At 44.2% G+C, this 266,649-nt stretch overlaps 1 protein-coding gene and 1 non-coding gene across 2 annotated transcripts; both read left to right on the top strand.

Annotated features, from left to right (window-relative positions):
* The first annotated feature begins 73,744 nt into the window (after nt 1–73,744).
* Nucleotides 73,745–263,201, top strand: COP1 (COP1 E3 ubiquitin ligase). Its single transcript, XM_077278443.1, has 20 exons — nt 73,745–74,171; nt 77,981–78,040; nt 93,548–93,645; nt 95,330–95,394; nt 98,037–98,156; nt 106,093–106,161; nt 115,912–115,971; nt 117,595–117,671; nt 118,064–118,121; nt 119,108–119,222; nt 121,372–121,507; nt 145,198–145,341; nt 170,739–170,847; nt 172,691–172,772; nt 195,202–195,318; nt 215,159–215,276; nt 216,470–216,594; nt 218,559–218,719; nt 261,621–261,665; nt 262,726–263,201. The coding sequence occupies exons 1-20, from the start codon at nt 73,897–73,899 to the stop codon at nt 262,741–262,743; spliced, it is 2,052 nt and encodes a 683-aa protein (XP_077134558.1). The 5' UTR covers nt 73,745–73,896; the 3' UTR covers nt 262,744–263,201.
* On the top strand, nt 238,578–238,711 carry LOC143788988 (small Cajal body-specific RNA 3). Its single transcript, XR_013218804.1, has one exon.
* Nucleotides 263,202–266,649: the final 3,448 nt, after the last annotated feature.

Genomic DNA, 266,649 nt, shown 5'->3' with positions numbered 1-266,649 from the left:
GCAGGGCCCTCACACTCCTCTCGGTATCTATGCTTTGTGTTATTCTGTATTACCTTTACTGTCTATTCAAGTCCCTTCTAACATGCCAGGCCTGGCTTGTCCCTCTCCACAAGGAGAAACGTTACCCCTTCAATCCTAAAGGTAAGAAAAACACTTCGAAAACAATCCAGTATTTCTGGCATCTCTTGTGTAGAGTATAAATATCCCTGTTTTTCTAGGGTCACTTATCTCCCATATAAGCTATTAGCAACGTTGTGACTCATTTTGTAAGAGCTTCATGCACCTGTAATGATGAATTAGAACTGGCAGTAGAAGAAGAAAAAACTGCATAGAAGAAGAAAGCAAGAAGAAAAGATGAAAACCATATAACCCCCTACTTTAAATAAAATAAATAACCCTATAGTTGCTCTACAATACTTAATCATGGGTTATTATGCCCATGGCTCTACAGGGACTCTATTTTTCCTTTCTAGAAAAGCTGAAGTTTAATCAGATATGCAAATTAAGGTTTGTGGTGTACCATTCCATCGCTGGTTTTGCATGCCCTCTCTTCCCTCACTGGTGATTGACAGTGTTGGCGTACCTGGATAGTCACTCTCCACAAGGAGAAACCTTACCCCTTAGATCCAAGCCTTAAGCCTCTCACCTAGCCAAATCAGATCTCATACTTTGCACTGAGGAGAGGCAATAGCCTGAAACACTGTGTCTATAAATTGAGATTATGGTTGAGTTTTTATCCTAAGTAATATCTCAAGGTCTGTTAAAGGGTCAATATTGACTTTTAGGATTGATACTTCCAATAGGTGGCACTAGAGTTCAAGTCATCTACCTCTCAGAAGAGGCAATTTGCATATTTAATTCCTAAGAGGAACATGCATAGCGTTTAAGTCTCCTCACTCTGACATGCCATGTCTAGCTTGTCTCTCTCCTCAATGAAAAACCCCTTAGGTCCCTATTATGATCCGGTGACCTTGGAGCCGCATGAGAGACCTTCTCAGGAGTAGGTGGTACCTGTACTGACCGCAAACCCTAAACTAACACCGCAACTAGAAGTAGCCGTGGGGTGTACCTAACACGTCCTAGACACCTTGACACAGCCGGAGGACTAAATACCCCTATAGATGGAAATGGGAATTCTATCTTGCCTCAGAGCCGAACCCCAAAGGATAGGCAGCCCCCCACAAATATTGACTGTGAGTATAAGAGGAAAGACGCACTTCTAGCTAAATAGAAAAGGATAGGACAGAATTCTAAGCGGTCAGTATTAAAATCCTAAAAATATCCACAGCAGAAAATACAAATATTCTACATCTAACTAAAGACATAGCAAGTATATCTGCAACTCCTGAGAATCCAGCATGACTGAAAAATCCAAACAAAGTCTAAGCTGGACAAAAACACAATGAATTGCACTGAATTGCAAAGCACACTGCATGTGTGCACAGAGACAAAAAACCAGACACTTATCTTAGCTGAATTGGCAGCAGAGCATGAGGAACCAGAGAGAGATGCATTCCCTCCAAGAACAATGGACAACTGGCCAGGAGTAATGGATCTGCACACCTAAATACCTAATAGAGCTGCAATCAGCAGAAACACCTGCCCTGGATTACAACCCCAAGACAACTGCACTACCACTAACAACCACCGGAGGGAGCCCAAGAGCAGAATTCACAACAGGTCCCATTCTATATATAAAAATAAAAATTAATTATTTATTTATATTCTTGAGCCTCTCACCTAGAAAAATCAGACCTCATACTTTGCACTGATGAGGGGCAATACCCCGAAACACTGTGTTTGTAAATTATTCTGGTTTGGCATTTGTCCTAAGTCATAAAGCAAGGCTCGTTAAAGGGTTGATATTGACTTTTAGCGTTGCTATTTAAAATAGGGTGGCACTAGATTTCTAGTCCTCTTCCTCTGTGAAGAGGCAATTTGCATATTTTCTCACCTTTGACTCTGCAAAGACTCTTATTGTTGCTCTTATTCAGTCTCATCTGGGCTATTGCAACTGTCTACTAATCAGTCTCCCTCTTACTAAACCCTTCGGTCTCCAATCCGATCTGAATGCAGCAGTCAAGATCATATTCCTTTCCAACCACTATACCGATGCCTCTACCCTGTGCCAGTCATTACACTGGTTGCACCTCCGCTACAGAGTCCAATATAAACTTATCACTCTCACCCACAAAGCTCTCCACGGTTCAGCACCACCCTACATCTCCTACCTCGTCTCAGTCTACCACCCTTCCCATGCCTTCCATTGTACTATAATGACCTAAGACTAACATCCTCAATAATCCGGACTTCCCACTCCCGCCTCCAAGACTTCTCGTGTGCTGCGCCAATTCTTTGGAATGCACTACCCAGGACAATTCGATTAATTCCCAACGCCCACAGTTTTAAGCGTAGTCTAAAAACAAATTTCTTTAGACTGGCTTATCCCCTCCCCAATTATCTAAGTATCCTCATTTTGCCCATACAAAATTTACTTCAAAATCAGGACTATCATAGCATCTGTTCACTCCCCCTTGCACTTAATAGCCCTCCATGTCTGTAATATACACATACTGGCTGGTGATCAGTTCATGTAGCATTATGTGAATCCCCCTATTTATTACATTGATGGCTGGACCATACATGGCAAGCGTTTTTTTACCATTTACTTGCCTCCCCTATTGCCTCGTAGATTGCAAGCTTGCGAGGAGGATGCTCACTCCTTAAGGTATCTGTTGAGTTTTTCTGTTATTCTGTAATGTCTTTATTGTCTGAAAAAGTCCCCTTTAAAATGTAAACTGCTGGGGAATATGTTGCTACTATAGAAACAAAAAAATATTATTATATTATTATTAATGTGATCCGGATGGTTATATTCGTAGCTGAACATTGTGCAAAGTCTCAATCTAAACATAAAAGAACAGTATAGTAATAAAAAGCAACAAATAAACAAGCAATGTCTTTACTGATAAAACATGATTTTCCACAAATGATCTGGAACAACATGAGTTTCGCAGTTGATGTGTGTGCTGCTGTTTATTGACATCATGACAATTCAACAGAAACATGCCTATATAAAAAGAATGGTTAGAGCTAATGGACTCTTTATTGCAGCCACTTAAATGGACTACTCTATGATTCACTCTCATAGTGCAAACAACAAGTATAGGTGTGATGTCATAAGTTTCCCATTCCCAAAATAATTGCATACAAGGAATTATGACCTTGGATTTTGCCCCAGGGAAGACACAGTTGTAAACCTAGTAAAACAAAGATGCCGTTATAAAATTATGCTAATGATTACAAATATTACAGAATTGACATTTGAAATATTTTTCCCTGATACTCAAAGATGATCGAATCGATCTGTGAAGGATCAACTTTCAGTCAAATTTTCTTCTACACATGTATCGTATTTTGCAGACTAAAAAAAAAAAATTTGGGAGGATAATGGCTTTATGACTTATAGTCCGAATGTAGCTTATCGGGGGAGCCGGGGCAGCAGTGGTGTGGGGTCACATGAGGCATCTTCCTGCAGCGACCCTGCCTCCTGTGATGCCGCTCCACCCTTGCCGCCCCCATGATAAGCTTAATTAGGACTATAAGATGGACCCCCATTTGACACATAAAAAAATTGGGTTTCCTATTTTTCTCCTCAAAATTTGGGCTGCATCTTATCGTCCGCTAGTTCGCAAAATACAGTAATTCCTAGCTAATTTGAGCACTTTGTGTTTCGATTAGCAAGGATTGCAAAAATAAAGCCAGGTGGCATTTGACACATTGCCAAAGACTCAGAGAGAACTAGTAACGTCAGGCACTACAGTGAAGGTTTCCCCATACTGCCCTGTAGCTGTGATATCACATTTTCTAAAGCAGCCAATTAAAGGGGCTATCACAGCCAGTATAAAAGATAAGGGCTGTTACGCATGTGGTTGTGGAACCACTGTGCCACAGTCCGGGGAGAGCATGGAGGGGAGTAACTAAGTGAACACCTGGGTCTTGAGTAGAGCCCCTAAAGCTGTGATTAGACTTGAGCCAGGTGCACGCCAGTTGCTACTCCTGGACAGACGCCGCAGTTGTTGCAGCCAACCTCCAAAAGAGCAAGGAAGCAGGACCGGGCAGGAACTGTTATGATCTGGTGGCCTAAGAGCAGCATGAGACGTACTCTGGAGAAGGTGGTACCTGTACTGACCGCAGACCCTGAACCTAACACCGCAACTAGAAGTAGCCGTGGAATGTACCTAGCGCTCCCTAGACATCTCGACACAGCCGGAGGACTAATTACCCCTAGAGATAGAAAAGGGAAAACTATCTTGCCTCAGAGAAAATCCCAAAAGGAAAGGCAGACCCCCACAAATATTGACTGTGAGAGGAGAGGGAAAAAACATACACAGACTGAAATGAGAATTTAGCAAAGGAGGCCACTTCTAGCTAAATAGAAAGGATAGGACAGAGTACTATGCGGTCAGTAAAAAAACACTAGAAAATATCCACCACAGAAAATACAAAAAACTCCACAGCTAACTAAAGATATGGAGGGTATATCTGCATCTCCAGAGAAACCAGCTTGGCTAAAAAAATCCTTATACTGACCAAGCTGGACAAGACAAAACATAGAAAAGAACTGAACAATAAGGCCACAGTATGTGGACAGCAATATCAAGGCCAGAACTTATCTTTGTTGAAAAGAACTGCAAAGCAGAGGAGACAAGGCAGGGATGTGAATCCTCCAGGAACAATGGACAACTGGCATTGACTAAAGGGTGAAGCAAGACTAAATAGCCCAGTCCAAATTGCAAGAAGTGAACACACCTAATAAATGCTGTGATTCAGAGACAGCAGCGCTACCACTTACAACCACCGGAGGGAGCCCAAGAGCAGAATTCACAACAGGAACTGGTTAGCAAGAGGGATACGGCTGGCAGACAGATGGGGAATCAGGTCCAGGCAGGACAGGTACAGGCACAGGAGATAGCCACAGGTACAGGATGACAGGTGCAGGTTCAGACGGATCAGGAACAGGACTAGGCACAGGCAGGATGAATTTGGGTATAGGTTTAGCAGGAAGGATAGGATTAGGTGCAAACAGGATGGCTACGGTTAGGTAAATGGAGTGGACAGGATCAGATACAGAGCGCACAAGTACAGGGATCTTACAAATGAGTAACAGAAAATTCACTGATACAAACACTGCACCTTCCATTTCAGAAAGGTGCCTTAAATACCTAATGTCTCCCAGCCATTGGCTTGGCACATTTTCAGAATTGTGCGCGGCCCCTTTAAGAAGCAGGAAGTGCACATGTGCCCTAAACATTCTCAAAGGAAATCTGAATGTCGGGCGCAGGCACTGGTAGGAGACAGAGATGGTAGAGACCAGACCGGAGCAGCATAGAGCAGTGACCGAACATGTCAATGTCCCTGCTGAGATGATAGGAGGAAGGAGACACATGCAGGGACACTGGCGCTGTCCTAACAAGTGCCGCCAAGCAGTGCATATTTATGCTAATACAGTGTAGGGATAGGAGGTCAAAGTGCACAGTTCTTTCCTCATAGGGATAGAAAAGCTGATTTAAACTAGGAATGGTAGTCTCAACCTGTGAAAACTAATCCAAAGCTTAATGTAATAGGGATGTGCTGGACCTGCAGAGTCAGTGTAAGGGCTCGTACACACATACAATTGTATCAGAGTGCTATCCGTGGTTTTCATCACAGCTGATGTACTTGATTTTGATCCCCATGTAAGATCAAAATCAGCAATGCAAGTCTATGGGTCTGTGGAAATCATTAAATCCAACTAGGATGACATTAGTGCAATCTGATTTTCATGAATTACATAACAGAGTATAAGAAGACACTTTTTTTCCTCTGAAAAACTGATCCTGATCTGAACAAACTCTGATCAGAAAAATAGGACCTTTTGTCTCCGATGGAGAGAAAACGGTCATGTGCACGAGACCTTAGTGTGAATTGATTGATCAGTGATGTACTGCAGTAACAACACCTTATTAACAGCCTTTTTTACTCTTCACACACTGCAAAGAAGGTAAGTAGATTAATATCCCTATGTCCTAATTTTGCTAATAAATCAAAATCCTGAAACCAAGGCTTGTGTGTCACAGAAGGTGTACTTCTTGCACTGTGACTACAGGCAAACCATAAGTTTTAATTTAAAAAACAAACAAAGGAAAAATATCTATAATTTATAAATTTAAACACAACTGTCTGCCTCACAAAGGGAGTGTGCTATAATATATATATATATATATATATATATATATATACAGAGAGAGAGAGCAAAAATTGGAACAGCACACATGTAAAAGTACTATGGGTGCAGGGCCTCTCAGCAAGGAGTCCCCTCCATGCAAAAGGATATAGATTCAGAAAAAAGAGGCAGCACTCCAGTATTTTCAAAAATACAAAAGGGACTTTAATAGCCCTGGTGGCGTTTCGGCTACAATGAGCCTTTCTCAAGCCTCTCAATGAGCCTTTCTCAAGGCTTGAGAAAGGCTCATTGTAGCCGAAACGTCGCCATCCCACCAGGGCTATTAAAGTCCCTTTTGTATTTTTGAAAATACTGGAGTGCTGCCTCTTTTTTGTGAATCTATATCCTTTTGCACGGAGGGGACTCCTTGATGAGAGGTCCTGCACCTTTAGAAAGGCTCATTGAGAGGCTTGAGAAAGGCTCATTGTAGCCGAAACGCTACCAGGGCTGTTAAAGTCCCTTTCGTATTTTTGAAAATACTGGAGTGCTGCCTCTTTTTTTCTGAATATAGATATATATATATATTGCATACTTTGTTGCTGTAATAGTCCAATATTAGACCCATACATGTTGCTGGCTCTGCAAGCTATGTTGGTAGGAACACTGGCAGTGCTAGTAGCACTTTGAAACAGAGAAAACTTCAAGGTGGAAAACAGCAAGAGGGGCAAGGAGCTCAGAGAGGCAGCTGTCATCCGAATCAGAGATTGCAATGATGATCAGTCTCTGGTGGACAAGACCGGGAAACTTACAGGGGTGCCGAAGGAGATAATGTCATCTGAGGAGGACTTTGTTGGTCTTTGGGTACACAGCACAGGTGATATGCAGCTAAGAGATCCTCTGGGGAAAATCTGCTTGTTCGGTGATCAGCAGTGAAGTAGGTGATGCCACACAAGCTATTGGTGAAGAAGGTTGAAAAGCACCTGAAAGGTCTAGTTGCAGTGGTGGCAAGTCTTACGTGTGGGCATCTTGTGTGTGGGAGCTTTTTTGTATATTGTTTCCAGACGATTCTTTGTCAGTTTGCAGGCTTTGCAGGAGGAAAATAAGCCTTAGACATCTCGGCTTGTATAGAATAGGAACTACGGCTCTCCATCAGTGCATGAAGTGTGATCTGCAATGACGGAAAATCACTGGAAGATAACCAGCCTGCATTATTTCTTAGATAAAAGTGTGTACTCTCTGCTCTCAACTCATATTTGAGCTCAAAAGTAGACAAATAAAACACAGAACTAGCTCCTACGAAAGGATAAAAGCCATTAAAACCCACACAAAATATCCATACCCATAGAAAAAAAAAATGCTGTCCCAATAATATTGAGGAAGTGTTTTGGACTATGGAGTGTATAGAGAGCAGCAGCTGTAACCACCCCCTAGCATTGACTGACAGCAGGCTTAGCATTAGGACTGGCTGTCAATCAGTGCCTGGGGCGAGGTTACAGCCAACCCTCTTTATACACTGAGCAGTGACTGAAGTGACTGCTGGGAGGAATAAAGTCAATTTCCTCCCGACAGTGGGGCTCTCAGTAGGGGAACTGTACGGTGTCAAACCACCATTAACCTGCAGATTAAAGCCATATCTACAAGTTAATAGCATTATTTTACATGACAGGTTGCCTTTAAATGCTTTTATACCTTTGTATGCGGTTGTTCTGTTTTTGTTTTGTTTGTTTTTTACACTCTAACGCTTTTTTTAAATTTTAAAACTATTATTATCATCTTATCTGCTGGATGTGCACACCATTTTGTCTTTTCAATGTGCAGTTCTTCTAACACTACTTGTGTAGCACTCAGGTTTATTATGGGGTTATGAACTCACATCTTTGACTGATCAAATTAAGACAGACTAGCTGATTAGTAGCGTGCGAGGATCTTATATTGACTCATTGGATGAGGGTATTCTTTGTTGACATAAAAACGTGTATCCCCATGAAAAAAGAGTCCAATACTTCATAGCCACCCTATAATGACATTGTCTCAGTAAGGGTGATTAAAGTCAGAAAGTTGTCAACCGAACATAAGAGATTCCTGGCAGAGCAGCATTATGATTACAAAGAGGCAGGGAGCTTTGATTTCATTTGTCATGCGAAGAAGTATTCCTAGTCCTGCAATACATATATTTAGGATTCCGCCTATAGATAAGTAAACACTATTTCCAGCCCTGTAGATGGGATGTCATCTGTAAAGTGACGAATCGTTCATGGTTTCCAGTGGAGTTTGAGCTAGTTGTCTTCATGACTAATAGCTGCTCAAGACCTTGTTTATCAAGCTACAGTTGTGTCTATTGGCAATCAGGAAGGATGTCGGCATTCATTTGTACGGCACAGTCACAGATCGCTGTCTGTAGATGGCGTTGTCAATGATTTACAGTTACTGAACAGTAGAAATGTGTTTTCTTTCTCTTAACACATTCAATTATCATGGCACCACAGTCCAGAAAGGAGAACACCATAATCACAAGTTGAATTGTTTCTGTTGGGATAAAACAGCTGAGTATCTCAAGATCAGCAGGGTTTACTTACGAGGAAAGAACATCCTAATTCTGGTGACGAAAGAATCATAGAATGCTTATTATTTGGTACAGATAGACGCTGTGCATGATCTGTGACAGAGAGGGTGGGATATGACTTATCTAAACTGTTATCATAATTCAGTCTGTGTTATGTTGTCACAACTCTGACCGGGGGTTCCTTTAATGTGCCTATCACTAGGGGCACCCAAGCTAAAAAAAACCCCAAACTATAATGAACCGAAATCCTAGAAAACTATATAAACCAAAAAGACAAGGATCCCTAAAATATAACTTTTAATAGAACCAGTAAAAAACTCTATTTAACATGATCATAATAAAAGTGAGAAGATATTCAATGTACCTAAAAACCCTAGGTCGCACTACAATGAGTACTGCCTGACAGCGGAGGTTGGCACCCTACTTTTCCTCGGTAGGCGCCCCCACTCCTCGACAGCTCACCCTTTTATTCCCTAGAAAATGCCTACAATAGAGGAAAAACTGGTGAACCCTAAAATACTGTCCTATAATACCACCTGCCTGGCAGTGGAGGTAGACACCCTAATTTACTGCGGCAGGTGCCCCCACTCGCGATGACTGCCCCTAGGGTCCCTCACAATCCCTACAGTTTCGGATAGACAAAAGATAATGTCTCATATACACCTCTGATACCCATAAGAAAAAAAGAAAAACAAGGAAAAAATAATCAGAAAAAATAAACAAAACCAAAATAATTAGTAAAAGTTCAATTTGATATTAGTACCCACAGGGGAATACCATCAAGTTCATTGACTTGAACCACAGAGATATACGGGTAAGCAGAGTGCAAAAGATGTATGTTTGTCCAGATACGGTTTTTACAAAAGCACAGAAGTGCCTACAAAAATACAGATATCAGATATTGAATATGCACTCCTCTATCCAATGAACGAGTCCCATCTTGTCTTGCTATATGATGTCTTATAACATAAGAGTGCTCAGTATGAGAGATTAATTACTCAATAATAACCAGATATATGCACCCATATGTTCACTGTGATCTAATAATCGACAGAATAATAATCGGCATCTGTTTTGCCACTACAAGATGTGAACAAACCATTCAATAGGTTTTCTGGGTAGCAAGGATGTAATCACAGCCAGTTATAGGCAGACAAATGAAGGAGAACTCTCTACTACAGCAAAAAAAAAAACACAATCGTCCTGCTCATGCAGATAAATAAAGAGTATATAATGCCACCGCTATACTCATCTATTTGCTGAGGTCTCCCAACCTATTCGTCCAGCTAGACCCAGAGGTGCGGATGATTCGATGAAGATGTACGTAATCGACATCTATTAGAAAGTCCCCAGACAATGCCCGACGCGTTTTCCCCCCATTGGGAATAACGGGGCTTCATCAGGGGTTGATCAGCCACATAAAAGATAAAGGAGCTGTAGAGATGAGCAGGACGATTGTGTTTTTTTTTTTTTGCTGTAGTAGAGAGTTCTCCTTCATTTGTCTGCCTATAACTGGCTGTGATTACATCCTTGCTACCCAGAAAACCTATTTAATGGTTTGTTCACATCTTGTAGTGGCAAAACAGATGCCGATTATTATTCTGTCGATTATTAGATCACAGTGAACATATGGGTGCATATATCTGGTTATTATTGAGTAATTAATCTCTCATACTGAGCACTCTTATGTTATAAGACATCATATAGCAAGACAAGATGGGACTCGTTCATTGGATAGAGGAGTGCATATTCAATATCTGATATCTGTATTTTTGTAGGCAATTCTGTGCTTTTGTAAAAACCGTATCTGGACAAACATATATCTTTTGCACTCTGCTTACCTGTATATCTCTGTGGTTCAAGTCAATGAACTTGATGGTATTCCCCTGTGGGTACTAGCACCCAAGCTAACCCTGCTCCCTGGATTTCTTCTGATGGTGAAGATGCCGGGGCTACTTACCTTGCTAAACTCCTAAATCATCCCTATATCTGCCCCCCTCCCCCACCCAAGGAAGTGGAGAGTAATAGTGTATGTATATGCACAAACCAGACTAATAAGGTAAGACATACAGAGATAAATGAAAATACCATTCACAGACAACAGAGAGGAACACCAGGGAGAAAGTGAAGGAAAACAAAATAGGAGAGAATGAGGATTTTGCACACAGCCGAAACCCCAAACAACAGTCACTGATAAAAATCCAAACGCCTCTACCAAGAACCGACACCTCCACACCAGGCAGTTTAAAACTAACACTGGCAATCCAGATTGACAGAGGCGAGTATATATAGGAGAGGGGAATGGCCAATACTGAGCAGCTGAGATCATCCAAGCAGGAAAGCTTCAAAGACGCTAAGCTCAACAGTTTAACCCCTGCACTGCTAACAGAAAGCTGCACCGTTTAATATGAAGGAGAAGTGCTTCTAATCAGTACAGGAGTATGTGAAATTAGTGGTCTTCTGGCCACTCTTTGTCACAGTAAACCCATGACTTATGTCTCACCTGGAGAGGTGGATCCTCGAAGCCTCTAGTTCAAGTGAGCAGTTCTTTTGCAGCATGGAGCTGGTGTAGCAGAGATTTAGTCACATCAGCTGGTGAAGCTCTGTTGTTGTAGTCATGACAGCTGGTGTACGAGAGTTTGAATCACATCAGCTAGTGTAGCAGAGATAGTAACACATCTCATGATGTAGCTGAGTTGGAATCACATCTGCTGATGTAGCTGTGTTGAATGCACATCAGCAGGTGTAAGAGAGCTGCAATCACATCAGCTGGTGTAGAAGAGTTGTAATCACACCAGCTCGAGTGGCAGAGATTAAATCAAAGCAGCTGGTGTAGCAGAGTTGAAATCACAACATCTGGTGTAGCAGAGTTGGAATTACATGTGGTGATGTAGTTAGAATCACATGAACTGGTGTACCAGAGTTGGAATCGCATCAGCTAATGTAGCAGAGATGGAATCACGGCAGGTGGTGTAGCAGAGATGGAATCACGGCATTTGGTGTAGCAGAGATGGAACCATGGGAGCTGGTTAAGCAGACTGGGAATCACATCTGATGATGTAGTAGAGATGAAATCACATCTGCTAGTGTAGAAGAGTTGGAATCATATCTGCTCATGCAGCCAAGATGGAATCACATCAGCTGGTGTAGCACAGATGGAATCACATCAGCTGATGTAGAAGAGATGGAATCAAGGCAGCTGGTGTAGAAGAGTTGGAATCACAACAGCTTGTGTAGCAGAGTTGGAATCACATCTGCTGATGTAGCAAAGATGGAATCACATCTGCTGGTGTAGCAGAGATGAAATCACAGCCTCTGGTGTAGCACAATTGTAACCACAGCAGCTGGTGTAGCATAGTTGGAATCATATATGCTGATGTAGCAGAGTTGAAATCACATATGCTGGTGTAGCAGAGATGGAATCACATCATAGCTAGTGTAGAAGAGATGGAATCAATGCAGCTAGTGTAGCAGAGAAGGAATAACATCAGCTAGTGTAGGAGAGATGGAATCACAACAGCTGGTGTCGCAGAGATGAAATCACATCAGCTAGTGTAGTTGAGTTTGAATCACATCAGCTGGTGTAGCACAGTTTGAATCATATCTGCTCATGTAGCAGAGATGGAATTACATTAGCTGATGTAGAAGAGTTGGAACCACATCTGCCTGGGTAGCAGAGTTGGAATCACATTAGCTGGTGTAGCAGAGATGATATAACGGTAGCTGGTGTAGCAAAGTAGGAATTATATCTGCTGGTGTAGCAGAGTTGGATTCATATATGCGGGTGCAGCCGAGATGGAAGTGCAGCGCCCCAGAGTCCTGGTCGTTGCAGTAATGTCGTTCTTCCACCAGGGGGAATGATAGTACATCTGATGGCAATAAAGGAGATCTTCCTACCAGGTATCACAAACCATACACTACACTTCACACTCCAGACCACCAGGGGGAGCCATGCTCCTATCTACTAGGGCATTCCTCACAGAAGGGTAAAACTGGTGGGCTGGATAGAAAGTTAGAGAGATGCTGGCTGGGCTTTGCCCAGGCAACACCTGTCAGGCAGACAGGGGGAAAGGAGGAACATCTGAGCTGCAGACAGAGGGTCCCTGTCAGGGGTGGGATCCTGACAGAGGCCTAGCGAGACAGAAAGCTACGGAGCTGCGCCTGCCCCACGTGCGGCAGCATCCTAAGAAAGGACACGAAGCGAATTGTATTGTAGAGAGTGAGAAATGAAGTCACAGCACAAGGAGAAAACACTGGGGGGAGTTCTGCCCTGAAATAGGCAGCCTCCTTCTAAGGCGCGTAGCCGGTGGCCTGAACACCGAGGGAGTAATTGACTATGCATTACTTCAGAGACCGGCAGGACAGTCAATTCCAAGTTGGCTGCCCAACCTTAATACCTAAGAAGACACAGTGGCAAATTGTGGGGGTCGGGGCGTCTCTAGGGTCCCTATAAACAAGCCTCAGGCCATCAGTCATACGGGTTTGCTCAGCAGGGAGGGACTACAACACAGAGGCACTAGTAGGAAGGCTACTGATTTCCACCTGGATAAGGGGAATCTGGATTTGCCTTCGGACCGGCCGGACTCTACCTACCCTGTGGTCTGTACCCTGGACTGTGGATGCTGAAGTCTTCAGTAAAAGGTAAAGAGACTGCAACCTTGTGTCCTCGTTCTTCACTGCGCCTTACATCATCCGCCATCACCACCTACACTTCTGGGAAGCTGTTGTGAATTTGGATTTTGGGCTCCCCCGGTGGCCACTGGTGGAATTGAACTTGTGTCATCATCTTTCCTGTTCACCTGTTCTCATCAGATCTGGGTGTCGCTATATAACCTGGCTTCTCTGTTAGTTGCTTGCCGGTCAACAATGTTATCAGAAGCCTCTCTGTGCTTGTTCCTGCTCCCAGACATCTACTAGATAAGTTGGACTTTCGTCCATGTTTGTTTTTGCTTTTTGGTTCCAGTTCACAGCTGCAGTTTCGTTACTGTGTCTGGAAAGCTCTTGCTGATCAGGAATTGCCACTCTGGTATTATGAGTTAATGCCAGAGTCCTAAAGTAATTTCTGGATGGTGTTTTGTTAGGGTTTTCTGCTGACCATGAAAGTGTTCTTTCTGTCTTCTGCTATCTAGAAAGCGGACCTCAAATTTGCTAAAACTATTTTCCTGCTGTGTTTGTTATTTCATCTAAAATCACCGCCAATATATGTGGGGGGCCTCTGTCTCCTTTTTGGGCATTTCTCTAGAGGTGAGCCAGGTCTTATATTTCCCTCTGCTAGCATTATTTAGTTCTCCGGCCGGCGCTGGGCATATAGGGATAAAAAGTAGGACATGCTACCTGGCTACTTCTAGTTGTGCGGTAGGTTTAGTTCATGGTCAGTACAGTTCCCATCTTCCAAGAGCTTGTTCCTATATAGGCTTATGCTATGTTCTCTAGCCATGGAGATCATGACAGTTTGACCGGCCCACTAAAGGGTTAATTCCTTGGCTGAGAAAGGAGTGAAATAAGAAGTCTGCTGAGAGTTTTTTTTTTTTTTTTTTTTTGTGCTCTTAATTGGATCATTTGCTAGTCTGTCTATGCTGCAGTCTTTCTTTTTTTTCTCTCTCCTTCTAATCTTTGAATGGCTCTGTGTTCACCTGTTTATTATGGATCTTCAGAGTGTAACTGCAGGTTTGAATAATCTCACCACGAAAGTACAAAATTTGCAAGATTTTGTTGTTCATGCTCCGGTATCTGAACCGAGAATTCCTCTGCCGGAGTTTTTCTCGGGGAATAGATCTGGTTTTCAGAATTTTAGAAATAATTGCAAGTTATTTTTGTCCCTGAAATCTCGTTCTGCCGGGGACCCTGCACAGCAGGTTCGGATTGTGATTTCTCTGCTCCGTGGCGACCCTCAAGACTGGGCTTTTTCATTGGCACCAGGGGATCCTGCGTTGCGCAATGTAGATGCGTTTTTTCTGGCCTTGGGGTTGCTTTATGACGAACCTCATTTGGAACTTCAGGCAGAAAAAACTTTGATGTCCCTATCTCAGGGGCAAGATGAAGCTGAAATTTACTGCCAGAGATTCCGTAAATGGTCTGTGCTTACTCAGTGGAATGAGTGTGCCTTGGCGGCTACTTTCAGAGAGGGTCTCTCTGATGCCATTAAGGATGTTATGGTGGGGTTCCCTGTGCCTGCGGGTCTGAATGAGTCCATGACAATGGCTATTCAGATCGATAGGCGTCTGCGGGAGCGCAAACCAGTGCACCATCTGGCGGTGTCCACTGAGAAGACGCCAGAAAGTATGCAGTGTGATAGAATTCTGTCCAGAAGCGAGCGGCAGAATTTTAGACGGAAAAATGGGTTGTGTTTCTATTGTGGGGATTCTACTCATGTTATATCAGCATGCTCTAAGCGTACTAAAAAGCTTGATAAGTCTGTTTCCATTGGCACTTTACAGTCTAAGTTTATTTTGTCTGTGACCCTGATTTGCTCTTTGTCATCTATTACCACGGACGCCTATATCGACTCTGGCGCCGCTTTGAGTCTTATGGATTGGTCCTTTGCCAATCGTTGTGGGTATGATTTAGAGCCTTTGGAGACTCTTATTCCTCTGAAGGGGATTGACTCCACCCCTTTGGCTAATAATAAACCACAATACTGGACACAAGTAACTATGCGTATTAATCCGGATCACCAGGAGATTATTCGTTTTCTGGTGCTGTATAATCTACATGATGATTTGGTGCTAGGATTGCCATGGCTGCAGTCTCACAACCCAGTCCTTGACTGGAGAGCTATGTCTGTGTTGAGCTGGGGATGTAAGGGGGCTCATGGGGACGTACCTTTGGTTTCCATTTCATCATCTATCCCCTCTGAAATCCCTGAGTTCCTGTCTGATTATCGTGACGTCTTTGAAGAACCCAAGCTGGGTTCACTACCTCCGCACCGTGAGTGCGATTGTGCTATAGATTTAATTCCGGGTAGTAAATACCCAAAGGGTCGTTTATTTAATCTGTCTGTGCCTGAACATGCTGCTATGCGAGAATATATAAAGGAGTCCTTGGAAAAGGGACATATTCGTCCATCGTCATCTCCCTTAGCAGCCGGCTTTTTCTTTGTGTCAAAGAAAGACGGCTCTTTGAGACCATGTATTGATTATCGGCTTTTGAATAAAATCACGGTTAAATATCAATACCCATTGCCGTTGCTGACTGATTTGTTTGCTCGCATAAAGGGGGCCAAGTGGTTCTCTAAGATTGATCTCCGTGGGGCGTATAATTTGGTGCGGATCAGGCAGGGGGATGAGTGGAAAACCGCATTTAATACGCCCGAGGGCCACTTTGAGTATTTGGTGATGCCTTTTGGTCTTTCTAATGCCCCTTCAGTCTTCCAGTCCTTTATGCATGATATTTTCCGCGATTTTTTGGATAAATTTATGATAGTGTATCTGGATGATATTCTGATTTTTTCGGATGACTGGGACTCTCATGTCCAGCAAGTCAAGAGGGTTTTTCAGGTTTTGCGGTCTAATTCTCTGTGTGTCAAGGGTTCTAAGTGCGTTTTTGGGGTTCAGAGAATTTCCTTTTTGGGATATATTTTTTCTCCCTCTTCTATTGAGATGGATCCTGTCAAGGTTCAAGCTATTTGTGATTGGACGCAGCCCTCTTCTCTTAAAAGTCTTCAGAAATTTTTGGGCTTTGCCAACTTTTATCGTCGATTTATTGCTGGTTTTTCGGATGTCGTTAAGCCATTGACCGATTTGACTAGACAGGGTGCGGATGTTGCTAATTGGTCCCCTGATGCTGTGGAGGCTTTTCAGGAGCTTAAGCGCCGTTTTTCTTCTGCCCCTGTGTTGCGTCAGCCTGATGTGGCTCTTCCTTTTCAGGTTGAGGTCGACGCTTCTGAGATCGGAGCTGGGGCAGTGTTGTCGCAGAAAAGTTCTGACTGCTCCGTGATGAGGCCTTGTGCCTTCTTTTCCCGTAAATTTTCGCCCGCTGAGCGGAATTATGATGTTGGGAATCGGGAGCTTTTGGCCATGAAGTGGGCGTTTGAGGAGTGGCGCCATTGGCTTGAGGGGTCCAGACATCAGGTGGTGGTATTGACTGACCACAAAAATTTGATTTATCTTGAGACCGCCAGGCGCCTGAATCCTAGACAGGCGCGCTGGTCATTATTTTTTTCTCGGTTTAATTTTGTGGTGTCATACCTACCGGGTTCTAAGAATGTTAAGGCGGATGCCCTTTCTAGGAGTTTTGAGCCTGATTCACCCGGCAACTCTGAGCCCACAGGTATCCTTAAGGATGGAGTTATTTTGTCAGCCGTTTCTCCAGACCTGCGGCGGGCCTTGCAGGAGTTTCAGGCGGATAGACCGGATCGTTGTCCGCCTGATAGGCTGTTTGTTCCTGATGATTGGACCAGTAGAGTCATCTCTGAGGTGCATTCTTCTGCATTGGCAGGTCATCCTGGAATTTTCGGTACCAGGGATTTGGTGGCAAGATCCTTCTGGTGGCCTTCCCTGTCACGAGATGTGCGAGGCTTTGTGCAGTCTTGTGACGTTTGTGCTCGGGCCAAGCCTTGTTGTTCTCGGGCTAGTGGATTATTGTTGCCCTTGCCTATTCCTAAGAGGCCTTGGACGCACATCTCGATGGATTTTATTTCAGATCTGCCTGTTTCCCAGAAAATGTCTGTCATCTGGGTGGTGTGTGACCGTTTTTCTAAGATGGTCCATTTGGTTCCCCTGCCCAAATTGCCTTCTTCTTCCGAGTTGGTTCCCCTGTTTTTTCAAAATGTTGTTCGTTTGCATGGTATTCCTGAGAATATCGTTTCTGACAGAGGAACCCAATTTGTGTCTAGATTTTGGCGGGCATTCTGTGCTAGGATGGGCATAGATTTGTCTTTTTCGTCTGCTTTTCACCCTCAGACTAATGGCCAGACCGAGCGGACTAATCAGACCCTGGAGACATATCTGAGGTGTTTTGTGTCTGCTGACCAGGATGATTGGGTTGCTTTTTTGCCATTGGCGGAGTTCGCCCTCAATAATCGGGCCAGCTCTGCCACCTTGGTGTCCCCGTTTTTCTGTAATTCGGGGTTCCATCCTCGATTTTCCTCCGGTCAGGTGGAGTCCTCGGATTGTCCTGGAGTGGATGCGGTGGTGGAGAGATTGCATCATATTTGGGGGCAGGTGATGGACAATTTGAAGTTGTCCCAGGAGAAGACTCAGCTTTTTGCCAACCGTTACCGTCGTGTTGGTCCTCGGCTTTGTGTTGGAGATTTGGTGTGGTTGTCTTCTCGTTTTGTCCCTATGAGGGTCTCTTCTCCTAAGTTTAAGCCTCGGTTCATCGGTCCGTATAAAATATTGGAGATTCTTAACCCTGTTTCCTTCCGTTTAGACCTCCCTGCATCCTTTTCCATTCATAACGTTTTTCATCGGTCGTTATTGCGCAGGTATGAGGTACCTGTTGTGCCTTCCGTTGAGCCTCCTGCTCCGGTGTTGGTTGAGGGTGAGTTGGAGTACGTTGTGGAGAAAATCCTAGACTCCCGTGTTTCCAGACGGAGACTCCAGTATCTGGTCAAGTGGAAGGGATACGGCCAGGAGGATAATTCTTGGGTCACTGCATCTGATGTTCATGCCTCCGATCTGGTTCGTGCCTTTCATAGGGCCCATCCTGATCGCCCTGGTGGTTCTGGTGAGGGTTCGGTGCCCCCTCCTTGAGGGGGGGGTACTGTTGTGAATTTGGATTTTGGGCTCCCCCGGTGGCCACTGGTGGAATTGAACTTGTGTCATCATCTTTCCTGTTCACCTGTTCTCATCAGATCTGGGTGTCGCTATATAACCTGGCTTCTCTGTTAGTTGCTTGCCGGTCAACAATGTTATCAGAAGCCTCTCTGTGCTTGTTCCTGCTCCCAGACATCTACTAGATAAGTTGGACTTTCGTCCATGTTTGTTTTTGCTTTTTGGTTCCAGTTCACAGCTGCAGTTTCGTTACTGTGTCTGGAAAGCTCTTGCTGATCAGGAATTGCCACTCTGGTATTATGAGTTAATGCCAGAGTCCTAAAGTAATTTCTGGATGGTGTTTTGTTAGGGTTTTCTGCTGACCATGAAAGTGTTCTTTCTGTCTTCTGCTATCTAGAAAGCGGACCTCAAATTTGCTAAAACTATTTTCCTGCTGTGTTTGTTATTTCATCTAAAATCACCGCCAATATATGTGGGGGGCCTCTGTCTCCTTTTTGGGCATTTCTCTAGAGGTGAGCCAGGTCTTATATTTCCCTCTGCTAGCATTATTTAGTTCTCCGGCCGGCGCTGGGCATATAGGGATAAAAAGTAGGACATGCTACCTGGCTACTTCTAGTTGTGCGGTAGGTTTAGTTCATGGTCAGTACAGTTCCCATCTTCCAAGAGCTTGTTCCTATATAGGCTTATGCTATGTTCTCTAGCCATGGAGATCATGACAGGAAGCCCTGGGGATACACTTCACCTGTAGGAAGGTATACCATCTTGCTGCCATAACACCACCCCAGCGGACCCCTAAGCAGCGTCGGTCATCCTGACCGAATACCACAGGTGGCATCACGAACTTCCCCTTTAAAGACCTTTCCCAAAACCATAAAAACTCCTTTCTTTATTGAATGTCCCTCAAAGGGCTACAGACCGGGTGGGGCCACCGTGACATCCCCGCAGAACACTGAAGGACCCGGTGCCAAGTACCCCATTGCCCTTGCGTGGGGGCGCTCCAGAATCACATCAGCTGGTGTAGCATAGATCAAAGAGCAGCTGTTGTAGCAGAGTTGGAATCATATCTGCTGGTGTAGGAGAGTTCAAATCTTAACTGCTGGTGTAGCAGATTTGGAATCAAGACAACTGGTTTAATTTTCCCTGGAGATAAGTAGTTGCCAGAGAAGTCTGGCAGAAAACTTCTCCCTTCTTGCTATTGAAAACACAGGAATACTAGTCTACACCAAGCCCAATTTTCATGTGTATAGAGGAGTTGGAAGAAGTATTTGCTCGCTGTTGGAGGGTGTACAGTATGTGTAACTGCACAGTTTCCAGAGATCTCGGCTCCCCGGATTACTTCTGATTGTGAAGATGCTGGGGCCACGTGCCTCACTGAGCTCCTATATCACCCCTTATTTGTCCCCGTCCCCATCTAGAGAAGTGGGGAGTAGCAGTGTACACAAATATGCAAACCAGACTGAAAGGGGAAGACGTAAAGGGATAAATGAAAATATCAATCATACAAATATACACTCACAAACAACAGAGTGGAACACAGGGAAGGTAAGGGAGGAAAACTAAATAGGAGAGAATGGGGATATACACATAGACAAATCACTCCGGAGATTTTTCTGCTACCTATATATGGTTTCCATGATGCCTTTTGTCTGCCTGCAGTTTTCATTCCTTGAGTCTCCAGTCTGCCTGTGGTCTTCAGTAACTCTGCAATCTATCTGCTTTTTTTTAGTAACTCTGCAGTTGTCTGAGGCCTTCAGCGACTCTGCAATCCACCTGCAGTCCTTAGTAACTCTGCAATATGTTACACCCGGTCTGGTTCCTGTACCTTCGCGGGGTCCCCGTCGGGACTCCCGCCCTGTGCCGGCTCCACGCTGTTCTGATACAGCCTCTGCTTCCCCTTCCTCCTCTGATTCCTGGCACGCTAGCAGGTTCCCGGGCAGAGAGCTTAGGTCTCGCTCCTGGTCTCTTAAAGAGACAGCGCACATTTTCCAAAAAGTACTTCTGACCAATGGCGTGTTAATGATCACTATTTCTAGCCCCTCCACCATAGGGAGGGTGCCGGAGCAACAAGTATCCACTGTTGCTTACTTCCGGTTCCTGCTAGCATGTGCTTCTGTTTCTGAAGTTCTCTGCCTGTGCTCCGCTTATACTGTCTGTCTCCACAGATCATCAGCTATCTGTTACCCGGCTATCCTGGACGACATCTGTTCTGTCTATGCAATTCCATCTCATCCCGTCAGTCTGCCATCCTCCTATCTGGACAACGCCAGACTCGCCGGTACCAGCTCCTATCCGTACAACCGGTACCTTCTGGTCAGCTCCACATCTTCCGCTAACCCTGCTTGTCCGCCTGTCCTGCTGGGACAGCTGCCATGAGTCCTGGGTCTAACTGGAGGCAGCACCCTTGTCCCCCAGGCATTCCATTCTGACCCTGTTCTAGGGGACATACAACGGGTGTCTGGGGCTCACGTAGTAACGCCCCCTTCGGAGCCCCCCGGACCATGGTCCTGAGGTTCCACGTTAAACTTCAATAAAAACAAATGTGAACTTCACCATCTGTGCCTCCATTTCCATTCATTACACAATATGCCTGAGGCCTTCAGTAACTCTGCAATCTGCCTGAGGCCTTCAGTGACTGCAATCTGTCTGCAGTTTCTAGTAACTCTCCAGTCTGCCTGAGATCTTCAGTCACTCTGCAGTCTGCCTGCGGTCTTTAGTAACTTTGCAATATGTCTGCAGCTTTCAGTACCACTACTAACTGTCTACAATCTTCAGTATATCACCAGTCTGTCTGCGGCCTCCAGTCCCTGAGATTTCTGTCTGCAGCCCTCAGTGCCTCCATTAATGGTCTCCTGTCTGCTATCCATGTCCAGTGTGCCTCACCCCCTTGCTGCACTGACGCCCATGGCACATGTGTCCACCGGATCTTGGGCTTAGTGGACCCACATACTGAGTGAGCCTGCATTGTCTAACACTAGCAGTTGGACCAACACTGATCAACAAGTTATCGCCTATCTCATGGATTGGAAATAACTTGTTTTGTGGTCAACCACTTTTAGCTAAATAGAGACAGAGGTCTAACTTCTTAACAATTTTCGAACACGAGACCTCTGTATGATGAGGCAGAGAGATCTATGAAATGAGAAATCTCCTACGTTATCTGTTTCCGTTTCATGAGATTGATCTGCCCATCTCGCTCTGATCATCATTACCTTCTCTGACTATGATACTTTTATGGATCGAGAAGAAGTAATAACTTAATCACCTTGTCCTGCTCATCAGTTCCTGTCTTCAGTACCCGCACAGGGATCATCCATCTCTGTAGTCCACAGTTAGAGCTGAATCTTGCAATCTTCCTTCACTCTGTAACATATGTTCTTTTCCATTATTATTATTGGCCTCATCTACTTTCCTTTTGCTCACACAATAAACGTATATTCACCGTGCAGAACATATGGTGTTTATTTAAATGAAGTCATAAAAAAAACAGATTTGTTCCAGTGATTTGGACCACGTTTGGTTCTACGATCCAGGTAGGCCCGTGGGTACGTAACCAAGTAGCCCATTAAGCGATGTACTTATCTTGGACCTGATTTCCTTTATATAATATGTCATATTGACAGAGGAATAAAATAAAAAGAACACAATGTCTTTTCGATAACCAAAAAGCAGTCAAGAGAGAATGATTGCTGCCTGCAAAATCTTTCCATCTGTTCTTGACCTTACTACTTTACTACTTAACCTGACACATCATTCTGAGAAGCAACCTAATACTTCTCTCGGCTATTCCCGAAGAGGAAGATGTACTCAAGAGAAATGAATAATCCTAACAACGACCTCCCCCACCTCAGGGTTGCAAGCCTTCCTAAAAATACTGGTACTGCTATGGGGAATAGTCGCCAGCTTAACATGGCATTTTTACATAAAAAGTGTATCCATCTGGAATTAATGTCACTTTTTTTTTCCATTTCCTCTCCAACTTTGATGAATAGTTCCGATTCCTGTAAAAATTAACAGCATCTCACCTCTGGTGTGAAGAGTAGTTCAGGGTCATCCCTAATGATACTGAACCATGTTCTCCGTGGCTGATAAATTATGGCAAATTCTGCAAATCTGTCTCGGCACGGGCTGTAACTTTATAACTAGTGGTGACATTATAGATCCTGTAACTTCAAAGGATAACAAATCTTAGAAAATATGACAACATAAAGCATGTATTCATTGACATATACACTGTCATACGGCTTTCTCCTTGCCTATGGCGATCGTTTCTCAACCACCTGACAAAATCCTTCCGAGCTCGGAGAATTTGTAGCTTGTCTTACTGCCCAATCATGTACTTTGTTGCTTTATCTATTGAGGTATTTAGCGGAATATATCACTCTTTTGACTTTAGTCATTTCCTCCTTATTTTCTAACTCATTGCACCATATGCCAGTAAGGTGCCATAAAGCCTCTTTTTTTTAACATCTATACGATTAGTCCAGTTAATGGTGTCACATAAACTGCAGCCAATTTTATTTTTCCAGAATTTAAAAGCCAACGTGTCATCCCTTTTTTTGTCAATCATGTCCCCTGTCCAGGCTGCTAACTGTTTCCACTTACACAATAATCCTCAATAATAATCTAATTTATGTCACTGGGAAGAGTCTTGCGCTTACTGGATTTGAGAACGCTTAGAGCTATCCTGGATTTATGGAAATGATTTATAGATTAGATGATTTTTTTGGTTTGAAAATGGGATTTAATCTCTGGAATTGAATAACTTAATTTGAATTCTTGATGTTTGCTTAATAAAATTGAATTTTCAGAGAGTCCCTCATGCAGGGAACAATTAAAAGAAATACCAAGATATTTTGAAATATCAGTTCAATGATGGATTTTAGAAAAAAAAGTTTGGAAAAACTTCTGGCTTAGTAACTTTTGTCTTAAATAATAGCTCCCGTGTAATGGATTTTTGGCTTTAGGCGACCAGAGGCTCATAGATTTGGACTATGAAGTTTGCACTTATTTTATTAATTGTGTTATAAAAAAAAAAGTGGTAAAATATTGTGCAATGATGAGAAAAATCAGTCCAAGGAAGCACAGTCAATTTTTAGTAAATTCCACAATTAGGATATATATGCATTGATGAGTTTCTCACGCATTCTCAAGATACTTCTCTTCTAATCAAGGAGCCCATAGTAGTGTTTGAATGAACGGCATGTAATACTACTGCTACAGAGGATATTAATGGCTAGCCGCAAGTATCCATAGTAAACATTAGCGATTTAGAAATGTGTGGACACCCCTAGGTCAATGAGACCATAAATGCTGACCAAGACACTAAGGTTACAGGTGTTTGAAAAAGTGTTTGCTACCTTCCTGATTTCCCATTCTGTTGCATTTGTTACAAATAAATGTTTCAGATCACCAAACAAATTAAAATATTAGACAAAGATAACACAAGTAAACACAAAATACAGTTTTTAAATTAAGGTCTTTATTATTAAGGGAAAAAAGAAATCCAAACCTACAAGGCACTGTGTGAGAAAATGATTGCCCCTAAACCTAATAACTGGTTTGATCACCTTTAGCAGCAACAACTGCAATAAAGCATTTGCGATAACTGGCAATGAGTCTTTTACAACGCTCTGAAGGAATTTTGGCCCACTCATCTTTACAGAATTGTTGTAATTCAGCCACATTGGAAGGTTTCCGAGAATGAACCTCCTATTTAAGGTCATGCCACAGCATCTCAAACAGATTAAAGTCTGCGCTTTGACTAGGCCACTCCAAAGTCTTAATTTTTTTTTTTGTTAAACCATTCGGAGGTGGACTTGCTGGTGTGTTTTGGATCATTGTCCTGCTGCATAACCTAAGTGAGCTTCAGTTTTAGGTCACAGATTTCTGTACATTCTCCTTCAGGACTTTTTGGTAGTCAGCAGAACTAAAATCCCTATTTTGCCTACTGGCGATCCAACACATTTATCAATACACGTCACGTAATTGCTGCATATTTGAGTACACTTTACTGTCTGTTGCGCAATCGATTGCCCTTTCATCTGCCCTTTTTAAGTATGGAGTATTTGTCATGTGCGCATGCCCACTACGGCAGTGTCCATGATGCATCTCTCGCGACGCCAGAAAGTGACTATGCACTTTGGAGTAGATTTATTTTTTGACTATTTGTGGTGTAGTGTACTCAGCTTTTTTTCTTGCTTCCTCCCTGTGATTTAACCAACGGTGGTTTGTCCTTCACAAATGAGCCGTCTGTGTACCTTGTCTTTTTAGCTGTCTACTGCATGTGCTGTATTTTTGTAAAATTACTTTTTCAAACAAATTTGTAAAATTTTTAATCATGTTGGTTTGGACAATTACTCCGTGAGCTCTTGTAGGATCAAAAAAAAAGGGCCCATACATCTGACCAACATGCAGGTGGGTGCCCAGGTCCAAATATTTGCACTGGAGCTCATCGCACTCTGGCTATGCCACTGGTAATAAACGTGTAATTGCTGGGATATGCAGTCCCTAACAAACGCAAGAATCAGGATCTTGTGCCTCCTTGTGCCTATTACAGCTCCATTCACTTCCATTGGTGTCACACAGTGACTAGGGACTGTGGGTGCTTTCTTGATCCCTCGAACTAGAGGGTCCCCAAATCTATCCCTGTCCCCTGGATTACCCTGGAAGGTGGAGACGTTGGGGTCACGTACCTTGCTCTGCTCCTATCCCAGCCCTTATCTGTTCCTTCCCCCACCCAGGGAAGTGTGAGGCTGAAGTGTATAGGAATGCACTAACCTGACAGACACAGGAAGACAGACAGGGATGAAAGAAAACTAGAATCATACAAACAGACTTACAAAACAACAGAGTGGAACACAGGGGAGGGACAGATAGGAGAAACCGAATAGGTGAAGATAAGGATAAGAACTCAAACCAACTCCACACAGCAATCTCCAGAACAACTCTCCAAATGCCTACTCCAAACACCAACTACTCTTCCAACACCAAACCAGGCAGAAGGAACTGGCAAGGTCAAAACGAGGAGGAGGTTTCTTTTACCTGCTGGGAATAATGAATTCAGATCAGCTGACATAACCCAAGACAGAGAACTCTAGGAGTCCAACTAAGCAGTTTAACCCTTGCAGTGTTAGAGCAAAGAAAGCCAGAACTGCTAGCAGGATGGTGAAACTGTTCTATCTACCACAGGTTTATGTGTCACCAGACACTGTGATTGTCTGACCCCACTCTGTCACGGTATCCCCTATGGGTTAGTGAATATGCGTGAAGATCATTCTTTTAGGGACTGAACTGAGCAGTTGCTATGGATGTCCATTACTACTTCTTTCTCATGGAGGACACGGACCCTCATTCTCAATATTGATTGAGGGCCTGACAAGGGGATCCTAGCAGTCGGACCCCATTGATTATACATTACGAAAGTATGATACCTTATTCTTTGGGCCAAATGGTTGTAATTACGATATGTCACCAGTCTTGTACATTAGTGATAAATGTTGATTATGTTGTCAGATAACCCCTTTAAACTTGCCTGTGTAAGAGGTCTGGTGCTTAGCAGTGAAGGGCAAATTTCAAGTCCTACAAGATGTCTGGAACAGGCCCAGATATTTTTTTTACTTAATGGTGCTTTTCTATAATAGAGTTATGAGCTACGATCTATTCCAATGGCTTAATTCAGGTCAAGCAAGCAAAATAATCATATTGCCTGAAGGTTTCAAATCCATGTTTCACAGGGTAATAACATTTTGTAATATTTGCTGCTTTATTGTGCAAACCTATTTAATTGTAGTGAGTTTGGAACCACTTGGAATAGAAGTATGCGCCGTACCACAATATTTATTGTGATTGGCCAGAGGAGCTGGCAGTGGGGAGGTGTACCTGGCCAGAGTCAGCATCCCAACGTAGGACCTGATCCACTTACACTCAATCCTGCAGAGCTGTTTTCAGCCAAGTAAAAGCCTTGTTGTTACTGAGCTCCAGGACAATCATGATAAATATATATTATGATACCGCTGGCAAAAAAAATGCAGCATGCTTTATTAATATCCCAGGCTGTGGACGACAGATCCAGCAGCACCATAAAACTGTATGAAAAAATGGGTGATAACGGACTACTGCGTTCAGTAAATAAAGGGATATTCTCACAAAATTCAGAATTTGATTCATTCAAATAGCAATGTCATAAGTCTTATATCCCACCCCCTGGTACTGTAGCGCCCCCCCCCCCCACTGCCGCAGGGCCGAGGGGTACCCTGTTATGACCCCAGTGGACAGGGTCTCAGAGGAACGTGTAAGTCTGCGAGATTCAAAAATCCAGCTCATAGGGCTGTGGTAACTGGGTTGACCAAATAGCTACTCCTAACGCCAACACTAGAAGTAGCCGGGAATCATGCCTACGGTGATAGCTAGATGACTCGCGCCAGCTGGAGAATCTAACCACCCCTAGGAGAAGAAAACAAAGACCTCTCTTGCCTCCAGAGAAAGGGACCCCAAAGCAAGATACAAGCCCCCCACAAATAATAACGGTGAGGTAAGAGGAAATGACAAACACAGAAATGAACCAGGTTCAGCAAAGAGAGGCCAGCTTACCAATAGCAGAATATAGCAAGATAACTTATCTGGTCAACAAAAACCCTATAAAAATCCACGCTGGAGATTCAAGAACCCCCGAACCGTCTAACGGTCCGGGGGGAGAACACCAGCCCCCTAGAGCTTCCAGCAAAGGTCAGGATACAGATTGGAACAAGCTGGACAAAAATACCAAACAAAACAAAAGCAAAAAGCAAAGAAGCAGACTTAGCTTGAAATACAGGAACCAGGATAATAGGACAAGAGCACAATAGATTAGCTCTGATTTCAACGATGCCAGGCATTGAACTGAAGGTCCAGGGAGCTTATATAGCAACGCCCCTGAACTAACGGCCCAGGTGAGGATATAGGAAAAGACAGAAGCTCCAGAGTCAAATCACTAATGACCACTAGAGGGAGCAAAAAGCAAAATCACAACAGTACCCCCCCCTTAGTGAGGGGTCACCGAACCCTCACCACGACCACCAGGGCGATCAGGACGAGCGGCGTGAAAGGCACGAACTAAATCGGCCGCATGAACATCAGAGGCGACCACCCAGGAATTATCTTCCTGACCATAGCCCTTCCACTTGACCAGGTACTGAAGCCTCCGCCTGGAGAGACGAGAATCCAAGATCTTCTCCACCACGTACTCCAACTCGCCCTCAACCAACACAGGAGCAGGAGGCTCAGCAGAAGGAACCACAGGCACAATGTACCGCCGCAACAAGGACCTATGAAACACGTTGTGGATAGCAAACGACACAGGAAGATCCAGGCGAAAGGATACAGGATTAAGGATTTCCAATATCTTGTAAGGACCAATAAAACGAGGTTTAAATTTGGGAGAGGAAACCTTCATAGGAACAAAGCGGGAAGAAAGCCACACCAAATCCCCAACACGTAGTCGGGGACCCACACCGCGGCGGCGGTTGGCAAAGCGCTGAGCCCTCTCCTGTGACAACTTCAAGTTGTCCACCACAAGATTCCAGATCCGCTGCAACCTATCCACCACAGAATCCACCCCAGGGCAGTCAGAAGGTTCCACATGACCCGAAGAAAAACGAGGGTGGAAACCAGAGTTGCAGAAAAACGGCGAAACCAAGGTGGCGGAACTAGCCCGATTATTAAGGGCAAACTCAGCCAACGGCAAGAAGGTCACCCAATCATCCTGATCAGCAGAGACAAAACACCTCAAATAAGCCTCCAAAGTCTGATTAGTTCGCTCCGTCTGTCCATTAGTCTGAGGATGGAAAGCAGACGAAAACGACAAGTCAATGCCCATCCTACTACAAAAGGATCGCCAGAATCTGGAAACGAACTGGGATCCTCTGTCTGACACAATATTCTCAGGGATGCCGTGCAAACGAACCACGTTCTGGAAAAACACAGGAACCAGATCGGAAGAGGAAGGCAGCTTAGGCAAAGGAACCAAATGGACCATCTTGGAGAAGCGATCACATATCACCCAGATAACAGACATGCCTTGAGACACCGGAAGATCAGAAATGAAATCCATGGAGATATGTGTCCAAGGTCTCTTAGGGACAGGCAAGGGCAAGAGCAACCCGCTGGCACGAGAACAGCAAGGCTTAGCTCGAGCACAAGTCCCACAGGACTGTACAAATGACCGCACATCCCTAGACAAGGAAGGCCACCAAAAGGATCTGGCCACCAGATGTCTGGTGCCAAAAATTCCTGGGTGACCTGCCAACACCGAGGAATGAACCTCGGAAATGACTCTGCTGGTCCACTTATCAGGCACAAACAGTCTGTCAGGTGGACAAGAATCAGGCCTATCAGCCTGAAATCTCTGCAACACACGTCGCAGATCTGGAGAAATAGCTGACAAGATAATACCATCCTTAAGAATACCAACAGGTTCAGCGACTCCAGGAGCATCAGGCACAAAGCTCCTGGAAAGAGCATCGGCCTTCACATTTTTTGAACCTGGTAAATACGAGACAACAAAGTCAAAACGGGAGAAAAACAATGACCAGCGGGCCTGTCTAGGATTCAGGCGTTTAGCAGACTCGAGATACATCAGATTTTTGTGATCAGTCAAGACCACCACACGATGCTTAGCACCCTCGAGCCAATGACGCCACTCCTCAAATGCCCATTTCATGGCCAACAACTCCCGATTGCCCACATCATAATTTCGCTCCGCAGGCGAAAACTTCCTAGAGAAAAAGGCGCAAGGTCTCATAACAGAGCAACCAGGGCCTCTCTGCGATAAAACGGCCCCTGCTCCAATCTCTGAAGCATCCACCTCAACCTGAAAGGGAAGCGAGACATCAGGCTGGCACAAAACAGGCGCCGAAGTAAACCGACGTTTCAACTCCTGGAAAGCCTCCACGGCAGCAGGAGCCCAATTAACCACATCGGAGCCCTTCTTGGTCATATCCGTCAAAGGTTTCACAATGCTAGAAAAGTTAGCGATAAAACGACGGTAGAAGTTAGCGAAACCCAAGAACTTCTGAAGACTCTTAACTGACGAGGGCTGAGTCCAATCAAGAATAGCTCGGACCTTGACTGGGTCCATCTCCACAGCAGAAGGGGAAAAAATGAACCCCAAAAAGGGAACCTTCTGTACACCAAAAAGACACTTTGAGCCCTTGACAAACAAAGAATTTTCACGCAAAATTTTAAAGACCATCCTGACCTGCTCCACATGCGAGTCCCAATTATCAGAAAAAAACAGAATATCATCCAGATAAACGATCAAAAATTTATCCAGATAGTTCCGGAAAATGTCATGCATAAAGGACTGAAAAACTGAAGGGGCATTAGAGAGCCCAAAAGGCATCACCAAATACTCAAAATGACCTTCGGGCGTATTGAATGCGGTTTTCCATTCATCCCCTTGCTTAATGCGCACAAGGTTGTACGCACCACGAAGGTCTATCTTGGTAAACCACTTGGCACCTTTAATCCGGGCAAACAAGTCAGACAACAGCGGCAAAGGATACTGAAATTTGACAGTGATCTTATTTAAAAGCCGATAGTCAATACAAGGCCTCAAAGATCCGTCCTTTTTAGCCACAAAAAAGAATCCCGCACCAAGAGGGGAAGAAGACGGACGGATGTGTCCTTTCTCCAGAGACTCCTTGATATATGAACGCATAGCGGTATGTTCAGGTATCGACAGATTAAACAGTCTTCCCTTAGGAAATTTACTGCCTGGAATCAAATCTATTGCACAGTCACATTCCCTATGAGGAGGCAATGCACTGGACCTGGACTCGCTAAAGACATCCTGATAATCAGACAAATACTCCGGAACTTCCGAAGGCGTAGAAGAAGCAATAGACACAGGCAGGGAATCCTCATGAATACCACGACAGCCCCAACTAGACACTGACATAGCCTTCCAGTCAAGGACTGGATTATGGGTCTGTAACCATGGCAGCCCCAAAACAACCAAATCATGCATTTTATGTAGAACGAGAAAACGTATCACCTCGCGGTGTTCAGGAGTCATGCACATGGTAACCTGTGTCCAATACTGCGGTTTATTTTCTGCTAATGGCGTAGCATCAATACCCCTAAGAGGGATAGGATTTTCTAATGGTTCAAGAATAAAACCACAGCGCTTAGCAAATGAGAGATCCATAAGACTCAGGGCAGCACCTGAATCTACAAACGCCATGACAGGATAAGATGACAGTGAGCAAATCAAAGTTACAGACAGAATAAACTTAGGATGCAAATTACCAACGGTGACAGGACTAACAACCTTAGATATACGTTTAGAGCATGCTGAGATAACATGTGTAGAATCACCACAGTAGTAGCACAAGCCATTCCGGCGTCTATGAATTTTCCTCTCATTTCTAGTCAGGATTCTATCACATTGCATCAAATCAGGTGTCCGTTCAGACAACACCATGAGGGAATTTGCGGTTTTTCTATCACATTGCATCACATCAGGTGTCTGTTCAGACAACAACATGAGGGAATTTGCGGTTTTGCGCTCCTGCAACCGCCGGTCAATTTGAATAGCCAGGGACATGGTATCATTCAGACCTGTGGGAATGGGAAAACCCACCATAACATTCTTAATGGCCTCAGAAAGGCCATTTCTAAAATTAGCGGCCAGTGCACACTCGTTCCAATGTGTCAGCACGGACCATTTCCGAAATTTTTGGCAATACACCTCAGCCTCGTCCTGGCCCTGAGACATAGCCAGCAAGGCTTTCTCTGCCTGAATCTCAAGATTGGGTTCCTCATAAAGTAAACCGAGCGCCAGAAAAAACGCATCAATATCAGCCAATGCCGGATCTCCTGGCGCCAACGAAAAAGCCCAATCTTGAGGGTCACCCCGTAAGAATGAAATAACAATTTTTACTTGTTGAGCAGAGTCTCCAGACGAACAAGGTTTCAGGGACAAAAACAATTTACAATTATTCCTGAAATTCCTAAACTTAAATCGGTCTCCTGAAAACAGTTCAGGAATCGGAATCTTGGGTTCAGACCTAGGATTTCTGGTAACATAATCTTGTATACCCTGCACACGAGCGGCAAGCTGGTCCACACTTGTAATCAAGGTCTGGACATTCATGTCTGCAGCAAGCTTAAGCCACTCTGAGGTAAAGGGGAAAAGAAAAAAAAAAAAAAAAAATGAGAGAGGGAAAAAAAACTCAAAATTTTCTTTCTTATAATCCCACTTCTGCAATGCATTAAACATTTAATACTGGCCTGGCATACTGTTATGACCCCAGTGGACAGGGTCTCAGAGGAACGTGTAAGTCTGCGAGATTCAAAAATCCAGCTCATAGGGCTGTGGTAACTGGGTTGACCAAATAGCTACTCCTAACGCCAACACTAGAAGTAGCCGGGAATCATGCCTACGGTGATAGCTAGATGACTCGCGCCAGCCGGAGAATCTAACCACCCCTAGGAGAAGAAAACAAAGACCTCTCTTGCCTCCAGAGAAAGGGACCCCAAAGCAAGATACAAGCCCCCCACAAATAATAACGGTGAGGTAAGAGGAAATGACAAACACAGAAATGAACCAGGTTCAGCAAAGAGAGGCCAGCTTACCAATAGCAGAATATAGCAAGATAACTTATCTGGTCAACAAAAACCCTATAAAAATCCACGCTGGAGATTCAAGAACCCCCGAACCGTCTAACGGTCCGGGGGGAGAACACCAGCCCCCTAGAGCTTCCAGCAAAGGTCAGGATACAGATTGGAACAAGCTGGACAAAAATACCAAACAAAACAAAAGCAAAAAGCAAAGAAGCAGACTTAGCTTGAAATACAGGAACCAGGATAATAGGACAAGAGCACAACAGATTAGCTCTGATTTCAACGATGCCAGGCATTGAACTGAAGGTCCAGGGAGCTTATATAGCAACGCCCCTGAACTAACGGCCCAGGTGAGGATATAGGAAAAGACAGAAGCTCCAGAGTCAAATCACTAATGACCACTAGAGGGAGCAAAAAGCAAAATCACAACAGTACCCGGTACCGGGCCTCTGGGTCTCTGCTCTGGGGTTGTCACGGTGGCTAGGCCCGGTCCGTGACCCTGCTGGTGGGGAGGCGACGTACAGTGAATGATAGAAGTGGATAGTGGTAGTGCGTGTTGCGGTGCAGTAAATAATGAGGACACCAGGTTGTAGTCTCTTTACCTCTTTACTGAAGATCTCCGGGTCCTCAGTCCGGATTCCGGATAACCAGGCTGCGCAAGTCCGGCCGGTCCGATGGCACCTCCAGAGTTCTCTTTGCAGGTGGAAATCTGTGCCTACCTGCTAGCGCTATGTGTTGTGGTCCTTCCCTGCTGTGCTTACAGAAAGTCCCCACAACTGTTGTGTCCATTTCTTAAGTTCCCTCACAACTCGATTAGATGATGTTCTGCTAATCCTCCGTCCCTCCCTGATGTTACGGTTAGGACGGCACCCGTATGACGGGTAGGCTCGGAGCTCTTCCGGGACCCTAGAGTCGCCCCTCTCCACAAGTTGCCCCCCAAGACTGCATAGGTGATTTAGATGAGACAGCCCGCCTTTGATTGACTGTCCTGCCGTTGGTTTAGAGTATTGCTTGAAGCTGAATATTGTAATACTCCCTCGGCGTTCCGGCCGCCGGTTATGCGCCTCAGTAGGATGTTGCCTCGGTCTTACAGCACGACTCCTACTGGTATTCTCCTTCTTGCTTTGATCTCGTTTCTCACTCAGCACAATCTATCTTGCTTCCAATCCCTCCTTGGGCACCGCCGCTATGCTGAGCAGGCACGGCCCCGTTACGTTCGCTCAAGTTGCCAAGTCTCTGTCAGGATCCCACCCCTGACAGGGACCCTACCGAATCTTCCCCTGCAACACCCTCTGCCACAAGGTGTTACCTGGTTCCCATCCAGTCGGCTTTCTCTCTAACTTCCTGCCTGACCCCCAGTTTTACCAGTATGTGAGGAGTGGCCTAGTGAATAGAACCCTTAGCTCCCCCTGGTGGCCCGACGGTGAAATATATTGGTGTCTGTGATACCTGGTCAGATGAACTCCTTCAGTGCCATCAGACGTACCATAGCTCCCCTTAGCGGCGGAGCCACAGTACTGCAACGACCAGGACTCTGGGGCGCTGCAGTACCTTCACAGATCATGAATATAAAGAGTGCACCCTATAGGAGATGCAGAAAGAGTAAGGTGCACAGATTCAATTGTTGTTGTTTTTGGCCAGATTGTCATCTACAGTGACTGCAGATATTGTCGCAGAATGAAGTAATAAACGTTTTGAAGGTTTTTTTTCAGTCTCAAGCATTTATGGCATATTGACAAGGTATTGCTCAACTATTTTCGGAACTCCCATTGAATTGAATAAATAGCCACTTCTCTGTTCACAGCAGCATGAAACAGAGCATAACTGCAGACCTGTTGGAGTGACCCTGCTGACTCTTGTTCACCATCGAAAGTGTTGATATGAGCACATGAGCATCAAAACTCAACCATGGAACCATGGAAATAAGTGGCTTGCGTTACGCTCAACTGGTGAGGTGGATCCTCAATGACCAAGGCCTGGATGGGCACATGGGCCTCGAGCGTCGGTGCAGCAGGCGGATGAGGCACGTGGGAAACAGATAGCAGAGGTACGGGGGACCGCAATTGGACAGGAGACTGGGAACAGGTAGCAGAGGTCCTAGAAGACCACAGACAGGTAGCAGAGGTTCTGGAGACTGCAGGCAGGTAGCAGAGGTCCTAGAGACTGCAGTGGACAGAAGACCGGGAACATGTAGCAGATGTCCTGGAAGTTGCTGGCACACAGGACTCTGGAGCACTTAGAAGTCTTGATATCAAGACACAGGTGTGAGTCTTGGTAGGCCTTATATAGGCCCAGGCAGATGAACATATTGTATCACTCTGGACCGTCTGCAAAGACCGACGTGGAGCACAACAGAGATCAGTGGACTGGGGAGAGGGGAACAAAGCCCATATCTGGGACAGGTGAGTAACAGCCTCGTTTGATGAATCACATTTTCTTGTACATCGTATAGATGGCAGGGTAAGTGTGCATCGCTTACAGCATAGGAGATGGCTCCAGGATGCAATATGGGAAGAAGACAAGCCAGTGGAGGCAGTATAATGCTCTTGGCTGGACTGAGATCAAGGTGATGACCCTCGCCTACAAACTCCTCAGCTCTGAATCCATCTGTAGCATGTGATTGAAAACCAAGTCTGATCCCTGGGAGTAGTGTTGTGATTTTGCTTTTTGCTCCCTCTAGTGGTCATTAGTGATTTGACTCTGGAGCGTCTGTCTTTTTCTATATCCTCACCTGGGCCGTTAGTTCAGGGGCGTTGCTATTTAAGCTCCCTGGACCTTCAGTTCAATGCCTGGCATCGTTGTAATCAGAGCTAATCTGTTGTGCTCTTGTCCTCTGATCCTGGTTCCTGTTTTTCAAGCTAAGTCTGCTTCTTTGCTTTTTGCTTTTGTTTTGTTTGGTATTTTTGTCCAGCTTGTTCCTATCTGTATCCTGACCTTTGCTGGAAGCTCTAGGGGGCTGGTGTTCTCCCCCCGGACCGTTAGACGGTTCGGGGGTTCTTGAATCTCCAGCGTGGATTTTTATAGGGTTTTTGTTGACCAGATAAGTTATCTTGCTATATTCTGCTATTAGTAAGCTGGCCTCTCTTTGCTGAACCTGGTTCATTTCTGTGTTTGTCATTTCCTCTTACCTCACCGTTATTATTTGTGGGGGGCTTGTATCTTGCTTTGGGGTCCCTTTCTCTGGAGGCAAGAGAGGTCTTTGTTTTCTTCTCCTAGGGGTAGTTAGATTCTCCGGCTGGCGCGAGTCATCTAGCGATCACCGTAGGCATGATCCCCGGCTACTTCTAGTGTTGGCGTTAGGAGTAGCTATTTGGTCAACCCAGTTACCACAGCCCTATGAGCTGGATTTTTGTATCTTGCAGACTTACACGTTCCTCTGAGACCCTGTCCACTGGGGTCATAACAGTATGCCAGGCCAGTATTAAATGTTTAATGCATTGCAGAAGTGGGATTATAAGAAAGAAAATTTTGAGGTTTTTTTTTCCCTCTCTCATTTTTTTTTTTTTTTTCTTTTCCCCTTTACCTCAGAGTGGCTTAAGCTTGCTGCAGACATGAATGTCCAGACCTTGATTACAAGTGTGGACCAGCTTGCCGCTCGTGTGCAGGGTATACAAGATTATGTTACCAGAAATCCTAGGTCTGAACCCAAGATTCCGATTCCTGAACTGTTTTCAGGAGACCGATTTAAGTTTAGGAATTTCAGGAATAATTGTAAATTATTTTTGTCCCTGAAACCTTGTTCGTCTGGAGACTCTGCTCAACAAGTAAAAATTGTTATTTCATTCTTACGGGGTGACCCTCAGGATTGGGCTTTTTCGTTGGCGCCAGGAGATCCGGCATTGGCTGATATTGATGCGTTTTTTCTGGCGCTCGGTTTACTTTATGAGGAACCCAATCTTGAGATTCAGGCAGAGAAAGCCTTGCTGGCTATGTCTCAGGGCCAGGACGAGGCTGAGGTGTATTGCCAAAAATTTCGGAAATGGTCCGTGCTGACACATTGGAACGAGTGTGCACTGGCCGCTAATTTTAGAAATGGCCTTTCTGAGGCCATTAAGAATGTTATGGTGGGTTTTCCCATTCCCACAGGTCTGAATGATACCATGTCCCTGGCTATTCAAATTGACCGGCGGTAGCGGGAGCGCAAAACCGCAAATTCCCTCATGTTGTTGTCTGAACAGACACCTGATGTGATGCAATGTGATAGAAAAACCGCAAATTCCCTCATGGTGTTGTCTGAACGGACACCTGATTTGATGCAATGTGATAGAATCCTGACTAGAAATGAGAGGAAAATTCATAGACGCCGGAATGGCTTGTGCTACTACTGTGGTGATTCTACACATGTTATCTCAGCATGCTCTAAACGTATATCTAAGGTTGTTAGTCCTGTCACCGTTGGTAATTTGCATCCTAAGTTTATTCTGTCTGTAACTTTGATTTGCTCACTGTCATCTTATCCTGTCATGGCGTTTGTAGATTCAGGTGCTGCCCTGAGTCTTATGGATCTCTCATTTGCTAAGCGCTGTGGTTTTATTCTTGAACCATTAGAAAATCCTATCCCTCTTAGGGGTATTGATGCTACGCCATTGGCAGAAAATAAGCCGCAGTATTGGACACAGGTTACCATGTGCATGACTCCTGAACACCGCGAGGTGATACGTTTTCTCGTTCTACATAAAATGCATGATTTGGTTGTTTTGGGGCTGCCATGGTTACAGACCCATAATCCAGTCCTTGACTGGAAGGCTATGTCAGTGTCTAGTTGGGGCTGTCGTGGTATTCATGAGGATTCCCTGCCTGTGTTTATTGCTTCTTCTACGCCTTCGGAAGTTCCGGAGTATTTGTCTGATTATCAGGATGTCTTTAGCGAGTCCAGGTCCAGTGCATTGCCTCCTCATAGGGAATGTGACTGTGCAATAGATTTGATTCCAGGCAGTAAATTTCCTAAGGGAAGACTGTTTAATCTGTCGATACCTGAACATACCGCTATGCGTTCATATATCAAGGAGTCTCTGGAGAAAGGACACATCCGTCCGTCTTCTTCCCCTCTTGGTGCGGGATTCTTTTTTGTGGCTAAAAAGGACGGATCTTTGAGGCCTTGTATTGACTATCGGCTTTTAAATAAGATCACTGTCAAATTTCAGTATCCTTTGCCGCTGTTGTCTGACTTGTTTGCCCGGATTAAAGGTGCCAAGTGGTTTACCAAGATAGACCTTCGTGGTGCGTACAACCTTGTGCGCATTAAGCAAGGGGATGAATGTAAAACCGCATTCAATACGCCCGAAGGTCATTTTGAGTACTTGGTGATGCCTTTTGGGCTCTCTAATGCCCCTTCAGTTTTTCAGTCCTTTATGCATGACATTTTCCGGAACTATCTGGATAAATTTCTGATCGTTTATCTGGATGATATTCTGGTTTTTTCTGATAATTGGGACTCGCATGTGGAGCAGGTCAGGATGGTCTTTAAAATTTTGCGTGAAAATTCTTTGTTTGTCAAGGGCTCAAAGTGTCTTTTTGGTGTACAGAAGGTTCCCTTTTTGGGGTTCATTTTTTCCCCTTCTGCTGTGGAGATGGACCCAGTCAAGGTCCGAGCTATTCTTGATTGGACTCAGCCCTCGTCAGTTAAGAGTCTTCAGAAGTTCTTGGGTTTCGCTAACTTCTACCGTCGTTTTATCGCTAACTTTTCTAGCATTGTGAAACCTTTGACGGATATGACCAAGAAGGGCTCCGATGTGGTTAATTGGGCTCCTGCTGCCGTGGAGGCTTTCCAGGAGTTGAAACGTCGGTTTACTTCGGCGCCTGTTTTGTGCCAGCCTGATGTCTCGCTTCCCTTTCAGGTTGAGGTGGATGCTTCAGAGATTGGAGCAGGGGCCGTTTTGTCGCAGAGAGGCCCTGGTTGCTCTGTTATGAGACCTTGCGCCTTTTTCTCTAGGAAGTTTTCGCCTGCGGAGCGAAATTATGATGTGGGCAATCGGGAGTTGTTGGCCATGAAATGGGCATTTGAGGAGTGGCGTCATTGGCTCGAGGGTGCTAAGCATCGTGTGGTGGTCTTGACTGATCACAAAAATCTGATGTATCTCGAGTCTGCTAAACGCCTGAATCCTAGACAGGCCCGCTGGTCATTGTTTTTCTCCCGTTTTGACTTTGTTGTCTCGTATTTACCAGGTTCAAAAAATGTGAAGGCCGATGCTCTTTCCAGGAGCTTTGTGCCTGATGCTCCTGGAGTCGCTGAACCTGTTGGTATTCTTAAGGATGGTATTATCTTGTCAGCTATTTCTCCAGATCTGCGACGTGTGTTGCAGAGATTTCAGGCTGATAGGCCTGATTCTTGTCCACCTGACAGACTGTTTGTGCCTGATAAGTGGACCAGCAGAGTCATTTCCGAGGTTCATTCCTCGGTGTTGGCAGGTCACCCAGGAATTTTTGGCACCAGACATCTGGTGGCCAGATCCTTTTGGTGGCCTTCCTTGTCTAGGGATGTGCGGTCATTTGTACAGTCCTGTGGGACTTGTGCTCGAGCTAAGCCTTGCTGTTCTCGTGCCAGCGGGTTGCTCTTGCCCTTGCCTGTCCCTAAGAGACCTTGGACACATATCTCCATGGATTTCATTTCTGATCTTCCGGTGTCTCAAGGCATGTCTGTTATCTGGGTGATATGTGATCGCTTCTCCAAGATGGTCCATTTGGTTCCTTTGCCTAAGCTGCCTTCCTCTTCCGATCTGGTTCCTGTGTTTTTCCAGAACGTGGTTCGTTTGCACGGCATCCCTGAGAATATTGTGTCAGACAGAGGATCCCAGTTCGTTTCCAGATTCTGGCGATCCTTTTGTAGTAGGATGGGCATTGACTTGTCGTTTTCGTCTGCTTTCCATCCTCAGACTAATGGACAGACGGAGCGAACTAATCAGACTTTGGAGGCTTATTTGAGGTGTTTTGTCTCTGCTGATCAGGACGATTGGGTGACCTTCTTGCCGTTGGCTGAGTTTGCCCTTAATAATCGGGCTAGTTCCGCCACCTTGGTTTCGCCGTTTTTCTGCAACTCTGGTTTCCACCCTCGTTTTTCTTCGGGTCATGTGGAACCTTCTGACTGCCCTGGGGTGGATTCTGTGGTGGATAGGTTGCAGCGGATCTGGAATCTTGTGGTGGACAACTTGAAGTTGTCACAGGAGAGGGCTCAGCGCTTTGCCAACCGCCGCCGCGGTGTGGGTCCCCGACTACGTGTTGGGGATTTGGTGTGGCTTTCTTCCCGCTTTGTTCCTATGAAGGTTTCCTCTCCCAAATTTAAACCTCGTTTTATTGGTCCTTACAAGATATTGGAAATCCTTAATCCTGTATCCTTTCGCCTGGATCTTCCTGTGTCGTTTGCTATCCACAACGTGTTTCATAGGTCCTTGTTGCGGCGGTACGTTGTGCCTGTGGTTCCTTCTGCTGAGCCTCCTGCTCCTGTGTTGGTTGAGGGCGAGTTGGAGTACGTGGTGGAGAAGATCTTGGATTCTCGTCTCTCCAGGCGGAGGCTTCAGTACCTGGTCAAGTGGAAGGGCTATGGTCAGGAAGATAATTCCTGGGTGGTCGCCTCTGATGTTCATGCGGCCGATTTAGTTCGTGCCTTTCACGCCGCTCATCCTGATCGCCCTGGTGGTCGTGGTGAGGGTTCGATGACCCCTCACTAAGGGGGGGGGGTACTGTTGTGATTTTGCTTTTTGCTCCCTCTAGTGGTCATTAGTGATTTGACTCTGGAGCGTCTGTCTTTTTCTATATCCTCACCTGGGCCGTTAGTTCAGGGGCGTTGCTATTTAAGCTCCCTGGACCTTCAGTTCAATGCCTGGCATCGTTGTAATCAGAGCTAATCTGTTGTGCTCTTGTCCTCTGATCCTGGTTCCTGTTTTTCAAGCTAAGTCTGCTTCTTTGCTTTTTGCTTTTGTTTTGTTTGGTATTTTTGTCCAGCTTGTTCCTATCTGTATCCTGACCTTTGCTGGAAGCTCTAGGGGGCTGGTGTTCTCCCCCCGGACCGTTAGACGGTTCGGGGGTTCTTGAATCTCCAGCGTGGATTTTTATAGGGTTTTTGTTGACCAGATAAGTTATCTTGCTATATTCTGCTATTAGTAAGCTGGCCTCTCTTTGCTGAACCTGGTTCATTTCTGTGTTTGTCATTTCCTCTTACCTCACCGTTATTATTTGTGGGGGGCTTGTATCTTGCTTTGGGGTCCCTTTCTCTGGAGGCAAGAGAGGTCTTTGTTTTCTTCTCCTAGGGGTAGTTAGATTCTCCGGCTGGCGCGAGTCATCTAGCGATCACCGTAGGCATGATCCCCGGCTACTTCTAGTGTTGGCGTTAGGAGTAGCTATTTGGTCAACCCAGTTACCACAGCCCTATGAGCTGGATTTTTGTATCTTGCAGACTTACACGTTTCTCTGAGACCCTGTCCACTGGGGTCATAACAGAGTAGAACCTCACAATTTACAGGAATAGAGCAGCAGTAAACTTAGAAATAAATCATTAAAAAATCTGGAAATAATCCCTCTCTATTGTTATTTGATTACTTGTGAGTCTGCTGGATTTTTCACAAATGAATGGAACATCAAAGCAGGCCACAGATATTAGATGGCTGTCAGCCAAACAATGCTGATCTTTCATTTGGCAACCATCTTCGCAGTCTCTCCCATGCACAAGAACACTTGTTTGGTCAAGATCTCTTGTGGTTTCTATGAGAATGCCACCTGCTTATTTCTGGGAGAACAAAGCAATCAGTGTCACTATCACACCAATCACTGTGTCCTAGGAAGGCAGTAACAACTCCGCTGCCCTATGGATAGCGGGAGTGTGCCAGGCTGTCAATATTGTGAGTGACAGCTCAGCCACCCTACAGTATGCTGGGGCATGCTGGGCTGTCAGTATTGTTAAAGAATTGGACAGCAGCTCAATCAGGCTGGGTCTGCTGGGTTTCCTCCAAGTGTTACCCTTTCATGGTGATTGCCAGGTTATTGAGCTGGCTGACAATAGTCAGAACATTGCCAGCTGTAACTGTGCTCCTCTGTAGTGTGTGGTTTCAGCTCTGTGTTCTGTTATTTTGATCTTCATTGCCTGACTTCAGATTTTGCCTCTTTGACTATTAGCTAATTTTGCCCTTTTTGCCTTTGATGTACTCTGACCTTAGTTGCCTGACCTCGGACTTTGCCTTTGACTATTCATTTGTCTTTTGCCTTTGCCTCTGACTTACTGTCCTGGCATTCAACCATGGACACTTTTACTTCCCTGGTTTACAGCCTGTCCATGAGAAGTGATGTTTAGATGGCTTGTCCATGAGAAGAGACTTTTATAAGTAACACAATCAGCAGTCCAAAATAGGACATGCCCAATCAGTATTTTCCCCAGCAATCAGTTGTCCAGGTCCCCCATACACATTGTTGGCCAATAACTTCAATATCAGATAGTGCGTGGCTGACATTAGTCTGATTTGTATGAGGGCCCTAAGTCTTGCAGATATACTGGCAAGTACACATGGTTAATCTCCTGGTTTCCAATCTCTTTAATATTTGTCTGGAGACCATACAAGAGGGGAAAAGGGCTTACTGAAAGGGGCAGGGTTCAATAATATTTTGTTCAACTGCAGACAGGACAGAAGGAGAGTTTTAGGCTACCTTGTGTAGTGGATACATTAAGATCCAGGTCCAGGTGGGTAAATGGACTCTGAGCATTGGTGCAGCTGGCAGAAGGGCATGTGGGAAGCGAGGACCTGGCACAATCAGTACGGTAGTTTTGGAAGCAGTAGGATGTATGAAGTGAAGTCAGCAGGAATGGAAGTAGGTTAAGCATTGTGTGCACAGGAGGTGAAGTACACAAAACTAGAGTCTTGAATCACAATCCGAAGACACAGTTGTATGTTTTAATGAACCTTAAATTGGATCATGGGGATCGCATGACTGAGCCACACCACGCAACCTGCAAACCTCAACATGGAGCACGGAGCAGTGGACCAGAGGTGAAGGAAGCAGAGCCTGGGATACCTTGGAAAGGTGTGTAACCGAGAGGCTCCTGCTGAAGACAGCTGTCTTACAGTCAGACCACCCGAACATCTTATAACTATATCTGGATCCATCATTTGCCGCAGCAGTGCGGATTTTATCCACATTCATCTATTATAACAGTCTGACATAAAACAGTGAGAATAAGGATGGACAATGTCTCTAAGCTCATCGATCATATAGAGAAGGTGTTTTGATATATTTCTTGGCTTTAACTATAAAATTAGACAAAATAGGATCAAGTGCCAGAAACTTTTTTCAACTATACTCAGGATACCTGATATATTTATGATTGATGTGTCTGGGACCCCTACCGATCACAAGAATGTAGATCCTTTGTTTATTTTTTAAATGAAGAGCATGTGTACTTTGGCTCCCTTTTAAACCCCCCACGACTGACATAGATAGCCATGTACTTGAGTGGTCTATTTTCACCAGTTGTATGGACATTGCTTGGAGTAGTTGTACACATGCATGACCACCACCCCATTCAATAGGGGGTGCGTATTCTCATGTGCAGTGTGGGTCTCAGCAATGGGACCCCGATCTATCTTACATTTGTTACCTAACCTGTAAATAGGTGATACATATTGTTTGTGTGCCAATCCATTTAACTAGTTTTTCTTCTGGCAAGGACACAGCAGGTTTTGTAATAATGGTAACGAAGATCTATACAAGAGTTAAAATGGGGTCATCCACAGCGGATGAGGACAGAAATAAAAGTTGAAATCAATGTCAGGCAATCATGTGAACGGCGGTCTGTACATTAATAATATTCATTTATATACCGAGACAATTACATACTGTAATCTGCCTTTTAATGATTATAATAAAATATTCATTTAATCATCAAAGTAAAGTGACCAAGTGTGTTTCATCGATTTCTCCCTCATTTTATGAACACTATTGAGTCGGTGGGTAGGAGTTATTATAATGGGAGTGGGCATATGAGGACAAAGGGTGTAAAAGCCATGGATGAAGATGGGCTAATAGCAGGAATCGCAAAGATGAACGATGCTGGGCAGTCAGGAAGACATAAAACACTGGGTGACGTAAGAGACACATGCAGGACAGCTTAACACGGGCATCAAAGAGCAAGACTGGAATAATAGGAAGTCAGGGCGTGCGTGAAATACAACTCTGGATAATTAATTAGCAGCGTGTGCGGAAATACGGATAGATGGCATAAGGGATAAAAGAAGGAAAGTCTGGGGAAGAGCTACGCTAATACCACTACTTTGAAGAAACCAAACACCGCTAGACTTTTGGCATTCTAAAAACTGGAAGGAAAAAAGAATGGTACTGTATATTGTGAATGTCAGTAAAAAGTACAGACTGGAAAGGAAATGTACTCACTTGCGTTTTTGTGAAGTATAGATAGATAGATAGATAAATAGATAGATAGATAGATAGATAGATAGATATTAGTGTGCTGAGTACTTGTATTAATAAGTAAATAATTTAAAAAAACAAAATGGGGTCCCCCCTATTTTTGATAACCAACCTAGGTAAAGCAGATAGGTGCAGGCTTATTTTATCAGGCTGGAAAGTCAATGGATATTGGCTCCTTGCTAAAATAAAAATACCAGCCCGCAGCTGTCCGAGAATTGGCGCATCCATTAGACATGGAAATTTAGACACTTTGCCCGGCTTTTCCTGACTGCCCTGATGCAGTGTCAATCAGGGTAATAGTTTATGGGGTTGATGTCAGCTTTGTAATGTCACCTGGCATCAAACTCAGGGGTTAGTAATGAAGAGGCATCTATCAGACACCCCCCCCCCTTCCTCCATTATTAATTCAATAATCTCCCAAAAAAACACACACAGGAAAAAATAGGTTATTTTAAAAAACACTCCCCCAAACCTCATTCCCCTATTTATTAAAAAGCAGAAAAGAGCATGAAGAATAGATCCAACGTAATCCAGCGAATCAGAAGCAGTCCGAAAATGGGAACCTGAAAGACATAAAAAGAGACTTAAACAAATAAAAACAAGAGACACTCCCTCATTAACTAATTTAATAAAATCCCTGCAGCTCCAACGTAATCCATGGCGTTCCCACGACGTCCAGCGTTTCTGTACAGCAACCTATAAAGCGTCGTTCTGAGAATAGAAAAATAATGGTATAATACTGAAAACGCAATCTTCTTAAGAAAAGAACGCGGCCCTCCATATTCACATATTTGCAATGTGCGGCCCATTTACTCGGCTGAGAATGCGACTCCTGCCATAGGAGATCATTATTTGTAGCACAGCTGCAATCAAAATTATTCACAACCCTCTTTCAAATTTAGTTTATTAACAAAATATACAAACTTTCTGCTGTTTGCAATAAACCAATTATGCAAGAACAATCTAAATAGCTCAAGTAATATGGCAAGGTTCTTTTTTTTTTTTCAAAATTCAGCACGAAATACCATTTTTACTGACTACTGCTGTGTCAAAATTATTCACCCCTTCTTATCCAGCGTCTTAATTAGAGCTCCTTGGGCTGTTATGACGTGCTGTAACATCGGATAGCACACGTCAGATTTATAGGCACGTCTGCGTGCCCCCTTATTTTGTGTACGGGATTATTGCAGTATATGGTTCAATTTCTGACAGTGGCATTTAACTCACGCTTACCGGAAGCACGTCGTAAATCCCGCCCATCGATGACCCCGTCACATGATCATGGGTCACCGATGGGTTGGGAGGACAACCAGAGGTCTCCAGCAGACCTCTATGGTTGTCATTGCCAGATTGCTATGAGCGCTGCCCCATGGTCGGTGATCTCACCTGATCTGATCGCGATCTGATCATCGCCTGTGTGTAGCAGGGCCAATCAGACAACTGCAGCTTTCACCTCTCCTGTTGACTGTTGATGCATGCAAAAAGTAAAAAAAAAGTTTCTAAAAATACTAAAATAATAAAAAAATATAAACATTCAAATCATCCCCCTTTTGCACCATTCAAAATAAAACAATTAAAAAAATCAAATATTCACATATTTGGTATCACCACGTTCAGATTCATCCGATCTATCAATATAAAAAAAGTATTAACCAAATCGCTAAACGGCGTAACGAGAAAAAAATTCAAAACTTTAGAATCACGCTTTTTTGGTCGCAGCTACATTGAAATAAAATGCAATAATGGGCGATCAAAAGATCGTATCAACACCAAAATCATATCAATAAATACATCAGCTCGGCGCACAAAAAATAAGCCATCACCCAACCCCACATCCCTAAAAATGGAGAAGCTATGCGTATCGGAAAATGGCGCAATTGTTTTTTTTTTTTACCAAATTTTGATTTTTTTTCCACCACTTAAATAAAAAGGAACCTAGACATGTTTGGTGTCTGTGAACTCACAATGACCTGGAGAATCATAATGGCAGGTGAGTTTTAGCATTTAGTGAACATGGTTAAAAAAAACTGTGGAATTCCACTTTTTTTGGCAGTTTTACCGCACTTGGATTTTTTTCCCGTTTTCCAGTACACAATGTGTTAAAACCAATGATGTCATTCAAAAGTACAACTTGTCCCGCAGAAAACAAGCCCTCGCATGGTCATACTGCCAAAAATTAAAAAGTTATGGCTCTGGGAAGAAGTGGAGCAAAAAACAAAAACGCAAAAAAAGGAAAATACCTCTGGTCGTGAAGGTGTTAAGGGGTTAAATAGATATTGTGACTTTAGCAATCAAATGTTATTCTACCTAGATTGAGTCCCAGCTATAAAGCTGTTTTGACTTATAAAATGCTTGTGTTAATATCCAGACATGTATTTTCATAGTAAGCACACCGGCCTCATCAGGTCTAAGGGATCTATCTAATATTATTTGCAGTTTTTATTGTGAAATCTGGTGACAAACATTCCAGCAATATCTTCTTGTACTGTCAGTTTGCTTTTTTCAGTATATTTAGAGCTCCAGCTACATGGTTTCCTTGAACATAGCGGATGTGTTGGTGGGTGATGTGTGTTTGGAGTTTGGCAAGATAAGTACCATATCACCAGCTTATGGTTTATGCAGTTTGTTGGTAAGTTGCTTGCTGAGCGGCTTTGCCATGATGGGGCACGGGTCCGTAGGTCTCGCAGACCTCTAATGTCCGTGCCTTTGTCTGGCTTATTATGGGCAGCTTGGCGCAGATACGAAGCATTTTGCTGCCGTCTCCAGCGTTCACCTTTAGGGACCTGTTTCTAAGACAACTGGTGAGTAAAAGCCTTGGAATGCTGAAGTTTGAGAGGCCTAAAGGAAATCCCGCATACCTCCTAACTGAACTCACATTTACTATATATGTATTTTTGAAAAGTTTCTTTTTATATTCTTCATAAAGCGGCCAAGTACACATCGATCTATTATGTGCATTTACTTTTAGAGGCAGAAACGTTTAAAAAAAGTCACTTTTAGCAAATTTGCTTTTCTTTAAAAAAAAAAAATGGCAGACTTCAATAAAAAGAGTTGTCCACCTTTGCTGACTTTTTTTTTTCCTCTCCTAAATTCATGTGTTTGGGGCTAAACATTATTTTTGCAATCGGGTTTCATTCAAAATTTTGCTCCGTTACTTTTTTGTGACCTCCGTGTCGCGCTGTCTACTGTATTATAGTCTGCAGAATGAGCTAACTGAATATCCATCAGTGAGCCCGCGGTGATGGTCTGACTGGGAGTTTGTAAATGGTTTATCTGTCTTTCTTTCTGAGTTCCTCTCGACTGATTTATGACCACAAACATCAAAAAGATGAATGTACAAAGAGCCTGTAAAAGCAAAATGGTGCAAAATGTTTCATGAAACCCAACTGCAAAAAATTTTTTTTACCCCAATTATATGCATTTAAATAAAAAAAATTGTCCCCAAATTGCTGTATTTGATTGTTCTATAAAGTAGTTCAGAAACCCTGATTATAAGAGTCTACCTTGACAACTATCTTTCTATGCACCGAAATAGAAACAAAGCAGCTGTCAATCAGCGAATGACAGCAAAATATTAGAGCACAGTGTTAAAGGGAATATCAGTGACCATTTATTTTTTTCCCTACGCGCCTAAGTACAACCTGCATGTTGTGCCCGACACCGATTTCCAACACAGAGCGGTCACACATTGCTCCAGCTGGTGTTTCAGCAGCTTCCGCTGATGTCAACTCCCTTGACTTGGTCTTCTCCCGGCTTTGCTCAGTGGACGAGTTCACAAACTCCCCTCTCCCGCTCTCTGACCACAACCTTCTTTCATTCTCTATCAAGAACTGCCATCCCGCTCAGGTCACCCCTACTTTCCACACTTATAGAAACATACAGGCCATTAACACCCAGAAACTTATGAAGAACTTGCAGTCCTCATTGGCCCCAATCTCCTCCATCTCATGTCCTGATTCTGCTCTGAAGCATTACAATGAAACCCTGCAAAGTGCCCTGGATGAAGCTGCACCTCCTATACATAGAACAACTCAGCACAGACGGCAACAACCGTGGCACATGCTGCAAACACGTTTCCTGCAGCGGTGCTCCAGGTGCGCGGAACGTCTGTGGAGAAAATCTAATCTACCCGAAGATTTCATCCATTATAAGTTCATGCTGAAAACATACAACTCTGCCCTTCACCTCTTCAAACAAACCTATTTCAACACCCTGATCACCTCACTGTCAAATAACCCTAAAGTCTCTTTGACACTTTCCAGTCCCTACTCAACCCAAGAGAGCAGGCCCCAACCACGGATCTCCGCGCTGACGATCTGGCCAATTACTTCAAAGAAAAAATTGACCACATTCGACAGGAAATCATCTCCCAAGCTCTTCATACCATGCACTGTCCTCCCTCCCCCTTTGCATCTAGTTCACTCTCTGACTTTGAGCCAGTTACAGAAGTAGTCAGACTCCTTGCATCTTCTCGCCCGACCACTTGCACCAGTGACCTTATTCCGTCACATCTCCTCCAGTCCCTTTCCCCGGCTGTCACCTCTCACTTAACAAAAATATTCAACCTTTCTCTCACTTCCGGTATTTTTCCCTCCTCATTTAAGCATGCCATCATACATCCATTACTTAAAAAACCATCCCTTGACCAAAACTGTGCCGCTAATTATAGACCTGTCTCTAATCTTCCCTTCATCTCCAAACTCCTCGAACACCTGGTCCACTCCCGTCTTACCCGCTATCTCTCAGATAACTCTCTTCTCGACCCTCTTCAATCTGGCTTCCGCTCTTTACACTCTACTGAAGCTGCCCTCACTAAAGTCTCTAATGACCTACTAACAGCTAAATCTAATGGTCACTACTCCATGCTAATTCTCTTGGATCTCTCCGCAGCATTCGATACTGTGGATCATCAGCTCCTCCTCAATATGCTCCGCTCCATCGGCCTCAAGGACACCGTTCTCTCCTGGTTCTCCTCCTATCTCTCTGACCGATCCTTCACTGTATGTTTTGCTGGTTCCTCCTCCTCTCACCTTCCCCTTACTGTTGGGGTTCCTCAAGGATCAGTCCTAGGCCCCCTCCTCTTCTCTTTGTATACCGCCCCTATTGGACAAACAATCAGTAGATTTGGGTTCCAGTACCATCTCTATGCTGACGACACCCAATTATACACCTCTTCTCCTGATCTCACGCCTGCCTATTTAGAAAACACCAGTGATTGTCTTACCGCTGTCTCTAACATCATGTCCTCCCTCTATCTGAAACTGAACCTGTCAAAAACTGAACTCCTCATGTTCTCTCCCTCTACTAACCTACCTTTGCCTGACATTGCCATCTCCGTGTGCAGTTCCACCATTACTCCAAAGCAACATGCCCGCTGCCTTGGGGTCATCCTTGATTCCGAGCTTTCATTCACCCCCCACATCCGATCACTGGCTCGCTCTTCTTATCTGCATCTCAAAAACATTTCTAGAATTCGCCCTTTTCTTACTTTCGACTCTGCAAAAACTCTTACTGTTTCACTTATTCATTCCCGTCTGGACTATTGTAACTCTCTACTAATCGGCCTCCCTCTTACCAAACTCTCCCCGCTCCAATCTGTCCTGAATGCTGCAGCCAGGATCATATTCCTCACCAACCGTTACACCGATACCTCTACCCTGTGCCAGTCATTACATTGGCTACCCATCCACTCCATAATCCAGTACAAAACTACTACCCTCATCCACAAAGCACTCCATGGCTCAGCACCACCCTACATCTCCTCTCTGGTCTCAGTCTACCACCCTACCCGTGCCCTCCGCTCCGCTAATGACATCAGGTTAGCATCCTCAATAATCAGAACCTCCCACTCCCGTCTCCAAGACTTTACACGTGCTGCGCCGATTCTTTGGAATGCACTACCTAGGTTAATACAATTAATCCCCAATCCCCACAGTTTTAAGTGTGCCCTATAAACTCATTTGTTCAGACTGTCCTACCGCCTCAACGCATTAACCTAACCATCCCTGTGTGGCCCATTCAAAAAAAAAAAAACATAATCAGGTTCCTCTCATCATGTTCTCATACACTTTATGCAGGCAATAGCCTCTGTGTCTGTACTGCTACATACTTAGGCAGTTAACTGGTTCATGCAGCTTTACATGAACACCCGAGCCTTACACTATGGCTGGTCCAAATAACTAAAGCAATTGCTACCATCCACCTCTCGTGTTTCCCCTTTTCCTCATAGTTTGTAAGCTTGCGAGCAGCAGGGCCCTCATTCCTACTGGTATCTGTTTTGAACTGTGATTTCTTTTATGCTGTAATGTCTATTGTCTGTACAAGTCCCCTCTATAAGTTGTAAAGCGCTGCGGAATATGTTGGCGCTATATAAATAAAATTATTATTATTATTATGTCACGTCGACAGAGCAGCAACTTCTCTTCTGCTCTGTTGATGGGGTGTGAATGTCAACGTCATGCTGATTGACAGTCGGCTCCACCCTGCCTAGCTGCGGGAAGCCAGCTGTCAATCAGCATGATGTCGGCAGTCATACCCTGCCGACAGAGCAGCCCAGAAGAGCTGCGTAGACCTAGTGCTAATGTCCCTTTAAAAGCCTAAAGCAAAATAGTTTAGGCAATGCTGGCACCTACAGTAGCATACAGGGGTTTAACTGGGCACCCGTAAAATCAGAGGGATTTTCTGTGATCCAGAGAGCCCTTGAGGCTATATTTTGGAAAGAGTTTGTCCAAAAGAGACAATTCATTTAAAGTGGGATGTCACAGTTCAGAGAACAGATGAATAATTGGTGGAGAAAGGTTGACCTTGATGGACCTAGGTCTTTTTTTCAACTTTTGCAACTATGATAAATTGTTGACTTTTCGAGATCTCACTGTTGGGACCTACCCAGCTCACAAGAACAGGACCCTGATGTTCCCAATTTGACTGGTGTCATGGGCGCATATACGTGCCACAGGTCCATTCAATGTCTATGGGACTGCTGGAGAAAGCAGACAGCAGTCCACCTGTGGCAATCACCGAGAATAACAAGTTATCTTGTGTCCTATGGATAGGTGATAATTTGCTAAACTTGGACAGCTTGAAATCTTAGAGAAAACCTGTCAAAGTCCTGCTGCCCAAACTACGGGCAGCATTAATCTGAGTCTGGCTGGTGATTGCAGCCTCTGAAAAAAAGAAAACACAGTTTGAGAAGCCAGCTGGAGACTATAGGGAGAGACCTGACGAGTCTGATGATGTCCCCAGTCAACTTTCGCCCCCCAAACAACAGGAATGTTATTGGTAGAAGCCGGCTGGAGACGTCTTCGGGCTCGTCAGGTCTTTTCTTGTAGTCCCAGGTCAGATTTGTTGTCTATGTTTTATTTTAAACACTGCTGCATCTCAGAGTAATCCTCCAGCCAGGCGGTGATTCATGATGCCCGTGGTTTGGGCGGCATGAATCTAACGACTGATACTCCATAGCTATCAAGAGAAGAAGGGTCCCAGGACCCATTTTGGTGATTCACAGTGGCTGTTTTCCATAGATTTAAATTAAGTAATGACTGCAGAATTGCTGAGCGTCCCTCCACTAGGACCCTCATCACTGCCTCTATCAGACCATTCTTCATACTTGTGAATAACAGCGCAAAATCAAATATAAAGCCAGGACACAAGGGAGTCCTAAAAGCAGACTAGAAAAAACCCTGAGCATTGGTGAGCGGAATGCTCGGATTCTTCCAGCAGGATGATGATGCTGGAGGGAATTTTCTTTGTCATGTTTTTAGCTTTTGTCACAAATCCACACTTTGTGGACTGTGCTGATAGTCAACCTGGACTGAGACTACATCTGCCATGGTGATACCATCTCCTGCTGGAATGAAGATTGTACCTAGTAATCTAAACCTCAAATTAGTCAGCCTGGCCTAAAGGCTATGTACACCTTTGCATTTTTGTTGTTGTTTATTTGATTCCTATATGTAAAGTTAAGTAACTTTTAAAGTTTTCATTTAATGCTGCAGAGTATCTTTAAAGGGAACCTGTCAGCAGGATTGTGCTCAGCAACCTACAGACAGTGTCAGGTCGGTGCCGTAATACCGATTAAAATGATACCTTGGTTGATGAAATCCGTCTTGTGGTTGTTGTTCAATCTTGATTTGTAGTTTTCAGTTAATGAGATTCTCGTGCTCTGGGGCGGTCTGTGGGTGGGGCTGTGGGCAGCTTGTGGGTGGGGCTGTGGGCGGGGCTGTGGGCGGGGCTTTATGTGGTGCTCTGCTTAGATATTCATCCTTATGGGCTTATGACAGATCACTGATCCTTCAGTGACCTGCCCCCTATTTTACATACTGCATGGAACATTATTTTTTAAAAAATTAACAGGCGTCTGCACTGTAGCATGATACGATGGATAACATGAACGTATCATGTTGATTTAGTCATATAGGGTTTTATGGGATTTTTTTTTTATCTTAATCAAAATGGAGCTGGTGACCGCTTCTGAGCAGTAGCATCTATCAAGTTGCTTATATAGCTCCATCATATTCCACAGCACTTTACAGACATTATCATCACTGTCCCCATCGGGCCTCACAATCTAAATTCCCCATCAGTATGTCTTTGTAGTGTGGGAGGAAACCGGAGAACCCGGAGGAAACCCACACAAACACGGGAAGAACATACAAACTCCTTGCAGATGTTGTCCTTGGTGGAATTTGAGCCCAGGACCCCAGCGCTGCAAGGCTGCAGTGCTAACCACTGAGCCACCATACAGTGCTAACCACTGAGCCACCATACAGTGCTAAGCACTGAGCCACCATGCAGTGCTAACCACTGAGCCATCATACAGTGCTAACCACTGAGCCACCATAGCATGCTAACCACTGAGCCACTAAGCTGTCCATCATCTAATGAAAATTTACCTGTAAAATCGAATGAGCTCCTGGTATGAGATCCTCCATTGCATCGCATGTATTACTTTATAGCACATATCTATTTTCTATACCGTCATTGCAAATTTTTATTTTTATAGTATACTAGTTTGCCGAGCAATAAAGTGTTAATATGAGATTAGTTTAGGGAGAAATGCAATGTCCCAAGTCGTTATCATTTCCACTTCTCTATGTGTTGTGATCTCATTTTATTAACAACAAGGTGTCCTTTCTCCTGGAGTACGGCCGTGCCGCTGAATCGTGCCCACGCGCTGCCACGAGTCGTGCATCATGCGGAATACCAATCGGTTATTGCTCAGTGTGTTATTCCGCTGTAATCCAATTGCTCAGACTTGAGCGAGTTAGTGGCATTACTACCTCAAGAAGCCAGGAAAGATTACTTATGTCAGCTTCCGAGCGCCCCGGCTGCTGCTTGCTGTGTGCTGTAATTAGTGCTTAAACTAATCTGTTGCTCAGTATGGGCCGTTCTTAGCTCGCCCTCTGGTGACCAAAGCTTTATATGAAGAAGGATATTGAAAGAAGCATGTCGATTTGCCAGTGCCCACACTGCAGAAAGCTGGACAGCGGGCAAATGTCTGCCGCAATATGCACAGGAAATAGTATAAAGGTTTATTAATGTTACATTGTACAACAGTGATGGAATACAAGTATGTCATCTGTATAGCTTCCCACGGATGGGTGTATCAGTCATGCCCTGTCCGGCTCTGCCCTAATTAACATTGACGTCTTTTGGCACATGGTAAGATTTTAAGAGTAGAGACAGGTTAGGACCACCCCGATGGGTAAACCTTGTCGTGGAAAGGTTAGTACCATCCCGATGGGTAGACCTTGTCGTGGAAAGGTTAGGACCATTCCGATGGATACACCTTGTCGTGGAAAGGTTAGGACCATCCCGATGGGTAGACCTTGTCTTGGAAAGGTTAGGACCATCTCGATGGGTACACCTTGTCATATAAAGGTTAGGACCATCCCGACGGGTACACCTTGCTGTGGAAAGGTTAGGGCCATCCCGATTGGTACACCTTGTCGTGGAAAGGTTAGGACCATCCCGATGGGTACACCTTGTCATATAAAGGTTAGGACCATCCCGATGGGTACACCTTGTTGTGAAAAGGTTAGGACCATTCTAATTGGTCCACCTTTTCGCGGTGGGATGGCTTTTATGCTTTTTTGATCAGAATAGTGTTAACTAAGTATGTTATTTCAATTACATGTACTATTACTCTTATTTATCTGCTGTTGGGTATATGCTCATTTTTGTTTGTTTTTTCTTCGATTTTGTCTGTGAAATTGCCCCAGTGTGATTGTGCAATAACACTTTGCATGTATGCTACCTATTGTATAGTCCAGCTCAGGTTTTTGTTTTTGTTTTTTTCAAGTGATAAATAAATACATACATTTATTTATTTTATTCACATATATAATGTTATCATATTCCACAGCACTTTACAGACATTATCATCACTGTCCCAATTCCTTATCTGTCTTTGAAGTGTGGAAGAAAACCGGAGAACCCAGAGGAAACCCACGCAAACACGGGTAGAACATACGATCCATTGCAGATGTTGTCCTTGGCAGAATTTGAACCCATTACCCCAGCGGCCAGACCCCTAGAAATCGAGATAGGAGATTATTTCAAAACTCGTTACAACTATTCTTAGGACAAGTAGCATTTCTACGGATCTGCCGAAGCGTTGGTCAGCTGGTGGTCCATTGTAAACATTCAGTGATGCTGCACTGAGAAATAGGAGCCGACCTGCAGTGCCTGGCAGGGGTGCTACATATCGCATGGTGCTGCATAGTACAGATCCATTCAATGGATCTTACTGTACAATAGCTGATCGGTCGAGGTGCCAGATGTTAAGGCTCACCAGGTGAGATAGATCCTTTAAGCTCCAGGTCAAGGACACACGGACCCAAAACGTTGATGCAGCGAGCAGGAAGGCACATGAGCAGGTGGGACTGTAGAGGATCACCAGGAAGTCAGGATCAACAGGGTGGTTGCGGTTGAACCCAGCAGATGTAAATGCAAACACAAACACAGAACAAAGTACATAAACAGTACAAATGGTGGCGCACATCTTACCTAGGACTAGGAGTCTTAGAAACTCAATCCCAAGACACAGGTGTGTCAATGGGTTTTAAATAGGTCTAGGGAGATGGTGTCTTTGATCCATGCCAGGTAACTTGTAAAACCCAACGTGGAGCACAACAGAGGGCAGCAGACCGAGGGGAAGGAAGCAAAGCCTGGGATACCAGGGACAGGTGTGTAACACCAGATTTTGGACCTTCATTGTTCGGATATTGATGACTTATCCCAAGGATAGGTCATTAATAGCAAAGGTTTGGAGAACCCCTGTTAAAGCTACACGTTATCATTGTTTACCTGCACATACACCATCATTGAGATAGAAGAGCTAAGGAAAAGCAAGTATGGTAATCACCAGTGGAATATTAGCCTCAGGTTCCTTACGTCAGTATCAGACACTTATGTAAGCATCAAACAATTTTTGCTTTAGAACTGTAATAAAAGGAGGCGGTTTTGTACTCTAAAGTAAATAAGCGTTTATGTAGATTGCGCTGTGATAATCATCAGGCTATTGTGTGATTCTTCTATGTCTCACTGGTAACAATCTGAAAGCTTTGCTATTATATTAAATCTTTTTTAGCATAAATGTGAGTTTTGAAGTTGACGTCTTAGAACTGGAGGGGCTTCCGTTTCAGAAGCTGCTATGAGATTCCCTGGAGTCTTGTATAAAATGTTCTTGATAAGTAGAGTGAACACCAGTAACAGCATCTCTGCGATATCTTATGGAGCCAGATCCAGCATTAATCTCGATACAGATGTGACATTCATCCTTAAAAGGCTCATCGCAGTCGACTTTTTTAACATGAGATCAGCCAGATTTACGAATTGGGCACTGAGCAGCGAACAAAGCAAAGCGCCCCAGAAAATAGAGCAATTTTATACATTTTCTCATAGCTGTAACCTGTATAATACTGCCATGGAATGTCAAGATCACACTGCCATACACAGCCTATATAATACCCATACAAAGTGCCCAAATAACGTGTAGCCTCCATATAATACCCCTCTAGATAACCCATAAAATACTGTAATTCAATTATCAAATACTATCAACTTACCCCCCTAAATAACATTGAGAAATCTTGGTTACCTGGAAAATGAAGAATTTTATTAGACTTTTAACTATTTCTCCGGGCATATAATATAGAATTTTTCTATGGATCATCAATATAAGATCAGTGGGAGTCCAACATTTGGCATCCCCACTGATCAGCTGCTATAATATTGTGTAGCAGCTGCTGCCGAGTGCTGTAGAACAATTTCCATTCAAGAATGAAGCCGATCTGCAGAAACTGGCATGAGGGACTACAACGTTGAGCAGAACTATGTAGTGCTGCTCCGGAGGCGGACAGATATAAATGTTGACCGTAGCTGAACTGCGCAGGATACTCAGGTCCTCTACATGTAAGTACTGTTACTTGAATTTGTATCTGATGTTACCTTGGTATACACTCACCGGCCACTTTATTAGGTACACCATGCTAGTAACGGGTTGGACCCCCTTTTGCCTTCAGAACTGCCTCAATTCTTCGTGGCATAGATTCAACAAGGTGCTGGAAGCATTCCTCAGAGATTTTGGTCCATATTGACATGATGGCATCACACAGTTGCCGCAGATTTGTCGGCTGCACATCCCAAAGATGCTCCATACAAGGCAGGATGGATCCATGCTTTCATGTTGTTTACGCCAAATTCTGACCCTACCATCCGAATGTCGCAGCAGAAATCGAGACTCATCAGACCAAGCAACGTTTTTCCAATCTTCTACTGTCCAATTTCGATGAGCTTGTACAAATTGTAGCCTCAGTTTCCTGTTCTTAGCTGAAAGGAGTGGTACCCGGTGTGGTCTTCTGCTGCTGTAGCCCATCTGCCTCAAAGTTCGACGCACTGTGCGTTCAGAGATGCTCTTAGGCCTACCTTGGTTGTAACGGGTGGCGATTTGAGTCACTGTTGCCTTTCTATCAGCTCGAACCAGTCTGCCCATTCTCCTCTGACCTCTGGCATCAACAAGGCATTTCCGCCCACAGAACTGCCGCTCACTGGATTTTTTTTCTTTTTCGGGCCATTCTCTGTAAACCCTAGAGATGGTTGTGCGTGAAAATCCCAGTAGATCAGCAGTTTCTGAAATACTCAGACCAGCCCTTCTGGCACCAACAACCATGCCACGTTCAAAGGCACTCAAATCACCTTTCTTCCCCATACTGATGCTCGGTTTGAACTGCAGGAGATTGTCTTGACCATGTCTACATGCCTAAATGCACTGAGTTGCCGCCATGTGATTGGCTGATTAGAAATTAAGTGTTAACAAGAAGTTGGACAGGTGTACCTAATAAAGTGGCCAGTGAGTGTATATGTAATAGCCCGTGATACCTGTACCCGGTATATATATTTTTTGGATCTGTTGCTATTTACACCAGTGTCTTTGCTGTTGACTTTTTTAATTGTGTTTTGCCAGTGTATTATATACTGCAATAAAAACATTGGATATATTTATTTACTTTTGTGGACTTTGACTCAGTGTCGCTTGTAGAATGTATATATATGGGAGTGTCCAGTAAAACTTTTTTCAGGCTTTTTCTAGTTACGGGCAATTCGACATGATATACTGTACTAATATATTATAAAAAAAAATTTGTTCGGTTGATATTGTTCTCATTATAATGTTTAGTGTAGTAATGTAGATAGTTGACAATAGGGTAAGATAGAGTTAATGTTTGGGACTAGCCCACAGGGTGAGGGGTAAGTGTTTGAGAAAAGTGACTGCTTCCTGTAAGTTAGGCAGAGAGGATTTAGAGTGCAAAGTGAGCAGTGCTGCAACAAAAAGGGTGACCTTGAATGAGAGGAGACCAAAAAAGAGGAATAGTTTGATCCTAAAGAAAACAGACAGAGACAGAGTGGCCTTCCGGAGATGGGTCCTAGGAGAGAATGCCTAGCCATGAGACCTGAAGCTTATAACACAGAAGGTAATGGGCCTTAGCAGAACTGAGAGATGGGGAAAAGTGAAGGGTACCGAGAGGTAGATCCAGGGTGCCAGTAGTAGGAGAAATAGGACGCGTAACAACTAAGCGAGTAATGGAGTCTTGAGACTCAGGACTGTAGTGTTAAAGCTGGTTGTAGCGAAGTAGGGAGAAACAGTGTACCTCACTATCCTGGGAGTAGACTACAAAGGAAGGATAATGTGTGGAATAACGATTCATACCATAAAGTCCAGAAGACTTTGTACTCGCTGTCCCTTGTATGCGACCCTTACCAAATTGCCATTCAGAAAAAAGTTTATTCTAGAATGGTGGTCTCCCTCATTGAACTGAGCAACATCTGGTCCTAGCAAACCCACAACATCGGCTACATGGAGCCTTCACAGGTGTAAGGCCCTCAAAGCACAAGTCCACACACCCAGTCAGGACATTCACCTCCATGTAACGTTCCAGAGCAACCTGGACTGCTACTGCCCCGCGCCACAAAACATGGCCTTGCAGCGCTGGGGTTCAGGGTTGAGATCCCATGAAGGACATCAATGGATGGTACTGGGGGGATAATGCAGTGAATCACTCCACTAGTCTGGAATCGGTGGTCCATCATCCACTTGCAAATTCATTTACATGAAGATTAAAAGATAATATTCTTAGTAATAGACTATCCATTTGTGGCAAGGAAGGTATGTGTGAAATTGTCTTTTACTACCATACCTAGTAATATAATTAGTTTACTTACCCTTACAGGGGTTGTCTGGCCTTAGGGTACAAGTCTGCAGCCACACTATGTGACTGCAGACTTGTGAATCCTCACAGTTGCATGCACTGAATGGATTCTCCGGTGTTGTTGCTTGAAGCCGGTGGCCCTCTGATTGCAAGTACACAATTTGCATACTTCTGGGCCACATTCTGACTAGACGTGTCCGGCCTCATCAATGCAAAAGAATTGAGCATGTCTAGTTGGAATGTGACCGGAAGTATGCAAATCACATACTTGCAGTTACATGATCATGTGCCAACATTGTAAAATCCTCGCAGCATGCAGTGTGTGTGCAGTGAGGACTTACAAGTCTGAAGTCATGTAAAGTGACTGCAGACTTGTACCCCAAGGCCGGACAACCCTTTAGCGTTCCCTTTATATATAAAACATGATGTGACAAAGGCCGAAGTTATAATAAATTATTGCTTTGTATAACACTTACGTAAATATACACTAAACTGTTATGTCTCCAATGATTAGGTGAATCCTTGAAGCCCTTGGTCCGGATCAGTAGTTGATAGGCAGCACAGACAGATGACGTTGGTGCTCCAGGGATCCAGATGGAAGCACAGAGGCAGATGTGGCAGAAATGGAACAAGAGCAACTGATCAAACCTATAGCAGAGTTGACTCTGTGATGTAGCAAAGTCAAATTTGCATCAAAGTTCAGTATTGCAGAGCTTGCGCAATTACATAGAAAAGTTTATTAGTGTCTTTGGAACTTTACCATGGAGAAGGTCCTTAGTAATGGCAAATGCACCAACTACCTGAATACTCAGGCAGCACGCCGCAGCCTAAGCTGGGCTTTATGGCCGAAGACAGTGGCAACACAGAAGTGCATTGCAGAAGAGCCAACAAACAGGATTACAGCCGAAAGAGGATGCAGAGTCCTGTGCTGAATAGGGGAAGAGATGAGTAACATAAACACTCTATGGAGTTTTACAAACCATTTTTCTCAATTACAGTAGATTAGTGATGAGTAGTGTTGAGCATTCCGATACTGCAAGTATCGGGTATCGGCCGATACTTGCTGTATCGGAATTTCCGATACCGAGATCCGATACTTTTGTGGTATCGGGTATCGGGTATCGCAACAACATTAATGTAATAATGTGTAAAAAAGAGAATTAAAATAAAAAATATCGCTATACTCACCTGTCCGACGCAGCCGGGACCTCAGCGAGGGAACCGGCAGCGTTGTTTGTTTAAATTTCGCGCTTTTACTTGGTTACGTGAAGTCCCGGCTTGTGATTGGTCAGGGCGGCCATGTTGCCGGGACGCGGACCAATCACAGCAAGCCGTGACGAAATTACGTCACGGCTTGCTGTGATTGGTCCGCGTCCCGGCAACATGGCCGCCATTAACCAATCACAAGCCGTGACGTCACGGGAGGCTGGACATGCGCGTATTTTGAAAAGCGCGCGTGTCCAGCCTCCAGTGACGTCCCGGCAACATGGCCGCCATTAACCAATCACAAGCCGGGACGTCACGGGAGGCTGGACATGCGCGTATTTTGAAAAGCGCGCGTGTCCAGCCTCCAGTGACGTCCCGGCAACATGGCCGCCATTAACCAATCACAAGCCGGGACGTCACGGGAGGCTGGACATGCGCGTATTTTGAAAAGCGCGCGTGTCCAGCCTCCAGTGACGTCCCGGCAACATGGCCGCCATTAACCAATCACAAGCCGGGACGTCACTGGAGGCTGGACACGCGCGCTTTTTAAAATACGCGCGTGTCCAGCCTCCCGTGACGTCACGGCTTGTGATTGGTTAATGGCGGCCATGTTGCCGGGACGCGGACCAATCACAGCAAGCCGTGACGTAATTTCGTCACGGCTTGCTGTGATTGGTCCGCGTCCCGGCAACATGGCGCCGTGACCAATCATAAGCCGGGACGTCACTGGAGGCTGGACACGCGCGCTTTTCAAAATACGCGCATGTCCAGCCTCCCGTGACGTCACGGCTTGTGATTGGTTAATGGCGGCCATGTTGCCGGGACGCGGACCAATCACAGCAAGCCGTGACGTAATTTCGTCACGGCTTGCTGTGATTGGTCCGCGTCCCGGCAACATGGCCGCCCTGACCAATCACAAGCCGGGACCTCACGTAACCAAGTAAAAGCGCGAATTTTAAACAAACAACGCTGCCGGTTCCCTCGCTGAGGTCCCGGCTGCGTCGGACAGGTGAGTATAGCAATATTTTTTATTTTAATTCTTTCTTTTACACATTAATATGGTTCCCAGGGCCTGAAGGAGAGTTTCCTCTCCTTCAGACCCTGGGAACCATCAGGAATACCGTCCGATACCTGAGTCCCATTGACTTGTATTGGTATCGGGTATCGGTATCGGATTGGATCCGATACTTTGCCGGTATCGGCCGATACTTTCCGATACCGATACTTTCAAGTATCGGACGGTATCGCTCAACACTAGTGATGAGCGAGTATACTCGTTGCTCGGTTTTTCCCGAGCACGCTCGGGTGGTCTCCGATTATTTGTTAGTGCTCGGAGATTTAGTTTTCATCGCTGCAGCTGCATGATTTACAGCTACTAGCCAGCCTGAGTACATATGGGGATTTCCTAGCAACCAGGCAACCCCCACATGTACTCAGGCTGGCTAGCATCTGTAAATCATGCAGCTGTGTCAACAAACACTAAATCTCCGAGCAGTCATAAATACTCAGAGACCACCCGTGCGTGCTCGGGAAAACCCAAGCAATGAGTACACTCGCTCATCACTACAGTACATGTGTTAAACCAGAATAATGGGGTCTGTCATCCTGACACACAATCAATCCTTGGCAGACCCCACTGAAGACCATGTGCACCATTGATATTAAGAAATATATTGTCTATACGAGCTCTAGGACCCCTATCATCTTCTTTCTTCCCTTCATTGAGTTAAAGTCTAATTTGTTGAAAATGGACTGGGGGAATAGCGAGTACGCACTTTATATAGGAAGATACTTACTCTCTCGTAATTACAAAAAGCAATTGTATGGGCATCAGTTGTGTGGAAGGTTCTCAGAATACCTGAGCCAGAAAAGCCGCGTTATCTTTCAGCTAATTTCAATTATTACACATAATACAGTAGTCACCGACTCAATGAGACGACTTCAGAAAATTGTTCATGCATGAAAAGCTTCACTGTGGAGTCAGGTTTCCTTTTCTATAGAACATAAAGATTCATCGAGATATAAGAACGATTCCAAACAATGACAGATCGGATCCAGCTTCAGTGCATGCACTCACCACTGAATAGTATCACTTTAATGCAAAAAGGTCCGGAAGGTAATGGGAATCTTACAGTGCAGGATAATGGCAAGAAAGTTTTAGGCCGTCCGGTATCCTGTACGTTGTTATTAAAGCAACTTTACGAAGCACGAATTCTGATATTAACCCTATGCATTTACCTAATATATCAGGGAGGTTGTTCTTGGCGAGCATGGATATACCCATAAACATATATGGATAGTTAAAATTTAAAGTCGTTCTCCAGGATTTTAACATTGATGGCCTATCCTTACCAAAATAGAGGGGTAAGTGCGTAACAACAGAAAGTAAAGCGGCACTCACCGAATTCTTTTCCTTAAAAATCCTTTAATCCATCAAATGGGACTTTAAAGGAAAATAATTTGACTTCTGTTGTTTTGCACTTACTGTTTGGATCCAAGCAGAGCACTAGTGGTAACTTGGAAATGCTGAAGTGTTCCTATATGGAGGTATAGAATCAGGAGAAGCGCTGGGTGATTTAGTGCCTGAAAAACTTCCTTATTTTGGCTTATCTGAAATAGAGGGGTGACCATGCAGTGCACTTTTGGTTTCAGACCGCACTTTTAATTATACCACATTAAGATTTCATCTGCAATCTTCATTCAATTTCAAACCCCAACATGTATTTTTCAGCCTGATCCAAATTTCAACTTTTTTTTTCTTGTAGGAGTGTCTCTTTCTGTAATATAGGCTGGATGTGAGGTCTGTGTGTATCCAAGGTGCTGAGGTTTTCAATAGCTAATATATCAGTTTTAGTCACTTATCAAGGATAAGCTGTGAGTTGGGATAGACAAAGAGTCTGAGGCAGAGGCGTAGCTAGGGTTTTGGTCCAGGGGGGGCGAAGCTTCTGAGTGGGCCCCTAACCAGGTAACCTTCATTACAATTCAGTGATGCGCCCTAATAGTGGAGGAGAACCTCAGCAGATGACCGCGCTATTACTGAAGATAATCTCTATATAAAGACCAACATATGGTCAGTGGTAAATACCAGTCTTACAGAACATATAAGAGATCACTGCACAGTTACAGATAATGACTTACCTCTGACGTTCTTTCTGATAGAATTGTTCATTTTTCCCGTCTTTTCCATCTGGCCCAGACCGACATGACAACTTCTTCCAGCTACAACTCATCTGCAGAGAATACAACAAAGACACGTTTCACTTCTCACATTCCAGCCCCATCACCATCTGTTCCCAACCTGCACAACCTCCTCATCCTGCTGATACCCCAATACAGAGCCACTACTGCCGTATGTGTCCCTATTACTGCCCTGATACCCCAATACTGAGCCACTGCTGCCGTATGTGTCCCTATTACTGCCCCGATACCCCAATACTGAGCCACTGCTGCCGTATGTGTCCCTATTACTGCCCCTGATACCCCAATACTGAGCCACTGCTGCCGTATGAGTCCTTATTACTGCCCCTGAGACCCCAATACTGAGCCGCTGCTGCCGTATGTGTCCCTATTACTGCCCCGATACCCCAATACTGAGCCGCTGCTGCTGTACGTGTCCCTATTACTGACCCTGATACCCCAATACTGAGCCGCTGCTGCCGTGTGTGTCCCTATTACTGCACCTGCTGTGTGGTTCTCTGTGCCCTCTAAATTCTAAAGCACCCCTCTATAATATAGTAATGTCAGGGGCAAGTGCCCTAGAAAACAGTGCCCACATTTTGTCCCCTAGAAAGTAATAATGCCCTCTGTGTGTGACCCTTTGATAGTCACAGTAACCTGAGTTCCCCTGTAAGAATAAGTGCCCACTTTACAATTAATAAAGTCCAGAGTCTCCCCCACTGTACAGCTCCCCTATACACAGTATGATGCCCCCTCACTGTATATACTGACCCGTTAATATCCCCCAAACTGGCTCCAATACTGTATGATGGCCCCGTCGCTGTAATCTCCACACTGAATGATGGCCCTCTAGATAGCCTCCATATAGCATAATACACCAGATAGTCCTCAATATGGTATAATACATTCCCCATAGGCCTCCATATAGTATCATGCACTCCCCATAGGCAGACCCTATAGTATAATGCCCTTCACATAGGAAGACTTTATAGTATAATGCAGCTCCCATAGGCAGCCTCTATAAGGAAGGCTGTAAATGTGTCCCCAATCCCCTCCGCAAGGCATAAAAATGACCTCTCATTATACTCACCAATGGCTCTCACCAAGGCATCACTGGTCTTGACTTAAGATCGCCAGCCTCCATTACTGCTTCATCTGTATGACACATTCTACGTCATCCACACCGTGTCACCCATCGCGCTCCTGTGCAGGCGCACTTCTCTCTAGGCTGCTGAAAGAAGAGCCAAGTACTGTAGTGCGTATGTGCTGGGAAAGGCCAAATAGCTGATTACCTGGAAATAAAGCTGGCGCATGTGCACTACAATACTGTGCTCTGACTTCAGCAGGGCAAAGAGAAGTGCACCTGCACGGGAGTGCGATAGAGGACACTGAATGCATGATGTAGGATGCATCTTCCACACGAAGAGGGACAGCGATCACAGGAAGAGGGTCGGCGCCGGATCAAGACTGTGACGCCCGGACCACGCCATCCGTGATTATAATAAAAGCTCTTTTTTGTGCCTTGCATAGAGGATTGGGGACATAGAGAGCATTCTAGAACACTATGTGAGGGCGTACAGATGCTGGCCGGACCTTATATGGTGACAGGCTCCCACATGTAAAAGCCGTCCTGCAAGATTCCAGCCGCTCGCAAACTTAAGAAAATAACCATTCTCCTTCTCATAAGCTAATCAGCAGTAAATAAATTATGTGCCAAGACACTTATCGATCACATGTCAGTGTTCAGTGTCTGTCCAGATTGCAGGATAAACAAGACGTACAAGTTTAAAGGGAACCTGTCACCCCGTTTTTTAAAGATGAGATAAAAATAGCGTTAAATAGCGGCAGAGCTGGGCTTTACATTAGTGTATTTTTGTGCCTTTATTCCCCACCTATGCTGCTGAAATACCTTTGTAAAGTCGCCATTTTGGGCTGTCACTCACGCTGGTCTGGTCAAATGGGCGTGGTGACATCGCTGTTTCTTCCCCCAGATCTTGCTTATCTGCCCGTTGGTGGCGTAGTGGTGTGCGCATGTCCAGCTGTCGCATCCACTGCGCAGGTGAAGGAAAAGAGCGCGATCTGCGCTATTCCCCTGGTGATCGTGGGGGCGGCCATCTTCCTGAGGCCGCGCATGCGCAGATGGAGTGCTCGGCTTCCCGGGGCTTCAGGAAAATGGCCGCCGCGATCTCCATCTGCGCACGCGCGGCATCCCGTGGCCATTTTCCTGAAGCCCCGTGCAGCAGAGCACTCCATCTGCGCATGCGCGGCCTCAGGAAGATGGCCGCCCCCACCGATCACCAGGGGAATAGCGCAGATCGCCTTCTTTTCCTTCATCTGCGCAGTGGATTCGGCAGCTGGACATGCGCACACCACTACGCCACCAACGGGCAGATAAGCAAGATCTGGGGGAAGAAACAGCGATGTCACCACGCCCATTTGACCAGACCAGCGTGAGTGACAGCCCAAAATGGCGACTTTACAAAGGTATTTCAGCAGCATAGGTGGGGAATAAAGGCACAAAAATACACTAATGTAAAGCCCAGCTCTGCCGCTATTTAACGCTATTTTTATCTCATCTTTAAAAAACGGGGTGACAGGTTCCCTTTAAGAACCTTCATTGCTTTATATACTGTGCCTGTATGTATGTATTCAAGGCAACAGATCAGACATATCAAATAGCAAATGACATGTGCCAAGATACTCATCATGCTGTGTGGAGAGTGTCCTCTGGTCCTGGGGGCTGCTCCTCAGGCTCCTCCAAGTCAGATGCTGCAGACATCATGTGTAGGCAGTGAGCTCACAGTCAGAGGCAGAGTCCCCCTGCGTCCCCGGCGGCTGCTGCTGCTGCTGATGATGATCACTTCTCTGCAGCACAGGAGCTTTGAAGCAGAGCGCGCTCAGCTGGGATTGGGTGAGTGACCTCCCTTCCCCCTCTCCTCCACAGACTGCAGAAGAGCGATCACATGACTCACTCCCTGCACTCTGATTGGAGGCCTTCTCTTCTCTCTGCTGGCTCCCTCCTGTGAGCATTTGTACTGTGCATGCATGTTACTTTAGCTACATACACAGTACAAAGGCAGGGAAAATTAAAGATAAACATTGCCCGGAGGCAGGGGCCCCTAACGCCGGCCCTGACAGTAGCGTAGCTCCGGGTGGGCCCCCTCAGAGCACAGGGCCCGGGGCGACCGCCCCCTCTGCCCCCCTGGTAGCTACGCTACTGGTCTGAGGTCAAAAGCCAGGAGGGTACGTCATAAACAGAGGGAAGAGGCAAAGGCATAGTCAGGTAATGTTTCAAGGTCAGAATACCAGAAGAATAGTGGTTCAGAGCAGAAGGGGTTAAACAGACGGAGGGACAGAAAGAGGTCCAAGGTCAGGCAATGAAAGAGTATCAACCAAAACACTAGGCACAGAGAAAACCACCCACATTTAGCTGAAGCTAAGTCCGGCAGAGCTCTGGGACTAAAAATCCAGCTAAGTAGCCAGGCAATCACCTGGGATAATGATCTCCTGGAGACAGCCCAGAACCTACCAGTCTCAGATTGAATGGCCGAGCTGTCAATTAAAACAAGGACTACTCAGCACACCCCTGCATCAGACTGGACACTGAGCTGTCAATCAAAGTACTGACAGCTTCAGCATGTCCCTGAACCAGACTGGATGGCTGAGTCATCGGTAACTGCATCCCAAAGCAACTAATAGGTATAAATGCGGCGCCCCAGTGTCCTGGTCGTCGCAGTGATGTCATTATCCTTTCAGGGGAGAAGTGATGTCATGTCTGAAGGCAACGAAAGACAACCACATTCAGGTATCACACACATACAACATGTTCACACTCCAGACCAGAAGGGGGAGCTCTAAGCCTGTTTAGGGTGAGCTCCCCTAATTACATCCTGATTTGGAGGGAAAGGAGTTCAGTTCCTGTCAGGCAGAGAGAAGGAGAGGAGCTCTGCTGGCATGAAGTGCTGCAACTCCTGGGAAAAGACACTAAAAGGTGGACGTACAGCAGAGAGTGTGCAGGAAAGCAGAGCACAGGAGAGGAATACCAGAGGGAGATCAGCCAGGAACAAGCTGCTCCTTTCTGAGGCGCAGAAGCCGGTAGCCAGAAACACCGAGGGAGTAATAGACTCTACGCTTTACTTCAGAGACCGGCAGGACAGTCAATTCCAAGTTGGCTGTCCGACCTTAATACCTAAGAAGACTCAGTGGCAACTGTGGGGGCCGGGGTGTCTCTAGGGTCCCTACAAAAAGCCTCAGGCCATCAGTCATACGGGTTTGTCCTATCCACACCATCTGGGGGACAGAGAGAGGAAGACATACCACTAAGAACATCTACAAGAGTTGTGAGGACCTTACCGGGAAGCTCAGCAGGTAGGCACTACAACACACAGGCGCTAGAGGAAGGCTACTGATTTCCACCTGGATAAGGGGACTCTGGAATTGCCTTCAGACCGACCGGACTCTGCCTGCCTTGTCATCTGGCGCTCCGGGCTGAGGTCCGCTCTGAAGTCTTCAGTAGACAAGGTAAAAGACTGCAAACCTGTCTCCTCGTTCTTTACTGCACCTTGCCCATATATAAACTCTTTTACTGGACGCCCCTGAGGGCCATGGACCGGGTCAGCCACCGTGATACCCCCCGAATAGCAGGAACCGGTACCGAGTACCCCATTGCTCTACTCTGGGGGCGATCCATAAACAACCCTTTAGGGATGAAAATCCATTGCCCGGTGACGTCAGAAACCAATCTCAATTGGCTGGATATCACAATGACGCATGATAAATATAGACCTATAAGATGGGGGCCGCAGTACACGACCCCTATCCAAGTGAGATTGGATGGTGAGGTTACCTAATGAAGAAAGATGTCGACTATGATAGATAGCAGCGCATGCGCTAAGGCACCTGTCCCGATGCAAGTTCATGGACCTTACAAGACACCCTGCAGACATTCCTGCAACATCTGGAGCCTAAGGCTCGAAACAGGTGCTATGGAAAGTTCCTTAACATCTATTGTACAGAGGAACATGGACGTGGAACCGCGTGAGGGAAAGGTAACAAATCTCATCAAAATTGTGGGGCCGGATGGGAAATTCTTGTGACTGAAGGAATCAGTAAGCGTAGGTGCAGCGCCCCAGTGTCCTGGTCGTTGCAGTAATGTCGCTCTGCCACTAAGGGGAGTGATGGTACATCTGATTGCGCTAAAGGAGTTCACCTGACCAGGTATCACAGTCACACATTACATTTCACACTCCGGCCACCAGGGGGAGCAAAGGGTTCTATGTATTAGGCCACTCCTCACAATCTGGTAAAACTGGGGGTTGGATAGGAAGTTAGAGAGAAGCTGACTGGGTTTGATCCAGACAACATCCTGTGGCTGAGGGTGTTGCGGGGAAGATTCAGGGGGGTCTCTGTCAGGGGTGGGATCCTGGCAGTGACCTAGCGAACAGGACAGATCATTACAGAGCCACGCCTGCACTTCATTGCGGCGGCATCTTAAGAAAGGACACGAAGCGGAGTATATTGTGGAGAAGTGAGAAACGAGATCACAGCAAAAGGCGATAGAACCAGTAGGAGTCGTGCCCCGAGATCGGCAACATCCTACTGAGGCGCGTAGCTGGTGGCCGGAACGCTGAGGAAGTATTGGGCTCCAAGCATTACTTCAAACAGCGGCAGGACAGTTAATTATAGGTTGGCTGTCTCACCTAAATCACCTAGGCAGACATAGAGGGCAACTGTGGGAGAGGGGCGTCTCTAGGGTCCCAGAATAACTCCAGGCCTACCCGTCATACGGGTGCGTCCTAGCCATATCATCTGGGGGACGGAGAAGAACATCAGAACAGAAACGACAGTAGTGAGGACTATCCTGTGGTGCTCAGCAGGGAGGTACTACAACACACAGGCGCTAGTAGGAAGGCACTGATTTCCACCTGCAAAGGGAACTCTGGATGTGCCTTCGGACCGGCCAGCAGCAGTGCTCTGGATTGCGGATCCCGAAGCTTTCAGTAAAGAGGTAAAGAGACTGCAACCCTGTGTCCTCGTCATTCATTACGTCTGGCACCACACACCAACACCTTTCATTGGACGCCCCTTAGCAGGGTCACGGACTGGGTCTAGCCACCGTGACAACCCCAGGACTGAGACAGAGAGACCCGGTACCGAGTACCCTGCGGCCCTGTGTCTGGGGGCGCTCCATAGGGATAGTCCAGGTGGAACTACAAGTGAAGCAGAAAACGTACTGTAAAGTGTCAGGGTGACATGGAGCAACATCTCGATGACGGCTATCACCCTCTGTCACCTTACAGCAGCTCTCTCTCTTCCTCAGGATGCCTTGATTTGTCCAAAAGAGGAGAGAATGAAACCAGCGCTGATGGGCCACAGGGATTACATGACATAATGTCACACGATCCCTGGGAGAGCCAGTGCCGACACCAATGAAAAGTGTTGACACCGAAGCTGAGTGTGTGTGCTATTTTACTGGAGGAAACATAGGGATTCAGAGGGGGTTATCTGAGTAGTGGACAACCTCTTTAACTTTGAATTTAGGATATAAATGAGCAATAAAAAGATAATTCTGTGCCAAAATGTACACATCCTATAAACATCCAACCTAAACAGTTTATCTATACTGATGTCATGATTCAGCCAACATATGGAAGTGCCCAGAGAAGTCACCAAGCCAAGAATAGATATAAAAAATGCCTTTATTATATATGATTGGCAAAATTAATTTTACAATTGTGCGCACAACAGGACAAGAAAATTTTTAAAAATTGAATTAAAATTTAATAAAAGGGAAATGGTGAAGGCTGACCCAATTATATTTATATATAGATATAGGGTTAGTGCATCCCCTAAAAAAATAATCACTAAAAAAAGAGATAAAATAAATAAAATATATATGTGCAATACAGCATACAGACCTATATATCAATTGCCTATGTTGTGTATATACTGTGATACAGGTCAATGTACACTATTATATATGAAAAAAAAAACAATGTATAACATACCAAAGGTAGTATGTGCAAATTACAATATTTAAAGTGCAAAGTAGCAGAATATCAGGAGCTGCCAATGTTTTTTCCACCCTTACATATAATACAACATAATATATAGTGCAAATCATCAAATCATACAAGGTGCAAAATATCAAAATATAAAGTGCAAAGTGGCAAGGGAAAAAAGGCAAAATTATGCCAATATATCTCAGCTTGTGTGTAAAAAAATCATATGTGGAACTGCAATAGCAAATGTGCAGAGTGACAATCATCAATGCTGCAACATATAATGTGCAAAATGATATAAATTCGAAACTGCCGATATATATGTAGGAGAACTAAAATGTATTGACAGCACCGCAGCACCAGGTGTCCGCATATGCCTTAATTGTGCAGTGCAAGGTGCAGAGTATTCCTCTATAAAGGGAATATAACAAGAGCCCCGCAGCAAAATAGCCCAAGTGCACAGTGTAAAAAAAGAGGAGCTAGGGATATGCGCGCAATATACCTTAATGAAAGGGTCAGCCAGGTCCCGTAGTAGCGCACCCCGACGCGCGTTTCGGATCTTAATCCTTCGTCAGGGGGTGACAATTAAGGCATATGCGGACACCTGGTGCTGCGGTGCTGTCAATACATTTTAGTTCTCCTACATATATATTGGCAGTTTCGAATTTATATCATTTTGCACATTATATGTTGCAGCATTGATGATTGTCACTCTGCACATTTGCTATTGCAGTTACACATATGATTTTTTTACACACAAGCCGAGATATATTGGCATAATTTTGCCTTTTTTCCCTTGCCACTTTGCACTTTATATTTTGATATTTTGCACCTTGTATGATTTGCACTATATATTATGTTGTATTATATGTAAGGGTGGAAAAAACATTGGCAGCTCCTGATATTCTGCTACTTTGCACTTTAAATATTGTAATTTGCACATACTACCTTTGGTATGTTATACATTGTTGTTTTTTTCATATATAATAGTGTACATTGACCTGTATCACAGTATATACACAACATAGGCAATTGATATATAGGTCTGTACGCTGTATTGCACATATATATTTTATTTATTTTATCTCTTTTTTTAGTGATTATTTTTTTAGGGGATGCACTAACCCTATATCTATATATAAATATAATTGGGTCAGCCTTCACCATTTCCCTTTTATTAAATTTTAATTCAATTTTTAAACATTTTCTTGTCCTGTTGTGCGCACAATTGTAAAATTAATTTTGCCAATCATATATAATAAAGGCATTTTTTATATCTATTCTTGGCTTGGTGACTTTTCTGGGCACTTCCATATATTGGCTGAGTTTGGTGTTTCCTCATACTAGTGGTTTTCCACACCTTTCTCCACAGAGCACTAATCACTGGTATATGGTATATATTATCCCTATATTGTTGATTTTGCAATTATTAATTAATAGTGGTTGGTACATCTGCGGTTGTGTCTGGTGTCATGATTGCACGTGGAAACATTGGCGTGCGGCGAGCACATTGATGGCACTGAAGTTTATCACTATGGATTGAGAAGTGCAGCTGCGGCCGATCCTTGGATCTCCCCTGATCAGTATCCGTACAGGAGGTGAAGCGCAGTCCTGGAGAATGGATATCTTTGGCTGCAAAAAAAAAAAAGAGTAAAATAGAGGATATGAGGTTAGATTAAATCACAAGCTGGAAAGAAGTAATGGAAATTAATCAAGACAGAAAAGATGATAAAGGCGTCTTTAATTCAACCAGATTAATGTAGATAAGGGAAATGGGTGAAAAAATACTCTGTGCAGGAAAATCATCTGTGTATGTGTAAGCCGGGGCATGCCTGCATGTTTAATCTCCACCAGGTGCAATAAATCACGGAGGCGATCCAATAACGGAGATAAGGAAGCGACGTTAGGCGGAAAAGGAATCGGAGGAATTTCATTTTAATTAATAAGCAACAAAGGGCATTAACATTAAGCCGAAAAATGACATAAACCTATAGCAAAAGCAGAACTGGATCCAAAAGATAAAAGTTTCCTTTATCTCCCTAAGGGATGATAGAAAAGGAGGCTCTAATCTGGGGTTAACCAGGAACGCCATTCACTGCGGAGAAAATGGGATAACAGCTGACTGCGGGCACCCGCAGCGATCCGCTGGCCTCCATTTAAAAAGTAATGTCTCACAAAGGCAAGATCCCTTAAATTGTGGGTTCGCCCAAACACTTGTGCAGATTTACTTCTGTGACCAATGACTTTGGTGGAAATGTGCCAAATTATGGTGAAAATGTGGTGCAATTTTTGCATCTAATTTTGGACCTAGTTATTATGTGTTCAGGGCTGACATTACAGTACAAGTACAACACGGGTTATAGCATTATAGGATGAGTGGGGTCGCATTATGATCTGCAGAATACCGCATCCGCTACAAGCAAGTTGCAAAAGTCAGGACCAATTGGATTTTTGGTGATTTGCCTGCCATATTTGCGGTACCCTACAGCTTACAATGCGACCCCATCCACCTGCATTGCCCTGGGATGCAGCAGCGGCACAGAACAATCTTTAGCTCTGCAAACCTGTGTCATTTCTAAAGTCGCCTTATAACCCCAGCTGAAAACACTGTTTGCGCCTTTGTCTGGTTTAGTCTAAGGAGGGCAGAGTGTAAATGCAACAACATGCAGCAAAGAAGATATTGTGTCAATGTAGTGTCTAAAGATGCGCCAAATTTATCATCCGACATGGACCGCCGTGATAAATTCGGGGCATTTTTACACTGTCTAGTATAGGTTTCCAAAATAGTTGCCGAAATAGTGAACGGGATCAGCGGAGTGACTAAAGTCCAATGGGCCTAGGAGCAAAATTTGGAACTGTGTCCCCACCTCCATGTTGGTCAGATGTGTGGGCCCTTGTAGCATTCTAAATCCCATAAAGACATACTGTAGGTGTTCCCCCCTCCAAAATGTAATAATGTACCCCATCTTGTACTAATGTCATCCATCATGGGACTTTTCCTGGTATAATGTTCCTCATCCTGCATTCCGGTGATAATGTCCCCCATTCTGGTGTATTATTCCCATCCTATGCCTGTTCTAGTAATATATGTCCCCATCATGGTGTAATGTCCCCATCCTGTGCCCTTCCTGTAATAATGTCCCCCATTCTGGTGTATTATTCCCATCCTATGCCCGTATTAGTATGTCCCATCATAGTGTAATGTCAAGACATGAACGTGTGCACAGCGAGTTGGATTCACCTAGAAATGTACAAGTACATATTCCTTCTACGATCAGTTTCCGCTTGAAAACCACATTGTGTGCGCAGAGCCCAAGGGCTTATTCACACGTTGCGTTTTTGCCGCGCTTTTTTACTCCCCTGTAAAGATGCAGGGTTTTACAGTACCAGGAAAGTGAATGAGATTTCTCGGCTCTCGTGCACACGCGGCTTATTTTTTCCTTGCAGAATTTGAACCACCAAAGCATTTTTGTTTTATTCAAATCTACATTGTGTCAATTCTTCCAGCATTTTTGCAATGTTTATCACCCGCGCAAATAAATGGGGGGAAAATGCAAAAAAGTTTACGCTGCGTATTTCCTGCCAACACTTTTTTTTTTTGAAAAGCAGAAAAATTTGCTGCAAATAGTAAATGTGTGAACGCGGCCTAAGAGGGTTTTTATTTCCTGCAGCGCGTTTTTTTGCAGCCTTCGGATTGTCCGGCGCCTGGTTCTCAGCGTTTTCCATCAGGCGCCGCTTCAGAGTAATAACCGGCACTTTCTTTTCTCTTTTCCCCACCAGAATTTTTTAAAACCTAAAGCAAAAAAAAACAAAACAAAAAAAAACCTAAAAAAATCAGAACGTGTGAGCCACAGAGACATGCTTAGTCTGTTAATCTGTAAGCGATTTTCTTGGAGGAACCACTTAAAAAAAAACGCTGAAAAGAAAACACTGTCTGCACACTCCCCTGAAGGGTTTCCATGATATGGCAATGTCTGCAATAGCGCTTCAGCAGTTGTGTCAATGAATATGAGTGACTATGCTTTATAACTCTTTCACGTAGGCGCTGGAATTGTGTCAGTGGAACTACAAGGCTCAGCAGAGCTAGCTGGATTCTGCATTGCATTCTTCGCTGTCCGCAGTGTTTTGGCCTCCCTCTCTCGCCGTAGTGGAAGATGTGACGTCGCGCAGAGTGGGCGGGGCTATCGTCTGGCGCCCCGTCAGTGGCCGGACGCTTCCGGTGTCGGGCTGGAACTGGTTCCTTGTTGACACTTTATTGTTCCCAGGTGGTGAACAGCGGAATGCGGCGGGCCTGAGCCGGGACGGAACCAGCAGAATGTCGTCGGGCCGGCAGTCTCAGCAGCTCCCCGGCTCGGGAGGTGGGACGGGCCCAGCCTCGTCTTCTTCATCCCCCGCCCCGTCTAGCTCCTCATCCTCGGCGGGGCCCCTGAGACCGGTGGCTTCTAGTATGTCCAGGCTCGGGGTGACGGGTAACGGCTCGGCGCTGACCGGAAGGGCCGTGAGTTCTGGCCCCAGAAAGAGGCCTCTGCCCACCCCGCTGTGCAACGGTCTCATCAACTCCTACGAGGACAAGAGCAACGACTTTGTGTGGTGAGAGCCTTAGGCATATCCCCCCTCCCCTTGTGATGAGATGGTCCAGTCCTGCGCGCTGTACAGGGTGGAACTACAAGTCCCAGCATGCCCTGCGGTGTCTGGTGCAGGAGTCTTCCCTCAGAAATATCACTAGTCCAGACCTATCTCTGCTCCCTGCAAGGCTCTGCTGGGAGCTGTAGTCCCACAGACGTGATTGATGCCATCATGGCGGGGGTCTCCTGACCATTGCAGCAGATGCTGTTGTGCCCCCAGGTTTCCCGGGAGATGAGCGGCATCAGACGCCTCTTATTGATGTTCTGACTGCATTGTGTTTGCCGATTTTCCCGGGCATCGCTATAAAATATGCGTTTTTAATAAAAGTTGTAGCTTTGCAGAGGGAGAATGTCAGCCGTGCGCTGCTTCTGTGATACCGCTCCAGGTGGGAAATCCTCCGTGTCTGCAGGACCTGAAGGTCTTCTGTCCAGGTAGTTGCTGAGAGGCGCTGTCCGGGCCCATGATATGAAATCAGTATTGGATCAGTGGGGGTCCGACACCTGGCACCTCCGGTGATGGGCCGCTGGAGGCTACTGCAGGTCAGCCCCTATGTCGGAGTATGGGCCGGTCGGCAGTACCCGACAGCGGCCGCTATACACATGTGACAGCTGCCCATTACCAATCTGGGGCCACCCTATACTAAATATCACCTGGTAACATAACTATGTAGAAGGGGGCCCAAACAACCCCAAAAGGGCCCAACTTTCTGGCAAAAGTCAGACTCGAACTTTTGGATTTATTGAATCTTTACACTAACCCAGTGCTGTTACACCATCATTACAGCTGCCATAATATAGCAGTAAAGTACGCGGCAGGGCTGGGTGACGAGATCTTGTTTTATCACTGTGAGAGCGTTCACAAAGGGCTGTGGGATCCCAGAGGTTCGGGCCCAACTTTGGCTGGGAGGTTTGGGCCATTTCAGGGAACATTAGCTGCACTTCTGAGTGTTTTTTTTTTTTTTTGTTTGTTTTCTTGATGATGTTCAGAAAGAAAACCATACTGAGACTGCCTGCACTTATTAAATAAAAAGGGCAGCCCCTGATTGGTGATAGGTGCTCTTTAAATCCTGCCAAAGCTGCTAGTGGATGATCCTTGACTGGTTCAAGGTGTTAGGTCAGTGTTCCCCAACTGCGGTCCTCGAGAGCCACCAACAGGTCATGTTTTCAAGATTTCTTTAGTATTGCTCAGGTGAAAATTGCATCACCTTCACAGGCAATAGTTTAGTCACATGTGAAATACTAAGGAAATCCTGAAAACATGACCTGTTGGTGGCTCTTCAGGACCGGAGTTGGGAAACACTGTATTAGATCCTCACTGATCTGATGTCATCAACCTAAGTACAGCTCATCAATATCTTGTCTCCGGAGAAGCAATTTAATAATGGCCAGATAGATCAGACAGCCTTCTCCCTTAATGGGAAGTAAGCCCTTGGCAGAGGGAACATGCCCAATCTTACCTTTCCCAAAACCATCTGTAAGGAGATGTGACTGTGGTCAACTTTGCAGAGTATGACGTCATCTACTCAGCATCACTGTGACAAGGATTAGACCACAGCTGGATAGAGCGCTTAATCCTGTAGCCACCTTACTTTTGGGTTCTGTTGATGTCTGGGCAAGTTTGTTTGTTTGTTTTTTGCATGTCGAGCTGTACTTTTTGGTTTGTCCCACTTTGGGGTACATAAGGTATTTTCACTTTCTGGTGCAGTATTTGGTGCAAGCAAGGCAACTTTTTTTGTGGTTAAATTTTAGTTTTATAGATGTGTTTTCTGAACTGGGATAAGGCAGGTGATTTGAATATTTTTATAGTTTTTTTTTCATGCCATGTTGGGCCCGTTTTTAAAATAAAGGGATGGGCAACCACTGTAAAGCCTTGTACTGACAACGTCAAAGGAATCCAAGAATCTGTCATTTCAGATCCTTGGATCGCCTCTCGGGTCAGGACTTGCATCCTTTACACTAGCACACAAATGGAGTCTGGGTGTGCTTGTCTGACATTGGCACAATAATCAAATTTCCCATCTGATTTTTTTTTTTCCCCAGTTCATTCTGTCCATTAATAAAAACCTGACATCTCACTCTGAAAGCCGTGAGACCAGCGTGTTTATAACGTACTGGGTCGGAGTGTTTCCATCAATGAGCAATATCCTGTTTACTTCTTGGTTTCATAGCGACTCCTGTGTCCTGATCCAGATAAACAGTTCCTGGCACACTAGCATTTAAGGAGTTAAGAAACACAATAAATCAGAATAAATCCACATATTATTATTCTAGCTCCAGATCTCATGCAATTACTAGTATTGATAAACTTTTTCTTTTGGGACCCGATGTTTGAAAGATTTCGTTTAGTCGAGCCATGTGTTATGGGGAGGTCTCTACAGGATCACTTGTCTGCCACTAGCGTGCCCTAGTTATAGCCCACCATGGGCTCATTTTCATCTATTATGGTGATTAAATAAACTGTAAATGACAATGTAGTATTGTAGTGCTTTTAGCTTTTGGAGCATCTGTATGTTGCTGCAAAGTAATACCCAACCATTACCCTTTGTCCAGCCTGGCTGTTGACAGATCTGTAGAGTTGTAGCTTGTGATGTGAACCTGCCTGCCTCTTGGTATAGGAGTAAACCAGCACTGCAATAGTTATTTTATTTGACAGTTATTACTTTTGCATCCCAAATAAATCTTCAATTCAATGGATTCACAATTAAAGGGAATTTGGACTGAGACCTATCACTGCTGTAGATTTTATAATCTGTTTTGTCTGCTGCCGCTTTGCTACTCTGCTTTCTTTGCACACTGTGCATAGGCAGAAAGCTGCTATTCAGTGGTGGAGGCAGGTTCATAAAGAGAACATGAATATTGAGAATTGTCTGTCAGGAGGCTGTCTGAGACAACAAGAAGAGCTGCAGCAGATCATCAAGGAGCCCAATTGGTGACATCCCACTGGAATCAGGGTCTCTGTCCTTACATTATAATGCGCTTAGATGGGGAGGCAGAATTTAGTTTTATTTAATCAGCATCACTTCTGGCACCTCCTGTTGATTCTTCTAACCAGAGAATAGAATCGCCTCTGAGCATGTTACACGAACTTGTATCTTATGGATAACTGCTGTACATGGAGCGTGGGGTGCTCCTTTTAAGAAAAGGTTGTAAGAAGTGTGTGGACCTTAAGGAAAATGATAAAGGCAATCAGAAGGATCAACGAGCGGTTTCCCAAAAAACTTTAGTCCCCTTTTTCCACATGTCAGATTGACATTAATTTTGCACTGAAATCCACATCAAAACGAACAACTTTCTGCATCCCTTGCAGTGCAACTTTTTTGATGGGGTTTGATTTCTGTAGTGTAGTGAAAATTAGTAGCTCGCTTCTTCTTTCTGTAAATTTTGCACCAAAAAGTTGTGGATTATCCCCATTGAAGGACAGGGGAGCTTTTTCCGCTGCAGCCCCTCAGCAGTAGATGCATGGCACATATCTGAGCATCGTCATCCACATGCCCTATTCCTACGCTCCCAGGATACCCTTTCTATGGTGGACATTGGTGCAGTGTCCGTTGTCCACGATCCTCTGGGCACCGGAGAGGGAGGTGACTGGCTGCAGAGACCTCCACCTTAAATACCTGGGCACAGGATGCTTCCATGTAATGATATTCCCATTGCTTTCATTGTATTAATAATATGGAGCAAGAAATAGAACAAGTTACATTTCCCGGCATTGATACTGTTTTGTTGATGGCTTTTGTTTCCTGTCCTTTACAGCAACTCTTCTTTTTCTTTCAGCCCTATATGCTTTGATATGATTGAGGAAGCCTACATGACAAAATGTGGCCACAGCTTCTGGTAAGAAGACTTTACACTTCTAATTTGTTTCTCTAAAGGGACTGTCCAGGAGAATATGAGAATGGTGAGGGTCCGACAGCCACCTCCCCCCACTGATCAGGCCGGTGCTAATCAATGTACATTGCGGAACATGGCAGCCCCCGTACATCGCCACGGCCAGTGATGCGATTCATCTCCTATTCACTAGAATAGAAAATAAGCAGTGGCCTCCAAGTAATGTGCAAAGCTTCTGCGCTCTGCCCGTACCTCACTCATATCCGGCCTCTACCGAAGTTCCTATCAGCAGATTGTTGACGGGTACAGGGTGTCAAGACCACCTACCAAGCTCATATTGATGGCTTATCTTATGTATAGGTAAATTAAGTCCTGGACAACCTCTTTAAAAACGATCTATAATGCTAGTGATAAACTTGAGTAGCATTTCTTGCTTTCTATACCGTTATGTCCACATAGCATTCCAGGTTCATCGGATCAGACTTAAAGCGGTCGTCCACTAATAGGACAACCCGTTCATAAACTACAGGTGCTTCTCACAAAATTAGAATATCATCAAAAAGTTAATTTATTTCAGTTCTTCAATACAAAAAGTGAAACTCATACATTATATGGAGTCATTACAAACAGAGTAATCTATTCCAAGTGTTTATTTCTGTTAGTGTTGATGATTATGGCTTACAGCCAATGACAACCCAAAAGCTATTATCTCAGTAAATTAGAATAATTAACAAAAAACGCCTGTAAAGACTTCCTAGGCATTTAAAAAGGTCCCTTAGTCTGTTTCAGTAGCTCCACAATCATGGGGAAGACTGCTGACTTGACAGATATCCAGAAGGTAGTCATTGACACACTCCACAAGGAGGATAAGCCACAAAAGGTCATTGCTAAAGAAGCCGGCTGTTCAGAGTGCTGTTTCCAAGCATTTTAATGGAAAGTTGATTGGAAGGAAAAAGTGTGGTAGAAAAAGGTGCACAAGCAACCGGGATAGCCGCAGCCTTGAAAAGATTAAGAAGAGGTCATGCAAAAATTTTGGGGAGATTCACAAGGAGTGGACTGCTGCTGGAGTCATTGCTTCAAGAGCCACCACACACAGACGTATCCAGGACATGGGCTACAAGTGTCACATTCCTTGTGTCACACCACTCATGACCAATAGACAACGCCAGAAGCATCTTACCTGGGCCAAGGAGAAAAAGAACTGGACTGTTGCTCAGTGGCCCAAGGTGTTGTGTTCAGATTAAAGTAAATTTTGCATTTCCCTATGGGAGGTGGAGACGCATATTCATTACTGTAATGAGCGGTACCATGTGACCACTCAGTACAGGAAGAAGCTGTGGCGCCGGGGAACCAGGGACCGCGCCAGGAGCAGGTGAATATAATTAGACAGCCCCCGCTCCCCTTCCCCTGCCGACCCCTGGGTATGACTTGAGTATAAGCCGAGAGGGGGACTTTCAACCCCCAAAAATGGGCTGAAAATCTCGGCTTATACTCGAGTATATACAGTATTCTAATTTACTGAAACAATGACTTTTGGGTTTTCATTGGCTGTAAGCCATAATCATCAACATTAACAGAAATAAACGCGTGAAATAGATCACTCTGTAATGACTCTATATAATATAGGAGTTTCACTTTTTGTATTGAAGAACTAAAATGAACTTTTTGATGATATTCTAATTTTGTGAGAAGCACCAGTATATGTTCGGCACTGATAAAATAATAAAGCCTATGCTCCCCTTGGGTGCTGGCTCCGTTCCAGCAGTGTCTGTACTCGCGGTCCTGGGGCTTTGATGCCGTTGAATGAAACGTAATGTCTGGCGCCCAATCAGCGCTGGCGTCACTGTCTCCACCTTCGAACGAACTGAGCACGAAGAGGAAGTCTGAGATGAACTGCAGACCTGGCTTCCCCTTGTTCAGTTGGTACGAAGGCGGAAATAGTGACCCAAGCGCCAGCGTCACTTGTCATTCCTCTGCATCACGGCCCCGGGGAGAGCGAGTGTCAACTGTGCCAGCTCAGGTGGTGACTATAGACTTTCATCAGGACCGAACATTTACTTTAAGAAGGGGTTGTCCCAGTAGTGCGCAATCCCTTTATTCTTAGTAAATAAAGGAGCCATGGATGCTGGAAGGCAGGAGCGTGGTACGCAGGGCATCCCAGTCTGCAGGAGGCGGTATGCCGGGCATCCCAGTCTGCAGGAGGCGGTATGCCGGGCATCCCAACGGGCAGGAGGGCGTTATGCAGGGCATCCCAACGGGCAGGAGCGCGTTATGCAGGGCATCCGTACGGGCAGGAGCGCGTTATGCAGGGCATCCGTACGGGCAGGAGCGCGTTATGCAGGGCATCCCAACGGGCAGGAGCGCGTTATGCAGGGCATCCCAACGGGCAGGAGCGCGTTATGCAGGGCATCCCAACGGGCAGGAGCGCGTTATGCAGGGCATCCCAACGGGCAGGAGCGCGTTATGCAGGGCATCCCAACGGGCAGGAGCGCGTTATGCAGGGCATCCCAACGGGCAGGAGCGCGTTATGCAGGGCATCCCAACGGGCAGGAGCGCGTTATGCAGGGCATCCCAACGGGCAGGAGCGCGTTATGCAGGGCATCCCCAGAATACTGACCTGGCTGCACTACGTTTCTGCGATTTTACTCACTCATCTACTCTAATCCAATGTACCAGTCCGGAGAGATCACTCTATGAAGCCACATGCAATGAGCCTGGAAGTCCATTAAGGGTTTGTCAATATACTCTGAGTACATCAATATGCCCCTTGGCACTTTTAGGCTAATTTGCATGTGGCTTTAAAAAGTGATTTATTTATTTTTTCAACATCTCTACTAATACTACAAAGAAAAAAACCAAAGCATTTTTCGTAAATAAAATGTAAATGTTGTACTAGGAGCTAAGCAGGCTTGCCATTAGTTTTCTTAGTAAAGCAACCTATGGGCAGGACTTCAGATTTTGCCTTTTTCTGGCTGGTATTTTTAAACCTTTTTTTTGCCAGTGTTTTAATGTCCATATTACAATCTTTATTAAAAAATTAGAAATCACACTGTAATCGCCTTCCCTGGTTCCACCAATGAGTCTCTGCTGTTTCAGGAATCTGCCATTGGCTCCGGCACTGATGTCACGTCGAAATGTATTTAAAAGGGAACAACCCCTTTAAGACCCGACTATCTATAATTCGTTGGCTGCGCCCCCTTCTGGTGCACCATGCTGTCTTTAAACATTTGAAGTCATGGTGTAAAAAGTGAAAATTTTGTGCGATTTGTTCAATATTTGTGGCACAATCATGACACATACTGATTAATAACTGTAGGTTGTTATTTTGGGAGCTAAAGATTACAAAAATGTTTGCCAAAGAGAGCACTGTATCGGTTGTACGGTCTGTCTATAGACCCCCATCCAGGTCATTGATCTGCTGCTCTGCAGGGTATATACCGTATGCTCTGGACCTGTGGTGAGGGCAGGAATCGGCTATAAGACCTTATTGTGCTGATTAATGTTAGACCCAGAACGCTGCTCAGAGTTGGACCCCTCATATATTTTATGGTCGTGTCCGTGGTCGTGTTTTTTTTTTTTTTCTTGTGTTCATTGGGGGTGCATGTCTAGACCATTGTACAATCTATAATGCTGCCATTTTTCTCTATTGATGTGCCGGCCAGACGTGCACTATATGAGTGTATTCTATTGCCCATTATTGGGAATTACAAGCCATGGCGTCTGGAATAGTCGTCTTACTTTTTATAGTTCTCTTCATCGTGTTCCTCTCTCAGGATTTCCTATTTTTTATTTTTTTTGCTTCCCCTTTGTGTTTGGCGTTTGTTGGAGACGTGTAAACTATGTAAATTGATAGTTGACATCACCACTGAGTATCTGGAGCTTTTTGGAAGCCGACAATTAGCGGATTGTGCTAGGACAATGAACTTTTGAGTATAGACGCCGTTCCTCGAGCAGAGTCAGTGTTTTAATGTTGACGGAGTGCAGTTGATTGTTTGCATTAAACTGGAACATTAAATTCCTAGTTTCACAACCTTTTTATTTATTTTTTTTCGGTCTCCTTCTCTGTTTCATACCTTACCCACCCTTACTAAAAGCAAATTTTTTTGTCCTTAGATGAACTGTGAGATCCCACAGAGATGCAATGCAGACTTCACGGCTATTACTGATGTGCAGCGAGTACCCTAAATCCTATAGCCTCTATCAGAAAAAATACTTAACCCCATGTATGCTGAACTGGTAGCAAAAGGGAGTTTACCTTTTACAAACAATTTGGAAATTCTAAGTTAAATGGAAAGAGAGGGGTGAGAGTTAGTGATGAGTGAATGTGCTGGGATAAGGTGTTATCTGAGCATGCTCGGGTGCTAAGAGAGTGTCTTCGGTATGTTTGCGTCCCCGTGGCTGCATGATCACGTAACGGTAGAGGGGAATCCTGACAGTGCGCACATTGCTAGCTGCAGATGAAGAAGTCTGGAAAACCCCTTTAACAAGTGTCTCTCACACGGAGGACCTGTCCTTTCAACTTATTGGTTGTGATGGGCATTTTGTTAGGCAAGTTATTACTATTCTTACTAATAGATGGGTGAGGGTCTGACCCGTAGTGCTTGACTTGTGCCCCTGAATGGAGCTGCAGTCGCGGATGTGTGCCGCAGCTCCTGTGTTCATGCTCCATGGGACTGCTGGAGATTGCAAAGCACAGTCACATATAGAGTGAACCCAACACCCCCTCCCCTCCATTCCGGTGAGCATTGGGGTTCCTGTGGACAGACAGAAACTGGAATACGCCTTTTAATTTTCAGGGACGTTTTCCGCAGGTTGCTGCTGTTCACTAAGCGTCTTGGTCGGGGGGCTTGAGAACAGTTTATTGTCAAAGGACCTTTCTAACTAGGACGGATTGTAGGTGATTTCTTCTAGGGGGGCTGTTGTGAATATAGTAGTGAAAAGTGGAAAACAAACTCCTGCAGCCACAACTGTGTTTTTCTCTGGACTTGTCGTAGGCATTTATTACAAGGGACTCGTTAGACACGTGGGTGTCCTGATATCATAGCCTCTTGCGTATGATTTCCCTCCTTTAGCTATACTTGGCTTCTAATGTGAGTACTGCAGGGCAGACACATCCATACAATGTCAGCATAGGGCATCGCTCCGTAGCTGCACTGTATTTGGTAATACGACAAGGCCTGCAGTGATGGGTACAGCACGTGCCTCATATGTGGCTGCTAAGAATATTAATGACTAGAACCCTTTTCTGTGTATTAGATCTTCAGAGTGGATACACTGCAAGTAGCCGGAGCTTTAGGGCGTTTCTAACGAAGCATAAAAATCTATGAAAATGATGATCTTGTGTGTAAGAAATGGCGCAGCCATCCAGTCCCAAAAACTTTTCTGCATTGACAAAATCATTTTTTTATTACATGGTCTCGGACTTCTTCTGCACAGTGATATGGGGATTTATGAACAGATCCCGAGTCATCATTGCCTACCATTTGTAAACACCTTACATGTTGCCTTTTTAAAGGGGTTGTTCCCTCACATAGTATTGGTGAGCAATCCTTAGGTCAGATTGGTGGGGGTCTGCCGCCGCTCCCATTAATCATCTGTCAGTGGGGTTGTAAGCACGGACCAGCGCTATACGGTGCAGCTCTATTCACTGTGTAGCGGCCGGTGTCGAGCTATACACATCAGCTCATATTCTTTTCTATTAGGCTACTTTCACACTAGCGTTAACTGCATTACGTCGCAAATCCGTTTTTTGCCGAAAAAACGGATGCGTCAAAAAAAGTGAAAAACGTATGCAACGCATACAGCATTTCAACGGATCCGTCGAAAATACTGGATGCGTTGCATACGTTGCATCCGTTTTTACCATCTGTTGCATCCGTTTTTACGATGGATCCGTTTTTAAAATGGGAGGCTCCCAAATTTGATTGGCTACTGGAAAATATGGAAAACTATATAGTTACTGTTTTTACAGCCCATCTTTGAGGGTTTTAGTTTTGTGGCAGCGATGGAAGGTGTTCTTGGGAGGATTGCTAGTTTGGTTACCGACGTTATCTTTGAGACGAATCGCCTGGATATCATAGTGCGGGAGAAGGAGGCGGCAGCGGAAAGGCGTAGGATACTTCTGCAGCAACGGAGACGGAGATGACTGTGGATTCATCCGATTAATGAACTACGGATGATGATAAAGGGATCCAAACCCTAACCCTACCCCTAACCTCACACCTAACCGTTTAATGAACATTTTCTGACAGTCATAGTGCCACGTATTTCAGTGCCACGTACTATAAATACTATAACTACGTGGTTATACGTGGCACTGAAATATCGTGGCACTTAAATATCGTGGCACTTAAATATCGTGGCACTTAAATACGTGGCACTTAAATACGTGGCACTTAAATGCGTGGCACTTAAATGCGTGGCACTTAAATGCGTGGCACTTAAATGCGTGGCACTTAAATGCGTGGCACTTAAATGCGTGGCACTTAAATGCGTGGCACTTAAATGCGTGGCACTTAAATGCGTGGCACTTAAATGCGTGGCACTTAAATGCGTGGCACTTAAATGCGTGGCACTTAAATGCGTGGCACTTAAATGCGTGGCACTTAAATGCGTGGCACTTATATGCGTGGCACTTATATGCGTGGCACTTAAATGCGTGGCACTTAAATGCGTGCCACGTATATACGTGCCACATATATATACGTGCCACATGTATATACGTGCCACATGTATATACGTGCCACGTATATACGTGCCACGTATATACGTGCCACGTATATACGTGGCCATATATGTGGGGTTGAAGGCCCAGGCCAGGTTTATATAGATTTGGGGGTGTCTGGCCATTGGCAACAAAATCCAGCTTCTGAGCATGCTCAGTGTAAAAAACGTATTGCAGCGCTGCATTGCGTCGTACGACGTGTCCCGACGCATCCGTCGCTCATAGGCTTCCATTGTAGCCAACGACGCATGCCGCAGGATGCGTCGCGACACGTTTTTTAGGCGGAGACAAAAAACGCTACAAGCAACGTTTTTTGCCGACGACGTATCGCCAAATTTCGACGCATACGTCGTAAAACGTACACGACGTATGTCAATCCGTTGCAATACGTCGCCAATACAAGTCTATGGGGGAAAATTGCATCCAGCAAAAACTTTTGCTGGATGCGTTTTTTCGAAAAAAAGACGTTTTGAGACGTAATGCAGTTAACGCTAGTGTGAAAGTAGCCTTAACGCTGCTCTTCGGTACCCGGCAGCAGCCGCTACACGTTAAACAGAGCTGCACACAGTGCACGCCCGGCCGCATTAGGGCCTGGAAACTGCTGGATATTGGGGGGTGCTGGGTGTTGGACCCACACCAATCTGATAATGACTTATCTTGTTCACAGGTTAATTTATCAATATGCCTTAAGGTACCTTCACACGAAGCGACGCTGCAGCGATAGCGACAACGATGCCGATCGCTGCAGCGTCGCTATTTGATCACTGGGGAGCTGTCACACAGACCGCTCTCCAGCGACCAACGATGCCGAGGTCCCCGGGTAACCAGGGTAAACATCGGGTTACTAAGCGCGGCCCTGCGCTTGGTAACCCGATGTTTACCCTGGTTACCAGTGTAAAACATCGCTGGTATCGTTGCTTTTGCTGTCAAACACAACGATACACGGCGATCGGACGACCAAATAAAGTTCTGGACTTTATTCAGCGACCAGCGACATCACAGCAGGATCCTGATCGCTGCTGCGTGTCAAACGAAACGATATCGCTATCCAGGACGCTGCAACGTCACGGATCGCTAGCGATATCGTTACAAAGTCGTTTCGTGTGAAGGTACCTTACAATGGAGGGGCTCTGGCAGTTTCTCTTTTTTTTAATCTGCTTTTAATTACCAATACTCCTAAATACTTGGCTTTATTTCTGCAGTATTTGGAGCTCTAGTTATAATCGTCTCCAGCATCTTTCCCACATGGAGGGTTAAAGTCCATTTCCCGCTTTTAACTTAACGCTCCTGTGCTAAACATACATACGATTCCCAAGTTTCTGGAAGAAAAAAAACATCTAAAAGCAAGCTGAGCGAAATCACATCCAGGTGTCAGTCTGGATGCATATCTCTGATACTTTTTTTTTTTTTTTTTTCTTTAAAGACCTTTTTGTAAAACTAATAGCAGCTGCCTCCCTGACGTTGGAGAGGTTTAATCCCTGGACTGAGTCCATGTTCTGTGAGAATACAGAGGGGGAAAGATGTTTTTGTTTTCTACAGCTCCTCTTAAGCCCTTTGTTACTTGCGGGGCCTCTTGGTGTTGTGGAGTAATGTAGTGTTGGCCCCGCTGCCGGCACAAGGAGAGGACCTATGATCCGGCTCTGCACTTCCAAACACTGTTCATTGTTCACAGTTTGATGGGTCTGTCGGCTGCGTCGCATCGGGGACTTTGATTAAAGTAGTAGTAGTGTGCTTCCTGTGAGATCAAAAGATTGGGCATGTTTAAATTCAATGTCTTAGAGTACAAATATTTACCCCCTTCCGTCTTTCAGAACTTACGGTGAAACTTGCGCTGTAAATGTTAGTGGAGTGTGCTCGTAATTGCCAGTCTTAATGAATTGGCCCCAATGCGGTCTGACACCTGGCGATCGGTCTTATTTGGGGCACATCTGGTCATTCATAAGTGGCGAAACGTACTGCTTGGATGGGCCAGGGTTAGCAAGAACGGCCTTTTGTTTCATATACCTGTTCAATATGAGAGATTCCCCTTAACCCCTTAATCCCGTATGACGTACTATCCCGTCAAGGTGACCTGGGACTTAATTCCCGGTGACGGGATAGTACGTCATACGCGATTGGCCGCGCTCACGGGGGGAGCGCGGCCGGGTGTCAGCTGCCTATCGCAGCTGACATCCGGCACTATGTGCCAGGAGCGGTCACAGACCGCCCCCGGCACATTAACCCCCGGCACACCGCGATCAAACATGATCGCAGTGTACCGGCGGTATAAGGAAGCATCGCGCAGGGAGGGGGCTCCCTGCGGGCTTCCCTGAGACCCCCGGAGCAACGCGATGTGATCACGTTGCTCTGAGGGTCTCCTACCTTCTTCCTCCCTGCAGGTCCCGGATCCAAGATGGCCGCGGCATCCGGGTCCTGCAGGGAGAAAGGTGGCTTACCGAGCGCCTGCTCAGAGCAGACGCTGGTAAGCCTGCACCGATGTAAGTGAGATCGGTGATCTGATAAAGTGCAGTGCACACTATCAGATCATCGATCTGTGATGTCCCCCCCTGGGACAAAGTAAAAAAGTAAAAAAAAAATTTTTCCACATGTGTAAAAAAAAAAAAAAAAAAAAAAATCCTAAATAAATAATAAAAAAAATCTATATATTATTCCCATAAATACATTTCTTTATCTAAATAAAAAAAACAAAACAATAAAAGTACACATATTTAGTATTGCCGCGTCCGTAACGACCCAACCTATAAAACTGCCCCACTAGTTAACCCCTTCAGTAAACACCGTAAGAGAAAAAAAAAAAAAACGAGGCAAAAAACAACGCTTTATTACCATACCGCCGAACAAAAAGAGGAATAACACGCGATCAAAAAGACTGATATAAATAATCATGGTACCGCTGAAAACGTCATCTTGTCCCGCAAAAAACGAGCCGCCATATAGCATCATCAGCAAAAAAATAAAAAAGTTATAGTCCTGAGAATAAAGCGATACCAAAATAATTATTTTTTCTATAAAATAGTTTTTATCGTATAAAAGCGCCAAAACATAAAAAAATGATATAAATGAGGTATCGCTGTAATCGTACTGACCCGTCGAATAAAACTGCTTTATCAATTTTACCAAACGCGGAACGGTATAAACGCCTCTCCCAAAAGAAATTCATGAATAGCAGGTTTTTGGTCATTCTGCCTCACAAAAATCGGAATAAAAAGTGATCAAAAACGGTCACGTGTCCGAAAATGTTACCAATAAAAACGTCAACTCGTCCCGCAAAAAACAAGACCTCACATGACTCTGTGGAGCAAAATGTGGAAAAATTATAGGTCTCAAAATGTGGAGACGCAAAAACTTTTTTGCTATAAAAAGCGTCGCTGGTTTCACACTTGCGTTTTTGTCTGCAGCGTTTTTTGCACAAAAAAACACATGCGTTTTTTCCCTATATTTAACATTGAAAACGCATGCGTTTTTTTGTACGCGTTTGGTCGCGTTTTCAAACGCATGCGTTTTTTTTCTGCATGTGTTCATTTTCAGAAATACAGCCTGCAGTATTTTCTTGCGTTTTTAAGCACATGCGTTTGCGTTAAAAACGCATGCGTTTTTATCGAAAAAAAAACAGAAAACACACTGAAAAGCCACCCACCACCATCAAGGTGATAAAGGGATCCAAACCCTAACCCTAACTCTACCCCTAACCTCACCCCTAACCGTTTAATGAACATTTTCTGACAGTCATAGTGCCACGTATTTCAGTGCCACGTATTTCAGTGCCACGTATTTCAGTGCCACGTATTTCAGTGCCACGTGTTTCAGTGCCACGTGTTTCAGTGCCACGTGTTTCAGTGCCACGTGTTTCAGTGCCACGTGTTTCAGTGCCACGTGTTTCAGTGCCACGTGTTTCAGTGCCACGTGTTTCAGTGCCACGTGTTTCAGTGCCACGTATTTAAGTGTCACGTATTTCAGTGCCACGTATCACATATTTCAGTGCCACATATTTTAGTGCCACGTATTTCAGTGCCACATATTTCAGTGCCACGTATCACATATTTCAGTGCCACATATTTTAGTGCCACGTATTTCAGTGCCACGTATTTCAGTGCCACATATTTCAGTGCCACGTATCACGCATTTCAGTGCCACGTGTTTCAGTGCCACGTGTTTCAGTGCCACGTGTTTCAGTGCCACGTGTTTCAGTGCCACGTGTTTCAGTGCCACGTGTTTCAGTGCCACGTATTTCAGTGCCACGTATTTCAGTGCCACGTATTTCAGTGCCACGTATTTCAGTGCCACGTATTTCAGTCACGTTTAGGGTTAGGGGTAGGGTTAGGGCTAGGGTTGGAGGTAAAGTTAGGGTTAGGGTTGGGGCTAAAGTTAGGGTTGGGGCTAAAGTTAGGGTTAGGGTTTGGATTACATTTACGGTTTGGATTAGGGTTGGGATTAGAATTATGGGTGTGTCAGGGCTAGGGGTGTGGTTAGGGTTACCGTTGGGATTAGGGCTAGGGGTCTGTTTGGATTAGGGTTTCAGGTAGAATTGGGAAGTTTCCACTGACCAGGCACATCAGGGGCGCTCCAAACGGGACATGGCGTCCAATCTCAATTCCAGCCAATTCTGCGTTGAAAAAGTAAAACAGTGCTCCTTCCCTTCCGAGCTCTCCCGTGCGCCCAAAAAGGGGTTTACCCCAACATATGGGTTATCAGCGTACTCGGGACAAATTGAACAACAACTTCTGGGGTCCAAGTTCTCTTGTTATCCTTGGGAAAATAAAAATTTGGGGGGCTAAAAATCATTTTTGTGAAAAAAAAAAAAAAAAAAAAAAGAATTTTTATTTTCACGGCTTTGCGCTATACACTTTAGTGAAACACTTAGGGGTTCAAAGTTCTCAAAACACATCTAGATAAGTTCCTTGGGAAGTCTAGTTTCCAATATGGGGTCACTTGTGGGGGGTTTGTACTGTTTGGGTACATCAGGGGCTCTGTAAATGCAACGTGACGGCTGCTGACCAATCCATTTAAGTCTGCATTCCAAATGGCGCTCCTTCCCTTTCGAGCTCTGTCATGCGCCCAAACAGTGGTTCCCCCCCACATATGAGGTATCAGCGTACTCAGGACAAATTGGAAAACAAATTTTGGGGTCCAATTTATTCTGTTACCCTTGTAAAAATACAAAGCTGGGGGCTAAAAAATCATTTTTGAGAAAAAAAAAAAAATTATTTTCACGGCTCTGCGTTATAATCTGTAGTGAAACACTTGGGGGTTCAAAGCTCTCAAAACACATCTAGATAAGTTCCTTAGGGGGTCTACTTTCCAAAATGGTGTCACTTGTGGGGGGGTTTCAATGTTTAGGCACATCAGGGGCTCTCCAAACACAACATGGCGTCCCATCTCAATTCCAGTCAATTTTGCATTGAAAAGTCAAATGGCGCTCCTTCCCTTCCAAGCTCTGCCATGCGCCCAAACAATGGTTTACACCCACATATGGGGTATCAGCGTACTCAGGACAAATTGCACAACATTTTTTGGGGTCCAATTTCTTCTCTTACCCTTGGGAAAATAAAAAATTGGGGCCGAAAAGATCATTTTTGTGAAAAAATATGATTTTTTATTTTTACGGCTCTGCATTATAAACTTCTGTGAAGCACTTGGTGGGTCAAAGTGCTCACCACACATCTAGATAAGTTCCTTAGGGGGTCTACTTTCCAAAATGGTGTCACTTGTAGGGAGTTTCAATGTTTAGGCACATCAGGGGCTCTCCAAACGCAACATGGCGTCCCATCTCAATTCCAGTCAATTTTGCATTGAAAAGTCAAATGGCGCTCCTTCCCTTCCAAGCTCTGCCATGCGCCCAAACAATGGTTTACACCCACATATGGGGTATCAGCGTACTCAGGACAAATTGCACAACATTTTTTGGGGTCCAATTTCTTCTCTTACCCTTGGGAAAACAAAAAATTGGGGGCGAAAAGATCATTTTTGTGAAAAAATATGATTTTTTATTTTTACGGCTCTGCATTATAAACTTCTGTGAAGCACTTGGTGGGTCAAAGTGCTCACCACACATCTAGATAAGTTCCTTAGGGGGTCTACTTTCCAAAATGGTGTCACTTGTAGGGGGTTTCAATGTTTAGGCACATCAGGGGCTCTCCAAACGCAACATGGCGTCCCATCTCAATTCCAGTCAATTTTGCATTGAAAAGTCAAATGGCGCTCCTTTCCTTCCGAGCTCTGCCATGCGCCCAAACAGTGGTTTACCCCCACATATGGGGTATCAGCGTACTCAGGACAAATTGTACAACAACGTTGGGGGTCCATTTTCTCCTGTTACCCTTGGTAAAATAAAACAAATTGGAGCTGAAATACATTTTGTGTGAAAAAAAGTTAAATGTTCATTTTTATTTAAACATTCCAAAAATTCCTGTGAAACACCTGAAGGGTTAATAAACTTCTTGAATGTGGTTTTGAGCACCTTGAGGGGTGCAGTTTTTAGAATGGTGTCACACTTGGGTATTTTCTATCATATAGACCCCTCAAAATGACTTCAAATGAGATGTGGTCCCTAAAAAAAAAAATGGTGTTGTAAAAATGAGAAATTGCTGGTCAACTTATAACTCCGTCACAAAAAAAAATTTTGGTTCCAAAATTGTACTGATGTAAAGTAGACATGTGGGAAATGTTACTTATTAAGTATTTTGTGTGACATATGTCTGTGATTTAAGGGCATAAAAATTCAAAGTTGGAAAATTGCGAAATTTTCAAAATTTTCGCCAAATTTCCATTTTTTTCACAAATAAACGCAAGTTATATCGAATAAATTTTACCACTAACATGAAGTACAATATGTCACGAGAAAACATTGTCAGAATCGCCAAGATCCGTCAAAGCGTTCCAGAGTTATAGCCTCATAAAGGGACAGTGGTCAGAATTGTAAAAATTGGCCCGGTCATTAACGTGCAAACCACCCTCGGGGCTTAAGGGGTTAAAGACGCAGCTATTTTTTTTTCCATCTTGTGCACTCGTTTTTCCTTCTCCCAGGAGCCATAAGTTTTCAATCTTTCCATCCACCGCTGTATGAGAGCCTATTTTTGTTTTGTTCTTGTCTCTCTTTAGCTTGGTTCTTGTGTCTCTCTTTTTGCTTGGTTCTTGTGTCTCTTTAGCTTGGTTCTTGTCTCTCTCTTTAGCTTGGTTCTTGTCTCTCTCTTTAGCTTGGTTCTTGTCTCTCTCTTTAGCTTGGTTCTTGTGTCTCTCTCTCTTTAGCTTGGTTCTTGTGTCTCTCTCTTTAGCTTGGTTCTTGTGTCTCTCTTTAGCTTGGTTCTTGTGTCTCTCTTTAAGCTTGGTTCTTGTGTCTCTCTTTTAGCTTGGTTCTTGTGTCTCTCTTTAGCTTGGTTCTTGTGTCTCTCTTTAGCTTGGTTCTTGTGTCTCTCTTTTAGCTTGGTTCTTGTGTCTCTCTTTTAGCTTGGTTCTTGTGTCTCTCTTTTAGCTTGGTTCTTGTGTCTCTCTTTTAGCTTGGTTCTTGTGTCTCTCTTTTAGCTTGGTTCTTGTGTCTCTCTTTAGCTTGGTTCTTGTGTCTCTCTTTAGCTTGGTTCTTGTGTCTCTTTAGCTTGGTTCTTGTGTCTCTCTTTTAGCTTGGTTCTTGTGTCTCTCTTTAGCTTGGTTCTTGTGTCTCTCTTTTAGCTTGGTTCTTGTGTCTCTCTTTTAGCTTGGTTCTTGTGTCTCTCTTTAGCTTGGTTCTTGTGTCTCTCTTTTAGCTTGGTTCTTGTGTCTCTCTTTTAGCTTGGTTCTTGTGTCTCTCTTTTAGCTTGGTTCTTGTGTCTCTCTTTTAGCTTGGTTCTTGTGTCTCTCTTTTAGCTTGGTTCTTGTGTCTCTCTTTTAGCTTGGTTCTTGTGTCTCTCTTTTAGCTTGGTTCTTGTGTCTCTCTTTTAGCTTGGTTCTTGTGTCTCTCTTTTAGCTTGGTTCTTGTGTCTCTCTTTTAGCTTGGTTCTTGTGTCTCTCTTTTAGCTTGGTTCTTGTGTCTCTCTTTTAGCTTGGTTCTTGTGTCTCTCTATTAGCTTGGTTCTTGTGTCTCTCTTTTAGCTTGGTTCTTGTGTCTCTCTTTTAGCTTGGTTCTTGTGTCTCTCTTTTAGCTTGGTTCTTGTGTCTCTCTTTTAGCTTGGTTCTTGCGTCTCTCTTTTAGCTTGGTTCTTGTCTCTTTTGTGTTCTGCCCGTCAAAATTTGGATTGTTTCGCTCAGCGCAGTACAGAAGGGGCCGTTGTCTTTATATGTATTTTCGCTCTGCACGTATTCTAATCTCTCCCCTCCGAGACTTTGTATTCCCGGGCCTTAGAGAGATTTCATGTTCACACGTTGCAATCTTTATCACTGTAAGCCCGGATACATCAGTTCTGCCATCCAGTAATAATGTCACTTGTTACTTATAAGCCGGCTCTGTCATCTGAGCGGACTGACGGAAGTGCCCGCACGAGCGTCTGTGAGCTCTAATATCAGACATTTGTGTCACTCAAGTGTTTTCAGAAGTATTTCATGCAGGCAAACCTCTGTATCATCACAGCCAAGAGAACTAATAATGAAGTCTGAATTCACACTAAGAAGCTGCCCAAAGCAAAGTTAAAAAAAAGAAAAAGCAAAAAGTTAAAGCCCAGCAGTGCATAGACGATTTGTCATCTGCTGCCGTCCTGCTGGTGCACCGCCACATGGTGCACACTTTACACCTTTTTTTGGTATGGACAGTAAATAAAGTTGGTTATCTGATATATTTTTTTGTTTGACAGCCAACAAACCACGTATGTTGTGTCTCCTTACAGCTACAAATGCATCCATCAAAGCCTGGAGGACAATAACCGCTGCCCAAAGTGTAACTATGTGGTGGATAACATTGATCATCTCTACCCAAACTTCCTAGGTGAGTGTCATCCTTCTCTTGTGTTCGTTTTCTTTGCTGTTTTATGTGGGTTTTCTCTTTTCTTTATTGGAAGACACCTGATTTCAGAATTTTCTCTAAAAAGATAGATGACATCTCACTGATCAGTGGGTGTCCGACTATTGGGGCCCACACAAATCGGCAAAACGGGGATAAAATGAAATAACTTTTTGATGATATTCTAATTTTGTGAGAAGCACCTGTATGTACCCCATTCTGGTGATCGCTGCGGGTCCCAGCGGTTTGGACTCCCACCAATCTGCTGGATAAGTGATGACTTGTTTTTAGTAGAGAACCCATTTAATGTCTTCAAGCCAAACCCACTTGAAGGGGTTGTCTCATAAACCACATATATCACCGAGGGTCCGATAGCTGGGACCACTATTGAAGTAGTGATCGCTATGTTTACTGCAGCCGCAAAGGGAAAGTGATTTCAAGAAAATGACTAGGTAAAAAAAAACATCCCTGGATGTCGGAGCTCATAGCAATGCTGTAATTCTGCTACATAGGGGCGATTTGAGCAGAGCTGATCATGCTATGCCAGCTATTGATGCGTGGCAAAAGTATATATATATATATATATATATATATATGTATATATATATATATATATATATATATATATATATATATATATATATATATATATATATATATATATAAAAAAAAGTTTTTAAAAATAAGAAAAATGAATTTGAAATATATATATTTCAAATCACCCCCCATTCAAAATAAAACAATACAAAAATCAAACCTACACATATTTGGTATCGCTGTGTTCGGGATCGCCCACTCTATCAATAAAAAAAAAAAAAAAAAAAAAAAAAAAAAAGGATTAACCTGATCATTAAACGGCATATTGAGAAAAAAAATTCAAAACGCCAGAATTATGTTTTTTTAGTCTCCGCGATATTGCATTAAAATGCAATAACGGGCGATCAAAAGAACGTATCTGCACCGACATAGTATCATTAAAAACGTCAGCTCGGCACGCAAAAAATAAGCCCTCACCCATTTTACCACTTAGATAAAAAATAACCTAAAAATGTTTGGCGTCTATGAACTCGTAATGACTTGGAGAATCAATACAGCAGGTCAGTTTTAGCATTTATTAACCTAGCAAAAAAGCCAAACAAAAAACAAGTGTGGGATTGCACTTTTTTTTGCAATTTCATGGCACTTGGAATTTTTTCCCTTTTTTCTAGTACAGGACATGGTAAAACCAATGGTGTCGTTCAAAAGTACATCTCATCCCGAAAAAAATAACCCCTCACATGGCCATACTGACGGAAAAATAAAAAAGTTATGCCTCTGGGAAGGAGGGGAGCGAAAAACGAAAATGCAAAACCGAGAGAAGCTTCGTGGGTTAAGGGGTTAAATGGGGAAAGTTAGGAACACCCCCCCCCCCCCCCCACTCGCAAACTAGGTGCAGACATGGTCGCCTCTTTCTTTGACTGCTAATGCTGCTTGGCGGTTTCTGATTACAGAGCACCAGACGAGGCGGCCATGCTGCTGGTAAAACATACGATGATGCTTGTCGGCAGGATCTGTGCTGCAATAAGAGGATTTTTGTAGAACAAGTCTGTTAGATAATCACGTTTCAGTTCCTTAGATGCAATGCCTCGGCTTCTCTCCGTGAGTCACCTCTTGTTTGTGTTTCTTTCAGTAAATGAACTTATTCTCAAACAGAAGCAGAGATTTGATGACAAGCGGTTAAAGCTGGACCCATCGGTAAGATGTGAATAACGCCGCACTAAATGGAAGTGACACTGGTTATCAAAAAGCAATCACACGGGCCACACTCTTCTGATAAAAGTATAACACCGCGCCGCCTGCCGTCCTTACTCCAAGAAGTAAGGGTATGTGCACACGTCAGGATTTCTAGCAGAAATTTTCCTGACAAAAAACGGACATTTCTGCCAGAAATCCGCATGTGTTTTTTTTCGCGTTTTTTCATGCGTTTTTGATAAGTTTTTTGTGCGTTTTTTTCCAAATGCATAGAATTGCGTGAAAAACGCGGAAAATCCATAAAATTAATGAACATGCTGCTTTTTTTACTGCGATGCGTTTTTTCGCGGAAAAAAACGCACCATGTGCACAAAGCATACAGAATGCATTCTAAATGATAGGATGCATAATGTATGCGTTTTTAATGAGTTTTTATAGCGTTTTTATCGCGAAAAAACCTGAACGTGTGCACATACCCTAATAGTTCGAAGGCAGAAGAAATTACCTAAAGTTTTATAATGCGGCCAGTAGACTATAATCTCGCTGATTTATCCCTTCCGTTCTGAAGTCGCAGTATCCATGCTCAGAGGAAGACGACGGCCGATACCGAGGTGTGGATGGTGTAATATATATAGCCTCATTAGCTGAAATTTTCATTGAAAGGATTTTTTGCAAAAAAAAAATATTTCCATCTAGGAGCTTAAGTCGCTCTAAACTTGCTCATTGGGGATATACACTTTTCAGTCAAAACTTTGCAGAATTTTTTTTTTCACCTGACAATTGAATATACTAACAAAAGGAGGAATACGTGACCATTGCGGACTATTAACAGATTCCTTGCAGGCAGGGCTGTGGAGTCGGTAAGCCAAACCTCCTACTCCGACTCCTCAATTTTCATGACTCCGACTCCACAGCCCTGCTTGCCGGTGTCCTCCAGGCAATCCCTAGCGGCATAGGATTCTTAGTCGCTGTTTGGCTCCAGGAGTTGGGCATCCGTACCCCATGGAGTCAGGAAACTCCTTTAAAGTCAAGCACCTAATATTATGTGGGTCTGATTTGTGTGACCAAAATTTGTTACTCATGGACTACCTATTGAAGGAGGCCACCATTAAAGGAGGTATCCATTCTTCTGATACAAGTCTGTATTCGCTCTGACTAGATTTCTGAATGCCGAAAGCGTGTGTTAGGAATCATCGGTATTGCCCATGAGAGTGGGTAGTTGTGTGACTGCGGTCACATGCAGACTAGACGTGACCGGCATTTAAATACACTTGTATCGAGAGAGGCAGAGTACGTCTAGTCTGCACGTGACTGCTTTATAAGGAAATCACAAACTTGAAAGCATGTGATCTCCCGCTCCCGTCGGCAATACTGGTGAATCCTGACATGTCGGGATTCAGAAGTCTATAGCCGCATAGTGACTGCAAACTTTTATCAGAAGACTGGGCAGCCTCTTTAATATTTCAGCAGATGTGCTGCTCTGGCTTTTCCGTAGGATCGGGCCAGTGGGGCTTCCGACCTTCGCTCTCCACTTCATGATCCTTGGATGCCTAAGGCCAGATGACCGGTGTGCCGTCCTTTCACGATTGTTGGTTGTTAGTATCCACTGCCTAACAGGATCGCCCCACAAGATCTGCCAATTTTGGAAATACACTTTCATAACAATTTATTGAAGTCACTCACATCACTTTGCTTGCCTGGTTTTTACCTGATTCCAACACATTGTCAAGAACTGTTCACTTGCTGCCTTTATATGAAGATAACTAATGTTATTGGCGTTACCGGTTAGTGGTTGTACGGTGAGACCGTATGGTGCTGCTGGCAGAACGGCTGACACTCCACTCACCCGCTGTTGGCAAGTGTCTGGGGGCTCGTTGTGCTCTCGCCCTTAATCTTAGTTAATATATTTTCACATGGAATTGACGATAAGACCGAGAATTGCACATAGGAAAAATGACTAGTGACTAGTCAAAGGCCCGTCCATGGTGGTTTCTCCCCGTCCAGATGACCGGGCTTTCCCTATGTACACTCATAGGAGACGCAGGGCTGCAATTACTTAGCTGCACTCAGATTCGTACTGCTTGTGGTTCACGAATGAATTGGACGACAGGTTTCCTTTAATATAAATGCCAAGTAGCTGAGACATTAATTAAAAGTTGCATTTGGCTCCACTGATAACATGATCCATTATTAGCATCGGCCTTCGTCCTTTCACTGTGCATAATGAACCTTCGTCCCTTTTCTACCAGGAATTGTTGAACTTGTCTTTGCAGAGTTCAGATTTCAGGATTGAATGGGGTTGGAGAGCTCCAAGAAAAAAAAAAAATGTGCCTACCGCAGATCAGCATAGGGAGCATGGCCTGACACTCGCTGTGTTAGCCGAGGAGCCGGCTGCCGTTCTGCAAAATGTGAAGGTGTTGTTGTAGACGGCACCAGGATCGCCTGCCAGGAAAATGCATCTACACAACAGATGCAAATGAAAGACCGCCTTGTCCTATAAAGTTACTAATAACGTACGCTATGAACTCGCGTGCTTTTTGTGTTGGAAATGGCAGATTTTTAGATTAAGTGAAGCGTGATTATACATTTGTGAGCTGAGAGGGTTGTTTTAATCTGGTCCAACATTTTCTTGTTACTGTCCCTAGAACGGTCACCGATGGCAGATCTTGCAAGACCTTCTCGTAACCGATCAAGATAATCTGGATCTGGCCAATGTAAACCTGATGCTTCAACTTTTGGTACAGAAGAAGAGGCAACTTGAAGCTGTAAGTATAAATAGGAAGTAGCCATTTCCCTCTCCTTTTTAAAGGTGTTGTCCCACGGGTAAATTTTATTTAAAAAAAGGACAGAATTATTTGAGTTGAGCAAAAAAACGTACACGACCCTGGACTAGCGGTCACATCATACCATGGGTTGTGCCGCAAGTAGGCACGGTGCCTACTGATCTGAAGAGGTGTTAGGGATGTCGCGGGTAGTGGGAAATTCGCAGGGCTCTGGTTTGTCGGCTATTGGCTACTGACCTTGCTGATGGACCAGGGTCCTGAAAATCTGTTGCCCAAGTCTCATCAGAATGACTTACAAATATAAAAGAAGGCCTACTGCTCGTCACCGGTTTCCCCCACTGCTCCTGTTCCAATGCCTGTTGGGTCCCCAACCGGTCTCTACATCATGGTATCTCTCAATTTAGGAAATGCAACCACTCAGCCAATCAGTTTGTCAAGAGAGACCAGGAAATATAGACCCTGATGAACTCGCAGCTGGTGATTGGTGAAGCGAGCCTGACTTTTTTTTTTTTTTTTTTTTGGTGAAGCTATTCTGACCCTTTGAAAGGACAAAATAAAGTTAGTGGCTGAACTAGTCCTTTTTAAAGGGACACTGTCATATAAATAAACTAAAATGAAATGCATAAGTCTGCAGAAGACATTTAAAAGCAATTAATAATAATTAATATTATTAAAAGCAATTGCCAAAGCGTTTTGACATGTTTTATTCAGACCATGAATAAGAGTTATGTCGAAACGCGTAGGTCCTAATTTTTAAACTCCCTCTTTGCCAAAATGTTTTGTGGAGCTTTATATTTAAAACTAAGTTATATGCAAAGCATTGAAGTGGGACCAGCACCCTCCAGCTCCATTGCTGTTGCATCTTGGAATTTGGATCCCAGCGTTGAAACTCCCAGCCTTCCTCTCTATGCCTTCAGCTGATTTTATGACCACATCAAAGTTGATTATATAGGAAAACCTCTTGTAAAAGCTGAACTCTGCAGAATTTTTAATCAAACCCAGTTGCAAAAATCATTTTAACCTCTTCCCGACCTGTGACACAGCGTATGCGTCATGAAAGTCGGTGCCAATCCGACCTGTGACGCATATGCTGTGTCACAGAATGATCGCGTCCCTGCAGATCGGGTGAAAGGGTTAACTCCTATTTCACCCGATCTGCAGGGAGAGGGGGAGTTGTACTTCAGCCCAGGGGGGGTGGCTTTGCCCCCCACGTGGCTACGATTGCTCTGATTGGCTGTTGAAAGTGCAACAGCCAATCAGAGCAATTTGCAATATTTCACCTATGAAAATGGTGAAATATTGCAATCCAGCCATGGCCGATGCTGCAATAGCATCTGCCATGGCTGGAAATCATGTTCTACTCCTTTATCACCCCCATAGGTAGGGACAATAATAAAATAAAGAAAATATTTTTTTTTTCCACTAGGGTTAGAACTAGGGTTAGGGGTAGGGGTAGGGTTAGGGGTAGGGTTAGGGTTAGAACTAGGGTTAGCGTTAGAATTAGGCTATGTGCACACTGTGCGGATTTGGCTGCGGATCCGCAGCGGATTCCCCGCTGCGGATTCATAGCAGTGTTCCATCAGGTTTACAGTACCATGTAAACCTATGGAAAACCAAATACGCTGTGCCCATGGTGCGGAAAATACAGCGCGGAAATGCTGCGCTGTATTTTCCGCAGTATGTCAATTCTTTGTGCGGATTTCGCAGCGTTTTACAGCTGTTCCTCAATAGGAATCCGCAGGTGAAATCCGCATAAAAAACACTGGAAATCCGCGGTAAATCCGCAGGTAAAACGCAGTGCCTTTTACCTGCGGATTTTTCAAAAATGGTGCGGAAAAATCTCACACGAATCTGCAACGTGGGCACATAGCCTTAGGGTTAGGGTTGGAATTAGAGTTAGGGTTGGAATTAGGGCTAGGGTTGGAAATAGGATTAAGAATAGGCTTGTGGTTAGGGTTAGGGGTGTGTTGGGGTTAAAGTTGTGGTTGGGGTTGGGATTAGGGTTAGGGTTGGGATTAGGGTTAGGGTTGTGGTTAGGGGTGTGTTGGGGTTGGGTTGTGATTAGGGTTATGGCTAGAGTTGGGATTAGGGTTAGGGGTGTGTTGGGGTTAGGGTTGGGATTAGGGTTGGGTGTGTTGGGGTTAGTGTTGGAGTTAGAATTGAGGGGTTTCCACTGTTTAGGCACATCAGGGGTCTCCAAACGCAACGTGGCGCCACCATTGATTCCAGCCAATCTTGCATTCAAAAAGTCAAATGGTGCTCCCTCCCTTCCGAGCCCCGACGTGTGCCCAAACAGTGGTTTACCCCCACATATGGGGTACCAGCATACTCAGGACAAACTGGGCAACAATTATCGGGGTCCAATTTCTCCTGTTACCCTTGCGAAAATAAAACATTGCTTGCTAAAACATAATTTTAGAGGAATGAAAAATGATTTTTTATTTTCATGGCTCTGCGTTATAAACTTCTGTGAAGCACTTGGGGGTTCAAAGTGCTCACCACATATCTAGATAAGTTTCTTGGGGGGTCTAGTTTCCAAAATGGGGTCATTTGTGGGTGGTTTCTACTGTTTAGGCACATCAGGGGCTCTGCAAATGGAATGTGACGCACGCAGACCACTCCATCAAAGCCTGCATTTCAAAACGTCACTACCTCCCTTCCGAGCCCCGACTTGTGCCCAAACAGTGTTTTACCCCCACATATGGGGTATCCGCGTACTCAGGAGAAACTGGACAACAACTTTTGGGGTCCAATTTCTCCTGCTACCCTTGGGAAAATAAAAAATTGTGGGCTAAAAAATCATTTTTGAGGAAAGAAAAATTATTTTTTATTTTCACGGCTCTGCGGTATAAACTTCTGTGAAGCACTTGGGGGTTCAAAGTGCTCACCACACATCTAGATTAGTTCCTTGGGAGGTCTAGTTTCCAAAATGGGGTCATTTGTGGGGGAGCTCCAATGTTTAGGCACACAGGGGCTCTCCAAACGCGACATGGTGTCCGCTAACGATTGGAGCTAATTTTCCATTCAAAAAGTCAAATGGCGCTCCTTCCCTTCCGAGCCTTGCCGTGTACCCAAACAGTGGTTTACCCCCACATATGAGGCATCGGCGTACTCAGGAGAAATTGCCCAACAAATTTTAGGATCCATTTTTATCCTGTTGCCCATGTGAAAATGAAAGAATTGAGGCTAAAAGAAATTTTGTGTGGAAAAAAAAAGTACTTTTTAATTTTTGCGCATCAATTTGTGAAGCACCTGAGGGTTTAAAGTGCTCACTATGCCTCTAGATAAGTTCCTTGGGGGGTCTAGTTTCCAAAATGGGGTCACTTGTGGAGGAGCTCCAATGTTTAGGCACACAGGGGCTTTCCAAACGCGACATGGTGTCCGCTAACAATAGAGATAATTTTTCATTCAAAAAGTCAAATGGCGCTCCTTCCCTTCCGAGCCTTACCATGTGCCCAAACAGTGGTTTACCCCCACATGTGAGGTATCGGTGTACTCAGGAGAAATTGCCCAACAAATTTTAGGATCCATTTTATCCTGTTGCCCATGTGGAAATGAAAAAATTGAGGCTAAAAATTTTTTTGTGAAAAAAAAAAAAAAAGTACTTTTTCATTTTTACGGATCAATTTGTGAAGCACCTGGGGGTTTAAAGTGCTCACTATGCTTCTAGATAAGTTCCTTGGGGGGTCTAGTTTCCAAAATTGGGTCACTTGTGGGGAAGCTCCAATGTTTAGGCACACGGGGGCTCTCAAAACGCGACACGGTGTCCGCTAAAGATTGGAGCCAATTTTTCATTCAAAATGTCAAATGGCGCTCCTTCCCTTCCGAGCCCTGCCGTGCGCCCAAACAGTGGTTTACCCCCACATATGAGGTATCAGCGTACTCAGGACAAATTGGACAACAACGTCCGTGGTCCAGTTTCTCCTTTTACCCTTGGGAAAATAAAAAAATTGTTGCTAAAAGATCATTTTTGTGACTAAAAAGTTAAATGTTCATTTTTTACTTCCATGTTGCTTCTGCTGCTGTGAAACACCTGAAGGGTTAATAAACTTCTTGAATGTGGTTTTGAGCACCTTGAGGGGTGCAGTTTTTAGAATGGTGTCACTTTTGGGTATTTTCAGCCATATAGAACCCTCAAAATGACTTCAAATGTGAGGTGGTCCCTAAAAAAAAAATGGTTTTGTAAATTTTGTTGTAAAAATGAGAAATCACTGGTCAAATTTTAACCCTTATAACTTCCTAGCAAAAAAAAAATTTGTTTCCAAAATTGTGCTGATGTAAAGTAGACATGTGGGAAACGTTATTTATTAACTATTTTGTGTCACATAACTCTCTGGTTTAACAGAATAAAAATTAAAAATGTGAAAATTGCGAAATTTTCAAAATTTTCGCCAAATTTCCGTTTTTTTTCACAAATAAACTCAGAAATTATCGACCTAAATTTACCACTAACCTGAAGCCCAATATGTCACGAAAAAAACAATCTCAGAATCGCTAGGATCCGTTGAAGCGTTCCTGAGTTATTACCTCATAAAGGGACACTGGTCAGAATTGCAAAAAACGGCAAGGTCATTAAGGCCAAAATAGGCTGGGTCATGAAGGAGTTAAGCCAAAAATACATGCATTTAAGAAAAAAAAGTCCCTCCAAAAGCTACTAAAGTGGATAACCCCTTTAACAAGACTGTCTTCATTAGGTGATGGATTAGAGCTGACCCCGCTCATTCTTTCCCATTCTAAACAGCAAAACTGATAAATGATCTACAGAGAATAGGATGCATCATCCTTCTTTCACCATTTTGTGATGTGCTGTTTGGTCATGTGAATGCCAGAATAACTGACTTTTCGAGTATTTTACTGGATTTTGAGGCCTTCCGTTTGCAGGATTATGGTAGATGTAATTGTAACGGAGAGGATGCTGTCTCTTGTAGTGTTCTGTGCTGTCTGCATTTTGTAAGACCCGGGCGACCCTTTGTTCTCTGCTGTAGGGAGCACCTGGAGGACTGGTTTTGAGGACTGATGACACTTAGGTGACTGCGGATCTTTCTTAATGTTCTCCAGGTGCCATAACCGTGCAGGTGTATTCCCGACAGTAGAGCGGAATTTTTGTTTTATGCGGGTTTTCCCGAAAACACTTCTAGGTCACGTCGATCTGACATACGATAAGGGTTTGTGAGTTGTGAGCTTGTCGGGCAAGTGTCCAGCTTTTTGTCTTGCCTGGCTGTCAGCCCATGGTATAATTCCAGATCTCTTTAGTGGGACTGTGGCTTTTTAATTGATCTTTCTATCACATATTACAGAAGATCCCATAGTCCTGCTCATGCAATCTTTGTAAAGCTGGGGGGTCTCACCGATATGGCTGATTGATTCGCACCAGCTAGCCACTTTGGCTGTGGGATCTGTTTTTTTGGCACAAAAGCCGAAGCTACTCATGTGCAAGCATTGGTGAGTTTTCTTGAATAGCTTTGTAATCTACTTGTAATAAAAAAAAAAAATCCTTTCTGTTTTCATTTGATTGTTTACTGCTCGTTGTCTAGGTAATTGGCCGCCTCTTAAGTCTGTCAGAGGTGCCCGGTATCCTAGGCAAGGAGCGCAGCACTCGCAAAGCATGCTCTGACTGCATCCCGCCACTTTGTGCCCCTGTAGATGCATCTTTCTGTTAGCGGCATTGGCGGCACCACAGTTCGGACCAGCGGCTCAACAAATGTCTCTGGCCCAATCTGTTAATTTTTACTGACCGCACCGTGCCTCCCCCCGGCAAGCAGGATGCCCGGAGGTAAAGGAGCGGCGCTCTCCTGACAATTTTGGGCTTGATAAAAACCCTTTTAACCCAATGTGAAAAATGTTGCCCATCAATGTTTTTCTTCAGCGTTTCTATTTCCAAAGAAGGTGGCGGTGCCCCCGTTTGTCTCTTGGCAATCCCCTTCAGCCTAACGAAGACAGTCTCGTGGAATTGATAAAGAAGCTCTCTGTCCCGCTTGCGTGCCGTGCCAGTAACAGAGCCTCCCTCCACAGCACATATTGTTCAGCTCGTCTGCCAGGACGGCCGTAAAAATATTTTGGCCAAATATCACAGCAGCAAAAGGGGAAAAAATAATATAATCTTCAGATTAAATTTAGCTTCAGAAAATAAAATAATGGGTTGACGGCAGCCCTTACGTTATGTCTATTAGAGCCTGGCACAGGAGGGCTTTGTGTCTGCACCAGGAGGTAAAAGTGGGGATACACACGAAGTTGGGAGATCAGTGGTAACTTCTGTGCACCCTCGGCCAAGCGAAGTCAGTGTTGTAACCTTTGGCCAAAACTGATAAACAGCCCTGATATTCATCGTTTACTGGCAGCCCCAGCGCTCAATGTGGTTTTTTTTACTTGTGTTCTATTTTTTTTTAATTTTTTTATTAACAAAACGTTGGGATTTTGAAGACTTATCACATGATCTTCTCTTAATAAGTTTTTCACAATACTCTTGCATCCAAATATTCCCCTTTATATCACATGTGAAAGTGTTTATAACAGAAATGACTCGCTCTGCTGCAAACCCACTGTCCTTTTTTTGACCTGATGAATGGTATATCCGTTTTGTTTTGTTTTTTTAACATGTAATCCGTCACCAGTCTTTTATTGATGACTGATATTTTGACAGTCAGTCGCACCGTCTGAACCGCTGTCAAGAAACTTGACGTTGGTATCACTACTAGTGACACTGTGACCGTTTTTTTGTTTTTTTTAGGAAGCAATTTGCACTAAATCTTTTGATCTTCTAGGTAACTTTGCCAACAGGGCATTTTCGGGTCCAACACTTGCAATTTGCAGAATAACCAAGTCCAGTCAAGGAAGTGGAGACAATGAGCCTGAGAAGTCCAAATGGTTGTGCGCTAACAGAGGCCGAGGGACTTGATTGACACCCCTGTCCCTAGAGACGTCATTTCCACCACGTATCAGAAATGGAACTTGAAAGTTGTTCCCGTATTTAGTGCATAAGAATATATCTAACTTGCCCAAATTTTATCCCTGTACCCGAGATTTAGAAGGACCGGATCTGTAGCGGTTCGCTCCGACTCCTACATTTGCTTGGTTCGCCTGTTGCGATCTTTCAAAATATTTTATCTGTGGCCAAATTACTAAAATATTTTCTAGATCCTCAGAATACCTTTTAAAGGGGCTGTACTTATAAACCTCATATCTCGCCTATCCACAGGGGATGAATGTGTGATCGCTGGGACCTGCTCTCATTACAAAAATTGGGGTAGAAAGTCCCCTGTCCGATTGGGTTGAGCATGTGCGACCACCACTGAATTCACAGTCACCAGAGCGGTGGTCATATGGGCCTGCTACAGCGCCATTAAAACGGGGGGGCTTTGTACTTTGATTCTTGCTAGTGTCTAGATGTTGCTAAAGCAACAACCCCTTTAAGGTCAGCATTAAAGGGATATTCCCATGGCCAAGATCCTATCCCGATATGTAGTAGGTGTAAAAATATTAGCAAATACCTCCTCCAATTAGAAATGTAGTATAGTTCTGATTTACTGTCACTTACCCATGTGCAGGGCATTGCGTAGCTTGTGTATCCATGGTTACGACCACTACTAACACACTATATGAGTGGTCATAACTATGGATACCTAAGCAACAGCAGTGTCCTGCACATGGGGTAAGTGACATGGCTAGTCTAATTGGAGATATTTGCTGATATTATTGTTAAACCTACCATATATTGGGATAGGAACTTGCAGATGGGAATACCATTTTAAGTTCTTTGTATTTATTTATTTATTTTTTCTACATTTATTATGACGTTCTGGTAGACCTTTCAGTTCTTTTTTTTTTTTTTTTTTTCTTTCTATTTTTTCCCAGTATCATATCATATATGTTTTTAGGTACTCTTATATAGGTTAAAAATTGTAATTTTCCATCTCCGCAGGAATCGCACGCAGCTCAAGTTCAGATCCTGATGGAATTCCTGAAAGTGGCTCGACGGAATAAGAGAGAGGTAATGCGGGCCTAATGTTCAATGCAGATGTTCTGAATTGGGCTCTATTTCCACTGAGGATTCCTGGTGGATTTTACCGCTCCCTTCAGCACTGAGACGCGCACAGATCTCCGCCTTATAAAGTGTGGTATAAAACACTGACACAACTGAGCTTTTACTGAGCTCTCATTGGCACGTGGAGGGCAGCCCCAGAGAAACAGTAAAAAAAATAATGTCCTATATGAATCTGATGTAGATCTTGAAGGGGTTTTCCAAGATTCTGCCGAATTTCCCAAAAACCCAATAATAGTGTTGCCTGTAAGAAAACGCATAACTTAAAAAAACAAAAACATTGCAAACATAGCCCCACCGGTATGATGTCACTGTGTTTGGAAAATAATGTATCCCCAGGGCTGCTGGTGCAAATCACAGCAAATTTGCATATTACTGTTAATAGTTGGGCTTCTTACAAGAGAAAAAAACATTGCCTACCCCCCACCCTCAAAATGAATCCAAATTTCAGAAACTTCCCATAAACTGCAAATAATGCCACTTTCTAGGTGGCATGGCATACATTACATCCAGAGGAGGTCTGTTAATGTTGCCGTGACGACACCAGAGCAAGCATACTGTATAGCACTTTATATTGCTTTGTGGTCGTCCTGAAAGTGCTCATATTTATTTTTTTTCTTCGTATACATGCAGTATTGTGCTCTACTGCATTCCTATTGAAAATGCTTGACCCCATGTCTTTGTCGCAGAAAACCATCCCAGGCCATGTTCCCACTTTCGAAAAACCTGCATTGTTTTTTGCAGTCGTCTACACCAAAATGAGCAATTGCTAAACTTATAGGGGAAAAAGCACGCTGCAGTTCCAGTCTTTAACCCCTTCATGACATATGCTGTACATGTACGACGCATGTCGGAAGCAGGTATATGGACGAGTCTGCCTCGTACCCAGCAGGTGATGGCTGTGCATTACTGGGAGGACCTGCCGCTAACAATCGTGGGCAGAGCAGTGCTCCTTCCGCGATTGTTAACTTGTTAAATGCCGCTGTCAAGTCTTTGACAGCGGCATTTAACATGCGCCATGTGGGCGCACATAACCTTTTCCGCCCATCGGCGCACTTGTGACGTGATCACGGGTCACCCATGGGTTGTCGTGACAGCCGGGGGGTCGGCTGATGACTCCGGTGCTTGTCATTACGTGAGCTTCTTTGAAATCCTGCCTGTGGCCGGGCTTCAAAGGTGACTGTGATTTCTGCGATATACTGTGGCACCTCTGTATAAGTACAAGCGATCAGACGATCACATCTCCAGGTCCCTTAAGGGGGCTAACAAAAAAGTCAAAAGTTTTTTTTTTTAAAAAAACCCTAAAAGTTCGTCACCCCCTTGTCCCACATTAACAATAAAGATTATATAAAAAAAAATTCACATGCGGTATTGCCGCTTTCAGAAAAGTCCGATCTACTGAAATTTTAAAAATAATGAACCCCATTAGTAAACACCATAAACGACAAAAATTCAAGAACGACAAAATTCCGTTTTGTGGTCTCTGCAGTTCCACACAAAAGGCTGTAACAAGCGATCAAAAAGTCACATCTATCCCAAAATGGTATTAATAGAAACGTCTCACCCCGCAAAAAAAAAAGCCCATCAGCCAAAAAATATAAATGTTGTGTATCAGAAAATGGTGACACAACCCAAAATGTGTGTTTTTTGTTTGTTTTTTTCTTCTCTACCACTAAAATAATAAACCGCTGGACATGTTGAGGATCGCTGTAATTGTATTGATGAGGAGAATCTTATTGCGTGGTCATTTTTACCAGGAAATGTACACCGTAAAAACAATTCCCAAAAACCAAAGTCAGAATTGCATTTGTTTTTTTTCACAATATCATCACAGAATTTTTTCTCCTGTTTTCCAACACAGCATGTGGTAAAATGAATGGTGTTATTGAAAAGTATGACTAGTCCCGCTAAAAAAAAAAGTGCTTTCTAAGATTGTATTGTGTAAGGTTGCACCGTTTTAACAGTCAGACGGTATTGATAAATCTGCCCCACTGTGGTGTGAAATTTACACATGCACACTGCTCGTTGAGTGGGGGCCATAGGTGTTGTGGCCCCTGTTACTACACAGGGGGGATAACCTGATCACACATGTAGCTTGTCCCGCTGCTGTAGAAGCACGTGTTGCTGCCCATGCTACAGTTTTAAAGGGGTATATGAATTAGCAAACCCATTTTAAAATGTCCTTTTAGAGGAATCCAACTTATTAGCCGAGGGTTCACAATTACCAGTACAAGACTTGACTTTTATTCAGATCAGAGCACAAAGCTTCTCCCACTCCAGAGGTCCATGGACGTCTGGGCACTCGGTGGACGGTTCATTCATTTGTAGCGCTACTTTCACACATCAGGTTTTCGCTGTCAGGCTAAATCCGGCTAAATTTCAAAAAAACGGATCTGGCGAGTGTTGCCTCCGGATCCGTTTTTTTTTTTTTTTGCCATAGACTTGTATTAGTGCCAGATTGGGCCGAATAACATTGTGTTTCGTCCGATTTTCGCCGGATACGGCAAGTCTGCCATTTCTGGAAAAAAAATGTCTATAGCAACGTTTTTGGTCTCCGGCGAAAAAGCTGTTTGCTAGAATGGAAGCCTATGGGAGCCGGAAGGTGCCGCATCCGGAAAATGACGGATTCCGGCGCCAGATTAAGTTTTTTTTAAACTGCGCATACTCCAAATTTTTTTTTATCCAATAATCTAGATATGCTAGGTGGATCCGTCGCATCTGTTTTTCACAATCTGCGCCGGAACAGGTTTTTCCAACAATCGCCGGATTGTGCCTGATGCAAAAAACCTGATGTGTGAAAGTAGCCTAAGGCTGTTGTGCAATTCTTTATTTCTCCTGTGATGGCGCTGTAGAGGAACTGTACGGTTGGCTCCACATAGTGCAGCTGATTGTTGGGGTAACCCTTAGGTGATGTCAAACACTGCAAAAAGTTTTGTTCATCGCGGAGTTGCCCATCAGTTTTTTGTGGCTTTGTCCACCTAATATTCAGCAAATAGTGTCTGTGTTTTTTCACTCCAGAAATGCTATTCCAGTCCTGGACTGGGGTATCTCTTCTTGGCGATGCGCACGCCACTGTGGTCATTGAGTCGTGCCTTTCAATGAATTCGGCACATCGTACTTTTGCAAGCCTTTCTTTAAGACATGTGGGAGCGCATCGCCAGTCCTAACGAATCGGACCCATAGTTTATCATTAAATCAGATCCACCTTGCCTGAACTGTTATTCTAATGGGTGCTGGGAGGCATTTACATCATTATTGGATCATACCGGCCTGTAGACACCTGTTCTGTGATGACAGCTAGGTATTTTGACAAGGACAGGACAGTCACCCTGCATCCTCCCGTGTCGAAATCCCAGTATGTGTTCATATATTGGGCTTGTTTATTCCGATCCTTATTATGAGGTCAGACCACGTTCCCATCAGGACCTCCGATGTTGATGGCGTTCATTGACGAAGTTAGCGGGATCGCTTTCTAATCGGGTCAGTCGATGTTAAACAGATGCTTGGTGTCTCTCATCTGATTGCACAACATACCGCCTCCTTCCCAAGTTTCTTCTGTCCCCCCTTTTTCAACTTCATATATTTCCTTTGTTTTGGTGAAGAATAATGAAAAACAAATGACCAGGCTGAAATGATATTTATATTGGCAGTAAATTCCCGTAAAGAACTCCCTCTACACCCCTGGCGATAAACATTGCGCTGACGATGTCACCTCCGCAGACCAAGCTCCTTGCCTTTATTTATTTTATACGTCTTTTTTTTGTTCTTTAGGAAACGGTCTTGTGTCTGTTTGGGTTTCCAGTTTTGGCATTTAGGATGCTTGTCCCTTTCTAGAAAGATAGGACTTCATCCAGGATTTGTCAAGTTACTCACGTAACCTATAGACCTCTATCGGTTTATTAAGGCCAAGAAACCCAGATCCTGCGTATATGTTTTGGCCGAATTGGACGTGTCACGTCCCAGAATGCCTATCAGCGTCTGAGTCACAAATGAGGTGAATGGATTCCTGGGGGGTCACCGAGAATAAACATCCTCAGAAAATCGCTCTGGAACTCTGTAATTACTTTACAAATAATCACGTAAGCTTGCGTTTGCCTTTTTTTTTTTTATGTACTCGTTTACCCGCCATGCGTCATCTACTTTCAATCAGTGCATTTGTTTGCTTACATATTAATGATTTCGTTGAAGACTGGACTTGGGTAGAAGTGCTGACGAGATGGGGTCACAATATAGATGTTAAGTAAATGGAGAAAACAAAGATACGTACTGGTCGGCATAGTCTGCGATTCAGACTGATCTTACAATTAGGCTGGAGTCACACAATCGTATAAAAAAAAATCTCTCCCAAGTAGGACAAGTGTCAGGCGTTTTTTCTCACCTAGCATCCTTATGCAATCCGTTTTTAGCATTGTCTTTTAAAGCTAGTTTACAAACCTAATAAAGCAATCTTATATACAGATAGATATATAAATGATAGATATCCGTGAAATATATAATTACTGCCGTGCATGTATTTTACTGTACATGTATTAACTGAAGACAAGAAAATGACGTGGCGTCCCCCTTATTATTGATAACCAGCCAGGCTAAAGCAGACAGCTGTGGGCTGATATTGTCAGGCTGGGAAGCTCCCTGGTTATTGGGCCCTTCCCAGTGTAAAAATAGCAGCCTGCAGCTTAGATGCACCAATTCTGGAGCTGGGCCCGACTCTTCCCGATTGCCATGATTTGTCAAAAATCACCGCTGTCATCAAGCCCTGGGGTTAGTAATGGAGAGGTGTCTATCCGACACCCCCATTACTAACCCAGTAATCCAAAAATAAAAACACACACACAGAAAAAAAAACGCTTTAGTTGATTAAAGACTCCCCCACACAAACCCTTGTTCACCAATTTATTGAAAAAAATAAAATTAAATCACATGCAGGTTCTCCATAATCCAACAAATCCCGAAGTAGTCCAGAAAAAGGATAACTGAAAAACAAGGGATCGTCAGAATGGGATACTTTTTATAACTCAACAACTTTGTCCCTGACTTGTTTGGAGATCTCGTTGGTTGTCTTGGTGGTGTTTGGAGATCTCCTTGGTTGTCTTGGTGGTGTTTGGAGATCTCCTTGGTTGTCTTGGTGGTGTTTGGAGATCTCCTTGGTTGTCTTGGTGGTGTTTGGAGATCTGCTTGGTCTTCATGGTGTTGTTTGGAGATCTCCTTGGTCTTCATGGTGTTGTTTGTAGATCTCCTTGGTCTTCATGGTGTTGTTTGGAGATCTCCTTGGTTGTCATAGTGGTGTTTTGAGATCTCCTTGGTCGTCGTGTGGTGGTGTTTGAAGATCTCCTTGGTTGTCTTGGTGGGGTTTGGAGGTCTCCTTGGTCTTCGTGGTGTTTGGTTAGTGGTGCCTCTTGTTAATGGTGTTGCAGCTTCTGTGGCCTTTCAGAAAAGGTTAAGTGTATCTACTGACAGACTGTCTGACACTTAGATTGTACACAGGGGGACGTCCTGTCACTAAGCATGTAACTTATGAAGAGAATTGTTTGCTCCAGAAAGTTTTAGGGACTTCATAGCAAAAAGGAGTGAATACATACGCACATACCAATTTTTACTTATTTGATCCCATAAATTTAATTTATGCCTTTTAGTTTTCGCACTTCACCAACTTAGACTTTTTAGTGCTGATGCATCACACAAATCAGATTACGAAAATTGAAACACGATTTTTTTAACCCCTAAAAATTGTCCCAAAAGTCGGGGGTCGTCTTATACGCCGGGTACGGGTGCACAGAGCGATCCTGGATGGTTCCCAGGGTCTGAAGGAGAGGAGACTCTCCTTCAGGCCCTGGGATCCATATTCATGTAAAAAAGAATAAAAATAAAAAATATGGATTTACTCACCCCTCCGACAGACCCTGGCTCTCACCGGTGCAAGCGTCTGCCTCCGTTCCTAAGAATGCAGTGAGTGAAGGACCTTCGATGACGTCGTGGTCACATGACCAGACCCTGGGAACCACACACCGTATAAGATGATTGGCGTATAAGATGACCCCCGTCTTATACGGCGGGTATATCCCAAATTCCATATTTTATATGGAAAAGTTGGGGGTCGTCTTATATGCCCAGTCGTCTTATACACCAGAAAATACGGTACTTAACAAAAAAGTGTGAAACTGAAATTATGTCTTATATTCTAGGTTCTTCAAAGTAGCCACCTTTTGCTTTGATGACTGCTTTGCACACTCTTGATACAGGAAAGATATATATCTTGGTACCGTGTTAGCCAGTAGATAGAAAAATGTTTAGAATTAAGAGTCCTCAGTGGTTGATACCTTTTAATGGCTAACTAAAAATATGGTAACAAATTGCAAGCTTTCGAGACTACACAGGTCTCTTCATCAGGCATAGACTTAGGCTACTTTCACACTAGCGTCGTGCACTGCACGTCGCTATGCGTCGTTCTGTAGAAAAAAAGCATCCTGCAAAAGTGCTTGCAGGATGCGTTTTTTCTCCATTGACTTGCATTAGCGACGCATTGCCACAAGTCGCAACCGTCGTGCGACGGTTGCGTCGGACCGTCGCCACCAAAAAACGTTGCTTGTAACGTTTTTTGGTGCGTCGTTCCCGTCTTTTCCGACCGCGCATGCGCGGCCGGAACTCCGCCTCCCCGCACCTCACAATGGGGCAGCGGATGCGTTGAAAAACAGCATCCACTGCCCCCGTTGTGCGGCGCATTCACTGCTAGCGTCGGTACGTCGCAACGACGCAATCCGTCGTGCGTCGTCCGACGCTAGTGTGAAAGTAGCCTAATACAAATTCTGAAGAATCACATATTTAAGCACAACATAGCACAGAAAAAAAACAAAAAACCATGGATAAGACAGGTGGCATGAAGCAGAATTACCATGAGTGATAAACAGTTATGTCCATAAATGTTGGGCCAGTTCTTAGATAAGGAATGCTATGTGCTATGTTGTGCTTACAAATTCTGAAGAATCACATATTTATTAGTCTATGCCTGATGAAGAGACCTGTGAAGTCTCGAAAGCTTGCAATTGGTTACCATCTTTTTAGCTAGCCATTAAAAGGTATCAACCACTGAGGACTCTCAATTCTTGCACACTCTTGGCATTCTCTTGATGAGCTTCAAGAGGTCACCGGGAATGGTCTTCCAACAATCTTGAAGGAGTTCCCAGAGATGCTTAGCACTTGTTGGCACTTTTGCCTTCACTCTTCGGTCCACCTCACCCCAAACCATCTCGATTGGGTTCAGGTCTGGTGACTGTGGAGGCCAGGTCATCTGGCGTAGCACCCCGTCACTCTACTTCTTGGTCAAATAGCCCTTACACAACCTGGAAATGATGGTCCAACTAAACGCAAACCAGATGGAATAGCATGCCGCTGCAAGATGCTGTGGTAGCCATCCTCTTTCAGTATGCCTTCAATTTTGAATAAATCCCCAAAAGTGTCACCAGCAAAGCTCCCCCACACCATCACACCTCCTCCTCCATGCTTCACGGTGGGAACCAGGCATGTAGAGTCCATCCGTTCACCTTTTCTGCGTCGCACAAAGACACGGTGGTTGGAACTAAAGCTCTCAAATTTGGACTCCTCAGACCAAAGCACAGATTTCCACTGGTCTAATGTCCATTCCATGTGTTCTTTAGCCCAAAGAAGTCTCTTCTGCTTGTTGCCTGTCCTTAGCAGTGGTTTCCTAGCAGCTATTTTACCATGAAGGCCTGCTGCACAAAGTCTCCTCTTAACAGTTGTTGTAGAGATGTGTCTGCTACTAGAACTCTGTGTGGTATTGACCTGGTCTCTAATCTGAGCTGCTGTTAACCTGCGATTTCTGAGGCTGGTGACTCGGATAAACTTATCCTCAGAAGCAGAGGTGACTCTTGGTCTTCCTTTCCTGGGGCGGTCCTCATGTGAGCCAGTTTCTTTGTAGCGCTTGATGGTTTTTGCCACTGCACTTGAGGGCACTTTCAAAGTTTAACCAATTTTTCGGACTGACTGACCTTCATTTCTTAAAGTAATGATGGCCACTCGTTTTTCTTTACTTAGCTGCTTTTTTCTTGCCATAATACAAATTCTAACAGTCTATTCAGTAGGACTATCAGCTGTGTATCCACCAGACTTCTGCACAACACAACTGATGGTCCCAACCCCATCTATAAGGCAAGAAATCCCACTTATTAACCCTGACAGGGCACACCTGTGAAGTGAAAACCATTCCCGGTGACTACCTCTTGAAGCTCATCAAGAGAATGCCAAGAGTGTGCAAAGCAGTCATCAAAGCAAAAGGCGGCTACTTTGAAGAACCTAGAATATAAGACATATTTTCAGTTGTTTCACACTTTTTTGTTAAGTATATAATTCCACATGTGCTAATTCATAGTTTTGATGCCTTCAGTGTGAATGTACAATTTTCATAGTCATGAAAATACAGAAAAATCTTTAAATGAGAAGGTGTGCATCAGTCAGTGGAATGCGATGTTTTCTCACATTGCCCTCATCCGACTTCTACGCTCTTGAGCGAGCCGCACTCAAAAAAAACTTGTACCATCGTGTTTTTTTATATTTTTATTTTGTTTTAAAGGATGGAAAATTGGCGTCATGGAAATTTTTTATTTAATTTGACCCCTTTATCACCTAATAATGATAACTTGTTGACCGCTGGGACCTGTGGCAGATCGGATCGGAAGAATACAGCTGCAGTTCTCATTAAAAGTGGTCGCTCCATTCATTCCCTGTGGGGCTGCGCTTAGATTTTTCCAACAGCCCTATAGACAAAGAAAGCATCAGCGGGTCAGGCGTCTTATATGCTGTTCCATTTGGCACCATCGCGGATAAAAAAAACAACATTCCGATTGGTACAGGTCACAACGATAGGGCCCCTACAATCAGGATAGGTGCTAACTTTTTTTCCATTTAAATACATGTATTTATTCATTAAAAGCTATTGTCTTCTACAGCTTCTGTGTATCACTGTACATAGGCGGCTAAAAATTGAAATACTGGTGAATCTGTCAGTGAGCTTCTTCTGGCGGCAGGATCTCTAACCCTTATACAAAGTTTTACTTTGGGAAGTAATGTGGCCCAGAAAGTGTCTTTTTATTGGGTGTGAACCTTCCAGACATCACCAGGGACCTATTGTCACCAGAAGCTTTCGGTTTCATTACTGAGTGTTTTTTTTTTTTTTTTCCTTTCAGCCTGGAGCAAGTGTTGTCATGCTGTATATGCTGATGATGATAAAATAAAATAAATAAATAAATCACCATCCTCCTCGGTGGACACATAAGGCATGCTATGAGGGTTTTTTTTTTTTTTTTTTTTTACAAGTGCAGATCTCAAAATCTTCTTGAATTTCCTGCAAATTTGTTGCAGATTTTTTTTACCAGGTATTTCACTTTATGCAAAGGTGAAATCTGCAGTAAAAATCTGCAGCATGAATAGACATGCGATGGGTTTAAAATCAGCATTGCAGGTCAATTTCAATTGTGGAAACATTTTCTAAAATTTCGTCCATTTTTGCTTCTGCTGCAGAGTCCTCCCCTTGCAGTAGGCATCGTTCCCATTAGATTGCACTGTGTGCTCCCCGGCCGCCCGTCCCGCAGGACTCTGGTTTTATGTAACCTGTAAATGTGTAGATGATGAGAAGCGAAGCTGTAAAGTGTTTATTTCTTGTCTCCTTCTCCGTTCCTGACCTCGCAGCAATTGGAGCAGATCCAGAAGGAGCTGAGCGTGGTGGAGGAAGACATAAAGCGCGTAGAGGTGAGAGACGATTAAAGTTGTCTGCCGCCGGATGCTCTCGGCAAACACTACAATAACATCTGGCTCCAAAGCTTTGGTGGCTTTACATGATGACCACAGTGTGGTCTTACTTATTTTTATTTTTTTAATTCTTCTTTCGTAATTTTTGCAGCTTTTTTTTGCGAGTGTAAAGACAAGCATGTAGAATTAAAATATAGGGGGGCACATTTAATAATGCATCAGAAACTGGAGTAAAAAAAAAAAGTTGCAAACAAGGGCGCCCTTTGTAACTTTTTAAATTTTCTCCGCCACACTCTCTATTTTTCAAAACGTGTTAGCTTAGCGTGAGGGTGTGTGGCCTGACGAATCTACTATAGCTGCAGTGCAAATCTTCGGGCCCATAGCAGGGGTAATTTGTTTTTCTGACGCACAGCATGCGATGCGCCTAATTGCTATGTTTTTGTGCATGTTTAAAAAAGACGAATACTACCAGGAAAGAGGCCAGACGGGGTCCAAATTGATTTCCGACGAACCCCGACGTAGTGCTCAGCACCGTATGTGTGTGAACCTCGCCCGTGACGCTGTCCTCTGAATGAAGCCATGGTGCTATTTCGGCATAGACAGGGGGTAGATGTCCTTTTACCATGATGTGTCGCTCTGCGGCTCCTGTTCATTTTGCATACAGTCACGTGCCGCCTTGACGAGTGCGACCTCGCTCAATACAAGCGTCTAGTTGGAATGGATCTGAAGTATGAATCTCGCGTGCTTGTGGTCACATCACCCGCTGCTTCCGGCAGTGACACCGGAGAATCCGGAGAGCGCACACTGCGTGCACAATGTGAGGATTCACAAGTCTGCAGTCACATAGAGTAACTGTAGACGTCGCCTCCAAGCCTGGACAACCCTTTTAATAATCCGATAATTAGCACAGCTAATTCAAGGAAATCGTAAAGATTACATCCACCCAGCACTGGATCACTTTTGATCTTCCGCATCAAAAATTTGGGACCTAAAGATCCGCACAAAATTATCTGGATTGTGTTATGAATTTCGTTGTCGAAATATCACAGCAAAAGGTGAAGTTTGCAGTGAGAAAATGAATAGTATATTCGCAGGTTAGATCCATCTACTGGTAGGATCTTTTTATGCCTCTCTAACCTAATATGCTGCCAATATTTTTCTCCCTCTCCCCACCAAAAATTCCAGATTCCAAATCAATAGTGTCGGTCCTGCGTGGGCGTGTCGGTCCTGCGTGGGCGTGTCGGTCCTGCGTGGGCGTGTCGGTCCTGCGTGGGCGTGTCGGTCCTGCGTGGGCGTGTCGGTCCTGCGTGGGCGTGTCGGTCCTGCGTGGAATTGGGACGTAGATTTTCCAAGCTTCTTGCAGTTGATGAAAAATGTGCAAGACATGGGGATCACATCTTTCACTACTTTTATTTATTTTTTCAGGCCATTATTCTGCAATAAACAGACACATGACAAGGGCCCTAGACTATAATGTACCTGACAAATGTAGGGGATAATGGGGCCTTGTGCTTCCCTTCACTACCGGGAGCTGTGCGGATGAGCTTGGGTCTCGTGCTTTTGGTGCAGTCGGTTTCCAGTAACTTTTCTGTGCCGTAAAATGTATTTTCTGCTGTGTTGCAGGAGATGAGCGGCTTATATTCCCCCCGCAGTGAGGACAGCACTGTGCCACAGTTTGAGGCCCCTTCCCCATCACACAGGTAATATTCTGATTTCTTTTCTCTGGTTCTTACTGCTCGCTTTCCTTGTCGCATGCAGTTTTGTATATGACGGGAGTGAATTTCCTTCTCCCGAGAATGTCAGCTGTAGATTAGGTGGTGCTGGGAGGATCTGATATCTCAGGACGACATGGCCGAGAGAAACTGAGGAAAGCAAATTGTTCTGGAGCCTGAGAATAACGAGTCAGGCAAATGCTTCATCTGTCTGATGAATGGCAAACTCCTGTGCATTTCCTGTATTAAGGCTCAATCTCATCATGTAATCCGGATGAGACTCTCCTATAACAAGTCTATGGGTCCGCAAAAAATTATATATATTTTTTTATTACACAATGATTAGTTTATTATATTGTGCGACTTCTTCTTCCTTGCAGTAGCATAATCGACTCCACAGAATACAGCCAACCGCCTGGATTCAGTGGGAATTCCCAAGTAAGTTGTATTTTTTTTTTTTTTCTTTTTTCAGTTTTTGCCTTGTCATTAAGTATTATAAAATGAGTTAACACATCAATTCTTTTCTTTCATTCTCACTTTTTTTTCCCCATTCATTTGCAAACTATAAACTTTGTTTTCAGTGATCTGAGATCACAATAACCAAAGCTCCAGATACTCAGGCTTTCTCCTGTTATTACCATTAACGGCCTGCAGGTGGCGCTTTTTAGCTTTTTCTCTGGATATTTTCTATGTGCTCATAGTATAAGAACAGCGTCAATGAGGGTCCAGTAAGTGATGAATACGGGCCCGGAGGTCCGTGGGCAAATCAGGCCATATGTTGGCTGTAAGTGGTAATGTCCACTTGCCAAATAGATAATCAATGCCCTTAGGTGTAGCAGATCCGGCGTCTCTCCCGACTTGTCTGGTTTACTTAATACTTGTATTTCGCTATCTGAATCTTCTTTTCTTGATACTATGCGTCCTTCCTGTGCCATGTTAGTTGTACCTGATGGTGCTTTAAAGGGGTATCACAATATCCTATCCTAATGTGTAATGTGTAGTAGGCATAATAATAATAGCAAATGCCTCCAATTAGAAATGTATAGTTCTTCTGATAAGCTATGTCGCTTACCCCATGTGCAGGGCATTGCAGTAGTTTAGGTATCCATGGTTATGACCGCTAGCAACTTGCTGTCACCAAAGGAGTGGTCATAACCATGGATACCTAAGCTGCTGGATTGCCCTGCACATGGGGAAAGCTACATGGCTAATCAGAAGAACATTTCTAATTGGAGGTATTTGCTAATATTATTATTGCTGCACATGCTACTTACTGGGATAGGATCTTGGAGACGGGAATACGTCTTTTAAAGACAAGCGAATGCTGAGCGCACGCTCATGTTTGTCTGTGCAGAACGAGCAGTCAGTGGCCCTTTTCCGTGGCCATGTGCTGGTCTCCTAATCTTTCTCCTTCTTACACACAGACAAAAAAGCAGCCGTGGTATAACAGCACGCTGGCATCCCGCCGGAAACGCCTTACCGCACACTTCGAAGACTTGGAGCAGTGCTACTTTTCTACCAGAATGGCTCGTGTGTCAGGTAGGAGCGCAGCGACGTCCCGCCTGTGTGTGAATTCTTCTCTAAAGGCTTTCTCCTGCGGGTCTCGCACACCCGAGAGTCACAGTCCAAGACCACCCGTGGGGTCTGCTGACCAAACTCCACTTGTATCCCTATGGGGGGGGTTCAGTTTGGATCAGGAGACCCCTTGCCAGTCTGACTTGCTATACCACCATTACCGCCAAAAATCAGCTTTTTTCTTTTCAAGTAGTGCGCCAGCATGTGGTATCGATACAAATCAAATTAGTGTGGTTTTCTAATTGCTCGTTAATGACCCCATCGTGGCCACCCTTAACCCCAATGTGAATGTTGATGGGCACCTTTAAGGGCCACGTTAGTTTCTCATGGGAAAATTGCAAAGTGTTTGGTAAAAAAAAAAAAAAGTGTGCAAATTTTGCCATTTTCCTCTTATTAAAAATCCTTTCAAATTTAATGACATTTTATTGTTCAATGCTCATAGCTTAAGTTACCGCCCACCTTTGCAGTTTTCAGTAGTGGCCATTTTCCTACCCAAGATGCACAGCATAGCTTTTTGCTATAGATCTTGTAAGCGCTGATTCGACCAGCCTTCAGTCGCCCTGGGCTCTTCTAGTGCATCATAGACAAAGCCTCCTGTACTCACAGAACCGGAGAGTATACTGTTGGGGCCAGCGGCTCGGCCATGATTTGGATCCAAACTGTCAATCATCAGGGGCGCACCGCCATCAGCATACGGAAATGGCATTTTGTCTCTCCAGGGAAAGCCTGGCTCATAGAGATGTGGAAAGCTGATAAGGAGGCACCTTAGGGTACCGTCACACAGTGAAATTTCCATCGCTGCGACGGCACGATTCGTGACGTCGCAGCGATCGTATGATTATCGCTCCAGCGTTGTAGACTGCGGTCACACTTTGCAATCACGGCGCTGGAGCGATGCCGAAGTCCCCGGGTAACCAGGGTAAGCATCGGGTTACTAAGCGCAGGGCCGCGCTTAGTAACCCGATGTTTACCCTGGTTACCAGCGTTAACGTAAAAAAAACAAACAGTACATACTCACATTCCGGTGTCTGTCCCCGGCGTTCTGCTTCTCTCCACTGTGTAAGCGCCATAGCCGGAAAGCAGAGCGGTGACGTCACCGCTGTGCTCGCTTTCCGGCTGGCAGGCGCTCACACAGTGCAGAGAAGCTGAGACGCCGGAGGACTGACACCGGAATGTGAGTATGTACTGTTTGTTTTTTTAACGTTTACGCTTGTAACCAGGGTAAACATCGGGTTACTAAGCGCGGCCCTGCGCTTAGTTACCCGATGTTTACCCTGGTTACAAGCGAACACATCGCTGGATCGGTGTCACACACAACGATCCAGCGATGACAGCGGGTGATCAAGCGACGAAAGAAAGTTCCAAACGATGTGCTACGACGTACGATTCTCAGCAGGATCCCTGATCGCTGCTGCGTGTCAGACACTGCGATATCGTAACGATATCGCTAGAACGTCACGAATCGTACCGTCGTAGCGATGGAAATTTCACTGTGTGACGGTACCCTTAGCCTTTGTTTCCCTTGTGGGGAATTTCAGTAAAGGAAGCCCCTTGTTGCATTAGGCCATTTTCCAAGCAGCCTGCAAGGGTCCATGTTTCTATAGGTAAGTAGTCAGCTGAACAGCGCCCTCTCCTGGTAGATGGGAGGAATTTATTATTCCACTGACTGCTCAGGATCCCAGCCAAACCACGGATAACATGATCTTTTCTGATTGTCGCCCATTTATCGTCCTCTGTATTTGCATTCACTTTCTCCACTGCACTTTTTACTGCTGGAAGTTGTAAGGACTAAGCAGACCCCACTGCTGCCTGATCAGCCCCTGCGAGCACTGCGTGCCTTCCGTAACCTTTGGGTAATGGGATCAGGAGAAACTTTCCCTGCTCGTGAGATTCCCATCCTGGCTGACACTGCTCTTCTTATCAGTGGGGGTCAGTCGTCCCACCGATCTGCAAATAATCAGAGGCAACAATGGAAGTATCTATTAAAGGGACATGTCAGGAGCGCGGACAGGTCCCCATTAACCCTCTGCTATTTACGGGGCACGCAGGACTTGTGTAATGTGTAAGCTTTGCTTTCTTCTGTGTTTTCACCTTTCGCCTCCTTTCTTCCCAGATGACAGTCGGACAGTGAGTCAGTTGGATGAGTTTCAAGAGTGTTTATCCAAATTCACCCGCTATAACTCTGTGCGCCCCCTCGCCACCCTCTCCTATGCCAGTGACCTGTATAATGGCTCCAGCATTGTGTCCAGGTAAGCCCGCCACGTCCGCGCGGACTGTGGGACATGACACCTGTGTTGTGCAGATCGACCCTTCTAGATCATCTTTGTGGCTGCGAATGGGTTAAATTTCTCTGTTGCTTCCAGCCCATTTGAAATTACATAATCCGCAGAATCCCATTTACCTGCACATTTTAGGCCTTAAGTGAGAGCCGCACCGTGATTTGTCACCTGCTCGCAGCAATGCTTCGCCAGAATGACAGATTTATCGCTGTTTAGCTGCCATTGGATTTTATTTACTGATTTATTATTGCAGCGTAGAAATTTTTCTCCCACGATTTATATATCTGCCTTCAGAAATCAGTGCTGACGGTTATTCCAGCTGGTGACACTTGGTGGCGCTCTTGGCACATCTTCTGTCCTGTTTGGCAGAAGAAGCCGTCAGTCTGGAAATGTCGTGTGTATTATCTGTGTGTGTGTATTATCTGTGTGTGTGTATTATCTGTGTGTGTGTATTATCTGTGTGTGTGTATTATCTGTGTGTGTATTATCTGTGTGTGTGTATTATCTGTGTGTGTGTATTATCTGTGTGTGTGTATTATCTGTGTGTGTGTATTATCTGTGTGTGTGTATTATCTGTGTGTGTATTATCTGTGTGTGTGTATTATCTGTGTGTGTGTGTATTATCTGTGTGTGTGTATTATCTGTGTGTGTATTATCTGTGTGTTTGTATTATCTGTGTGTGTGTATTATCTGTGTGTGTGTGTATTATCTGTGTGTGTGTGTGTATTATCTGTGTGTGTGTGTATTATCTGTGTGTGTGTGTGTATTATCTGTGTGTGTGTATTATCTGTGTGTGTGTATTATCTGTGTGTGTGTATTATCTGTGTGTGTGTATTATCTGTGTGTGTGTGTATTATCTGTGTGTGTGTGTATTATCTGTGTGTGTGTGTATTATCTGTGTGTGTATTATCTGTGTGTTTGTATTATCTGTGTGTGTGTATTATCTGTGTGTGTGTGTATTATCTGTGTGTGTGTGTATTATCTGTGTGTGTGTGTATTATCTGTGTGTGTATTATCTGTGTGTGTGTATTATCTGTGTGTGTGTGTATTATCTGTGTGTGTGTGTATTATCTGTGTGTGTGTGTATTATCTGTGTGTGTATTATCTGTGTGTTTGTATTATCTGTGTGTGTGTATTATCTGTGTGTGTGTATTATCTGTGTGTGTGTGTATTATCTGTGTGTGTGTGTATTATCTGTGTGTGTGTGTATTATCTGTGTGTGTGTATTATCTGTGTGTGTGTATTATCTGTGTGTGTGTATTATCTGTGTGTGTGTGTATTATCTGTGTGTGTGTGTATTATCTGTGTGTGTGTGTATTATCTGTGTGTGTATTATCTGTGTGTGTGTATTATCTGTGTGTGTTATCTGTGTGTGTATTATCTGTGTGTGTGTGTATTATCTGTGTGTGTGTGTGTATTATCTGTGTGTGTGTATTATCTGTGTGTGTGTGTGTATTATCCGTGTGTGTATTATCTGTGTGTGTTTGTATTATCTGTGTGTGTGTATTATCTGTGTGTGTGTATTATCTGTGTGTGTGTATTATCTGTGTGTGTGTGTATTATCTGTGTGTGTGTGTATTATCTGTGTGTGTGTGTATTATCTGTGTGTGTGTGTATTATCTGTGTGTGTGTGTATTATCTGTGTGTGTGTGTATTATCTGTGTGTGTGTGTGTATTATCTGTGTGTGTGTGTATTATCTGTGTGGTTGTGTATTATCTGTGTGGTTGTGTATTATCTGTGTGGTTGTGTATTTTCTGTGTGGTTGTGTATTATCTGGGTCATTCCATATCAAGTGATCCAAATATGAATATTTTTTTTACCTTACTTCTTTAGATTTTTTTTATTTTTTGTTTTTATGAAGTACAACTTTAGTTAATTACAAATTAAAAGTTTAGAATTTTTTTCTTCATCAGTTAATTTTTTACAGATTTTTAAAGTTTTGAAAAAGCATGGATTTTGGCCTGGTATGGCTTTACATTTTTTATCATATCTCGGGCTAGAATTAAGATATAGAGGTGGGAGAGGCATAATTTTTCTCAGAACGGTACCGGCTTTCATTTGATATGTCACAAGACTATGTTTCTTTATATTTTGTTTTGGAGAAATCAAATTAAATATTTTTATGCGCAATTCTGAAAAAAACGTATGTTTTAAAATTGTGAAAACATGCATGTGTGTTACTTGTGTCCTTGTTTATATTTGTACAGGGATTCAACTTGGGATCTATCACATTTGTATTTTTTTTTAAGCCTTGAATCATCTGATTTTATGTTTGTGTGAGTTTCTTCCTTTTTTCTTTTCAAATTACAACTTATTGCATTCAACATTTATATGTAACAATAAAGAAACACAAAAAACAAATACCAAAGTGCCAGAATAAATACATCTTAATCATCATAACACAACTTGCTCAGCATTTTCAACCTGAATGCATTGAACAAGCCAAAAGATTAAAGGTGATCACATCCTCAAGTGTGGTTTTCTAAATACAGTCTGATCCTAATTATATGTTAAAACAAGATTAAAAGCACCAATATTTCTACCACCTATTTATACATGGAACAATTTTTTTTCTACTACATCACTAAACATGTCATTTCTGAAGTGTTTAAGAAGAATAGTCCAGTAGTTAAATCCTCGTACTATCAAATATGAACTAATCCAACAATTAATAGTAGGTTGTTACACTGGCCTTCTATCATCAGTGTGTCCCTTCTAGTGGGTGAAATGTCATCTTGCCCATAAGCGCTCACTAGCAATGGCCGTTTCCTTCTGTGTCAGAGTATGTACTGCCTGTCATGGTGCTCGGCTCCACCTGAGTTATATCTGATTTTTGTTCACTTTTACAATGTCTGATTTTCTTGGATAGACATAGGACGGCGCTGGACCAGAAGGTGCAGAAAAGTCCTTTCTACGTCTTCATTTTCACAATCTTTGGAGAGTCCAGTAGCCGTCAGCGCTGATCATATTCACAGGTCACATCACCTGTTGTCATCCATTGCCGATCTTGTGCCGCCTTCTACCACGTCATGGACGTCACTGTCTTTATTTCCACTACATGGGATGACAGTCCGGTATTGCTGAGTCCCTGTGATGGGTTCTGCTTCCTGTAACCGAGGTTTTCACAAACTCTCCTCCTCCTCTTCGTAGTCCTGGTTTGTACAATACATGAACTGGATGTTAAGAGTATTTTTCTCCCTCCATTTGAGGAGTTGCCTGGGTGATAAGATTTGGTGTGAATACGGCCTCTGGAGGCAGGAGCTGCCGGCCTGTCATCTGCTCTGCAGTCACCGTCTACCCCTGGTCATTCTCAGCCCTAACAAAGCTTCTCCTCTGTCCTCTCCTGCTTCTATGTGGTAACATAATAAAATAATACCGTAATATCTAGCAATCATGGATTATTTGGTAAATATAGACCCCACACTGTTAGACCACAGGCTGAGCAGATCTGAGATCAAGATTTTTGAACTGACACTGTAATAGTTTTATTTTTTAAAATATGATCCCATCATGATCCCATCTTGTATTTTGGTACAGATGTGAATAGGAGCATAGCAGGCACATGTGCAGTTTTTGAAATTTTTAAATGAAACGTTTTTTTCGGAAATGCGTTTTAAAGTTTTGCGCTTGCGTTCGCATAGGTAAAATATTATCAAATATACTCTTGTGACATATCTGGTGGAAGCCTGTACAGTTCTGAGTAGAATGGTGTTTATTTTGTTTCTCTATCTCTTTTCTAGCCTGAGTTATGGGGAGAAATGTAAAGGCAGGCAACACCGAAATTCACACTTTTTCCGAACTTTGAAAATCAATAAAAAATTTAAAAAAAATCTAGAATTTTTTTTTTCTTCACATTTTGCATTCTCTGACACACTATTACCAAATAACAAAATCTCAAAAGAATTAAAAATATAGTGGTAAAAATCATTGGTTCACTTGACATGGAATGACCCATCTGTGGTTGTGTATTATCTGTGTGGTTGTGTATTATCTGTGTGGTTGTGTATTATCTGTGGTTGTGTATTATCTGTGTGTGTGTATTATCTGTGTGTGTGTATTATCTGTGTGTGTGTATTATCTGTGTGTGTGTATTATCTGTGTGTGTGTATTATCTGTGTGTTTGTATTATCTGTGTGTGTGTATTATCTGTGTGTATTATCTGTGTGTGTGTATTATCTGTGTGTGTGTATTATCTGTGTGTGTGTATTATCTGTGTGTGTGTATTATCTGTGTGTGTGTATTATCTGTGTGTGTGTGTGTGTGTATTGTGTGTGTGTATTCTGTGTGGTTGTGTATTGTCTGTGTGGTTGTGTATTTTCTGTGTGTGTGTGTCTCTGTCCTGTTTGACTGAAGAAGCCGTCAGTCTGGAAATGTCTTGTGATATTACAGGCGAGTGTGTGCATTACCCTTGTGTGCATTATCCGTGTGTGTATTATCCGTGTGTGTATTATCCGTGTGTGTATTATCCGTGTGTGTATTATCTGTGTGTGTGTGTATGGTGTGTGTATTATCTGTGTGTGTGTATTATCTGTGTGTGTGTGTATTATCTGTGTGTGTGTATTATCTGTGTGTGTGTATTATCTGTGTGTGTATTATCTGTGTGTGTATTATCTGTGTGTGTGTGTGTATTATCTGTGTGTGTGTGTGTATTATCTGTGTGTGTGTGTATTATCTGTGTGTGTGTATTATCTGTGTGTGTGTATTATCTGTGTGTGTATTATCTGTGTGTGTATTATCTGTGTGTATTATCTGTGTGTGTGTATTATCTGTGTGTGTGTGTATTATCTGTGTGTGTGTGTATTATCTGTGTGTGTGTGTATTATCTGTGTGTGTGTGTATTATCTGTGTGTGTGTGTGTATTATCTGTGTGTGTGTGTATTATCTGTGTGTGTGTGTATTATCTGTGTGTGTGTGTATTATCTGTGTGTGTGTGTATTATCTGTGTGTGTGTATTATCTGTGTGTGTATTGTGTGTGTGTGTGTGTGTATTGTGTGTGTGTGTGTATTGTGTGTGTGTATTATCTGTGTGGTTGTGTATTTTCTGTGTGTGTGTCTCTGTCCTGTTTGACTGAAGAAGCCGTCAGTCTGGAAATGTCTTGTGATATTACAGGCGAGTGTGTGCATTACCCTTGTGTGTATTATCCGTGTGTGCATTACCCTTGTGTGTATTATCCGTGTGTGTATTATCAGTGTGTGTACACTGATTTCTTTTCTGTGGGGCCCTGAGTGGGTTCAGCAAGGGGTGTGCAGAATTGGACAACTTTTTAGCTGTGTTCCTATTTTGCTTGGAGCATATACATTCACATGTCGATTATTGGGGTCTTAAACGGTACCTGTCACCCCCAAAATCGATGGTGAGGTAAGCCCACCAGCATCAGGGGCTTATCTACAGCATTCTGTAATGCTGTAGATAAGCCCCCGATGTATCCTGAAAGAGGAGAAAAAGAGGTTAGATTGTACTCACCCAGGGGCGGTCCCGGTACGATGGGCATCGCGGTCCGGTCTGGGGCCTCCTATCTTCTTCCGATGACGTCCTCTTCTTGTCTTCACGCTGTGGCTCCGGCGCAGGCGTACTTTGTCTGTCCTGTTGAGGGCAAAGCAAAGTACTGCAGTGCGCAGGTGCCGGGAAAGGTCAGAGAGGCCCAGCACCTGCGCACTGCAGTACTTTGCTTTGCCCTCAACAGGACAGACAAAGTACGCCTGCGCCGGAGCCACAGCGTGAAGACAAGAAGAGGACGTCATCGTAAGAAGATAGGAGGCCCCGGACCGCGACGCCCATCGTACCCAGACCGGGACCACCCCTGGGTGAGTACAATCTAACCTCTCTTTCTCATCTTTCAGGTAACATCGGGGGCTTATCTACAGCATTACAGAATGCTGTAGATAAGCCCCTGATGCTGGTGGGCTTAGCTCACCTTCGATTTTGGGGGTAACAGGTTCCCTTTAATAGTAAAAAAAAAAAAAAAAAGAAATACTATCCTGCACCGCATATGTCTGTTCAGTAAACTACTGTATAGAGTAGATCCCATCACATGTTTGCAGGTCCTTTCCAAGTCCATTAACGCTCTGTATGTGGCGGCTTATAATGGGTCCGTCTGTTTCATGAGCGATTTTTGCCATCAATGGAAACCTGACAGAAGAGAATAAGTGTAAAGTGTCCCAAGAGTGACAGTAAACCAGTGCTGACAACATGATTACATACATGGCGACTAATGTAAAAACCTAACACGCCACAAACTGCCGGAGATAGCAAGGTCACACGGATGACGAGGACGAGTGCTGGAAATGGAGGCAGATGAGGAGAAACACTGATTATCCAAGGAAGCCTGAGCCCCCCCATGTAGTAGTTTACAGTTTTACCCTAATGGGCATTATATGGAGGGCCTGACAACTCCCTGGAAAAATAATAGGGCGTTTACGCTTCAACTGCCCAATCCTTACATCCTCAGACATCTTCTGGGGGAGAGTCCGGAGGACCCCATACACCTCACATGGTCGGCCTGTACCCTGCTGATTGATTGCTGTGCTGTGTAGGGTCCATCGCTGATTGCTGCACATATTGGAGAGGGGGAGCCGTATTGTCCTCTAATCCTGCGAAATGTAGACTTTATGGTCGCTGCAGAGACTTTGGCCAAGGATTCCTGTGCCTGGCACCTAATCATGTCTCATCCCCGTGATTGATGTCTGAACAGTGCGGTGGTGACCTGTGTCAGACGGTGTATAAAGGAGCATACCAGGAGCAGCATCATGTCAGACACAAAGGCCTTGCACGGACCTCCTGCCGCCATGTAAACCCATCAGCACCCCGATATAGCTTGGAATGACGTGCACTTTCCTGGTTTGTGCTCTTTAAATGCCGCCGTCTGAGATTGACAGCAGCATGTAAGCAGTTGACAGCAGTATGTAAGCGGTTAACTGCAGCATGTGGAGCTCAGCTCAACTGATATTAAAGCAAATGCTGCCTAATTAGCACAGCCATCTTTTGCTGTGTTTGGTGCAGGCTCAGCCTCTGAGTCCGCTTCATACACCCGCTTGCACCAGATGTTGAGATGCGGTTAATATCGGGATGTAAAGATGCATGGACACCTGCTGACTGCGGAGGTTGAACAATCCCTGACCACTGCAAGCCGATCGGAGGGCACTTAATGACCGACCAGAATTCTGTGCACAAAAAAATATTATTCTCTGCAGCACATCCCCGGTGTCTACAGGCAACGTGCTGCTGAGAACAATGGTTTAACTCATTCTTCAGGTGATTGATATGTTAATGTAAGCCAATAATATTTTGCCTAACTGGGTCTTCACATTATGCCGGTGGTTTACTCACTGAGCGTTTTCCTTTGGAGAGAATCTGTCGTGAAGGACTGCACAGGAGGGACGGATGTTCTTCACTTGTTTGTATACCGACAGTTTAGCAGTTTGGGCTTCCTCAGGTGCTGGATCTGAAGACAAAGCAGAGACGACCCCCATAGCTGACCATATACGAGAATATTAGCTGGCCTGGGGCATTAGAGGCAGTCTGCGTGCTGGATAATTGGACTTGTGTCGCTAGGACCATGGCGGTTTCCCCAAGTCATTAGGAACGTTTTCTTCGCCTGTTTGCTCAATCTGACGCTCTCTCCTTTCCTATAATTGGAGCCCGTGAGCGACTACGCAGCAGGATCGTCTTCTAGGTTGTCACTGGAAGGCTTTGTGCAGTTCATCGCCAGGTTTCTCATGTGCGGTACACCACTCTAATCCAGCGAGATCTCATTGTAGGAAACATTGCCGGAGTAAACAGCCCTCAGTGGTTAAAAGTCAGTGCTTCTAAAATAAGTCAGTTTGTCAGTAGGCAGCAGAAAGCTTCCTGGCGCTTGAGTCTTATGTCAAGAGCCTTTGATGTATCCAACCTTGATCTCCCGCTAAAAGTGGAGGGTCAGCAACTGAAGTTGCAGAAGTGACGAGCAAGAGATTTATTTGCAAGAAAAGGAATCAATGTTGTATCTTAACAAGAATTGTCTCCTCGTGTAAGACCGCCACTCAGATGTTTTATTCCGCTAATAAGTTCCCATCTGTCATTGCCGTCCTGCGAACACTCGCTTTCACGTCTTGTTAGTACAGTAAAGGATATATATACGTATACGACTTGTTTTATGTATGATAGCGAGCGGATGGATGGAAATGAAGACCTTCTGAACCGATTCACATCCTCGTTGAGCAGGAAGAAATCCAAGATTGCAGTGATACTGCTTTTTGCAAATGAACTCCGTGTATCTGGAAGGGCAATTATCACAGTCTCCATGAATGAAATGCCAGTAAGTGGCGCTCAGTGAGCATACGTAAATAGTCTGGCGCTTCCTGATTGCGGAGTGCAGATAATATGATTGCTTGCCTGTTGTGCAGCAAACAGCACTGCTGTTAGGACTTGAAATGCATAGTCCTGATTGTGACTACCATAGCGGCTCAAACAAAAGGCTATGGGGGTCCAAACGCCATTTTTGCTCCGCTAAAGGAAGATCTGAGTACTTCTACCCCTCAGATGACCAATCAGTGGAGTTCCCACGACCAAACCCCCCTCCAATCAACTCTATTAAAACAGGGGCTTTAATGTCAACAATAAGTTAAAAATGTTTGTCCTTTAAAATATTGAATGGCTACTTAAAAAAAAAAAATTTGAAATAAACCTCCCCCAGCCAAGCAAAACCATAACCCGTAATCCCCATTTCATGCATTCTGTAAATAGTAAAAAATAATAATTTATTATAAATGAGGAATGCTGACTTGTATTGTTTAAGACTATTGTACTTGTTTTTATTATGTATACCCCTCCTCACATGTAAAGCGCCATGGAATAAATGGCGCTATAACAATAAATAATAATAATAATACATTAGCCAGAAGTATGGGACAAGTTGTGGAAGGAAATGCAACAGGATCTGACTTCACATGGTTTGTTTGTAGTCTGTTACCATGGAGACACAAAGGTTTGCATGAGAACTGAAGTCCCAAAAGAGTTGAATATATTCAAGCAAGACTCTGCCTAATTGTTGTTGTGTTCGTGAAATAAAAAGATGGTTGCAACTGTCATAGAACTGCAAAAAAAAAGTTTACAACTACAGTTGTGGCCAAAAGTATTGACACCCCTGCAATTCTGTCAGATAATACTCAGTTTCTTCCTGAAAATGATTGCAAACACAAATTCTTTGTTATTATTATCTTCATTTAATTTGTCTTAAATGAAAAAACACAAAGAATTGTCCTAAATCCAAATTGGATATAATTCCACACCAAACATAAAAAAGGGGGTGGACAAAAGTATTGGCACTGTTCGAAAAATCATGTGATGCTTCTCTAATTTGTGTAATTAACAGCACCTGTAACTTCCCTGTGGCACCTAACAGGTGTTGGCAATAACTAAATCACACTTGCAGCCAGTTGACATGGATTAAAGTTGACTCAACCTCTGTCCTGTGTCCTTGTGTGTACCACATTGAGCATGGAGAAAAGAAAGACCAAAGAACTGTCTGAGGACTTGAGAAACCAAATTGTGAGGAAGCATGAGCAATCTCAGGGCTACAAGTCCATCTCCAAAGACCTGAATGTTCCTGTGTCTACCGTGCGCAGCGTCATCAAGAAGTTTAAAGCCCATGGCACTGTGGCTAACCTCCCTAGATGTGGACGGAAAAGAAAAATTGACGAGATTTCAACGCAAGATTGTGCGGATGTTGGATAAAGAACCTCAACTAACATCCAAACAAGTTCAAGCTGCCCTGCAGTCCGAGGGTACAACAGTGTCAACCCGTACTATCCGTCGGCATCTGAATGAATAGGAGACCCAGGAAGACCCTACTTCTTACCCAGAGACATAAAAAAGCCATGCTGGAGTTTGCCAAAACTTATCTGAAAAAGCCTAAAACGTTTTGGAAGAATGTTCTCTGTCAGATGAGACAAAAGTAGAGCTTTTTGGGCAAAGGCATCAACATAGCGCTTACAGGAGAAAAAAAGAGGCATTCAAAGAAAAGAACACGGTCCCTACAGTCAAACATGGCGGAGGTTCCCTGATGTTTTGGGGTTGCTTTGCTGCCTCTGGCACTGGACTGCTTGACCGTGTGCATGGCATTATGAAGACTACCAACAAATTTTGCAGCATAATGTAGGGCCCAGTGTGAGAAAGCTGGGTCTCCCTCAGAGGTCATGGGTCTTCCAGCAGGACAATGACCCAAAACACACTTCAAAAAGCACTAGAAAATGGTTTGAGAGAAAGCACTAGAGACTTCTAAGGTGGCCAGCAATGAGTCCAGACCTGAATCCCATAGAACACCTGTGGAGAGATCTAAAAATGGCAGTTTGGAGAAGGCACCCTTCAAATATCAGGGACCTGGAGCAGTTTGCCAAAGAAGAATGGTCTAAAATTCCAGCAGAGCATTGTAAGAAACGCATTGATGGTTACCGGAAGCGGTTGGTCGCAGTTATTTTGGCTAAAGGTTGTGCAACCAAGTATTAGGCTGAGGGTGCCAATACTTTTGTCTGGCCCATTTTTGGAGTTTTGTGTGAAATGATCAATGTTTTGCTTTTTACTTCATTCTCTTTTGTGTTTTTTCATTTAAGAAAAATTAAATGAAGATAATAATACCAAAGAATTTGTGTTTGCAATCATTTTCAGGAAGAAACTGAGTATTATCTGACAGAATTGCAGGGGTGTCAATACTTTTGGCCACAACTGTATGAATGAATTAACATTTACTATGACAAATTAGCAATAAGCATCTACTTACCCTCTTAAGTGAATCAAGGAAAAAAAAAACTTTTTTTGTTTTCTACTTTCCTGCTGTGTGCCGCAGTGGTGGACATGTCATCTAAAATTACGGTTCCCAGTGTCCCTTGTGGGTTTCATACTGATCGACACAGACAGAAGAAGGCCCCTGTGAAAGAACAATGTGAGCCCTTCGCAGTCCAATAGCTCATCATAATGCACCTGCTTTGGAGGTTGAAATGGGCCCCCTTACCTCTTTGGTCCCTGTGCGGCTGCTTTGGTTACCAACACACCCCTCCCCCCATACTTTACCTGCTGAGATGCACATACCCTGTTTTATTCTGTTAGACAAGGCGAGCGGTTTTCTTCCACTCCACGCATATGTGGATTCAGCAAATTTGTGCGGCATCTGTGAAGGCACAGTCATTATTTCAACAGAAAATAACTTCTCGGCAGCCTCTTGTCATTATGAACGTCACATCTTCAGGTCAGGGGTTTTGTCGTCGCTTGTTGGTGACATAACCAATGGTGCACAGACTCGGGTGGGCAGACGCGGAGGGAATGCGGGTGGGCAGGCGCGGAGGGAATGCGGGTGGGCAGACGCGGGGGGAATGCGGGTGGGCAGACGCGGAGGGAATGTGGGTGGGCAGGCGCGGAGGGAATGCGGGTGGGCAGACGCGGGGGGAATGCGGGTGGGCAGACGCGGGGGGAATGCGGGTGGGCAGACGCGGGGGGAATGCGGGTGGGCAGACGAGGGGGGAATGCGGGTGGGCAGACGAGGGGGGAATGCGGGTGGGCAGACGCGGGGGGAATGCGGGTGGGCAGACGAGGGGGGAATGCGGGTGGGCAGACGAGGGGGGAATGCGGGTGGGCAGACCGGGGGTGCAGAAACAAAGACGCAGGTCACGTTGACCTCTGAGTGTAGCATTCGGGGGCAATTTTGGAAATTTTATATAAATTATGAAACCTGATATATTGGTATTTTGGGTAATATAGACCCCTATACTATCCCTTTTTAAAAAGCTAAATTTGGCTTCTAAATATAGGTACGGTGCCCATTCCACCACCCAACATGAGCCTTCCTCAAAGTGTTTCTCTGGTGATTCGACCTCTACATGGCATCTGCACCATTGGCCGTAACAAGGCAGATAATAGCCAATCATCCTTACGAATTTGAGTATAAATTCTGCAGACCATTCTCATAAATTCCTTTGTTAGCAGCTCTTTTTGCTGGCCGTGACCCCGGAGCTGCTCCGCACACCTACAATTCATTTCTGGATGTACTTTTAATAACGTGTTTTGTAAGATCTTGAGAACAGGATGTTACCAATGAATGAATTGTTTTATTTACAAAAGCTGCACAAATGTACCCGTCTTTTTACAGCATAGCTAATGATGATCTCTTGTATCTTCCGAGCGTTATTTCTTTTTCTTTCTTTTTTTTTTGCATGTTGCATAGCCAGAGAGAGAATGGCGTAATTGGTATGTGTACGGTACCGGTGCTTCTCTCTGCTTAACGAGATAACAAGTTACATCTTGCTTAAAGGGGATAAACTGGGAGCTGATAGCCGGCAAATCATTTTTAATGTCTTATTTCCTCCTGCTTACTGATCAGAAATATCTGTCTGCGGCTCGCTTTAGTAATTGTCCAGTCGTGTGGAGTAAATTCGCCTTCAGGTTCCATCCTCATTAGTGTAGATCTGCTTGTTTTGGAACTCTGAGAATATATAATTATTCTCTCTAGGCTACTTTTATTCACTTGCTTTGCTTTGACCCTTTTTCGACTTTCAAATGCACTAGTGTTATTTGTTATTAACGTCATTCATGTTATTAATGCTGCCAAGACTGGGGGCTGGAGCGAGGTTCCCTTTTCTTTCAAGATTAATGGGTGCCCTACTGTGAAGACCGCCAACATTGGACTGGCAGTGACGTGTGTGGTGCAGAATACCCCCACAATGTCACTGTTTTAGTGGCCCCTTCTGACTACTGTATCTCCTATTCAGGTGAACAGTTAGTTTGCACTAAAAAACATTTTGACGGCGCTGTGGTGTGCCATATATACACTGTTCACACCTGGCCGCACATGGTAACAGCAGATTGGTAGGGGTGTCGGGTGTAGGACCCCCACTGATATATTAGTGATCTACTCTAAGGATTAAAGTTAGCAATACCATTGTAGTCAGACGCCTTTTTAAAGAGGAAAATCTTATCTTAAATTGTTAAAATGTCGGTGCTTGTAAAAAATAAGCAACTTGGCAATTTTCCTGCTATAAAAAAAAATATTTTCCATTTTCAAGAACTGAGGAATTTTTAATCCTATAGTTTACTGCTCATTCCCTAGGTTACCAGCCACCTCTTCATTCTATCAGAGGTGGCCTTTTTCCTAGGCCAGGAGCACAGCGCTTACAAGCTCTCTCTTTTTTTTTTTTTTTTAAATTCCTGTATAGCTTGTGAGCGCTGGTCTGAAGCCAGACATCCATTAGTATAACGTGTATAGAGGCCTTTTATGCAATAAAACGGTCTTGAAAAGCTTTGAAAAGTCACAGTCAGCACAAAATAATTTCTCTGCCAAAGTGGGTGCAGCTGGGGTGGGACAGAGGAGGGAACAATCCCGCTGTTGAAGTTCATGACGAGCGGTGGACTTCCTTAAGGCCCCGTCTCACATAGCGAGATCGCTAGCGAGATCGCTGCTGAGTCACAAGTTTTGTGACGCAACAGCGACCTCCATAGCGATCTCGCTATGTGTGACACGTACCAGCGATCAGGCCCCTGCTGCGAGATCGCTGGTCGTGTCGGAATGGCCTGGACCTTTTTTTGGTCGTTGAGGCCCCGCTGACATCGCTGAATCGGTGTGTGTGACACCGATCCAGCGATGTCTTCACTGGTAACCAGGGTAAACATCGGGTTACTAAGCGCAGGGCCGCGCTTAGTAACCCGATGTTTACCCTGGTTACCAGCGTAAATGTAAAAAAAAAAAACCCGTACATGCTCACCATCTGATGTCCGTCAGGTCCCTTGCCGTCTGCTTCCTGCTCTGACTGAGATCCGGCCGTACAGCGAGAGCGCAGCACAGCAGTGACGTCACCGCTGCGCTCTGCTCTCGCTGTACGGCTGCTCAGTCAGAGCAGGAAGCAGACGGCAAGGGACCTGACGGACATCAGATGGTGAGCATGTACGGGTTTTTTTTTTTTACATTTACGCTGGTAACCAGGGTAAACATCGGGTTACTAAGCGCGGCCCTGCGCTTAGTAACCCGATGGTTACCCTGGTTACCCGGGTGCTGCAGGGGGACTTCGGCATCGTTGAAGACAGTTTCAACGATGCCGAAGTCGTTCCCCTGATCGTTGGTCGCTGGAGAGAGCTGTCTGTGTGACAGCTCCCCAGCGACCACACAGCGACTTACCAACGATCACGGCCAGGTCGTATCGCTGGTCGTGATCGTTGGTAAATCGCTTAGTGAGACGGGGCCTTTACACCACAGATCTTACTCCAGTCCTACACTAGAGTAAGATTTGTGGCGAGGCGCATGACAGTCTGTGCTTCGCCTGACTCATTGAGACGTGCACCTCCTAATGAATCTGGTGCCTCGCGCACCTCAATGCTAGTCTTGCCAAATTAGGTAGGGACTTAAGGTGCTTTTACACTGCACCTTTTAATGTGAATGCTTATTACTAGCAACACTTTTCACAATAAATTTAAAATTAATTTTTTTTTGTCTTGGCGTATTGCTCCATATCCTTCTTGTGAAATAGTTAAAGAATGATCCTGTCCCTTTATAAAAGTTCAGCCACAGAAAGGAGCATTTATGTAAATTCTCAGTTACACATCAATCTGAACTATGAGGAATGTTGAAAGAGATGATTATGTAAATGTATTCCCCCAAAGTTAGAAGAGCACAAAGAATCGGTGGACGGTAGAAAGCCCAAGCCTCGGGTGGACAGATCCCTTTCAGCCGCTCCTCGTTTGCAGCTCCCAGTAGAGGACATTCAGCTCCTGCTCTTTTATGTCCTTTCCTTCATATCCTAAACAGTCACTGGCAGTAAGGTCAATGTCGCAGACAGCGACTCTCCACAGGGGGCCGACCTCTAATTTGCCTTCTTTAGGACACAGCTGCCTTGGGGAACAGCTGTATTAATCACATGTGCTGGGTCACCTCTCGAGGCGCCGTCCCCACCGCCATGTGCACGGGGTCACCAGCCTTCACTTCGGGATATGTCTAGAGGGATTTTCAGTAGGACAAAGCTCTCAGGTTTAGATATTTATCAGCCAGCAAAACGTTTCTGCACTTTTACGATTTCCACAAGTAATCTGCGCTTTAGCTCTCATGTCCGATGTTCAAGGAAACTGATCTTCATAGGTGCACAAGCCGTGGAGATGCCCGCAAAGCATGACCTTCTAACCTGACCCTCATTATTCCAATTAGCCCACACTAATCTGTTGCATCATTTTTGCTCAATGGTAAGACTATAAAATAATCTAATAACCCATCTTACAATACCAAGTCCAACATTCAAGGAAAAAAAACCTACAAAAGGAAAGCAAAATATATAAGAAAAAAAAACAACAAAAAATGTTATTCTTTTTTCCAAGATATATATAAAACTTTCTGAGGCTGCTGTAATTACATGACTTTAGTAATTTGTGAACTTACAACCAGATATATAGTAGGATTGGGAAAGTAAAGTGTTTTTTTTTTGTTTGTTTTGTTTTTTGTTTTTTTCTTTCGAAAGGAAAAAACCTTTTAATATTAGAATTCTATTTAGTGTAATTTTGGATGTGGGATAGTCCTTGTACTAGGTGAGGATCTCACTAGACTTGAGTTCACCGATTTAGTAAAGAAGTAAAGTTGAATATCTATTTTGGCTTTAGATATTGACTACACGACAGCAGCCATTGCCCACCAAGCAACACGGTGACGCCTGCTGGGAATGGGCCGTAGAGAATGATTGCATTACATCAAAGAACACCTTCAGTGAAAAACAAGCACTTCACAATGCACTTAGATCTCCATATCTCTTGTGAAGCCTTTCCCTTTAAAGTTCAGGCGTTTGTGCTGCAGACCTCTTGTTCTTCCTAATGCTATCACTGTCTACCAATGTTACACGTATAGGAGAGCTGCAGAGCCATCACAATCGCTTTTTCTAAATGCCTGCCAGTCCACATTACACGTTCCACTCACTTCCTGCTTAAAGGGAATCCATCATCAGGATTTCACACACCAAACTATTTATATGTACATGTAGCTCTTTCAAAGACAAGTCCATCAATACCTTTACATGACCAGTCCTTTCCTCCGTTACTGAGAAATCAGCGTTTGAATTGGTGTGCAAATGAGGCTGAAGGACTATTTTTAAATCTGTCACTCCAGCTCTATTCCCCGCCCAGCACTGCCTCCTTCCACCTGACTCGCTTCTCCTTAGCCTAAAGTCACACATCATAGAGACAGTCAGTCCAGCAGGACGAGGTGGCGCAGGTTGGGGAATAGAGCTAGAGTGACAGAGGCTTCAGATCTACAAATAGACTCTCTTACTGAGAAATCAGAAAAATGGGCTGGCCATGTAAAAGTATTGCTGGACTTGTCTTTTGTCTTACATGCGAATATAAATAGTTTTGGGGTGAAATCTTGCTGACGGATTCCTTATAAAACCGTGCTGAGGCTGCTGTAATCACATGAAATCTTGCTGATGGATTCCTTATAAAACCGTGCTGAGGCTGCTGTAATCGCAGGAAATCTTGCTGACTGATTCCTTATAAAACCGTGCTGAGGCTGCTGTAATCACATGAAATCTTGCTGACGGATTCCTTATAAAACCGTGCTGAGGCTGCTGTAATCACATGAAATCTTGCTGACTGATTCCTTATAAAACCGTGCTGAGGCTGCTGTAATCACATGAAATCTTGCTGACTGATTCCTTATAAAACCGTGCTGAGGCTGCTGTAATCACATGAAATCTTGCTGACGGATTCCTTATAAAACCGTGCTGAGGCTGCTGTAATCACATGAAATCTTGCTGATGGATTCCTTATAAAACCGTGCTGAGGCTGCTGTAATCACATGAAATCTTGCTGACGGATTCCTTATAAAACCGTGCTGAGGCTGCTGTAATCACATGAAATCTTGCTGATGGATTCCTTATAAAACCGTGCTGAGGCTGCTGTAATCACATGAAATCTTGCTGACTGATTCCTTATAAAACCGTGCTGAGGCTGCTGTAATCACATGACTTTAGTAATTTGTAACCTATATCCCTTACTTACTTGATCAGACTTGACACAATCTATGTACATGTGACTAAGACATGACACTCTCCAGCAGTGCTACTTACAATTGTCCATATGCAGAAAATATTTTATGTAAATTGCACATCTAGGTAACGTAGTGAGGCTTCCTGCTATAGCAGTTGTGTTTCACAGTGAAGTCCTGGTTTCTGTTTGTTGTATAATTTCGATGAACATTAATTGGCTGAAAGTGACCATATATTATGTTACTATTTAGAGTCCTCTTTTATTTCTAGTGGATTTAAACTCCTCATCACAGTTTAGTAAGAATCGTGCAAGATTCAATCAGCGCTTCACATGATCAGCCAAACTGTACATCATGCTGCTGGTTTTCACCCCACGAGAAGCCCTTGTTTTTCCAGCTATTGTCAACACGTATCATTGCACCCTGGAAGTATCTGGTGCTTCTGTCATTATCCAGCAGATGGTGCAGGAAACCTCTAAATGGCCAGTGCCGAGAGCAAGCTCTCGGGAACAGTGGCACATTATGGCCATGTTCAACCTCGTAACCGTACGGAGCACTAATCCTGCACCTAGACTGAATTGTGGGACTTTACTGTACCTTTACCCATTTCCAAATACCAATGATAATGCCTTGTTTTATGTCATTTTGTCCTCTGAAAGCATTGCTTTTAGGACAGAATGGTGGTATTTACAATGCCTATGTCTCTACAATGTGAAGTACTAGGTCTTTATCGAACAGTAATGTAGAATCGGGGCTTGTTTTAATTTTTCAAAATTTTTATAGTAATTCAGTGTTGTATGAAGAAATGTTAGCTATAGAATGACAACTCATGGTAGTAATTAGTGGTTTGGATTTAACTTATAAATATAATTTTCAATAAATGTATCTGATGGTCAGTGCAGTAATTAACAACATTTCAAAGCAGTTTATTCCCCTAAAATTACATTTTCATGACAAAAAATTGCTGTCCTTGGTGTCTCCTTTGTCTGCTGTCAAGTAAAATACATCTCTAATAGAAGATGTGGGGGTGGGTCTTTGCCTCCCTGCAGGAAGTGAGGGCGGGTCTTTGCCTCCCTACAGGAAGTTGGGTTGGGTCTTTGCCTTCCTACAGGAAGTTGGGTTGGGTCTATGTTTCTACAGGAATTGGAGTCAGGTCGTTGTCTCTACAGGACGTGGGGGTGGGTTTTTGGCTCCCTACAGGAAGTGAGGGTGGGTCTCTGCCTCCCTACAGGAAGTGGGTTGGGTCTTTGCCTCCCTACAGGAAGTGGATTGGGTCTTTGCCTCCTTATAGGAAGTTGGGTTGGGTCTTTGCCTCCTTATAGGAAGTTGGGTTGGGTCTTTCTCTCCCTACAGGAAATTGGGTCGGGTCTTTCTCTCACAACAGGAAGTTGGGTTGGGTCTATCTTTCTATAGTAATTGAAGTCAGGTCGCTGTCTCTACAGGATGTGGGGGTGGGATTTTACCCCTGCAGGAGGTGAGGTTGGGGTCAGGTCTTTGCTTCGCTACAGGATGGGGGGCTGGTCTTCTTTCCCAGTGGCTGAAGGCTGGTATTTATCTCTTGCAGGAAGTGAGGTCTGGTCTTTGTCTCTACAGGAAGTGTGAGCTGATCTTTGTCTTTACAGGTAGTTGGTAGGTCTTTGACTATGTACAGGAAGTGGGCACAGATGTTTGCTTCTCTACAGGAAATGTGGGCGGGTTTTTATCTCTACAGCAAGTGGAATCGGCTCTTTTGTGTCTGTTCTCTTGCCTGTCAAGATGCATATAGGCTCAACAGAATATTAGGCTTTACAGTACAGGGCAGGCAAGCCACTGGAGAATAGCAAGAGCAATGCCTGTTGGGATGTGAAGAAAGGCAAGTTGCAGTTCATATAGTGCTACCAGAATGACAAAGACCTGCCCATTAAGAAATAGTGGATGGCAAGTCACGGAGCATGAGAATCCAGGCAGTTCCTGGACATATTAGACTGTTATATGCATTAATAGCGATTTTAATTGGTGGAAGATGAGGCCAGCATAGTTTCTACCCTGGTTTTGGGTAAAATGACAGGTGCTCTGTAAGGCTAGGGTCACATTGCGTTAATGTGACCGCGTTAAACGGACTACGTTACACCGCGGCATAACGCGGGTTAACGTAATCCGTTAACGCCGCCATTGCCTCTAATGGTGAACGCGTCGCTAGCGCCCGCCCACATTGGGCGTGCGCTAGCGATGTGCCGTCATTTGAGTGACGGACCTCGGACGCTGCTTGCAGCGTCCGCGGCGCGCCCGAGGTCCGTTCCTCGCTAGTGCAGATCGGGTATCTGCGCTAGCGGGGACGCCGAACGCGGACCCTAGAGAAGCATTGCGTTAGCGCAATCCTCTAGCGCTATGCGCTTAACGGATTGCCCTAACGCAATGTGACCCTAATGCCCACAAGGTACTGTCCATGTGGTGCTGGTGATTTGGGATTGGTTACTGGATGTGTCACCAGGACCAATATTTGGTAGGTGATGTTTCTTCTATGATCAGTGGATTTATAGTCATCGGTTGCCTCTACTTTCTGGATGTAAATTGCCTCCTTGTCTCTGAAAATGTGCTGAGCTGTTCTGCTTTTCCATCAATGCTTGATAATGGTTTTGTGAGACTGAGGTGCGGCAACATATGAGAGAATCTTTAAAGTGTATGAATGATTTAGAGACGTGTAGTAAATTCCTTCTTGCGTCCTTTACATCTTCCTAAGACGAGCAAGGATCTATACATCAAGTTTTTCAAGTCTGGTGTGAATAGCTGCACACAAAAAGAATTCATGAATACATCGTAGAGCTCTGTAGGTCAAATTCTCGCGTTCTCCTATATGAATACTCCATGTATTGGTGCTATAGAGGCGCTGCGCATGATTAATGTATAACTAATAATCAGTGAAGGCTGCAGTATAGGGGCTCTTGGGACTTGTTACTAGGGGTCATATCCACCATTTCAGCTTTTGCATCGCATCTGCAGCGTAAATTCACATTTTCATTTATGCTGCAGATTTTTCAGCATTGTATGAATGAGATTTTTGGAAATCTCACTGCCAGTGCGCACATGAAATAGTGTATAGTGTAATAGTGAAGTATCTAGATGGAAAATCCACTGTATATAATGTACTACTTCTGGGGCCTACCCTTAATGACGTGAAGGAAAATGGCTGTCTTGACTTTAAGAGGACTTTTCACGATGTAATAATTACTGCAGAGCAGAATAAAACTTTTTAAACTTTTTCTTTAGGTGCCAATACTTTGCCAATATTACCGCAACATAGTCAGACTAATGAGTTAAACTTCAGTTTCATTCTGCAATGATGGCATATTGCTAAATTTTGCTGATACTTCCATGTGATTTCTGGACTCCCTGCTGATTCTGTGAGTTAAAGGGTTAATCCACCAAAAAAATCCAACTTATCCCCTATCCATTGGTGCTCTGCAGTACGCAAGGAACGGAGCAGAGGTGCACATGCGCCGCTTCCATTAATTGAGACTGCAAAAATACGAGTGCATTACTCAGCAGTACAATAGAAGATAGATGGAGCTGCTATCAAACGTGTGCTTTATTTCTGAGTGCCCTATATCCCATATCTCTGGCTTGCTGTGAGTCCCAGTAATCGAACCCCTGAAAACAGCAAGTTAACTTTATCCTAGAACTATGGGATAACTTGGCTTTTATTGAGGGAATTACCTGTTTATAGGGAACCTGTCACCAGGTTTACTGGATCTAAGTTGCCTCCATCACCTTCTGCATCGGTTTCTTAGGATGCTAATGATTGAGTCAGCTCTGGTACCTGCAGAAATCATCTATGTAGCTATATACATTGCACTCTTATGGTCAGGGCTGAGTGCTTGGATGGATCAGTACTAATCCAGGCTTTTTCAGTCTTTGTTTGTGCTGGGTTCACAGCAATTCCTGAGGCTGTTGTGTACCCGCTCACTGGACCACTTGGCACTGATTACAGGGGAAATGTATAATGTTCCTCTAAGCAGGTATTCATGATCATTCTGTGGCCATAGATTTTTTTTTCCCCATTAACGACCCCCCAACTGCTTATATATCGCGGATAGGCTGTCATTTAATAGGCCTTGCAATCCTGGAATTATATCACCATTTATAACTCCTCACAGGCAGAATAGTAGTCTGTTCTTTTTCACTGTTATTAGTGTCCCTGGTCTGGCACTGCCCTCATCGAATAGACTTGGTCACACCGTAGAATAACGCACCTTATTGACGAGTGGAATTTTAAGACTACTGTGAAATGATTTATTTTCAGGAGGAGCCATAATGAAGAGTGCACTGAAACTATCCAGGCAGCAGAGCGCACCGCTGCTCTTCAATTCCTGTAGTTTAAGCAGTGCAATTCTGGTTGATCAGTTGTCGTAATTTCCAAAGCAAATAATCTCTCTTCCCTTAGGGTACCGTCTCACAGTGGCACTTTGGTCGCTACGACGGCACGATCTGTGACGTTCCAGCGTCGCTTGATTATCGCTCCAGCGTCGTAGACTGCGGTCACACTTTGCAATGCACGGCGCTGGAGCGATAATTTCATGACGTATTTGCGATGTAGAAGCCGTTGGTTACTGTGCGCACATCGTATACAATATCGTGCACACCTATGTCACACGATGCAATCATGCCGCCACAGCGGGACACTTGACGACGAAAGAAAGTTTCAAACGATCTGCTACGACGTACGATTCTCAGCGGGGTCCCTGATCGCAGTAGCGTGTCAGACACAGCGATATCGTATGGATATCGCTGGAACGTCACGGATCGTGCCGTCGTAGCGACCAAAGTGCCACTATGAGACAGTACCCTTAGACAATGTATTATCTATCCAGATGCATAATTTGTGGCTCGTTTGTCCATTTGCAAGTGGGTCAACACATTGAGGTCATTTCATTTTCTGGAGCCTAAACTTACATCATGGAATAACCCATACATCCGTTTCCTAATTTTATGCAAATCGGATTTTTTTCTTTTTATTTCTTCGTGACAATCAGCTTATTCAGGGGGTTGTCGTGATGAAGATGACTGCCGAGTAAAGATCAGCTAATTGTGGTCATTGTACATGGGTTGGCGCTATTGATAAATGACATCGGTGCAATATTACATTACATGATGAGATGGATAATATATTGCATATTTTATTAACCATCTGGCATTTCACCAAATCTTCTCTTCATGCCCAGGTCCTCTGCAGTAATACCTCACATTGACTCGCGTTATGATCAGTACGTGCCTTCCACACTGCGGCCCCATTAGTTGCCAACCGGCCGTCTGCTCTCCCTCCATCACTGTTACTGATGTCCCCACCACCCTCCTAGCAAGGAATTGCTGTGGACAAGGGGGACGAATTACTGTGCCTCCCTCACCGGCCAGGCATGCTGCCCACAGAGCGAATTGGAGGTCCTTTTAAGCCTGTCCAGTCCTCCTCTCCCTCCAGTATTGTCATTTTTCTTCCTCACACCTTGAGCCGGCACTAAATCAGCCTGGCTGCAATGATGTGTCATGGGAAGCTAATGGAGCATTGCAGCCAGGGCACTGGAGGAGGGGACGTGTTACATAAAAATAAAGAGTGCGTAAGATGGCGAACAGACAATTATATTGTGTAGCACTGACCTTCAGGGATGTGACCAAAGACTGTCAGAGCTGAGATTGAGTTGGCTCCATGCACAAATCTGCAATTACTAGTGCTGCAATTTAGAAGCGTGGGAATTCTGGCCATAGACCTGTGCGCACCACGATCAAGGTCTTTCGCTAGGTTCCTGTCAATCTCCAGATGATTGCCATTTTTCCTTCTTCGGCACATAACTCGTGACAGTCTCCAATATCGTTACGAGTCAGGGTGCTAATGTTGGAAATGTAATTACAGTCATCAGCAGCCATTAAATTTATATTAAGAAGTTTGGTCAACAAAGTAACAAGTGTGAAAAGAGGTTAATGTGTGGGCAGAATGCAGTTCCGACGGATCTATATGTATGGGGGGCAATAAATGTAAGAATTAGCAAAGCATTGGGTAGAGGCTCTCATTGACAAGGCTGTCCGGGCCATGAATATTAGTAGCGATGTAGTGTAAATAGTGGTTGGGTCAGGAGACCCGAGGATGGTGTGGACAAGTCACGGTTGGGTCAGGAGACCCGAGGATAGTGTGGACAAGTCACGGTTGGGTCAGGAGACCCGAGGATAGTGTGGACAAGTCACGGTTGGGTCAGGAGATCCGAGGATAGTGTGGACAAGTCACGGTTGGGTCAGGAGACCCGAGGATAGTGTGGACAAGTCACGGTTGGGTCAGGAGACCCGAGGATAGTGTAGACAAGACAACCATTTTCATTTTTGTGACAATTAACTGGTATGAAACCCCTCATGTTTTCACTGGGGTAAGTAGCAGTCAGCCTTTTATTTCCTCTGGAGCAACCAAATGTCACATTTTGTGGCTGCTTTTCCAATGAGCGGCTTTGTCCTTTTTTAGAGTCTTCTCTTGAAACTATGGAATTAGCTAGTCTTTGCAAGAGAACAATTTTAATTATGGCAGCATTTTATAGGTGTCACTAATGTATCAGCGGTCTATTGCAATAATGTACTTCCTGCATGGAAACGTTATCCTTAATTTTTACATTTTTTTTTTTTGAGCCTTGATTTATGTTTTTAATATGCATTTTCTCTTGTTTTTGCAGCATAGAGTTTGACAGAGACTGTGACTACTTTGCCATTGCCGGTGTGACCAAGAAGATCAAGGTGTATGAGTATGGCACAGTCATCCAGGATGCTGTGGACATCCACTACCCTGAGAACGAAATGACCTGTAATTCTAAAATCAGGCAAGTCCTTTCATTATATTATGCTCTGAGGGCGACTTCACCTTCGCTGCCTGTTTCTGAGTGACTGTGGTGTCCTATGACATCTAACATCTATCCACAGGATAGGTCATAATTAATCTCTGATCGCTATGACCACCAGAGATCACTAAATGTGGGTTTTGATCTTTTTTCTTATTACTGTGTTTGGTATGATTGTGCATGCACGCTGCTATTGATAAATGAATACATTCTTGGCAAATGCTTTCGCTTTGGTTCGTCCTGCGTCGGTCCAAGAATTTCGCCTCTAGTGGCGCATTACGGATGCCCCCCGCCATCCCTCTTAATCATGGCCCCAGTTCCAACAACCAACAAAATAGAATCAGAGTCTTATTCCATTATTCCTAGTTGGAGCATTCAGGCGTGGCTGCCTGCTTTGAACACTAATTATTTCAAAGTAAATTCTTTGGGCCTCCGGGACACTCAGTCAAGAGCATCGGGGAAGTGCCCCAGGGCAAAGGGGCTGGGACTGGCGGTAGCACGCCTTGTGGCGGACCGCCAGCTCGATCCCAAGATCCAACTACGAGCTTTTTAACTGCAGCAGCTTTAGTGTACGCTACTGGAATTACCGCGGCTGCTGGCACCAGATTTGCCCTCCAATAGATCATCATTAAAGGATTTAAAGTGTACTCATTCCAATTACACAACCTCGAAAGAGTCCCGTATTGTTATTTTTCATCATTACCTCACTGGATATCATGTGGGATCAACCCTGGAGCTCCATACTCCAGGTCATGACATATCAGTACGTCATATGTCAGGGAGTTAATATCAGATTGGTGGGATCCAATATCCGGCACTTCCACCAACCAGCTGATATTGCCTCCATCGGTGGCCGATGTAAGCACTGACAGATGGGAGCTATACAGCAAAGCTCCATTTAATGTGCTTTTATTCAAGGAAATGGTGTCTGCATCGGCCACCACTGGAGCCGATACAGCTGATCATCCTTTTATCTGATAGTGATGATCTCTCCTAAGAGTTGGTTTTCAATAGGATATGCCTGAACTATCCCTTTAATCTGCCTCATCTGTGGGTCTGACTGTGACAGGTAAGTGCTGTACTCATTAGAGTGGTGGTGTGTAGGTGCGGTCACGCCGCTCCTTCCAAGCTTGAGAAGACCAGCGTTCTGGTGACCAGTTGGGGGTCCCATAGGTGGGCCTCACAGAGGTCAGACGTCATCCTGTGACTAATCAATTGTGTTCTTTCATGCAAGTCCCATTGCAGATCTGAAGAAGGTAGCAATCATCCATCTTTCATCAGCATGGGTATAGCAGCGCTGAGGTTGGTACCGGTGTCTCCTGCCTGCTGGAGTTGTGCATTGAGAGCGAGCTCCTATCATCGTTCACCCCATCTGCTTATCAGATCCGCATGTGATACATATCTGCTCCCGTCACTAATCTGCGGCGTGCCCGCCGTCCCCCCGAGCCCTGACTGCCTCCTCTGTACCAGCGATGTACTTGGAGCAGAGCCACAGACCAGCTGCATCACCCATTCTCTTCACCTGCTTCCTGAACAAATCTATCCCCTGTCTCTTTTTCCAATCTCTTATTCACAGCAAGGGAAATACTCTTCATTCTCATTTTGTGTGGCATTCCTCCACCTCCCTCCTGTTGTAGCCACCAAAGCATGGAGACGTTTAGTATAAAGCAGCACGTCAGTACGTATGTGCAGCCCCTGTAAAAGCCTTACTCCAATCAAGACCTGAAAAAAAAACCTGCAGTATAGGCTGCAATATAGTAGAACTTCTCCATGTCTTACACAAACTGACCTAGAAAGAATATATGGTGGGTAATTGTAGCAAGAGGGCTCGTAGTACTGCTCGGAGGAGCTGTCAGCGAGTGCTCCTGCCATCTTAGTTATTGTGTATCATTTATGCATCTTTTCTCATAACTTCGCTGGTGCTGTTCCTCTGTTTATTACTCCTCTGCCCGGGTCCAGTGCTGCCTCTCCTCTGATGTCATAGTTTTTGTTGACCGGCTGCAGCGGTGAAGCCACAACTGCAGCACACTTGACTGCTGCAGCCAATCACTAGGATCAGCGACACTGGCTAAAATAATTCCTATCCCTGAGAACCCCTTTCTTTGATCATAAAGGTGTAACAATACATAAATCAGACATGTTATCAGATTATTAGTGGCAGCCTGTTCTTTCCCCTCTACTGAGAGTGAATCCCCGTTATCCATCACAACGAATGGGACCGTCTGAAACAGCTGAGCGCTTCACCTGCATCCCATGGGATCTTTTGTTCTCTGCTTCGTCCTACAGAAGTGTGATTAAGGGTTAATTTCCATAAAAATAAAAGTTCCTTTTGGCATGTAGGGTACAAAGTTGTCACCAAAGTTGTCAGTGATTTCATTTCCATCACTATTTTTTTTCTGTGGGTTTCGCAGCCAGTCTGCAGCACTATTCGCATATGTGTTGCAGATTTAGCTGCTTTTGCAAAGGGTGAAATCAATGACTTTTTTTTTTCTACAAGAATGTGCATGCTGCAGAGTGTTCAACAGTTTTAAGTTTTCGCTGGGTGTTGGTCACTTGACTGTTCAGTCTCGAAAGTAGGAGCAGCTTTGCAGAGATTTTCTACTAATGTAAATATAAATGTTAACATTGTAATATATACACGGGCGCAGGAAGCAAAAGTCTTAATTTATAAGTCTGCAGTCAGCCTTTGAGGATTTTCCAGAACTGGGAGCAGGCGATCATGTTGACCACAAACATGTGATTTGCATACTTCCAGCCACATCTCGACTAGACTTGACTACCTTAAGTGAGGCTGTACCATCTAGTCAGCATGTGACCGCATGTATTTAAATCATAGTTGACGACGCACTCCCGGCACAGGAGAATCCTCAGTGTGTGCATTGAGTGACTGCAGATTTGTAGCCTAAGGCCAGACAACCCCTTTAAAGAGAACCTGTCACTTGCCATAAAAACATAATTCTTTTAACCTGGTGTAAATGCCACTGTTATCTTGATTTCGGCAATGTTTTTCTTTTGTTCCTGCTCTCCATTCTTGAGATACGGCCACCTTTATTCTAAATGTTAATTTAGTCTTATTTAGCCAACCAGGCGTGGTCCTCATGAAGTTGCCCACTGAATAGTTAGACCACAACCCATGTGGCTTAAAAAAATTCTAGGTTTATTTTACAGGGAAGAAGAGGCCATATCTCAGGAAAACATTGCCGGATTCAGGAGAACAGATTTACACCAGATTTAAAAAAATATATATGTATTTATGGCAGGTGACAGGTCCTCTTTAAGTGAATTTGGGGTCTCCAGATGCGGCTCACTGTTGTCTTATGACCGGTTGGCAGGTCTCGCTCTAACTGCGTTAACATATTGCATCTCTTAACCTTGTCTGATATAATTGGAGGTCAGCGTGTAGGTGTCCACTGTGAATATTGAGAGAGGATCTCCATTATTCTTCCAGTTCATCAAATCCATCAGTTCACTTGGAGACAGGACAGATGCTGCTGATTCCTTATTAAAATGCTGGAAAGTGACCAACAAATGTGCTGTGCAAACTCCGAGAGGTCGTTCATTGACAGTGTTATCCCAGCGGTGGCCTCGTAGCTGCCACCTTCTCATTTTTCTGCGTCTAGATATAATCTCTATTTTTACAAAATGAACTGTAATATGGTGCTCTTTTTCTTAATTTTAGGAGCCTCTCCCTTGTAGGATGATTTGCCTGTGTGAATACTGGGGATAGCAATACAGCTCTATTACACAGACCTCCAGACCACTGACTACCCTTAATCACCCGTAGGCATCTGATAGGTTAACAGACTTGTAGGACCGATCATAAAAAGTGACAGATGATGAGATTTCAATGTTTCTCAAATATACTTTATTTGCAGATCACATGATTTACCTCTGTATCAGGTTTAATCTCATTTGACCAGAGTTGGTACAAAATCTGGAGAGATATTCTTCTTTGGGAGATACTTTACAATATCTGAATGGTAAATAAAGAATTTGATTTGTCTTGCCATTTTGTCAAGTTTTTGCTTTATAGAAGACAATAGGAGAATTTTTTTTTGCAAATTTAAGAGCAAAATAAGTGAAGTACAAATATGGTAAAGCAAAATGCAAATGTGGCAAAAGTTTTCCTTTTCTCCCTTTAAGAGCCTGAACTTTACATCACAGAATATTATTTATCAGCCATGTGATAAGATGTCCCTGTGAATTACACAGCTCAAGTATAGGAAGGGAGGATACAGCTGCTTGTAAAGGGTTAATATGTAAAAAGAGGACATGGCTGCTCCTAAAAGGTTAAATGGGTGGTCTGAAGGCAAAGCATTTTCCTTCTACCTATTTAGTCCCATAATCTAAGCTTTTTCTAATATACTTGCATTAAAAATTAATTCCGCTATCTAACTGCTTTTGTAATTTTTTTTTTTCCTATTTCCTGACAACGATTTGTTTGAGTATCCCAGTGCATGCTGGGAATACTCAAATGAAACGTCATAGTTTCACACGCTGGTGCCGGCTCGCCCTCCCTTGTTGCCGGCTCGCCTCTGTACGATCAGGCTTAGATGAATAGTAATAAGCCGGCAGCAGAGACCAGTAACGTCACTTGTGGGATCTGTGCTAGTCTCCTGCACTCTGGGGTATAGTGATGCAGCTCTTCTTCTGGCTAATTACTATTCATCTAAGCTGACAGCAGACCGGATGCTGTGCTCATTGCACGGGGCACTGGTGGGGGGGAGACGCTGCACAAGGGAGACATTCCGGGACAGCATGGACAAGCCCCTGAAATGAGCGTCACTTCGTTTCAGGGAGGGGCTGTGACACTGACCGCAGCCTCTGCCCCCTGACGATAGTTTGAGTATCTCAGCATGTACTGGGATACTCAAACGAATCGTAATCCGACAGATAATGGGTAAAACAAATACAAAAACAGCTTTATAGTGTAGATAGTGAATGGTACAGAGTTTTAAAAGCAAGTATATTAGAAAAGAGATTACATTATGGGACTAAATAGAAAAATGATTTGCCTTCAGACCATACCTTTAATCTACTAGAAGATGAAATAGCTGCTTGTAAAGAGTCTTTCACTATTTATACATCGATGTGAATACTTTTCTGCCCAATGATGACAGAAGTATTCTAGGAGTGATACCTTTATTGGCCAACCAGAAAATATGTTTGCAAGCTTTCAGAGCACAGAGGCTCCTTCTTCAGGCAGGATTACAAATAGATTAATAAGAAAAAGGCACAACATTTAAAGAATGTTACAGGAGGACATTTGTTAGGGGGTGAGAAGTGTGATGAGTCCATAGATAAGCCAAGGTAATCCAATTAGACATTTTCTTAAGGTACCTTCACATGAAACGACTTTGTAACGATATCGCTAGCGATCTGTGACGTTGCAGCGTCCTCGCTAGCGATATCGTTTCGTTTGACACGCAGCAGCGATCAGGATCCTGCTGTGATGTCGCTGGTCGCTGAATAAAGTTCAGAACTTTATTTGGTCGTCCGATCGCCGTGTATCGTTGTGTTTGACAGCAAAAGCAACGATACCAGCGATATTTTACACTGGTAACCAGGGTAAACATCGGGTTACTAAGCGCAGGGCCGCGCTTAGTAACCCGATGTTTACCCTGGTTACCAGTGTAAAATGTGAAAAAAACAAGCAGTACATACTTACATTCGCATCCCCCGGCGTCCGCTTCCCACACTGACTGAGCGCCGCAAAGTCAAAGTGAAAGCACAGCACAGCGGTGACGTCACCGCTGTGCCCTGCTACTGCCGGCGCTCAGTCAGTCAGTCAGTCAGTGCAGGAAGCGGACGCCTGGGGACGCGAATGTAAGTATGTGCTGTTTGTGTTTCTCTATCGCCTCTCATTGGGGGACACAGGAACCATGGGTGTATGCTGCTGCCACTAGGAGGCTGACACTATGCAAATAAAAAAGATAGCTCCTCCTCTGCAGTGTACACCCCACCGACAGGAAGTAGGATATTCAGTTTAGCTTAGTGTCAGTAGGAGGTGGACACGGGTCTTTCATTAGACCCTTATCTACCTCAATGTGCGTCGTTTTCTTTCAGATTTTCCGGAGGGATACAGGGTGAACAGTCACACCTGTACTCCCACAATACGGACTATGAGTACGGCGTGTACTGCCACCCCGTATCCTCATAGATTCCACAGCAGGACCAAGATCCTAGCACACAAGCGTGCTCAGAAGTCCGGTCCTGGCTCCGTCCCCCACCCACTCGCCCACCAGAGCCTGTCGGTTGGAGGAGACGAGGACGTCCATCACAGCTCTCTGGACGTCTCATGCCTTCCTTGGATTAAGGTTAGTAACGGACGACGTGGGATGTGTGAGGTGAGTATTTCCCCACCCATCCCAGAGTAGGCAGGATTCACCTTGGGCAGTCGTCACTGTTACTAGGCAGCAGGGATCTTAGCTGCAGGCAGCATTTGCTCACTGCAGCTGCTGTGACAGACCCCCTCATCCGCGCGGCGGCCTTTGCAGGCGGCTGCGCCCGTTCTGCTCCCCGCCGGCATCTTCCGAAGCGGCAGCCTTTGCAGGCAGACGCGTCTTCTCCTACCTGGCTGCGGACGCTCTGCCTTATGCCTCGGCGCGGTTACCTTTACAGGCAGCCGCGCTGTTCCCTTTATTTCCGGCGGCCGCACTGTCCTCTTTTTATTGGCGCGGCATCCCTACGGCAGCCGCGTCGCTTTTTCCCCCGGCCCTCTCCGGCGGCCGCCAGACTCTAATTTAGCCCCCGGCTTCTACTCGGGCCTAGTCTTCCGGGGCCGACTCCGCCCACTTCCTCTTCTGTCGGGCGGGCTTTTCTCCCGCCCGACTGTCATAGCCGCCTACCGGCGCCATCTTGGTGCTCCCCTATAGGCGGCTTAGTCTGTACCCATTCCTGTACAGAGCAGCTAGCTCCGCCCACTTCTCCCAGCCGCCCCATTCGGCCTGGGATCGCCGCTATTTTACTGGGGAGCGTTCTCTTCCGGACCTGGTGGCTATTATTCCCCAGCGCCTGGGTCCCCTGCATCCTCCTTAGGTCGCCGTCTCCCTGCTGGTGCCCTGGACCTGTGCCATGATCTGGCCGCAGCTACAGCCGGGAGCAGTCTATAGGACCCTACTATTGCGGTGAGTAGCTCTGCCATGCAGTCCATTACTCCCCTCTCCTGTTTCCCCTAATCTTTGGTCATCATTTAGTGGGTCTGCTCCCAGGACTAATCCTAAAAGGAGAGCGTTCCTGTTCTCCTGCTTCCGCTGGTCAGCTGCAGCAACTCCACTGTCCGTCCAGGAGTCCCTACCCCGGCGAGACTGAGACACCAGGATGTCACGTCCCTGGGGTCCGGGCTTGACCGCAGTTGCCAGTGGGTCACAGGATTCTCCGTCTGGCCTTTTCAACTCGGGCCACAAGAGATCCAGACAGGAGCGAAATTCTAGGTTCCTTTTCTCGGAGGGATACAGGGTGAATATTCACACCTGTAATCCCACATTATGGACTATGAGTACGGCATGTACTGCCACCCCGTATCCTCATAGATCCGACAGCAGGACCATGATCCTAGCACACAAGCGTGTTTAGAAGTTCGGTCCCAGTTCCGTCCCTCACCCACTCGCCCAACAGAGCCTGTCGGTTGGAGGAGACGAGGACGTCCACCATCAGCTCCATGGATGTCTGACACCTTCCTTTCCGCTCCTTCTCGCCCTCTGGTCTGGAACGGTGAGATCCCTCTTCCTGATGTTCCTCTCTCTCTCTCTCTCAAGTGAGAGAGACGGGCGTCCTCGGTCATGTTTGCAGAGGAAGTGTCAGACTTGGTTTCAACAGGTACATAACCTTATTGTTGCGATCAACCAGACCTTAAGCATCATGGATACCTCTACGGAACCCGCAGAATAGGCGGTTTCGTTTAGACGGTCAAAACCACCTTCCAAGGTCTTTGCCCCACACACTGAATTTGTGGTGGTGCTTGTCAGGGGAAAGGCGAACCATACCAGATGCTTCAGACAGGGAAGCATCTCGGTATCCTATATTTCTTCTCCCCTGAGCTCATCGCTAACTGACGGCAGAATGCGGCCAATGGTGGACTTGTCAGTTCCCAGACTGTCTACCAACTTGGCCCCTCCACTTCCCTCATGGATTCCAAGGATACAATTATAGAATCGCTGGATAAATCAGCCTTGGAAATGGCTGCTTCTATGATGGATAGATGGATTATACAGCCTTGTAAGAGCACCCCGGCTGGAGCTCCTCCGGGGGAGCTAGCTGACCTGACAGACCAGATTTCCTGTGCAGGGAAATTTTTGGTATCTGCCCCCCTAGATGTGTGGCTTGTGCAGCTCACGCGTCCAGCAATATGGTGGACACGGCAGGCGGACTTGTTTTCAAGAAATCTCTTACCAGCCTCCCCTTCCAGGGGGCCCGTCTCTTTGGCTAATGCTGGAACACATTATTAAGGACGCCACGGGAGGCACGAGCTCCCTTTGTCCTTTCGCTGTTTCCTCTAGCTAACACAGACCGCGATCTCGTCTGGCTAGACAAAAGGCTTCCTTTAAGCCTACTCCTTCCCGGCGTCCCCGCAACTCCCATGGTTGGTCCACCAGGCCTAGATCTGGCAGATCTTCCTCGGCAGAACTCGGGCTAAGGGCCCAGCGTTCCTTTCAGTTTGGGCGGGCGTCTCCTGTTTTGTTCAGGAATGTTTGGCTGGCCTCGGTGGAGGACGCTTGGATCAGGGAGGTGGTATCCTCTGGATACAAGGTAGGGTCCGCTTCGAGGCCCGGAATCGCTTCTTCAAATCCTCCTCTGATCCCAGGTTTCTTTGCGTCCATTACCTTCCTTCTTTGTTCGGAGGTTAGCGTTTCCATCCCACAGCAGGAACGCTTCACAGGTTTCTATTCAAACCTGCTTGTAGTGCCAAAGAAGAGCGGCGCAGTTCGACCCATCCTGGCTCTGAAGTTAGTGAACAGAAGGTTCCGCCTGCGGCATTTCAGGATGGAGTTCCTCTGTAAGGTTCTGGCTCCCATGGATCCACAGGAATTCCTGTGCTCCATGGATATCCAAGATGCCATGCTCCATGCCCTGATTTTCCCAGCAAGCGGGCAATTCTCCTGAGTTATCCTTCGTTTCGCGATGCAGAAGGGTCATTTCCAGCTTGTCGCCCTGCCGCTCGGTCTTGCGACCGCTCCCTGTGTCTTCATAAAGATCATGGCCACATTTATGGCCATTTTGAGGATCAGGGGCCTAGTGCTCATTCCATACCTTGAAGTCAGGAGAAGCGGGCAATTCTCCTCATCATGCCTGCCTCTCTCTCAGGCCCAGGAGAGTCTGACCATTGTCCGACTCCCTGTCCTGTTTCTGGTGGCTGGCCAACAGAACAAGGTCTTGTCTTGTTCCGAGTCAGCGTCTCGTATTTTAGGCACGTTGTCAGTCGGGGGTTTTTGTTCTTGAGGAGAAGCGGGCAATTCTACATACGCCCTCTGCAAGGCCTTCGGCTGCCTTCCCTCTGTTCAGCAAAGATGGTACTGTGACGCATGGTGACAGCATCAGGAGCACTCTTTTTTGCGCTGTTCCACTTGAGACCACTTCAGCAGACCTTCCTTCCTCAGTGGGACACGTCTGTGCTGTCTCTGGATCCTCTGATCCGGGTTTCCATTCGACTCTAATAGCCCTCAACTAGTGGCTGTCATTCCCTCTCTTTCCCCAGGTCCGGTCCTCCCAAGGCAGGTGGTGACGGCAGTCACCAGCCTTCCCGGCTGGGGCGCGGTTCTCGCTATCCGTCAGTGATGGGGGCATTGATCGGAGCAAGAGTTCTCTCTGCCGATCGACACCCTTGAGATAGGGGCCATTCCTCTATCCCTGAGTCACTGTGAAAGGCTTCTCAGAGGTCTGCCAGTCAGAATCCAGACGTCCAATGCCTCGGCTGTGGCATATGTCTATTACCAGGAAGGGAATCAGTCTCTGGGCAATGGCAGAGCTTTCCAAGATCCTCCTCTGGGTAGAGGCGACCTTTTCGGCACTATCAGCAGTGCATATCCCCGGCGTGGCCAACTAGGTGTTTTCTCTGCCACGAGGGCCTTACGGCAGGAGAATGGTCCCTTCTTCAGGGGGTCTTCCTTTAAATTTGCCTTGATGGGGAACTCCGGACACGGATCACCTGGCGTCCCGACTGCTTATTAAGGTTCCACTGTTTGTTCCCAGGTCCGCGATCCTCTTCTTGCGGATACCGATACTTTGACCATTCCTGGGTTGCATTTTGTACTTCCCTATTTGTTCCTCCCTTCCCTTCCTTCCCAGGCTGTTGAAGCTCAATGCGGAGGGGGTTCCGATCATTCTGACCTCACCAGATTGGCCCAGAATTTTCTGGTCCGCTGAGATCGTCCATTTCCTCGCGGACTCCCACTGGAGGCCCCCAGACAGGCCAGATCTTCTGTACCAAGGACGGATCTGCCACAGAGTTCTTGGTGGCTCAATTTAACAGCTTTGCCGTTGAAACCTTCCATTCTGGCCGTTTTCTCTAGGTAGGACTTGATGCTGGCCTTGCTCTTAGTTCACTAAAGGGTCAGATAGCATCCCTTTCCATTCCTTTTCTGAAGTCCCTTTCAGTAGTCCTTAGCTACTGGCTACCATGGTACAAAGATTTATATCAGTCCTGTTCTCAGATCAGAACTTTTCTTCAAGAAGTGGCACATGCGGCTCTCCCGTACCAGACTCTCGTGGATCCCTGGGACCTCAATCTTGTTCTGGAGGCTCAGTGGGGTTCCCCCCTTGAACCTCCCCATGAGGCCTCACTGTCTGTTCTGTCCTGAAAGGTGGCGTTTCTGGTGGTTTTTTTCCTCCATTATGGGCGCCTCGGAGTTGGTGGCTCTCTCCTGTCGCCCCATTTCTTGGATTCTTCACCAGGATAGGGTAGTTTTACGGCCTTCTTCGCCTTTTCTTTCCAGGGTGGTGTCCTCCTTCTACTTTAGTAAGATCGTCCTTCCCACCTTTGTCCTGCTCCGGCCGATTCTCTGGAGCGTTTGCTGAGCAGGCTATGCCTGGTCAGGGCGGTGAGGATCTATTTTTCTAGGACCGCCTTCTTTAGGAAGACAGACCGTCTTTTTGTCATTCCAGACGGCACGCCAAGAGGCCTGTCGGCCTCCAAGGTCACGATTGTTCTCTGGATCAGACCTGCCATTCTGGAGGTTTACCGGGTCAAGAACAGAGTGACTCCTCCTGGTATTAGGACTCACTCTGCCCCGGGCAGTGGGCGCCTCCTGGGCGGTACACCATGGGGCATCCGCCCTACAACTTTGCTAGGCGGCAACCTGGTGTTCCGTTCACTCATTTGCCAAATGTTATAAGTTCCATACCTACGCTTCGGCAGTTGCCAGCCTAGGCGGAAGGATCTTGCAGGCGGCAGTGATGAGTACTCTGTCCTGAATGGAGTTTTTCTGCTGTTCCCACCCCAGGGACTGCTTTGGGACGTCCCATGGTTCCTGTGTCCCCCAATGAGAGGCGATAGAGAAAACAGGATTTTTGGTTGCTTACCGTAAAATCTGTTTCTCGGAGCCTTCATTGGGGGACACAGCACCCTCCCAAGTTGAACAGCTCCGTTTATTGTGTTAAACTGTTAAACTGTGGTGCGCTGCGGAGTTTGCCGGCGCTATATAAATGAAGATTTTTATTATATCATTATTCTTTCTTCTTTACACGTTGCTTCTCCTACTGCTTTCTCACTAACTGAATATCCTACTTCCTGTCGGTGGGGTGTACACTGCAGAGGAGGAGCTATCTTTTTTATTTGCATAGTGGCAGCCTCCTAGTGGCAGCAGCATACACCCATGGTTCCTGTGTCCCCCAATGAAGGCTCCGAGAAACAGATTTTACGGTAAGCAACCAAAAATCCTGTTTTTTTACATTTTACGCTGGTAACCAGGGTAAACATCGGGTTACTAAGCGCGGCCCTGCGCTTAGCAACCCGATGTTTACCCTGGTTACCCGGGGAGCTCGGCATCGTTGGTCGCTGGAGAGCGGTCTGTGTGACAGCTCTCCAGTGACCAAACAGCGACGCTGCAGCGATCGGCATCGTTGTCGCTATCGCTGCAGCGTCGTTTCGTGTGAAGGTACCTTTACAAGTGGAGAGGCAGTGGGAAAAATGTTCTTAGTTATCTGGAGTCCGTCTGGTGGAGGTGTGAATTGTATCCATGTAGTGACTCATAAATCCAAGTGTTAAATTGAGTCCTAGTGTCAACGAATTAAACATATTCATTAGTTTGTATTCCCAAATTTTTCTTTCCCTGTGGTCCTTAAAATTACCTTTTAGTATTAAGACTTTTAAGTCTGTCATACTGTGTCCAGGTCCAGAGAAATGTTTTCCCACCTGTGTGTCCATTTCATTCCTGATTGTGTGTCTGTGTAGATTCATCCTAGTTTGTAGTCTTTGCATAGTTTCCCCAATATAAATACTTCCAGGGCACCTTGTACATTGTATCATGCACACCACGTTGGAGGATGTACAAGAAAAGGGATCCATAACCTTATAGTCCTGATTAGTGTTTGGTACACGGACTATATCTGTTGTTAATATGTGGGGACACGTTTTGCATTTTTTATTGTTACAGGGGAATGTGCCAGTCACTGATGGTGATGAGAGGACACTTCTGACAAGCAGATTCCTTAAGTTAGGGGGCTGTTTATAGGAGAGAAGTGGTAGTTCTGGGAATATGTCTTTCAATTTGTGATCCCTATGGAATATGTGTTGGAGATCAGCACCAATTTTCCTTAGGATGCTCATGTGGGGGTTGTATGTGACCACAAGAGGCACCCTGTTGTTATCCTCTCTCAGTTTGTAATCCAGGAGGCTGTTTCTTGGGATCCTTGTAGCCCTGTGGATCTGCTCATCTATTACCAGTGGATGGTATCCTTGCTGTAGGAATGTATTCCTCAGTGATCGCAGCTGTAGTTCCCTGTCTTTGCTGTCTGAACAGATCCGAATATATCTGAGCTTGACTGTAGATGATGGATTTTTTTGTGTGTCTTGGATGAAAGCTGTTCCATCTAAGATAAGCCGGACGTCTGGTGGGCTTGTGGTTAATGGATGTCTGTATGGCATTGTCCTTGATGTGTATGGTCATGTCCAGAAAATGTATTTGGGTCTTTGAAACGTTGAGGGTGAGCTTGATGGTTGGGTGGAACTTGTTGAAGTTATCGTGGAAGGTGAGTAGATCATCTTTTGAGCCTGTCCATATTATTAGCAGATCATCAATGTAGCGGAAATATGCAAAAGGTTTAACAGAGCAAGATGACAAAAATTCTTCCTCTTTCGCCATAAATAAATTAGCATATTGTGGGGACATTTTGCTTCCCATGGCGCTGCCCATACACTGTTGGTATAAATTGTTCCCAAAAGAAAAATAATTGTGATGGAGCACAAACCTGATAAATTGCAGTGTTGGTTCTGTGGCTAGATTGTTCTTTTGAAGGAAATATTTGCATGCTGCAATTCCATCCTCATGAGGAATGTTGGAATAGAGAGACTCTACATCCATGGTGGCTAGTAGCGTGTCCTCTGGAAGTGGGCCCAGCGCTGACAATTTGCAAAGAATATCCGTGGTGTCCTGGATATAGCTGGGTGTGCGCCTCACCAAGGGTTTCAGAATGTTCTCCACCCAACCTGAGATATTCTCAGTTAAAGTCCCAATACCAGAGATGATGGGCCTCCCAGGATTACCTTCTTTATGTATTTTAGGCAACATGTAGAAGGTACCTGTTTGGGGATTGTCTGGTATTAGTTCCAGCAGTGAGGATGAAGTGGAATTAAATCCATTGATGATATGTGTTAGTTCCTCTGTGTATTTTTTGGTCGGATCTCCCTGAAGTGGAATGTAGTATTTTATATCCAAGAGCTATTTATACACAAAGGCATTGCTACATCCAGCGGGAGCTTTAACACATCCCCATTCCCACACCGTGATTCTCCCAGCTCAGAGGCGGGAAGTCTCACAACATAGTGTGACAGGGGAGAGCCTGACTTCAGGTGAACTTTTAGGGTATGTGCACACGTTCAGGTTTTTTCATGGTTTTTTTAACGATAAAAACGCTATAAAACCTCATTAAAAACGCATACATTATGCATCCTATCATATAGAATGCATTCTGCATGTTTTGTGCACATGATGCGTTTTTTTCCGCGAAAAAAAAACGCATCGCGGTAAAAAAAGCAGCATGTTCATTAATTTTGCGGATTTTCCGCGTTTTTCCCGCTATTCTATGCATTTGGAAAAAAACGCACAAAAAACGCGTCAAACGTGAAAAAAACGCATGCGGATTTCTGGCAGAAATGTCCGGTTTTTGTCAGGAAAATTTCTGCAAGAAATCCTGACGTGTGCACATAGCCTTATTACTAAATTTGTAAGGCAATGTTTTACTTTTCCTAATTATAAATATTTGAGAGGGATTATATTTTAACCTCATTACCACAAACTTTCCCGGGAGGTGATCGATGCTAATACAGTTTGACAATATATTCATCTTTTAATGAAATTAAGTGAACCGGAGATATTGAAAAAAAAAAAACAAATTATCCGTAAAGTTTTAACCCCTTCATGACCTTGGGATTTTCTTTTTTTCCATGTTTGTTCTTTGCTCCCCTCCTTCCCAGAGCCATAACTTTTTTATTTTTCCGTCAATATGGCTATGTGAGGCCTTATTTTATGCGGAACGAGTTTTACTTTTGAATGACATTGTTGGTTTTACCATGTCGTGTACTAGAAAACGGGAAAAAAATTCCAAGTGTGGTGAAATTGCAAAAAAAAGTGCAATCACACACTTGTGTTTTGTTTGGCTATTTTGCTAGGTTCACTAAATGCTAAAACTGACCTGTCATTATGATTCTCCAGGTCATTACGAGTTCATAGACACCTAACATGTCTAGGTTCTTTTTTATCTAAGTGATGAAAAAAAATTCAAAACTTTGCTTTAAAAAAAAAAATAAAATTGCGCCATTATCCGATACCCGTAGCATCTCCAGGGTAGGGTTTATTTGATGTTTTTAATAATACCATTTTGGTGCAGATACGTTCTTTTGATCGCCTGTTACTGCATTTTAATGCAATGTCGTGGCGACAAAAAAAAAACCTTAATTTGGGCGCTTCAAATTTTTTCCTCGCTACGCCGTTTAGCAATCAGGTTAATGCTTTTTTATTGATAGATCGGGCGATTCTGAACTCGGTGATACCAAATGTGTATAATTTTTTTTAAATTTTACTTTGAATGGGGCGAAAGGGGGGTGATTTAAACTTTTAGATTTTCTTCGTATTTTTTTAAACAATTTTTTTTTTTTTAACTTCTGCCATGCTTCAATAGTCTCCATGGGAGGCTAGAAGCTGGAACAACTGGATCGGCTCACAGCAAGCCGGCATCAACAACCATACAGGTCTTAAGGAGACCTCAGGTTGTCATGCCAACGCATTGCTGACCTCTGATTATGTGACGGGGGTCGGCGATGCGCTCATTTCGGGCCCGATGGCCGGAAGCGGTAGTTAAATGCCACTGTCAGCGTTTGACAGCGGCATTTAACTAGTTAATAGCGGCGGATGAATCGCGATTCCACCTGCCGCTATTGCGGGCACGTGTCAGCTGTACAAAACAGTTGACATGTCACGGCTTTGATGCGGGCTCACCACCGGAGCCCGCATCAAAGCAGGGGAACTGACCTCGGACGTACTATCCCGTCCGAGGTCAGAAAGGGGTTAAGGATGCACTAATAGCAGAACATTAGATTGTAGATGTTACTGCTCCCTCTGACTCTCGTCAGTGATTTTCTTCTGCCGGTGCCTCTGTGCACACCGCCGTAATTATGGGACTTCGTGTAGGTGGACAAACACTTGAGGGATGTAGTTATCCCCTCGTCTGCCCTCTCATGTATTTTGGCCTGTGTTCTTTTTTTTTTTTCCAATCAGAATTACACTCTTGACTGCACATGTTTGAGCAGCTTTATTGACTGTTGTCACTTTTCCAACATCACCTGCTTTCTTCACTATTTTTCGATCCATGATTTTTCAGTAATTTTTTCTTATTTAATATATATATCTACTATATAATTGTCTAAGGGTCACTTCCGTCTTTCTGTCTGTCTGTCCTTCTGTCTGTCACGGATATTGATTGGTCACGGCCTCTGTCAGTCTTGGAAATCCAAGTCGCTGATTGGTCGTGGCAAAACAGCCTCGACCAATCAGCGACGGGCACAGTCTGGAAGAAAATGGCCGCTCCTTACTCCCCGCACTCACTGCCCGGCGCCCGCATACACTGTACGGTCACCGCTCACACAGGGTTAATGCCGGCGGTAACGGACCGCGTTATGCCGCGGGTAACGCACTCCGTAACTGCTGCTATTAACCCTGTGTGTCCCCAATTTTTTACTGTTGAGGCTGCCTATGCGGCATCAATAGTAAAAAAAAATGTAATGTTAAAAATAATAAAAAAACCAAAAAACCTGCTATACTCACCCTCCGTAGTTCGCCGAGCCGCTGGCGCCGGCCGCTATCTTCCGTTCCCGGCGATGTATTGCGAAATTACCCAGAAGACTTAGCGGTCTCGCGAGACCACTATGTCTTCTGGGTAATTTCACAATGCATCCTGGGAAAGGAAAATGGCGGACGGCGCCAGCGTCTCAGCGGAGCTTCGGTGGATCCCAAGCGTCGGTAACCGCTTCCTGGATCCAGGCGCCAACGGAAGGTGAGTAACTATTTTTTATTTTAATTTTTTTTTTTTTTTTTTAACAGGGATATCATGCCCACATTACTATATACGTGGGCTGCTCAATATACAACGTGGCCTGCGCAATATACTACATGGGCTGCGCAATATACTACATGGGCTAGGCAATATACTATGTGGGCTGCGCAGTATAATATGTGGGCTGCGCAGTATAATATGTGGGCTGCGCAGTATAATATGTGGGCTGCGCAGTATAATATGTGGGCTGCGCAGTATAATATGTGGGCTGCGCAATATACTATATGGGCTGGGCAATATACAACGTAGGCTGGGAAATATACTGCGTGGCCTGCGCAATATACTACATGGGCTGTGCAATATACAATGTGGGCTGCGCAATGTACTGCGTGGGCTGCGCAATATACAACGTGGGCTGTGCTATACACTACGCATACATATTCTAGAATACCCGCTGCGTTAGAATTGGGCCACCATCTAGTGTATATATATATATTTAAAGATATTCTTTTAAATTAAAGCAGAAAAGGCTCCGCTGTTTGTTGTGCTTACTTGATTGCATTGGGTCCATTAGGACCTGTGCAGTGTGTTATGACTAGTGATGGGCGAATATACTCGTTACTCGAGATTTCCCGAGCACGCTCGGGGGTCCTCCGAGTATTTGTTAGTGCTCGGAGATTTTGTTTTTCTTGCCGCAGCTGAATGATTTACATCTGTTAGCCAGCATAAGTACATGTGGGGATTCCGTAGCAATCAGGCAACCCCCACATGTACTTATGCTGGCTAACAGATGTAAATCATTCACAAATACTCGGAGGACCCCCGAGAATGCTCGGGAAATCTCGAGTAACGAGTATATTGTCTCATCACTAGTTATGACCCCATCTGGGAACCTAAGCGATGGCCTTCTCTCAAGCACATGTGGACTCCGCAGGACCTGCACTCTTCACCTTGTTACATTAAACCTATCATGGAAACAATTGTGTGATCTGGAAACCTATTTTTTTTTTTTTTAAATCTGAAATCACTAATGATCGCTGTAGGTCCTGATGATCAGCAACAGATGACCACGGCTTACATTCCCTGCGCTGACCCCAATAGGAGAAATGTGGTATTGCATGATGCTTTTATAAATTTGCAGACAACCATGTACATTTTGAAGGGGCTGCGGTGCATCGGAAGTGACAAAGATTTTGTACACGATGTTCCGAGTGGTGCGGCAAGTTTTCTCTTTTTTCACTTGTATGGTAGATCGCCTGCTGTATCATTCATAACCTCTGCTCAATATTTGTAGTTTTACCCCTCCTCTTACGTTGCTGCCCCTCCAGCCTACGGGCTCATTCACACTTACCGTTTTTCTACGTACGAGAAAGATGAACAGATTATTTTGATACGGGAGGTTGATTAGGAGGGTCATGTGTTTTTTCCCATTTGTGGAGATATACAAAAAAAAAAGTTTCTACATTCTCAGCCTGTGAAAATAAGACCAAACTTTGATGTCTTCGGAGTGTGGTCCATTTTTTTTTTTTTTTTTTTTCAGAGCCATTGACTTTTATTGCCAATTTTTGATCTGACCCTTGGATCAAATTTAGACGTGTCTTAGATTTTTTTTCACCAACTGATCGGCCTAAGAATAAGAACTGACATCAGAATGTCTCCATAGACTATCACAGGTACAAGTGCGATCCACGGAAAACACTCGTATGTGAAATTCAGACGTCTGAATGAGGCCTTATTTTGATGACATATCCAATGATTAGCTCATCGAAAGTGGAGTCCTGGAAAAACCTTTCCGGAGTTACTCTTCTAGGTGACATGATGCATTGAGATAAAGATGTACTGTTACATTTCCTTGCAGGTAACTGAAATTAGGGCAGGAGCCTGATTCCTGATTGTGGACCTTATTCTGGAATTGGGTGATGTCCCTGTGCCGGTTTTCTTGGCTGCGATTCCAATGCGTTTGGTGTAAGCGGCTCATTCCAACAGAAAAGCGAAAATGTCCCATCACCCCGAGCCACTGCTACTTTTACATTAAAAGTTTTTCCTTGCAAACATTTCACAGAAGAATCTTTATTATTTTCCTACAAGTCTCCTTTTTTTATGACTCGCATCTTGGGCACGGAGAGCGTGCAGCATTCAGCTGGGTGCCTCTCGCTGACAAAAGAATGGAGGATTGATGTGTGGAAGCGTAAAACTGTACACAATGCGGGCCACTGATAACTCATTTGTCTGTTTTAGAAACGGAGATTCGGAAATGTTCCTTTCCACAGTGGCAGTTTCCTTGACTTTGTACTTGGCTGGTTATAAAGCAGCGCCTGGAGTGAGACGTCGGAGTTCTTCGTGTCGAGATTTCTGACTTTCAGAGACGTTAGACCACATATCAAGGGTCGTCGGATGGCATTGAATCATAGCACCGCCATCATTATTACTGATCCCAACCATAAAACATTAATCCCGCTACTTTTAATCAAAACCGGTTTTGTCTTGTCGCACGCTTCGCCTCCAGTGATGTCTCTTAATTTTTCATTCTTAATGGAATGTTTTGGGATTCGGTGAATTGCTGCTGGTTTCCGAAAACAAAGGCTTTTTTTTTTTGTCTCCTTGAGAATAACGAGGCGAATGTGCGTTATGTGAAGCTGGATTATTTTAACCTTTTTTAAAAGCAGTTTTTTTTTCTTAAAAAAATTTTTTTTGTTGTAATATATTGCTGAATTATTTTTAAGGGTTTATACATACATATTTAAAGGGGTATTCCAATCTCCAAGATCCTATCCCAATATGGAGTAGGTGTAATAATATTAGCAAATACCTCCAATTAGAAATGTAGTATAGTTCTTCTGATTCGCTGTGTCTTTCCTCATGTGCACGCATTGAAGGTCCTTAGATATCCACAGTTACGACCACTCATATGGTGAGTTAGCTAGTTGCTAGTGGTCGTAATCTTTATTTCATGGACTATTGGTGACTTGCTAACAGCAGGAAGAAGAAATGACTATTGCCCACATTTAAGGAATTTGAAAGGGAGGGTGTCTGCGCCTATGGTGTGGTCAAACAATTAAGTGCACCTCCCCACCTACTTGTTTTCCCTCTACCTCCCCTCTTTGGCAGGTCTGGTTGCATAGAGCCAGAGAATGGTGGAGATGGGTGGAAAACAACTAAGTGGTAGCTGCATCAAGCGCCTACACATGGTGTGAACAGTCATTCTCTGCTGACAGTCCCTTTAAACAGGAGCGGTCATCATGACTTCACCTGTTAAAGATCTGACCATAATGACCCTGTTCTACTGATTTAATGGATAACTGTAGTGAAAGAATCCTTAGCCTGGTTCTTGTATAATTCACCGTAGAAGTTTTGGTCCAATAGCCTCTTTGTGCATCGGGGGGTGACTGTGGGTAGGGTCTCCGGCTGTACCGTGGCCTCTTCGCATTTGTATGAACCTCCTTTAAATTTCATGCTCTTGCCACGGGCCTCACTTGTGAAAATTCATGTCCAGGCAATCGCCAGCAAAATGGCGCTCATATTAACCTTACAGTATCCAGCAAAATGGTGCTGCTGGAGGTACATGCACAGATTGAAATCTGTTTATCATTGAGCCGAGATCCCATGCTACTAATGGCACCATTTTGCTGGAGAACGCGGGTAAATGAATGTGCGCAAGTTTTAAAAAAAGGAGGCTCGTATAAATGTGGAGGGGCCACGGCCTACCCATTTTTCTAGTACTGGTATCCATTAAATCAGCATGACAGGACCATTACGACCATACCTTTATTTTAATAGGTTAAATTGCGGTGGTGGGTTCTCTTTAACTGGGTTTGTCAACTTGTTCGGCTCCTCTGACTACCTGCTCTACCTGTAGCAATTCACCCCTGAAGGTTGACAGCTCACACCACTGGCACGTGCATACTCTTCCGGGTCGCTCACACTGCGAGAATTGGCGCATCCCACCAGCTTCAGAGCGCCACGAGCCGGCTGTAACGCTTAGAGCCTTGTTGCAACGCACGGTCCTCACCTAGGTAATCGACCCGGCTAGGATTATAAGTAGTGTTGAGCATTCCGATACTGCAAGTATCGGGTATCGGCCGATATTTGCTGTATCGGAATTTCCGATACCGAGATCCGATACTTTTGTGGTATCGGGTATCGCAACAACATTAATGTAATAATGTGTAAAAGAGAGAATTAAAATAAAAAATATTGCTATACTCACCTCTCCGACGCAGCCTGGACCTCAGCGAGGGAACCGGCAGCGTTGTTTGTTTAAATTTCGCGCTTTTACTTGGTTACGTGAAGTCCCGGTTTGTGATTGGTCAGGGCGGCCATGTTGCCGGGACGCGGACCAATCACAGCAAGCCGTGACGAAATTACGTCACGGCTTGCTGTGATTGGTCCGCGTCCCGGCAACATGGCCGCCATTAACCAATCACAAGCCGTGACGTCACGGGAGGCTGGACATGCGCGTATTTTAAAAAGCGCGCGTGTCCAGCCTCCAGTGACGTCCCGGCTTATGATTGGTCCGCGTCCCGGCAACATGGCCGCCATTAACCAATCACAAGCCGTGACGTCACGGAAGGCTGGACATGCGCGTATTTTAAAAAGCGCGCGTGTCCAGCCTCCCGTGACGTCACGGCTTGTGATTGGTTAATGGCGGCCATGTTGCCGGGACGCGGACCAATCACAGCAAGCCGTGACGTAATTTCGTCACGGCTTGCTGTGATTGGTCCGCGTCCCGGCAACATGGCCGCCCTGACCAATCACAAGCCGGGACTTCACGTAACCAAGTAAAAGCGCGAATTTTAAACAAACAACGCTGCCGGTTCCCTCGCTGAGGTCCAGGCTGCGTCGGACAGGTGAGTATAGCAATATTTTTTATTTTAATTCTTTATTTTACACATTTATATGGATCCCAGGGTCTGAAGGAGAGTTTCCTCTCCTTCAGACCCTGGGAACCATCAGGAATACCGTCCGATACTTGAGTCCCATTGACTTGTATTGGTATCGGGTATCGGTATCGGATTGGATCCGATACTTTGCCGGTATCGGCCGATACTTTCCGATACCGATACTTTCAAGTATCGGACGGTATCGCTCAACACTAATTATAAGGTGTCTGGTCACCTGGGCAATGAACTCTACCCTATAAAATTAAAAATCCCTCTCTTTAGAATGAAGATTTTTAATCCGGGATAAGTTTTAATTTTTTTTGCAAGCACTTTTTTTTACCTCTTTATAAACCTGTGAACGCAATTCAGTGGGGTTTGCAGCAAATACAAAATGTTGCTAAATGAACCCTACATGGTAAATTGTGTAACATAGTAATATAGTCCCCCATCTGCTGCCTTTTGGGTACTAGATATATCATTTCTGGTCCTGTGCTCAACACATCAGCTACCCAACTCTTCACGTGAGTGAAGGTGCAGGCTTACAGCTATCTTCCATTTCTAAGCCAGCCCCCTTCTATGTATAGAGGGCAATGCTCCTATTTAGGAGGAGTCTTTGCTTCCAAGTATTGGTATTTACCGCTGTACAGCAGTTTTCTCTGATCTCTCCTTGCATTATCTTCTATTGCAAACCAAATGTCTGATGAAGGTCTAAGAGCAAGGCCGAAACGTCACTGGCATTTTTTCTATGGATTGCATCCAGTTAATCAACATTAAAAAAAAAATTCTTGAGCGCTGATTGCTACATTGGCAGTAACATTGAGGACTCGCCGTATGAAAGCACACATGACGCGCTGCAAGATTAGAGCCTAGTCCTACATATCACGCAGCATGGGAAACCAGCCTGTCTTGATTTCAGTTATAGATTGAGCCGTATGTAATCCAGACTTTTTCTAGTATCCAGGTTTACTTTCAGTTTTGCAGACTTATAAGGTTTTTGGGAAAAAAAAATAACAGTTCTGTCTTTTCTAAATGTTGTTGGATCCCAGGAGGAAGGTTGGTGTCAGAACCCACCATGGCATCAGATGTGAGCGGCATATCCTTTAAACCAACATTTGACATCTCCACTTGATATAAACCTCCTTCATGTTTATAGCTGTTAGAATAAAGGAAACGCTGCTTCACCTCTGATTATGTGAGTGGGTTCTGTCGTTGACTTTTGTTGGGATCCTGTAATAAAATTATAGGTGAGATGGCCCAAGCTCATCAGGTAACACTAGCGTGCATTCCGCGGCTTTTCTAGGTTTTCCTTGGTTAAAAATGTTGCTGTTCCTCTGTTACTCCTGGAATTGAATGCATTAGTTGATAATTCTTCTTATTGATAATTATGTTCTTTAGTGCCTGATTGTACACAGATGAGCCGGCTTTGGGTCTGTAAATTCAGGCGATCATTTCTCAGTGGATGATCGATGGTCTGAATTCTGGGGTCTCCATTGATTCGGATGGTGATCCCTAGATGTGATCAAAACGGTTCACAGGACCCTGGTCCAGAAGCCACATTGGTAATCCAAGGCCGCTGCACCAGAGCCCTCGTTCCTGCCAGTATTCCCAGAACTTCTGCTTTGTAGGCCCAGCACAATGGCGTGCGTCATGCTTCAATGATGACATTGCAACCGGCCCACTAATCAAAAGAGGTGTTGGTGATGCCGACCAGGAGGAGGAGATGCGCAATGCTCTTGTTTGGAGACCATAGACTACTGACATAGTTACATAGTTACATAGTTATTAAGGTTGAAGGAAGACTGTAAGTCCATCTAGTTCAACCCATAGCCTAACCTAACATGCCCTAACATGTTGATCCAGAGGAAGGCAAAAAAAAACCATGTGGCAAAGAGTAACTCCACCATGGGGAAAAAAATTCCTTCCCGACTCCACATACGGCAATCAGACTAGTTACCTGGATCAACGCCTTATCAAGGAATCTAGTGTATATACCCTGTAACATTATACTTTTCCAGAAAGGTATCCAGTCCCCTCTTAAATTTAATTAATGAATCACTCATTACAACATCATACATCAGACATGGCTGCTACACTAGGGTCCTGATAATCTTTTGTGTTTTTTTTCCCCTCAACTCTAATGGTTCCAAAGTTTCGCATGCAAATGGAACTGTGGTGAGCACGTGTGACTTCTACAAACAGCTTCTCCATACAATTGAATGGAGCAGTGGTGAGTACGTGTCACCACCACTCCATTCGTTTCTATAAACAGCTTCTCCATACAAAAGAATGGAGCAGTGGTGAGCACATGTGACGGCCACTCCATCCACTTCAATAAACAGCTTCTACATACAATTGAATGGAGCAGTGGTGAGCACATGTGACGGCCACTCCATCCACTTCAATAAACAGCTTCTACATACAATTGAATGGAGCAGTGGTGAGCACATGTGACGGCCACTCCATCCACTTCTATAAACAGCTTCTACATACAATTGAATGGAGCAGTGGTGAGCACATGTGGCGGCCACTCCATCCACTTCTATAAACGGCTTCTACATACAATTGAATGGAGCAGTGGTGAGCACATGTGGCGGCCACTCCATCCACTTCAATAAACAGCTTCTACATACAATTGAATGGAGCAGTGGTGAGCACATGTGGCGGCCACTCCATCCACTTCTATAAACGGCTTCTACATACAATTGAATGGAGCAGTGGTGAGCACATGTGACGGCCACTCCATCCACTTCTATAAACAGCTTCTACATACAGTTGAATGGAGCAGTGGTGAGCACATGTGGCGGCCACTCCATCCACTTCTATAAACAGCTTCTACATACAATTGAATAGAGCAGTGGTGAGCACATGTGGCGGCCACTCCATCCACTTCTATAAACGGCTTCTACATACAATTGAATGGAGCAGTGGTGAGCACATGTGACGGCCACTCCATCCACTTCTATAAACAGCTTCTACATACAGTTGAATGGAGCAGTGGTGAGCACATGTGGCGGCCACTCCATCCACTTCGATAAACAGCTTCTACATACAATTGAATGGAGCAGTGGTGAGCACATGTGGCGGCCACTCCATCCACTTCTATAAACGGCTTCTACATACAATTGAATGGAGCAGTGGTGAGCACATGTGAACGGCCACTCCATCCACTTCTATAAACAGCTTCTCCATACAATTGAATAGGGCATTGGTTATTCATGCACCACAACTCCGTCCACACAGGACATTTTGGAGTCCTTTTCTCTGGATCAGTGGGGTTCCCAGAAATGTTATTCTGGCAGATTGTCTTTTAATTTCCTATTAGTGGCGCCTTTTTGTCTTCCCTAGATGTAGAAATAATTTGCATTGCCTAGATCTGTATCTCGTCCTGTAATCAAGTGGTGTGTGTGTGATTTGGCTGATATAATAATCCGTATTAAGATTTTTCTTATTAATATTGTTCATGCCAAAGGCTGAAACGCGTTGTTGTCTGATGATGGATCCCGGCTTACAAGCAGACACAAGCCAGTAGGCACAGTGGTAGACCCCCTCCTCCCCCATTATCCTCTTAAGAAACCAATTATTTTCCGATAAATGAAACCTCCATGATACTCTCCAGCTCAGAAATTGCTTACAGCTCTGGCGTCTGGCTCGGTCCCATACTGAAAGGGCCCACGGTGTGCTGAATGAGTCAGGAGTGGAGTCCGCAGGCACCCAGCAGACACGACACTGCCGCGCCGGCTCAATCCTTGCCTTTCCCTCATTCTTTTGCCTTAATATATTTTTTATCTTTTGCAGCTGTATAAGCTGGAGCAGTTATCACAAAAACCTACTGGCCAGCAGTGATTACGAGGGGACGGTGATTCTCTGGGATGGCTTTACAGGGCAAAGATCCAAAGTCTACCAGGTAACGTTTAATATGCCGGCTGCCGACAGATGTCTATGGCGGCTTTCCTCTGTAGTGGTGGCAGCGTCTGCTCCGCTTACACTAGGAAATTGTCACGACACAACCCATCCGCTGCCTCTGTATTCTGTTATTTAGACCCCGGGGGAGAAAACCTATCTGTGCTAAAATGCATGCTGTGCTGTTTGTTTTTTTATTTTGTGATAACCTGAGTATTTGCGCTCTTTATTATTTTTTTTTCTTTCCGTTCTTCGTATCCTAATATAAAAGAAATGCAAAGTCAGAACCGCCGGTGGTAAAGAACTCTGCGCCGGCAGAACTTCCCTCTAATGGGATTTAATTCTACAAAATAGACGGACGGACCTTACAGAGACTGGAAATGCAGCCAGTGTTATATAAGCAGGTCTAGCAGAGGCGAGGTGGTGATATGGGAGAGAAACTAGCTAGATTTCTTACAGCAACCAATCACAGAGCAGCTTTCAATTCTCCTTGACCCTTTAAGATGTGAAATGTGCACTGTGATTGGCGTGCGACATAGGGAGCAGTAAAGGGGGGGAATTATAATGTGATGGTCGTGGATGGGGGGGGCGTCAATCATCAAAGTATAAAAAGTGTTTTTGTGATAAATACTGGGATGTTTTGCTTGAGATAAACATGTTAGTGATGCAATGTGGATCACTAACAAGACATTGGAGGGAGTTTAATAGCAAAAAATGACGTGACAGGTGCCCTTTAAGAGAGATCAATAACTCCCCTCTCTCTGCATTTGTAAAAGCAACAGCAGGAGGTGCGGCCATATTGGTTGTCACTTTTTCTTTTTTTTTTTAAATTGATGTCTCAGGGACAAGTGATCAATAACCAAGTGTTACTTGTGCCATCTTTTTTTCATAAGAAAATAATATGAAAAGCGACAACCAACGTAGCTGCACTCGCCGATGTCAGCAGGAAATTACAAAATCTCTGCAAGCGAAAAGACGTAATTGCCGAATGTTGATTTCTGCTCCTCCGTCTCATTCCCTAATAAATGACTGTTCCATGTGATGGACGTCCGTCCTTCTGCCGCGTGTTAGATTTTTTCCTCGTACAACTGTATTGTAATATATCGGGCGAAAACAAATCCTAAACTGTGACCGTCCATAATAATACACGTAGCGGCTCAGCCTCCTAAGAATCCAGGACCCAGTTGGCGTCTGCTTGCCAGACACCATGCAGATGGGTCCCAGTGCCGGACTGGGTAGGCAAAGGCCCACCGGTAACATTGATTCTTGGGGCCACTGTTCAGCTACGTGCTAAACTAACCTGACCCTATTATACAGGTTTACTGTTGCTTCTATGTAATATGAACTTGACTAGCTTGTTTAATGAATGATGAGGTTATACCATTTTCTGCCAATTATTAATCAAGTGTAATAGCACTACTTGTTCGCACACCTTCCTAGGGGCGGCCTACCGGAGGATTCCACTGTTGTTCTCCTTTGCGCCAGTCCAAGTCTGGGTTCATGTATGGTGGACTTTGTGTCTTGTACTGATATACGCAGAAGGCGATCACAGGGGGCCAGGTGCATTTACAAATTGAGTACGGGCTTGCTAAATTTCAGACTTATATCAGGTTTATAAGCTTTTCTGTGTCTACAGAATATTTCCATACATGTATCTGCAGAGCTTCAGCATGGCTTTGGCCTTCTCCATCTTCACTGGTTTGTTATGAAAGCCTCTTGAAACTATTCACAGTATATGCATTACCGTCTCCCAGTATCTTCCCTCATGGAAACTTTTGAGTTTTGCTCATTGTTCTGCGTCTTTTAAAACTTTGCTTCTGTCTCATCTTGAAAAAAAAAAAAAATAGGAACATGAAAAGAGATGTTGGAGTGTGGATTTCAACCTCATGGACCCCAAACTTCTAGCGTCTGGATCCGATGATGCCAAAGGTTAGTCACTGCTTTTGCTAGTGGTCAAAGAACATAGCCCGTGCCTCACTATACATGGTTCAAAATATTACATGGTTGTCAAAGTTCTGTGTCAGGTTTTATGTTAAATGGATGCTTTTAAACTTTTTTTTTTTTTTTTTTAATTTTCCATATCATTATTGAAAAAAATAAAATCTAAAATTTTTCAATTTTTATATTGACCACTAGGCCTTCCGCTTTTTTTCTCTGTACAGATATTGCAGCAATCCTATTATCACAATCATGATTACAATGACTAAACTCTCCATATACAGTATATAACTCTGGAACCACCATCCACAATATGCAATGTCACAGCTCACCTCGTCGTCCTGTACAATAACTGATAACACCTCTATAACACAGAATCCACCATTCACAATAGGTGATATCACAGCTCACCTCCTCCTCCTCCTCCTCCTGTACAATGACTGATAACACCTCTATACACAGTAGATAACTCCGGATTCACCATCCTCAATAGGTGATGTCACAGCTCACCTCCTCCTCCTGTACAATGACTGATAACACCTCTATATACAGTAGATAACACAGGATCCACCATTCACAATAGGTGATATCACAGCTCACCTCCTCCTCCTCCTCCTGTACAATGACTGATAACACCTCTGTATACAGTAGATAATACAGGATCCACCATTCACAATAGGTGATATCACAGCTCACCTCCTCCTCCTGTACAATGACTGATGACACCTCTGTATACAGTAGATAATACAGGATTCACCATCCTCAATAGGTGATGTCACAGCTCACCTCCTCCTCCTGTACAATGACTGATAACACCTCTATACACAGTAGATAACTCCGGATTCACCATCCTCAATAGGTGATGTCACAGCTCACCTCCTCCTCCTGTACAATGACTGATAACACCTCTATACACAGTAGATAACTCCGGATTCACCATCCTCAATAGGTGATGTCACAGCTCACCTCCTCCCTATCCACAGGATCATTCACAATACAAGATCACTTCTAATGTTCATGTGTCCAACAGTTTACGATTCCTTCACCCTAAGCCTAGTGGCCAGTTTGTTTTTCATATCACTATCTATATTACAATGTAAAAAATAATGTAAAAAATCCCTGTTTTGAGCAGTAGGTTTTGTGATTACATATTCCTTTTAATCTGAAAGGTACAGCACACATGAGGATGTCGCCCACAACTGGATGGGCTCCGTAATTCTCTTTTTATCCATTAGATTTTATATACAGCCGTCATTCTAGGCTACTTGATAATTTGGGTATAAATTGATTTGGCTTCTCTAATTTTAGGATTTATATTAATAATCTGTACAGCTGGAAAATCTACAAAACTGGCCTTCCAGCTGTTTTATACCACAGGGCGCTGGAGTAAAATCTTAATAACAAGCCGACACTTCCTGGTACATTCGGGGCACCTTTACCATTTTTTGTACCAGAAAGTAAAACTTACACGTGTTGCGCGAATGCATATTTGCTCCTAATTTACTCCAATTTTTGGCATAAAATTCTAGGCATTCAGCAAATCAGCTGAGGTCCCTCCTCTTAATAAAACGTTGCCCACTTTTAAAAGAAAAACAGGAAAATCCTAAATTTTAGCACAATGTTTCATCACACCCCATTACTATGTGCTAAGATGAGGGGAAATGTAAAGGACTGCATACATTAGCATTTCTGCATAATATGACTGTGATAAACGGGATAACTTTTCATGCTGCATTCGATACAGAAATGCCAATTCCATCAATAGGGTCATTTGCTGCATGCCATCGTAGAGGCAGATAAGTGGGATTTTTGTTTGTTTTTTTATTTAATGGATGGTCTATTTAATCTGCAGCTTGGCGTGTATTAATGGGGCAGTACTTAGAAAATCTTTATTTCCCATACTGATGGACCAGCGGGCTGTTGGCTTCATCGTCAATGGAGGAAGCGTCCTGTGGTAAAGTTTAACAAGCCTGCAGTTAATGATGCAGATAGCCACAAATGAAGGCTGACCCCCTGGGGGTTACGAAGAGTTAGAGTGAAGGTTCACTTATGAGGATCATATTTGGGGAATTGCACAATTTTATGTATGTTGAGATACTTGTGTGTATGTATGTGTGTGTGTGTGTGTATATATATATATATATATATATATATATATATATATATATATATATATATATATATATATATATATATATATATATATATATATATATATATATATATATGTGTGTATGTATATGTACATACATATATACATACATACACATACATACACACACGCGCGCGCACACACACACACACACACACACATGCATGCAGGTGCTTCTCACAAAATTAGAATATCATCAAAAGTAAATTTATTTCAATTCTTCAATACAAAAAGTGAAACTCAGTCATTACAAACAGAGTGATCAATTTCAAGTGTTTATTTATGCTGATGATTATGGCTTACTGCCAATGAAAACCCAAAAGTAATTTTCTCAGAAAATTAGAAGAATTAACAAAAAACGCCTGCAAAGGCATTCTAAGCATTTAAAAGGTCCCTTAGGCTACTTTCACACTAGCGTTAACTGCATTACGTCGCAAATCCGTTTTTTTGCCGAAAAAACGGATGCGTCAAAAAAGTGAAAAACGTATGCAACGCATACAGCATTTCGACGGATCCGTCGCAAATCCGTTAAACGTTTCCGTCGAAAATACTGGATGCGTTGCATACGTTGCATACGTTTTTACCATCCGTTGCATCCGTTTTTACGACTGATCCGTTTTTAAAAGGGAGGCTCCCAAATTTGATTGGCTACTGGAAAATATGGAAAACTATATAGTTACTGTTTTTACAGCCCATCTTTGAGGGTTTTAGTTTTGTGGCAGCGATGGAAGGTGTTCTTGTGAGCATTGCTAGTTTGGTTACCGACATTATCTTTGAGACGAATCGCCTGGATATCATAGTGCGGGAGAAGGAGGCGGCAGCGGAAAAACGGAGGATGCTTCTGCAGCAACGGAGACGGAGGCGACTCTGGATACATCCGATTAATGAACTACGGATGATGATAAAGGGATCCAAACCCTAACCCTACCCCTAACCTCACCCCTAACCGTTTAATGAACATTTTCTGACAGTCATAGTGCCACGTATTTCAGTGCCACGTATTTCAGTGCCACGTATTTCAGTGCCACGTATTTCAGTGCCACGTATTTCAGTGCCACGTATTTCAGTGCCACGTATATCAGTGCCACGTATATCAGTGCCACGTATATCAGTGCCACGTATATCAGTGCCACGTATATCAGTGCCACGTATATCAGTGCCACGTATATCAGTGCCACGTATATCAGTGCCACGTATATCAGTGCCACGTATATCAGTGCCACGTATATCAGTGCCACGTATATCAGTGCCACGTATATAAGTGCCACGTATATAAGTGCCACGTATATAAGTGCCACGTATATAAGTGCCACGTATATAAGTGCCACGTATATAAGTGCCACGTATATAAGTGCCACGTATATAAGTGCCACGTATATAAGTGCCACGTATATAAGTGCCACGTATATAAGTGCCACGTATATAAGTGCCACGTATATAAGTGCCACGTATATAAGTGCCACGTATATAAGTGCCACGTATATAAGTGCCACGTATATAAGTGCCACGTATATAAGTGCCACGTATATAAGTGCCACGTATATAAGTGCCACGTATATAAGTGCCACGTATATCAGTGCCACGTATATAAGTGCCACGTATATCAGTGCCACGTATATCAGTGCCACGTATAACCACGTAGTTATAGTATTTATAGTACGTGGCACTGAAATACGTGGCACTTATATACGTGGCACTTATATACGTGGCACTTAAATACGTGGCTGGCTGGGGTCTTGTGGCTGGCAGTCTTCTCTCTGGGTCTTGCTGGCATATGTGGGGTTGAAGGCCCAGGCCAGGTTTATATAGATTTGGGGGTGTCTGGCCAATTGGCAACAAAATCCAGCTTCTGAGCATGCTCAGTGCAAAAAAACGTATTGCAGCGCTGCATTGCGTCGTACGACGTGTCCCGACGCATCCGTCGCTCATAGGCTTCCATTGTAGCCAACGACGTATGCCACAGGATGCGTCGCGACACGTTTTTTAGGCGGAGACAAAAAACGTTACAAGCAACGTTTTTTGCCGATGACGTGTGGCCAAATTTCGACGCATCCGTCGTAAAACGGACACGACGTATGCCAATCCGTCGCAATACGTCGCCAATACAAGTCTATGGGGAAAAAACGCATCCAGCAAAAACTTTTGCTGGATGCGTTTTTTCTGAAAAAAGACGTTTTGAGACGTAATGCAGTTAACGCTAGTGTGAAAGTAGCCTTAGTTAGGCCTTTTTTACACATCCATGTCTCCGGTACATGTGGTGACAGTTTTAACACGTACCAAAGACACTGACACACGTAGACGCATTCAAATAAATGGGCCTGTGCACATGTCAGTGCATTTCCACAGACCCTGTGCGTGGGCAAAACACGCTGACATGTCCGTTTTTTACCGTCAGCACGGGCTGCAAAACGTCCCTCACACGGAGAACACACACTGATGTCATCCGTGTGACACGCATTGGCACCGGGGAAGAAGTGCTACAGTAAGCGCTGTTCCTCGGCAGCAGGTGCTGAACACGGCTCTCCTCATTCTCCCCTGCTCTGCCAGCGATTGGCGCGAGCAGAAGAGAATGAGGAGTTATATTAAAGTCAGAACGATGACAGCAGGTGGGGGCTTTTTGGACTATCAATTCCGTCATCTGACACCTGCTGCCGCTAATAACAGTGACAGCAGGAGCGGATGATCGGGGTATTTCTCACCCGCCGCCTGCCATATAACTAAATGAATGAATGAATACCCCGGCTTGGGTCCCCCCCATTTTCTTTAACCAACCAGGCAAAACTCTCAGCTGGGGGCTGCAACCCTCGGCTGTCAGCTTTAGCAAGGCTGGTTATCAAGAATAGAGGGGTCCCCACTCTGTTTTTTTAATTATTTAAATAATTTTAAAAAACAGCTTGGGGCCCACCTCCCCCATTTTTGACAGCCAGCCTTGCTAAAGCTCACAGCTGGGGGCTGGTATTCTCAGGCTGGTAAGGGGCCATTGATAAAGCCCCGCCCCCAGCCTAAAAATAGCAGCCGCCCAGAAAAGGCACATTAATTAGATGCTCCAATTCTGGTGCTTTGCCCGGCTCTTCCCATTTACACTGTAGCGGTGGCAAGTGGGGTTCATATTTGTGGGGTTGATGTCACCTTTGTATTGTCAGGTGACTTCAAACCCACGGATTACTAATGGAGAGGCGTCTATACACTGTGTGCAGAATTATTAGGCAAGTTGTATTTTAGAGGATTATTTTTATTATCGATCAACAGCTATGTTCTCAATCAACCCAAAAGACTCATAAATATCAAAGCTTAATATTTTTGGAAGTTGGAGTGGGTTTTTTTTAGATTTGGCTATCTTAGGAGGATATCTGTTTGTGCAGGTAACTATTACTGTGCAGAATTATTAGGCAACTTAATAAAAGCTAAATATATTCCCATCTCACTTGTTTATTTTCACCAGGTAAACCAATATAACTGCACAAAATTTAGAAAAAACATTTCTGACATGCAAAAACAAAACCCCCAAAAATGAGTGCCCAATATAGCCACCTTTCTTTATGATGACACTCAGCAGCCTCCATCCATAGATTCTGTCAGTTACTTGATCTGTTTACGATCAACATTGCGTGCAGCAGCCACCACAGCTTCCAGACACTGTTCCGAGAGGTGGACTGTTTTCCCTCCCTGTAGATCTCACATTTTATGAGGGACCACAGGTTCTCTATGGGGTTCAGATCAGGTGAACAAGGGGGCCATGTCATTATTTTTTCTTCTTTGAGACCTTTACCAGCCAACCACGCTGTGGAGTAGTAGGAGGCATGTGATGGAGCATTGTCCTGCATGAAAATCATGTTTCTCTTGAACGATACCGACTTCCTCCTGTACCACTGCTTGAAGAAGTGGTCTTCCAGAAACTGGCAGTAGGTCTGGGAGTTGAGCTTCACTCCATCCTCAACCCGAAAAGGTCCCACAAGTTCATCTTTGATGATACCAGCCCATTCCAGTACCCCACCTCCACCTTGCTGGCGTCTGAGTCGGAGTGGAGCTCTCTGCCCTTTACTGATCCAGCCTCTGGCCCATCCATCTGGCCCATCAAGAGTCACTCTCATTTCATCAGTCCATAAAACCTTTGAAAAGTCAGTCTTAAGATAAAACGTCAAGACTGGGCCAAGAAATATCTTATGTTTCTTATTCAAAGGTGGTCGTTTTTCAGCCTTCCTTACCTTGGCCATGTCCCTGAGTAGCGCACTCCTTGTGCTTTTTGTTACTCCAGTAACGTTGCAGCCCTGAAATATGGCAAAACTGGCGGCAAATGGCATCTTGGCAGCTTCACGCTTGATTTTCCTCATTTCATGGGCAGTTATTTTGCGCCTTTTTTGCCCAACACGCTTCTTGCGACCCTGTTGGCTATTTGCCATGAAACGCTTGATTGTTCGGTGATCACGCTTCAAAAGTTTGGCCATTTCAAGACTGCTGCATCCCTCTGCAAGACATCTCACAATTTTGGACTTTTCTGAGCCCGTCAAATCTCTCTTCTGACCCATTTTGCAAAAAGGAAAGGACGTTGCCTAATAATTAAGCACACCTTATATAGGGTTTTGATGTCATTAGACAACACCCCTCCTCATTCCAGAGATGCACATCACCTGATTTACTTAATTGGTAGTTGGCTCTCAAGCCTGAACAGCTTGGAGTAGGACAACATGTGTAAAAAGCATCATGTGATCAAAATACAACTTGCCTAATAATTCTGCACACAGTGTAAGACCTCTCCATTACTAATCCAGTTCAGCCCAGACTCGATGTCACCACTGGTCAATGATGTTGCGCTCAATGCATGGATCAATGCAAAGCGGGTCAGTCCGTGTGCATGGACCCCATCAAAACCAGTCTTGTAGTGCTGAGATGTAGACTGATTTTATCCTTCATTTCAGACGCATGTGATATGCATGCGTTTGATTTATTTACAAAAACTCTAAATTTCTGAAGTGCGTACAAGCCAGAAAGTTTTCTGTTTAAAAAAGAAAAGAAAATGAGCCTCCTTTATGTTCTGGTCCATTTGCGCAGCGTTTGCTTGTCCCAGAAAGCAGCTTCTTTTTAATTGCTTCTCTCAGACTTTTCACAGAGCAAAATGCTTTTGTCTACTGGTTTAAATAATAAACATTCCCGGTTTGCTGAGTCGGCGACTCTCTGACCTGATCTGTCTCGTGGACTTAATTCTTCGTCCCTCTGTTCTATATGTATGAGGAGTGCGAAGTGATTAGAGCCGGTGGTGCATATTACAGCTGTTCCCGCTGTCGGTGAGGGGCACCTCTCCTGCCCGCATCTGCCAGCCCGCCTCCTCCGCCTAATCGGGTTTGATTGGTGAGACACAACTGTATTGGTCGCAATTACATCTCCATGGCAGCCTTTCCTCTCACATCAACATCAGCGCTCGCTGCCCTGACAGACCTTCTTCTCCGGCTCTGGTTGACATGTTTTGGAAAGAGCTGGCGACCGCTGTAAGAAATCACTGAGGTCGGATCATCGGGACCGCTAACGAGTTACCTGCTTAATAATATGGACGCCTAAATGAATAATATCGGAGCCGCTAATAACGAGTACGGGTCTGTGAGGGATGAGCGTCAGACATTTAAGGGGGGCGTCCAATTGAAACAAATCTTTTTGTTAGTCTTGGTTGCTAACGATTAGCTAATCATCTCTGGGAACCAGGATTGGGCGACTTCTGGGTTGTATCAATGAGTGTGTAACTTTCTGTATACAATTTTCCTGTGCAGAGTACCGATTTTAGGTCTCTTTTTCCTGACTGATCAAAGATGGAGCCATATGGTGGACCTCCATTATTACAAGTGTCCTGAGATCCAGAAGACCCCATCAGCTCTCGAGACATGCCATCTTCATTAAATACTCTTAAGGGTACCGTCACATTAAGCGACGCTGCAGCGATATAGACAACGATGCCGATCGCTGCAGCGTCGCTGTTTAGTCGCGCTGTGGTCGCTGGAGAGCTGTCACACAGACAGCTCTCCAGCGACCAACGATGCCGAAGTCCCCGGGTAACCAGGGTAAACATCGGGTTACTAAGCGCAGGGCCGCGCTTAGTAACCCAATGTTTACCCTGGTTACCAGTGTAAAATGTAAAAAAAAAAAAACCACTACATGCTTACATTTCGGTGTCTGTCGGGTCCCCCGGCGTCTGCTTCCCTGCACTGTGTAAGCGCCGGCCCTAAAGCAGAGCGGTGACGTCACCGCTGTGCTCTGCTTTACGGCCGGCCGGCGCTGACACAGTGCAGGGAAGCGGACGCCGGGGGACCCAACAGACACCGAAATGTAAGTATGTAGTGTTTTTTTTTTTTTTACATTTACACTGGTAACCAGGGTAAATATCGGGTTACTAAGCGCGGCCCTGCGCTTAGTAACCCGATGTTTACCCCGGTTACCAGTGAAGACATCGCTGGATTGGTGTCACACACACCGATCCAGCGATGTCAGCGGGTGATCCAGTGACGAAATAAAGTTCTGGACTTCTAGCTCCGACCAACGATGTCACAGCAGGATCCTGATCGCTGCTGCGTGTCAAACACAACGATATCGCTATCCAGGACGCTGCAACGTCACGGATCGCTAGGGATATCGTTGTTAAGTTGTTCAGTGTGAAGGTACCTAGGCCGGGGTCACACAACCATGTAATCTCTCATCAGAGAGGATCAGGACGACTATGCTAATCACGCTTTGATAACCGTGTGGTACGGTTTTCTCAGATGTGAAGAAGATAGAAGAAAGAAATTTCCCCATCTTCAAGTCTGTCCATAAAAATCAAACAGCACTCTGATGTCATCCGAGTGCAGTCCCAATTTTTTTCTCATTGACTCGCATGGCCGATCTGTATATCGGATGCAAATTGTTCATGCCGACCGAGGAAAAAATTGGCCCCATAGAATAATATTGGTCCATGTGCAATCTGATGTGTTGTCGGATCATGCTTGCACCAAAAATCCGCTCATCTGCTCCTGCCCTTATAGTGCAAAAGAACAATTTGACAAATATTTTTCAGATTTGTTATATTTACGATTATCCTCTTTATTTGTATTAATTTTATTATTTTTTATTATGAGTATCATCATCTTTTGTTTTTCCAGCTTATTCCTGCAATTATTAGAAGGAACGTCCCCATAGCGGCGTTCTGTAGGCGCATCCTGATTTCTCTAGCGATCTGTATTTATATATCATTCCTGCAGGGGGTAAACGATCTGCGCACTGGAGCTGGAGACCCAGCGGTGAGCGTCTGGCAGCCTGCCGAGTTCTCCCTCATCTCCCGGCCTCTCCCTCATCTCCCGGCCTCCTGTTTTCTTCTCTCCGCTTTCTGTACATTGTGTATAATCCCAGCTCGGCTCTTTCTTTCCTTACTTCCCTGCAGCAATGTCTAGATATTGTATACTGCTCTGTAAGGCAAACTTAAGAGTGTGTGTGCATAGCATTTTATTGGGATAGTCTTCCCTTCAAACTTCTTTATTCCTTATTATTATTAACTTTATTGCTTCTTTTTTTTTTCTTTTATTTTTTTAATGTGTTTGTGAACGCTAGAATAAAATCGGCCTTGCTGCGCTCATCGCCCACAAAGCCATCGTAAGTCCAGGAACTGTCCTGATTCTCCAGCTGTGTAAGGCTATGTGCACACGTCAGGATTTTATGCAGAAATTTCCTGAACAAAACTGGAATTTTTCCGCAGGAAATCTGCATGCGTTTTTCTCGCGGTTTTTGTGCGGATTTTTCCGCGTTTTTTTTTTCCAGAGCTTCAAAATGCAATAAATAGCGGGAAATCCGCAAAATTAATGAACATGCTGCTTTTTTTCCCGTGATGCGTTTTTATCGTGGAAAAAAAAACGCAACATATGCAAAAAAATTGCGGAATGCATTAAAAATGATGGGATGCTTCATGTATGCATTTTTTTAAGTGTTTTTGCCACGGAAAACAGCCCAAAAAACGTGAAAAATCCGTAACGTGTCCACATAGCCTAACTTGCAATCTTCTGAGTTGGTGACTTCTTTTCAGCATTATAGGTTCTGGAACTTCTTTTCCCTCACTTCCTGCTCTGGATTTAAGCCCACCTCTGTTATAGCTCTATGAAGCTTCACAGTTAGAAAAACAGGGAAAAAAAGACCTGTGTCCACTTCTGTAATATGTCTCGGCATTTCAGTGGTTAGAGACTGACAACAGGCAGGGTTCAGCAAATTATATGGAAGGAAAACACCCTGACAAAATAAAAAGAATCCCTCCAAAATGACACAATTTGTTACTGGTTAGCAGATTATTCATCTGTAACATCAAATTGAATTAGGGTAAGTGTTCTGAATATACAGCGACTACGTGTGTACCTGGGTCTAACCAGTTTCTGTTGTGTGGGAATTGTTATAATGAAAAAAAATAAATAAAAATTCCTATCATTTTTAAAAGTCAGCAGTGGGAAGGGAAGCTGTTATAAGATTCAAGGCGTATTTACCCCTTTATTTGCCCTCGTCTCCAATGCTGGCACTCTGACCGGTTTCACGAGACCGTAAGAGATGGTTTCGCGAGCACCAGTGACCTGATTGCTGAGCCCATTGATTGACTGCAAGACCAGGCAACCGGATGGCCGGGGTGGAGGGCCAGGCAACTGGATGGCCGGGGTGGAGGCCCAGGCGACTGGATGGCCGGGGTGGAGCTCCAGGCGACTGGATGGCTGGGGTGGAGGCCCAGGCGACTGGATAGCCGGGGTGGAGGCCCAGGCGACTGGATGGCCGGGGTGAAGGCCCAGGCGACTGGATGGCCGGGGTGGAGCTCCAGGCGACTGGATGGCTGGGGTGGAGGGCCATGCGACTGGATGGCCGGGGTGGAGGCCCAGGCAACTGGAGGGCCAGGGTGGAGGGCCATGCGACTGGATGGCCGGGGGGGGGAGGCCCAGGCGACTGGATGGCCGGGGTGGAGGCTAAGGTGACTGGATGGCCAGGGTGGAGGGCCATGTGACTTGATGGCTGGGGTGGATGCCCAGGCGACTGGATGGCCGGGTTGGAGGCTAAGGCGACTGGATGGCCGGGGTGGAGGCCCAGGTGACTGGATGGCCGGGTTGGAGGCTAAGGCGACTGGATGGCCGGGGTGGAGGCCCAGGCGACTGGATGGCCAGGGTGGAGGCCCAGGTGACTGGATGGCCGGGGTGGAGGCCAAGGGGACTGGATGGCTGAGGTGTAGGGCATGATAAACTGCATTTTTTGGATTCCTGCCTTCTCATCTTCCTTTGACAGAACAGGTTTAACCCATGTGTTTCCAGATCGCCATGATTTCCACATGCCTGTGTTTAGTATATCTTCCCTTTTCTTTTATAATGCCTTTTTAATGAGTAAAAAACCTGATAACCCCTTTAAACAGTGATGACATATTGCTAAGACGCACCATAGTTGTTCAGTCACTGGATCCTTGATTTTTTTGGACTTCCCTCTAGAGGACCCACTTGCAGTAGAAAGATGGTGATACTCTACATACAGCCCACCAACATTGTGGAGGAAAAAAAGAATCTGCTAACTTGTGTTTCCAGATCTCCCAGTGACCGTGCACATGCTCTGCTTTATGGGATTATTATATGACGCGTTCGTAGGTTATCCTCATAAAGCTGAACTGGTAGACCAGGAATGAGGAGCTATAAATATCCAGTAGTTGTAAATCTCTGGTCTTCAGCTTAGAATAATGCATCATTTCAGCAGCACAAAACAAACAAGTATCTGAAGGGTCGCCCGCCTCCCGGAGCCACACAGGCTCATCCTTCACATGCCAAAATACTAGCGGTGTAAGCGACACTATAAAACATTGAGCACATAATGAGTTATTCATCGCATTTGATCAGGAGAGGCTGTAAAAGTTACTGTATAATTTTACTCTACTTCCCATAAACTGGAGCCAAAGTGATGATGTTTCATCTTTCACCTTGAAGACTTGTACCAGTTTTTTTCCGGAAGGTTCCAAATGCTGCAAACGCCATTGCCATTCAATCTTTTCGGCTTCTCCTTTTTCACTTTCTACATCGGCGTCGCCATCATGCAAGACCTTGCACCCGTTGGTATATAGCATGCAGTGATTCTTGCATCATTGCAGGGTATGGCAATACCTCTATGCAGTAGAACATGCAGATCTAAATTCAAGCCAGGTAGTAAGGTTATGGTGAGGAGCAGTTGAAGGAGCCAAATGTTACCTAACCTGAAAGAAAAAGGGGGCTGTTTTAAGTTCAGAACATTCAGTAACATTGCAAAGTTGCTTGTAAAAACAATCAACTTTTGGAATATACACTTTATTTAACAATTCTTCCTGTTTTTAAGAATGGGTGATATTTTATTTTAATAGTGTACCTGTCATTGCCTTGGTTACCGGCCACCTTGTGGTCAGAGAGTGGCTGGTAACCTAGGCAAGGAGCACACACTCTAGCAGGCTGTGCTTTAAAGCCTAATCTTGCCGCTCTGAAGCTGGCTGGATCTGACCAGCCTCGGACCCCTTGCACTTTTTGCATGCTGCAGACGTGAAGGATCCAGATCCGCTCCGAAATGTGTTGTTTGAATAAATACCTGATTTTAGCCACTTCACCTCTGACCTCAGTGGCAGCACTCAGACACCGCTCTTATTTTTTTTCCCTGCAAATTTATACAGCGGCAAAGCTGTTTGTGCTGCAAACACTCAATCTTCAGGAGCCAACCGCTCCCGGAAAAGCAGGAAGACGTGTGCCTTGGGGGAGCTATGTGCTCCTGATGATGAATCTTGTGAATAGTTGGAAACACAGTAAGGAGGGGATCTGTTCCCTTTAGCCACCCTCAGGGTGTACAATTTTGAAACCAAATTATGCATAATTTGGACATCATGGTGGACAAAATTTTGGACTTGTGCAGCAGTAAACAGCATGTGAATTATTGACTCGCTGTCCACCAATATCCTAATGTAGAAGAGGACAGATAGAGGAAATTGAGTGTTACAGACATCGTACCAAGGCTGATTCATTGGACATTGGTGATACTGCAGAAATGTAACCTTGTTGAAGAATGCTTTATGAATAAACTCTACTTCAGATTGATACTCCCTTCTTAAGTTAGACTTCACAATAGAATCTGCATACTTTACTAAATAAATCTCTTAGGCTACGTTCACATTTGCGTTGCGTCGGGCGCAGGTTCCGCGACGCATAGCGGCGCATGCGTCATGCGCCCCTATATTTAACATGCGTTGTCTTGCGTTTTGTGACGCATGCGTCATTTTGGGCGCAAGCGTCAGGGCGCACAGGACGCTGCATGTTGCATTTTTTTTTGCGCCGAAAATCAGGCCAAAACTGGATGCATGCGTCACAAAAAGCTGCGATTTGCATGCGTTTTTGCCGACGCTGCACCGCACAACGCAAATGTGAACGTAGCCTTAGACCTGATAAGCATGCTGTATTTCCTTTGGAAATCCATTTCTGAACGTCTGTATAATCCTTCATGAGAAATGGAGTCAGTCATCTAGCACGATTGACAGCACTTCAGTGACCCTCTTCCCTGCTGAGATCTCACACTGCTCAGTACAAGCTGCAGATGTCAGGCTGGGTGGGTGGGTGGTCAGAGACTGAATACACTTGGACCCCTCAGATATTTCATTCAATAGCTGTAACCACAAAACGCTCAATTTAATATCGCCCAGAGGAGCATTGCACGGCGAATAAGCCTCCTTACCTTGACAAGCCAGAGATGGTATGTCACTCTCCATAAGGAGAAACGTTACCCCTTAGACCCAATTTAATATCAGGATTTGACAGCCATTATGACATAGTTTTTTTTTTTTATAGTAAGTACAGTGGCCTCATCAAGTCAAAGAGATCTATTTCAATAACCTGCATAATTTGTATGTTTTGAAATCTGGTGATCTGTTTTAAAGAGATCAGGTTGTAGATTAAGTGTATTCAGAGATCCTTTTTTTTCCGTGACCACTTACCTGCTATCATCCAACCCCATTTATGGAAGAGATTAATGATGACCGCATTGCAGATCCAGCATGGCGGCAGGAGTTACGACCGTACAGCACAGTTACCTTTGTGAGACATTCCATGACATCTAGGTGGGAGAAGCGAATTAATGCCATGTACTGAATCACATTTACAAGCAGCAATGAAACTGGTTGCCCAGCTATTCCGGCTAATTTAGCCTCCGAAATCTTGGATGTAATCCTGCTGAAAATAATTTGCTGATTATTTATCGCTCTTGGTCTTTAATTCAAAGAATAATTGCGCAAATATAAGATTTTTTTTTAAATAATTCTTGCTAACAACGGACGGTGTAGTAAAATGTCTTTTGTCGCGGTCTCATCTCAGTGTCCCATCTCCAGCCCCGAAGATACATCCGGAAGTCTCGTAATGTGTAAATCACGTCCATTCACATTTATTATTCTCGTATATTTAAATTTTTTTTTTTTTTTTTTGAGCAAACGCACGTGCGGGAAAAAATATGTTCTTGGAGGAGTAATTATACGGGCTTCATAATCGCAACGTCCCTCGCTTCACGCAGCAGCGCATAAATATTATAAAACGAGGAGTCCATCTGATTGTCGGAGATTTAATGAAATCCGCAGCTCTGGGTCGTCATAACCAATTTTTATTTTTATTGCCGACAAGTAAGCGATAATGACTTTTTTGTTGTAGTTGAAATATTCCCGGCTTTTTCACATAATACATTGGCGCGGCGTGCTGCATTTTGCATTCATTACCTTTTAATAGGAAAGTGAACATGGCAAATACTAGTTGATGCACAACGCTTCGGTGAGTACAGACTTTTAACTAAAGCAAGGGATATACGTTCATGGTCCATCGTCTAGGCATAGATGTAAGGGTTATCTTCCAATCCCATGGGCCTTGTGATATTCATTGAAATGGTTCTAAACTGTAAGGAAAGTACCTCTGTAGTGCCACCTATTGTTAGGTAAAGGTATTACAGCGCCAAATCTGTAACGGGACAGTGACCATCAAATGCTACCTTACTTCTAAGTGCCAGCCATTAGTCGTCTCTTTTCTGTGTTACTTGCTACCAAGTAACTTGGTACTTGCTGTTGTCTAATCTAATTAATTTCTTGCAGCAGAGATGCCGATATGGATTATAGACAAATACCCGCCTCTGCTTCCTGTCCGTTTCTACCCTCTTGTCTGTTAAATTGTATATATTTATAACAGAGAGGAAAGCGATCAGTTTAGCGTAGACAAGACATTGGTCAATATCCGGTATAGTGTATGCTTTGAGGTGAGGGAAATGGATGTTCCAGCACCTATAGTGCTGGCAGAATGCCGATTGAGGACCTCCAACATAAAAATAGGAAAATATGGATTATGAGAATTGCAACAGTTCATGTATATATTAGACTGGTGTATGCACCCAGAGCTGATCTTTTTATGGTAAATGAGGACAAAAGGAGACCAGTTCTTGTCATGCGTGTATATGTCATTAAGTAGAATGCAATGTAACTGTCAGAGGTAAGTTTTCATAAAATGCCAGTGTCAAAATTTGAATCGATACAGTAATGGTTAACATCATGCTGACAGATGTTACCATAACTTCAGACTATTGCCACATGGCTGGCAGTATAAAATAATCCCCAATTTACACCTTTTAGTAAATGGATGACTGTTTCCTCTATGGACAAGGTAGGCAGAGGCCAGCGATGTCACTTACCTGTTTTTGCTCACTTAATACTGCTGCTTAGGCTGAGCAATGTCCTGTGCTAGGTGTGAACTATGTTCTACACATTAAATCCAAAGTAAGGCTTCCACATATCCTGGTGATTCCTGCATAGGAAAAACCAGTACTGGTGAGATCCATGGTCTATGTCCATGTGTAAATCCATATGAACGTATGTGACATCTGTGTATCAGTTTGCAGTCTGGGTGACACGTACCTGTGCCTGGGAAAAGCTGTACTGATGGCAGGTGCCAGCTGCTGAAGACAACCCTGATCCTTGTCGCCTGGTCTCCCTGAGATCAGCATGACCAGGCGACAATGATGAGAATTGTATTCAGCACTCGCTGTGTACCTCCTGTGTAAAATTAAGAATTACAAAAAAAAATGATGTGGACTCCATGTAATTTTTATAACCAGTAGAGGGAAAGTCCTCGGCTGGGGGCTGATGTTTGTAACCTGAGAAAAGGCACAATATCCTAAAAGGTTCTCAAGCGCTTAATAACTACTCACAGCTGTTTGCTTGGCCTTTACTGGTGAGTTTATGGGGGATCCCAGAAAAAAAAACTTGGGAGTCCCCCTATGAAAACAAACCAGCAAAGGATAAACAGACAGCTGCAGCTTGATATTAATAGCTTGACAGTTTGCCATAGATATTGCCCCCTCCCAGGCTACCAACATCATCCTTCAGCCGCTGCAGAAATGACACATCCAAAAGATCTGTCAAATCCGGCTCTTAGCTTCGCTCTTCCCATTTGACCTGTGGTGGTGGCAAATGTCGTAACAGTATGGGGGTTGATGTCGGCTTCATATTGTCGGCTGCCATCAATCCCAGGGGTTAGTTATAGAGAGGTGTCTATAAGACGACCCCATTACTAACCCTGTATTAAGTTTTGAAATAAACACACAGAATAAAATCCTCTCTTACACATTTATTAAAAATAAGTTATACTCACCTTATCGCCTGTAATCCATCGATGCCCATGTCACCTGTGAAAGACAAAAAATAGTAAACCATATTCCTCACCTGTCCGATGAGAAGATAATCCGTACTGATGACGTTGTAATCCATCTCTGCTGCAAATAAATTGATTTCAAGCTGAATGGAGGCACGATGCAGCTGTTCAGGCTGAAATCCAGGAGACAATGAGCTGCTGAGAGCGCAGCTTCAGTGACGAGCTGTAAGAGGTTACCGCCAGTCACTGAAGTTGAAGTGACCACAATGAGATCACCACTAGCACTTTGCTATGTGTCTCACGATCTTGGCCATATGCCCCACTGTCCTAAGTCTTCTGCCCTATTTCCCTTAAAGGGAATCTTCTGCGAGCAGCATGATGTAGGCGCAAAGATCCCGATTCCAGCGATGTGCTGCAGTTTTGATGAAATTACTGTTTTATCTGTTGCAGATCTAGCAGTTCTCTGAATACTGAGCTCTGTATAACCCCGTCCACATGACTGGCAGCTTTGACTATGCACAGTGTACACAGAAAGCTGCCAATCAGTGGTGGGAATTTGGTTGCACTACATGGCAGCAGGTTTACTAGTTCTCTAGTGATAATCCCCTGCTAATAAAACTGCCCCAGAAAGTGACCTATCCCTAGAATCTGTGTCTGTCTCTACATTGTGCTGCTCTCAGATTAGATGGCAATAACCCCTGACTGATTCCCTTTAAGCCAAAAGTTCATTATGCATTAAAGGGATTGCCCCCTTTTCAGATAATCTTGGTCCCCGCATGCAGTTTGTTATAAAAACAAAGTGTGCTTTACTCACCCTCCCCGAGTCCAGCGACAGTGCTCATTGATAACCTGTCTCCATATTTCGGCACCATTGTATTAAGGCATTGCTATCAGTAGTAGTGTGTACTAAGACTTTACCATCAGTGTAGCTGTTGGATTATAATCCATACAGTGCTTCTATTAGAGTCCTTGTGGAGGAGCAGAATGCACAATTCCTGAATTTTGTGTAATTACTGCCCGGCAGCCGGCTCCTTCCCTGTGTCTAACTGCGGACAAAGCAGTATGGAAGTTACTGAACAGACCAGCGCTCTACTTTTGCCTCTGAGGAATTCTCGCCTCGGCTTCCCGGGCACATCTGAAAGCTTTGTGAGAATTCAGTGCCTTAAACTGAAAATCTCGTCTCGGCAGAGCTATAAATTCTGCATTACTTTTCTTGTGTGAAAACCCAGGTTGTTAAATCTGGTCAGGTTAAACTTCTATATAGGGGACATGCAGGTCATATCAATGTACCCAGAGCATGGGACCGCTGGAAACAAATCTGGGCGCTCTTCGAAGACTGAGAAATTGTCCAAGTTCCTTAAGGGTGTGCTCACACAGTTTTTTTTTTTTTTGCAGCCGCCTTTGGAGCGGGTTTTCCACTACTGATTTCAGTCCTACAAATTCTCTGTGTAAATTGACTGGGTTTGCAAATGTTTCAATCCCCAGCTGGTCCATCTGCTCTGCGGATAGCACAGCGTGTTTCGTCTTTTACTATGTAAAGGATGAAATCTGCAGGAAACTTGCAAGTTTGTTAATTTTGATGCCGTCCCATTGAACTGCACCCTTCTGGGGGACGCACCTTTGTCTGGCGTTTTTGTAAACCTGAATTGACTTTTTTGGGGTCATTTCCGCAGCGCTTTTTCTGTGTTTTTCAGCCACCAGGTTTCTTTTGAGGGTTTTTCCAGCAGTTTCTGGACATCTTTTGTAGTGACATTATCTGGATGTTTTCTTTTTACACCATTCAACTATGAAGAAACTACTAATGCTTTTAAAAAGCAAAGAACCTGATAATACCCTCAAAAAGACGCCTGGGTTTCTTCTTAACTTCCTACTAACTTTTAATTGTAAAGTATAGATAGTCTTCAGAGCAGAAGCCGTCTGAAGGATGGTCGGGTTACTATTTTAACTGCTTTGCATCTTTGAAGGAAGACTTTGAAACACTAAACCTGCATATGTCCATTCTTTTGGGCTTTTTGATATTTTTTTCAGGTGGATATTGTAGCAGACCTGCATGGGCGGCTCCCATGATAAGTATTGATGTCTGGGGCAATGTCCATAATACGTTCCAATATCTCCAGTATTTCTATATCCACAGAAGATTCAGAATATCTCTATGTGAGCAATCACAATCTGTAAAATATGATGGCGCTTTGTAAGCAAAGCATAATAGTCTTCATACTGTGGGGCTAGGAAGGTAGCGTTCATAGTATCCACCTGTGCGCAGACCAAAAGGTGGACGGTGACGTCATTACCCAAAGGAATGGTAGTTTGGATGGCAACTTTATGGCTTGTTTTTTTTCTCCGTATTCATCAATATATATTTAATATAACCTAAAAAGTTATTGTAAAGCTATAAAACTTTTTTAAATTTAAAGAACGGTTGTTTTTTAATAAATTTTTGTACCAATATGTACAAAAATAGTTTTAAATGCAGTTCCCCTATAAGAGGAGTTGGCTACCAACGATTAAAGTCACTAAACATGGGTAGAAATCTTATAAAACTAAGGCATAATTCTATATGGTGGTCTTCCAGTTCGATATTAGAGCTGTAGACTCTCTGTCCTGTATGGTGCCTCCTTTTGGCTCCGTATTATGGAGATACTCAGGTGCTATGTCTGATTAATTCTTTTATTGCTGCATATTTTCAATTTAAAAAATCGTTTGGGCCCAGTAAATATTTGCACGGTGTCTATTCCAGCTGTATGGCGGAGGCTCGCACATGCCGTCTGAATGTTGAGCACCGTTCTGTAGTGATGAGTGAAAGTGCTCATTCCTTGATTTTTTGCCTCGGCTGCTCGGGTATGCACCGAGTATCGCGGGTGCTCGAGTGACATGTTCGAGTCCCCGCGGACGCATATTTCGTGGCTGTTAGGCAGCCACAATACATGCAGGAATTGCCTGTGTATGTCAGGCAATCCCCTCGTGTTCTAGCAGCCGCAAAACTTTAGGCCGTGGAGATTCGAACATGTCACTCGAGCACCCGCGATACTTGGTGCATACCAGAGCACCCTAGGCAAACTCTAGATACTAACACTTGCGCTCATCACTGGCGTCTTGACCTGACATTCGGAGATATCAACTGTTGAGTGACCCGACGTCTGTTCTTTCTTAAATCGCATTGTATCATCGGGGCATTTCCACTGGTGTCTCTGCTTGACTTAAACTCAGAGGCTGGTGATGAGTTAGTAATAGCGAACCAATGGTGATGACGAAGCAGATGTGTTGGCAGCAGTGAGGTATAGAAAGTCAATTCTTCCCAGCCTCTCTGAAGAAACGGAAATGCTTCGGAAGCAGGATATTTCACGGGGCTGTCAAATAAAAGAAACGGGAATCATTAGACAGACACACTTCCAGGCATGAACAATTGAATTTACACTGACCCACTAACAATCAATACAAAGCGTCCACAGCGAGCTCCGAAAACCCCGCATGTGGCACAGAAGTTGTTCTCTGATTTCGGGAATGCTATATTGTATTTACATTTCTATTTTCGTGCTATTGTATATCATTATTTTACAGTGAATGCAGCTGATGTCTTTATGTCAGAATTATTGTCTGTAGACACGTATCCCTGATAATCACCTTGATTAGGGTTTTACAATGTATCCGTGATGTTTTGATTAAGCTGTTCATAAAAAATACAAAGTCAAGTTGACATTCCTGGTCCCTAGACAGGACCTCAGGTTTTTGGTGGCCGTTTGGTTACTTACACGTCAGTATGTACACAGTCGTGGCCAAAAGTTTTGTGGCTAGCACGAATTTTGGTTTTTACAAAGTTTACGGCTTCAGTGTTTATAGATCTTTTAATCAGATGTTTCGTAGGTTACTGAAGTAAAGTGAAAATTTCATAGGTTTTTAATCTTTTATTGCCCATGACATAAAGTTTATACAAAGACTCGTAATTCTCATAGTTGACCATTATTTTTCAAGATTTCTGCCCTTCATTTGGCCAGTGGATATCGGCTTCTGGGCCAAATTCTGACTGTTGACTTATCTAATCAGTTGCTTAGAGTTTTACAAATTGTGTTTTTTCTCCACCTGCTATTTGGGGATTGAACCAAGGTTGTCACTGGGGATTGAGATCTGGACATGGAGCCAACATTTTAATATTTTGTTCATCGAGCCACATTTGGCCACCATACAACTTTTTGGCAACAATTGATCGTAGTTGTCCAATGGATCGACCGGGTATGTCTGATGTCTTCGTATGACCATGTTGCATGGCATAATGTCTATGTGCTGATCATTCAGAAAACATTTTTTTCATTTGTGCCATTCCACTGATTAGTGAACATTTTTGTTAGCTAATCATTGGGAATATATGGCTTCATCTAAAAGATATTTAATCATTCGATAGACCTCTCGTGTGTAGGGCCAGCTTTAGTTATCACTTTTGCCTTGTGACATAGTCTCCATCAGACTGGAAAAAGCATTTCTCGTCACCAAATTGCTCCTCGATCGTTGGAAGAAGTTGCTCTTGGAGGATGTTTAGATCCTATTCTTCATCCATCGATGAAAAGTCCCCTGTACATGAGTGTCCCCCAACTCCAGTCCTGGAGAGCCACCATCTGGTCATGTTTTCAGGATTTCCTTAGTATTGCCCAGATGATTATTGTATCCTCTCCAAAGGCAATAATTCCATTACCTGAGGAATACTAAGGAAATCCTGAAAACATGATCTGTTGGTGTCTCTTAAAGACTGTGAACACAGCCATACATGTATGGTGTCAAGATGCTTTACTGTAGGCATGACAACTGCAGGACTTATGGTTGCACTCATTGTTTCTTGTCAGGACAATCATTCTTCCAGATGTCCATGAGGCTTCATGAGAGAAAATAACTTTTTCTCCCGTCTTATTCTGTAGGAAGTACAGGGATTTGTAGAGGGTACTCCCTCGGCTCAAGAACGGACCCTTTCAAGCTCTTTAAGACCATGATATTTGTAGTTCAGTAAGTGAAGGCCAGGCTTGAAGTCAGGACTAAGTTAAACATGACACATTACACATCAATCCATAATTGTCTGAATTCCATCTCCGTACCCGGTTACTTGTATTGTGGGTTCCAATAGCATTGCTGTGGTGGGTTATAAAAGAAATAATGAGGCAAAAAGCATATTCAGTACTGGGAGCTCATAACAACCGGACAATGAACAGCAGCAACTTTATAGGTTTTCAAGATACAAGAAAACCCTTGTACCTGAACTGCAATGTGGTTAATAAAAAATAAATCATGTGCTCACCCTACCTGGATCCACACAGGTGTCTGCTGATGTCATCATGTCAGTAACATGGCAGCCAATCAGGCTTGAGTCTTCAACTCAGGCAGAGCTCACTGATTGGCTGGCTGATGGGACATCAGCGCTGTAGTCTATAACAGACAGGAGCAGTGGAGACCTGGGGAGAGTGAGTAAAGAACAGCTTTGTATAAAAAATTAAATATTACACGTGGGAGAAGGGGGTTTTCCCAAACTGTTTTTTATTATAGTCAGAGCATTTTTTCTGCAGGTTAGGGACAGATCAATCAGAGAACACTTTATCTGGTGTAATATTTATTGGCGCTGTTTGTTTGCTTCTCCCCTCTCCTGTAGTAAAGCTGTGGTCGACCAACCTGGATAACTCTGTCGCTAGTATCGAAGCCAAAGCAAATGTATGCTGTGTGAAATTCAGCCCCTCTTCCCGATACCACCTGGCGTTCGGCTGTGCAGGTAAGGCTCTTACATACTTAATATGTGGTCTAGTTCTGCTACCGAAAATGTATTTTGGGCCGGGCTGACCTTCATGCAGAACAACATATACACCGTACCGTCTCCAAAGTGGATTTCTGATACAACTTTACGGCTTTCTAGACTTCCGCTTATTCTGGTATATTTCGGGTGACCATACACAATGCATTGTATTACTGCCTAGTATACACCCCTGCGAGGAAAGTGTAATGTGTAACCACAGCCTGACGTCCTCACCCTGGAGGAAAGAAGGACTGGACTGATCAAACGTTGGTGAATGTAACTAGAACTACTGGTATCACCATCTATTACAGTGTTAGAAAAAAAACTGTTATAAAGGCAGCCTCAATAACTTATTACCCATAAAACACCACCTTTTAGATCCCATTTAATGCAGCGCCACCGCTGGGCAAATAATGCATTACATGGCTCTAAAATAATTCAAGAATTCAGTGGCATTAAGTTTTTCTCCTTCGCCTCATTGGGGGACACAGGACCATGGGTTATGCTGCTGTCACTAGGAGGCTGACACTAAGCTGAGACAAAAAAAGGTTAGCTCCTCCCCTGCAGTATACACCCTCGTACTGGCTTCCAGACACCCAGTTCAAGCTTAGTGTCCGTAGGAGGCACACTGATTTTTATTTTCACGGATTTTTTCTTTTTAATCCATTCCGGACGAAGGGGGCGACGGATTCTTTAGTGGTCCGATCTCCCCCGAACCAACAACAGGCGAGCACGGGAGTTTCACCTCTCCGTATCCTCTCCTGCGACGTGGGAGCCACTGCCTGAGCTGACCATTTTTGGGCGACGGTTTTTTCCCTAAAAGGGACGCCGATCTCCCCATGTTGTACAGAGGAGCACTGGTTTTTTCCTCCAGTATCCTCCTCTGCAGCCAGGCCTTTTTATTGCCGGACATTTGCCCTGTCCACCAGGTTTTACCCTCGGCTGTACAGTGGCCCCCTATTCCCGTGGCGTCCGTGCAGACCACACTGCATCACCAATGCTCTGTGTGACTCAGGTGGTGGACGGTTCCTCTCCACTCCCCTCTGGGGCTGGTGGATGGAGGCTTCCCATCCCCTGCACCATCCCAACCATCCTTAGGCTCCTCTCACCTCCTCGGGTAAGTGTCTCATGGGGGATGGGGGGGGTCGCCGGCGGTCCGGAGGGCTCCTTCTTAAGCAGGGCACATTAGGGGCTGTAGCGCTGTAACGTCGGCACTTTGCGGCCGCGCGCCGGGCCCAGGCCGCAAATTTAGCCCCCGGCTTCGGCCTAGCCGCTTGTCGCTGCCGATAGGCTCCGCCCACTCCTGCGCGTCATCGGCGGCGCCGCCCCTGGTTCCTGGCGCTTCTCACAGCCGTCGAGATCTCCTTCCTGATCTCGGCGGCCATCTTCACTCCACATGCCGCAGCTCCTGCTCGGAAGCACCTCGGTGTCACTGCGCCCACGTGCAGCCAGTCTCCTCTCAGGCTTCTCAGCTTCCCAGGACAGCGGGACACAGGACCGGGGTAAGGAGACATCGTCAGCTTCTCCCCTGCAGCGTCTCCCTCTGCTTCCCAGTCCAGTTTATAGTCCCTGTGGCCTCTTTCTGCATTAGAATCATGTCGCAGTCAAGGTCTAAAAAACTACCTAAAGTACATACGACCTTTTTTTCTGCATGTACCACCTGCCAGGCCCCACTTCCTAAGCCTCAAAGTTCTCCCCTCTGCTCTGCCTGCGATGCCCCATGTGCCCAGGAGCCCTCCACCGCCACCGACTCTGGCGTACCTAGTCCCCCCCCGTGGGTCGCTTCACTCACACAGTCCGTGGATTTTTTAGCCAACACCATCAAATCCATTCAAAATCCTCCCGGGGTTCAGGGTAATCCGCTTCAGGCGTTAAGAGATCCCTTCATAGCAGGGGAATCGTCGGCCAGCAGGGGCCGCTCTCCACTTAGAGAGGCTCGGTCATCCAGAAAACGGATCCGCACTACCTCTCCTGAGCGCTCTCCTCGCCGCTCAGACTCTGCCAGCTCCACCTCTCGCTCACCCTCTTTGGGGGCTCACAGCGTTCACGACTCTGAACATGAGTCCGAGGTATCATTGGACCCGGAGGCTCCGGAGTTCAGAGCTACGGTTGACTCCCTCATTGTAGCTGTCAATCACACTCTTAAGGTGGATGATGACGCTAATTCCGCTCCGGAACACGCGGTCTCTTTTACCAGATCCAAACGTTCACACAAATCTTTTGCCTCTCATCCAGCTTTTCTGGATATAGTCAGGCGTCACAGGGAGCATCCAGATAAGCGTTTCACGGGTAAGAAGGACCTGGCATCCAAGTATCCCTTTTCAGCGGATCTCGTGAAGGACTGGACGGATCCCCCTTTAGTAGATCCGCCGGTCTCACGCCTAGCTTCTAAAACGCTTCTTTCAGTTCCGGAGGGCGCTTCAATTAAGAGTCCCACTGAACGCCAGCTAGACTCTCTAGCTCGTTCAGTGTATGAAGCCTCTGGCTCTTCCCTGGCCCCCTCCTTCGCCGCGGCTTGGGTGACCAAGGCTATGGTTTCCTGGGTGGATGCTCTAGCGAAATCCATTAATGAACAGGACCTCCCGTCTGAGATGGCAGACCTAGCCAAGCAGTTAGCCATGGCTAGCGATTACGTGATGTTCGCTTCCCTCGACGCGGCGAATTGCGCAGCATCGGCGGCTTCCAACGCCATTGCTATCAGAAGGGCTCTTTGGCTCAGGGAGTGGCGCGCAGACTCCTCCTCTAAGAAATCTCTGATCTCCCTCCCTTTTCAAAGCGGGCGTCTTTTCGGCGAAAAGCTTGACCAGCTTATTTCCGACGCCACAGGGGGAAAGAGCAAGTTCCTTCCCCAACAGAGGCCCAAGGCGGCTTTCCAGCGCCAGCCTTTCTTTCGTTTTCGGCCTTTTCGTACCAGCCCAGCCTGGTCCAATCCCTCCGGGCTTTCCAGATCAGACCGTTCCTCTCGCAATGACAGAGACTCTCGTCCCTCCTTCAGGCCGAATCCTTCCTGGCGCGGGAAACCAAGGCAGCCCAGAACCCGAGGTTCCAGACCTCCCAGATTCCCGTCTCAATGACTCGGGAACGGTGCCAGTCGATACCATCAGAATAGGCGGACGCCTACTCTTTTTTCAGCAAGCCTGGCTCTCCATCGTGCACGACGAATGGGTCAGGGATCTGGTATCGTCCGGCTACAAGATAGAGTTCTCCTCTCCTCCTCCATCTCGGTTTTTCCCCTCTCGTCTTCCCAGTTCGGCAACTCAGACTCGCGCCCTTCTTTGCGCCATTCACATCCTCCGCCAGAGCGGGGTCATTGTCCCGGTCCCGGAACACGAGAGGTTCAAAGGTTTCTACTCAAACCTCTTCGTCGTGCCAAAGAAAGACGGAAAAGTGCGGCCCATTCTGGATCTGAAGCTCCTGAACAAGTGCGTAAGAGTCCGGCACTTCAGGATGGAATCGCTCAGATCGGTCATCTCTTCGATGGAAAGAGGGGAATTTCTGGCCTCGATAGACATCAAGGATGCCTATCTTCACATCCCGATTTTCCCGTCTCATCAGAGGTTCCTCCGCTTTGCCATTCTGGAGGATCACTTCCAGTTCACGGCCTTACCCTTCGGTCTCGCCACGGCGCCCAGGGTATTTACCAAGGTCATGGCGGCTGTCATGGCCATCCTTCATTCTCGAGGAGTCGTCGTGTTACCTTACTTAGACGATCTCCTCATAAAGGGCCCGTCTTTTCAGGCCTGCGAGTCAAGCGTCCACATTACCCTGGATTCTCTTTCGCGCCTAGGTTGGTTGATCAACTGGGACAAGTCCTCTCCCGTTCCTGCCCGTCGGATCTCCTTTCTGGGAATGATCCTGGACACTTCAAGGGGCCTGGTCTTGCTTCCTCGGTCCAAGGCCCAAGCACTTCAGCAAGGAGCCCAAACGCTCTGTCATCCTCGCCCGCGAACCATTCGGTTCGCCATGAAGATCCTGGGAAAGATGGTTGCAGCAATCGAAGCAGTTCCTTTTGCTCAACTCCATCTCCGTCCCTTGCAACAGGCTTTGTTAGACAACTGGGACAGGAGCATCTCTTCTCTCGACCGCCCTTGTCCCCTGTCCCCGCGGGTCAGACAATCTCTCGTATGGTGGACCCTGGGCCCATCTCTCCTCCGGGGGAAGTCCTTCCTCCCGTTCCGCTGGTTAGTGGTGACTACCGACGCCAGTCTTCTTGGCTGGGGGGCGGTGTTCCTCCACCACTCTGCCCAGGGCCTCTGGACAGTTCGGGAATCCAAACTTCCCATCAACATCCTGGAGATTCGTGCTATCAGACTTGCTCTGAGTCGCTTTCACCCCCTGCTCGCGGGTCACCCTGTACGAGTCCAATCCGACAACGTCACGGCGGTGGCTTACATCAACCACCAGGGGGGTACCCGCAGCAGGGCCGCGATGCAGGAAGTCTCCCTCATCCTTCGTTGGGCCGAAACCAACCATTCCATCATCTCCGCGGTGTACATTCCGGGAGTCGAGAATTGGGCGGCGGACTTCCTGAGCCGCCAGGGCCTTGCCTCGGGGGAGTGGGAACTCCACCCAGAGGTTTTTCACCAGATCTGTCTTCGCTGGGGGACCCCGGACGTGGATCTGATGGCGTCCAGATTGAACGCCAAGGTCCACAACTTCATTGCTCGATCTCGGGATCCCCAGGCCATAGGAGTGGACGCGCTGATTTCTCCGTGGCATCATTTTCAGCTCCCATACGTGTTCCCTCCCCTTCCCTTACTGCCGAAGGTGATCCGAAAGATCAAGATGGAGGGAGTTCCAGTCATTCTGGTCGCCCCAGACTGGCCTCGTCGCGCTTGGTACGCGGAGCTCGTTCAGCTCGTAGCCGACGTTCCCTTGCGGTTGCCAGACCGCCCAGACCTGCTTCGCCAAGAACCGATTTACCATCAGAGCTCAGGGGCCCTACGTTTAACGGCGTGGCTGTTGAAACCTGGGTTCTAACTCGTGCCGGTTTCTCTCAGCAGGTCATCCCCACCATGTTAAGTGCTCGCAAGGCGTCTTCCGCCTCCATCTACCACCGCGTCTGGAAATCCTTCTTCTCATGGTGTAGGCTCCGGGGTCTCCCTCCTCTCGTTTTCTCTATCCCTTGCATCTTGAATTTCCTTCAGGCTGGTCTGGACTCCGGTTTGGCCCTGAGTTCCCTCAAGGGTCAGATCTCAGCGTTATCCGTGCTTTTCCAGCGTAGGATCGCCACCAACCTTCAGGTCAAGACTTTCATCCAGGGAGTCTCCCATGTGGTTCCTCCCTACAGGATGCCGCTGGAGACCTGGGATCTCAACTTGGTCCTAGGGGTCCTTCAGGAACCTCCGTTCGAACCCCTGCAAGACGTTCCGCTCTCGGTCCTCTCTTGGAAGGTTGCCTTCCTGGTTGCGGTGACGTCCATCAGAAGGGTTTCAGAGCTCGCCGCTTTATCCTGCCGGGCTCCTTTCCTTGGCTTTCATCAGGACAAGGTAGTCCTTCGTCCTTCTCCGGCGTTTCTTCCAAAGGTGGTCTCTTCTTTCCACCTCAATGAGGACATCATTCTTCCCTCCTTTTGCCCACAGCCCAAACATAGAGTCGAGAAGGCTCTCCATACTCTGGACGTGGTTAGGGCCCTCAGGAGGTACATCTCCAGAACGGCTCACTTCAGAAAATCGGACGCCCTTTTCGTGCTCCCGGAGGGTCACAGAAAGGGTTTGGCTGCGTCTAAATCCACGATAGCCAGATGGATTCGATCTGCTATCCAAGAATCCTATCGAGTCAGAGGCAGGCCTATCCCGGCGGGGATTAGAGCTCATTCCACTCGGTCGATGGGTGCTTCCTGGGCCATCCGGCACCAGGCAACAGCGGAGCAGGTTTGCAAGGCCGCAACGTGGTCTAGCCTGCATACCTTCACAAAGCATTACAATGTCCACATCCACTCCTCTGCGGACGCGGCCCTTGGCAGGCGTATCCTGCAAGCGGCCGTTGCGCACCTGTAGTCAGTTGGTACATGGAGGTATTTGGTTGTATTGTTTCCCTCCCAGGGACTGCTTTGGGACGTCCCATGGTCCTGTGTCCCCCAATGAGGCGAAGGAGAAATAGGGATTTTTGTGTGTACTCACCGTAAAATCCTTTTCTCCGAGCCACTCATTGGGGGACACAGCACCCACCCTGGTAGCCTTTTTCGGCTCGTGATCTTTTTTTTTTTTTTTGTTCTTGACTGTTTGTTTGACATGTTATATTCTAATGTTACTGGTTATATTGTTTCTATCCTACTGCTTTTGCACTGAACTGGGTGTCTGGAAGCCAGTACGAGGGTGTATACTGCAGGGGAGGAGCTAACCTTTTTTTGTCTCAGCTTAGTGTCAGCCTCCTAGTGACAGCAGCATAACCCATGGTCCTGTGTCCCCCAATGAGTGGCTCGGAGAAAAGGATTTTACGGTGAGTACACACAAAAATCCCTATTTTTTTTATATTCATGCAGACGTCCAAGCAAATCGATCTGAGCACGGAGCACTAATGCATGGATTGGATACATGGACTTGTCTCCCTGCTGGAGCATGACCGCTTCATGTATTTCTATGATGCTGTCACGCTTGGGTCAGTAGACCAGTGGCCAGTCTGTGCATTGTGATCCCGAGATCGGACCGAGGTCCACACGACTTATCTACAACTTGGCTGTTTTATTTACAGCAAAATCGGAGCTCTAAAGTAGTTTCCGCACAAGAAGTCGCACAACATTTCAGAGAACTGCCGGTGGGCAGCCTCATGTCATAGGCTAGCCCCAATCTAAATCAGACAAGCCCTTAAAGTTTAATTGCAATCTAATGAGTAGTTCTCGGGCTGTTGTATGGGCTTAAAATAATAACCTGTCCATTGGTTATCTGGTATAACATAAAAGCCATCCCACACCATGACAAGGTGTAACCAAATCAGGACGCTATGGATTTTATTCTCTATTTACAGGTAAACCAGCAAAAAATAGAGGATGGTAAAAGGTGATTCAGTCATAATGGAGGCCTGAGATGAGCTGAACGCTTCCTACAGACCGACACAAGAGCAGTCATCTCTGGTCTCCATCTGCCGGCTGCTGGAGCGTCATCTATGCAGAGATCTTTACTCCTCTCCTCCTCATTTTTACGTTTTTTTTCTTTCCTTCTATTCATCAAAGTGCAAAATGAAAACAATAGGGTCCACACTTTTAATTGCATCTGTTTTGTAAGAAGAGTATATTATGCCTAGATATGGCCGAGGCACCTTGTGTCTAGAGCTTGTACTGCAAAACGAAGGAGCCCACGGTGAGGAGTATGTCTCAGGACTGGCATCCACCAAGTCTGCTTCCCTCCTCGCTGTGAAACTTGCAATGTACAACTGAGGGACGTGTGGTGATAAATCTCTTCCAATGCAAACAAGGAAGGTTTCATTCCTCGTGCCATTATATGTATCCAGCAAATCTCTGCTCCCAGACGCAGCAGCGCTCCATCTTTAACCGCTCATGTGGATCATTGCTTCTCAATGCAGCAATCACGAAATCTGAAATGCCCTAATCACTGCACAGACAAGCGGGTGCCTGCACTGTGAATCCTGCCTAAAAATTACTGTTCAAGTGCTCTTTTTGCAAATTTGATGACGATAAATTGGGATGATTTTTTTTTTTGCACAGATTTCCCATATTAAAGGGACTCTGTCACCTGAATTTGGAGGGAACAATTTTCAGCCATAGGGGCGGGGTTTTCGGGTGTTTGATTCACCCTTTCCTTACCCGCTGGCTGCATGCAATATTGGATTGAAGTTCATTCTCTGTCCTCTGTAGTACATGCCTGCACAAGGCAATCTTGCCTTACGCAGGCATGTACTATGGAGGACAGAGAATGAACTTCAATCCAATATTGCAGCCAGCGGGTAAGGAAACGGTGAATCAAACACCTGAAAACCCCGCCCCTATGGCTGAAAATTGTTCCCTCCAAATTCAGGTGACAGAGTCCCTTTAAACTTTTTTTTAAAAAAACTTATCTCTTTAACAGATAACTAAAAAGTCCTAGCAGTGTTCAGTATAATCTGCTTCTCTTCATTGTCCCCGCACTGTCCCATAATCCTGTATTTGACCCAATCCGCACCCCCTACCATTTATTTGAGCTTCAGTACTATACTGACACTTGTGTGCCGGGCCCCCTTCAATCAGCTCATCGATGCCCCCCCTCCTACTGATGTGACACTGAAGACCTATACTAAGAATAGGTCATCACTAGTGATCAGCAGACGTGCTGGGTTTAAGGTGTTATCTGAGCATGCTCGGGTACTAAGAGTGTCCTCGGTGTGATTGAATACTATGTCAGAGTCGCCATGGCCGCATGTCTCACGGTTGTTCGATAAAATCCTAGTTGTATGTCAGTGCAACCCTATTAAATGGTGCGGGAGCGTCTCCTCTTTCTCACTTTTGGCTTAGGATGTCATAGCCACTTTGCACAGGGGTGAAAGTGTCATGGGGGTTGCACAGTGAGCCAGGAATAATTAGAAATGAGTGAACGTGTAAAATGCACAAATAGAATGAGATGAGCAGAATCTTGGCCGCTCATGAATGTCTCTGCCTTCCTTATGATCCGTATGAGGCTAGCCCTCTATTTTGAAGCTCTTCTTCGCCTGTGTGCACGTTTTGCTCTCTTTCATTGACCGCTTTATCGCCTGCTGTGTCAAAAGCTTTTGACAATACAATTAAAAGGGAAAGGGCGCATGTACCCCTCCCCCACCACCGCACTCCATGTCAAGCCCATTATCCAGAGCTGTCTGAATGTCATCTATAACCTCCAGCCATTGCTGGGGCCTGTCAGAAGAGAAGGTTGTAAAGAAGAGGGCAGGACACTGCTCAGCGGCAGCATATCCATGGAATCCGCGCTCCTGGGTAGCTCACATCCGCGAGGCCCCTACTCCGAAGACTCTAGTGGGCCAGGACATCCGACCTCATAACTGTGAATTTGCAGGAAACTAAATGTCCGCCTCGGTACTGCCATAGTGTAATTGCTCCTTTTTTTTTTTTCCTCTTTATTTCTAAGCTTTGCATCTGACCATCAGTGTCTTCTAAATACCCTTAGAATAAATTACTACTTAGGCTAGCATTCATTCCAGTTGCTGAGTGCCCGCCATGTAATATCACATATTGCCTTGTTCAGCCACGAAATAAGGCACTTTTTCTTTTTTTTCCCCCCCAGATTAAACATCTCTTAAAGCTTCCAAAGTACCTAAAATAATGCTTTGTATGAAGGCACTTACCGGCTCCTAATGTGCGGTGCGATCAGGGAGACTGAAGAGTAGAATTATACAGAGGCCCTTATCTATTTAAGCTGATAGTCCATTTCTCTAATGTCCACGGTTATGACTTTCTCCGTGTGTTAACGCAATGCCATAACTAGAAAACAAGATCTTTGGTTTTAATGGGGATATCTAACAGTAAAACATATATATTTTTGGTCCTATATCAATTTAAAATAATCAGGGGCATGGGCACCTTTGCGGAACCAGCACTGGCACCCCAGAGGTCTCCGGTGGCTGCGAAACCAGTGTGCGCTCCTATAGAAATCACAGCACCGCTGCAGCCAATTATGGGTCAGATGACTAGAAGAGCATGTCATCAGATGTATTGTCAGATGTTTCTCCGATGGCTCCCTCTCTAGTCTCCTGAATTCTGAAGCCAATTAAAGTGGTGTCTGCCCCTTATCTAGATTGATGGACAAGTCCGGTCAAACGGCGCTCCACCATACGCCATTGTATGGCTTGGAGATCGGTGTAGTCTCTGAGGAAAGCTTCACCAACAAGAGCCGGAGGAGAACCGGTCATACCTATATAATGTCAATCAGTTAAGTCAAATTATTTTATTATCATAAAAGGCAATATAACACAATATACAAATTAAAACGTGATGTTTTTTATTACAAATAATTAAAATTGATAACAAATAATTCCTGTGTGTGGGGGGTGGGGCACGTTGGAACAAGATTTATAAATATATATAATATAAATTATAAAGAATAATATTCATACAGATTAATAATGAAACATAACAAATCTCACATGACTGGAATATAAAAAACAAAATAATATATATAAAGATCCTCTCAATATTTAATATTTAAATAAAGTGCAGAAGGTAGTAGTAATATGAAAGTATATATTAAGTAACAGATACACACAATACAAAGAAGTGTGTGTGTGTGTGTGTGTGTATGTGTATATATATATATATATATATATATATATATATATATATATATATATATATATATATATATATATATATATATATATATATATATATATATATATATATATATATATATATATATATATTCATAATGAATTTGAAAGAACATCTTTTGTGTACACCAGAGAGGTGCCGCCTAAAATGATTTTTTTTTAGGCTACACAATACAATCTAGCATTATTTTTTTTTTTACCAATAGTCGGCTGATCCCTGCCATGTTCATACAGTAATGATCACTCTTGCGCTATAAGGCCACACAAAAGTATTTTCTCATCTGAGAAATTGGTCCGATTTATACTTATCCATATTTCTCAGATGTGGAGAAGATGGAAATAAAAATTTCTCCATTCTGTCAGTCCGTGAAAATGTAACCTCAGTCAGATGTCATCCGAGTGCAGTCTGACATTTTCCCACGGACTCATTGACCTGCAGGTCCGAGAGATTTGAGTATCTGATGCAAATTGTAAATGCTGCAAATTTTTTATTTTTCCTTGGCCAGACTCAGTCCGAGGAATAAATGGACATGTGCACGGCCCCTTAGAATAATGTTGGTTCGAGTGTGATCTGATATTTTGTGCGATCTGATGTTTTGTCAGATCACACTTGGCCCGAAAATATGGTCATCTGCATGAGCCCTTATGAGCAAAAGTCGACCTAAGTAATGGGGACTTAATGTGGCTTTGCCCTTGGATGACTATGTGCAGTAAAACAATGTAAAATTTGTGACACTACTGTTAAAAACTAGAGCAAGAAGTTTTTGAGCTGATCTTCAGAATGGAGCTGCTGTGCTTTGGTACCGCAGAACATATTGTCCTCAGAAGAGCTCTTCTGTAGTAATTCCCTGATTGAAGCTGAGAGCTTTGCTCCCTGATGTCGTTATAATGGCCGCAGATGGCTCTCCTGGCCTGTGACTACTGTGATGCTGGAAGTAGCAGTGGACCATCAGGCCAACTTTGTGTTTGGCCCAACTGGACAATAGTCTGGGTTCTCAAGCCAAAATGCAGGCACAGACCATGTAGTATGCGAGCTCTGGAAACATCTCTGGTACAACAGCTGTTCTCCTCCATATAACTCCAAGTAAACTCTTTCGTCCATTAGATATCTTGGATCCGATAACAGCAAGAACAATTTTTTAGTTCCTTCATTCTTTAAAAAGATTTGACACCGTACGATGCAGTGCAATGCTTTTGGGAATAGACGTTAGAGGAGCAGTAGATGATCCACTGAAAATAGTCTTTGACATCGGTAAGGCCTTTGACTAACCTTTTTGAGGGTGACCTGGACTGGCCAATCCTACTATTTCACCAAGACGGAAGTGGAGATGTCTGGGAACTACCGTACTTTCCTCACTTTCCTTGTGAGACTACAGAGGCCAAACTAGTTAACCAGTTTTATCTTGTGGCGGTAAACCCATGATCCCTTCTGGTCCACTCACCTGTGGATGTTCTAATTTCTCAGTGGTGGAACCGATGTGCCCAAAATACTTTGAGGCCCAGAAAACAAAACCGACTTTCCACGGAGTGTCTAATTTTGAGAATGGTCAGGCCTTCATCAGTTGAACTTGTCTACGTTTCCTTAGGTATTGTCTGATTCCACCGAGATTCTCACTGCCCTGGAGCTTTTCCTTTGATTTTCTTCATGTTGGGCTTCATCCTGAGCTCGTCTGCCGAGTCTCCAAGCGTTCGTCTTTCTGTTTGGGGTTTCCCATCTCCGTCCGGAGTTTAGACCCGTTGAATATATATTCACTATCAGCTGAAACCTGCTGTTTGAACTTCAGAGCATGTTTTCTTTTTACGCTTATATTGTTGTCATATTTTTTTATTTCGGGATTTTATTTTATTTTTTTTTACAGAAAATATCTGCTTGATAAACATTCCTATTTAAACTTTGCTTATAATGGGATCCATTGTGGAAAACCTTTTTGAAGAAATCCTAAACTTAGAAACCTAAAAAGTAAAAACACCAGAGAATATTGCGCCTACTCCCTGTCAGTCTGAAGAATTTTCTGTGGGTTTCTGGAACCGTTTTGCAGAAAGTAGGGTTTTTTTTCCTGTTGGTCTGTTACATTTTCAGGTGTGGAAATACTGCTGGGCAGGCTTTAGTTATGTGTGTTCCAGCAATCTAGGACAGAGGGGGGAGGCTCCTGCTGCAGCCATTTGTTTGTAGCCTGGTATAGAACAGTGAGGAGATGAGAACATGGCTGAGCTTCTGAGTCAGTGATTTCTTTATATATTTTATTAGTTCTAATTGGCAGGTTTTTGCTATGTAGTAATGTGTCACTTACTGGGCTGTTTCGATACAATTCAATGTTTTATTAGCAGAAGATTATCACTACAGGACTAGTTGTCTCGTGCGTCCTGGTCCAGCCAGGCCCCCACCACTGATTGGCTGCTTTCTGTCAGGATACAGAGTACAAAGAAAGCAGCCAATCGGTGGTGTGGGCGGGTTTATGCAGGGCTCAGCATTTCGAGCTCTGCTAGATCTGCAGTAGAGATAACTGATTCAATTAGAACTGCTGCACCCAGTAAGCTAAGTGATACATTACTGGATTCAGGTTCTCTGTCCCTACATCATGCTGCTGTCAGATTACATAGCAAAAAAAACCTGCTGACTGATTCTCAATAAGAGACTAGGTCATCTACTAAGTTGGTCTTTGCAGTGGGGGTCTGACTTCTGGCAATTTCCTAATATAATGTTTAAAGGCAATCTGTCAGCAAGGCAAAGTGCTGGCAAATCCAAGCTTTGTGCAGCTGCTCTGTGAGATGGGAATAACTCGTTAAGCGTTGCAGACTCATTATTTTGCTCCGATTTACAGTCGGATGTTTTGTTTTTTTATGAAATCGGCATCCACCTAGTTTTGTGCAATTGACAAACTTCAAGCGAAGCACGTTCAGTGAGTCGCACAATCCGCTCTTCACAGCGGCGGCCTCCACGTTTCCTTTGATAAAAGTCGCACAGCAATTCTCAGTCATTAACGCCATTTACCATCCATGTTCTTATCTCACACTTTTCCATAAGTTGCGCTTTGATGTACGCTATTATTGAAACCATCTTAATTAATTTCACGTATTAATATTTTATTTTATTTTATTTTTTTTAGTCCAATATTCCTTTTTTTTTTTATTTCTGCTTTGTTTTCAACGCAGATGGTATTTTTCTCCCTTTTCTTTAATCTTCTTGTCTGACGGCCCATATGGCGTAGAAGCGGCGCTGTCTCTTTAAAGCTTGGCCATCTGTTCTGTAGCATTTCCCATTAATGCTTACAGCACCGTTCCAGTCTTTTTTTTTTTTTTTTTTTTCTGTAGTTTTAAGGGAGGTGGGGGAAATAAATGTAGCATGAAGATCGCTTGAATTGATGTGCATGTAGGGAAAAGAGGGGGCGAGGAAGCCAGACTCATTCACGGAACACTCTGTGTCAGAGCAATCAATTAATAATTAAGCAACTAATTTTAGCTAGCCAAGGAATGATGCCGAAAGGGACGGAGAACGATTGCCCCGCAAGCACGTGTAGGCGCATCGTGTCCAGGCCGGGTGCCAGGAGCCAGAGGTTTGCTTCATTTGCTTACACATATCCATAGGGGGTATGGAGGCTACAAGGAGAAGGGGTCATGTAGAGCTATTTGCGGTGGATTGAGTAAGGGATGTAGCCTGAGAAACGTTTTTTTTTTTCTATTTTTTCAGTGTTTGTAATGTTCTTCGTGTCCGCATCTTACTTTAAAGCTTTCTGTAGAGCGCACGTTATAGGAGAGCACCTTTTAAACTTCCCTGTATTCTTCTCATCTCTGCTAATGGCCAAGTCTGTGTAAGAGGTTAGACATCATTCCCCTCTCGAAAGACTCCGCTGCCGGCTTTAATCTTCCCATTTCACTGCAGTCCTTCTGGTTCTCTGATTGAAGGAATCAATATGTATTTGCGGTGCAGAATAGCAAGTGTTCATGCGAGCCTTTCGGCAGGTCACGACGCGGACAGTTTAGGGCGATCTTAGAAGCACCGCGCTTTAGCGCAATGGCTACGGTTACTCATCAGCGGTCCCACCTTGTCATTTTGCTCAAGGCAAGGCTCCGGAAAAAGCTCATCTTGTCACTTAGATGTGCTTTTTATCTTATGAAATTGACATCACAGGGAGGTTTGGTCACCATTTAAAAGAAGGGAAAAAGAAATAAGCAGCTTCGCATCAAACCAAGGTAAATGGGATATACATGCAACATGGCATCTGTGAGCGAAAGGACGAGGAGAGCAAATATTCTGCTGTATTTGAAAATGCAACATCTGTTTTTCATAAATCATCTCATCTGCAATGTAAACATTTAATTTGATACCAAGATGAAATATGCCATTGACAAATTTAGGTCAATTAATCAATTAGAAGGTAATATTGTGCATTTTAGCAAAAATGCATGGTAATACGGGATAGATTCCTTTTTCCTAGAAGTGCTTGATTCTTAACACATCACCTGTATGTGAATACCGTGGAATAGTGAGGGAGCTTCGAAGTTAAGGGACTTTGGTCCCAATTCACTGGTTACATTCGAATTCTCGCGTAAAGTCACAAAGTTTTGTGCAATTCGTAGTTTCTCCCAACTCTGCTAAAATGGGTGCGACGGTAGCTCAGCGTGGGAATAACATCACAGCTCCTGTAATTCATGACGAGCAGTGGCCTTCTTTATGTAAGAAATCCTATTCCAGTCCCTGACTGGAGTAAGATTTGTGACCAGGTTCATGCCACTCGTCAGTCGCTCGTGATTCATTAAGAGACGTGCACCTCTTAATGAATCAGTAGTGTCTGACTCCAGCACGCTCCCTCATCAAGACAAGCATGAAAATTGCTGCTTTTGATGAATCAGGGCCACAGTTTTCTATGTTTGAATGAGTCCCACTATCCCTGCTCAAACCTAGGGAATGTCTGTGAGTTCTGTCTTCCTCACACAGACAAAGCCTGAGAATCCTGCTTCCCCCGCCCTGACATAGAGCTTATTTGATCATCCTGCTTCCACTGCACAAACATAGGCAAAATCTGTGGCTCCTGCTTAGAGACATATACAGAGCTTGTAAGTTTTGGGGGGGTTTGTAAATCCCCCCCCGCAAACAGGGAGCCCACGAGTCCTGCTTCACCTCTGTGGCCGGAGGGAGCCCGCGAGTCCTGCTTCCCCTCTGTGGCCAGAGGGAGCCCGCGAGTCCAGCTTCCCCTCTTTGGCTGGAGGGAACCCGCGAGTCCTGCTTCCCCTCTGCGGCCAGAGGGAGCCCACGAGTCCTGCTTCCCCTCTGCGGCCAGAGGGAGCCCACGAGTCCTGCTTCCCCTCTGCGGCCAGAGGGAGCCCACGAGTCCTGCTTCCCCTCTGCGGCCGGAGGGAGCCCACGAGTCCTGCTTCCCCTCTGCGGCCGGAGGGAGCCCACGAGTCCTGCTTCCCCTCTGTGGCCGGAGGGAGCCCACGAGTCCGGCTTCCCCTCTGTGGCCGGAGGGAGCCCGGAAGGCCTGCTTCCCCTCTGCGGCCGGAGGGTGGGGTGCCCGCGAGGCCTGCTTCCCCTCTGCGGCTGGAGGGAGCCCGCGAGTCCTGCTTCCCCTCCAGTAACCCATACAGATTGAATGGCGACTCTCTCTATGAGATGGTGTACACTGTACAGGGTGAGCTGTCAATCACACTGTAAAGATGGGTAAGCAAGACTCTCCGGCTAAAATCAGTTCAGGCTCTGACCCAAATCGGGACACAAAATCGTGGTGCTTACGGTAACTTGCATCATTTGCTGTTCTGAGACATTTTAATCTTTTATACAGTACAGACCAAAAGTTTGGACACACCTTCTCATTTCAAGATTTTTCTGTATTTTCATGACTATGAAAATTGTACATTCACACTGAAGGCATCAAAACTATGAAATAACACATGTGGAGTTATGTACTTAACAAAAAAGTGTGAAACAACTGAAATTATGTCTTATATTCTAGGTTCTTCAAAGTAACCACCTTTTGCTTTGATGACTGCTTTGCACACTCTTGGCATTCCCTTGATGAGCTTCAAGAGGTAGTCACTGGGAATGGTTTTCACTTCACAGGTGTGCCCTGTCAGGTTTAATAAGTGGGATTTCGGTATTTCTTGCCTTATAAATGGAGTTGGGACCATCAGTTGTGTTGTGCAGAAGTCTGGTGGATACACAGCTGATAGTCCTACTGAATAGACTGTTAGCTGCTTTTTTCTTGCCATGATACAAATTCTAAGTAAAGAAAAACGAGTGGCCATCATTACTTTAAGAAATGAAGGTCAGTCAGTCCGAAAAATTGGGAAAACTTTGAAAGTGTCCCCAAGTGCAGCGGCAAAAACCATCAAGCGCTACAAAGAAACTGGCTCACATGAGGACGTGCCCAGGAAAGGAAGACCAAGAGTCACCTCTGCTTCTGAGGATCAGTTTATCCGAGTCACCAGCCTCAGAAATCGCAGGTTAACAGCAGCTCAGATTAGAGACCAGGACAATGCCACACAGTTCTAGCAGCAGACACATCTCTATAACAACGGTTAAGAGGAGACTTTGTGCAGCAGGCCTTCATGGTAAAATAGCTGCTAGGAAACCACTGCTAAGGACAGGCAACAAGCAGAAGAGACTTGTTTGGGCTAAAGAACACAAGGAATGGACATTAGACCAGTGGAAATCTGTGCTTTGGTCTGAGGAGTCCAAATTTGAGATCTTTGGTTCCAACCATCATGTCTTTGTGCGACGCAGAAAAGGTGAATGGATGGACTCTACATGCCTGGTTCCCACCGTGAAGCATGGAGGAGGAGGTGTGATGGTGTGGGGGAGCTTTGCTGGTGACACTGTTGGGGATTTATTCAAAATTGAAGGCATACTGAACCAGCATGGCTACCACAGCATCTTGCAGCGGCATGCTATTCCATCCGGTTTGCGTTTAGTTGGACCATCATTTATTTTTCAACAGGACAATGACCCCAAGCACACCTCCAGGCTGTGTAAGGGCTATTTGACCAAGAAGGAGAGTGATGGGGTGCTACGCCAGATAACCTGGCCTCAATCGAGATGGTTTGGGGTGAGCTGGACCGCAGAGTGAAGGCAAAAGGGCCAACAAGTGCTCAGCCTCTCTGGGAACTCCTTCAAGATTGTTGGAAGACCATTCCCGGTGACTACCTCTTGAAGCTCATCAAGAGAATGCCAAGAGTGTGCAGTCATCAAAGCAAAAGGTGGCTACTTTGAAGAACCTAGAATATGAGACATATTTTCAGTTGTTTCATACTTTTTTGTTAAGTATATAATTCCACATGTGTTAATTCATAGTTTTGATGCCTTCAGTGTGAATGTACAATTTTCATAGTCATGAAAATACAGATAAATCTTGAAATGAGAAGGTGTGTCCAAACTATTGGTCTGTACGGTATGTTCCGGAGTCAGTACATGACCTTGACTTTAAATGAGACTAGTGAAATCCAGAGTTTTCACCTAACCTCATGTTTTGTGCATAGAATCGCCTGGATTTTCTGCAGGCTGTTGCAGAGCTCTGGCCATGTCAGGTCTCCATCATCCTATGTGATCACCCGTTGTCTTTCAGAAGTTCACGGCCTCTATAAGTGATGTACGGCTGTTGACATACTGTCCTCCCTTTCTTCCTCAGAGCTAAGTAATGACACCATGCTTCTGCTTCCTTCAATGGCAAGCCATTTTAATTACAATATGGCAGCCCGGAGCTGGGCTACTGTAATTAAATAAAGCAGCTTTGTCTTGAGGGAAAAAAACAGCATTATTCATGGGTTGACAGTAAAGTTCCATTATGCAGAGGTTGACCACCACTGACCCCCTTCACGATCTTCTTCGTAGTATGGTGCATGTACTCAGACGCAGCTTCTCCTCCTTCTTTGGAATCCCAATATGTGAATGCCGCCTTGCAGCCGCCCTTCAAAAGACAATGAATGATGATGCCTGTTAAGACTCTATGGGATCCAATGTGTATGGCTTTCAGCTGTCCTCCACTCCCCAAACATGGGTGTATATGGCTCGGCCATGAGTTCCTGTGTTCCCTATGAGAGAGGCGCTTCCAGAATCGTTCTACCCCCACTAAGCCAAAAAATTGGGCACTTGAATTCTTTATATCGTCCTTACATAATCTGGAGGCTTCTATAAGCAGTAAATCGTCAGATGATTCCTGCCAAAATTGATGGACTCACCCGACATTTATGTAATGTATATGGGGGCCTTAGGTCTGGCTTAGTTGAACTGCAGGAGGTCCAGGTTTTACACCCTTCATGGGGTTGTCGAGCCTAATGCAAGAGAATAGGATCTGAGCCTGATTCCTCTTCTACAGCTGCGACACAGTGTGACACAGTGGTCCTATTCTGGCTCTGTTCACACTTTACATCCGGCCATCAACAGTTGATAACTGCTGATCGGTGGAGGTGTGGGTGGGCAGACCCCCACAGATTTCATATTGATGTCATATACTGGAGATACGTCATTAGCTAAGGTAACCCCTTTAACAGGGAGCCAAATTGTGCTGCATTGTGGCCATGTTGATGTGTTCACAGTCTAGGAAATGTCCTTTTTAGACCTACTTTCCTTTATCCCCTGCCCCCTCTTATTGAAGTTTTAGACATATTACTTTATTTTTTTTTTAATATTTCCATCTGAAATAGATTTGGGTTGCTGAAGTAATTAATCAATGCGTTACATATATGGGTGATTTTTTTTTTTTCACCATTTACAAGGACTCTGTCATCAGGTATTTGTGTAATCTGAGAGCAGCATAATGTAGGTCAAGAGAACCTGACTGCTGGGATGCATTACTTACTGGACTGCTTGATGTAGAATCCCGGTTTTATCTGCTGTAGATGTATCAGTGCTCAGAATGCTGTGCTATGTAAAACCCCGCCGCCCAAACCCCTGATTTAGCAGCTTCCTGTGTACATTGTCCACAAGCTGCCAATCAGTGGTGTGGGCGGGGTTATTAGCCTGACTGCTGTACACTAGACACCTAGTTCTATAGAGATAATCTCCTGCTGATAAAACACTGATTGTATTGAAACAGCAGCACACAACCTAGTAAGTGACACATCCCTGGAATTGGGCTCACTTGCCCTATTATGCTGCTCTCAGATTAAATAGCAAAAGCCTGCTGACAGATTCCCTTTAAGGAGGACTCCTGAACTGATGGATACTAGAGCAGGCAGTCCAGTTCATGCTATTGTACTGCTTGTACTCAGAGACTAGCCTTCCCTGCGTTGCTGTGAGTGCCGGGGTGGGAATCCAGTTTTTGGAGTTCATGGGACAGCAGCCAAGGAATTGGGTTCTTAGTAACCTGACCCCTCTCTCTTACCGTTGTAACAATCAATCACCGCTAAATAACATGCGCCCAAGTAACTAATTACCCATTCACTGAAGTTACCAACGTGTGCTAATTTTGATTTGTTGTTGCAACTTCTAAAGTGCCGCGTAAAAAATGGATGTACACTAATAATCAACGGAAATGTACTGGTATTAATATGAAGGTGGTGAAAACCAATCTGGTTTCGCCCTGCGGTTTAATGCACTCCGGTGTGAACCCCTTTTATCTCTCTCCATATCCCCTAGATCACTGTGTCCACTATTACGACCTCCGGAACACTAAGCAGCCCATCATGGTGTTTAAAGGACATCGCAAAGCTGTCTCATATGCCAAATTTGTCAATGGGGAGGAGATCGTCTCCGCGTAAGTACCGCTCTCTGTCAAAGAGCAAGACTTGAGAAGTGCGCCAAAATAGTCTCCGAATGTTGCCGCGTCCCTTGGGCAGCATCCGTGGAGTTGACATATTTTCCGAAAACGCCCGACCTGGGTGCCGCAGTGCATTGTGTCAATGCACACTAATGGGAATAATGCCTTTTGAGTGGCCTTCCGAGCGATGGAGATCTCCATGGAGACCTGCCGAGTGTTTTTGTACTTTACACTGAAGTGCATCCTCTGATTACCTCGCTGCAGGAAGCGGCGGTCCAGTTGTTCCTAATTATCTGCAGAACTTCTGTAGTCCTCCTGTCTAAGGAGATGTTAACCCTTGTCCTCAGGCCACGTATTCGGCTTGTTCCGGTGCATAAACACAATAACTCCCATTATTTGGGTGTATTCTGTTAAACATCACCTTCAACCCTGTCCACAAATGATGCTTGATCTGAGGATGCCATTTAATCTCTGTAGAGATGCTGAATGTAGGAATGTAAAGCGGCTCTACCACCAAATTTTGCTGCACAAACTACTAAGTAAACTCCTTAGACCTGATGAGGCAGGTGTACTTGCTTTGAAAATACAAGCTAAAACGGTTGTCTAATCCTGATATTAAGCTGAGTATTTTATGAGGTCTAGTGTATTCGGTCTCTGAGCACTCAGCCTGACTGATAGCTGTGGATTGTGCTGAGCAGTGTGAGATCTCAGCAGGGAGGAGGCACACTGAGGAGCGATCATTCAGTCTAGGTGGGTGGAGAATAAGTGTAAACTTCTAAAATGCCGTTTTGACATTGGCTTTCAAAGTGAGCACAGTAGTTTCAACCGGTTTCAGAGATCCACTAATGTATGTAGCTCGTTTAGTAAGATCTGTTGTCCAGTCTGATTTTATTCTCTTTGCCATTTTGTTCTGTGTAAGAATGAAGGTTCATTAGTCCGCGGCAGTGCTATAGTTTGTACTGGTGCCCATAGAAATCGGAGGACTGGCGGAGGTGTCCGGAAAGATGGGCGCTCCATGTAGCTGCCTAGTACTTTAGAAAACATTATTATCTGAGGACATTTGTTTTCTAGACCCTTGTAGAACATCCATCTCCATATCCCTGCAAATGATGAGATCGTGATCCTTTGTCTTCGCTGAGCTATATACACTTTCCGGACATTCCCTGCTCAGTCTCCTGTATATTCCTTAGGTCAACAGATAGCCAACTGAAGCTGTGGAACGTGACCAGACCCCATTGCCTCCGCTCCTTCAAGGGTCACATCAATGAGAAGAATTTTGTTGGTTTGGCATCTAATGGAGACTATATCGCCTGTGGTCAGTATGGTTTCATCTATTTCCATCTTAATAATAGCTGATTATGTTCTGAAGGATCTAATTTACACAGTGCAGATTTGATGGAGTTACTGTATATATGTTTTAATGTTTTTTTTGTTCCCCCAAACAGTAGTATTCCTTATACCTTGCCTTTTAAGTTGTCTTATGTTTTCTTTCACCACGGACTTAGAGAACCTTTCCCATTCTACTTGCAGTGTGTTCTGTGGACAATAAGGTATATAGGAGGAGAAGGGTAACAGAATGATATAGGTTTGTTGGAAAAGATCCGGTATAACTTAGATTTTATTCATTGACATCCCTGGTGTTTGGAAGAGTCCAGTGGGCGGTCCTACCAGTGATTGACAGCTACCTCTGCATGCAGTGTCATATAGGGGAGACGGAATGCGTGACTAGGGAACAGGAAAGTGCAATCCGGTTGTTTTTTTTTTGTTGTTGTTTTTTTTAAACAAGTGATGAAAGTAAATAAAAAAAAGGTAAGTCATCTGGTTCAGTTGTGTGATTCACGTCATACAAAATGCATGAAGCACCAACTGCTGCAGCACCACGGGTTAAGAAACCAATATGCCAGGTAGGAAAAAGAAAAAAGGGTCTTCTTCGCTGCTGGTAAAGATCCAAAAGAAGATTTATTAGGACATTGTAAGCAACAATTTGGTTTTTTCTTTTCAACGCGTTTTCGAAGTAATCCATCTTCATCAGGAAAAACCACAACATCTCTTTTTTTCCTGATGATGTTGCATTACTTCAAAACGAGTTGAAAATAAAACCACATTGCTACTTATAATATCCTACTGAATCTTCTCTTGGATCCTCATCAGCACCTTGCATACGGTGAAGCCTGTCAATCACTGAACAGCACCGCCCACTGGACTCGTGTCCAAACACCAGGGATGTCCACGAATAAAGTACAAGTTTTACTGAAACTTTTCTCACTAACTTGTATATCGATCTGATCAGCTCCTCCTGCTCTATAACATCCTACCTGCCGATCAGATAACATTTTCAACCTGAAAGGTTCCCTTTAACTCAGGATGCAGGCATTCTTTGAAGCGCTTTTAGATTTCCTTGGTGCCTCTACATTTAAATACACACCTAACTGTGTAATTTATGCAGTAACTTCTCTATTCCTCTTACACTGGTTTTGGCCAATATAACAAGTGCTAACATTCCTGCAGGATAGGTGATAAGTTACTTATTACTGTGGTTCCCACTTTTTTGACCCCTACCAATCTTGAGAACTGGTCTCTGGAGTCTCCTGTTTGAATGGAGTTATGGTCCTGCATGTGCGCCACTTCTCCACTCATTGGCTATAGCAGAGCTTCTCAAACCGTGAGGCCGGCCACACCAGTGAGGTGCCCCCGAGTAATCAGTGAGGTTTACCTGGGGGTGAAAGTGGGGTAGCAATTTTTTATAGTATGGCAGATTAGGTTTATTGTTGATAAATGTAGAATAATGCACTGCGGCCAGAGTAATCCCATTTCTGTATATACGTTAAGTGTAAGTATAGTCGGGACTACAGAAGAGGAAAATAACTTGGGTATTCCGGATACAAGTAAGCTGAGCAGCCATACTCAATGTCAGGCAGCAGCCACAAAAGCAAGCAAGATTTTAGGATGTTTAAAAAAAAAAAAAAGAGAAAACCTTGTGATCCTAATGTATTGTTACCCCCTCTGTAGATCACACATAAGACCACATCTAGAATATGGGATCCAGTTTTTGACTCCACATTTTAAAAAGATGATTCGGAAATTAGAAGCCGCTCAAAGGCGACAACTAGATTATTACATAGGGTGGAAGGCCTCTTGCATGTGACATTTTCTGTGTAGTAAATATGTCCTTCCCTATCCAATGTCTCATTTTGATGGGAATGGTTTTGTTCTTTTTTTTTTTCGCGGAGTACAGATGTTTAAAGGCTGAGAATATATCTGTTTATTATTTTATTATAGGAAGTGAAAACAATTCCCTCTACCTGTATTATAAGGGTCTCTCCAAAACCCTTCTCACTTTCAAGTTTGACACTGTCAAGAGTGTCTTGGACAAAGATCGGAAAGAGGATGACACCAATGAGTTTGTGAGCGCCGTGTGTTGGAGGGCTCTTCCCGATGGGGTAAGACTTCTGAATATGGTTGTCATTCCAGAACTGTAATATATTAAACAAAAAAAGTGTTTTTTATTCGTAAAGCAGTATTCCCATCTCCTAAAGTGATCGAGTATATGCCGTCACTTTATATGATCAGACCTCACTGATCCTGAGAATGAGGGGGCTATAGCGCCGTGCCCTGCCCCTTTTATGCAATGGAGGAAGACTATAGCACTCGCACCTCATCTGCACCAGTCTCTGACTTCATCTATTTAATGGATTCCTTCATCGGGCAGTGCAGGATTAACCCATTCTTCTCCAGTATTGATGTCCTGCCCCTTTTATGGACCAGGCTGACATTTCGGGTAGCTTAGAACACCACGGAACAGAGAAAGTATGCGCCGCAGGACGGGATCCCCGCAAACAATCTCTCCAGCTCTTCTTTTGATTAGCCAGCCAGGCGTGACATCTTGGGTGCATTAATATCACAATATTGACTTTGTTCCAAGCCTGCTAATCAAAAGAGGAGTCTGGGATGCCGACAGGCGTCTGATCGCAGGACTCCCATCCAGCGGGCATGGAATACGGTGATCGGGGACCACTATGTAATTCGGGATCACTGTGTAATCCATGGGTATTTCACCTTTATGACCCCAATCGATTGAGAGATTGGCAGGAATTCAGTGCTGATTTTAGCTGTCGGCCCTTCCGAGTCTCCATGCACGGCGGTGCCCCTGTAGGGAGACTGCAGCACATCTTTATTCAGGTGCATAAAGCCGACTTCTGTTTTCTTGTACAGTCAGGCGGCTGTGAGCAAAATGGGAAAAGTTTCCGCAATTAATTTTCAGAATCGCCCATCGGTCGTACACTGCTGATCATAAAGTGATGGCATATTCCTGCGATGGCCGGCATTTTGTGATGGGAATACCCCCTTTAATTGCTAAAGGGCATTATTTATTATGTCTCTAAGAATTTTATTAATTCAGAAGAGCGTCAGTGGTGTGGTATAATATTTCGCCTCCTGGTGTGCTAACCATACGCCTTCGGGTTGGGGTATATGGTGGCAGATCCATGTCGCCGGCACAGTCTACCACTCGTCATGTTGCACACCACAAAACATCAAGACCAAGTCACATAATAAATGCTTCTGAAAGCAATATAAAGCAGGCACGAGGCTCTCAGGGAAAGGTTTGCTCAGATTTAAAGCCGCTGAATAAGGTTCTGCACCATCTATGAGAATCTTTCATAAGTTCTTTGAAAATCCATCAGTATTTCTGTAGCTCCAAGTTCCTCTGCTGAAAGCTGTATTCTCCTCGTCCTAAAAAACAAAGTTGATTCCAGCTCCACAGAGATGCCTTGAATAAAATTGAATCCTTTATTGATGCATATTTAAAAGACAAGGGTTGTCATGCTCTCCATAATGTACGGGAAACGAGCTACGCGTTTCGATCTGTTACAGATCTTTTTCAGAGCTACACAAACACAGACATATCAACATTTTAAAGGTGCTACCAACCAATCAACATGAAGTACAAAGACATGTGACTTAAGGTCCTTCTAATACAATACGAAAAAACAAACAAATTTCTTAAAAACAACAATGTATTACTATAAAAATTCATTGCAATATAAATATACACAAAAAAAAATATAGAAACGAAAAATATATAAACAGCTCATACTGTGATGTTAGTAATGATACATTAACTCGTTACGTTTATTAAGACCGGCTGGAAACCGGGTATTTAAATGATAAATCCAAAAGGCTTCACGTGTGAGAAGACAACGTTTGAAATTCCCACCTCGCTGAGGCTTGTTAACACGTTCAATGCCATATGCCAGAAAATATTTAGTACTGCAAGCATGTTGAGTGATAAAATGTCTGGATGCAGCCGAAACTGATCGAGAAGAATTACCTGCATTTTCTATGTCATATAAATGTTCATTGATCCGTACTTTTAGCTTGCGTGATGTACAACCAACATATGACAATTGACACATAGTACAATCAATTTTATATATCACAAAAATAGTATTGCAATTAATGTATTGTTTAATAATAAAGTTTTGTGATCTATCAGAATTAGTGAATGACTTGTTAACTGACGTGTGGGCGCACATTTTGCATCTATTACTGCCGCATTTATAGAACCCATTATAATTCAACCATGTTTTACTTATGTTTTTATCTGAACGGAACATACTCGGAGAAATTCTATTGCCTATAGTGGCAGCCCTTCTAGGAATTACATTAATGCCCGTGTCAAGAATTCTCGCCAGACTTGAATCCTCATAAAGAATGGGTAAAAATTTATTAATAAGGTTCTTAATTTTACTAAACTGAGGACTAAATTGAAAACAAATAAAAGGTTTTTTATTTCTATCTTTATTGGTTGAATTTGAAACAGCTTCATTTGTACTACTTGGTGTAATTAGATCGTGACGATCTCTATGATCAACAATTTTGCGAGCCCTATTTAGCATCCAATATGGATAGCTACGACGTTTTAATTTATTGGCTGCCATTTCAATTTCATCTCTTAATACTAAATTGTCACTGCAATTTCTCTTGACTCTAACAAACTCCCCAACCGGTATGGACTGAATGGTATGTGAAGGGTGTCCACTTTGAGCATGTAAAATAGAGTTACCGCTAAGAGATTTATGGTGGGTTTTTGTCTCTATAACATGACCAGCACTACCAATTAAATTTAAATCCAAAAAATTAATTTCATTCTGATTAAATCTATGAGTAAACCGTAGATTATAATCATTCAAATTCAAATAATTAATGAAATCGGGTATGGCAGATACATCGGCAGACCAAATGATGAGTAAATCGTCGATGTATCTGCCATACCATTGAATGTGAGAAAGAAAAGGATTGGAAGCAGAAAAAATATGATTATGCTCCCAAAATGCCATAACTAAATTAGCCAGAGAGGGTGAAAATTTGGCCCCCATGGCCACACCTGTTTTCTGTAAATAATAACGAGAATCAAATGTGAAAAAATTATGAGTCATAAGAAAAAAAGTGACCTGTAAAATATATTGTTTTAGATCCACAGAATAATTACTAAAACTGTCCAACTGAAACTGTAAAGCGTGCATGGCCACACAATGTGGAATACATGAGTACAGTGAAACCACATCGCAGCAAAGCCACGTATATTTCGCTGACCATTTTTTATCAGAAAAAATTCCCAAGATTTCCCGTGAGTCCTTGACATACCCAGGGATTTTACTTACAAGAGGTTGCAATAGGGAATCGACCCATTCACAGAGATGCTCATTAGCTGAGCCAATACCAGAAACTATTGGTCTTAAAGGGGGAATCCCATTACCTTTATGTACTTTTGGTAAACCATGTATGATGGGGCACACAGGATCTTGTACAGTTAAATAATCCGATTGTTTTTTAGTTATAACCCCCAAACTAACACCCTCTTCGATTATTTTGATTGTTTTACTTTTAAATTCCATGGATGGATTGCCTCTTAGTTCAATATAGGTGGATGAATCAGATAACAGTTCCATTAGTTTGAGATGATAATCAGTTACATTAAGGACAACCACTAAACCACCTTTGTCAGACATTTTGACTATAATGTCTTTCATGTCCTGTAACTGATGTAAAGCCTGCCATTGTTTCCCCGAAAAATTATTATCAGATTTAGATCTATTAAGGGTTACACTTTGATCCAAATTACGCAGTTCTCGCTCCATCACCTCTTGAAATCTGTCCATACATTCAGATCTGGACTGGATGGGATAGAAATTGGGGTTTTTTGTTGAAAAATTATGAGATTGGTTAATTGTCATTACATTTGAATGGCTCTCATTATACAAAGATTGTAAAGAAACCAAAGAGACCTGATCAAAAAAATCCATTCCATGAAATTCATTAGTTTGGGAAGAAAACTCCTGTTGTTGTTGTTCAACATCTGCTTCATTATCCACATTAGTCAAAAAATGTTTTTTAACTGTTAAATTACGGATGAACTTGTTAATATCCAAAAGGGTGGCAAATAAATCAAATTTCTGGCTAGGGACAAAATTCAAACCAAGGGATAGAACCGCAAGTTGATCATTAGTTAAGACTCTGGATGATAAATTCAAAACATTGTCATTATTATTCACTTGAACATGCGTCTCCTGTTGCGCGTTGTAACCCCTTGATTTTCCACGATGTTTTCTGCCCCCACGCCTTTGGCGTTTTTTGAATGCCGAAAAAACTTTTTCTTTCCGCCCACACCTGCATCATTAGCAGATACATCTGATAAACTATGGTTGTTATCCGAAGAATCTGGATCGGAAGATGTAAAATTCACGTGCATTTTTGCTGCCGTTTGTCTGAAGTGAGACTGGTTTCTTTTCAAAATAGATCTGGGAGTTCTATTTATATTCTCCCATTGCCCCCATTCGTAGACTTTGTTAGTGGCATAGTCATTCAAGTCTCTGGTAAACTTTCTCTTTTTTCTCTCCATAATGTCATCCTCTAATATAGAAATATTTTCATGCATTTTCTCAACAAGAGAATCAAACTGAGACAAGTCCTTATATTGTACTAATAGCGCATTAACATCTTCCATTTGTTTCTGTATTTCATTCAATTTCATGTCCTCATATTTGACAATAAGCCTCATTAAATTCAAAGAGCAATTGCTCAAAACATTATTCCATTCCTCCTGAAATTCCAATGAGAAAATAGTAGTAGGAATCTTCTTAATACGTAATCCCCGTGGGATCATATCCTTTGCCAAGTAATTGTTCATAGTAGTTTGATCCCACCAAACTTTTGTCTCCTGTAATAGGAGTTTTTCCAAATTGTTCACATTATCCTGTAAATCAGGTGCGGTTTTGGGATCTGCACCATCTTGTGAAAACACACGTGCTGCCTTCTGGGATCTATCACGAGATAGGATGGTAGCCATAGAATTGTAAATCCAAATACTGTGCAAACAATCCCGTAAATATTTTCAAATATATATATATAGAGTCAATTTGAATTTAAAATATGGGAGCAATGTTCGGGAGCAACGGCAAACGGTATCGTGAACAATAAGAGAAAAAAAAAAAGGGGGGCCAGCTCACCAGACAACCATTGATGGGTGCACGGAAACTCCACGCCGATCCACGTGGTGAAATGTAACAAAAAAACAAAGTTGATTCCAGCTCCACAGAGATGCCTTGAATAAAATTGAATCCTTTATTGATGCATATTTAAAAGACAAGGGTTGTCATGCTCTCCATAATGTACGGGAAACGAGCTACGCGTTTCGATCTGTTACAGATCTTTAACAGATCGAAACGCGTAGCTCGTTTCCCGTACATTATGGAGAGCATGACAACCCTTGTCTTTTAAATATGCATCAATAAAGGATTCAATTTTATTCAAGGCATCTCTGTGGAGCTGGAATCAACTTTGTTTTTTTGTTACATTTCACCACGTGGATCGGCGTGGAGTTTCCGTGCACCCATCAATGGTTGTCTGGTGAGCTGGCCCCCCTTTTTTTTTTTCTCTTATTGTTCACGATACCGTTTGCCGTTGCTCCCGAACATTGCTCCCATATTTTAAATTCAAATTGACTCTATATATATATATTTGAAAATATTTACGGGATTGTTTGCACAGTATTTGGATTTACAATTCTATGGCTACCATCCTATCTCGTGATAGATCCCAGAAGGCAGCACGTGTGTTTTCACAAGATGGTGCAGATCCCAAAACCGCACCTGATTTACAGGATAATGTGAACAATTTGGAAAAACTCCTATTACAGGAGACAAAAGTTTGGTGGGATCAAACTACTATGAACAATTACTTGGCAAAGGATATGATCCCACGGGGATTACGTATTAAGAAGATTCCTACTACTATTTTCTCATTGGAATTTCAGGAGGAATGGAATAATGTTTTGAGCAATTGCTCTTTGAATTTAATGAGGCTTATTGTCAAATATGAGGACATGAAATTGAATGAAATACAGAAACAAATGGAAGATGTTAATGCGCTATTAGTACAATATAAGGACTTGTCTCAGTTTGATTCTCTTGTTGAGAAAATGCATGAAAATATTTCTATATTAGAGGATGACATTATGGAGAGAAAAAAGAGAAAGTTTACCAGAGACTTGAATGACTATGCCACTAACAAAGTCTACGAATGGGGGCAATGGGAGAATATAAATAGAACTCCCAGATCTATTTTGAAAAGAAACCAGTCTCACTTCAGACAAACGGCAGCAAAAATGCACGTGAATTTTACATCTTCCGATCCAGATTCTTCGGATAACAACCATAGTTTATCAGATGTATCTGCTAATGATGCAGGTGTGGGCGGAAAGAAAAAGTTTTTTCGGCATTCAAAAAACGCCAAAGGCGTGGGGGCAGAAAACATCGTGGAAAATCAAGGGGTTACAACGCGCAACAGGAGACGCATGTTCAAGTGAATAATAATGACAATGTTTTGAATTTATCATCCAGAGTCTTAACTAATGATCAACTTGCGGTTCTATCCCTTGGTTTGAATTTTGTCCCTAGCCAGAAATTTGATTTATTTGCCACCCTTTTGGATATTAACAAGTTCATCCGTAATTTAACAGTTAAAAAACATTTTTTGACTAATGTGGATAATGAAGCAGATGTTGAACAACAACAACAGGAGTTTTCTTCCCAAACTAATGAATTTCATGGAATGGATTTTTTTGATCAGGTCTCTTTGGTTTCTTTACAATCTTTGTATAATGAGAGCCATTCAAATGTAATGACAATTAACCAATCTCATAATTTTTCAACAAAAAACCCCAATTTCTATCCCATCCAGTCCAGATCTGAATGTATGGACAGATTTCAAGAGGTGATGGAGCGAGAACTGCGTAATTTGGATCAAAGTGTAACCCTTAATAGATCTAAATCTGATAATAATTTTTCGGGGAAACAATGGCAGGCTTTACATCAGTTACAGGACATGAAAGACATTATAGTCAAAATGTCTGACAAAGGTGGTTTAGTGGTTGTCCTTAATGTAACTGATTATCATCTCAAACTAATGGAACTGTTATCTGATTCATCCACCTATATTGAACTAAGAGGCAATCCATCCATGGAATTTAAAAGTAAAACAATCAAAATAATCGAAGAGGGTGTTAGTTTGGGGGTTATAACTAAAAAACAATCGGATTATTTAACTGTACAAGATCCTGTGTGCCCCATCATACATGGTTTACCAAAAGTACATAAAGGTAATGGGATTCCCCCTTTAAGACCAATAGTTTCTGGTATTGGCTCAGCTAATGAGCATCTCTGTGAATGGGTCGATTCCCTATTGCAACCTCTTGTAAGTAAAATCCCTGGGTATGTCAAGGACTCACGGGAAATCTTGGGAATTTTTTCTGATAAAAAATGGTCAGCGAAATATACGTGGCTTTGCTGCGATGTGGTTTCACTGTACTCATGTATTCCACATTGTGTGGCCATGCACGCTTTACAGTTTCAGTTGGACAGTTTTAGTAATTATTCTGTGGATCTAAAACAATATATTTTACAGGTCACTTTTTTTCTTATGACTCATAATTTTTTCACATTTGATTCTCGTTATTATTTACAGAAAACAGGTGTGGCCATGGGGGCCAAATTTTCACCCTCTCTGGCTAATTTAGTTATGGCATTTTGGGAGCATAATCATATTTTTTCTGCTTCCAATCCTTTTCTTTCTCACATTCAATGGTATGGCAGATACATCGACGATTTACTCATCATTTGGTCTGCCGATGTATCTGCCATACCCGATTTCATTAATTATTTGAATTTGAATGATTATAATCTACGGTTTACTCATAGATTTAATCAGAATGAAATTAATTTTTTGGATTTAAATTTAATTGGTAGTGCTGGTCATGTTATAGAGACAAAAACCCACCATAAATCTCTTAGCGGTAACTCTATTTTACATGCTCAAAGTGGACACCCTTCACATACCATTCAGTCCATACCGGTTGGGGAGTTTGTTAGAGTCAAGAGAAATTGCAGTGACAATTTAGTATTAAGAGATGAAATTGAAATGGCAGCCAATAAATTAAAACGTCGTAGCTATCCATATTGGATGCTAAATAGGGCTCGCAAAATTGTTGATCATAGAGATCGTCACGATCTAATTACACCAAGTAGTACAAATGAAGCTGTTTCAAATTCAACCAATAAAGATAGAAATAAAAAACCTTTTATTTGTTTTCAATTTAGTCCTCAGTTTAGTAAAATTAAGAACCTTATTAATAAATTTTTACCCATTCTTTATGAGGATTCAAGTCTGGCGAGAATTCTTGACACGGGCATTAATGTAATTCCTAGAAGGGCTGCCACTATAGGCAATAGAATTTCTCCGAGTATGTTCCGTTCAGATAAAAACATAAGTAAAACATGGTTGAATTATAATGGGTTCTATAAATGCGGCAGTAATAGATGCAAAATGTGCGCCCACACGTCAGTTAACAAGTCATTCACTAATTCTGATAGATCACAAAACTTTATTATTAAACAATACATTAATTGCAATACTATTTTTGTGATATATAAAATTGATTGTACTATGTGTCAATTGTCATATGTTGGTTGTACATCACGCAAGCTAAAAGTACGGATCAATGAACATTTATATGACATAGAAAATGCAGGTAATTCTTCTCGATCAGTTTCGGCTGCATCCAGACATTTTATCACTCAACATGCTTGCAGTACTAAATATTTTCTGGCATATGGCATTGAACGTGTTAACAAGCCTCAGCGAGGTGGGAATTTCAAACGTTGTCTTCTCACACGTGAAGCCTTTTGGATTTATCATTTAAATACCCGGTTTCCAGCCGGTCTTAATAAACGTAACGAGTTAATGTATCATTACTAACATCACAGTATGAGCTGTTTATATATTTTTCGTTTCTATATTTTTTTTGTGTATATTTATATTGCAATGAATTTTTATAGTAATACATTGTTGTTTTTAAGAAATTTGTTTGTTTTTTCGTATTGTATTAGAAGGACCTTAAGTCACATGTCTTTGTACTTCATGTTGATTGGTTGGTAGCACCTTTAAAATGTTGATATGTCTGTGTTTGTGTAGCTCTGAAAAAGATCTGTAACAGATCGAAACGCGTAGCTCGTTTCCCGTACATTATGGAGAGCATGACAACCCTTGTCTTTTAAATATGCATCAATAAAGGATTCAATTTTATTCAAGGCATCTCTGTGGAGCTGGAATCAACTTTGTTTTTTTGTTACATTTCACCACGTGGATCGGCGTGGAGTTTCCGTGCACCCATCAATGGTTGTCTGGTGAGCTGGCCCCCCCTTTTTTTTTTTTTCTCTTATTGTTCTCCTCGTCCTAGTCCACCTCGCCGCTGAACCTCGGTAAATGCATAACTGATTCCATTGTGTCTAGAAAAAGATATTATTTTGCCGTCATGTTCTTCCTTGACCTTGGGTATATTCTTACCGCAATGTCTTGTATCAATAGAAGAGTTCAAAGAGCTCGGTTAAACAAATGCAATGAGAATCGTGAAACCTGCGAACGCCGTTCCTGCCGCTGTGTAGAATTTAGATCAGTTTTGGGTAATGGTTGCAGAGAGAAGCTCACCAGTTCTTGTTTTGTATGATTGTTTTTTTTTTTTTTTTTTTTCTGGCTCCGATGCTTCCAAAGGCTTTTCTTAAAACAATGCAAAAAGGTGTTCGTTCACAGAGGCGAATATGACTCTGCATATTAATTTCTTCTCCGGCCCTCGTACTCGTTAGGATAAAGCCCAGCAAATTGCCGGCTGTTTGTCTGAAAAGAGAGTTCATTACTGCAGATGAGGCAATTGAGATGGGGAGGAAGAAGAGGGAGGGAGGGTGCAATGCAACTACTACAAGTGCGAAAGAAGTAATATCAGAGCTGCAATCAACCAAGAGATCCAGATAAGGAAACCACAAGCAGAAAATTGGCTTTAGGTAAAGGTTAATGTGACTGAGGGCTGGGAGAGGGATCTTGTAAAGGCATTATTTAAGGAATTAGGGCCGTTTTAACATGCAGAAAAAGTGGTTATGGGGAAAAGTGAGACACTCAGGTGCAGACAGATCTACAGCAAGAGGTTCCCTTGTGGTTTTACAGTTAAAGGCATATTTTGACTTTCTGTCTAAATCTAATAGCCAAAGCCATTTGTGCAAGCTTCTGCCTGAATGTTCCCTTTGGGCGTCAACTTCTTTCTGCAGTCCCAAAAGGACAGGAAGACACAAATCTCATCACTTCTGTCCCTTAAAGAGTATGTTAGTTCTGGTTGCTTGGGGAGCAGTCACCCTTCCTTAAGTGACAGTTCTGTTCAGGAGCTCCGTCCTTCTACAACACTTTAATGATCTGTCAGTGGTGGTTCTGAATCTACATGGTTATCACTAGATTTGCATTTAGAGATAAATTACTTTGAGCAATCACATGCCCCAGGAAAGTGAGAGCCTTGATTAGAACTTCTCTGAAAACTGACTGATGAGAGCCCTGTCGGGAGCTGAGACTGGGGGAGATGAGCAGCTAACTTCTATATAGAAATCAATGGGCTGGAGACAGGAGGCTGGGATGTTAGGAGCTAACTCCTCGCCTGGAAAGTATGCACTCTCTGCTAGGCTTTTGTGGCCGAGCTCTTTGAAAACTAGCTTTATACTATGTAAGAAAAAAGCTCTCAATGCAGGAGAATGACTGAAAGCAGATTAAAAAAAAAAAAGTCAGTTGCAAATGTGCTTACTTTTATGCCATCTAACTGAAGCAATCTAATAATGTGACAATACCCCTTTTAAGGGCAATAAGCCATCAGATGTGGGGTAACCGTTTATTGCCTCTCGCTATTGAGAGCACATACATACTAACCCAAATGTGTATGAGGGTGAAAGTATCAGGAGGAATACTTGAAAGCTGAATGGGTATATGGATAGCTTTAATGGGTAGCCTACGTTGCAAAACATCTCCATTAAATATGAGGACTAAAATAATCCATTTGGGGGTCTCCTTTTGAGTTTGCTTTATGGGTCTCCTCCGCTCAATTCTCTCCTTGTATATAAGGAGATGAGTTATGTTCTTATGTGCTCCATATTTCATAAAAAAAACTCTTGATTAATTAGGAGTGATCTTCCGAGTAATCCGGTGAGAGCGGGGTCACACTTCCATCATTCATCTTATTCTTCACTGGTTAAACTTTTCACCTTCCTCCTTTCCCCACCCCTTCATTCCGTAAAGGAAGAAAAAGGCAAAATACATCTCACTCCGATCTAAGTGAAAGCACAGTAAAGCGCTGCACGTCTGCGGGAAATGCTATCTTAGGCGGCTGGGTTTGTAAAGCCCCTTTAAAGTTAATTTATAGCAAAACAGGCAACAGGGAAATAAGAGGTGATTTATTAGTAATCAGCGTTGTGGTACCCAGCAGGGATATCTGCGCATACAGCCGGCTAGCGGCTGACATTTACAGAAGAACAGAGTCTGCAGACTTGTGTTTCTGCTCTGGCAGAGTCTCTATAACCCCGACACATGCAGGTATCGGGATCTCACGCTGTATAATGTTACCTTCCATCTAGGTGAAGATGAGCTGTTTATGTGAATGTCAAAATTACGCCACCGCTCTATTAGTAGAAGCCATCGTATGACCCCGACAGATTGTGTTGTTCTTTCACTGGCGGAAAAGTAATGTGCTGAAATATAATTTTCATATCAATTCACGCTTTACTATTTATATAGATCTTTTCTATGGCTGAAGTGGAATTACCCCCTTAAATTGGCTGTCTGCTTTCTAAAGACTTGGTTTGGGTTAAAATGGCAAAATGAGCGCAAACATGTTGGTATTTGTAGACATGGCTGCAATAGTGACATCACATCTCCAACACATGACCACTGCAGCCAATCACTACCCTCGGCAGTCTACCTGTACATGACCGCTGAGCTCAGTGATTGACTGCAGCGGTAATGTGCTATAGACTTGACATCAAGAAAGCAGCATTTTAAAGCAAATCAAGCCTTTGGAGGATTTGTTTTATGAAAGCAGACGACCCCTTTCATTAACATCCAAAAGAGGTTTGGTTTGACTACCCTTGAAGAAACATTTTTGGCTTTATTTAAGGTCACGTAGGTCTCTTTATTAGACTGGCTACCATTGTGATTACCCCTTTAGGGCTTATTATAGCCGCTGCCTTTTTCTGCGTTTGTTATGGCTGCTATTCCCATAGCCTCTTGGCCTGAACCAGTAGCCTGATAAGCATTCACTTTGGGTCGGGAGAGCCATGATTGGTCAGTACGTCCGCTATATGGTCGTGTGAATATGGCCTTACATGCACCATCAGGCCAAGGTAAACCATACACACGTCCAGCTAGCATGAATGGCTGCCGGACCATTACGGAAATTGTAAAGTTACTGAGCTGAACCCGAACTGCACGCAGATTTCCGCCTCGCTTGTTGATATTACGTTGGTACGCAGCAGAAGTGCTCCAAGTCTAATTATTTGTTTTGTCCCTATGAATATGTCTGCGATACTCTGCAAGGAAGCCAGGACCGCGGCACGACTATTCTGTGCCTCCTTGACTGAGTCGGTGAATCTGCCAGTAAACAAGTCATCCCGGTGCTGATGAATGTGATGTATGTAGCACACTGACATCCTAATGATCAGCGCCGCTCCCGACACCCAAGGACACAGCGACTTATATCATGTATAGAACAATAATGTTACTGAAAAAGGGGAGAAAGAAATAAGTTTGGCACGGACTGTTTCTGATTTGTATGGCTAGTGTAAACAGGTGCACAACATTTCTTGAAATATCTTGTATTTGCTCGGTAGGCTGTGCTGTGATGGAAATATTGCCAGACCTGATGGCGGCACTGTCTGTAAGAACCTCAATTTGTTGTAGATGGTGCATACTGTGGTTTGGTTGGAAGAACTGGAGTAAGTCCAAAACATTGCATTACTCTCAACTTTTTGTTGTGGACAGGATCTAGCCGCTGTTTTCCTGAATCGGACATTGGTCTTCTTTCGTTCTAGCGCCTCACCATTCCTGCGATATGGCCCCTTCTGTCCTGTAGCTGTACTTGATCTTGCTAGCCAAGTGGGTGTGGTCATAAAATATATGGGAGGTGTCTTGCAGACCATGCCTAGTTGACTAACAAGACTAGATTTATATGAGCGGAAGAGGGGGCCATATCTCAGGAATGGCGAGGAGCAGGACCAGAAGAAAAATGACGGATTCGGGAGAACAGTGACATTTACATCGGGTAAAACAAAATTACATATTAATGGCAAGCGACAGGTCCTCCTTACATTTCCATCTGGCCATAGTACAGACCATTCATTTTTCTTTTTAGTTTATATTTTACGTGTTTGAAATGAAGTGTAAGCTCTTGCTAAACCGACACTTGAACGCCAGTAATTGCACGACATTTTCATAGAAAAGCTTTTACGGCAGCAAATCTCCTCCCGATTGTTTTACTATAGTTTCCATTTTACTTTCTGCAGTCCCTTCTATACATGTAAATAGAATAAATCATTCCTACACCATGGTTCATTACGCAGAGATCAAAATCCCACTGCGCTCACACCGTACCTATTTAATACATGTAGGAAAATCCATACGAGTGGCGTGTGCTGATAATTGCTGGGCTGCTGGTTTTTCATGCAGCCCAGAACATTAAGCCGATAATTGCAATTGGGGCTATTAAGAAAAGATCATCACATCTGTTTTCAGCAAATGTTCTGTAGCTGCAAGGTAGTTGAACATCACGGTGTGACGGGCGCGAGCTTCTAGTTTGGCCAGAATGTGCTCATTTCAAAAAACGGGACACCATGCACGATGTGTCTGAGAGCAATTTCTCTGAAAATGAGAACGTTATCTGCAGTTAGAAGTCCCGAGAAAAGTCTTATTTTTCAGCTCCTTTAATATAATGTTCAGCAATTTCTTAGAGCTATATTATGTGGAAGTGGTTGACGTTGCTTCATCTGGACTCCACAGATTGGTTTTGAACCAATCACCTATAGCTTGTGGCACAAACCTGGCAGAAGGTGTTTCTTTTCCCTGCACTGCCTCCGCAGGGGATATAAAGCATTACAGCACCACGATTGAAAACTGTTGTTGAAGTTATCTGTCCTGGCTTATAAACGGTGACTCTGCTTTTAGCTATGAATGTCATTTTTTTGTGCAAACAGGGTTTCTGTGCCAGGAAATGACTTTTTTTTTTTTTTTTTTTATCTTCTGAAGATGATTCTGCGTGAATCACTGCATAAGTAGACAGATGAATTGTCCTACCTAAGGAAGCTGAGAGACAACCCATTGGTGGCTTTAGTCATGGCCAGAAAAGTACCTGACCACTTGTGCATTAGAAAGGGGTTGAAAATGCCAGACAAAATAACTTTGTGTATTGATTAAGAAAAGGTGAAGGATTGGGATTCACTGGTGTCGTAACGGGTCAATCAGGTTTCCATTGAAATTATTGTATCCAACAGAAAACGAACATTCATTTAGTGGAAAAATACTTCAAAATGTAGAATCATTAATAGTTTATTTTTTATCGATTAATAAAAAGGGGAATGAACAATAATGAAATCTGAATTGTATCAATAAGTTGTTCAAAGTTTTTGAAGGACCTCAGCGGGGAGAATGCTCCAAACATCTTGGAGAAGTAACCACAGATCTTCTGTGGATGTCGCTTCTGAAAATCCTTTTTTCAACTTGGAAAAAGTCTCAGTTGATGAATTAGACTAATGTATCTGAAATGGCTAGACCAAGTGAAAAAAAACAAACAAAACGGGCGAGAACAAATAAAATAGAATTGGAAAAAGGTGCAAATAAAATAATGAATTGGGCGCTAACAAAAAAGGCATAAATAGAAAAAAAAAACTAGTCAAAACACAAATCCAAAAGCAGTGAATGTTGAGCAAAGTGCCTTCAGTTACATCCTAGTATTTCAGACTTTGGCTCATCAATCCAGAGCACCTGCTGCCATTTTTCTGCACCCCAGGTCCTATGTTTGTGCATCGCTGATTTATACTTTATTCTTACCCTGTCGCTTTGCATTTTAATTGATAAAATATACTATTAACGCATTCTATTTCTGAAGGCATTATTACTTTGCCCTTTTTTACCCACACCTGCCTAAAATGTTTGCACAGGGAGTGAAGAGTAAAGGTCATTAAACATCTGAAAGTTTAAATCTCAGATTTTGATTTTCTCATTGCAATTGCTATTTCTTACATTATTTCTGGGCCCAGCTATATATCTGAAAATCCAAAGCAGCTTGATAACATTTTATATACCAAAGATCTATTTATATAATTGCCTTGTAATGTTTTAATTTCCTGTTCTGTCCAGATGTCACCGTATCCCAGAATTCCAAGTGGAGGAAGTTCACCGACCGCCATATTGGGACACCCAAGTGATGGTTGTCTCAATATGGAAACCTGCTGGTACCAACCTATTGCAGAACACTGTCGCACCACACACACAAACTGTATACGCCGTACGCAGCCTCTTGTGCGGTGTCACCAGCAGAACACCATCGCGAACACGCCGCCACCAGGATCAACCGAATGATTCACTGACCGCCGCCATCTTTGTACAGGAGGAGCGCATTCTCAGTTTTAATATGACCGCCGCTGTCTGCACAAAGACAGCGGCGGTCTGATTTACTGCGCATGCGCGAATTACGTACAGGTACAGTGAATCTTTCGGCTGATCCCGGTGGCAGATGTGCAGTGTGTCTACAGGCAGAGGAAGCTGGTCACATTAAACTGGTTTTCCCGGGAATGAAAGTTAATTTTTAAAATTGACTGTCTGACTGTGTATGGAGCATACCGCATCTCCTGGGCAGGGGAGGAAGCAACAGACAATACTGACATTACAGAAGGGGATCACAGTGGATTCATTTTGTGAAGTAAAATATTTCACTGATGGTTTTAAAAAAATATATATTTTTCCTCACAAAATGTATCCTCTGCGATCTCCTGCTGTAATGTCAGTATTGTCTTTTGCTTCCTCCCCTGCCCAGGAGATGTGATATGTTCGGTATACGGTCAGACACAGACAATTTTTAAAATGAACTTTTGTTGTTGGGAAAACCCCTTTAAAAAGCCAATATCAACGCCAACATGGCTCCTCCTAAAAAGTACACCAGTGACAATGAAAGGAAAGCGGCAAAGTTACAATGTCGAAGACAACAAAGGGTAAATGAGACTCTTGAAGAGCAACAGCATCGCTGGGACACAAACAATGCATATAAGTGTAGGCGTCAAGCACGAGTCCCCTAATGCAAAAGTCATTCGATTATCACAGGATGCTTTAGGCATCAACAGCGCCGCATGCCTGCCCCCCCATCGTGACATTGCCGCTCTCCCAATGCGATAACATCGGGCATTCATCTAGTATATTCATGTTTTTCACATATGCAGCTGTGTCAGAGTATATGATGTCTAGACATTATGGTATATCAAAATTCATCTATATTACAGAAAGTTAAGTAGGTATAGACAACCATATGTGGTTTTATCAAGACCTGCAACTGTATGGTCTTAGACTGCACATCGAACAAAAGAGGTTCACAATGATCAACAAATGTTGGCACAGTTGGTCAACTTGCTTTTGAACAGTGACGCAGAGAACACAGAATTCTTATGAGGAAGAAGTTAGTTTGAACTCTTGGGCCTAGTTATTTTGGGTATTACTGATACCATATTTGTTGATGCCTACAAAGTGTTGAAAGAAAACACGGTTCAGAAGCGGACACGGTCTCGGGCTGTTGGTAAACGGACACGGTCTCGGGCTGTTGGTAAACGGACACGGTCTCGGGCTGTTGGTAAACGGACACGGTCTCGGGCTGTTGGTAAACGGACACGGTCTCGGGCTGTTGGTAAACGGACACGGTCTCGGGCTGTTGGTAAACGGACACGGTCTCGGGCTGTTGGTAAACGGACACGGTCTCGGGCTGTTGGTAAACGGACACGGTCTCGGGCTGTTGGTAAACGGACACGGTCTCGGGCTGGTGGTAAACGGACACTGTCTCGGGCTGGTGGTAAACGGACACGGTCTCGGGCTGGTGGTAAACGGACACGGTCTCGGGCTGGTGGTAAACGGACACGGTCTCGGGCTGGTGGTACACGGACACGGTCTCGGGCTGGTGGTACACGGACACGGTCTCGGGCTGGTGGTAAACGGGCACGGGCTGGTGGTAAACGGACACGGTCTCGGGCTGGTGGTAAACGGACACGGTCTCGGGCTGGTGGTAAACGGACACGGTCTCGGGCTGGTGGTAAACGGACACGGTCTCGGGCTGGTGGTAAACGGGCACGGTCTCGGGCTGGTGGTAAACGGACACGGTCTCGGGCTGGTGGTAAACGGGCACGGGCTGGTGGTAAACGGACACGGTCTCGGGCTGGTGGTAAACGGACACGGTCTCGGGCTGGTGGTAAACGGACACGGTCTCGGGCTGGTGGTAAACGGACACGGTCTCGGGCTGGTGGTAAACGGACACGGTCTCGGGCTGGTGGTAAACGGGCACGGGCTGGTGGTAAACGGACACGGTCTCGGGCTGGTGGTAAACGGACACGGTCTCGGGCTGGTGGTAAACGGACACGGTCTCGGGCTGGTGGTAAACGGACACGGTCTCGGGCTGGTGGTAAACGGACACGGTCTCGGGCTGGTGGTAAACGGACACGGTCTCGGGCTGGTGGTAAACGGACACGGTCTCGGGCTGGTGGTAAACGGACACGGTCTCGGGCTGGTGGTAAGCGGACACGGTCTCGGGCTGGTGGTTTACTTGCCTTCAGAGACATGTACCATCAGGAAGCTGAACACAATGTACACACCTCATTTCGCTTCCCTGATAGTAATACACTGATAGTCTGAACATGCCATAATGTCTCCTGTTGGATGAAATGCATATTTTTGCAGAGAATTCGCTCTTCATCTGTAATATTTGGTTATTTTATAGCCGCTAATGCTATCCATTTAGTTAAGTACAATTTCCAGTCTTCCTCTGCTTTACATCTCTCCTTATAAGCCATAATGATCAGCATTTAGCTCATCATTTCTTTGGAAGTAGCGAAGAGCCAGACATGAGCCTTGACAGCCTGTAATAGCTGTTTTCGGTCCGTCTCTACTTTTCCCTGGATGGGAACATTTATAATTATCTAATGGCATATATAATTTACCTGTCCTGTATTTAGTTTGGCCCGTCGTCCGAGTCCTTCATTTTACGATATTGGGGCACATTAGTGTAAGGCAGCATATTGGTAATTGCATTACGTTCTCCTGACTACAGGACTGGGAAGTGGTTAACGCAGCCTTTTTCCCGCTCTCTCCCTCTCTGACGGGTATTGAAGGTTGCTGAAGTGCCGTTGTCCATCTTTTTTATGGCTGGCACCTGGAGAGTGTGAGTTACGGCGTCTCCAAGAGCTTGCCGTAATTTATTTATCAGAATTACACAAGACAACAGGAGAAGCCACAGAGATACAATGTTAAATATGTGCTTTGGCATGAAGGTGGCTGAGCAGGACATGGTCAGAACTTGACATCCTGGTCTGAATAGATATATATTGCTAAGTGATGTGGGACAAAGCAATGTACAACGTTAAGGCACGTCTTGGCATTAGAGCTGGAGAAGATAAAATGCATTGGCAGCACAGCAAGCTTTTACATCACATATAGAGCATCCAAGTCAATGGGGATGTGTTGTTAAGGATGTTCTTTGGCAGAATAAGCAACATTAAGGTGGCTAAAGAGCTATTCCAAGCACCTTCACACCGTTCAGAATGGATGGGGAAGCGCGTGTGACTGGAGCAACCTTAATGAATCACCATAATAATTCCTAATAACCGGTGTGAGGAGCAGTGTAAAATCTAGAGGTCCTTTCAAGTTCACTTAGGCAGTAAATAAATACAATATAGGAGTTGCTGTAAGCCTAGATATTTCATGGTGCTGTACCTACTCTTTACACTTCCTTCAGACCCGCTACTGCTGATGTGGAGACTTTGTTGGACTTAGGAACAGGGTAGGCGTCCGTTTTCTACTGTCGATGAAATTGACTTCTCCTGTGGAAACTTCAATCACAGTGACACAACTTTTCGCAGATGTTCTGACGTGACATTCGTTGAGCTACATGTCTTTTAGTGGCGCACATAAATGGTCATTCCCATCTTCGCACGGTATCACCTATACACAATCCACCGTTTGGACCTCCACCATTGCCAAGAGCGGGGTCACACAATTTGTGTTGGATTAGGCGGCGGCCAAGTTTAGCACTAGGCTACCTCTGACTGCCCCTATAGACAATGGATGGAGGAGCGTTGTACTTGCTCATCCACCACGAACACCTATCCACTGGTGAAATTGGATTTGTTATAACCAACTTACATACAAATTTATGTAATTAAGTTATTAGGAAATGTAACAATTCTAACTTCTTAAGTGACTTTCCACCCAGACAATTAAATGGGGGATATACTATACATTTGTAAGCTATAGTTTCCCCTCCTGGTGACCTCAATTTGCTTCTTCGGCTGAGACCGGCTTTCCAATTGTCTTCCAACCAAGTTAGCCTCCGCAGTGGCTTAGGAAGCATCGGTAAGTCTGAATCACGTCTCCACAGGATAGGCAGGGGCGGACATATCATTGAAAGACCCATATACTGTTCTTGCACTGGGGCCCTCTTCAGTCTGTGTCCACCACTGGAGAAAGGTGTAGGTCAGACGTACACTGTACTTCCCTTGCCACTGCAGTAGCCATGTTGGATGCAGGAGTAACCGGAACGAATACCCCGGGGCAGGAGGCAGCAGGCGTTTCCATGTGGGCTATGTGTGAATGTCTTACAGCCACACACGATACGTGGCAAAACGTGGTAGAGCAGTTTGTGGAAGCCGAGTGACTCCTCGTGTGCAGGTGCAGTGTCTGCCCGCGGTACGAGGCTTCCTATAGTAATGTCCTGGAGATCTCTGTCTGGTTCTGTAGAGCGTGCAGAGCCGGATCGTTCCCCTCCAGACACCACCTTCGCTGATACATTTATGTAGTTTGAGAGCAGCACAGATCAATGCGCAAACAAGAAGTAAACGACGTATATTGTGTTGAACCTAATGGCACATTACTAATGACTGGTTTCAGGGTTTTTTATTTTTTATTTATTTTCCTACTTTTTATTCAACTATTATTGTGCGTGTTCTCTGCGAGTTGTGTATTATGCCCAGCAGAAGTGAGCCGTACCATTAGCGATCCACAAGTGCATTTCTCTACTTTTGTATTACGGCAGTGCTGTGGTGGTTTGGTTGTTTTTTTTACATAGCCAGACATACGAGATGTTTTTGAAGCGATGTGGAAAAATATGTGGCGCATAGGGCAAGATGCAGTTGGAAAATACTGGCGGGATGCATGGGTGTGATTTTTTTTTTTTTTTTTCTTTCTTTCTTTGGTCTGTTAAAAATAGCTAGTGGTCTTTGCATGCATGTGGAGGGGTGTCAGAAGGAGAGCTCCGTACGTGGTACACCTTGCATTTCAATGTTCGTTCACATATTATCCACCCTCGGACTTCATTGTTAGTAATTGTGCATCACAAATCAGGTGAATGTAACATGGAGATAAAATGTACACGGGTAATGTTCAATTCACTGAACATCAACTCCTCAAAATCAGACTTTGCTTTTGAACGTGAACAGGAAAAGGCAAAAAACCTCTTGAAACAAGGAACAAACAAGTGTAAATAAATAATAAATCCTGGTTCTTTTAAAGGCCCCGTCTCACTAAGCGATTTACCAACGATCACGACCAGCGATATGACCTGGCCGTGATCGTTGGTAAGTCGCTGTGTGGTCGCTGGGGAGCTGTCACACAGACAGCTCTCTCCAGCGACCAACGATCAGGGGAACGACTTCGGCATCGTTTAAACTGTCTTCAACGATGCCGAAGTCCCCCTGCAGCACCCGGGTAACCAGGGTAAACATCGGGTTACTAAGCGCAGGGCCGCGCTTAGTAACCCGATGTTTACCCTGGTTACCAAAAAAAACAAACACTACATACTCGCCTTTCGGTGTCCAGGTCCCTTGCCGTCCGCTTCCTGCTCTGACTGAGTGCCGCCGTACAGTGAGAAGTGAGAGCAGCAGTGACGTCACCGCTGCGCTCTGCTCTCAGTGTACGGCGGCTCAGTCAGAGCAGGAAGCAGACGGCAAGGGACCTGGACACCGAAAGGCGAGTATGTAGTGTTTGTTTTTTTTGGTAACCAGGGTAAACATCGGGTTACTAAGCGCGGCCCTGCGCTTAGTAACCCGATGTTTACCCTGGTTACCAGTGAAGACATCGCTGGATCGGTGTCACACACACCGATTCAGCGATGTCAGCGGGGCCTCAACGACCAAAAAAAGGTCCAGGCCATTCCGACACGACCAGCGATCTCGCAGCAGGGGCCTGATCGCTGGTACGTGTCACACATAGCGAGATCGCTATGGAGGTCGCTGTTGCGTCACAAAACTTGTGACTCAGCAGCGATCTCGCTAGCGATCTCGCTATGTGAGACGGGGCCTTAAGAGTTAAAAAATCCAGTCTGTACAAATTATTTTCTTTTCTTATCTCTTTCCTTGTTCTCTTACCTCCAGTCACTCATCTATAATCAAATTGAGAAATTTGATTTGTGTTAAGTATGTCGAAGATGAAAAACGATTAGTACTATGCAGGAAGGCGGTTATCAAGTTATAAAAATCTTTAGTTTTGCATGGTTTTCTTTGTCCTTGAGGGATTTCAGCTTTTCACACCGCAGGGGATCATTATTCCATTATTTCACCGACATATCATCCATGGTAACCACCATCCCCGTTATTTCTCCAGCTCAATAAGTATACAGAGCTTATACTAGTTTTGGTGAGTGTATGGTGGAGATATATATTTTATTTCTTGCCATCAGTTTCCTGATGGCTTCTGACACCTTCTTTAGGTCTCATGCAGACGTCCGTTTTTCATAGATCCAACTCGTACCTATTATAGTTCATTAGGCTAGTCACCTGTCCACTCATTTTTGCAGACTGAGTGGTCCTCACAAAATCACGGAAACCAGTTCTGTTTTGATCCAGAGTCACGGATTAAACTCACAAGTGCAATTATTACATGAAATATTTGGACAGCCCTCGGATGCCATTTGTCTGGTATCCGTTTTTCAGACTTTGATAGGAGAAGCTTTCAGAAACCTCCATAAAAACTAATGAAACTCTGATGGAAAAAAAAAAGATCAAACAGTAAAGAAAATCAGATCAAAAATACTGATGAAATTCAGAACATTTTTTGCCCACGTGAAAAATCATTGACGTCTGATGCGCTAAGAGCCACACACCACGGCTCTAGAGAAACAAATGGACGTCTGCGGTCGGGCTGTGATTGAATAGAATATACATTATTAAAAGTTAATAACCACAAGCGGCATTAACAACTTGCTTTATTGGAATTACGGCTATACCCTTGAATAGAGGAAGCGATTAACCAGTGGTGAATGACTTCTGCTCAGCGCCCCCGGCATAATTGAGCAGACAGCTTTTTGATTAATGGTGTGATGTTCATTTAGTGTACTAGCTATGGAGGCAGCCGTTTTTAAACCCATATGTACAGTATATATCTCAAGTGAGTACACCCCTCACATATTTGTAAATATTTTATTATATCTTTTCATGGTACAACAGTGAAGATCTGACACTGGTACAATGTAATCCGTGTACAGCTTGTATAATAGTGTAAATTTGGTGCCCTCTATACAACTCGACACACAGCCATTAATGTCTGAACCGCTGGCATCAAAAGTGAAAATGGCCAAATGTGCCCAAAGTGTCAATATTTTGTGTCGCCACCATTATTCTCGAGCACTTCCTTAACTGTCTTGGGCATGGAGGTCACTAGAGCTTCACCGGTGGCCACTGGAATCCTCTTCCCCCCCCTCCATGACAGCATTATCTCCGTGATGTCATATCTCCAACCTTCCATTTGAGGATGCCCTACAGATGCTCAGTAGGGTTTATGTCTGGAGACATGCTTGACCAGTCCAGCACCTTTACCGTCTTTAGCAGACTGGGACATTGGAACCGTACTCCAGTAGTTCCAATTCTAAAGGTGGAGCATGCGCAGATGCCAACCTGTGTCTTTAAGGTGTGTGCTTCTAATCATTTATGAGCCAGCAATAAACAAAGAAATATACCTGTATATGGAGGTAGCTGCTCCTAATATGCACCTATCCACATTAGCTTGGCTGCTTGGAAGTGCCAGTAAGTCTTTTTGTCATTTATGAGCCAGCTTCCTGTGCTGGCTCTTCACCTGCCCTTTCAGTAAACCGTACATGCGCAGTTCAGAATATTCTCTCTTGTGCAGACAGTCAACACGGCTCATCTAAGCTGTGCTGAGCCGGCAGCACACCACCTGTCTGTCAGTAAGGGATGGCGGTGTCATTCAATGTGCTGCTGATGAAAACTCGAGGTAAAACTTGAGAAAGTTTATTGTACAGGTCTACGGTGTCAACGCATTTCAAGGCCACGCCTGGCCTCTTCATCAGGACTAAACTTAACCTGGTTATGTTCTGTCCTGAAGAAGAAGCAAAGTGTGGCCTTGAAACACGTTGACACTGTAAACCTGTACAATAAACTTTCTCAAGTTTTATTCTTCTTTTGAGTCTTCATCAGCAGCTCATTGAATGACACCTCCATCCCTTGCCGCATTGCTCTTGGTCTCTCCATGACTGGTGTCGTGCAGCAGCTGTTATTACGTGCCTGCCTTAAGTTGCCTCAGTGCAACCCCACCAGGTGAGTGCGTTTCCACGTTTATTCTACCGGTGTCCTCGGATAAGACCCTATTGCGCTCTTTTGTTTTCCCAGTTTCTTTGATCGCCATGAGGCTGCACTGGCACAATGACTTCGGTGTTGGCTGTCAGCACAGCTCCGCTACTCTGTGCTGACTCAGTGATCCACGTCCCATCCCTGAAGCCTTGCTGGCACGACTCCTTATACTGACCTATGAGCCAGCTGCCAATATTGCTCAACTATAGTTGGCACTGTGCTCTGTTTAGCTGTTCAGTGATCACTCTGGGCTCAGAGCCCTGCACTGCATTGTTTTCAGCTCTTCTGTCTTGTGAGACTTGAATCCAATGTAAATTGGTCACCTTTCTATATTAAAAATATATTTTCTGCTGTATCAGCTTCTGCCTAATATATTTATTTAGTCCTGTCTGTGTTTACTGTACACTAAGTAAATACATTCTGTCAGCAGCAGAGACTGGTGTCAACTCGAATACATGCAGGAGAGCGAAGCGAGGGGCTTGCAGCACTGAGGAGAAGCAGGGAGCTGCTGAGAAATGTTATTTTAACAGTAAAAGAAGGTCTGACTATTAAGCTTTGCGAGGATAGTTACACAGAGGCTAAGGCTATGTTCACACGATCCTTTTTTTGATCCTTTTTTTTTTCAGGTCCTGATTTGGAAAATCCGCAGTGCAAAACAGCACTGCTGATTTTCCGACTGTTTCTTCTGCGGATTCCTCTGCGGGTTTTCAACAGCACTTTCCTATTGGTGCATGTTGAAAACAGGAGCGGAATCCGCAGAAAGAATAGACATGGTCCTTCTTTTTTTCCGCAGAAAATCAGCGCGGATTTTCCAGCGGAAAAAAGGAACGTCGGAACAGCGGATTTTGTTTTCCATAGGGTTACATTGTACTGTACCCTGCATGGAAAACGTCTGCGGATCCGCAGTTGAAAATCCGCTGCGGATCCGCAGCAAAAAAAGGATCGTGTGAACAAGCCCTAAAAGAGATGAAAAAGTACAAGTAAGAAACCTAATATTGGGCTTAAGCCTCATTCAGAAATCTATGTAACACAGTTCGTACACAGATGTCTGAATAAGGCTCTAGTCTGTAAATGAACAATTGTTATGCTGGTACTGTGCTTTGTGAAAAATGTGATTAGTGGAATAATTTTAACAATATAAATACGGTGGAATAGTATAACAATTGTAATAAGGAGTTGGGAAACTCTAGTAGTTGATGAGCAATCACTGGGCCTACATTTCATTTGCTACATAAATGTCTACTAGCGTTTTACAAGCTCTTTAAGTAATTGAAGAGTCTGATTTATGTAGGGTCACATCTCAATAGGAGCTTTACAGGTTCAGGTAATTCATTGGCTTTTATTGGATTTATGCCCTTTGTCCTGTGATGGTACCAGCCGTTTCAGGAAATGTCTTGCGTCACAAGTTTGTTTGGATCCGTCCTGTGGAGCATAAGTGATTGTCGTCTTCTCCATGTGTTTTCTGTGCTCCCTGCTATGCTCCACTAGGAACATGATGACCTGGAATCCAGATAACACTCTGAAAGCTGAAAATCTCCACTAACCAAGCACCAAGTAAACAGCGCCTTACTCGACAAAGCCTCAGCAAGTATTGTTTTATTAAATAGAAAAAGGAACTCCAGGCCAATTGACAGTGAGCAGTGGTTTTGTGTCCTTTCCTAATCCACCCTGCTGGGCAGCGTGCAGACTGACTTGGATGCGAGTGGAAGCAGAGGACAATTGTAACTGTAGCTGTTAGGCTTCTTTCACACTAGCGTCGGGCTCGGTCCATCGCAGTGCGTCGGGCCGAGGTCACCGACCGACGCTAGCGTTGTCTCTGCCGCACAACGGGTGCAGCGGATGCATTTTTCCAGCGCATCCGCTGCCCCATTGTGAGGTGCGGGGAGGTGGGGGCGGAGTTCCGGCCGCGCATGCGCGGTCGGAAAAAGCAGACCGTCGGGAGCAAAAAACGTTACATGTAACGTTTTTTGGTCCCGACGATCCGCCACAACGTCGGTTGCGACGTGTGGCACTGCGTCGCTAATGTTAGTCAATGCTGAAAAAACGCATCCTGCAAGCACTTTTGCAGGATGTGTTTTTTCGGCAAAACGACGCATTTGCGACGTATTGCAGTTAACGCTAGTGTGAAAGTAGCCTAAGTGAAGAAGTTTATGCTGTACCCGTCGGACACAAATGTACAACACACCAAAGTTTGGTGCAGCGCAGTTTGTGATTTTCTGCACGGCAACTCAGCTATTTTCAAAATATGGTCTACATAGGACTGCAGAGCTTGTGTTGCAGAAGATGCATTATCTAATTTATCTAATTTAGCATCCTGGGACATATAGTGCAAGAACTGTGTGTGTGTACTCCTTTAGTAAAGGCACTCAATCCAGGAGATCTGCACACTTCCATACACACAGACAGGGGTGAGACAAAGTGAACCACACCCATGGGTGAAGATATAGCGGCACATCGAATCTCAACAGACAAGATGTTGTTTTTGATTGGGGGACATATAAAAAAAAGGGATATTTTTAAACACATTTTTTGATTATTGCTGTATATTTTGGGAAAGATCATGGCGTCCTAAGAGAATAATTGTAGCTTCCGCATGTCACAGAAGTCTGCAGATAAAACATTTGGAGCAATAAAATAACTGAGTGACGAGGGGAGTAACTTGTTAGCGTTCTTCCTGCTTTCTCCAAAAGTTGTCTCCGGCTCTACGGCTTTTCCTGCACTTGTCCTACCTGACAGCCGCTCTTCACTGATTGCTGTGAAGAGCTGTAACATCCGGCGTGTCACGGTTATTACAGTATGTCATCTGTATGCAAAGTGAAGGCAGCCAGTGTAAGGGCAGAATGTAATTATCGGAGAACACCGCAATCTGTAATATCATTACAGATCGCTCCGTGAAGCCATACACATGGATCCGGAACGTCTCCAGTGCCAAATAAAGCCCCACTCATCTTAGCCATGAAGGTTCCCAATGCATGATTCTGAGTATGGCCATAGCATTTAATTTTGTTGACTGAGCAAATCCTTCTCGAATACGGTGGATTTACATTTGATCCGTCACTTCGTAACTTTACCCGTTTATGTTGAGAACCTTGACAGTAGTAGAAGTTGAGACCTTTCCGCTCTTAGAGAAAAGTTTGAAAACTCTGTTCCAAGTACAGCCTTGTCCCTTACGTTAGATTTTTGAGATTTCCTGCAGTTTCTGGAGTGTAATTACTATATAGCTTGCCCCTATGACTAAAGCTTCCTAAGCTGAAAGGTGGATCTCTCTCCATGTTGCCTTCTCTGCACAAATATTTCCACTTAAAGCACGTTTTAGATTTAAAGAGGTAAAAAAAAAAAAAAATCTGTTAGGATTTTTGCTTCCTTAGTGGCGAGCTGTGCAGCGCAGAGAAGGGAGTACAGCGGAGAAGGAAAAAGCCATTACACACACAGCTGGTGCAAGATATTTCTGGTCCAGCATTTTCTATTGTCAGATTGGTGGCGTTAACACTGCCTGTGCTGAAAGGTACAGAGAAGTAGCAGAGCTGCATTTGTCATTGAGCTATTTGGGGTGTCACTATTGGGGCATAGTGAGTTAAAGGAGAGACCTTTTGCCGTCCAGAGCCGCTCACTTCCATATTGAAAGTGAATGGTGCTAATGACGTTACCACCCTACACACTTAGGCTACTTTCACACTAGTGTCGGGCTCGGCCCGTCGCAGTGCATCGGGCCGAAGTTACCGACGCTAGCGTTCTCTGCGCCGCACAACGGGGGCAGCGGATGCATTTTTCCAGCGCATCTGCTGCCCCATTGTGAGGTGCGGGGAGGTGGGGGCGGAGTTCCTGCCGCGCATGCGCGGTCGGAAAAAGCGGACCGTCGGCAGCAAAAAACGTTACATGTAACGTTTTTTGCTCCCGGCGGACGGCCACAACACGGCGCAACCGTCTCATGACGGTTGCGACGCGTGTCAATGCGTCGCAAATGCGTCGCTAATGTTAGTCAATGGGAAAAAAACGCATCCTGCAAGCACTTTTGCAGGATGCGTTTTTTTGCCAAAACGACGCATTGCGACGTATTGAAAAAAACGCTAGTGTGAAAGTAGCCTTACTGAGACGTGTGCACCCGCCTCAACAGTTTTGCCCTGGACAGCACCAGCACCCTGTTCTTTCAGGGCGAAAAAGCCCAAGTAAAGATATTCCAGTGCTTCATCCCTTTATGTTACAATCCGATGTCTAGCTGTAAGACATCTGGCTGCAGCAGGAGCTTCTCCCCTCTGCCCAGTCTAGCGCTAGACAAAAATATTGTAGTGTCCCATCTCTTCACTAAGCTTCTACCCCGAGCCGCTGCCTAAAAGAAGATGGAGTAGATCAGCAGCATATGAGCTACTGTGTTCTGTGCCGGGTTTATACAAGACTGTTTGTCCTTCAGCAAGCTTGTCTACAGATTCTTATCAGTCTGGTAAAGGTGCCCATGCACTATGGCCAGCGGCTTTCTCTTCCATCCCGCCCAGACGCATCGTTCAGCTGAGCGTTCATGTGTTCTAATAGGGAGTGGGGAGTGAGATGCATAGAAATAAAAGAACAGGGTGTTGAATTCAACATAGCTGATTCTTCGTTCTCCCAACATGATCTGTCAGGGGAAGAGTTGGGTTAGACTTGTCTAATGTATTTGAGGGACCTAAGATCAGTTTGGTTTTATCACTAATGGGGGGGGCCAGCATTTTGTACTGATGGCTTATCCAAGAGTAAGTCATTAATATCAGATCGGTGGGGGTGGCGTATCTGTCAGCCCTGCTGATCAGCCGGTAGCGGATGGGTGTGATCAGTTGTGGAGCGAAACGGCACAGCTCCGTCAACTGTTCTGCAACGGGAAGGAAATGCAGACCTGCTCCCATTTGTTAGGATAGTGGCAGATGTGCCGCGGCCACTAAGCAGTTGACAGAACTGTTCTGTTACCCTCAGTTGAGCACATCTGGCTGATTTTGCCAAAGGGAATGGCTGACCGGCGGGGGTGCTGGGTATTGCACTTCCACCGATCTGATATTGATGACACATCCTAAGGATAGGCCTTCAATATATAAGCCCTGGACTATCCCTTTTGATTTGTAGGCAGTAAACACCATAGATAATGGTCAGACTTCTTCCCTTCAGCATGGCCTCAGGCGCTTGCATTGAACTGACCACTGTTACAGCCCTGGTCTGATCTGGAAGCACAGTGGTTAAAACCAGACTCGGTTCCTCTAGATGGCGCCTGCCAAACTGTCCAGGAAAGCAACCAGTGTGTAATGAGAAATGGAAAGGTCGTTCCATGTTACGCCTCCTTGCCCAGAAGGGCCTTCAGTCAGGACTTTCCAGCTTATCCCGAGATGGAGAATGGTGGTGTCGAAATCCTTTTAAACATTGTATACATGTCATACTCCCAAGGGCATTTCCATATGCTCCCAGATAATAATTATGTGACTATTATGTTTTGCTGACCTTATTGGTTGTCGCTATTTGTGTTTTTTTTTTTGTTGTTTTTTGTTTTACATTAGATGGAAATGTTTTATGTAGATTTGCCATATTGACACATAATAGAATTCACTTTCCGGAGCGTATGATGTTGTAAAGACCCCGAGCCTTGAATGATCAAAAGTCGGCTTTCAATGGAGAGAGGCTGCTGTAGCTTCAGGGCGGCTCATACTGCGATAGTTGGAGTAATAATGGGTCCTGCCTCGGGCGTGTTTAATTTTCAGGCTTTCAGGGTGGAATTGGGCTGCGGAGCTGCACGTGGGAGATCACAGAAGACATGAAACGTTGTACCGCTGCGCGCACTTGAGGAGCATTCGCCTGATCCGGGCATGACGGCTGCGTTCAGCTCGCCGGCTGCAGGTGAATGAGCTGGCAGGACGGCTCCGCTGCCCCCAGCTCAGTGACTTGGCAGCCTGTCAGGATCAGAATCGCAGAAGATGCTGCGGGCAGGGCTGCTGGTAATGATTCCCACGCTTGCAGAGAATTCGGCTGAGGGTAAACAAGTGGTTGATGAAAGACGGGTTTCAGGTCTATTAACAGCTTTTGGCCGTAAGTGAGTATAAAATGTGTAACTCACAAATCTCCTTTTAACTGATCACAGCTGCCATTGTTTCTTTCATTTTCTTACTTTTCTTGCTTTTTCGTATTTCTGTTGTGCACTGAAAGCAGCAAATTGCAGGTTCCTGTCCGAGCCGCACATTGTCAAAAAATGTAGCTCTGCTACATGCTGCATTTAAAAACTCTGTATTACATGGGCTGCACCCAGTAAACTAAGTGATACATCCCTGGAATCAGGGTCTCTCTCCCTACATTATGCTGCTCTCAGATGAAGTGGCACAAAAGCTGGTGACAGATTCCCTGTAAGGTTCATTTAAACTGCAAGATTATCGTGAACATACGGGCCCAGGAATGCTCTTTTCACGATAATCTTGCCAATGTGCAAAACGCTTGTTCATTGGGTGAAATGATCTTTTGTGCTGCAGAAAAGATCATTGTTCTCAGCAGGGCATAGTCCTGTGTAATCAGGACCGGTGCTGGCGAGAACTGTGTCTGCCTACACACACTGAATAACCTATTATAGATTAATTGATCAGTGTTCGTTTGAAGAGCAGCCAACCTGTCAATGCTATGAAATGACCACCGATCGGTAAGTGTTTATTGATCAACGAATGTTTTAAGGCCACGATATCAGGTGATGTAAATGCTCCCGTACTTCTGCTGCAGAGTAGGAGACCCATGCTTAGGCCCTGATTGTTTGTAGTGAGTGTTGGGGGTCCCAAAGATATTTACATTCCAGGGAAAAAAAAAAAAAAAAAAATATATATATATATATATATATGTATATATATATATATATATATATATATATATATATATATATATATATATATATATATATATATACATATATATATATATATATATATATATATATATATATATATATATAATGTATATGTATGTTCTCAAAAACAAACCAACCCAACCATAGTCAGTCTGGATTCTAAACCCAATCACTGATCGTGGTGCAGAAAACTCAGGCGGCATGGAGCAGTGTGTGTCTGATGACGAGAATTCGATTATATCTTTACTCTCCTGCTTAATTATCCGTTAATTACTAGAGATGAGCAAACGTGCTCGGCTAAGGTGTCATCTGAGCATGCTCGGGTGCTAACAGTGTGTCATCAGGGTGCTCAAGAAATATGTTCGAGTCCCCGTGTCTGATCTTCTTGCGCCTGTGTTCAACAGGCTCAACACATGCAAGGAGTGCCTAACAAACAGGAAATCCATGCATGTGTTGTTGCTGTCAAACAGCCACGAGAAAAGCAGATGCAGGGACTTGAACATATTTTTTCGAGCATGCTGAAGTCACTCGGGTAGGACCCGAGCATGCTGAGATAACACCTGATCCGAGCGCACTCCCTCATCACTATGAATTATCTGGTCACATGGCCGATAGATTCCTCCAGTTCTCATTTACTGTTGGCACCCTGCTATGTTCAAATTTCTTGGAGACAAATGCATTTTGCGAACGTTTTTCTTTTATCTTTTTTTTTCGTAAGCTGTCAAGAAAATGTCCCCTTTCCCAGTTTCTCTCTATATGGAGAGGTATCCTTCTATTCAGCAGATCATACAAGTCTTTCCTTTCATGTCATTGTAATGGAAAGCTGAAGTGTTGATTCAATAAATGTCTCGGCGGATCCGTATAATGCCATTTTCCACTGGCATCTCCAGCTAGGAGATTGCCGTAAAATAAACTGTCAGACTCAACATTTTAAGGAAATGAAATCCATGTTCTGCGGAATGTAAAGCACACGAGGCAATCTCAGCCCGACTTCAGATAATATAACCACGTTCACTCTTCTGGCCGAGTGCGAGATTAATGCGGCGTTTCTCTAGGACTATGAATTACAAGAACACACAGGTCACTCTTGTTTTTAGAACAAACCGCTTTCTCTTAATGCTGGCGGTCTGCATGGAAAATGCTAAATGAGGGATAAAATGCACAGAGAAAGTCTTTCATCGTAAGGTCATCAAATAAGACAAAAGTAAATGCCAGCGATGGCGTGATACCTTTTGGTTGAGAAATTAATTTTCAGTGTGCAGAGTGAATCCAGGCCTCGTGGTTTGTCTCCTGTTGCTGCCGATGACTAGCTCGGCATCCCTGAGCTTGATGTCATTTTGAAAGTATCCGTTTTCTCTGCTGCAGATCTAGCAGAGCTCTGAATGCACAACCATGTATAATCCCACCTACTCCACTGATTAGCAGCTTTCTGTGCACACTATATTGACAGAAGGTTGCCAATCAGTGGTGAGGGCGGGGTTATACAGAGCAGGAGGACTAGGAAGCACGAGACACCTAGTCAGGCAATGATGATCTCCTGCTGATAAAACACTGATTTTATTGAAACGGCAAAACACAGCCTAATATGTACACCAAAGAAAAAGCACTAAGCGAAAAAATAATAATATATATAAATTTTATTATAACACCAATAAAATCAATCAAGTAAATACCATATATAACCAAGGGGAACCAAAAAATACAGAAAAACCACAAGGTATGGCTGGAAAAAGTGGTAACAGTCAATATGGAGTAACCTTCACAATATCAGCATCATCATAATGACAGCAAAGTAACCACATATTCAAAGGACTTATATATAAAACATTTGGACGAAGCTTTCCTGAGCGAAACGTGCGTCGGGTGTCGTGGGTCCCTGGCTGGTGGTCTATACTGGGTAAATATGTTCCCTTTACTTGCTTTTTTCTAATGCTGTTGTTATATCCTCTGATGCTTCGGCTTACAATGATTCTGAACCCTTAAAAACGTTACCATTTGTTGATATTTATATTTATTCCTAGCTGGTACTTTGCACTTTATCTTTATATAAACTATTATTTTATCATATATATGCACTGGCTTTGGGTTCATTGTCACTGACGGCTGTGGTATCAGGTGTATTATTATAAGTCCTTTGAATATGTGGTTACTTTGCTGTCATTATGATGATGCTGATATTGTGAAGGTTACTCCATATTGACTGTTACCACTTTTTCCAGCCATACCTTGTGGTTTTTCTGTATTTTTTGGTTCCCCTTGGTTATATATGGTATTTACTTGATTGTTTTTATTGGTGTTATAATAAAATTTATATATTTTATTATTTTTTTGCTTAGTGCTTTTTCTTTGGTGTATTTATGACTACTTGCCTGGCGTAATAATGATTTAGGTGCGGTTTATAGGTGTAACAGCCTAATATGTGACACATTGTTGGAATCAGGCTCTCAGCCCCTACATCATGTTGCTCTCCGATTACATGGCAAAAAGCTGCTGACAGCTTCCCTTGAAAGTCTTTCAAACCCACTGTTCTCTGTGGGACCAGCGACCATCTAATGTCAGTAGGTGCCTTCCCAACTTTCCCCAATAGATGAAATCAGTAGACATGGGGGTCATGTAGTTTGATTAAAAAACACCTGATTGTTTTGTGGTTTGGGGCAGTCTGGCAACAGATTTTTCCCCTTTCCCAGTTAAAAATGCAGGAACGCTGAGTCGTACCGAGTGTGCATGTTTGGGGCAGTCAGAGATAGAAACTTGATTCCAGCTCACCCAGTTGCACTATGCTCATCCACCTGGGGCTCAGACACCCGCCCCGGCCTCACATCAAGGATAATAGAAAAATTGGAGTCCGGCTCAACAGGACTGGATTTTCCTTTTTTTATTTTTCAAAAGAAAAGATGGTGCATACAAAAGAAAACTTTACATGGTCGACATAACCCAGTTGATGCATTTCGGCTGCGCTAGGTAGTCTTACTCATGACTACTCATGACTACTGCCTAGTGCAGTCGAAACGCATCAACTGGGTTATGTCGACCATGTACATTTTTCTTTTGTATGCACTATCTTTTCTTTTGAAAAAGAAAAGGAAAATCCAGTCCTGTTGAGCCAGACTCCAATTTTTTTTTCTATTATCCTTGCAGTCAGAGATAGTTGTAGTCATGTACCACATTGACTGAGATGTCACAATCAGCAAGGCTGACACAAGTCGTCTTTCTTATGCTTTTCTTATAGCGCGCCATCATATTCCACAGCGCTTTAACATCGCTGTCCCCATTAGGACTCACGATCTAGATTGCCTATCAGTAGGTCTTTTGAAATATGGGAAGAAACCGAAGAACCCAGAGGAAACCCACGCAAGCACGGGGAGAACATGCAAACTCCTTGCAGACGTTGTCCTTGGGGGGACCCCAGCACTGCAAAGCAAGTCCTATCCACTGAACCACCATACAGTGCTAACCACTTAGCCACCATACAGTGCTAACCGCTGAGCCACCGTGCCTTGCGTTACTTGTTCCATCATGGTTGCTATAGTCGGGTACAGAAATGAGAAGGTCAGAACAGGTCTTTTCTTTGCCTGTTCTCCAGCATGTTGGTGCTCTGCATTGAACGCAACACTCGAATGTTCAGTGAGACTGCTGGATGTGGTTGACACATGAGGACAGTGCTGTGAGGTCTCAGAATCCCAGTGGTTTCATCCGTTGCTGTTGAAAGCAACATACTTTTATAGACGATCTTGCCGGGGAGACAATAGACCTCAGTTTTTCTCCGGCTTTCATTCAAATTGACTAACTTTTTTTCAATTAGATGAAATTTCACGTCTTATAAGCTTACTGAGGCATGCGACAACATTGTGATGTGTTCACACCTGATCTCTGGAACGCCCGCTAACCATGGCCACAAAGGGACTGAGGTCCAACCGATTTATTTCGGCAGCAGGCAGCCAAGCAAAACTTCACTCCCATTTAAATGAATGGAGCTGGGTCGTCGCTGCGGTCACCCACAGTGTGCAGGGGCAAGAACGAGAAGGAGCGGAAGTTCCAGCAGTTGGACCCCCATGATTAGTAAGCGAGGGCACATCCAATTTAATATCGCTTTCTATAGTGGGAAGAATCCTTTAAAGGGAAATGTCATCGATATAGTTACAACACCCCGCACCCCCACTAATCAGCTGTTACACTCCGGTGGCCTGATGTAATCCGTGAATAGTCGAACAGCTCAGCTCTTTACTGTGTACTGACTGTTCTCTGATACTGCAGCTCAGTTTCTTTTGTTTCTTTTGTTTTCTCTGGCCCTGTTCACCCATTTACATGTTCCCCATGTTTACATGCTTAAAACAGCTGATAGGTGCAGTGTCCTTCTTCCCAGTCTGATATTGAATAGGTCATCACTATCGGAAGCCTGGAAAAACCTTTTAAGTTTTAACTCTTTCCAAAATAGCTGAAACATGCGGGGAAAAAAAACAAGATAAAAAAGACTAAGGACATTGGTCAGAAACACGTCTGCGTTTATTAATTTGAGTGGATTTTAATTAACTTTAAACGAATAAGAATTTTTAATTGGACTATTTTGGATTTCTTCATTTCTCTACAGTGGAACCTTGCAATACTTCTGGATTGTCTGTGCAAAAGCAGGGATCCATCTATCCATGGGTGAGCTGCCCTGATGGATCTCGCACTGCTTTAAAGATAAAAAAAGACCCCTGATTTTCTGCCTTGGGGTATGTACACACAACATCTTTTTCAGAAAGCGCTCAAAAGGTTGAACGTTTTCATTTCTATATATAAAAAAGCAACAACTCGCTGTGCACGTGTTCAGGCTTTTGAATGTTTAACAACTTCAGCTTTCTAAAAACTGCAAACTGTTAAGAAAGTGACCTGACCGAGCTGACATTTTCCGCTCAGAAGACACTGTACTTTACAATACAAGTCAATGGTGAAGCTCAAAAGATGACTGGATATTCTTGATGAGCGAATGTGCTTGGATAAAGTGTTATCTCAGCATGCTCTTGTGCTAAGCGAATGTCTTCCGCGTGCTCGAATAATATGTTCAAGTCCCAGCGGCTGCATGTCTCGTGGCTGTTCGACAGGCTCAACACATGTATGGATTGCCTAACAAATAGGTAATCCCTGCATAGGTTGCAGCAGTCAAACAGTCGTGTGTCATGCAGCCGCGGGGACTCTAACATATTTTTCGAAGACGCTCAGTTAGCCAATCACATTCACTCATTACTACTGGATATCTTTTGGAGAGTTTTGCCACCTGTTTTACTTAGAAAACTGTTATCAGTTTCTTCATTATTCAGTGGAGTAAAAAAGTCATGAAAAACATCCAAAAAAAACTTCTGACAACACAAACTGTCAGAAAAATACTCGAGAAAAGACCAATAAAACAGCACCAGTTTCCTGAACTATTTTCTGCTTGAGAAACCCTGCAAGTTTGCCTGAGCTGAAGATGTTATGTGGACCTAGCCTTTCTTCTAAAAGGTGGTCTCCTGAGCGTGTAGAATCCCCCGCAGACTGATTTACGTTTACAGCTTTGATTCCTCATCTCTAGGTTCATATCACTTTAACATGTCTGACGTCCTGGAGAACAGTTTTTGACAAATCGAAGTTTGGACGCTATCACTGTATCATTTCCCAGGCAGATCAAAAGCAAAATGTATATTTAGACGTTTTGGAATTTTTAGCTGAAAGCGTAGAAGCGAAGTCGCATCAGAATACCAAAAAATGAAAAGTCTGGCAGAAAAAACAGCCTAGTAGCGTGCTAGTGCGCGAGCTAGGAGCCAAGTGGGCAGCATTGTATATGGATGCTACTCGGATGAGGATACGGCAGCCTTTTTCCATCTGAATTTCTTCTCCCCTCCAAGTAGTAATCGCTTTTGCTTTTTTGCTCCGTTTTAATCGGGGCATTTATTTTAGTTTCTCTAGAAATCCACCCTGATTTGACAGTCGTTTTACTCCTGTCAAAAGTAATTGGCGGTTCCAGAGGTTTCGCCTCTTAAGTGGTTTCCGCACGGTAAATATAAAGCGGCAAGAAAAAGAAAAAAAGGCTGCCCCCTGTGGCCCGCTCTGCAAATAATGTCATTGCATTTGCTTAAACGCCTGGAAGTGTTTTCATTTTGGTGCTCGTGACTTTGGCTTGTAACAAGGCAGGTCTTCACCCACGGCTGTGACGCCATATCATTATATCCTGTAATTACATTCTCGACCTCCAGCATCTGTGCTCACATTTCAGCAAATGACAAGAGCCGCCAGAAACAGAGCACATTATACTCTTGACAATGAATCGCGAATAAAGCTGGAGCGCACGTCCTCGGCAGCCAAGTGGTTAAGTGCTGCGCCTCCCTCCATATTGCATTTAAGTGCGAGCACATAACCTCTTAATTATCTCCGAGTGACTCAGTCCATTAATATAGTTGGCCTCACTTTTTCTATTTATCTTTTATTAGAGCTTTAGTCTCCATGTTCGGTTTTATTTACAAGGCCGCCGCGATCACTTCATCTGTACGCCATTTACAGCCTGCTATCTGATGCAAAAGAATATCAGGAGTCTGTAATGTTTCATCATCACAAGTGTGCCCGGACTTGTGAACCATCCTTCAGCGGGCGGTGGAAGGGCAGCGGTGCTCATACACAGGCTCCACACTACAAAACCATTATAACTTGTATCTCAGCATTAGGGTCCGGCGTGGCGAGGAGTTGTACCTTTGTGTGCTTTTTTGTTTGTTTTTCATTAACTTTTGTATTTTAAGCATTTTTTTTTTCTTTGGTTTAACTAGAAACATAATAGAAATCCTGGCAATACCCCCTTATAAGAGCATTTCAGATTGGATGGAAATTTGAAACTTTTGTAAAATGTTCGCGCCATGAAAATGATAGAATCCAAACCAAATACCTTTTGCTCATGTATTATTTACCATGATATGTTTGTGCTTTATGGGACAATTAGTGATGAGTGAACGTGCTCGGTTAAGGTTTTATCTGAGCATGCTCTGGTGCTAACCGTGTGTCTCCGGCACGCTCGACAAATGTTCAAGTCCTTAATGCAACACATGCCTGTTTGTTAGGCAATCCCTACATGTGTTGTGGCTGTCGAGCCGCCGCGAGACATGCAGCCGCGGGGACTAGAACATATTCGAGAACGCCAAAGTCTATCGGTTAGCACATGAGCATGCTCGCTCATCACTAGGTCTCACCCTATGCTGTCTGGTCACACAATACTAAATAGGCGATCAGTTTTTCTAAGCCCAGAGAATCCCTATAAAGAGTTGTTCTCAGCATACATCTTCAGGAGCACGCTGCTCCCTGCCTCCCGGCTTCCTGCTTTCCAGGAGTCTGTGTGCTCCTGATGATTGATGTTTCAGGCTAGCGGCACAGCTGAGCTGCAGGTCAGATCTTTTCATTCTCCCATGCTACAAGCAGAGGCAGCAATCTAGCCAGCTTCAGAGCTGAACTCGAAAGCTGTGTAGCAGAGAGCCTGTAGCGCGGCGCTTCTTGCCTAGCAGCCTGGCCATGTCTGGCAGACTTGTTTTTGCAACTACTTTATTAAATTTCTGCATCCTTCACTAAATGCCCCAACACAACATTACATTAGAGTTTTAAAAAAAAACATAATTGAGAGAGATCACAGATTGGGTATAGTCACACGTTGCATTTTTTCGGCGAACCTAGCCGTTCAAGTATTATGATATCGCCTAGAAAAGCCAAGGCTGTCCATCACGGTATGACTGAAATGTGGCGCTCTTTGAAATGAATGGCCGACCATGCAATCCATGGTTGGATCTTCGAGTCCACCGGAGCAAACGCCGCTCTTTCAAGACCTCCCCTAATACAACGTAGATGGGTCCTCATGGTGCATCTGGAAAAGGGGCTCGCGCTAGGAAAGCGCAACCATGGCTGTAATGTTATTACCCTTTACAGTCTTCACCACTGCCTCCAGATTAATTTATGCGTTCATTTACAGTAATCCAATTGAATCATCGAGGAAGAAAATTTCCCGGCGCCATGCCTTCACTCTGATCCTTCACAAAGCTGCACACAAGCCAAAATGCAATTCTCCTCCTGTGATCTTTTACATGGAGGTTAATAGAAAGCAAATTAACAATGAAGTTGAAAGTTTAGTCCGCTAAGAGTTGTTGTGTTTTTGTTGTTTGTTTCTGTATTATCACATCATGGAGTCAGTGGGGGTTTTGCAGGGCGTTGTTACTTTTATGATCAGAGAAAGATCAAACCGCAAGGAGGTTAAAGATTCTTGTTAGATCAATGCTGCGGCGTGTGATGAAAGGGAGGACATGATCGCTGGGATTTCTGCTGATAGGATTCTGTATCGGAGCCTGGAGAAGAAATGACTGGGAAGCATTCAGTGAACGTTGGGTGACCTGCCCCGGTGCTGCCGTCTACGGTGTAATGAAACGGTCTTGTGTGGAGGGAGCGCGGCAGTGTCCGTGGTTCCTGGGTGGGATTTTATCTTTACGGTTACTGCATCCGTCTGCTGGCATTGCCTGGATTACACTCGTGTATATGCACAGAGTGGTAAATCTGCTTATTGTTGGCCCAGCCTTGAAATATTTGACTTTATTTGCTAATAAAACTATATGGTTTGTTGATTTAATGCAACAAAGGAAAATCTATAGAAATTATCTTGTGCCCCCCCGGTAAGTTTTGCCCGCTCTTCCTTCAGCTTTAGCTCTGATCTTAAACCCCTTCGTTCCACTTTCCCATCAATATCCCAACTACTTGTAACAGGTGTAATTCTCAGAATTATTTTTCCTTCTAAAACAGCTGTGTCCAGTTTTGATCTGATGAGACTTGTGTACTTACAACCCCAGCTAATCTAAAAAAAATGCTTATTTTAATATCAGGCAGTGTCATTTTCAAAAAGGATTCTATAACCATTATTACATCAATTTTCAAAGCAATTACACCACTCTCATTGGGTCTAAGATCTATGTAATGTATACCATTTATATTGGAAAATCTGGTGACAAATCTTCTTCAAAGACTTGAACTGTTATTGACCTCTTTGGTGACATTTATTTTTTGCTAAAGCACACATATTTTGTGCTAATCATCATTCTTGCATTTTGGTTTTATTTAAAGCACCACTCCAGCATTTTTTATTTACCAGTAATTATTTATTTTTTTTATTTTTTTTTTTAGCGCTAGATTAGTGTTTCTAATCTAAGGTCTTATATTACCTGCCTGCGTCTTCACCTTTTATCGTCACCGTCTTGTGGCCGCAACGTCTGACTGGCTATGTGTATAATATATACCATATATACTCGAGTATAAGCCGACCCCCCTAATTTTGCCACAAAAAACTGGGAAAACTTAATGACTCAAGTATAAGCCTAGGGTGGAAAATGCAGCAGCTACCGGTGAATGTCAAAAATAAAAATAGATACCAATAAAAGTAAAATGAATTGAGACATCAGTAGTTTAAAGGGCCACTGTCACCCCCTCCAGCCGTTATAAACTAAAAGAGCCACTTGTGCATCAGTAATGCTGCATTCTAACAAGGTGGCTCTTTTAGTTTTAGGTGCATCTATTACCAAAATAAAGGGTTTTATATTTTCGCCAAAATACCTTTCTTTAGCCAGGGAGGCAGGTCCTCACCCCCCTGCTTGTAACGCCACATTGCCGTCACTCAAATGTTCAGGGGTGCCGGGCACCGCCCCCTCAGCGCTGTTTACCCATGAAATCCAGAACCTGCGCTGTGTGTCGCTGTTTGGTGCAGGCGCAGAGAGCTCTGGCCGTCTCGTCACAGCCAGGCTTGCAGACTGCGCCCCAAAGAGCCACCTTGTTAGAATGCAGTATTACTGCTGCACAAGGTGGCTCTTTTAGTTTATAACGGCTGGAGGGGGTGACAGTGGCCCTTTAAGTGTTTTTGAATATCCGTATTGAATCAGGAGCCCCATACAATGCTCCATCCAGTTCATGATGGCCCCATAAGATGCTCCATACAAAATACGCCCCATATAATGCTCCATATTAAAATATGCCCCATATAATGCTGCACAAAGGTTAATAATGGCCCCATAAGGTGCTCCACATATTATGGCCCAATAAGATGCTCCGCACATTATGCCCCATAAGATGCTCCACACATTATACCCCATGAGATGCTCCATACATTGTGGCCCCATACGATGCTCCACACATTATGGCCCTTAAGATGCTCCACACATTATGGCCCCATGAGATGCTCCACACATTGTGGCCCCATAAGATGCTCCACACATTATGGCCCCATGAGATGCTCCACACATTGTGGCCCCATACGATGCTTCACACATTATGCCCCTTAAGATGCTCCACACATTATGGCCCCATGAGATGCTCCACACATTATGCCCCATAAGATGTTCCACACATTATGGCCCCATAAGATGCTCCACACATTATGGCCCCATGAGATGCTCCACACATTGTGGCCCCATAAGATGCTCCACACATTATGGCCCCATGAGATGCTCCACACATTGTGGCCCCATACGATGCTCCACACATTATACCCCATGAGATGCTCCATACATTGTGGCCCCATACGATGCTCCACACATTATGCCCCTTAAGATGCTCCACACATTATGGCCCCATGAGATGCTCCACACATTATGCCCCATAAGATGTTCCACACATTATGGCCCCATAAGATGCTCCACACATTATGGCCCCATGAGATGCTCCACACATTGTGGCCCCATACGATGCTCCACACATTATGACCCCATGAGATGCTCCACACATTGTGGCACCATACAATGCTCCACACATTTGCCCCATTTGCTGTTGCTGTGATTAAAATTAAAAAAAATCACATACTCACCTCTCTTCACTCAGGCCCCAGGCACCAGCGATAGTCACCTTCCTCGTTCCACGCGCCGCTCTGTCTTCCATCCTCCGCACTGACTGTTCAGGCAGAGGGCGGCGCGCACACTAATCGTGTCTCACAAATGGTATCACCACACCAATAATTTTAGTACAATATAACAAAATTTTTATTAATTAAAATTTTGTTATATTGTACTAAAATTATTGGTGTGGTGATCCCATTTGTGTGATGCATGTATCTTTCCTCGTTGGTTACTAGTCTACACTGACATGCATCAGGTGATCCCCTGTCTTATTTGAGTTGGATGGTGCCTGCTCATCCCATATCCTTGCACACTAATCGCGTCATCGCGCCCTCTGACCTGAACAGTCACAGCCAGAGGACGGAAGACAGAGCAGCACGCAGCGGTGGAACGAGGAAGGTGACTATCGCGCAATGCTCACCTCCCCCGATATACTCACCTGCTCCCGCCGCGGTCCCTGGCAGCGTCTCACTGTCAGATGGTCTCCGGGAGCCGGCAGCATCTTCCTGTGTTCAGCGGTCACGTACCGCTCATTACAGTAATGAGTGCATATTCATTACTTTAATGAGCGGTACCACGTGACCGCTGAACACAGGAAGAGCTGCCCGGAGACCATGGGACATGCATGGACAGCGCCAGGAGCAGGTAAGTATGTTACTGCGCCGCTCCCCCTCACCCGCCGACCCCCCCCCCCCCCCCCGACACTGACTCGAGTATAAACCGAGAGGGTCACTTTCAGCCCAAAAAAGTGGGCTGAAAATCTCTGCTTATACTCGAGTATATACGGTATATATATTTTTTATTGTACTTTTTCTTAAATTAATGTATCTGGGGGTAAAAATCTATTTTCCCCAAAATGTGGACATATAAAAGATATAAATCCAGACTAATGTATACAGATCTGTGTATAAATATTTTATTCTGTGTTCATAATGTAAGTAGACCTATAGTAGACTCGTACTCCTCCCACCATTCTATCGGTACCGGAGATCAAGACATTGTTTGATTTCCAACGTGTTACGGTAGGAAATCCATTACCGAAATCCGCTTTGCATTGCAGCATCGAGTATATAAAGAAACTAAATCTGGTCTTGTGCTTTCCTAATTAAGATGTATTTCTTTACTTGTGAACAGCCCCTTAAATATTTTATTTCACATCCTCATTTCCGTTCTCCGGAGTACCACCAAAGTCAGCAAGGTGTTTGCCTCTTTATATGAGACGGCGGGAGGCTTGTTCTAAAGAATTTGTTTAAAATCCACGGCCTTTTCCTTTTTCTCCAAGTGACAAGAACACACATTGGGGGGAGATAGAAGATGCTCTGGGGGTCTTACACTGATGGGTCCCTCTTACTCAGTAGATGTTTGTGATGGGAGAAACTTTCACACTTGGTAATAACTCTTCTTTCTTTCACAGGAGTCCAATGTTCTTATTGCTGCTAACAGCCAGGGCACAATCAAGGTAAGTACTACCAATCGCCCCTGCAGACGCCGGTCATGGTAATAATTTTGGGTTTTCGTAAAGGTTCTTTATTAATGATGAGCGAACGTGCTTGGATGAAATGTTATGAGTGTCTTGGGTGTGCTCGAATAATATGTTCAAGTCCCCGCAGCTGTTTGACAGCAGCAACACATGCGGGCATAGCCGGTTTGTTAGCCAATCCCCGCATGTGTTGCTGCTGTCTAACAGCCACGAAACCTGCAGCCGCAGGGAGGCAAACATATTGTCCAAGCACGCCCATATACCCGTATTACACGTTATCCGAACACGTTCGCTCATCACTATTCTTTATATGCCCTCCACCTTCGCCTTCTGAATAGCTAGTCCTATTTTTCTTATTTTGCTTATTTCCAATTCTTGCTTCCTCATTATTTTTGGTTCCATTTCTTGTCTATGCCCCACCTCGTGCACAGCGTTGGCCATTTTATGCACCTAGTAAAAATATAGTTTGTGTACTTTAACCCTTGTGTCATGACGCAAATTGAGGTCTTGCATGTCAATTTGACAGCGATGTAACAAAGCTACATTTAGAGGCAGACACTTAAAGGAGTTTTCTGACTTGCTTATAAAAATGCATTTAAAACTTTCACAAAATATGTATATTTACATCATATGTCATGTGCTCGACTTTAATGCTTGCACCGGGGCTGAGACTGCATCTTTCCCTGCACATGACAGCTGATAGTAATCAGCTGTCATGGGCCAGTGATTGGCGGCAGTCAGATGGCTGCAATGGGACGTCCCATTCCTATCACATGACTGCTGCTGCCAATCACAAGTCTAAACGAGAAGACGTCACCACTTCTTGGTCTGGAGGAGGCCATCTGTGCGGCCTGTGCTGATGTGACGGCAGCTCAAGCCTGTAGTTGTACCATCCCATTATCGCGATGTAATAATCCTTGCCTTTTAAACAGTTTTGCATAGTCTGGACAAACCCTTTAATATCAGGAAATTACCATTTATTGCTGCTGTCATACCCAATTGCACACCCAGTCATTTTCTTATTTCATCCTTCGTTAAGGTACTCGAGCTGGTATGAAATATGGACGCCTTGTTCAGAAGTGAAGACCTCTTCAAACTCTTGTACTGGGGAAGGGTCACCACCTGCCGAAAACTCTAAAACTCTTCCTGATGTCGACTGTCAAAGCATTACGTCACATGTCACCTCTGGACTCTTATGAGACTTTTTAATGGGGAAAGCAAGAGTGTGAAGGTGCATTAATGAACTCAACAGATTATGCCACCATCCCCGGGCACTCGAGAACTTCCCCGCCCTCATAACTGTGTACTTTTTCTCTTCTGGTGCTGCTTTATACCTTAGTAATTGGAGGGGCCTGTATCCTGTTGCTTTGTGCGGTTCCCACCATCACTGAGGACATAACCTGAGAGGTAGAGAGAGGCTTCGTTTTTATCATAGAGGAAGCTATCAAAACAGATCATGGAAAAAAAAAAAGTTCCAAAAACCTGAAAATAAAGATTTAAATATTTCTAAGGACACGATTTGGTCTGAGTGTTTGTCATTTTTCTTTTTTATTGTTAAGGAGCACCTATGTCCAGTATTTGGTGTTATTTTATTCTCACTGTTCCCCTAAATCTTAAGGATTTTTATAGTTGTTTTTTTTTAAATCCACCAATATGGTTCCAGAGTTATGGTTTTTTTTTTAATTAGTGCTAATTATCATGGTCTTTAAAAGGGTGTGTGGCTCACAGGATAATAATGCAGAGCAGTAGCAGTGGGAGACGCCCCTGAGGTACTGTGAGCCACGCCCTTTTGGTAAAGACCATAAAAAGTAGCATTTTATAAAAAGGCCCATATCTCTGGAACGGTATGGAGGCTTAAAAAAAAACTGCTCTAAGTTTAGTTCTGCTGCTCCTGAGTATTCAAAGTCCAAAAGAAGAAAATAGGTCGCACTCATTGTTCCAAAAAAATCCTTTATTTCATATTCTTAAAAAACATTAAGCCCGGGAATGATGTGGACACTGGATGGACGAACGACGGCCATTTCGCTCCTCCTGTGCTTCAACGGATCATATGTTGAGGAAGAAATTACGAGGATCCTACGTACAGTAAATCCTGCCACCTGGTAGACATAAATGGAATACACCCCCTCACCTGTCCAGAAAGCAAACCTCAAGGTTGATGAGCGAACGTACTCGGATAAGGTGTTATCTGAAAAATCTAAACATCTAAAAATGTTCGAGACCCACTGCTGCATGTCTTACGACTTCGACAGCCGCAACACATGCATTAATTCTCTGTTAGGCGATCCCTGCATGTGTTGCGGCTGTCCAGCCGTAAGACATACAGCCGCTGGGACTCGAACATATTTTTCAAGCACGCCGAAGACACTGTTAGCACCCGAGCATGCTCAGATAACACCTTATCTGAACATTCTCTCTCATCATTCCACTTGACATTTAATGGCATTGCAACCCTTTTTGGGGGGAGTAAAAAAGTGATAAACGCATGCTATTGGGCATCCACTTGATGTACACTTATCTATTTCCACGACACCGACGCCACCAAAATGGACTCCGACTCCACAGCCCTGCTTATATGGGGGAAGAGATGGCACCAAGATGTATTCCGATAACAAAACAAGTTGACGGCGGCATCTTGATTCCCTGGGCAGTGTTCTGCTCGGAAACCTTGGGTCTGGGCATTTATATGGATGTCACATGTACTACCTACCTAGCCATTGTACAGACCAAGTACTCCCTTTTCTCGAATAGCAGTAACCTCCTCTTCTTTTTTTATTTTAACAAAGATTGTGTCTTGCCACACTGCAAAAATTGTTTAGCATTGGTTTGAACTTGGCCACCAAATTCACCAGATCTCAATGCGATCGATCATCTATGGTCCAATCCATGGAAGCCACTGACTCCTTGGTGCCTGATGCCACAGGCCACCACCAGAGGTTTCGCGACGTCCATGATTCATTGGGTCAGGACTGTTTTTGTAGCACGAGGGGGGAACTCCACAATAGTTGGCTCGTGGTTTCACTCTTATGTCTGATCTGTGTTCATCTTACTGTAAAGGTTTCCAGCCGGAGAACAATGTCGCATAGATGAATGAGGTCTCGGGTAAACTGAAAGCTGAGCGCCGCTGCTATGCAATCAATTAATTGACCTGGCCTTCTGTTTGTGAGCGGACTGATACAATGTCATCTGGCAGAGAGCACAATACGCTTTCTAGTACACGCCTCGCTTGCTTTTCTTTCCACTTTCATGGCAATAACGATGGGTTTTATTTGTTTTCCAGGACCTTCCAAAGCTGCAGCTTTATTGTAGCCTTAGAATTTGTTGTCTTCTGCGATGACACCGGATGGCGCCTCGGTTGGTTATTTCTTTAAATTTCTCCTTTCATCCATAATAAAGTGGCTCGGTTTACATAAGCGAAGGCGCATTTTAGAAGTGCGCTTGGCATTTTTAAATAGATCCACTGCTTAAAAGCACATCACATTTCCATTTTTTTCTTTTTTTTTTCCCTTGAAAATGAGTCTAAACGTTACTTTTCTGGCTCAGAAGTGGCACATGCCAGAGCATATGATATTATCTATGCAAATCCCGAATGCACGTTCCTGTACAAGGGAGGACAAATAAGATCTGCGCTGCTTAGCGTTGTCTCATATATCGAGATCAAAATGAAAGGATAAGATCTTAGGGTTTTGGTTTTTTTTAGAGTTCTCCTGCTTTTTGGCATAATGGCTGTTAGAATTTCTCAGTCTCTATGTTCACGGTTAAAAGCATTGCAGGCTTGCTCATCAGAGGTTTACCGTCTGTACTAGGGGTAATAGGCTCTGGTCCTTGACCAGCCACTTACCTGGTATTTTACATCTCTGCTTTCCCTTGGTAATAACATGGCAGGAGAGGACAATTCATCCATAGTCAATCCATATCTTCTGTACTCACTATGTAAATACTCATGTTCTCTGTCAACCAACAATTAGACTTGGTGACTATGCTTTCCATTCGGATTAGGGCCTACATAATAACAAATTGATGTTGTGAGTGTTTAGAATATAGTGCACTCTCCAGTGTGTGCATTTAACATATACAGGTGCATCTCACAAAATTAGAATATCAAAAAGTTAATTTACTTACGTTCTTCAATACAAAAAGTTAAACTCCTATATTATATAGTCATTACAAAGTGATCTATTTCAAGTGTTTATTTCTGTTAATGTTGATGATTATGGCTTACAGCCAATGAAAACCCCAAAGTCATTATCTCAGTAAATTAGAATACTTTATAACACCAGCTTGAAAAAATTTAAAAATCTGAAACGTTGGCCTACTGAAATGTATTTTCAGTAAATGCACTCAATACTTGGTCGTGGCTCCTTCACACTAGACCTTGGAAATCAAGGTCCAAGAGTCTGGAGGACGAGTGGAGAGACAGACAATCCAAGCTGCTTGAGGTCTAGTGTGAAGTATCCACAATCAGTGATGGTTTGGGGAGCCATGTCATCTGCTGGTGTAGGTCCACTGTGTTTATCAAGACCAAAGTCAGTACAGCCGTCTACCAGGAAATATTAGAGCACTTCATGCTTCCCTCTGCCGACAAGCTTTTTGGAGATGGAAATGTCATTCTCTAGCTGGACTTTGCATCTGTCCACACTGCCGAAAGTACCAGTACCTGGTTTACAAACAACAGTATCACTGGGCTTGATTGGCAGCAAACTCACCTGACCTTAACCCAATAGAGAATCTATAGGGTATTATCAAGAGGTAGATGAGAAACACCAAACCCCACAATGCAGATGAGCTGAAGACTGCTATCAAAGCAACCTGGGCTTCCATAACACCTCAGCAGTGCCACAGACGATCACCTCCAAGCCATGCCGAATTGATGCAATAATTAATGCCAAAGGAGCCCCGACCAAGTATTAAGTGCACTAACCAATTATTGTGTTAACAAAACAAGAAAACGCCTCGAGCCGTC

Source organism: Ranitomeya variabilis, chromosome 8, assembly GCF_051348905.1.
Source record: "Ranitomeya variabilis isolate aRanVar5 chromosome 8, aRanVar5.hap1, whole genome shotgun sequence".
Lineage (NCBI taxonomy): Eukaryota > Metazoa > Chordata > Amphibia > Anura > Dendrobatidae > Ranitomeya > Ranitomeya variabilis.
The sequence above is the reverse complement of the archived record's forward strand: the minus strand, read 5'-3'. Positions and strand labels throughout refer to the sequence as shown.

What these genes read in the sequence shown, in the direction of transcription:
- COP1 (XM_077278443.1), top strand. Translation starts at nt 73,897, where the DNA reads ATGTCGTCGGGCCGGCAGTCTCAGCAGCTCCCCGGCTCGGGAGGTGGG. An exon ending in TCTCTACCCAAACTTCCTAG is followed by an intron (nt 93,646 to 95,329) that starts GTGAGTGTCATC and finishes TGTTTCTTTCAG; the next exon opens with TAAATGAACTTATTCTCAAA. An exon ending in TGGAGACTATATCGCCTGTG is followed by an intron (nt 216,595 to 218,558) that starts GTCAGTATGGTT and finishes ATTTTATTATAG; the next exon opens with GAAGTGAAAACAATTCCCTC.